The sequence below is a fragment of the Mustela nivalis genome (assembly GCF_964662115.1).
Source record: "Mustela nivalis genome assembly, chromosome: 6".
Taxonomy (NCBI): domain Eukaryota; kingdom Metazoa; phylum Chordata; class Mammalia; order Carnivora; family Mustelidae; genus Mustela; species Mustela nivalis.
Genome location: NC_139025.1, coordinates 81,598,174 through 81,885,636, shown reverse-complemented (window position 1 = coordinate 81,885,636; position 287,463 = coordinate 81,598,174). Strand labels below are relative to the sequence as shown.

At 42.3% G+C, this 287,463-nt stretch overlaps 7 protein-coding genes, 1 long non-coding RNA gene and 1 pseudogene across 19 annotated transcripts; 5 read left to right on the top strand and 4 right to left on the bottom strand.

Annotated features, from left to right (window-relative positions):
• Window positions 1-5,185: 5,185 nt before the first annotated feature.
• On the bottom strand, window positions 5,186-22,230 carry GATM (glycine amidinotransferase). The gene is made up of 9 exons (XM_082735285.1): window positions 22,020-22,230; window positions 20,304-20,522; window positions 12,576-12,771; window positions 11,517-11,707; window positions 10,350-10,487; window positions 10,011-10,175; window positions 8,294-8,357; window positions 7,694-7,810; window positions 5,186-6,221 (listed from the first exon to the last, which is right to left on the bottom strand). The coding sequence occupies exons 1-9, from the start codon at window positions 22,086-22,088 to the stop codon at window positions 6,109-6,111; spliced, it is 1,272 nt and encodes a 423-aa protein (XP_082591411.1). The 5' UTR covers window positions 22,089-22,230; the 3' UTR covers window positions 5,186-6,108.
• A 25,540-nt stretch (window positions 22,231-47,770) lies between these two features.
• AFG2B (AFG2 AAA ATPase homolog B) lies at window positions 47,771-73,820 on the top strand. 6 transcript variants are annotated; one of them, XR_014312939.1, is made up of 8 exons: window positions 47,771-49,948; window positions 51,677-51,862; window positions 60,138-60,296; window positions 63,285-63,494; window positions 64,377-64,769; window positions 69,638-69,768; window positions 70,821-70,946; window positions 73,512-73,820. XR_014312939.1 is itself a non-coding variant. In XM_082735270.1 (8 exons), the coding sequence occupies exons 1-8, from the start codon at window positions 48,812-48,814 to the stop codon at window positions 73,677-73,679; spliced, it is 2,310 nt and encodes a 769-aa protein (XP_082591396.1). In that variant the 5' UTR covers window positions 47,774-48,811; the 3' UTR covers window positions 73,680-73,820. The 6 variants fall into 6 exon arrangements, 2 of the variants coding, with proteins under 2 accessions (XP_082591396.1, XP_082591397.1); XR_014312940.1 differs by having other exon boundaries at window positions 47,773-49,948; window positions 64,377-64,601; XR_014312941.1 differs by lacking the exon at window positions 73,512-73,820 and adding an exon at window positions 71,765-73,164 and having other exon boundaries at window positions 47,773-49,948; window positions 64,377-64,569; window positions 70,821-71,549.
• A 2,163-nt stretch (window positions 73,821-75,983) lies between these two features.
• LOC309867044 (normal mucosa of esophagus-specific gene 1 protein) lies at window positions 75,984-79,975 on the top strand. Its single transcript, XM_082735289.1, has 5 exons — window positions 75,984-76,208; window positions 76,342-76,403; window positions 76,567-76,652; window positions 77,834-77,894; window positions 79,586-79,975. Exons 2-5 carry the CDS (start codon window positions 76,368-76,370, stop codon window positions 79,652-79,654), a joined length of 252 nt encoding a protein of 83 aa, XP_082591415.1. The 5' UTR covers window positions 75,984-76,208; window positions 76,342-76,367; the 3' UTR covers window positions 79,655-79,975.
• Window positions 79,976-86,869: 6,894 nt separating this feature from the next.
• On the bottom strand, window positions 86,870-87,504 carry LOC309866600 (SAP domain-containing ribonucleoprotein pseudogene; annotated as a pseudogene). The gene has a single exon. The product of its transcript is annotated as an SAP domain-containing ribonucleoprotein pseudogene (transcript).
• A 27,564-nt stretch (window positions 87,505-115,068) lies between these two features.
• SLC30A4 (solute carrier family 30 member 4) lies at window positions 115,069-145,831 on the bottom strand. Of its 4 annotated transcripts, XM_082735274.1 has the most exons (8): window positions 145,468-145,831; window positions 144,825-145,338; window positions 137,485-137,631; window positions 124,834-124,987; window positions 122,538-122,736; window positions 121,506-121,611; window positions 120,602-120,736; window positions 115,069-119,647 (listed from the first exon to the last, which is right to left on the bottom strand). In XM_082735274.1, exons 2-8 carry the CDS (start codon window positions 145,213-145,215, stop codon window positions 119,493-119,495), a joined length of 1,287 nt encoding a protein of 428 aa, XP_082591400.1. In that variant the 5' UTR covers window positions 145,216-145,338; window positions 145,468-145,831; the 3' UTR covers window positions 115,069-119,492. The 4 variants fall into 4 exon arrangements, with proteins under 4 accessions (XP_082591400.1, XP_082591401.1, XP_082591402.1 ...); XM_082735275.1 differs by lacking the exon at window positions 145,468-145,831 and having other exon boundaries at window positions 144,825-145,459; XM_082735276.1 differs by lacking the exons at window positions 115,069-119,647; window positions 120,602-120,736; window positions 121,506-121,611; window positions 122,538-122,736; window positions 124,834-124,987 and adding an exon at window positions 129,273-129,415.
• BLOC1S6 (biogenesis of lysosomal organelles complex 1 subunit 6) lies at window positions 144,851-218,485 on the top strand. Of its 2 annotated transcripts, XM_082735286.1 has the most exons (9): window positions 145,833-146,881; window positions 147,101-148,034; window positions 190,743-190,875; window positions 191,167-191,372; window positions 199,848-200,359; window positions 205,005-205,146; window positions 213,120-213,207; window positions 215,226-215,312; window positions 215,758-218,485. In XM_082735286.1, the coding sequence occupies exons 5-9, from the start codon at window positions 200,278-200,280 to the stop codon at window positions 215,875-215,877; spliced, it is 519 nt and encodes a 172-aa protein (XP_082591412.1). In that variant the 5' UTR covers window positions 145,833-146,881; window positions 147,101-148,034; window positions 190,743-190,875; window positions 191,167-191,372; window positions 199,848-200,277; the 3' UTR covers window positions 215,878-218,485. The 2 variants fall into 2 exon arrangements, with proteins under 2 accessions (XP_082591413.1, XP_082591412.1); XM_082735287.1 differs by lacking the exons at window positions 145,833-146,881; window positions 147,101-148,034 and adding an exon at window positions 144,851-144,971.
• On the top strand, window positions 196,939-197,374 carry LOC309867043 (large ribosomal subunit protein eL22-like; the record flags this gene model as incomplete). Its single annotated transcript, XM_082735288.1, has 2 exons — window positions 196,939-197,094; window positions 197,135-197,374. 2 exons carry the CDS (start codon window positions 196,939-196,941, stop codon window positions 197,372-197,374), a joined length of 396 nt encoding a protein of 131 aa, XP_082591414.1.
• A 13,594-nt stretch (window positions 218,486-232,079) lies between the features above and the next one.
• Window positions 232,080-283,869, top strand: SQOR (sulfide quinone oxidoreductase). 2 transcript variants are annotated; one of them, XM_082735273.1, is made up of 10 exons: window positions 232,080-232,748; window positions 253,664-253,914; window positions 257,310-257,480; window positions 264,233-264,286; window positions 266,347-266,541; window positions 269,096-269,305; window positions 274,965-275,148; window positions 281,691-281,758; window positions 282,050-282,228; window positions 283,551-283,869. In XM_082735273.1, the coding sequence occupies exons 2-10, from the start codon at window positions 253,681-253,683 to the stop codon at window positions 283,606-283,608; spliced, it is 1,353 nt and encodes a 450-aa protein (XP_082591399.1). In that variant the 5' UTR covers window positions 232,080-232,748; window positions 253,664-253,680; the 3' UTR covers window positions 283,609-283,869. The 2 variants fall into 2 exon arrangements, with proteins under 2 accessions (XP_082591399.1, XP_082591398.1); XM_082735272.1 differs by having other exon boundaries at window positions 232,081-232,469.
• Window positions 234,138-242,153, bottom strand: LOC309867047. The gene is made up of 3 exons (XR_014312957.1): window positions 236,942-242,153; window positions 235,373-236,728; window positions 234,138-234,931 (listed from the first exon to the last, which is right to left on the bottom strand). It is a non-coding gene; the product is annotated as an uncharacterized lncRNA (long non-coding RNA).
• Window positions 283,870-287,463: the final 3,594 nt, after the last annotated feature.

Genomic DNA, 287,463 nt, shown 5'->3' with positions numbered 1-287,463 from the left:
TTCTAGGATCCAGTCCTGCATGGGGCTCCCTGCTTAGCAGGGAGTCTGCTTACCCTCCCCCTTCTCATGCTCTCTCGTTCTCTCTCTCTCAAATAAATAAATTAAATTAAATAAAAAAGAATTGATCCCTTCCTAAGCTTTCCTTAAAAAGAGAAAACCAGTTCAATCAGAACTTTTCAGTATTTCCCACCAATTCCCCTTATTGGCAGAAGACAGCAGTGCATACCTGGAGAGTATGGGAGTGTGGCCAAAGTGGCCAACAAAATCCTAACATTCTTTTGGAGTCTCCCTTTCAAATATTAAAAAATCATAGGAATTTTTCATTTCGTAGTATAGTAATACTATATTTTAGAATATATTTTAAACATTTTAAGTTATCATTATGGGGAAAAAGCATTCTACTTGTCTCATTGGCTCAATGAGGAAGCTGCTTGTCATGGTTTCTGTCCATGTCAGAACACTGGAATGAGCTGAGGGACAGCCTGCACTAATACTGGTTTATCATCTAGCTAATAGCTCTTCTCAAGAGTTCTTTCATAAAAGAGGGGAAAGAAATGAGAGATGGCTGGGGAATGATATGATTTAAGAGAGTTTTTTTGTTAAAATAGAGATTTGAGTGTGAGCACTTAACTTTATTTTCTTTTTTAATAAGGAAAATAATACCTATCTGAAGTTTGTTGGAAGGCTCCAATGAGGTGAAGCATGTTTTGTACACAGGATAATGCCTAGCATACTGTAGAACCTTAATAACAGGCATTAATATTCATGTATGATCATCACTCTTTTGGTAAAAAACAACAAAGTTTGTGATTCACATGTTACCTTGTTACTAGGTTCTTTTTTTTTTTTTTTTTAAGATTTATTTATTTATTTATTTTTAATTTGACAGACAGGGATCAAAAGCAGGCAGAGAGGCAGGCAGAGAGAGAGAGGAGGAAGCAGGCTCCCTGCCAAGCAGAGAGCCCAATGAGGGGCTCAATCCCAGGACTCAGATCGTGACCTGAGCCGAAGGCAGAGCCTTAACCCACTGAGCCATCCAGGCGCTCCTATTATTAGGTTCTTAAACTAACTTATTTAAAATCAAGATTGTACCCCTATTGAGTGTTTTGAAAATTGTTAAGTAAATCAGAAGTTAACTAATTTGTCAAGGTTTTAGAACTTGAATAATTTTGATTTTGTAACTTCCTCAGCTTTTCTCCTTCTCAACTGGGTTCTAAGCTACTAAATCTGCCTTCACATGGAAGCCACTTTTCCCCTTAGATGATTTTCATTGCCTTTTTAAAAAAGACTTTATTTATTTATTTGGCACAGAGAGAGAGCACAAGCAGGGGGAGCAGTAGAGGGGAAGGGAGAAGCAGGCTCCCTGTTGAGCAGTGAGCCCCACGCAGGACTGGATCCCAGAACCCTAGGATCATGAAGGCAGATGCTTAACTGACTGAGCCACCTGGGCACACCTTCGTTGTTTTTTTAAAACCATAATGCAGTCCTATAAATGGTTGTACAAATGAATTACACAAATCATACACTTATTTTTATTCTTATTAGTTTTTTAATGTGTTCTTTTTTTTCCTGTAAGTCATACTTGAAATTACCACATGACCTGGCAATTCCAACCCTATTCCCAAGGGAAAGGAATATATCCACACAAAAACTTGTACACAGATATTCATAGCAGCATTATTCATAATTGCCAAAAAGTAGAAATGGACAAATAAAATGTGGAATATCCATACAGTGGTTTTGCTTAGCCATAAAAAGGAATGAAGTATTGATATGTGCTACCAAATGCATGATCTTGAAAACATTTTGCTAAGTGAAAGAAGCCCATTACGAAGATCACATTGTGTATGCTTCCAATTATGTGAAATACCCAGAGTAGACAAATCTTTAGAGACAGAAAGTGGATTAGTAATGGGTTGGGGCTTGGAAGGGAAATAGGAAATGACTGCTAATGGCTATGGGCTTTCTGTGTGGGATGATACTTTCTAGAGTCTACATCTGATATCAGGAGTCCCTGTGGATATGTTTCTATTGAGTGTTATTTGCTGAAGGGGTCTTTTTTCCTTCTGCATCTATTTTCAGGTGGGACTTTGTGAAATTTTATTTTTTGAAATAATTGGATGGATGGATGGATATTTCTTCAAAAAAGAATTTTCATTGCTTTTTTCCAATGCATCTCAGAGTACCAGCAATTAAGTACCATCTTAATCCATTAGGAGGCTCGAGATTTTCTGAGCTACAGAAATTTGAAGGGCTTTCTGGGCTGCAGATGATCAGAAGATTTCCTGGGCCACAGACGATTTGAAGCTGGGCTGAAGATAGTGCAAGGGCTGGTTTACTTCCACTTCCCCTTAATTCCGAGTGTGTGCCCAGTGTCATGCTGAGTCACATGGGAGGTGAGGCAAAAGAAACATCAGTAATACCAATCCTATCTGTATTTAAAATTTTGATGTTTTGTTCATCATAAATTTTTCATTATTTTATTAATTAATTTTAATAATACTGCATTGAAGTATTATTTATGTAGATTAGTAAGTTCTGGGGCTGCCCAAATTTAGTGCCCAAGGTGAGTACTTCACTTAACTCACTGTACTCCCAGACTTGGGATTTTTACATCCTAGGAGTCAGAAGAGACAAAGCTGTGGATTCCCTCACCCCAGCCACCCAGCTTCGTATAAAATCTCATAAAGATTTTGGGGGGTACTCCCTTAATTTCCTCATTTATTATGCAATTTAGGATTAAGGGTCTAAAGACTTCTACAAATTCAGGACTAGAGTGGATTAAACACAAACATTTATCTTCATTTTCTCTCTGAAACTGCCCTAAAATGATAGTTGCAGAATAACAAGATAAAAACCCACCAGGATGAAGAGAAGGGGAAAGAGAGAATAGTAAATGAGAGCTGTCCACACATTTCCGGAGAGAAGACAGCTGATGGAGGAATGATATCTGATCCGATAGCAGGGTGCAGGAAGCAGAGCCCGAGTGTCTGCAGAGATAGTGAGAAGCCAGCCAATTCACCCCACAGAACCCCACAGAAAATATATTATTCTTTTTTTTTTTAAAGTTTATTTATTTATTTATTTATTTGTTTGTCAGAGAGAGAGAGAGAGCAAGCACATGAGCACAAGCAGACGGAGAAGCAGGCTCCTGGCTGAGCAAGGAGCCCGATGCGGGACTTGATTCCAAGACCCTTGGATCATGGCCTAAGCCGAAGGCAGATGCCTAACTGATTGAGCCACCCGGGCACACCAGAAAATATGTTGTTCTTACTATCTCAAAGGAGAGGAAACAACAATCTGCGTTCCAGTCTCCAAGGAGAGGCAACGACAATCTGCATTCATATGTTATGATCTGTAACACACATGTACAGGATCCCCTCAAGGAGAGTGAACTCCCCCACACACGGTCAGTCTGGTCAGGTGGGACTGAGATCTAATACAACTGGACAATATTTCAGTACACTATTTTGGGGATATTATGATTAGCTTAGAAACCGAGGATTAAGCTAAAAGAGACTTATTAAAATAAACTTAACTAAGGTCATAAAGTCATATGAGGATTGGGGATGATTAATTTAACTCTAATAAAATTCAGGATCCTACGCAGACTGTAAAATCTGGGGGTATTGCACGGGTTGGAGCAACCTGTGGTCTACCACAGACAACTAGGAATGCGTTGCTATTGCTCCCCACCTCCCGGACTAAACTAGAAGCTCAACACCCGGTGGACCTATTTGGCTTTTGGAAAAATCATATCCTTCACTTAGGGATAGATACTATAACTTAAATCTAAAATTACCTGGGAGGGGCACCTGGGTGGCTCAGTGGGTTAAAGCCTCTGCCTTTGGCTCAGGTCATTATCCCAGGGCTTTTGAACTAGAAAACCACCAATTGCTATTCTCCGGTATACTCCTTCTAGAAAACAGCTATAGGCTTGTTACTGACTGTATATGAAACAGCTCTAAGAACTGAAGGATGTAAGATTATGCTAAGACCTGAAATGCCCAGCATGTCATGCATGACGTCAGAAAAGCTCTCCCAATGTGGAGGACAATGCCCATCCTAATATGGAAATAAGCAGAAAAGCTGAGGAGAAAACCTGAGGGAGTGGACACTTGACTGCCTTTACTTGCTCTGTGAAAAATGAAACAGTAAGATCAGATAAGAGAACATAGTGAAGGTTTGGAATAGGCACTGGGGATAATGGGGGGGGGTGTATGTAGTAAAACTGCTGAGCAGTATTTAGACCTGGGAATATATATATGTATACCCTAAGTATGCCCTAGTCCACATGACTCTCTCCACTTCTTGAACAGGATTTGGCCCAGTGTAGAACTGATAGGTGTTCCTGTGAGGGGAGGGTGAGAAAGGACACCAGAATACAATGGAGCTAAAGGTGTTGGCAGGGGCACAGGGATAGGGTAAACCTATGGCTCATTTCAGAGCTCGTCTTCCCTACTCTCCGGCCCCCCCCCCCCATTTCTCATGAGTCAAAACATTTAGCGTCTTGAGAACAGATACTCTCTTCTCTGGGGCCTAGGATTAGTCCCATGTATTCAGAAAACATTTAGATATTTTTGAATGAATTAATTAATAAAATTTGGGGGCACCTGGGTGGCTCAGTCGATTAGGTGTCAGAGTCTTGGTTTCAGCTCAACTCATGATCTCAGGGTCGTGGGATTGAGTCCTGAGTCTGGCTCTGTGCTCAGTGTGGTCTGCTTGAGGATTCTTGCTGTCCCTCTCCCTCTGCCCCTCTCCCATGTGTGTGTGCGTACCCACTCTTTCTCTAAAATAAATAAATCTTTTAAAAAACTAATAAAATCTGACTCTGCTAAGCATTTGTGAATACACATATTAGGTTATTTACTAGGGATGAATGTATTATTTCAGAGCATTAAATTTTTGTCCCTAGAGCTACATTCTTATAATTTACCTATGCTTAAAATAATTGGGCTGAGGGGTGCCTGGGTGGCTCAGAGGGCTAAGCCTCTGCCTTTGGCTCAGGTCATGATCCCAGGGTGCTGGGATCGAGCCCTGCATAGGGCTCTCTGCTCAGCAGGGAGCCTGCTTCCTCCTTTTTCTCTGCCTGCCTCTCTGCCTACTTGTGATCTCTGTCTGTCAAATAAATAAATAAAACCTTTAAAAAAAATAATAATTGGGCTGATGCCAAACTCTAATGAAATCCATTCTGTAACATAAAAGTTTATTAGAATAAAAATACATGTACAATCCAACATTAAAATTATTTCACATTGCATATAGGTTTTACCTCCATTAGTTTTTTAATGCTTTTAAGTCTGTGCTTGAAATAATTTGCATATCTGTAAACCAAGCTTAGATTATAAAAAATGCAATATATCCATTAGACACTAGAGATCAAAATTTAGGATCAGAACTTATTGTTAACTAACAACCTATTGCACTAAATATTCTTTAAAATTTGGACAGAGAAGAAAGATTAAATCACTTGAAATGAGGTAAGTTGTATGAAAAGGTTTTTAGTAGCAAATAGCAATGTTGAAATAAGAATATTAAAAACATTCATGGAAAATACACTTAATATGTTTGCATAGTCTAGGTTATTTTTTAAAGACAAAAAATTAAAAATTACCAAAACTCCTCATTAGAAAAAGAGACAATTACCTGGTTCTGCTTAAGATCTTTGTATATTTTAAGTCTTTCTCTCATTTAGAAAAAAGAAATGATACAAACATTCACAAGTCTTAGAAAAAAGGAAAAAAATAATGAAAATTAGGACCAACATTTCAAGCTGCCTTTTGGAAAGAAAATTAGAAACAGAGGTAGATGGTTAAATATTAGTGGCCAAGTTACTCGAACAACTAATTTTTGTTGGTATACATTCACCAAATGTTTACACTTAAAGCCAAATAGTAAATGAATTTAGGAGGAGAAAGTAAGACCTAGCACAAGTTATTACCTTACATCAAAGAAAAGTAATAAAAATAAACCAGGCTTAAGACCCCTGTTAAGGATACGATTGTTTAAAGCACTACAGTTCATGCACTTTTTCAAGTGGGAGAATGAACCTTATCCCTAAGCTTCCTAGATTTCTTGGAGGCCAAGCCACCAGCACCGTCAGGCCCGTCAGTCAAAGTAGGACTGCAGGGTGCCTCGGCGCCGGACATCGCAGGTCCAGCAGTGGAAGCCTCCTCCCAGGGAATTGGCATTACGGATGCTAACCTTGATGGTACTGATACCTGCATCAAAAGAGAGACAGGTGGTCAGTTAGATGGATGCCCAAGAAGATTCTCCTGTAGAAAGTAAGCCCAAAGATAGATAGGAACCCTGTGTCTCTAATCCTCAAGTCTACCTGAACCCCAAACAGTCTTTCAACTGTTTTGTCACTAATTATATTTCATCTAACCTATTCCACTGCTAATATAAAGTCTTCACCAGACAGCAGACACGGTGAAGTCTATTTTGTTCTGCTGACAATTCTCAGGTCAGTGTCCTCAGTGGATTGGATGAGTGGGACAGGATCAACTTCACCACCTTAAGAAAACAATGGAACTGAGCTTGTATTTTTAGTATGCTGGGTTGGATGCTCATTCAGGTACCAAATCTATTCAGGCAAGTAGTTTAATCTGGCATCATTTGCACTGATGTGCTTGTGATGATGTGTATGGCCCAGTTAACCAACTGTATTTAGAAAGAAATCTATTGTGTTCAGCACAATGGGATTTTATTTTTTTATTTGTTTTCATTTTTGGGGGGTGCAGTTAACCAGCATATAGTACATCATAAGTTTTTTGTTGTAGTGTTCAACGCAGCATAACAGTATTTTAAAAAGAAAATCTATCCTCTTCCCTCAAAGAACACATTATTTTGAGAGGAAAGATAGCTCTAGAGTCACTAAAAGTTCCACTGGGGTAGTCAGGAAGGGAAGGCAGCAAGAGCCATTGGAAAAGACTTTCCCAAGAAAGTGAGACTGGGCAGGGCTTTGGGAAGTAAGAACAGAGTTTGCAAGGGGTAAGGAGTGGGCTTGGGATAAAGAGTGGACTTCTAAACACAAGTGTGTTTCCTGGTAGACAGATGTATTTCTCTTATTCAGATGGTCAGAGCTATTTTAATCCTGAATTGGAAAGGTTCCAGTTGTTGGATAAAGTTTGCTTTAACAAGTTCCTTGTGTGTAAATCATAAAATATGATGAATCATATATCTGGTTATTAATAATATTTAAAGTTGAGAAATAATAAAATCTTAATGGACAAAGAAACTGTTTCATGAAAATTAGGAAAAAAGTGGCATAGCATTAGAGATCATATCATTAGATTGGGCTCAATCTAAAATGGACAGGCCAGTCTTTTTCAACTGATAACACATTAAAGAGGGATGTGTCAAGGGGGAAAATCATTTCTTCTGGGTAATACACCTGAAATATGAGACATGAATCTTCATACATGGGCACCAAGAGGTTAGGTAAGTCACAGAAGATTGATATACTTATTGCTAAGGGATGTTTGAGGAGCCTGAAATGCATCTCCAACCCTTTGGGATTATGATTGTTAGAAATAAAAATATTGTGTATCTATGAAATAATAACATGGTACCTCTAAAAGGAATAGCAATTGAATTACGTAAATCATACATCAGACCTAGCGGTAATTTCTTTAGTTATTCTGATTTAATACTTTCATGCATGACGCCATGTCTTGTTTATTGTACATACCCAGTTTTTCAAACATCTTTTGAATTGGAACTTCATTGGCATCCACCATGACACGCTTCTCATCTAGCATTAAGACATTCATGGAAAGCCATTTGGATGACATCCAGAGTGGGTGATCTAAAAATTGTAACAACTGTTAAATCATGTCCACTATCATCTTTGGTTAAAGCAAGGCTTCCAAAATGAAGAATATTAAAGTGTCACTTCCATTCTTTCAGTAGTTCACGTTCCCTATGGAATTTTATTTTAATCTTAAGACAGTTTATCTATGAATGTTAGGATCCAATCTAGACTCAATCGATTCCTATTACACATTTGGATTTCACCTTGTTTTCTTTAAAAACTCATTTCTTGCTTTGTGATGTTGCTTTATGCTGATTTTTCCCATCTTCTCACTTGCATTGTGTATGGAAGGAGAGATTACAAACATAAGTCCCAGTCTTTTCTTGTACCTATAGGCCCAGGTGCAACCTTACTCCTTCCTGGGGAAACATTTTCTTTATTAAAGTACTAAAATTTGGGCTGCTGTCTATAGATGAAAGCTCTTCTTCAGTCACTGAAATACTCATTTTAGCCTGGAGTATGTAACAGTAAACATACCATCTGGGATGACTGGTATTGGAGGAGTAACTATGGTCCATCCTGCTTTCTTAAAAAGATCAATCTGCAAGACAGAAACAAACAAACAAACAAACAAACAAACAAAAACCCCAAGGAGGTTTAAATCTATATATGCTATTATTATCATTTGTAGTCTCTGATAGCTCCTATGATTAATAATTCTTTTTGAGACACTGACTTCTCAGCTGCCAAAATATAATTATATTTCCAAATATTTGGAGTGATTTTATCTGAATCCTAATTAGAAATGTAAAATAAAATGACCATATCACCAGGTTAAAGTTAAAAAAAAAAAGGTAACAGAAATGTTAAAGCTTTTAAAAATATTCTCATGCTTGGGACGCCTGGGTGGCTCAGTTGGTTGAGCAGCTGCCTTCGGCTCAGGTCATGATCCCAGCGTCCTGGGATGGAGTCCTACATCGGGCTCCTTGCTCGGCTGGGAGCCTGCTTCTCCCTCTGCCTGCCATTCTGTCTGCCTGTGCTTGCTCTCCCCCCCCCCCCCGATAAATAAATAAAATCTTTAAGAAAAAAATAAATAAATAAATAAATAAAAATATTCTCATGCTTTCCATCTTAAAACATGGAAGATACTTTCCTTGACAAATTCACATTAAAGAAAATGAAAATATCTCCTATCTATTTAGCTATAAGGAAACAAAAATGTAATGACTGTGTTAAACCCATAGTCCATCCACTTCATAGTCCATCAGTTTGCATCTCTACCATAGCATAAAGACAGGTATTAAGGATGTACTCCCAAAGAACCATAAATGTCCTTACTGACCATTATAACCCAGCCATTCTTATGTTCACATACTCACTTAGTATATCAATAAATTATACTAAAGTGAAAATGAATAAGTAATCTGGTCATTGGGTATAAATATATGGGATGGAAATAAACAGTGACATGGTAAAGTAGTCATTTTTTTAAAGATTTTATTTATTTATTTGACAGAGAGAGATCACAAGTAGGCAGAGAGGCAGGCAGAGAGAGAGGGGGAAACAGGCTCCCCACTGAGCAGAGAGCCCGATGCGGGGCTCGATCCCAGCACCCTGAGATCATGACCTGAGCCACAAGGCGCCCCTAAAGTAGTCATTTTTAAGAGGTATATTGCAGCCTAACAAATAACACAGAGTCACTCACCACCCAACTGGAAGTAGGAGGGAGGCAGCAGAGGCAGGAGGCTGCAGATGGTAGCAGACCAGCTGCTCTCAGAGACCAGTAGCTCTGCTCCTTCCTGTGGGTTGGGGCTGGGCAAAGGGGAACTGACCCACTGGAGAGGGAGAAAGACACCCACTACCCAGGGTCACTGTCCCACCATGCAGGGATCATTCTGTTTGCAGTTCAGCTGCTATGGGATCTTGGCTGCAAGCTGTAGGATAATAAACTCTCTTCGATAAAAACACACAGAGACACACAAACTGGAGGCTTTGCCTTAAGGCAAGCCTTAAGGAAAGTCAAAGTCTGATGACACTACACTAATTATCATGGCTACAACATACATCTGGGAGTTCTGGTCACCTTACAGTAAATCCACCACAAGCAATCCAATGTTTGATTCTCATAATGTTGAGCACCGCTGAATCCATCATTTACGACCATTAGGAACCATGGAAGTGCTTAAAATAAAAATGGTAGTTACTTCAGTTGGTAGACTCTAATGCTTCTCCAGAGTCTTAATGGCTCCCTTACCTGATCACACGGTCGGTCAGGGTTGGACAGCACAAGACCAGGTCCAATGATATTGAAGGTGGCATCAATATGCATTGGATTGGGGTCTTTAAAGGAGAGGATATGCACTCTGTAGTCTGGAGCAAGATGCCTACGCATCCATTCAATGCCCAGATAGTTTGTAACCTGAAAATGAAAGGAGGACATAATTCTATAAAGATTTGGTTCTACGTTTAGATAACTAAAAATAGGATGAAAATATTTTCATCAAAAAATACAATAATGTATAAGTAAATAATACAATAATGAATTAAAAATGTAATAATAAAGTGTGGAATTTAAGAGGCAGCTTTTATTAACCTGGCTTCTCTGTGCAAAAATATCTCTTCCAGCTCTAATGAAGTCAGCAGCATCAAAGCATGGCTCGAACTCAGTTGTCACAAATTTTCCCTGAGCAGCCAATTTGTGTCTGTCTTCTACTGAATGGATAGGGTAATTCTATTTGGAATGAGAATGAATACATACAAAGGAAATTACTTATGGGACATCCATTACTAAGAAAATTAATTCAACATCATCATTTCCCAAAATAGTACTACTGTTTTAGACTAAAACATGCACGGGGAAGAGGTAGGCCCATGCTAACTGAATCAAAATAAACTGACAACAAAAAACAAAAGCCCAAAACTAGGCATGACAGCAATTTCTTGATACTTACAAGAAAACGGTACAGCAATGGTAATGATTTTGAAAATATTCATGACTCATATTGATTTATGTAGCTATCTACAATAGTGACAGTCAACAGGATGAAGTCATTCTGTTATTTTAGAAAAGGAATTTGGTCCTGAGCCTAACTCATACCATCAAACAAGATGCCGTGCATCCCCTGCCAAAGTGGATTTGGTGTGTTGGAATGAATTCATTACTCATTTCTGTCTTTAAACACCTAGAAGTAATTTTGATCTTTTGATTCTTTCTATACAGCTTTGCTCAGTGGCAGTATCGTAGCCAATGAGGTTTATCCGAGGCACGATTATTGCTAATTGATTCTTTCTATAAATGATCAAGTAATAAGTGACCTAACAAGGGATATATACTTCCTTTTACTGTGAATATGGCCTGTAGACCCCCGCTGTTTTTTCAGAAGAAAAAGTTACTTTTCTGTTTCTACCAATGAATAGCTATGTCCCTTTAGGCAAGCTTTCCTCCCAGTAAGGGGAGGATTGATGCTCCTTCCTCCAGAGGGTTTTGTGAAGAATAAACAGGACTGACAATGTATAAAAGCATTTAGTTCAAGACCTAGCACATAATATGCACCAGATAAGTGTTAGCTATTACTATTACTGTTATTATCACAATATCATTTACCTTATTTTTATCATAAAACATTTTTTTTTTTAAATGCAGTTGATGTTCTCAGTTTCTCAAACACATACCAAATACAAGGTTTCAGAGAATCTCTATCTCATTCTCTGGATTATTGAGAGAAGTTACTAATAAGCTCACCTATAATTAGGGTTTTACCTGGTCATAAAGCTTATCACCCATTGTTGGCTTGGGAGCAGTTGTCCACTTGGCGCCACGGTGGAAGTAGTCTTTAATAATTGACCGATATGCACGGTACTCAAAGAAGCGGGCACGCCACGCCATGGGAGCCTCGATAATCTCATTGCCCACAACTATCAGGATGTCACGAGGCATCGCACCATATAAACCTATCAAACAAAAAAATTCCAGAACAACCTCAGTAATGCTCATTTCCAAGACAGAAGAATCTATATAATAGGATCCCATGTCTTGGTAAAAAAAAAAAAAATTACAGAAAATCTATAGGAATGTGAATTGATTTATATGCAAATGGAAAAAGATGGAGTGATATATACTAGATGATATAGACTAAGCTGTGATATATACTAGTGATATATACTAGATTGTTAGCATGTGTGGTGATGGCAAAGCTAGGAAAGGAAGGTAGGAAGGAATGAAGGGAGGAAGGAAGGAAGGGAGGGAAATGAAAGGAAAGGGAGTGAGGAAGGAAAGGAAAGGGAAGAGAAGAAGGAACAAAGGAAGGAACAAAGAAGAAATGAATAAGGTCCTTGTTCAAAGATATCTAGAACGACCAAGTTTTCACGTTTTGTAAGCTCCTTTCTTGCTACATAGAAACAGAGTTCTTCAGGGAGTATCAGTACCACAAGATAAAAATTGGGCCAAGGATCGTTTCTAGAACTGTGAATTAGAACACTGAACTCAGGCACAGAAATGATCTTGTAGCAATGTCAGTTAAAACTAAAACGGGAATGTTTCTGTTCCCCTCGTAACTTCTGTAAATGACATGGAATCCACTGTTCTGTGAAAGGAAATGATCATAAGGTTTAGAAAAACTGCTTCTTTCAAGAAGATTTTGATTTACAATGGAGTTGAGAATATGGACATCTTAATCATATTGAAAAGAACCAATCTGTTCCTAAGTAATCTTTAAAGTTTCAAAGGATTATTAAAAGAATCTCTGAGAGATTATCTGAGCTTTTAAGAAAGAAATTAAAAATTAAGACACTAGCAGTTGAGGTATCCAATATCACTTACCCGTAGACTCAAAATCAGGAGTTTTATACTTCAGTGACCAGTCAATGGGGTCAGGTCTCCTCACTGTCACTCCTTCCATTTTTAAAATATTGCACATCTCTTCAATTTCAGCAACAGCCTTTTTCAAATGATCTTTGGGAAAATGATGGCCTCCATGCTTCTGGTAAAATGGCCAGTACTTTTCATATGTGTTGGCCTACAAACAGGAGAAAGTAAGTGAAATACTTAATCAGGGAAAAATACAACTCATGATAAAGTCCTAGGCAGTGAACAAGGATTTCTATAACCTATTTTTTTTCTTTAAAAAAAAAATTGTATTTATTTGAGACAGAGAAAGAGAGACCATGAGCGAGGAGGAGAGGGAGAAGCAACCTCCGGCGGAGCTAGGAGCCAACTTGGGGCTTGATCCCGGGACCCTGAGATCATGACCTGAGCCAAAGGCAGACACTTAACTGATGGAGCTATCCAGGTGCCCCTGGTTTGTATAATTTAATGGAAATGAGATTAAGACTATGTCTTGTCTAGTGTTGATCCCCAGCACTGAGCACACTGCCTCTCTGAGAAGACACTCAATATTTGCTGAATGAAGAATTCTAAATTTTCTTGATGTTTTGAGACCTTTTGCACTGTTTGCCCACGATCTTCTGCCCTGCCATTCACAGCATGTCTGCCCTCAGGTGGGCTTGGAGTCTTCTCCAGTTTTTATTGGTCCTTCATAGTAAAAGCTTCATAGACAAAACAGGACATAGGGACTCCGTTAGTCTTAATTTCCGCTTTCCTAATGGCGCATGGAAGAGGAATGAGGCACAAACAAGTCAGCTGTAAGACAAGGAGCAGGGGACAACAGTTGGAAGGACTGTCACCCAAACAACTCCTCAGTCTCATATTTATTAGATACAAGGTAGCAACAAAGGAGAAGAAAGAAGGTTGTACAATAACCATAGGTCTAGTAGGTAAACAAGAAGGAATGTGAGTCAGATGTTGGTCACAAGTTTTAGAGGACTGGGTAAATAAGAAGAAGAGTAAGGTGTGTCTGGTCCACAGCTGGGATTTGTAGTTGTGCTAGCACACTTAAAGGGATTACCTTAACCGCAGGCTTTCTCTGAGGTACAGGAGACAGGGAAAAAGGGAAGCAGATGGTGTCCTGCCCTGAGCTGGCGGGTATCCCCAGCTGCTTGGCTTCAGGGCGTGTATCATCCCCTCCACCAGAGGCCTGCTGCTAGTACGTGTTTTCTCAAGGTCATCCTTAAGCAAGCTTATGTGACCAGTACAACTCCTCACTAAAGTTATATTTTGAGCAACATATTATTCTGAGGATGGTTACACTAAACGAAATCAAATAAGAAAACAAACAAAAGAGCCTAAGATAAGAGCACATCCGTACTTAGATAAAACCATGTGCTACCCATGCATCCCAGAATTCTATCTAGAAAACAGCACTGCAAGATACTCTGTAGGAAAATAGTACACTGCCCCCTTAAAATTAGGGACATATTGTCAAACAAACAAACATCGTCTTTGCTGCTCTTAAAAACCCATTACTGATTTTCTCATTCAACAGAATTAGCACTTTGCAAAATTGTGCAGTAGCCCAAATCTGCCTTTGCTACTTCCTAGCCTTCCCTGTAGACATGCCTCCCCTCCCCAGTCTTTCCAAGTTCTCCTACCACTTCAAGTCCTTTTGTCACAGAAGGAAGTGATCCCATAAATGAATTCACACACTTGGCAGCTGAAAAAAAGCGTAACATTTAGAAAGTGTCCAAGGGTGATGCGCATTTTAAAAAGACAACTGAATGAAAACCAGTTAAATGCTTTTAAAAAGGCTCGATTTGCTAAAAATGACTATTGAAATAGGGCAAGCCTAACAACTGTAAAATAATGGTTTTCAAAAATATAAAAATGTAGAAGGATTCTTCATTCAGATTGTTTAGCATGTTCCTAAGTTCTCAATTTAAAGAAATACACTGGGAAATGTAGACGATGTTTATGGATGTAATTTATCAAGGTAGATGAGGCAGAATTCCAATCAGAAGATCCGAACACTAGGAGAAAACTTGGGACTTTCATTAGAAGACTGGCAAAGTGATATGCATCCATATACTTTAAGTTTAAAATAATATTTAAAGGAGGTATTTAAGAAAAATATTCTTTATATCATCGATTAACTGACTACCTACCAGTCCTGATCATGTCAGGTAAGGTTTCCACACAAATCAGACAATTTCAGATAGTGGTTAAGGGAACTGGGTGATGAGATACAGTGTCTAGATGTCCAGCCCCGTAATGTCAAAGATGATGTCTTTTCCAGATTTTCTGTCTCTACTTCCGTTTCCACCTCAGTCTGATAAATATCAAACATACAAAGGCAGATCTGCCTCTTGTTAGTTCATTACCTAGGTTCACACCAGTAAGGCTGGAGCTGAGCCTGCTGGAGAAAGAATAAGAATCTGAAAAACATGTCTTTAACAAAAATGGAGGATGCCGGTGAGGCTCTAAAAATGGGCTGGCAAACTAAAAGTCCATGGCCATTTTTTTTTTTTCAAGTAAATACAAGTTTTATGGGAACACAGACACACTCATTCATTTACATATCGTCTGTAGCAGTTTTGTTTTGTTTGCACTATAGTGGCAGAGTTGAGAGGTGAGTGGTCATGACAGAAACGTGTGGTCTGCAAAGCCTGAAATGTTTATTATCTGGCAGAAAAAAGTTTGCTGATTCCTGTCCACATTATTGGCTAGTTGCTTTTCTTTTGAAGATCTATAGGAAAACAACAGGCTCAGTTTCTGGCCTGTGACAAATACCATCAGTATCAAACGATCGGTATTAATTCACGTAGTTTTTAAGATCAATCTACTCTTTTTAAAAACAAAAGCTTTCCACTGTTTCTCACTCCTAGGAAGTCCGGCAGCAGCCCCCAGAAGGAGAGGATAACAATGAGTCTTTATAGTCCTCTCAGACACATGGCGGTACTACTCCTCCATTCATCACTTTGCCCTTCTCATGCCAGGCACATCGCTTACAGTCCGCTAAAGGACAAGAAGCCTTTGAAACTTTAAAACTGGTTCCAGCAGATGCACAGCCATGCTGTCTTGCCGGACACAGTCCAAAGTATTCTGTGTAACTATGCAGAATGAAGCTGGCCTTGGTAAATAGGAACTAAGCTTTCCTGGGGGGGAGAAAATCTACTTGAACAGTGTGAGTTTCCTTGTGTAACTCATACTCTGTCTGGCTAAGGTTGAACAATGTCCAAATGATCAAGGCACATTATATTTTCTAAGACATAGTTGGAAATTATTTACACTTCCTTTGTAACCCTGCTAAATGAGTAAGCAATCATTTACAAAGTGTCTGCAAGATAAAAAACACTACGGTAAATTCTTAGCATATGATTTTAATAACCTGTTGCAGAGATATGGCTGCACTCCTGGAAACTTTATAGTCTTTAAGAGCTTAAAACCCTTTGGGTTCGTGTGAGGGCCGGGGGGTGAGGGGGTCAGTTGCCAAACGAATTTTAAATAGTCTTTGGAAGCTATGAAATATCAAGAGATATTTCATAGATAGATAGATAGATCCAGCCTCAAGCTTATAGTACATTAACCTTGACTGACTTTGTATCTTATAAAAGGTCCTTTCTTACTTATAAAAGATCCTTTCTTACAAGCTTTGTTTTAAACACAAAAGCAAAACAAAAAGCACATATTTGGTAGAAAGTATTCATTATGTTTTACAGAATAAAAAGCTACATAGCCTTTAAAAACTGTGCTTCCTGAAAACTATCGTCCTTACTCCCATAAAATTTCTGTAGCCTTTATATCTTCCAACCAATCTTATGCCTAATTGCTCAAAGCAGTTTAATACATTATTTTATCTTTCATTGTTCCCAAGATGATTGATACATCTGTATCATTTTTCATTAGTAAGGCCTTGCCTTCTGGGGGGTATGCATGTCTTTAATTTTCTCTAGTTACCTAGTTAAGCATGTGGCATAAAGCAGAAATAACCAGACAAATGAACGAAATCAATACTGCTAATACTAGCAATATCTACAATCATTGCACTTAACAGTGTACTTCTGTAATGTAAACCTAGATCCACACAACAGTAATGAAGTATGGTTTTGTCCCTTGAAGCACTTAGCATGCAACCTTTTACCTTCATATTTAATCTTGTTAGGTAGATAGCAAACCTCTTAACATCTTCACTTTATTGAGGCCCAGAAATCTGTGGAATCTTGCACAAGGTCAAAGAGCTGATTAGCCAAGACTAGTATCAAGCTTCTTGATCAAATACGTAATTCAGTCCTGGTCTCCTGACTTCAGCCCCATATACTTTCCAAAAATGACAGAGAACTCAAAATCATGTGTGAGAATCATGTCTGTTTCTATAAGATTACATAGCACCAAAGTCAACAGTTTTACAGACAAGTAAAATTTAAGCTATTGCTTGAATCTGAAATTTAACTTCACCCAATTAAAATGGTTAAGGGATGGGACTTCTTTTTAAGACAAGACTTAAAAAAGGATGCCTAGGTGACTCAGTTGGTTAAGCAGCTGCCTTCTACTCAGGTCATGATCCCGGTGTCCTGGGATCGAGTCCCACACCTTGCTGGGTGGGGAGCCTGCTTCTCCCTCTGCCTCTGCCTGCCTCTCTTTAATTTTCTGCCTGTGCTGGCTCTCTCTCCCTCTTTCTCCCTGACAAATAAATAAATAAAATCTTTTTTTTTTTTAAAGATTTTATTTATTTATTTGGCAGAGAGAGATCACAAGTAGGCAGAGAGGCAGGCAGAGAGAGAGAGGGAGAAGCAGGCTCCCTGCTGAGCAGAGAGCCGGATGTGGGGCTCAATCCCAGGACCCCGGGATCATGACCCGAGCCGAAGGCAAAGGCTTAACCCGCTGAGCCACCCAGGTGCCCCAATAAATAAAATCTTAAAAAAAAAAAAAAGACTTAAAAAAGAAAATGCCTTTTTAAAACACATGGATGATACATAAATTAATCTGTTCAGCAAACATCACATAACAGAACCAGAGGTAGTTTCAGAACAATTAGAACTTACGACTTTTTCTATTACACTCTCTTCGAGGTCTAATTAAAAGTCATTTTCTTCAAGAAGACTTCCTAACTCTCCAGCATTTGGTCATTGCTTTTTCCTTTACTTTTCTGGCATTCAATTCAACTGCCAGTTGGCTGGCATAAGATACTTAGCTTTAGTCTTTGTTTCTAGACAAAGATATCTCTCTGAACAGAAAGCAAGGTCTTTTGTGCTGATACCTCTGGAGCCCCAGTACAAGGTAGGCAGCATTTCTGCTCATGAGGGCAATGATGTAATGGAACTTATTTCCTTAATCCATGTTATAAATAATATTGTAAATAATCAGGAGGAATTTAAGTACATTGAAGATATATTTCGAACCCATGATTAATGGAAGCTCAGGCTGTGTCGCAATGTGGATGGCACTCCCTTATCTAAGATGAAACCTGAAAACCAAACCACAAAAGCCCAGCTTTAGGAATATTACACATAAAGAACACTAGGAGTTTTTAGGAGATATTACTTGTTGCCAGCGAAACCCTGGAAGGCTCTGGGGAAGGGACCATCAGATCTCTGTGGTAGCAAGAGGGGTAGGTTTAAACTACAGACAGGAGCAGTACAGGAACAGAGATGGAAGAGTCCTCAGTGGGAGCACAGTCATGATGGTTGTTTGGGGAACAGTGAGAAGTCGAGTTTGGCTGCTTATAGGGTTATCATATAAAGTCTGCTGAAAACCAAGGTGAAATTTTATTTGAGAGGGACCCAAACAAGAATAGACATCTGCTAACCTGCCATATTAACACACCTCTATGATGAGCCAATGATTGAAATGGGGAGTCCTGGAAAGGCAGATTAGAGCCAGATTGTGAATGATCTTGAATACCATGAGAACTTTATCAGAGGTAATGGTAGGGGACGATGGGGAAGGGGCGCCTGGGTGGCTCAGTGTGTTAAGGCTCTGCCTTTGGCTCCAGCCCTGATCCCAGGGTCCTGGGATCGAACCCTGCATCGGGCTCTCTGCTTGGCAGGGAGCCTGCTTACCCCTCTCTCTCTGCCTGCCTCTCTGTCTACTTGTGATCTCTCTCTCTGTCAAATGAATAAATCAAATCTTTAAAAAAAAAAAAGAAAAGAAAAGATTGGGAAATAGAGGAGTGATAGGATCAGGATGAGCAACGTGATCCAATTTTGGTTTAAAAATGCACTCTCAGGGGACGCCTGGGTGGCTCAGTTGGTTGGACAACTGCCTTCAGCTCAGGTCATGATCCCAGAATCCCGGGATCGAGTCCCGCATCAGGCTCCCAGCTCCATGGGGAGTCTGCTTCGCTCTCTGACCTTCTCCTCGCTCATGCTCTGTCTCTCTCAAATAAATAAATAAAATATTAAAAAATAATGCACTCTCGGGGCGCCTGGGTAGCTCAGTGGGTTAAAGCCTCTGCCTTCGGCTCAGGTCATGATCCCAGGGTCCTGGGATCGAGCCCCCCACACCAGGCTCTCTGCTCAGCAGGGAGCCTGCTTCCTCCTCTCTCTCTACCTGCCTCTCTGCCTACTTGTGATCTCTGTCAAATAAATAAATAAAATATTAAATAAAAAAGAACATCTACTTTAAGAAAACCTCTCTTATAAAAATAAAAATAAAAAGGCACTCTCAGGGTGCTTGGGTGGCTCAGTCCTTAAGTATTCACCTTTGGCTCAGGTCATGATCCCAGGGTCCCGTTCTGCAGGAAGCCTGTGTCTCCCTCTCCCTCTGCTGCTCCCCCTTCTTATGTTCCCTCTCTGTCTCTCTGTCAAATAAATAAAATCTTTAAAATAAAATTTAAAAAGCACTCTCACAGAAGCTGGAAGGTGGTTTGGAGAAAAGAACAAATGAGGGAGACCAGTGAGGGATTAGCTGCAATGGTCCAGGCAGTATATGTGATCCTGATCTAAGGCAGCAGCAGAGGGATGGAGGTAAGGACTTGTTGAATCTTGGACAATGGATGTAGAGGATGTGACTGAGGGAGAAGTCAAAGATGGCTCCTTGTTGTTTCAGTTCTAGTAAATAGAAATGCCAAAACTGGAAAGGAAGAAATGAAGAAGGGTCCAGTATAGCAGTGAGGCTGGCAGCTGATGTGCCAAGGAGTTTTAACACGTTGATCTGGAGAAAGATCTGGACCAGACTGGAAGTGGGAGGCGAAGCTGTGAGAAGAGGGCCAAAGTGAAATTCTGCTCAACAGTAACCTTACAGACAGTGAAGGAAGATGTGAGGTATAGGGAAAGAACTACATTTCCAGATGAGATCTGTCAGAATCTGAAGGAAGGAGTTATTTGTGTAAATAGTATAAAACACCAGGGTTGCCTGGATGGCTCAGTTGGTTAAGCATCTATCTTCGGCTCAGGTCATGATCCCAGGGTCCTGGGATGGATCCCCACCTTGGGCTCCCTGCTCAGTGGGGAGCCTGCTTCTCTCTCTCTCTCTCTCTCTCTCTGCAGCTTCCCCTGCTTGTGCACATGCTCTCTGTGTCAAATAAATAAATAAAATCTTTAAGAAAAATCAAACACCACAGGTATTTCATGTAAGATAATTAAAATCACCATTGGGGTTCAGAGGTCTGGAGTAAGCTACAGTGAAAGCAGCTATAGAGGAGAATGGGGGCAGAGGCCAGCCTGCAGAAGGTTAAGGAATGAACCACCTTCAGACATGTGAATACCCTTGCTTTACCTTCACCTCCACAGTGAATGGTGGAACACAGGCATTTTCTGCTCTGCCCACTATCACTTCTTCTAATGGGTCCCATTCGTTGTAAGAAGAGACGGGGCAGTCCTTGGGTAGAGGATCAGTGGCCTTATCATCAGCTGCACAGGAATTCCGGGAGGAAGCAGTAGCTGCCTGGGTGCTCTGGAAAGTTCTCTGCACCCACCGTGTTAAGGTTCTTCCAAGCTTCCAAGAACAAAGAAGAGATTATTGCATATTCCTATACAGTACTTGCAGGCAGGAGGAGATAGAATGAAACCCAGTATAATACAGACATTTAAAATCCTTTAGGAAAATGTAAATCAAGATGTTAGTTACTATATAGGTGGGTAGTGGGGCTATAGTTTTCCCTTCTTGTTTTTTTATAAATTATCTTTTCTCTATATGTGAATTGACATAACTCTTTAAAGCCCCTCATTAGATTCTGTCCTAATATCTCAGAATGGTTTTCTGCATTCAAGTTTTAATCAAGCTTTAAGCAACCCTTCCATAGATGATGGATCACCCCGTTCCTAGAAAACCACAGAAAGCTGCTCCATATCTCCCTGCCAAGTCCAGCTGGAGGAAGAAGCCTCCTTCCCCCTTCAGTGTTAAAAGTCACCAGTACTTTAATACTTTTTTTTTCCAAATGAAAATGTAGAAGCATATGTAAAGAGCCTTATCTTTCAGAATAATCAGCTTCAAACTAAAAATTCTGCATTGCTAACACACACTTCCCACTCTTTGGCACTTCAATTCTGAGAGTAACCAAGTGCCATCTGCTCCATTTCACAGATGGTCCATAGTATCCCAGCCATGATAGAATTAACCCAAGCACAAATTTATAAACCAGAAAAGAGAACTAAGAACTTACAAAAAGCCTTTTGAAAATCTAGGGCCTATAAAATCTACAATAGGGAGAGTCCCTCACCCCCCGCGCAAATCTCAACCACCACCCACACCCCACACCGCTCCCCTGAGCCCAATGTCGCTCCTACTCTGTTAAATGCCTTAGGAAGGAGGCAGGAAGGGAGCCAGGGTGGGGACCAAAGGAGGAAGGAGAGTGACAGCTGTTCTAGAAGCAGCTGCCAGGAGAGAGCCTAACTGCCCGGCTATTCCTGTCCCAGGAGCTAGGAGGTCTGCAGACGCACGCTTAGGAACCGGCAAGCGGAGGGCGGGGACCCGGCAGAAAGTCTAGGTACAGCCTGAACTAGCTCCAACTCCTCTCTGGTTTCGGGACTGCATGTTATTCTTGGAGTGGGCCTGCTTGCTCCCTCTCCATCCCAGATTCCCAGTTTGCCTCCTCTCCCGTCCATCCACGCCACACGAATTTGCCCGCAGGCTCCCCAACTCTATGCCCCATCCCCTGCACTGAAGCCCTATAATTCCATTCTTGTATTAAGAAGTGTCACTCGTCGGTCCCACACCCTCACCCCGGGCCGGAAGCCTCTCCGAGCAATCAGCGTCGGGCGGGGAGGGCGGCGCGCCCTGCAGTGACGGCCGGTGCGGCCCACGGGGTGTGACCCCAATGCCTGTCCCGCTTTCCCCGGAACCCGCCGAGCTCCCAGCAGCCAGCAAAGACTGTTGAAGCTGAGCTTCCAAGGGGGGCCCGAGGGACACTGTCATGCAAAGCTGTCTGGGGAAAGCGAGGGAAGGCGAGGGGGAGCGCGCGCGGCCGCCAGCCGAGGCGGGAGGCGCACGCACCCGAGAGCCGATGTAGTGCACCGCCTCGGCGCCGCGGCTCCCGCCGCGCAGACACCGCACCCGCAGCATCGCCCCGCGCCCGGCTTGTCCGCGAGCGGAATGTTCCAGGTGCTCGGCCGCGTCCGTCCGAGCCTCCCGAGGGCGCGCCAGCAGGCGAAGTCACGGCGCGCGGCCCCCGACTTTTGTAGGCTCGCCCCGCCCCGCCGCCCTCCGTGCGCGCCCCATTGGCTGCTGGGAACAGGTGGCTGGGCCCGGGGAGCGCAGGCCAGCGCGCCCCGCCGCCCGGAATTTAGGAACCCTTAGGGCACAGCGAGTGGCGCGGGGTCCAGCGCCGGTGTTTGCCTTTTTTTTTTTTTTTTTTTTTTAGTTTGTCAGTCGGCCGACTGGCTTCGGCTACCAAGCCCAGCCTCCGTCCGCCGCGGGAGGCCCACCCGTGCTTCGGGGAGGGGAGGAGCACGCGACTTCTGACGAAGGAAACTCAGTAGTACGTTAAATGTACATTGTTGGATGACGTGGGTAAAGCGTTAAGTACAGTTACACGGTTACGTTTGTCGGTATGCATTGACTCAGTCCCCTCATTTTGCAGTGAACCGAACCACCTAAAGTTTAGGTAGCTTCTTAAGGCAACACCGGGTTTGAGACTGGAGAAGCCTAAGTCTGGAATTCAGGTCATCTCTCCCCCAGGGTCCTGCACTTTCCACCTACTACTGGCCTCTTAGGTGTTTGGGGGAATACCAGACGTTTCAAATAGTCGCTGGCCATGTGCCCTGGCTTGAGAAACAACCATGGCAATGGAGACTGATGTGGGCCAGAAATACGGGAGGACTGCAGACGCATCTTCCCTTCTATTTCATGTATTTAAATTTTTGTTTCAACTTAATTAGGGTAGTTCCTTAGAAAAGTCGTTCCCGAACAGTGCAAAACTAGAGAACTCAGTCTAACATTTAAGTACCTCGGAGGAAAGGGGGCAGAGAGATTTAAATATTTCATTTTGTACCTACAAAAGAGGTAATTTTTAAAAATGAGCTGTCGTTTTAATTCTGGTGTCTCAAACCAAAGTTCACTGATAGAAGGGACCAGACAAGCAGGATGGCATGGTAGAAAGAGCCCCGGAGAGGGAACTGGGAGAACTGGGTGCTAGTTTTGACTCTATTATAGACTACTATGTGTCTTCTTGAGTTGCAACCTTATCCTCAAAGAGAGAACGCATGCATTTATTGTCTCTAGCACACAGGGTCGTTGAGGGGCCAAAAGGAGAGATTGTACATGCTGAATGTGGTGTGGCACTAAGAGCTATATGAATATGAGATAATATTTTACCAGGCCTTATAGTAAGGCCTCCAAATGTGATAATAGGGTGAAAGGAGTCAGAAAGTCTAGGTCCATGTCTTAGCTCTGCTACTAACTTGCTTTGTGACCTGGAATCAAATTCCTCCTCCTTTCTAATGAAGGCATCACCTTAATTAATCACACTATTAATTAAGGTTTTGGCTAATCTTTCTCAAAATTTATAAAGTACCTCTCCCAAGAATTAAATGCAACCACCTTGAGGGTATAATTTTCTAATGTACTTGGGGTGGCCAAAGCTATACTCCTCCTCAATAAAGGAATTTAAGAATACAGTAAGTACACCTAACAAATGGTATTGACATTACTTTGTACCATTTCTGTCTGAGATCTGAGGACACCCTCATATCATTCATTAAAGACATTTTTAATTTTAATTTTCCAGATGTAAGAATTGGAAGTGCCTAGAAATAATGAGGCCAGGGTGTCATTAAATTTTCATAAAGAAAGGCTCATGTTATAGCCATAGAACATACCCTTATCTTCTGGAACCCAGGGGAAAGTGTGTGGATAGAGCCACCCAAAACAGTCCTATTGCTATAAAAGCAAATCAAAGCTCTTTCCTCACTCCTTTTTTCTTTCTTGTGTATGGATATATGTATTGTTCTTGAAAAAAATCTGTAACACTTTTTAGATTGACTTCATCAATTCAAAGCACAAGCCTTCCCTACTGGTTTGTCTTATACTGTCTGTCTGACTCTGCAAAGTATCTACGGTGATACCTGGAAACTCCTTGGTGTTTATGCTGCCTTTTTTTTTTTTTTTTTTTTTCCCCAGAAGAAGTGGAATAGACTGTGACTCTTGCCTTGTTCTCCCTCATTGGCAATAGGTTAATGTAACACCAATAACTTTATCAAACCAATGATTTTAGGATCTTGATGGTCCCATAATTAATGATTATACATATTCATGTCTAATTGTAGTATACTCTTATGGGTTAATCTAGGAGCATAATTTAGGGTCATGTGGGGGTAAAAGCACAAGGAATAGAAAACTCATCAGAAGCATGGCAAATTATTCCACTTTCCGATTTCTCCTTCATCACTGTTGCTTTGGGGACATGTTCAACTTTGCCTGGTTCCCCCCAACAAAGTACAGAGTTTGTGAAATGTGTTCTGAGACTAAAGAAACCCCAAAAGCTAGTAAAGTCTTTGGGTCAACACAATGAACAACAAAAGAGCCTATTGTAAGAATTCATTTATTTGACTATCATGATTGACGTCAGAATCTGTGCATAGGAAGCAAGAGTAATGTGTTCCTAGAACTTAAGAGATACAGAAACTCTGTGTCTGTACAGATACAGATACAGATACACAGTGGGTGGAGTTAGCTATCTTGTCTAAGAGACATTTGTACTTATACTTAAGGGGCAGGATAGCTCTCAAATCAGAAAAAGATGGTATTTCTCAAGTTCAAACAGAATGACTACAGTATATTTTCATGACTAGAATGTAACTAAAGAAAGATGCAATTTTGGGGGTGGGGTTGTCTGGGTGGCTCAGTGAGTTAAGCCTCTGCCTTTGGCTCAGGTCATGATCTCAGGGTCCTAGGATCAAGCCCCACATTGGGCTCTCTGCTCAGCGGGGAGCCTGCTTCCCTCCCTACCTCTCTCTGCCTCTCTGCCTCTCTGCCTACTTGTGAACTCTCTCTGTCAAATGAATAAGTAAAATCTTAAAAGAAAATAAAGAAAGATGCATTTTTTTAAAAAAGATTTTATTTATTTATTTGTTAGACAGAGATCACAAGTGGGCAAAGAGGCAGGCAGAGAGAGAGGGGAAGCAAGCTCCTTGCTGAGCAGAGAGCCCGATGCGGGGTTCCATCCCAGAACCCTGAGATCATGATCTGAGCTGAAGGCAAAGGCTTAATCCACTGAGCCACCCAGGTGCCCCAGAAAGACGCAATTTTTAAAAAGTATTATTTGGGGTCACCTGTCTGGCTCAGTCAGTAGAGTATGTAACTCTTGATCTTGGGGTTGTGAGTTTGAGCCCCACATGAGGTATAGAGATTATTTTTTTTTTAAGGAGGAGGGAGGAAGGAGAGAGAGAATCTTAAGCAGGCTCCATGTCTAGCGTGGTACCTGACAGCTGGTCTTCACCTCATGACCTGAGCCGAAATCAAGAGCCAGATACTCAACCAACTGAACCATCTAGGCACTCCCGCCCACTGGAAAAAAAAAATTAAAAAACAAACAAACAAACAAATAAAAACTACTTTTGATTTAAGTTTTTTTTAAAAAAAGTATGATTTGTATTGCATTAATAAAATGTCTCTGGAAGGATACACAAGACAGTTATAACAGAGGTTGTGCCTGGGGCAAGGACCTGGGTGACTGTAGGACAGGGGCCAGAGGGAGATTTTTCACTGCATACCCTCTTGTACTTTTAAATTTTGGACATTTGAATGAGTTGCCTATTAAGCAAATAGTTAAAAGACTGCATTTACAGAGGTATGATTGTCAAAATGGAGTTTTTAAAAAGGAAGCCAGTGTGCAGTTTGTCAGACTCTATTCATCCTGCTCTATGTAAGGATGGAATCAGAATATTCTGGTCCCTGAAAAGTTTATATCTATTGAGGACAAGAATAATTTCATGGGTTTTGATGGAATGTCCTTCTAGAATATTCACCTCCCCCAGCTTCTGAGTTAACTAAGCAACCTGATCATTTCTGGAAACCTTGACACGGGGAAGGGTTCACACTTCAGGCCAAGCACAAGTGAAAAATAGAGCTGAAAACGTGGAGCCCCCATTGTAGACTTCTACATCAGTATTCTAGCTTATCCTTCAGAGTCTGGTGAGTTTGGTAGGTAGAGCTCAGTCCTTGCTCTCAAAGTATATTTCCCTTCTTAATGTTCCCCCTTTCCTGTCTTTCTAGTAAATTGTAGGTTTACTGATGAAATCCGGTTTCTGGGCCTGAAAATATGTGAGACTGGCTCACACTCCCACAATACCATGTTCTCCTAACACTCAGCACCTGTCACACTGCTGTGGAACTGCCTGCTTCTCTGTTGGTCTCTTGCTGGGCTGTTGGCTCCCAAAAGGCAGAGAAAGCGGGTTTCATCTGCCGCTGCATCCTGAGGGGCCTGTCACTACACAGGTCCTCTATCAATCTCAGTGAAGAGGTACTGCCCTGGAAGCCTAGAGTTGAATAACTGAACCTTTGTCTTTGCTGTCTATCTTTCAGTCTTCGATTGCAACATCCTTTATGTCTCTGGAACTCCTCTCACAGAACTTTAACTCTTCCCATGATTCAGATGATTTCCAGTAGTTCTAGTACCACTTTTTGTCCTGGGTGCCTGACCTACGTTGTCCAGTACCCTCAGGTCGGAATGTTGGCCCAGGAGCTCTGATAACCAATTTTCTGCTATAGATGGGCAAGTCACTCCTCTTTGCTTAGCCTGGGATTTCTCCTCTGAAATTAAAGGCCCTGGTTACTAGATAATCTCTGTGGTCCCGTCCAGCTCTAAAAATGCTGTGTTTCTACCCTGGGATTTTATCAGCACCTCAACCTCCGTCTACTCACAGTGGAACTCACACCAGCCCTTCCTCCTTGAAAGAATTCTATCCTCTTCCAGTCAGTTAGGCTTGAAACTCTCTAGACATCTTTGCCTCCTCCCCTTACTCTAGTCCTCCATATCCACTGAGCTGCAAAATCTTATGAAGGCCTCTTCTGCACCGTCTTCTTACAGAGCCTTTTAGGATTTTTATTGTCAACATCTGGGTCGTTACTGGCCCGCATGTCTCAGAGATGGATTCTTTAATTAGACAACAGTTGCAAAACAATAGCACATGCTAAGTTGAATCCAGCGCCCCCTCCCCCCGCCAAGTATTTAAAATAATCCCAGTTTTGGGGTGCCTGGGTGGCTCAGTGGGTTAAGCCTCTACCTTCGGCTCGGGTCATGATCCCAGGGTCCTGGGATCGAGCCCCGCGTCGGGCTCTCTGCTCAGCGGGGAGCCTGCTTCTTCCTCTCTCTCTGCCTGCCTCTCTGCCTACTTGTGATCTCTCTCTGTCAGATGGATAAATAAATCTTTAAAAAATAATAATAATAATAATCCCAGTTTAAGTCAGCACTCAAACCCATCTGGCTTTAAGAATATTAAAGAAGAACATCCAGAGTCTGCTCCAGAGAATCTTCTTTTTTCTTTCACTTCAGTCTTCTGATAGCTTTCTGAAACTTAAAAGAAGTAAACATTATTTGCTTTTAGGTCCTAACTAAACTTAAACTAAAATGCAAAGGTCATCACCATCTGGTCATGTCTTGATACCATAAGTATATGGCAGGCAACTTTTATTAATGGGAAAACAACTGCATCTGTTCCATTCTCATCCTAGTCTTTTATTTATGTATTTGAGAGAGAGAGAGAGAGAGAGAGAACGAATGAACACGAGCAGAAGGGAGGGGGAGGGAAACTGGAAGAAGCAGACTCCCCACCAAGCAGGGAACCCAGTTCTGGGGCTTTATCCCAGGACCCCAGGATCATGACCCAAGCCGAATGTAGATGCCTAGCCGATGGAGCCACTCAAGTGCCCCTCATCCCAGTCTTTAAAAAAAAATGAAATAATAGTTCTGTTGAGATATAATTCATAGAGCATAAAGTTCACTCTTTCAAAGAATACAAGGTCACGGACGCCTGGGTGGCTCCGTGGGTTAAGCCTCTGCCTTGGGCTCAGGTCATGATCTCAGGGTCCTGGGATCCAGTCCCACATTGGGCTCTCTGCTCAGTTGGGGAGCCTGCTTCTCCTCTGCCTGCCATTCCCCCTGCTTGTGCTTGCTCTCTGTCTCTCTCTTGCTTGCTGTCTCTGTCAAATAAATAAAATATATTTTTAAAGAGAAGAGTACAAGGTCAGTGGTTTTGCATATATTCCCAAAGCTGTGCACCTATCACTGCTAAGTCCAGTATACTTCAGTTGTTCGAACGCAAAGTCCTGTCGACATTAGCAGACACTTCTCCTTCTTACCCCTCCCAACTCCTGGCAAACACAAATCTACTTTTTAATATGTTGATGGGCCTATTCTGAGCATTTGATATATGTGGAGCCAAACAATATGTGGTCTTTTGTGTCTGGCGTCTTTCACTTAGAATAATATTTTGAAGTTTCATTTGTTGTAGCATGTATCAGTGCTTCATTCTTTTTTAAGGCCAAGTAATATTCCATTATATGGCTATACCACATTTTATCTGTTCATCAGTTGACAGACATTTGTATTGTTTTTGGCTATTATGAATAATGCTGTTATTCATGTACACATTTTCATATGGATATAGGTTTTTGTGTCTTGTGGGTATTACTTCATCATATGGTACCTCTGTGTTTAACATTCTGAGGAACGGGCAAACTGTTTTATGAAGTAGCTGTGTTGGTTTTGCATTCCTAGCAGCAGTATGGGGAGGGTTCCAATTTCTCTTCACCAACACTTAAATTGGTCCAGCTTTTGGCTTATGTCCATCCTAGTGGGTATGATGGAGTATCTCATTGTGGGCTTAATTTGTATTTCCCTAATGACTAATGATGTTGATAATCTTTTTATGTCCTTATTGGCCATCTGTATGTCTTGGAAACACCTGTCTTAGAACAGGTAAAAACTGAAATACCTTTTTTTTTTTAAAAGAGTTTATTTATTTATTTGACAGAGAGAGAGAGATCACAAGTAGGCAGAGAGGCAGGCAGAGAGAGGTGGGGCAAACAGGCTCCCCGCTGAGCAGAGAGCCTGATGCGGGGCTCGATCCCAGGACCCTGGGATCACGACCCGAGCCAAAGGCAGAGGCCTTAACCCACTGAGCCACCCAGGCGCCCCAAAACTGAAATACCTTTATTTAGGGTGGAACTGATGCCCATTTACAGGAACTAACATCCTTCCATCAAATGAGGCAAAATTAATAGTTGCTTACAAATACAAAGAAAAAAATACTTCTTTAAATACATTCTATGGGGGCGCCTGGGTGGCTCAGTAGGTTAAGCCTCTGCCTTTGGCTCAGGTCATGATCTCAGAGTCCTGGGATCGAGTCCCACATCGGGCTCTCTGCTCAGCAGGGAGCCTGCTTCCCTCTCTCTCTCTCTCTCTCTGCGAGCCTCTCTACCTACCTGTGATCTCTCTCTGTCAAATAAATAAATAAATAAAATCTTAAAAAAAAAATAAATTCTATGAAGGATGCCTGGGTGGCTCAGTTGGTTAAGCATCTGCATTCAGCTCAGGTCTGGATCCCAGGGTCCTAGGCACTAGTCCCACATTGGGCTCCTTGCTTAGCAGGGATCTTGCTTCTCCCTCTGTCTGCTGCTCCCACTTTGTGTGCTCTCTCTCTCTGACAAATAAAGAAAGTCTTAAGAATACATAAATAAATACATTGTATAAGACTGGGGTTAAAAACACCCCTTATCTTTAAAAAAATTGTGAAAGATAACCTTAGAGCTAAATGACTAAGAGGAAATTTCATTTTTAGAGTAGATAAATAAGCACTAAATACAGTTTCCTCCTAAAAAATTAATTGGCTTGAAAGAGACATTATCACCAATATGACTATCTTTTGGAGGAGCATTTGAGACTTTCTTAGAAGTTAGTAGATAATGCAACAGATCTACTGTTTTGAAAAAGGTAAAGCTATTTTAATATAAATGAACCCATATAGAGAAACTCAGTCTACATAAAAGATAAAGTATATGTGCGTGGGAGGGGTCTCTCATACTGCCGTGCCCCTAATTGTGCTCAATTTATTAATTTTTTAAAAATATTTTATTTATTTATTTGACAGAGAGAGATCACAAGTAGGCAGAGAAGCAGGCAGAGAGAGAGGAGGAAGCAGGCTTCCCACTGAGCAGAGAGCCCGATGTAGGACTCAATCCTAGGATCCTGAGATCATGACCTGAGCCGAAGGCAGCGGCTTAACCCACTGAGCCACCCAGGCACCCTCAATTAATTAATTTTACGGTGACTCTCACTCTACTTAATCATCATAGCTACTAATTACTGAGTGCTTACCATGTGCCGGAAAAGAGCTTCATCTGTGTTATCTCTTTGACTCATCTACGAGGAGGTATTCTTATAATAATCTCATGTAGAGGAAGAAACTGAGCCCAAGTCAGTGAAACAGCTGCTCAGTTTCTGACAGAGCCAAACTCAAGCCCAGGCCTCTCAGACTTAGAAGCCTGTGCCCTTAACTTTTATACCTTTTGGCTTCCTCACAACCCGCAGGGAGTATCTGTTCCATAACGCAAGTTACATATGTAGTCCACCTACTTCCAGTATTAGATACTGTCCTGTGAGCGTCAGGTATCACATGCTCCCATTTATGCTTCAAGATGTCTCTGAGTATTTTGTCTGGGAGCTATTTACCAGGTAATTGCTCTTCTTAGGATAATGCTGTACCTACAAAGATTGTTTGGTGACGAATCTTAGACAAATTGAACATGGGTGGAGCCTTTTAAAGAAGTGCAGAAATGGCCCTGAGGCCTCCTCCAGAGCTCCATAGAGGCCAGGGAGGGTGTGTGAGCATGGGTATAGCTGTCGCTTCCTACTCTGCAGCCAAGGAAGGGGAAGACACTCCAGAAGGCTCTATCCTATTGGGATGGTTCTGGAAATAGGCTACTTATTCATCCTTACTTGAGTCCAACCTTAAGACTTTTAGCAGGGGTTGGGGCACCTGAGTGGCTCAGTCAGTTAAGTGTCTGCCTTCAGCTCAGGTCATGATCCTGGGGTCCTAGGATAGAGCCCCTCATCCAGGTCCCTGCTCAGCAGGGGTCTGCTTCTTCCTCCCTCTCTGTGTGCTCTCTCTTAAGTAAATAAATAAAATCTTAAAAGGGAGGAAAAAAAAAACTTTTAGCAGGGGTTAAAATAGCTCCACTCACCCTGCTGAGAAAAACTGTGCCTTACCTTTCCCCCTAAGCTGGCATTTCTCTTTCCAAACCCAACAGCCAGTAACACTGGCAGCACTGGCCAGGAGTGGCCACAGCCTATCAGGACCTAACAGGGAGGAATGCATAATGGCCAATTCCAGATGATGCAGAAGTTAATGAATCTGACACTATGTTACATAGTATCAGAGCCACAAAGATTCCTTTGCCCACGGACAATTACTGGTTTTGCAGAAAGTATGCTTTGCATGCACGCAGTTGTCACTGGACCCTCCCCCTTATCTCATTCTTCCAGCCCAGATTCCTCTCCCAGTATTTTTTCAACCCTCTTCTTCAATCTGACTCCCTATTGTCATTTCTGGTCTATATCCTCAAAACAAAACAAAATCCAAAACAAAACACTATGAAATAAGAAACAGATTGAATGAAAAAAACTAGAGAATGATTAAAGAAATTGCAACACATTCAGCATTTGGTTCTTAAATGATTAAGTACATTTTTCTTAATGAATATTCTTAAATGATAAATACATTTAGGACTTAGAATATATAAGTTTTATCATAGGATGGTGATGGATGTAGCCACAAAGAAGAATGTTTACAAAGAGTTTTTTTTTTTTTAAACATTTTATGTATTTATTTGAGACCGAGAGTGCATGCAAGTGGGGAAGAAGGTAGAGGGAGAAGGAGACTCCTTACTGAGCAAGAAGCCTGATTCAGGACTCAAATCTCAGGACCCTGAGATCATGACCCAAGCTGAAGGCAGATGTTTAACCGACTGAGCCACCCAGGTGCCCCTACAAAGGGTTGTAATAACCTGGAACAATTCTTACATCATAACATTAAGAGAAAAAGAATAGAATATGAGATTGTCTGTTCAGGATTCTCTTAACCATGTTGAATATCTATGCACATGAAATCCTGGAAAGAAACTCACTAAATGGTGACCATCTTTGGACAGAGCGATAGTGGGTGTTCTTTATATTCTTCTTTCTACTTTTCTGCAACTTGTGCAGTTTTCTCTATAAGCCATTATTACTTTGTAATCAGAAAAAAAGCATAAATGCCAATTTTTTTTTTTTTTAAAGAAGCAAAGGGTTCTGTGTATACCCAGAAAGAACTGTCTTATTGTCACAGATGTTTTCCCTTGAGGCTCTGCCCTAAGGAAACTGTAGACACTGTTCTGGGAGAAAACCTCCCACAGCCACCTGGCTCCTCTCATGTGTAACCAGCAGGATCTGGCAGGACGGGGAGATTAGCGTGGGAAGGCACTTCTGTCTGTCGTGCACTTTGCCCGTCTCTCTCAGGCCTGTACTTGTTTTTTCACTCCTATCTGTCTCACTTGTTGCTGATAAAGAGTTTTCCGGAATTATGGCTCCCAGATAAATGCACTTGTCCATTTGTGCCCTGGGGAAAAGAACTCAAGTTCGCTGGTTTTCTGACTGGGCTGCAGTAATCCCACTTAGCTTGGGCAACATCTTAGCAGAAAGCACCCACTGCCTCCCCTCCAGACCATTTAAGTGACAAAATGTGCCCCACAGACATGTTATCCTCACTAAAGAAATATCCACCGAGGTAGAAAATTCAGAATTTGCAAGCTTAGGGTCAGAGTGGGAGCCAGTTTTGAACTTTTGCTTTGGAACCCTAAATTTCTGTTTCCACCATGCTGCTCAGAATTTTTTTTTTTAAAGATTTTATTTATTTATTTACTTGACATCACAAGTAGGCAGAGAGGCAGGCAGAGAGAGAGAGAGAGAGAGAGAGAGAGGAGGAAGCAGGCTCCCTGCTGAGCAGAGAGCTGGACTGGGGTGGGGGTGGGGGCTCCATCCCAGGATACTGGGATCATGACCTGAGTTGAAGGCAGAGGCTTTAACCCACTGAGCCACCCAGGCTCCCCAATGTGCTGTTCAGAATTTAAAAGGCCAAGTATATACAGGCTTCCCCCGCTGTCCCAAGGTTCACATGATACCACTTTGCTTTCACAAAAGAGCTGCTACATTAGTACCCATTTGCATTAACAGAAAGAAATCCAAAAAGGATTTTCCCTTTTTAGGAAAAGGTAATCACTTCTTTGTTTTACACCCTTTGCCTTATGAAAATGTCTCATGGGGCCCGCTGTGCTTTCAGATGATGGGGGAACCCTGTGCTTGGATAGGCTTGCAAGGCCGGATCCACAAGTATGCAGTGGTAAGATAGAAGTGGAATGCTCTCAGAGGCATGAACTTTTTATGAAGGCCTGATTTAGAAATGACAGAATATGACAGCCAACATATGGTATTTTCTAGAAAGTTATGTTCATGTGACAGCAGTTAAGGCACCTCAGGGGGCAGATTTCATGCATATCAAACTGCATTCCCAAGAGAGTGGATACTTGTGCGTTTCTGGCCCAGCTCTTCGGCAACCAGATTACTCATGCGGCAGCTAATTTATGGCTGGGAAAATCCAATAGTCCCAAATGTTCATGCACAGCCAGTTAACATCAAGGTTTAGTATAGGACTGATTCCTCACTGGCTCTCGTTAGATCATGTAATGATTCACGGTCTTCCGGTCTTCCTTGTTCCTAGGTCCCATGGCTTCTCTGGCCTGCAGAGGCAGAGAGAAGTGTTTCCTCCCTGCGCATGAGGCTGTTAACAGCTTGTATGCAGGGATGCCTGGGTGGCTCAGTCAGTTGAGTTGCTGCCTTCGGCTCTGAGTCCTGGGATCAAGTCCCACACTGGGCTCCTCGCTGGGAGGGAGCCTGCTTCTCTCTCGCCTCTGCCTGCTTGTTGTGCGCATGCTCTCTCTCTCTCTCTCTTGCTCGCTCTCTCTCCCTGACAAATAAATAAATAAGTAAAATCTTAAACACACACACACACACACACACACACAGCTTGCATGCAGATCTGTCTCCTTCACCAGACTCGAACCTCTGGAGGGCAGCCCTTACACCTGGCACAGTGCTTAACACTTAATAGATGTTTGTGGAATTAATTGCCTAATAAAAATGTTCATTTTAGCTCCTCCTCTACTGTAAAGGTTTGACGGTACTTTGTGAATAATCCGTATCTAGTCAATGCTTGAAAGCTCTGCCCTGTCCCAGGAACTTCCTGATCTCAGAAAGCCCTGTCAACAGCCAGACTACAAAGTTTGCTCTGTGGGGTTCCCTGGGTCCTTGCTTCTCCAAGAGTGATCTATGGACTAGCAGCATTGGCATCACATGAGAAGTTGTTAGAAATGTAGAATGTCAGTGGCCCCTAGATGGCTCAGGTGGTTAAGTGTCCGGCTCTTCTTTTTCTTTTAAAGATTTTATTTATTTGACACAGAAAGCAAGCACAAGCAGGGGGAGCGGCAGAGGAAGAGGGAGAAGCCTTCCTGCTGAGCAGGGATCCCCATGGGGTCTTGATCACAGGATTCTGGGATCGTGACCTGAGCAGAAGGCAAACACTTAAGCGCCTGAGCCACCCAGGTGCCCCTGCCGGACTCCTGATTTCAGTTCAGGTCATGATCTCAGGATGGTGAGATGGATGGCCCTGCGCTCAGTGGATTCTCTTCCCCTCTCCCTCTCACCTCATGCCCCCCCCCTCTCTCTCAAATAAATTTTGAAAAGAAAAGAAATGTAGAATCTCGGGTCTGAATCAATCATCCTTCTAACAACCTCCCTGCGTGATTTGTATGCGCAATCCTGAATGTTATTGTGTGAACACCTATTGCTTATCTCTGATCTAGGAAGTAAGGCTGCAGCTATTATACCCCCACCCTGACGTAAAAACCTTAGGTTGAAAACAAGTCTTTGGTTATTTGGGAACATAGCTTCATTAATATTGTCTTATACTTACTAACTTAAGTTGGAACAAACTGTAAAGGTCATCAAGTTCAACCATCACTCTTCTTGTAAATTTCAGTATAATGATCAACTTCTGTAAAAAAGGTTAAATTGTGTTTCAGCATATTCTGTTCAAGAAGGTGAAGAAAGCGTATATGTCTTAGGACGGCAGCCATAAGAATGGGACAAATTCATATATTAAAAAAATTTTGTGGCTTCTGGGTAGCTCAGTCAGTTAAGTGTCTGCCTTTGGCTCAGGTCATGATCCTGGGGTCCTGGGATAGAGCCCCACATCGGGCTCCCTGCTTAGTGGGAAGTCTGCTTCTCCCTCTCTGGAGCTCTGTGATCTCTCTTGCTTTCACACTCTCTCAAATAAATAAATAGAATCTTTAAAAAAATAAAATAAAATGAAAACTTTGGGTGATTAAAGGAATAAAACTTAGTTATCTGGGTATCTTCTAATATAAGCCAAAGGAAGGAAAGAATTGTCTTTCTTAAGAAAAGTGCTTTCGAAGTAAACATTTCCTCAACTCTGTGGTTCCTTTGATATTGAAAAGTACCCAGACTACATAAAAAAAATAATAAGTTAGTTTTATGTGGAGATCAGCTTTGTGGAAAGAAGTTCCAGTTCTAGAACTTGAGGCTTCCTACCCTAAAGTCACTCTTGAGGGTTTTAGTAAAACACTCACGTACATTTTATATGTTTGCTTCCATTGTTTTCTCACAAACAGGAAGTAGGTTTGTCTGTCCTCCAAGTTCTAAGCCACAGCAGCCAACCTTCAGCTGCTTTCAAATTAAGTTGATGGAACAAACAAAATCTACTTATTTAAGTATACAATGAATGTGTGATTCTTTTTTTTTAAAAGATTTTATTTATTTATTTGATAGAGAGATCACAAGTAGGCAGAGAGGCAGGCAGAGAGAGAGAGGAGGAAGCAGGATCCCCGCTGAGCAGAGAGCCCGATGCGGGACTCAATCCCAGGACCCTGAGATCATGACCCGAGCCGAAGGCAGTGGCTTAACCCACTGAGCCACCCAGGCGCCCCTGAATGTGTGATTCTTGAGTGTAGTGTCCTCATTAGGGCAACTGATAAAGGGTTTCTTGACTCTGAGAAATCTTTCATGTTGTTGTGCTTGTGACAGCAGCCTGTCTGAGGTAGTTCTAGCTGGAAGTACAGTGCTGAGGAAATTCAGGCTGACCTGGAGACCTGACTTCTAGCCCCTGCTCAACCATTAACCACTTGGATAACTGACTACTTGAACAAGTCCCTTAACCTCTCCAGACCTCACTAGTTAATCTCAAATTTTCTTTCAAGTCCTGGTTTTTTACCACTTGATTCTGCTATCTCAAAAAGATACTTTGCATGCATTTCAAAACAATGCTTATCCCTGTTTAATCCCAATGCCATTATTAAAGCTGATTCTGCCAACTTTGTGTCTAACCTTTGAGCAAGTAGCAGCCTGAATGTTATCATATATCACATAAACATCAGAGGAAAAATAGCTGAGATTTTGACCTCATTTCTTGAATAGATGTACTTGTGGTTGTGAGCTAGCCAGTGTTTAGTTAATATTATAGAGTTATTGCTAAATTCTCCTTTTCCCCAGATAATGAGTAAAAATAAAAGTTTATAGTGTGAATTATTACCAGTTAATACGATTCTGAATTTATCATAACAAATGTTATATTAGAGTTGATTTTAGAAAAAAAAAAAAGGACTCGGTTTCACGGACCTGATTATAAAAGGTAAAGAGGAAAACTGCTGACTGCTGCCTGAAGAAGTTTGTCTTGGTAAACATGTGACCAAGACAGTGGCAGGCACTGCCACAGAGTGGGAGAAAATTTATGGTAGCATTTAGGAGCATGTGCTCTGAGCTACTCTTCCGGGTCTGAAGCCCAACTCTACTACTTACCAGCTGCGTGAATTTGTGAAGTTACTGAAGCCCTCCATAGCTCAACTTTCCTGAATGTAACAGGCCTAATACAAATATGTAACTCACAGAGTCCTTAATGATTAAATGAATACAGGTGGTCCCCAGCTTAGGATGTTTAGACTTAAAATTTTTCAACATTATGATGGTGGCTGATGTGAAAGCACTATGCTTTCTGTAGACACCACATTTCAAATTTTCAATTTCGATCTTTTTTCAGGATAGTAATATGTGGTATGATACTCCCCCGTGATTCTGGGCATGGCAGGGAGCTGCAGCTCCATGAACCACATAATCACAAGGGTAGACAACCCACACACTCACAACCATTCTGTGTGTAACTTTCAGTATGGTATTTAGTAAATTACATGAGATACTCAGCACTTTATTTTAAAGATTTTATTTATTTATTTATTTATTTATTTGTCAGAGAGAGAGTGGGGGGAGAACACAAGCAGGCAGAGCTGCAGAGAGAAGCAGGCTCCCCGCCAAGCAAAGAGCCCGATGCAGGGCTTGATCCTAGGACCCCAGGATCATGACCTGACCCAAAGGCAGGGCTTAACCAAGTGAGCCACCCAGGTGTCCCATCAGCACTTTATTTTAAAATAGGCTTCATATTAGATGATTTTGTCCAAATGTAGGCTGATGTAAGTGTTCTCACGTTGAAGTCTAAACGATGATGTCCATTAGGTTAGGTCTCTAAAATTCCCTATTCTACTTAGGATATTTTTAACTTACAGTGGGTATATCAGAATGTGACTCCACCATAAGTTGAAGAAGATCTTACATGTAAAGCACTTACGATACCACCTTCTACAAAATTAGCTGTCATGCTCATCATCATCAGGAAGTGAAATTGGGACAGGAAGGCGAACTTGGTCACATTAGGAAAGAAAAATGTGTTAAAAGAAAAGATGTTGAGAGCAATTTCATAAGTGGGGAAGATAGTACTTTCCCCCTCTGCTTCCTACATTAAGTGTTCTCTGTACATAACTGTAACACTCTTGTATAAAGTGTTTCACTATTTGCACACGTGTGTGTATAGTACTTCAGAGTGACTTTATATGTATCATCTGATTATCAGCAGTCTAGGGAGGTGGAGTACCTTACACAACTTGGCAAATACTGCTGAGTCTCACGGATTGTGGTGAAGGCAGGCACAGGACGGACTCTGTAGCGCCAAAGCTCTGCGCCGGAGAACCCAGCAGGCCATCCACTTTGGTCTAGAGTCCAAAAAGAGTGTTGCTGGGCTCTTTATATATCCCCAGAGATGCAATGTGGGGCTATTTCATTTCCTAAGATGACCTCATCCTACATTTCCTGAAAGCCTTGTATGTGATCATCTTCGCAGTTTCACATTTGCCAACTGCACTTCAGATTCCTTCGGAGTAAGCCCAGTTTGCCTGCATTGCCTGGCCTGAGCTACATATCAGAAGGTAGCCATTTAAAGCACTTCCTCAATTTAGCCCTGAGAGATAGTTGTATCGTGTTTTGTTTTGCTATGATACCAAGGCAATATCCTATATAACAGTGCCACAAAAAATGTTTCAAATAGAATGAGGGGACATTCTAGAGAATAGCTATATGGTGAGAAAAACATAATCTCTAGCCAAGTAATGGGAAATAGGTATCTGAGAAGTTATTGGCTTATTATAATTAATTGAAATAATAATTGACATTGACCACTTAATATGACCCTGGCAATATGGTAGATGTCTGGATCATCATGATCCTGCAGTATGCCCAGCACATAGCATACAGTAGGAGCTCACTAAGTATCGTTGAGTTAATGAATCTGAAGTAGGAATTGAATTTCTTTTATCTATTTTACAAATGATGAAAAGTAGGTTTCGAATTTTAAGCTTTGCTTAAGGTCATATAATTCTTAAATAACTAGTGAACCTAGTTTGCAAACCCAAATGTGGTTATAGCATAGTGTAGTGCAGTAATTCGGAGTGAGGATTTTGGAGCCAGCCAGATGACCTAGTTTTGAATCCTAGCTCAGCCGTACACTAGCTCTGTGACCTTGGAGAAGTTACTTAACCTTTATGTGCCTCAGTTCCTTCATCTGTAAATTAAAATAAAAATTCTAACCTGACAATGTTAGTGGGAGGATTAAATGAGCACTCAGAACTATGCCTGGTACTCTGTAAGTATAGCTATTACTGTTCAGTAGAGCCTTATATTATACAGCAATAGAGCTACACTTAAAAAGAAATTTCCAGGGGCGCCTGGGTGGCTCGGTGGGTTGAGGCCTCTGCCTTCGGCTGGGGTCATGATCCTATGGTCCCTGGATCAAGCCCAGCATCCAGCCCCACATAGGGCTCTCTTCTCAGCAGGGAGCCTGCTTCCTCCTCTCTCTCTCTGCCTGCCTCTCTGCCTACTTGTGATCTCCGTCTGTCAAATAAGTAAATAAAATAAAAAAAAAAGAAATTTCCACAAATTGTCTCATGATAACTTGAAAAGATAGGCAATAATAATTACAGTTAATTGTAATTGCATATCACTTGATCTTCACATTAATCCATTTTATAGATTAATTTATGATTCAGGCTCAGGCTCAATGGATTGCTCAAGATCATACAGCAGCAAGCCAATAGCCCCTGTTGGGGAAGGTACAATGAAAGATTAAGAATGACTAACACACAATGTTAACTCTCAAATTCAGAAGGAAATAGAGGGAAGATAGCTAAGGAAATAACTAGTTCATTCAGGATAGAATGAAGCCATGTGCTAAAAAGGGTACAAGATACATGCTGAAGAAAACCAGAGGAAGACTGGTAGTATGGAGGTAGTATGTTTGCCTAGACGTCAGCCCAGTGGCAGCAAGGCAGGTCAGACACTATTTCATGGTAGAGAAGCATATTGTTTACTTGAAGTCAGAAAGCTTGAAGGTCTGGGAGTAGCAGAACAACAGGGAAAGAAATTGCCCAAAGAAAACTTTGAAAAATGCCGAGGCATTCATGACCACTCCTACGTGTTTTTGGACGTAGGAGGGAAACAGTGACCTTGATTTTAAGGACAAATGAAGTATTCAGTACCAAGGATAATGTGAACAATGTGATTATTCTAAAGAAATTTCCCTATCTGCTTGAGAGGATTGAGACTGTGTATCTTCTTCCTTTTATCTGTAGTTTTGCTACTTTGGAACCCAGTGGATCAATTTCTTCTGGAGTCAGTCCTCCCATTTTGAGGCCCAGGGGTTATGAGCTATTCTCTGTGTGTGTCTCTCTCTCCTCTCTCAGGGCTTATACTCTTCCAGCAAGGTCTTGCCAATCAAGAAGATATCGTGGTGCAGCAAGGATGATTCCTTCTCCTCTGCCAGATCTTGGTGGCTTGGAAAATAGAAATGAAATATCTTATTCTATTTTTGGATAGGGTATAGCAAAGCACTGGAGGAAACTTAAATGACATATGTATCTGTGAATCACTATGAATAAACCATTTTCAGATAGGGTCTTCCCTCTTTCTGTAGCTTGGCCTTGTTCATGGCTCAGTCCCCAAGACCAGATCCTAGATCAATTCCTAGACAAGTCTGAGAGTGTGAAAGCTCTAGGATTCACTATGATAGACTAGAGTTCTCCAATCTAATAGATCTCAAGTGTAATACTCAAACCAGATTTTCTGAGATTCTTCAAGCTCATTCTGCTAAATTCAAACCAAATCTCTAGTGATTAAAAGAACAGACATATTTAATTATTAAGCAACTAACACTTCGCTCAGTGTTGGGGGTGGGGAGCAAAAAACTATAAAATATTATTAAAGAGTGGGACAAATCTCAAATCACCTGAAGATCTCAATGAGGAGAGAATACAAAGTTGCATAAACAATTGCCTAAAGACACACAGAATGCAGCTAGATCCATGAATGTATGGGTCATGCTCTTGAATCTCAGACTAAGGCAAGAAGAGTTTGAACCACAGTATGGAGGAAGAAGTTAGATTTGTATTGAGGATTTATAGATTAATGGACTGGAGTAAAGAATTTATTTGCAGAAGGGCATACCATTAGCTCTGTCCTCTCCTCCCTTGCAGTGCTTTGGGTATTATTGCTTCCCGTTTCTTAGGACATTTCCTGGCACACAAAATGAAGTAATGAAATAGTATTCCAAGCTTTCCCCAACTGAGTCCTATATTACCAATCTAGCCTTGCTACTAATTCATTCATTCATTCATTCAGCAGGTCTTTATTTTACAGGTGAATGCTTCAAGCTCAGTGGTAGGCACAGAGCATCCAGAGAAGAACAAGACCCATTGTAGAAGCTTAGACAGTAGAGTTTAGACAGACAAGGAGACCAGAGCTATGATACCGTATGATGACTACTCTAAGAGACATGCACAGGCTATTGAGGAAACCCACAGCAGAAACACTTATCTTGGAGAAGGGAATGGATCAAAGAAAGACATCAACTTTATTATTTTTGTATTTTTATTAATTTTTTTAATTAAGATTTTATTTATTTATTTGACAGCGATCACAAGTAGGCAGAGAGGCAGGCAGAGAGAGAGGGGGAAGTAGGCTCCCTGGTGAGCAGAGAGCCTGATGTGGGGCTCGATCCCAGGGTCCTGGGATCATGACCCGAGCCAAAGGCAGAGGCTTAACCCACTGAGCCACCCAGTCGCCCCTTATTGTTTTTTTTTTTTTTAATTTTTAAAAATATTTTATTATTTGACAGAAAGAGAGTGAGAGAGCACAAGCAGGAGGAGGAGCAGAGGGAAGAGAGGGAGAAGCTGGCTCCCTGGGAGCTGGGAGTGAGGCTGGATCCCAGGACCCTGAGACCATGACCTGAACTGAAGGCAAATGCCCAACTGACTGAGCCCAGGCACCCCAAGTTATCAACTTTAAAGGTTTTCAAAATAGATTTTTCTTTAAAAAAAAAAAAGATTTATTTATTTCTCAGAGAGAGAGAGAGAGAGAGAGAGAGAGAGAGAAAGAGCAAGAGAGCACAAGCAGGGGGAACAGCAGGCAGAGGAAGAAGCAGGCTCCCCACTGAGCAGAGAGTTTGACATGGGACTTGACCCCAGGACCCTGGGATCATGACCCAAGCCAAAGGCCGATGCTTAACTGACTGAGCCACCTAGGCATCCCTCTGTTTTTTTTTTTTTTTAATAGCAGTTTTCATCACTCGTTACTTATCTGATTTATTCAGTTACTGATTTCTTTCATGTCTGACTTCCCTGCTAAACTATACATTTCATGAAGGCAAGAATTACCTTTTTTTTTTTTTAACCACCATATACTAAGCCTCTGGGACAGTATGTAGCATGAAGTAGATGTTCAATAAATATTTGTCTAATAAATGCATGAATAGCATTACTTTGACTGGATGAACAGTTTCAACCAATATCATAGAGGATAATTATTTTAAAGACTTCTCAAAAATGATGAAACAAGTAGCTTCTGGAAAATTTGCAAGAGCCAACTTTACGAATGGTGTTCTGTGAACCACTGTCTGCAGGTCATTTGTAGTCCAGCCAAGATGTCTGACGGCTCTGATCATCTTGTGACTCTGTATCTTGCAAAGAATAATTCTAGCCTTGATCTATGAGAAAAACTAAAGACATCTAGTTTTAAAGAACAATTTTAACGATATCCCATTTTAAAGGATTTTTATTTTCATTTGCTTTAAATTGTTTGGCATGTTAAGTATCTGTGGAAATAAGTCACTTGATGAGTGTGTTGAGATGAAAGCATTTGTAAATCATGCCTTTTAAGTGTGGTTAAATGGTTGTCTACACTTACCTATTAGAACTCATAATCATTACTACTGTTCAAATATATTAGGGTTGAACATAACATATTCATAACATGAAAACAGAAACAAAAGAAAGATTAGGGGTGCCTGGGTGGCTCAGTGGGTTAAACCTTTGCCTTTGGCTCAGGTCATGATCTCTGGGTCCTGGGATTGAGCCCCGCATTGGGTTCTCTGCTCAGCAGAGAGCTTGCTTTTCCCTTTCTCTCTGCCTGCCTCTCTGCTTACTTGTGATCTTTCTGTCAAATAAATAAATAAAATCCTTAAAAAAAAAAAGAAAAATTAGCATTCATGACTTACTACTAACTTAACCATTTTCTTTAAATTTTTTACAATTACAGTATGTTTCACATACTGAAATATTATTTAATATGTAATATTATTGATGCTGAAGGCACAAAAATAATGTGCAAACCTTATTCTAAAAATAAACAGGTTACAACTGTTTCTTTTTAATTTTAGAAGAATGCTTATAACTAATTTAATATTAGAGTGATTGTAACCTTGAATGTAGTAACTAAAATAAAGAGGAACAATTTGTTAAATGCGTTTCTTCAGGAAAATCTCACAAAAGATTTTGCTTAGCAAGCCTATTTGAAACAACCCAGAGCTAGAATTATTTCTAGGCTCTTGCAAGATAAATTCATTTTGTTTGGATTTTGATCCACTGGTAAATTTGAACTGGGGAGAGTATCATTTTGATATTTAATACGGCAATTGAGTTATAACTCAGAAATGAATTCTCCATAGCTTGAGTCATGTAGAAATTATGTTAAATTATGTTACAATAGACCGTTTCACACACCTGGGTGTTACTCTTAGGAAATCTAACAGAAGCCACAGGTTAGAATACTTCAGTATCAACAATCCTGTAGCCTTTGGCTTATTTGGTTTTGGACTCCCTCTAGTGGTCCAACCTTTTGGCACTTTAATTGGTACTCTGGTTCATAGAATCACATTTGGGGACATATTAAAAACAAATAAGCAGGGGACCTGGGTGGGTCAGTCGGTTGAGCAGCTGACTCTTGGTTTCAACTCAGGTCATGATCTTGGGGTCGTGGGATCAAGCCCTGTGTCAGATTTCATGCTCAATATGGAGTCTGCTTGAGATCCTCTCCCTTTGCCTTTATCCCCTCTGCCCCAATAAATAAGTAAAATAAATCCTTAAAAACAAATATGCAAAAGAACCACACAACTATTAGAATGGTTTTCCACAAAGAGAAGACTATGTCACTAGTCTTTAAAAGACTATTGTCATTTATCAATGGTAGAATAAATGTAGGCATTAAAATAGTTGAGATAATAGTGTTGCAAATGGTTTGACCTAAAGGGACTCTGTGGATTTCATGCGCTGACTGGAAAAGCTAGTTATAGTTCTGCTAAGAGTGTGTGGATAAGGGCCAAAGGCCCGTAAACAGGATTCCTGGTTGCTTTTGTTTGCAAGCTAAAGTGAGAACCAGACTTTTAAAAAGAGGGTGAAGTAAATATTTCTGGGTCTATGGGTCCTACAAGGTTAGGGAGCCCAAAGCAACCTGAGTTTCTTTCACATTAAATGTAGAAAATTCAGATTGATTTAATTTGATTTATGTTTGCTTTGGTTGTGCCCCTCAGCTATACCTTATAAAAAGTCTCCTACCTCTTCCATATAACAACAGTCAGAATATGAGAGACTCTTAGGTTTATTCCATTAACCTTTCACTTCCTGGCTAGTTCTGCACTGTTATAATATATATATATATATATATATATATACACATACATACACACACACATATATACACATACACATATGCATGTATATATGTTTATATATGTATACATATGTATACATATGTATACATATATAAACATGTACGTATATATACATATATACGTATATATACACATACGTATACATATGTAATTGTGCTCAACAAAAAGAGTTCCAGATCTTCAAAGTCAAGAAAATATGCTTTATATATACATACGTATACGAGGGGCACATATACGTATATATGTATACGTATGTATATATACGTATATATACATATACATATATATGTGTATATATATACATATATATATATTTCCATATTCTACCAACTCTTTTATATGACAACCCGTCACATATTTAAGACCGTTATCATGTCCTCATTAAGTTGTCTTTCTGCCACCCAACCCCAATTTTTTTTTTGATCCTTAAATCTTCTTTGGACCAGAATAAAAGAACATCTATGAGGTATAGGCAGTATGATAGAATAACTTGATGGGCATTTTCTTCACATCTACAGGGGTTAGTAAAAATAGTGACTCTTTATTTCAGAAAATACAAAACTTTTCTTGGAAAATCTGAATTTGGGGTCTTTGTTCTCCAAAGAGATCAGAAGGCAATGAGATTAGGAGAAAGAAGAAAATGGTATGTAATGGGTGACTTAGGCAGGTCAGAACCTCCCCTTACTATGCTATTTCCTAATTCCTTTTAAGATTTTCCAGCTCCAGTGCTGGATTAAGTGAATGTGGAATCCAGAGGTCAGGCATAGTCTCTACTCTGAGGTTTGAGTACAGTAAGAGGAACTAGCACTGGTTTTAAGGTCCCAATAGAGTCCACAACACATTTTTTGCATAAGCAGAAGGAAATCCACCAGCCCCCAGTGACTTAAGCACACTGTCTGCAATCATAACTTTGTAATAACACAAATTTAGGTTGCAGTGAAGTGGGGAAAATAGAGGTAGAGAGATGTGAGTAAGATAAAAACAAAGCATATTTTCTTGACTTTGAAGATCTGGAACTCTTTTTGTTGAGCACAATTAAAAAGGGTAGGAAATGTATTCCAGCTGATAAGAGAGGAAGAGTAATCCTCTAGCACAAATATTGTTAAAATGTCTATACTATTCAAAAGCAATCTAGAGATTTAATGCAATTTCTATCAAAATATCAACAGCAATTTTTTCACAGAACTAGAAAAAGCAATCCTAAAATTTGCATGGAACCATGAAAGACCCTGAGTAGCCAGAAAAAGCTGGAGGTATCACAATTCCAGATTTCAAGTTATATTACAAAGCTCTCCGCATCAAAATAGTGTAGTACTGGCACAAAAATAGACACATAGATCAACAGAATAGAAAGCCCAGAAACAAATTCACAATTATTTGGTCAATTAATCTTCAACAAAGGAGGCAAGAATATGTAATGGGAAGAAGTCTCTTCAACAAATAGTGTAGGGAAAACTGGACCACTTTCTTAAACCATACACACAAAAAAAAATTCAAAATGGATTAGGGACCTAAATGTGAGACCCAAAACCATAAGAATCCTTGAAGAGAGCACAGGTAGTAATTTCTCTGACATCCACCATAACAACATCTTTCTAAATATGTCTCCTGAGGCACAGGAAATAAAAATGAAAACTACTGGAACTACATAAAATAAAAAGCTTCTGCACATGGGGTGCCTGGGTGGCCCAGTTGTGAAGTGTCCACCTTGGGCTCAGGTCATGATCCCAGGGTCCTGGGTTGGAGCCTGAGCCCTGCATCGGGCTCCCTGCTCAGCAGGAAGTCTGCTTCTCCCTCTCCCACCCCCCTGTTTGTGTTCCCTCTCTCAATGTGTCTCTCTCTGTCAAATAAATAAAATCTTAAAAAAAAAAAAAAAAGGCTTCTGCACAGCAAAGGAAACAGTTAACAAAACTAAAAGGGGCACCTGGGTGGCTCAGTGGGTTAAAGTCTCTGCCTTCGGCTCAGGTCATGATCTCAGGCTCCTAAAAAAAAAAATTAAAAAACCAGAACAACAACAACAAAAAAACAAACAAAAACCTAAAAGATAGCCTGCTGAATGGGAGAAAATATTTGCAAGTAACATATCCATGAAAAGGTTCGTATTGAAAATATATAAAGAACTTACACAACTGAACAGCAGAAAAACCAAATAATCCAATTTAAAAATGGGCAGAAGACATGAACAGACATTTCTCCAAAGAAGACATACAGATAGACACATGAAGAGATGTTCAATATCACTCATCATCAGGAAAATGCAAATCAAAACCACAGTGGGATATCACCTCATACCTGTCAGAATGGCTAAAATAAAAAACACAGGAAACAACAAGTGTTAGCAAGGATGTGAAGAAAAAGAAACCCTCATGCTCTCCTGGTGGGAATGCAAACTGGTGCAGCAACTATGGGAAGCAGCATGGAGGTTCCTCAAAAAATTAAAATAAAACTACCCTATGATCCAGTAATCACACTACTGGGTATTTACCCAAAGAGTATGAAAACACTAATTTGAAAGGATATATGCATTATTATAAATCATGCAGCATTATTTTCAATAGTCAAATTATAGAACCAACCCAAGTGTCCAAGTGTTTATCGATAGATGGATAAAGAAGATATGGTGTATATACAATGGAATATTATTCAGCCATAAAAGAGAATAAAATCCTGCCATTTGCAACAACATGAATGGAGCTAGAGAGTATAATGCTAACCAACATAAGCCAGTCAGAGAAAGAAAGATACCATATGGTTTCATTCATATGTGGGATTTAAGAAACAAATGAAGAAAGGAGGAAAAAAGAGGCAAGCCTAAAATATAAACTCTTAACCTAGAGAATAGATGGTTACCAGAGCGGGATGTGGGGGGGATGGGTGAAATAGGTGAGGGGGGATTAAGAGTACATTTATGTTGATGAGCACTGAGTAATATACAGAATTGTTGAATCACTGTATTGTACACCTGAAACTAATATAACACTGTATGTTAACTATATTGGAATTAAAATTAATTTACAAAAAAAAATCAAGTCAAAAAGAGTAATCCCCTGTGGGGAAGGGAGAAGAAAGGAGGAAAGAGAATAGCAGGCAATAGTCTTAATAATGTAGACAGGCATCACCTCTAATACAGGTCTTAGCACTGCTGTGCACCAAATAGGCAATAGGCACTTATCAAATGACTAGAAGAGATTATGATTAAGTTTTGTCATAGAACATTCAGAAAAATGTAGGGAAGGAAAAAGTCCATATCTGTCAACTGGAGTAGAATTAAATTTACCCAAGACAGATTAATAGGGGGAAAACCCCAGAATTTTATTATTATGCGCTCAGAGGCCCGATAATGAAATGGAGACTAAAGAAATGACCAAGGCAGGCAGTTCTTATGCTTTTTAGACAAAAAGACAATAAATTTGTGAGGAACTGACTGGATAAAATAAACGTTTGGGAGGTTTAATTAGAAATTCAAAGTGGAATCTGGGCTGAGGTGGTAGATTAGTAAAGTTACAAGGTTGGTTTCTACAACTCTCAGCTCTAACGTTCCTATCTCTGGTGAGAAGGATGTCTTCTTACTTCTTAGTACAGAGAGGGTACCTTTCACACGGGAGGTTTCTTGCATGCTTTTGGGGGACAGCGTAGAGCCCGAGTGCCCTTGAACTAGCTGTTCTCCAGGTAGCTTCAATTCAAAATCATCAGTATGCCATTCTGGTACAGTTTGGCCCACCTGCCCTTGGCCCCTGCAGGAGTAAAGACTCTGAACAGAATATATTGGCGTGCCACCAAATTTCAGACGGCCTGGTTTTCCTTCTCTCTCTCCCAGGGACTGGAAATGCTACCCTGTGCTTTTCTCTTGGCGATGGCGCTTTGCTATAGGAAAGGCGTGCCTGGACCTTCTGAAGACGTTAGAACCCAGATCCATCGAGGGCGCTAATGCTGTATTTTGTCAGCTACTCCAGGTCACCTTAGGTATTAGCACCACAGCACTCCAAAAAAGTGTGCCCACAGACAGCTGAGGTTCGTTCACAAAGCGCTGGTGGTGATGCTCGAGTTTGACAGCCCGGGAGAGTATGCTATGCGGGCACTCTCTAAGTCACCTACGTGTATGCTTAATGACCTCCTGAAGCTAGTTCATGAGGCCTCCCAGACATCTGTACCTAAGGCCTTTACCATACAGCCCTGGAATGGGCCGCTAGCTGTCCTCAAATCCGACACCACAACACCCGCTGCCAGAACATCATCTAACTTTCCGATTGGCCCTTTCAGCCTCCACTTCTGGGCTAACGACTGAGAGTCATTCCTGGCGCATGCGCGTCACCAGCTTCCGGCCGCGGAGAGCGGTGTACCCGCCTTTCCCGACCGGATGGAATGCTTGCCTCACTTTCCTCGGCCTGGCTTTTCGTGTGCGCGATGGCTCCGGACTCAGGTTCCTTTCCCGAAGAGCCGCTCTTAAAGGTGCTACCCTTAGACGCTAGGGACCGGGGCACCCAGCGCTGTCGTCTGGGCCCGGCCGCCTTCCGCGCCTTGGGCGCACACTTGGGCTCGGCGGTGAACATCTCTCTGCCTGACGGCGGCTCCTGTCTCTGTACCGCCTGGCTGCGGCGGGACGGAGCAGACGGCTTTGTGCAACTGGATCCGCAGTGTGCGAACCCCGGGACGGCTGTGGGGGCTTCGAGGTTCAGGGGGAGTCTCCGCTTAAGCAGCCTCCGCCTAGTGACCTGCCCATCCCTGCGGCTTCTCACTGTGTGGCCGGTGTTGCGGGAGCGGGCGGGCGCACCCGGTGCCTTGAACCCAGCCGCGGTGCTGGAGGCGGCGCACGAGCTTCTGAGGAACCGACCGGTCTCCCGGGGCCACGTGGTGGCCGCTCCACCGGGGGCCCCCGGCCCCGTGGCTGCGCTTCACATCGTCGGGGGGACGCCCAGCCCGGATCCGGCCGGGCGAGTCACCCCTCGCACCCGTATCAGTCTCAGCTCGGTGCCTCCGTCGGAAGCGGAACGGCAGCCCGAGGTGCCCCTCGGGGGTCTTTCGGAGGCTGCCGACTCGCTGCGGGAGCTCCTCCTCCTCCCGCTCCGCTACCCCCGCACCTTGGCGGCCTTAGGGCTAGCAGTGCCTCGCGGGGTGCTCCTGGCGGGTCCCCCCGGAGTGGGCAAGACTCAGCTAGTGCGGGCCGTGGTCCGGGAAGCGGGCGCGGAGCTGCTGGCAGTGAGCGCCCCCGCGCTCCAGGGCGCGCGGCCGGGGGAGACCGAGGAGAACGTGAGGCAGGTCTTCCAGCGCGCGCGGGAGCTGGCCAGCCGCAGACCCACCCTCCTCTTCCTGGACGAGGTGGACGCCCTGTGTCCCCGGCGGGGCGGCCCACACCGAGCGCCCGAGAGCCGCGTGGTGGCCCAGGTGTTGACGCTGCTGGACGGCATCAGTGGGGACCGCGAGGTGGTGGTGGTGGCGTCCACCAACCGGCCGGACGCTCTAGACCCAGCGCTGCGCCGACCGGGGAGGTTTGACCGAGAGGTAAATAGGCCCGGGCTGTCAGCCCCTTGTCCCTGCAACCAAGGCCTCTTCTGGCTCGGGTTGCCTGCCCCGAGGGCCACGTAGGTTTGGCGGTCAGACTGGAGTGGGGGTTTTTTGTAATGCAGAGAACACGTTCTCTGTCCTTGTGCGATCTGTGAGCCAGCACCTGTTTTACCCCAGAGTCAGATTGTTGGGAGAAGCAAGGTAGCCTTTAGAGATTAATTTTGTGCAGGACCCGAAGTTGAGTATAATCAGTAATGTTAGTTTTTAAGGCAACTAGGTCAGCTGTAAGCATACTGAACTCCTGTGGATTTGGAGTAAGAATTTATTTAAAGTAGGAGAGCCTCAAGAAATAAGTTTTAGAAATAAAAAGGGAGAAGGCACGAAAGAACTAAAACAAAGCAGGCAGTAACTCTTCCGGATTTATTCATTCCTTGTCAGGACGCTAGCATCCTGTCCCACAGGTGAGAAGTACCCATAAGTGCTCCCTGAGTTGCCAGGAGGATTGAGTATTCAAAGGTGTCCTTTATTTTATAAGCTTTAGTCCCAAAATGATCCTTTATTAAATAGGTTGAATAGTGATTAAGTGATGTTTAAACTTTGTGTTAAGATTCTGAGGAGATGAGAATTGCACACTTTTAGCTTAATCTGTGCAGAACTTGATCACATTTCTTTTTTGTACTATCTAGTACTTGTCTCCTGAATAAAATCCTTAAGGGCAGGGACCTAGACTATCTGCTATACCATTGCATCCCTGGCTCACAGAACTTGGCAAGTTTTTATAAAAATAACAAAATGTTGTTAAATGAATTACAGAGGGCCCCCAATTTACAGTGGTTCAGCTTGGTGGTTTTTCAGCTTTACGATGGTCTGAAAGTCATATGCGTTCAGTGGAAAACATATTTTGAATTTTGAATTTGATCTTTTGCCAGGCTAGCGATATGCAGTAAATGCTCTCATGGTGCTGGATAGCCACGAGGTCATGAGGGTAAACATTGAACATATTGACCACCATTTTATACCCATGCAAACATTCTGTTTTTCACTTTCAGTACAGTATTCAATAAATTCTATGAATAGTCAAAACTTTTTTTATGAAATGGACCTTGTGTTAGATGGTTTTGCCAAACCATATGCTAATGTAAATGCTCTGAGCACATTTAAGATGCCTAGGCTCAGTTGTGATATTTAGTAGGGTAGGTATATTAAATGCATTATCCACTTACTGTAATTCCAACTTACAATGGATTTATTGGGGGGCGCCTGGGTGGCTCAGTGGGTTAAAGCCTCTGCCTTTGGCTCAGGTCATGATCTCAGGGTCCGGGGATTGAGCCCCGCATCGGGCTCTCTGCTCAATGGGGAGCCTGCTTCCTCCTTTCTCTCTGCCTGCCTCTCTGCCTGCTTGTGGTCTCTGTCAAATTAAAAAAAAAAAAAAAAAAAAATCTTAAAACAACAACCAAACAAACAAACAATGGATTTATTGGGATGCAACCCCATCTTAAACTCAGGAAGATCTGTATGTAGTTTTCATTATGCAACTACCTAGCCATGCTTACTACTCTGGAAAATTAGGATTTTAATATATTGAGAGTCTGTGGTATTCTTAAGAGTACATAGTTATGCTTCCAAATTTGTTTACCCAGTTAAACACATTTGAGGGGATAAAAATACTACATAATATTCTAAACTGTGGAAACTTTAATTTTTCTTTTTTTCCTTTGCATACAGGTTGTCATTGGGACTCCCACACTTAAACAAAGAAAGGCAATACTCCAAGTGATTACCTCAAAGATGCCCATCTCCAGTCATGTCGATTTGAGCCTCCTTGCGGAAATGACAGTTGGCTATGTTGGTGCAGACCTGACTGCACTCTGTAGGGAGGCTGCCCTGCATGCTCTCCTTCATGGTGAGAAGGTAGGAAGAAATGATGTATGAGCCTGTATGTTGATCTTTTCATTACTATAACGAATTTGGGGATTAAAACAAGTAGTAAGTACATTTTCTTGCAACTTGTGATAACTTCCACAGCTGTTTTTTCCTTTTTTTTTTTTTTCTTACATATATTTTTATATCTCACCTTCCTGGGACTAACATTTGACTGAAGGTGGGGATAGATGACTGAGTCTCCCAGGTCTGTCAGGGCATGCTCCCTCATTTCCACAGTAACTCCCTAGTGCCAAAGCCCAGAGCAGCCAGGAAAAAGACAGTGTGGCCCAAGAACAGTCAAACATTTTTCTTTTTAATTTTTCTTTATTTTGAAGCAATTTCAGACCAAGAGAAAGTTGCAAAAATAGTACAAAGAATTTCTGTATATACTTTACCCAGATTCCACAAATGTAGCACTTGACCAGTTTTACTTTATCTTTTTCTCTTTATCTGTGTTTTTATATAACTTTACATATAGATAAATCTCTTTTATGTATGTATATTTTTTTTGTGTGAAACATTTCAGAATACACTGCGACCATGATGGCCCTTTAGCCTTAAAATCTTAATGTGTATATCTTCTAAAAACAAAGACTTTACCCGCAGTACAATTATCAAGATGAGGAAATTAACACTAACACAGTACTTTTACCTAATATCTATAGACCTTATCCAAGTTTCACTGTGTCCCATTAATTTCTTTATAGCAGAAATTTTAAAAGGAAAAAAGAAAATAGTAACCCAAGATTACACATTGCCTTTAATTACCATGATTTCTTATTGTTCTTTTTAAGATTTTATTTATTTTAGAGAGAGAGACAGCATGAGCAGGAGGGGCAGAGAGAGAAGGAGGAGAGAGAATCTCAAGCAGATCCCTGAGTCCGACATGGAGCTCAACTCCAGGACTCTAAAATCATGACTCGAGCTGAAACAAAGAGTCCGATGCTTAGCCAACTGCACCACCCAGTCTGCCCCGTATTCTTTAATCTAGAACCATTCTTTAATCTTTCTTTTATCGCTACATTTTAATTGTAATTTTTAATTTTTTTAAGGATTTTATGTATTATTATTTATTTGAGAGAGAGAGAGAGCACGTGGGAGCTGGGAGAAGAACAGAAGGAGAGGGATGAGCACAGAACAGACTCTGTGCTAAGTGCAGAGCCCTATGTGGGGCTGGATCCCACAGCCCTGAGCTCATGACCGGAGCTGAAACCAAGAGTTGGTTGCTTAACTGTCTGAGCCACCCAGGTGTATGGCTAACTTAAAGACTACAGGTCATTTATTCTGTAGATTCCTCCTTAGTGTGGGTTTGACTGTTACTTCCTCATAGTTTGATTAGGCTTTTGCATTTTGGGCGAGAGGATCACAGAAATACTGTGTTCTAATTGCATCTGTTTTTCCTTTCTTGTTAAAAACTAAATATTTTGTGGGGAAGATAACCTTTTCTAACCCAGAAGAAGATTGGGCACCTGGAATTTTTATTTAAATTTGTCTTTAAGAGGCACCTGGTTGGCTCAGTCAGTTAAGTGTCAGCCTTCAGCTCAAGTCATGATTTCCGGGTCCTGGAATCTAGACCCGTGTCGGGCTCCCCATGCTTCTCCCTTTCCTCCTTGCTCGTGCTCTTGCTATCTCTGTTGCTATCTCTCTCACAAATAAATAAATGGAATCTTTAAATTTGTCTTTGATACTGAAATCTTTAATTCATGACTACCTCTTTAAAAAAATATTTATAATATTAGCTTAAATATAATAATTTTCAACACTCTGCATTGGAAAATCTCTTCACCTTATATGTAATGAGTAATCCTTAATCCCTAAACCCCTTTAGAAAAAAATAATTTTAGGGGCGCCTGGGTGGCTCAGTGGGTTAAGCCGCTGTCTTTGGCTCAGGTCATGATCTCAGGGTCCTGGAATCGAGTCCCGCATCGGGCTCTCTGCTCAAGGGGAGCCTGCTTCCTCCTCTCTCTCTGCCTGCCTCTCTGCCTACTTGTGATCTCTCTCTCTCTCTCTCTCTCTCTCTCTCTGTCAAATAAATAAATAAATAAATCTTTTAAAAAAAAATAATTTTAGTACCTTGAGGATTTTGAGATGAAGTTTTCAATCTCTTTTGTAACTATTATAACATTAAATTTGTCCTTTGATCTTAGAATTTTTAAAAACCAATTTGAGTTTATTTAAATTATAAAAGGATGATTTATCATCCAAAGTTTTGAAACTTTTTTACCTACATAATTGACATCCTTTCTCACTTCCACTTATTTTTACACCTATATAGAAGGTGGAGAAGGAGTTATATGAACTTGTAGGTTCTCTTGTAGGTGTAGAACCTAAGCTGCTTGAACACTGAATGATACTTCTCATGTGTAGAGGTGTGAGACTCTGTGCTTTATGGAGGGAGGAGGAGAATACCAGGGGCTCGGAAGGAAGATTACATTTAGGATTCCCTGTGCTTTGAGGTTCCAGGGTTAACCTTAAGCACTCTGGCTTAGGTGGACCAGCCAGCTGCTACTTCAGGAGGGGCCTGCCCAGGCATAGTTACCACAAGTGATGACTGAGTTCATAAACAACCAAGGGAAGTAGAAGGAATAAAGGCCAAAAGGAAGAAGGGACAGGCACCTGGGAAGGTACTGGCTTCCATCTTTTTCTTCTTTTTCCCTCAGATACCTGAGGGGCTGTTGCTGCTACCAGGGCAGACAAGGGGTATGTTAAAGTTTGTTCAGCTTTTTGTGAATTCCCATTAAAGGATTAGAATTATTGTTTAGTATATGTACATATACACACAGAGGGGAAGGAATTTTATCTGCCTGGAAGGGTTATGACAGTCAAGTGAATTAATGTACATGTAAGTGATCTTAGTGTTACTTAGTGTCTAGGTACCTGACATCTAATACTGCTAGTAGTTGGGGGGGGGGGGGAAGCACTATTTTAAAAAATTATTTAATAGTGCTCTTTATGAGAAGTTAAACTAGATAAAAACATAAAATAAAAATTGCCTGAAATGTACCTCTCAGAGATTACAGTTTTTAGGAACGTTGTTCACAATAGCTCTATACGTATATATGCACTTACATAATCTTAGGTAAATGGGATAATATAGTTTGTTGTTGAAAATGGGAATTTTGGAGGGCGTCTGGGTGGCTCATTCAGTTAAGTGTCTACTTTCAGCTCACGTCATGGGATTGAGTCCCACACTGGGCTCCCTGCTCGGTGGGGAGTCTGCTCCTCAGCCTTTCTCCATGTTCTCTCTTGCTCTCTCTCAAATAAATAAGAGAAATCTTTAAAAAAAGGGGGGGGGGAATTTTTTGACAATTAAATGGTTAGAATTTGATATGAGGGTAAATCTTAAATATAATACAAATATTTTAAATATAAGCAGTTTTTAACAAAAAATCTGTTTCACTAGAATGATCAAAGAAATTACAAGAAAGATCCTCCAAAATATAATCTTAAAGTGAAGATGACTTTTTAAACATTTATTTTAGAGAGAGAGAGAATGTGCGAGGTGCGGGGTTCAGAGGGAAGGAGTCTTAAGCAGATTCCATGCTGATCTTGAAGCTCAAGGCAGGGCTGAATCTTACAAACCTGATTTCAATACCTGAGCCAAAACCAGGAGCCCTATGCTTAACCAGCTGCAACATCCGGGCACCCTAAACATGGCCTTTCTGTTTTGTTTTGTTTTGTTTTTAAGATTATTTATTGTCAGAGAGCAGCACAAGCATGGGGAGAGGCAGGCTCTCCAGTGAGCAAGGAGCCCAATGTGGGACTCAGTCCCAGGACTCTGGGATCATGACCTGAGCTGAAGGCAGCCACTTAAACACCTGAGCCACCCAGGTGTCCCTGGCCTCTCTAAACATAACATAAAACCTAATGGTCAAAAAGGAAATGATTTAATTTGGTTATTTGGGGATGGCCAAATAATAAAGACAGGATAAAAGAGAGACTGGAAAAAATACGTTTGGCCCATGACAAAAGGACCAGTAACCTTGATGATTAAAGAATTCTCACAAATCAGTATGAAAAGACCAACAATCCAAGAGAAAATGGGTAATAAAATAAGAATAGGTAGTAGACAGTAGAAGGATTACAAATAGCTAGTAAACATGAAAAATTCTCAACTTTACTTTCTTTAAAAGTTGGTCTTGGGGTGCCTGGGTGGCTCAGTCGGTTAAGCAGCTGCCTTTCAGCTCAGGTCATGATCCTGGGGTCCTGGGATCAAGTCCTGCATGGGGCTCCCTGCTCGGTAGGGAACCTGCATCTCCTCCTTTCTCTGCCCCTCCCCCTGCTTGTGCTCTTTCTCTCAAATAAATAAATAAAATCTTTAAAAAAAAAAAATTAGTCTCTTTCAGGGGCTACCCTGACTGTCCGACTCTTGGTATTGGCTCAGGTTCTAATCTCGGGATATAAGATCGAGCCCCTCCTCGCGTGTGCTCAGTGCAGAGTCTGCCGGAGATTCTCTCTCCTTCCCTCTCCCACATGCTCGCTCGCTCTCTCTAAAATAAATAAATAAATCAGTCTTAGAAATATGTGCTGCAAAAGTGAACAATAAATGAATAAATCTTAAAAAAATTAATCTCTTTCAGTTTTAACTCTTTATTTTGAAATAATTAAAAAGTTTAGGGAAAGTTGCAAAATAGAGAAATCCTGCTAAATACTCCATTCAAATTCCTCAGTTTTTAACGTTTTGCCAAATCAGTTTTATCACTCACTCTTTCTCTCTCTCTTCTCTAAATGTATGTGTATACATACATTACTTACTTTTTCTGAATCAGTTGAGGATGGGTTGCATACATCATAACCCATTATCCATTTCCTAAGAAAAAGTATGTCCCCATACGAGACCACAGTATGGCTATGTATCATCATTATATTCAGGAAATTTAGCACAGATAGAAAACATCAGCTCTACTGCCCATACTCTGATTTTGGTAGTTGTCTCTATCTTTTGGGGTTTATTTTTTCCCTCTAGTAGAAGATCTAGTTCAGGATAACATCATGTCTAGTTTTTAGTTTCTTTTAATCTATAGTTCTCCCTTAGCTTTTTTTTTTTTTTTTTTTTAAAGAAGGAGAGCAAGTATGTGGGGCCAGGTGCAGAGCAGGAGAGAGATCATCTTTTTTTTTTTAAAGATTTTATTTATTTATTTGACAGAGAGAGATCACAAGTAGGCAGAGAGGCAGACAGGGAGAGAGGAGGAAGCAGGCTCCCTGCTGAGCAGAGAGCCTGATGTGGGACTCGATCCCAGGACCCTGAGATCATGACCTGAGCCGAAGGCAGCGGCTTAACCCACTGAGCCACTCAGGCGCCCGAGAGAGATCATCTTAAGCAAGCTCCATGCCCAGAACCCGACACAGGGCTTGATCTCACAGTGGAGATCATGACCTGAGCCGAAACCAAGAGTTGGAAGCTTAACTGACTATGCCACCCAGTTGCCCCAGTTTTTCTTTTTCTTTTTTTTTTTTTTAAGATTTTATTTATTCATCAGAGAGGGAGAGAGAGACAGAGGCAGAGGGATGAACAGGCTCCTGATGCGGGGCTTGATCCCAGGACCCTGGGATCATGACCTGAGCCAAAGGCAGGTGCTTAACCAACTGAGCCACCCAGGTGTCCCCATTTTTTTTTTTTTTTTAAGATTTTATTTATTTGACAGAGATCATAAGTAGGCAGAGCAGCAGGCAGAGAGAGAGGAGGAAGCAGGCTCTCCGCGAGAAGAGAGCCTTATAATGGGGCTCAATCCCAGGACCCCGAGACCATGACCTAAGCCGAAGGCAGATGCCTAATGACTGAGCAACCCAGGCAACCCCCACCCCTTTTTTTTTTAAAAAGGGTGCCTGGGTGGCTCAGTGGGTTAAGCCGCTGCCTTCGGCTCAGGTCATGATCTCAGGGTCCTGGGATCGAGTCCCGCATCGGGCTCTCTGCTCAGCAGGGAGACTGCTTCCTTCTATCTCCCTCCCTGTCTGCTTGTGATCTCTCTCTGTCAAATGGATAAATAAAATCTTAAAAAAAAAAAAAAATATTTATTTAACAGACAGAGATCACAAGTAGGCAGAGAGGCAGAGAGAAAGAGGGAAGCAGGCTGAGAAAGAGGGAAGCAGGCTCCCTGCCGAGCAAAGAGCCTGACATGGGGCTCAGTCCCAGAACTCTGACCTGAGCCAAAGGCAGAGGCTTTAATCCACTGAGCCACCCAGGTGCCCCTCCCCCCACCCCAATTTTTTTTTTTTAAGAGATATTTTACATTGACAGTTTTTAAGGATGTAGGTCCATGATTTTATAAAATGTCTCTAAATATGGGTTTGTCTAATATTTTTTCATAGGATTATTTAGGTTTTTTTTTTTTTTTTAGATTACACATTCTGGTTTGGGATACTCCATAAATGTTGGGATCCTTCTTAAGGTATCACATGTGAAGGCCCAAGCTGTCTGTCTACCCCTCCTTGGTGCTGTCCATAATTGGTGATTGATACGATCAACCAGTCAGGGTTTTGTCCCATTTTTCCACTGTATAGCTGCTATTTTTCCCTTTGCAACTAAAAGAAATATTATGAGGAGGCTCTTTGAGATCATGGTTCTTGTAAAACTTCCCCTACCCTTGTCTTACATCTGTGGATGATTCTTGCCCTGAGCAGCTTTTACTATATGTGATTGTAAAAATGATTTTCTGATTCCATATTCCCTCTACCTCACTCTTCTTTTTTTTTTTTTTTATTAAGGATTTTATTTATTTATTTGACAGAGACACAGTGAGAGAGGGAACACAAGCAGAGGGAGAGGGAGAAGCAGGCCTCCTGCAGAGCAGGGAGCCTGACATGGGGCTCGATTTCAGAACCCTGGGGTCATGACCTGAGCCAAAAGCAGACACTTAACCGATTGAGACACCCGGTGCCACTACCTCACTCTTGATTAAAGAAATTAGTATAATAGTACCATTTCCTCTGTCACACTGGCAAACATTTAAAAGTTTGGTAATGCCCCGTGCTGGAGAGGTATGGGAAGAAGCTTTACATTAGCGGTGCAGCTTTCAAGGCAGTGTGATAATACCTGTCACAATCGTCAATGTGCATTCTACTTGGAGGAAATATAAAAATACTTGAATATGTGCACAAACATTTTCAGCTGTATCTTTTTTTTTAATAACAAAAGACTGGAAGCAATTCAGTGTTCAACAGAAGGATGCAGTTAAATTACGGTACATTCATACACCAGTGTCTTTTGCAGTTGTCAAAAAAAGTTAGGTTGAACTAAATTGATAGGAGAAGATTTCTAATATAAGTGAAAAAGAGTGCAGGTTAATTTGTATAGTAGAGTCCTGCTTATGTATCTGTTTGAAAGGATGTCCTATGTACTGCTGGAGTACATAGGAAACGGTTGACATCCTCTAGAGATGAATAGTGGGGAGAGCTGGGGGAAGAGACATTTAATTTTTTTGTCTTCTATATGTAAAATTTTTTTATAATGATAAAAGATTTATCTTTTAAAAAAAAATTTTTTTTAAGATTTTATTTATTTAGTTGACAGAGATCACAAGTAGGCAGAGAAGCAGGCAGAGAGAGGGGAGGAAGCAGGCTCCCCACTGAGCAGAGAGCCTGACGAGGGGCTCCATCCCAGGACCCTGAGATCATGACCTGAGCCGAAGGCAGAGACTTAACCCACTGAGCCACCCAGGCGCCCCAAGATTTATTTTTTTTAAGATAATCTTTTATAAGATCATTTATATATTTATATATATCATTTATATTTATAAAGATTTATCTTTATAGATTTATAAATTCAAAAGAAGGGGTGTTTTTTTGTTTGTTTGTTTTTTAAGAAATAAGTGGGGGCACCTTGGTGGCTCAGTCATTGAGCATCTACCTTCAGCTCGGGTTATGATCCCAGAGTCCTGGGATCAAGCCCCACATCAGGCTCCCTGCTTAGCGGGAAGCCTGCTTTTTCTCCTACTACCCCTGCTTGTGTTACCCTGTCACTGTGTCTGTTTTTAAGATTTGATTTATGTGAGAGAGAGAATGAGAAAGAGAACATGAGAGGGGAGGTCAGAGGGAGAGCACACTCCCTGCTGAACAGGATGCTTGACGTGGGACTTGATCCTGGAATTCCAGGATCATGACCTGACCTGAAGGCAGTTGCTTAACCAACTGAGCCACCCAGGCGCCCAATAAATAAAATCTTTAAACAATAATAATAATAAAAATAAATAATTTTGCTCCTGTAGCACAAAAAAGGCCCAAGTAATTTTTGGTCTAATTTTGCTTTTGGGGCATATTTCTTCAGAACAAGGACAGCCCAGTTGTTGATGAAGCAGACTTCCTTGAAGCTTTTAAAAAGATTCAACCTTCATCATTTCGAAATATCATTGGACTGATGGACATCAAGCCTGTTGGCTGGGAGCAGATTGGTGGCCTTGAAGATGTCAAACTGAAGTTAAAACAGGTGGTCTAGAGAGTTCCCTTATGCCAGTAGAATGGTTGGGTTTAATGTATCACTTTTATGATGAAGACAAATGATACTTTCTGAGACTATCTTGCTGCCATCGGTCATACATCCTATCACAATCCAAGGAACCCTTTTCAGTAGGCATCAAATACCATTTTGCATACTTTCCTACCTCACACTTGTTTTGCTTGTTTTTGCTTTAAAGGCTTTATCATGTAGAAAGGGGTCAGCAGACTTCTCTGTAGAGGGCTAGAGAGGAAATATTTTAGGCTTTGTGGGCCATCCAGTGTCGATTGCAACCACCAGCTCTGTCTTAAGGCCACAGCACCAGTGATAGATAATGCAAAATCAGTATTTGTGTTCTGGTAGAACTTTATTTATGAACACTGAAATCACATTATTTTCACATGTCACAAAGTATTTTTTTTGAGCATTTAAAAATGTAAAAATAGTTCTTAGTTTGTGTGTAGTAAAATACAGAATTTTAGTTTGTAGGCCTGAGTTTGCCCTGGGACTGGTAAAAGCACAAAATTACAATACACAGTATGACCTGGGTGGCTACTGTTCTCACTGTGGATGCTTAAGGACACAACTCTCCAGATGCTGTCACTTGGCATTTCAGTTTCAGAAGTTAATCTTGTTAATTTACCTTCAAGTAATCCTGCCGTAAGGAATTAGGTTTCTCTGACTGTATGTATAAAAGACTGATTTATAAGTATCATTATAATTTATTCATCTTAACTAGAAGCTGTTTCTACACTGAATCATAGAATCCTTGTGTCCATGGATCAGTGCATTTGTGATATTCCCTAATTTTTTACATACATTGTCTCACTTAATCTTCAGGAAGTACAGGAGAGATTAGCCACACCTTTCTGTTGTAAACGCTCTTTCTTCAGCTTTAAGATGTTAAGCATTTCTGCCTTTCTGAACTTTCTTTTCCATACCTTAAATGTTAGTGCTCCAAGTTCCCAGGAGGCCTCTTGTTGTGTTCTGTGAGCCCATGATCTTAATATCCAGGGCTTTGACTGCCCCCTGAAAATTGTTAACTCAAAAATCTTCATATCCAGTGCAGATAGTTCTTTTGATCATCAGAATTGCTTAGCTGCTTGCCTACCAGGTAACTTACAGGGTTCTCAAACTCAGCATGTCCAAAACTCACCTAATGAGTCCCACCCACCTCCATATCTGGATTCCCTACCTCTGAATACAGACAGCCACCTGTGACCTAAGTCAGAAACCTGTCTTCTAGAAGCAATTGGGTGGCTCAGCTGGTTGAGTGTCTGACTTATTTTCAGCACATTCCTGGGATCAAGCCCCATATTGGGCTCTGTGCTCAGTGCAGAGTCTGCTTAAGATTTTTTTCCTCCTTTCCCTCTTTCTCTGATCCTTCTTCTCCCCATGCATGCTCTCTTTCTCAAATAAATAAATAAATAAAATCTTAAAAAAAAAAAGAAAAAGAAACCTATCTTCTAAATTCATGGGTCATGTCTTATGTATGTGTAACTTCCCCTCTGGATTTAGAGCATAGTCCCTACATAAAAGAGTTACATTTTATGTTTCAAGTCCATCCCTTTGACACCATTGCCACTGCCTGTGACACATCTGGCTTTATTATTTTTGTAATCTGAGTCATTGCAAGAAACCTAACTGGTCTTTCTCCTCTGGTTTTCTTTCTTTCCAGTCCATTTTCCATACTGCTTCCTCAATGTTAACTAAAATTTTCAAGGTGCAACACAGTCTGACTCCTTCTACTTCAACTCTCTTGTTCCTTGCTTCCCTTATTCTCCCCTCTGTTCCTGCTTACTGATGATTTGAATTAGAGTTTCATGTGTCTCTGCATACTGTTCCTTCTCTGTGGAATGCCCTTTGCTGGTCTCATTGTGAGTTTACAATTCTGTCTCTCCAACTAAAATCTGGATTCCCATGGTCCAGGGATGTTAGCCTTTTTTGTAGATAGGCAGTAGTTAAGAGTTTGTACTTCTTGATCTATACTGTCTGGGGTTCTCAGTTCTGCCTCACTAGAAATAAGACTTGGGCAAGTTCCTTAACTTTTGTAAGTCTGAGCATCTGCATCTGTAAAATTATGATGATAATAAAATCACCTACCTCAGAGACCTGTTTACTATTCAGTTAAAATTTGTGGAGCGCCAGCTTGGTGAAGGTGACATTCTGTATGTGGCTTTTTTTTTTTTTTAAATATTATATTTATTTATTTGACAGACAGAGATCACAAGCAGGCAGAGAGGCAGGCAGAGAGAGGAGGAAGCAGGCTCGCCGTTGAGCAGAGAGCCCGATGTGGGGCTCGATCCCAGGACCCTGGGATCATGACCTGAGCCAAAGGCAGAGGCTTTAACCCACTGAGCCACCCAGGCACCCCTGTATGTGGCTATTTAGAGTGAACTTTATTTATGTTCTACCAGAAGCAGAATGACAAACTCAGCATGGAAAAATAAATACAGTTAGTGAATGATTAAGGGCTCCCAAAGTAAAAGATGGGCAGTAGTGTAGAGTGGCTGGGAGAATGTGGGGTGGGGGGCAGGAAGAGTGTGTTCTGCTTTAGAGTGGTTAGTGAAGACCTCTCCGAGGAAATGACATTTGAGCTGAGACTGAATGATGAGGGGTGGCCATACAGAACTTGAAGGAGTGTTCAGACAGAATAGCAGAGGTGCTGAGATAGGAACAGACTGAGGTGTTTGGGAAATAGGCTATGTAAGGCCTTGTAATCACTGTAGGAAGGATTTGGATTTTGTTCTAATTCTGATGGGAAGTCATTGAAGGATTTTAAGTAGGATATGATATGACCTGACTTAGGTTATAAGAGCATTGGTACTACAAGAAGAATGGACTGTATTTCCAGCTCAAAGCAGATACCTAAGAATTGTTGAGTAAACAAATGAATTGACTGAATTATTTGTGATGCTTAATCTTTATTCTAAAATAACTGTCTCTTTTTGTATACCACCTCTTTTTGTGTACCTGCAGAGTATTGAGTGGCCTCTAAAATTCCCTCGGGAATTTATCCGGATGGGCCTGACACAACCAAAGGGAGTTCTCCTGTACGGTCCCCCTGGATGTGCTAAAACCACCCTGGTCAGGGCGCTGGCCACAAGTTGTCATTGCTCTTTTGTTTCCGTGAGCGGTGCTGATCTCTTTTCTCCTTTCGTTGGAGACTCAGAAAAAGTCTTGTCTCAGGTTTGTTTATTTTCCTCCATGTAAATAAGTGTCCTTTTGAATTTTCTTGGCATGCCTTAAGGATAAACCTTAGTTATTAAAAATATTACTGGCCTTTTTATTAATTAGAAAAGTTACATACATTTTTATAGAAAATATAGGAAAGTGTTAGATAAGAAATCCTTTTTAATCTCTCTACTTACTGTTAACATTTTGGTGAGTTTGCTTCATTTTTTTGTTTTTCTTTTAAAATTGAGGGTAGATTATGGAGTGCCTGGGTGGCTCAGTCAGTTAAGCGTCTGCCTTCAGCTCAGGTCATGATCCCAGGGTCCTGGGATTGAGTCCCACATCCGGCTCTCTGCTCATCGAGAAGCCTGCTTCTCTCTCCCACTCCCCCTGCTTGTATTTCCCCTTGCTATGTCTGTCTCTGTCAAATAAGTAAATAAAATCTTTATTAAAAAATAAAATAAAAATTGAGTGTAGATTATATCTTTATCATGGTTTTTTAATCATCACTTTCATTTTTTTTTTTTTAAGATTTTATTTATTTATTTATTTGACAGAGATCACAGCAGGCAGAGAGAGAGGAGGAAGCAGGCTCTTCGCTGAGCAGAGAGCCCGATGTGGGGCTCCATCCCAGGATCCCACTGAGCCACCCAGGCGCCCCAGTCATTATCACTATTAAAACCCCATAGTATTAAATATTTTTTGAAAAGACGATTTTTAACCTGTATGTAATACTGCATTGTTTCTTGTTCTATTTATTCATTCCCTAGTTCTTGGACATTTAGCACTTTCTCTCTTTATATTTTAAAAATTATAAGTAGTAATGCAGAAAGCATATATTCACTGGAATATTAAATAATGTGTGGCTTTTCAATAATTTTATTTTCCTAACCAAAGGTATTCCGACAAGCAAGAGCAAATACTCCAGCAGTTGTGTTTTTGGATGAGATTGATTCAATCTTGGGCTCTCGATCCATCAGCAAAACAGAATGTAATGTTCAAGAACGTGTTCTTTCTGTTCTTCTAAATGAATTAGATGGTGTGGGACTAAAGACTACAGAGAGAAGAGGAAGTAAATCAGATCAACAGGGTAAATACAAGGAGCTGAAAAAAAAAGAAGAGGTATTTATTAGCCAGAAAATGCCCAAAACCCAGGCCAGCATTAAGTACAGTGCATATACCCTAGCTTTTCCTATGCTGGATTCATCTCATAGAAGAAGTTACATAATTTCAGCTTGACTGTATTTGGATATCTATAGACCTAAAAACTGTGATTTGGCTAGGAAGGAGGTAAATTTTATAGTAAGTTATCTTAAATATATATGAATAAATTTCATTTTTTCTAAGATTTAGAAAAATAATTTTATACATACTGCTAATAGAAAAGGGAGTTCTTTTTTTTTTTTTTTTAAGATTTTTTATTTATTTATTTGACAGACAGATCACATGTAGGCAGAGAGGCAGGCAGAGAGAGAGAGAGGAGGAAGCAGGCTCCCTGCTGAACAGAGAGCCCCATGCGGGGCTTGATCCCAGGACCCTGGGATCATGGCCTGAGCTGAAGGCAGAGGCTTTAACCCACTGAGCCACCCAGGTGCCCCGGGAGTTGATTCTTAATTTTATTTCCTGTAGAACCAGTGTTCATCCCTTTCTAAAAATTTTTATATGAAACAAAACAAAACATTGTTATTACCAATGATCTTAGTAATTTTTTTATTTTTTTATTTGACAGACAGAGATTACAAGTAGGCAGAGAGGCAGTCAGAGAGAGGAGGAAGCAGGCTCCCTGCCAAGCAGAGAGCCCGATGCGGGGCTCGATCCCAGGACCCTGAGATCATGACCTAAGCCAAAGGCAGAGGCTTTAACCCACTGAGCCACCCAGGCGCCCCTGATCTTAGTAATTTAAAACTTCTAATTTTCTTGAGGAATGGGTTTCCTTAGTTACAATAAAATTAAAATGACCTTTGGAAGTCCCTTCCTCCCTTCTGAGTCTCTTTCTAGGTAGAATTTGATATCCTTAAGTTTTCCAGTGGTTAATTTTTCTTTTATTCTTTGCTTGTTTTTTTAATCTTGTTTGCCATTTGAAAAATCATTCCGTGGAAGGAGAATCTTACAGCTTCTTAAGAATCTAGAACACTAGAATTTGAAGAGTCCCTAAGGTTTTCTAATCAAATTTTGTCATAATGCAGGAATTCCTTCTACAGTATCTGAACTGTGATTAGTCAACCTCTGCTAAAATACTTGCAGATACAGGGAATTCACTACTTTGAGAGATCACATTACTGGAGAACCACTCTGATTATTCAGTTCAGTTTAAAAGAATTTTTTTTTTAAAATTCCAGTGTAGTTAACATACAGTATTATATTAGTTTCAGGTGTATGGTATAGTGATTCCACAATTCATATATTATTGAGTGCTCATCAAGATCAGGGTACTCTTTAATCCCCATCACCTACTTCTTCCCCCACCCTACCACCTCCCCTCCTCTCTGTCCTCTATAGTTAAGAGTGTGTTTTTTGGTTTGTCTCTCACTCTCTTTTTTTCCCTTTGTCTGTTTTGTTTCTTAAATTCCACATATGAGTGAGATCATACAGTATTTGCCTTTCTCTGAATGGCTTATTTCACTTAGCATTATACTATACTCTAGAGCCATCCATGATGCAAATGGCAGGAGTTCATTCTTTTTTATGGCTGAGTAATATCAGAGTGTGTGTGTGTGTGTGTGTGTGTGCGCGCGCGCGCGTGCACGAACCACATTTTCTTTATCTATTCATCTATTGATGGACACTTGGGCTGCATCCATAATTTGACTCTTGTGAATAATGCTGCAGTAAACATTGGGGTGCATATATCCCTTCGAATTAGTGTTTTCATAGTCTTTGGGTAAATACCCAGTAGTGCAATTACTGGATCATAGGTTACTTCTGTTTTTAATTTTTTTAGGAGCTTCCATACTGTTACCAAAGTGACTGTACCAGTTTGCATTTCCACTAGCAGTGCAAAAGGGTTCCTTTTTCTCTACAACCTCACCAAGACCTGTTGTTCCTTGTGTTTTTTATTTTAGGTATTCTGATAGGTGTGAGGTGATACGTCCTTGCGGTTTTGATTGCAGTTCCCTGATGATGAGTGATACTGAGCTTCTTTTCATGTATCTGTTAGCCATCTGTATGTCTTTGGAGAGATGTTCATATCTTTTGCCCATACTTAAATTGGATTATTGTGTATGGAGTTATATAAGTTATTTATATATTTTGGGTATTAATCGTTTATTGGATATGTCATTTGTAAATATCTTTGCCTATTCAGTAGGTTGTCTTTTAGTTTTGTTGATTATTTTCTTTGCTGTGTAGAAGGTTTTTATTTTAATGTAGTCTCCCAGTAGTTTATTTTTGCTTTTGTTTCCCTTGCATCAGGAGACAAGAAAGATGCTGCTATGGCTCATGTCAGAGAAATTACTACCTGTGCTCTCTTAAGGGATTTTTATGGTTTCAGGTCTCACATTTAGATCCTTAATCCATTTTGGGTTTTTCTGTGTGTGGTTTAGGAAAGTGATCCAGGGGATGCGTGGGTGGCTCAGTGGGTTAAGCCACTGCCTTCGGCTCAGGTCATGCTCCCAGAGTCCTGGGATCAAGTTCCACATCAGGCTCCTTGCTCAACAGGAGCCTGCTTCTCTCTCTCTCTCTCTGCCTCTGCCTGCTTGTGCGTGCTCGCTCGCTCGCTCTCTGGCAAATAAATAAACAAAAAAATTTTAAAAAAGAAAGAAGGTGGTCCAGTTCAGGGTTCCTGGGTGGCTCAGTCAGTTAGGCATCCAGCTCTTGATTTTAGCTGAGGTTATGATGTTCAGGTCATGAGATTGAGCCCTGTGTGGGGGTCTGAGCTCTGTGGGGAATCTGAAAAGATTCTTTCCTTCTTCCCTCAAATAAATACATTAATCTTTTTTTTTTTTTTTTAAGGCAAGAAAGTTTCATTCTTTTGTGTTTTTGTTGTCTAGTTTACCCAACACCATTTGTTGAAAGTGCCTGTCTTTTTCTCATTGCATATTCCTAACTCCTTTGTCAAAGATCTGTTGGCGGTATAATTGTGGGCTCATTTCTGAGTGGTCTTTCTGTTCTGTTCTGTTCTATAGATCTGTGTGTCTATTTTTGTACTAGTACCACACTGTTTTGATGACGACAGCTTTGTAATACAATTTGAAATCTGGAATTGTAATGCCTCCAACTTTTTTTTTCTTTTTCAAGATGCTTTGGCTATTCAGGGTCTTTTATGGTTCCATATAAATTTTAGGATTGTTTTTTCTAGTTCTGTGAAAAAGGCTGTTTGGTATTTTTATATGGATTGCGTTAAATCTGTAGATTGCTTTGGGTAGTTCTTCAAATCCATGAGCATGGACGGTCTTTCCATTTGTTTATGTCATCTTTGATTTCTCTCATTGCTGTTTTATACTTTTCACAATACAGATCTTTCACCTCTTTGGTTGAGTTTAGTCCTAGGTATTTTATTATTTTTGATATAATTGTAAATGGGATTCTTTCCTTAATTTCTCTTTCTGCTGCCTCATTACTAATGTGTAGAAATGCAACAGATTTCTGTACCTTGATTTTGTATCCTGTGACCTTACAGAATTCATTTGTTAGTTCTGGTGGTTTTTTGGTGGAGTCTTTAGGGTTTTCTGTATATAGTATCATCTCATCTGCAAATAGTGGAAGTTTGATTTCTTCTTGCCATTCTGGATGTCTTAATTTCTTTTTTTTTTTTTTTTAAGATTTTAGTTATTTATTTGACAGAGAGATCACAAGCAGGCAGAGAGGCAGGCAGAGAGAGGGGGGAAAGCAGGCTCCCTGCTGAGCAGAGAGGCCAATGCGGGGCTCGATCCCAGGACCCTGGGATCATGACCTGAGCTGAAGGCAGAGGCTTTAACCAACTGAGCCACCCAGGCACCCCTCTTTTTGTTGTCTGAGTGCTGTGGCTAGGACTTCCAGCACTGTTGAATTCAAGTGGTGGAGTGGACATCCTTGTCTTACTCTTGACCTTAGGGAAAAAGCTCTCAGTCTTTTAACTATTGACTATGATGTTAGCTGTGGGGTTTTTTTATATGGCCTCTATTATGTTGAGGTCTGTTCCCTCTAAACCTACCCTTTGTAACCTACACGTTGTTAAGGGTTTTTATCATGAATGGATGTTGTGCTTTGTCAAGTGCTTTTCCTGCATCTTTTGAAGTGATCATATGGTTATCAAACTTTTTCTTATTGATGTATCATGTTGATTGATCTGTAAATATTGAACCACCCTTTTATTCTGGGAATAAATCCATTTGATGATGATGAGTCATTTTTTTTAATGTATTGTTGAATTTGGTTTGCTAGTATTTTGTTGAGGATATTTGCATCTAATGTTCATTAGAGATACTGGCCTTTAATTTTCTTTTCTTGTGCTATCTTTATCTGTTTTTGGTATCAGGGTAATGCTGGCCTCGTAGAATGATTTTGGAAGTTTTCCATCCTCTTCTGTTTTTTGGAATAGTTTGAGAATAGGTTTTAACTCTTCTCTAAATGTTTGATAGAATTCACCTAGAAGCCATCTGGTTCTGAACTTTTTTATTTGCTGGGAGTTCAATAATTTTGAATGCTCAATGTGTGTATGGCTTTGCTCTGGCTGCTTTTCTATATTTCTTACCTTTATCTAGGATTTATACATCTGCAGCTTATTTTGTCATATATCTGCCTTTCAAGAGAAAAATAAATAAAAAGCAAAGTAATTTTCTCTCTCGCAGGACATGAGAGCCAGAGTGATTCATAACCATACATCTCCACCTGTTAGTCATATGCTTTGTCTTTTCAAATCATCCACTTAGGTTATAATCATTCTTTGGGGCTCAGGTGCATTCAGTAGGTGTTCTCTGCTGTGGTGGTATAAGATTTTCCATTGGTTCTCATGTGGACAGATGTCCCTAAAGGATGGCCACTCCCTTCACCACACACAATGTAGTTCTTTGATTAATAATTTGTTTTAGCATATATTGATATCAAGAAGGTGGTCTGGATAGGAGGTATAAGCACTTCAGTCCCAAGAAAAGAATATGCTTATTTAAAAATAAATGGACCATTTGATTTATAATTTGGCCAGCTTACTGACATTACTTTGGGTTGGTGTTTTTCCTCAGAGTTTCAAGAAGTTTTTAACAGAAGTGTCATGATTGTTGCTGCAACAAATAGACCTGATATGTTAGATGATGCCTTGTTAAGACCTGGAAGATTAGATAAGATTATTTATATTCCACCTCCAGATGAAAAGGTAATCACTGTATATGTTTAATCTTTGTGGATTCTGAACAGATCAATATCTGAGCTTTAAGGAGCCTAACAGAATTGAATTCCAAGATAAATATATATGTATGTGTCTTAAACTGGATTCTGCAGTCTTCCCTTGCTTGATGTCCTTCATAAAATCATAATTTTGATCTGCTTTTGCCAGATCCTCGAGGCGTATCTTCAGAGAAACATATGCCTATAAGTAAAATACGAGACTCAAAATACCAAGCTTGTTACAACTAGAATGGAGGAATCCTAAAGTGTTAAAAGCATTTTGGAGATGATTTGCATCAGTATCCTTATTTTACAGTGGGAAGGTCTGAGATTAGAGAGATTACACAATGTATCCATAGTCTAAGAATCAGTAAATCTTTGCTCTTAACATCCACAGCCACTGGCAGGGAATGGTTAAAAACAAAGATGAACTTTTTCCTTCCTTCCTAAAATAAATAAATAAATAAATAAAATTTAAAAATTAAATACTATTTATTTTTAAATCGTGTCTAGATAATTCATGTTTTTGCTTATTAAGCCATGTCTGATAACACTATTTGTACCCAAAATAGGGACTCCTGTTTCTAAAAGAAATTTATCTACAATTGTCTATTTAAAAGAAAAAATTTTTTAAAGATTTTATTTATTTATTTGACAGAGATCACAAGTAGCAGAGGGGCAGGCAGAGAGAGAGAGAGGAGGAAGCAGGATTCCTGCTGAGCAGAGAGCCCAACAGGGGCTTGATCCCAAGACCCTGGGATCATGACCTGAGCCGAAGGCAGAAGCTTTAACCCACTGAGCCACCAAGGCACCGCTAAAAATTTTAAAAATATTAAAATTAATCACATAATTTTTGCCATTAGCTTATGAGCCATTGAGTTCCTCTTTCTTACCTCTTCAGAAATGATTCTGTTTATTAAATATATACACTTCCGGTGCAGTATGACAGGAAACACTAACTTAAAATGTTTTAGTATAGATTTGTGTCTAACATAAATGTTGTAAGATTATAAACATATTGTTCTTAATTTTTTTTTCCAGGGTAGGCTTTCTATTTTGAAAGTCTATACAAAAAACATGCCAGTGGGGCCTGATGTTTCCTTAGAAAACCTAGCAGCAGAAACCTGTTTTTTCTCTGGTGCTGATCTTGGAAATCTTTGCAAAGAAGTAAGTTAATTAGTGAGGGAATGTATGGTTGACAGTATTTCTTCAATTATTCAGTTCTTCATTTGCCACTTTCCTAATGGCACACGGGAGAATGAGGCACAAACTAGTCAGCTGTAAGAGAGAGGGAGCAGGGGACAACAGCTGGAAGGACTGTCACCCAAACACCTCCTCAGTCCAGTATTTATTAGATACAAGGTAGCAACAAAGGAGAAGAAAGAAGGTTGTACAATAGCCATAGGTCTAGTACGTAAACAAGAAGCAACGTGAGTCAGATGTTGGTCACAAGTTTTAGAGGTAAACTAGGTAAATAAGAAGAGAAAGGTGTGTCTGGTCCACAGCTGGGATTTGTAGTTGTGCTAGCACACTTAAAGGGATTACCTTAACCGCAGGCTTTCTCTGAGGTACAGGAGACAGGGAAAAAGGGAAGCAGATGGTGTCCTGGCCTGAGCTGGTGGGCATCCCCAGCTGCTTGGCTTCAAGGGCGTGTATCATCCCCTCCACCAGAGGCCTGCTGCTAGTACATGTTTTTCTCAAGGTCATCCTTAAGCATGCTTGCATGACCAGTACGATTCATCATTAGTTATTAAAGTTATATTTTGAGCAGTATATTATTCTTTTTTTTTTTTTAAAGATTTTATTTATTTATTTGACAGAGAGAAATCACAAGTAGATGGAGAGGCAGGCAGAGAGAGAGAGAGGGAAGCAGGCTCCCTGGTGAGCAGAGAGCCCGATGCGGGACTCAATCCCAAGACCCTGAGATCATGACCTGAGCCGAAGGCAGCGGCTTAACCCACTGAGCCACCCAGGCGCCCGAGCAGTATATTATTCTGAGGGACGATTGCATTCATTCACTTGGCAATATTTACTGAAAGACATCCTGTGTGGCAAACACTGTATAAGGTGAAACAGATAGGGACCTTTTCTTTCCCTTCCCAAGCTTACAGGTTTATGGCAGGTTGCAGAGAGGCAAATTGTCATACTGCATTGGCAGTTGAAAATATGTAGTGAATCAGGAAGTTTAGGGTGTTGTGGGAGCACCTGGGAAGGACATGGACCCAGCTTGGGGGCATCAGAGAAAGCTTTCTGAGAGAAGGCATGTGTAAGGGGAAATTGGAAGGATGATGAGAGAGGTAGGCTAAGGGAGGGAACTGGGGGTGGCATTGAGGCAGAGGGAACAAAATGTGCAGGTGACTCAAGTGAGAGATAACATGACACTACGGAGCTGGACAGTGGCCAGATCACACAGGTCCTTGTAAGCCATTTTAAGAGATTTAGACTTTGTTTTGAAACCAAAAGAAGCCATCATAGGTGTTTCCCTTTCCATAAACTTTTATTAAATGTGCTGTTCAGAAAAATGCACGGATCATCAGGACATAGTTAATTAACATAAAATGAACACACTTGTTTAATTAGATAGAGAACGTAATCAGTGCCCTGGAGGCTCCTCTTGGGGCTTTCCCAATCTTCCTTCCAAAGGGGAACCACACTCCTGACTTAGAGCACTGGAGATTAGTTTTGTCTGCTTTTGAACTTTATATAAATAGGACTATATATACTTCTGTATTTGCTTTTTTAACTCAAGATTATGTTTGTGAAGGGGCGCCTAGGTAACTCAGTTAAGTGTCTGCCTTCCGCTTTAGGACATGATCCTGGGATCCTGGGATGGAGCCTCCCATCCTGATGAGCCTTCCTAATCAGCAGGAAGCCTGATTCTTCCTCTCCCACTCCCCCTGCTTGTATTCCTTCGCTGTCTATCTCTGTGTGTCAAATACATATAATCTTTAAAAAAAAAAAAAAAAAGCATGTTTGTGAAATTCATCTGTGGTTTTGCATATAGGGGTAGTTCGCGCATTTCCATCACTTTGTAATATTCTAGTTTAGGAATATACTGCAGCATTCATCCATCTTTTTTGAACATTATTCATAACAGAATTTATAGCAAAAAAGTAACCCAAACTACTTTTTTTGTTACAAATTCAGCTATGAATAGTCTTGTACATGTCTGTTAGTACATATGTGTACTTACCTCTGCAAACACACCTACTGTAAGGCCAGGAGAATAGTCTCTCATCCTTAAATATATAAATGGGCTCATACTGTGTATATTTTGCTGCAACTTGCTATTTCTTTTTTCCCATTTAAGGGTAGAATTTAATGTAGAAGAAGTGGTTTGTTAAGACAACTTTTCATTTTTTTAATAAAACTTAATTTTATTAAAATTACCTTACTTAACTTTTTAATTTTATAGTGTCATGAATATGGGAATTCTAAGAAGTGGGATTGAAGTTTTTACCCTCAGATTTTGAAGTATTACCATAAATTGTGGGGCACCTGGGTGGCTCCATCAGTTAAGCAGCTGCCTTTGCTTCAGATCATGATCCCAGGGTCCTGGATCGAGCCCCACATCGGGCTCCCTGCTCAGCAGGTTGTGGGGGGTGGTCTGCTTTTCCCTCTCCCTCTGCCCGTCCTTTGTGTTCTCTCTCTAAAATAAATTTTTAAAAATCTTTTAAAAAAATTTTTTTTAAAGAAGCACATTAATTATTTCCTGTTGTTTGTCTCTTATAGGCTGCCTTGCTGGCTCTGCAAGAAAATGGATTAGAAGCAACCACAGTGAAGCAAGAGCACTTTATAAAATCACTGAGGACTATAAAGCCATCCTTAAGTCATGAGGATTTGACTTTATATGAAAACTTATTTCAGAAACCAGGATTTTCTAACTTAGAGGGTGTATAACCATTATATCCCTGACCAAGGATTAACTGCCCTGTAGTTTGCAACTTCGCACTTTTAGAGTTTGTGTAGTTTCCTGTAAATAAGAGACTTTATACCTAATAAGCTAAAAAGCATATTAAAATATCATAACTTGGGAAGAAAGTATATGTATGTTGACTTTTTTTAGAAAAGATTTTACTTGTCAGAGAGAGCACAACCATGGGGAGTGGCAGGCAGAGAGAGAAGTAGGCTCTCTCCACTGAGCAGGGAGCCCCATGTGGGGCTCGATCCCGGGACACTGGGATCACAACCTGAGCCAAAGACAGACATAAGGACTGAGTCACCCAGGCACCCCTCATATCTTATTAATCTTCTAAGTTTACTGTTCCCTTGTCTCCAGGTTAATGCCTAGACTGCCACAAAACTATACTGCATTTTTAAAAGAAAGGACATTGGCAAAACAGGGCTCTGAGTTTAAAGTCATCAGTGGTCAAGGGCTACACACTGTAATATTAATTTGGGGACATGATAGATTTCCTGTAAAATTTCTTTCTCCCTTCCTCCTTCCCTGTCTCTCCCCCTTTTTTCTTCCTTTCCTTCCTGCAAGCAGTTATCTTTACTTGTTAAAAAAAAAATGGGGCTTTTTAAGAAACTTCTGACAAAAGTAATTTTAGAAATCCTGCAGGAGTATTAAAAGGCTCCTTTGATTATATATAATACAAACCACAGAGAATCAGTGTTGAGTGTTCTTTGAACTGAATAATGAACCTAACCGACCAGAAAATGTCTCCAGTTACAGTGCTGAGGTCACACAGTAAAAACCCTTATCAGAGTAAGTGGGTGTGAAGCTATGTTTATCACCTGCCCTGTATAATCCTTGCAAATAATACTTTCTAGTTATTAAATGCCTACTACAAGCAAGGCAGAATGCCATGCACTTAACATACATTCTAACATTTTTTCCAACCTTTTCTTACGCTAGGTTTGTCCCCATTTTACACATTTATAAATCGAGACTCATAAGGTTAAGTAGTTTATTGAAGTCGTTCAGCTGATAAAGTGTGGCAGGGTGGGTTCCAAGCTCATGTCTATTTCACTGCAAAGCCCATGCCTAGAACTAAAATGGACTGAAACAGATCTGGCTCTGGCCCTTTCCAGAGGACATAGAGAGGTTTGTTCTTTATTAAGATTTTTTAATCTATGTATTTGTCAGAGAAACAGCACAAGGCAGGGGAAGCTGCAGGCAGAGAAGCAGCCTCCCCACTGAGCAAGGGGCTGATGGAGGACTTGATCACAACCTGAGCCACATTAACCCATAGCTTGAACCTGAAAGAGCTTCAAAATAATTGTTTTAAAATAACCGAGCTAGTGCTTTTGGCTTAATTGCAGGAGCTAAGAGCGTGGTGCCGAAAGAACAGCTGGTGTTGGGTGCCAGACTCACCTGGGTTCTGATTACATGCCCGCCACTAACTGGCTACGTGACTCGAGCCTCTCTGAGTCTAAATAACATAATTGCCTTGCAAAAACGCCAGAAAGATTCAGACTCAGAATCTGGCACCAGGCCTTGGTTTAACGGAAGGGTTAGCATTTCCATGCTTTTGCAACCTCCTGCATGCTCTGTGCAAGGCAAGGCTGGTAATTTAGGGGCGAGTTAAAAGGAGACCTCAAGACGAAAGCAAAGACTGTCGTTTCCGAGACGGAAATGTTTCCAAAGCTGGTTCTGTTTCTTCTCCCTTACCTCCTGATTTTCTCCATTTAAAGAAACGGGGAAGGAGGGGAGTGGAAATTTAAAAATTGTAATGGAACAAATCAACACCATGGGAGTTCTTCTGAAATGGATATTACAATTTAATTATCTCCATATGTGTGCTGCATCACACGCTGGAGCTTTTGATGTGATTGGATTGATTTTAATTTACCTGCCTGCACCTGGGAGCCCCACCGTACCCCCTGCCCCCCGCTCCGCGGCTCCTTGCAATTATGCCAAGAGCACTAGCTCGGTTATTTTAAAATAGTTAATTTTAAAACAATTATTTTAAAGCTCTTTGAGGTTCAAGCTATGGGTTAATGTGGCTCAGGTTGTGGATCAAGTCCTCCATCAGCCCCTTGCTCAGTGGGGAGGCTGCTTCTCTGCCTGCAGCTTCCGGGTTGCCTTTTAGAGGTCTCGGTTTTCACCCTGGCCAAAACCCTGGCCTTGGCCATCGGAGCTCCGCTTGTTCTCAGGCGCTCGGCCGGATCCCAAGCGCCGAAAACGCGGAGCCTCTGCGCTCGCGGGGCGACGGGGAAGGACCACGCCTGGCAGTAGAGGGCGCCAGTGCCCGCTTTCGGCTGCGTCGCGTCCGCGGGGAGGATGTCCTACAGGGGGCGCCCGACAGTCGGACGCACAGCGGGGAAAGAATCAGCCCCGCACACCCCCAGCTCGGTCCGCGTGATTAGAGTGCCTTGGCCCGGCCCATCCTTTGTGATCAGTATATAAGTGCGGACGCTGGAACCCAATTCTGTTTGGGGCGGTTGCATCGTCCGCGCGAGTGTAGTGGCCCCGCCTCCCAGGTGAGCCGCGGGAGGCTGACTGCTGGAGGACATTGTGGGGAGGACGTTGGCCAGTCGGCTTTCCCCAGGTTGAGTCGGAGTGGCTGAAGTTTGGATCAGTATCTTGAATTGTTTCTTCTTTTTTAAATTCTAGATTTGGCGTTGTACACTGAAGTCATCATGAACTTTTTCCAAATCCTGAGGAAAAAGAAGGAAGTAAGTTTTTAAGACCATTGAAAATTCTTGACTTAAATACTTTTTAAAGATAAGGTGCAGATTTTGAAGAAAAGTATTAAATGATATTTAGCTATTTGTGTTAAATTTCACGTGTTTCACACTGAAACATCGGAATATTTATCCTCCACCTGTTCTCTGTTAGCTTATTCCTTTGATGCTGATCATGACCACAGCAGCGGGTGGAGCTTCGTCTTTTGCTGTATATTCCCTTCTAAAACCTGATGTGATGTAAGTAGGCATTTATAAAAAACCTTTGTAGCACTGTTAGGTTGACCTTAGTAATGCATGGTTTCAGTTTCCTAGCTTTACCTCTAGGATAAGAATGTCAAACTTGGGACTAGAAAGCTTTCTGATAACCAGGAGACTGTTAAATTACGATGCGGATAAAATTAGTTTGTTCCTTTCATCCATTGGCCCTCTTCCGCTTGTGCAGTGAAGTAAAGTTGGATTTTTTTAAGTTTCGAAATTTAAAGTTACTAAATGGTCTTTTGGGTTATTTATCATCAAACTTAAATCATTATTTTAATGAAATTTTAAAATCACAGTTTATTAGATCTTTCCTAATGTGGTAGAGTATCCTAATGTGGTAGAGCATATAGATTGAGTTGTCTACAGTGAACCCAATCTCAGCTCTGTGTAAGAAGATCAGATAGCAGGGGACCTGGAATACGAGGAAGAGAAAAATTTGAAACTGATCTTGACCCAGAGCAGGACTGAAAAGGGGATAAATAAAGCCAGGTCCTGGCAGAGGGGACTTGGACGGTGCAGTTAGTTCACCACTTAGAGTTCAACCCCAGCCCTTCTGCCTGTCTCAGAAACCAGAGCAAGAATACTGTGGGGTTTTTTTTGTTTGTTTGTTTTTAATTGCTCTTAGCCTGACATTTCAAACCCTGACTGCTGCTCTTCAGCTTATGGGAAGGAACATCCTCCCATCCCGCCCAACAAAGGGAACACAGAGTTTCAACCCTCAGAGGAACTAGTCCTCAACATTTGAGCCAAATCCTGAGGCTCCCTTACTCAACCTTCCATCAGTTTAAGCGAACTAACTGATTAATGCCTGTTTATCAGTCTGGATCTGTTCTATGATGTCCCAGCATGTTTACAGACCCAGTGTCAGAGTTGGTTTAAATTCACTTAAATTTAGGGATGCCTGGGTGGCTCAGCTGGTTAAGGGCCTTCCTTCAGCTTAGGTCATGGGATTGAGTAGGGCGTCTGGCTCCTTGCTCAGCAGGAAGCCTGCTTCTCGCTCTGCCTGCTCAGCCTCCTGCTGCCCCTGCTTGTGTGCTCGCTCGCTCTCCCTCTCCTCTCTTCTTCTCTCTGCCAAATAAAATCTTTTAAAAAACAAAAAATAAATAAAAATGTATAAATTCACTTACTTTAGTATTTAATCAGCTTCCTTTTATTTTTAGCATTGATCGGAAAAGAAATCCAGAACCTTGGCAAACTGTGGACCCTACTGTACCTAGAAAGGTATTGCTGTATTATAAAGTGGTTTACGGGATGCCTGGGTGGCTCAGTTGGTTAACTGTCTGACTTTTGATTTCACTCAGGTCATGATCTCAGGGTCATGGGATCAAGCCCCCATGTTGGGCTCTGCACTCAAAACGAAGTCCGCTTTAGGTTCTTCTGCCCCTTGCCTCTCCTCTAGCTTGTGCTGTGAGATAAATTTTTTTTAAGGTGATTTATATTTAGCCTGAGCTTTAACACCCTTGTCAAAATGGATTTAATACCTTTTCACATTTATAGTGCCGTTTAGTGTAGTAGTAAGGGGAGTGCTGTTCAAGCTCTTGTTCCATTATTCACAGGTGATTTTGGACAACCTGGCCTTTCTGAGGCTCTCAGAATCTCTAAAGTGGGCTCAATAATAGAGTTGTACCTCAGAGTTAAGAGGATTAAAGAATGTAAAATACATAAAAACCTTTAGCATAGTGGCTGGCCCATTTGAGAGTACCTACTCAAATGTTAACTTTAATCATCATTGTAGTATTTTTATCTCATGGTATCATTTACCTAAAGTTAGTGTAAGGTCTGTTGGGAAAAATAACAGGAGCTCTGGGAAACAAGAGTGGCCTTTTCTTCAAGCAAAATCAACTAATAGGCACTGATTCTTTGAAGACTAGCAAAAATTTTGTAACATTTTAAATATTTTGGAAGTAAAGACTGAGTCTGTTGGAACTAACACTACTTAATGTCAGTCAGGAAATTTTTTTTTTTTTTTTAAACAGAACTCTGAAATAGCAGAGTTTGACCTAATGAAAGACATTTAGAATCTTCAAAACTACCTGCATCTCTAAGCAAAATAAGTCAGAGCAAGACAACTACCGTATGATTTCACTCATATGGAATTTAAGAAACAAATGAGCAAAGGGGGAAAAAAAGAGGCAAACCAAGAAACGAACTCTTAACTGTAGAGAACAAACTAGGGGTTACCAGAGGGAGCTGGGGGAAGTAGGTGATGGGGATTAAGGAGTGAACTTGCCATGAGTGCTGAGTAATGCATAGAGTTGTTGAATCATGAGCTTCTAGTAATGTAGAGAATTGTTGTATGCCTGAAACTAAGATAACATTGTATGTTAATGATACTGGAATTCAATTTAAAATTAAAAAAAAAACCAGCAAAACAAAAAAACCTGGATCCTGCAGCATTAGAAAACATGTAAAGGTAAATGAGAACCACTGAATTCGAGCTTTTTGGAAGTCAAGGACTGTCCACAGCTCTGCCCCTTTTCCCTTATTGCTTAAATCATTTGTACCTCTGTTGCGTATAGTGAGGAAGTTTGGTTAAGAGCCTGCTATGTGCCACGCCCCTGTGCTGGAGCATTCTGCGGCCGCTCACCAGGGGTAGACAAACTTTTTGAACTTAAAAGAGTTCACATAAAGCCATGGGGAACTTAAAAACCTAGAACCTGTTACATGAAAGTGGGAAAATATATACAACGTTTCTTTCTGATCCATGATACTTGGGAACCCACAAGTTCTTTAGGGCCCACATTACTGTTTTGTGCATGTCTTTAGAGATGGTTCTTTTTTATACCTATTATGGTGATGATTTTTCCAAAGGGAGTGTGGAGAACCCCAAAAAAGGGACATGAGGATGAAGGACAGATCCTAAAAAAAAAAAAAAAAAAAAATTTGCCTTTTTTTTTTTTTTTTCCTTCAAGCTTCTAACCATCAACCAGGAGTGGAAACCCATTGAAGAACTGCAGAAAGTCAGAAAAGCCACCAAATGACCAGCTTTTGCTTCTTTCTTCCAAAAAATACTCTATGAATCTAGTGGAAACATTGCTGCACAAACTAGATTATGGATACCAGTGTGCGGAAATGCTTCTGCTACATTTTTAGGGCTTGACTACATTTTTGGACTCTGGATGGGATTTATAAAAGTAGTGTAGCAATAGCCACATAGTTCAAAAATAAGTTTGTGTTTATTTTCTCGTTGTAAATTTAATTTGCATATTGGGAATTTTGTTTATGATGCCTGAATGTTATCTTAAAAGTGTGTAAAGATTTATAGCCTAAATTGTCTATAATAAAATACTACTTGTGTGATATTTTTTAAAGATACATATTTAAATGAAGGAGAAAGTCCTTTTATGGGAGAAAAACACATTTAGCAGCATAGAGCTTCATTTTTAAATTAATACATAGTGTAGGGCACCTGGGTAGCTTAGTGGGTTAAACCTCTGCCTTGGCTCTGCCATGCTCAGGTCATGATCGCAAGATCTTGGGATCAAGGCCCATATTGGGCGCTCTGCTCAGCAGGGAGCCTGCTTCCCCCTCTCTCTCTGCCTGCCTCTCTGCTTACTTGTGATTTCTCTCTCTGTCAAATAAAATCTTTTAAAAAAAAAATACACAGTGCAAATTTTGTGTAAATGGTTTTGACAAGTGTACTCATTCACCAGAAATTACATTATTGAGCCACTGCTGTTAGCTGTACACCATTCTTGTGCAGGTGAGATAAAGCAATGAACAAAACCAAATTTAGGAAGAAGATGAATAAAAAATGGTGAGCACAATGAGGAAAATGAAGATACGGGAATGAGGCCGCCATGACAATTGGTCTTGGAAGGAAGCGCTGGGATTACAATGGTGAGTAGGAATGTGGGGCATGCCCAGATGGGCCCTGCAGGTACCAAAGCTAACACAGGTACCCTGCAAGGGTTGGAAGGGTGCGTAATGGGGAGCTTTGGCCATACTTTGCAGGATGGGGACACTTCACTCTGGCCAATGGTGACCTGAAGACTGAAAGGGCAACCAAACCCAGCATGCCCTTGGGCTCCCCCCTTGACTGTTCTTAAAAATGGGACTGAGTAGGTATTACTTTCCATTACAGTTTTTTTTTTTTAAGATTTTTTTTATTTGACGAAGATCACAAGTAGGCAGAGAGGCAGGCAGAGAGCCCGATGTGGGACTCGATCCCACGACCCTGAGATCATGACCTGAGCCAAAAGCAACGGCTCAACCCACTGAGCCACCCAAGGTGTCCCTCCATTACCTTTTAAAAAAAATCGAAATATAACTTACATACTAGAGTATTCATTGATGTACAGTGCACATTTCATTGGTTTTTAATATATTCACACAACAGTTTTATAACCATCTCCATCTGACTCCAGAATATTTCCATCCCCCCGTGTACCCATTGGCAGTCATTCTCCCATCCTGACCCCTGGGGTCAGGCTCTCAGCCCCAGTCAGTCACTAATAAACTTAGTCTTAATGAATTTTCCATTCTGGACATTCCATATAAATATGTTATATAACCTTTGTGTGAGCTCCTTTGATGCTTTCGAGATTCATCCATGTGCCACATAAGCATATTTTATATAGTTTTCCACTGTATGGATACACCAAATTTTGCTTACCCATCATTTGATGGACATTTGGACTGTTTACACTTCGGCTGTTACATGAATAATAGCACTGTGACCGCCATGTCCCAAGTTTTTGTGGAACCACACATTTTCATTTCTTTGGGGCATATATCTAAATTCAACTCTTAGAGAAAGGTGTTAAATGCCAAATGCCTTTTAAAAACTGGTCTGAATGTAGCAGAAATTTAAGAGAAGGGCTATCCTCTTCCCTCCTGGAAATAACTAGCTCTTGCCAGACTTGAATCCCTCAGACTATTCCAACCTTAGTGATTCCTCAATCACCTCAAGTCTTCCCATATGAAAAGCTCCAGTAGTTGATGTCAAGATAGTACATGGACCAGTGAGAAAGCACAGTTTTCATTTGCTTAGGTTTATAAAGTGCAGAATGCTGCCATTTAGGGAAATAAACAGTCTTGTGAAGTTTGGCGAACTAGGAGAGTGAACTTGAGTGTTTTGTGAGGGGTAGCTGTACCTTGCAACCTTAAAAACACAAAACTTAATTATGGAAATGCAGTGGTTTTAAGGGGTGAACATGACAATGGAAGGTACCAGGCAGTGGGTTTGGGCCGGAGAAAACCCAAGAGCAGTATTAATACTTAAATTTCAAAAGACTTACAGATTTTATTTTTGGTTGTGTTCTTAGCATTTGCCCCAAATGTGTTTTGAGAACTTGCAGATATGCAGAGAAGTTGGCAAATTAATACAAAGAATACTCCTACTTTTTATTGAAAATTTTACTGCATTTGCTCTATCTCTATATTATTTTGCTCCTTTTAAAATGAACTCTTTGAGGGGCACCTGGGTGACTCAAGTTGGTTCAAGTGTCCCACTCTGGCTCGGATCATGAGATCGAGCCCTGTGTCAGTCTCCATGCTGGGCATGGAGCTTGCTTGAGATTCTCTTGCTCCCTCTCCTTCTCTGCCCCCTATATCAGCCCTCATGTGCACATGCTCGCTTGCTTGCTTGTTCTCGCTCAAAAATAAATACAAATAAATGAGCTCCTTAAAAATACATATAGACCTCATAAAGATTTTTATGCCTAGGGAAAGGACATGGTAGCCAATTGTAATATCATTCCTAAAAAGATTAACATTAATTCAATAATATCACCTGCCATACAACCCATTTCCATTCTCTCTAATATTAATGTCCTTTATAGCTGTAGTTCTATGTCCAGAATCCAATCCAAGATTCCCTTGTATTTGGTTGTTAGGTTGCTGTACTGAATACTTGACAAATAAGTGGTCATCAACATGACTCGGAAGGAGCTTGTGTAGAACTGCTATCCCAATGGAGTTCGAGCTGGAAAAGAGTATCTTGGGTGTGGCCTTTGAATTTTTAAAATCTGAGATCTCATAAATTAATATTTAAGAAATTTGTGCCATTACAGAGCACTTACCGTGTGGTAGGCATTGTGCTGGGTTCAAGAATCTGACGTAGGAAAGGCAGAATGCACAGATGAACATCTCAGAGCAATACAGGGATGATAAAGCTAGAAGAGAGATAAGCACAAGGTATAAAAACAAAGAAGGTGGATTCTTGAAAAACCAATAATTGGAAATCAGTTCAAATGAGGTAGAAGTACATACTTGCCAGGGCATAGAGGGCTAAAATAGCATATCTTCTGGAAACTTTTTGTTTAATACATGGAATTTAGGGGAACCTGGGTGGCTCAGTTGGGCGCCTGCCTTTGACTCAGGTCATGATCCCGGCATCCTGGGATGGAGTCTGCATCAGTCTCCCTGCTCAACGGGGAGCCTACTACTCCCTCTCCCCCTGTGTGTGCTCCCTCCCTCCCTCTCTCAAAATCTTTAAAAAAAAAAAAAAAACCATGGGGGCGCCTGGGTGGCTCAGTGGGTTAAAGTCTCTGCCTTCAGCTCTATCCCAGGGTCCTGGGATAGAGTCCCGCATCGGGCTCCCTGCTCAGCAGGGAGCCTGCTTCCTCATCTCTCTCTGCCTGCCTCTTTGCCTATTTGTGATCTCCATCTTTCAAATAAAATTTTTTAAAAAAATGAAATTTAATGTTGGAGTGTAGATTGGAATATTGAAATGTAGATCTGACCACGTATTTGTCAAGTACTCAGTAGGGCCTCTTACGCTGTTAGCTTGCAGGTACAAAGGAAGCAGAAAAGGGTTTAAGTTATGGCAGAAGGGAATCTGGTTTCCTGTTGGCTACAGCAAATAGGGTAGGACATGGACACTGGCAGGGACTTTTTGTTTGGAGGCCAGAGCCCAGCTGCTGTGGGGGTGGTCCAGGGAACAGGTAGTGAGGGTCATAACTTACCAAAGCAACGGCAGAGGGAATAGAGAAAAGGAGGATGTGTTTGAGAGCCATCGATGGGAAGACCTCAAGGATTATTGAATGTATAGATGGAGGATGTCCAAAATGACTCTCCAGTTTCTCACCTGGGTAGGTGGGTGGGTGGTGGTGCCACGGTGAATATAGGAGAAAAAAGTGGAATGTTCCAGGGAGGGGTAGATAAGGAAGAAAATGAGATAGACTTTGGAACTGTTGGGTTTGAAAGTCCTGTGAGCTATCTAGGTAGATTACTTCTGCAGAACTGCAAGGGGGTGTGAGCTGGAGTGAGCCCAGGGGCGGGTGAGACCAAGGGCGTGAATGAGGCAGCCTACAGAGGGCAGAGGGCATTGAGGTGAGATGAAGACGGTGCAGAAAGGAACATCCTCAGGAAGCGGGGACGGGGGGGGGGGGGTGCAGAAGGGGAGGATCTGGTCCCTGATGGGGACCGAGAGAAACGGTTAGGGGAGGAGACCCGGGAGATGCATCCTGGAGTCCAGAGGGGTAGGAGTGCTCTTCTGGGTCAGATCTTTATAGTTTGCAATTAAACTAAGGCCCAGAGTCCTTTTAGCTTTATGACCTTCAGACTTAAGCAAACATCTGTAATTCTCTCTCATGTGAAAAGAAGAAGTGAAGAAATTTTTCTGAATAAAGTTGAAATCATATTCCATACACTAAAAACCGGTGCGAGGTCTAATGAAATACTCATTCATCATTTTCTCCTCCTTGAGAAGATTGTCTCGTAGTTTAGCTGAGACTTTCTGGCAGAAAGAGAAATTACAGGCTCTGAGATGAGACTGCTTGGCCACTTATTGTTGCTTTGGACAAGCCTCAGATTCCTCAACTATAAAGCTGGGTTAATTTGTACCTGCTTAGGTTGATTGTGAAAATCACAAGAAACAGTAAGGTACCCAGCTGGGTGTGGACAGCACTAAGTGTCCCCCCCCCCCCTTTTTTTAATTATTTTCTCTGTAAAGTAGAAGGGTCTTAATGTATTTAAAATTATATCCTTGGGGCACCTGGGTGGCTCAGTTGGTTAAGCGTCTGCCTTTAGCTCAGGTCATGATCCCAGGGTCCTAGGGTGGAGCCCCACATTGAGTCCCTGCTGAGCAGGGAGCCTGCTTTTCCCTCTGTCACTGCCCCTGCTTGTGCGCTCTCTCTGTCAGATAAATAAAAATCTTTTAAAAAAATAAGTAATAAAATTATACTCTTCCATTAGTGGGAACGTTGCCTGTTTGAAATTCACACATCCCTACCTCTAGTTACTGGTCCACTTTGAGTGTACAACGCCCCAATTCTAAACCTTTGTGAGAGCACAAACACACCCATAGATAAATACATCTCACCCCAGCTCTCTCCTACACAAATACCTAGCTAGAGATAAAAACCCCTACATATATGCCCACATAGATGACCTCACATCCAGAAAACACATAAGAGCAAAAATATTTATATAAAGACACATCCTTAGAGACAAATGTGTGTATTTTAGTAATCACTATATTCACACAAGTACATTACATATATTTTCCCACTCAGAAGTGACGATATGTGGTTTGAATAACAAGGCAGGTGAAGCTGAGTGCATGTACCCAGGAGAGCTATGAAAATCAAATTCGATTTTCTGGTCATTGGCCCTTGTATTGTCTTTTCCCCATGCTTAGAAAGTTGCCTCAGGTGATTATGCCATTTTTCTCTAGAAACTAAAGCTTTTGTGTTTCGTTTTGTGGATGTTTTATTCCATCATTTGCCCATGTGCATACTACTACACTTTAAAGTAAAAATTAGAATAAAATTAAGGAAAACTCTGAATTTTAAAACTCTTGCAGACATGCTAAAACCTACTTTCTCATTCCCTTGGCATGACTTATAATACATATATAATGAAGTGCTGCTTATTTGGGGAGTGGGCATGCTGTTTAAAAAATTAAACTTGGGGGCACCTGGGTGGCTTAGTGGGTTAAGCTGCTGCCTTCGGCTCAGGTCATGATCTCAGGGTCCTGGAATCAAGTCCCGTATTGGGCTCTGCTCAGCGGGGAGCCTGCTTCCCTCTCTCTCTCTCTGCCTGCCTCTCTGTCTACTTGTGATTTCTCTCTGTCAAATAAATAAATAAAATCTTTTTAAAAAAATTAAACTTTGATTTTTTTGTATTTACATTAAGTAAATGTATGTGATTTTTTCCTTTACATAGTTGCTTGTAATTGTGAGGTTGATACTAGTCCTTGGTGTCTGTTAAGGCTATATTGCCTCTGGCAAGTTAGCCTTATTTTATAATACCTTAGCTTATCTGAATTTTCCTTACAAACAAATGAGAAATGGATCTGTACCACAAGGCAAATGTGACCTGTTGTTTGCCTCTTGTTTGGAGACAAGTTCATTGAGTCAACCACTGAACATTTCTCAGATTTTAAGTGTTTCAGATTTTTTTGGAAGAGGCACCATTTACTTTTTTTTTTTTTTTTTTTAAGATTTTATTTGTCAGAAAGAGAGCACCAGCCAGAGGGGAGCAGCAGGCAGAGGGAGAAGCAGGCTCCCCGCTGAGCAGGGAACCCGATGCAGGGCTGGATCCTAGGACTCCGGGATCAGGACCTGAGCTAATGGCAGAGGCTTAACCACTGAGCCACCTAGGTGTGCTGGCGCCATATGCTTTTAGAATTATTTTTTAAACTAAGGTATAGTTTAGATATAATAAAATGAATAGGTCTTAATGGTTCGGTTAGAAGAGTTTTGTTAAGTATATATATATCCATGAAGTCATCATGCAAAACAAGCTATTGAACATTTCTATCACCCCAGAAAGTTCTCTTGTGGCACTTTTGTATTTGTTTATTTGTGTGTATATATACATGTATGTATTATTTATTATTTTCTTTTCTATTTGTTTTTTATTAACAAGCAAAATAATAATCAAAAAACAACGCAAGGGGTGCCTGCGTGGCTCAGTGGGTTAAGCTGCTGCCTTCGGCTCAGGTCATGATCTCAGGATCCTGGGATCGAGTCCCGCATCGGGCTCTCTGCTCGGCGGGGAGCCTGCTTCCTCCTCTCTCTCTCTCTCTCTCTGCCTGCCTCTCTGCCTACTTGTGATCTCTCTCTGTCAAATAAATAAATAAAATCTTTAAAAAAACAAAAAACAAAAAACAACGCAAGAACCACCTTAAAGTTGTTGGAACAGCAATGAGTCAAATTGATGCTGAAGTTTCTGGATGTACCAGGGTCCATGCTCTCTCATTGCAAGGTAAGGACCCAGGCATGTGACTGTACATTTAGGTGTATGTATCACCAAGACAAGTCTGAGAGATGGAAACCACTGGAGATCAGAAAGCAGGAAGAGTTTTTTCTCATCAGGAAATCGCAAAGCGCTCTGCCCTTGGCCCTTGTATCCTCTGTGGCTCCCGTTGCAGCTGAGCTTGTGACAATCCCAAATCACTCCTTCCTCTCTATCAGCTTCTCACCATCTTCAAGACTTTCTGGAGATTATTCAAACGAAATCTTTGAGCTCTTTTCTTTAGTTTATCCAGGTTAACCATAGTCTTGGCGTCAGATGACAGGCCTTTGGATAGAACTGAAGAAACACCAAATCTCACTGCCTGAGCAACTTTCTTACTCTCCAAACTCATGGATACATGGACTCATTCAGCTCTCTTCTACCTTCTCTCTGCCTGTGGTATCTCAGAAGTAATTTTTACCACTTTCCTCTCTGCTGCCTCATCCGCAGTTCCTCGGAGGGGTTCTCCCTCCTTGATAGGTTCTTCTTCCTCTGTTTTCCTCTCCAGTACATCTTCATTTGCCTCCTCTTCAAGATATGCCTGGAGCCTGTTGATGAGATCTTGTTCTATCTCCTTGGTCTCCAAACCATGAGCACGACATACCTGCTTTAGTTCAACAAGCTTCAGCTGACAGAGCTCCACCATCTCCACACCATCTTCTTACCCTTCCAGTCGTTTTGTATGATGAATATTATAATAATATTATAATATTATAATAATTATATAATTATATAATTTTGATATAATTATATAATAATTATAATAATATAATTATTATAATTCTCTTGTGGCACTTCTATTATTTTTTTTTATTTTGATTTTTTTGTGGCACTTTTTTTATTTTTTTATTTTTATTTTTAAAAAGATTTTATTTATTTATTTGACAGAGAGTGATACACTGAGAGAAGGAACACAAGCTGGGGGAAAGGGAGAAGCAAGCACTCCGCCGAGCAGAGAGCCCAATGTGGAGCTCGGTCCCGGGACCCTGGGATCATGACCTGAGACGAAGGCAGATGCTTAACAACTGAGCCACCCAGGAGCCCTTGTGGCACTTTTTAAATTAAAAACCACCTAACTGAGGCATCTGGGTGGCTCAGTTGGTAAGGTATCTGACTCTTGATTTTGGCTTAGGTCATGATCTCAAGGTTATGGGATCAGACTCCATGTTCAGCAGGGAGTTCGCTTGAGATTCTCTCTCTCCCTCTCCCTCTGCCCCTCCACTCCTTGCGTGCGTGCTCTCTCTCTCTCTCTCTCTCTAAATATATATATATATATAATATAAATATTTTAAAACCCTCCACCAAACTGTATACTTAAAAGGGGTGAATTTGACATGTGAATTATTGCCCCCTTCAAAAAAAAAAAATCTGCTCCACATTTACCTGTGATCTTTCCTCAAGAAATAAGGTTGACTTTTTTTTTTTTTAACTACCCTATGAAGTAATCCCCTACTTTATATATTACATTTGATCTGCTTTTTTTCTGGAAACGGGAAATTGGAAGTTGCTGAAGATTGTAAGAAACCCGCTAACGAGATCCCTTGGACCAGGGCTTCTAGTTCAGTCTGTCGCTGCAGGGACAACAAAGAGGCTTCCCTGTGTGCAGAGACCTGGGAGCAGAGTCTGGATACTGGGTTTACCTAGTGTCTAATCGACACAAATATTACCCCCCACAGAGGAAGGGCTCAGGCCGGGTTCAAGAGTTACCATAGCAATGGGGCTCTGCCAGCAGTAAATCCTCTCCAGGGCAAGGCTGTCACCAAGTGAAACAGGAGAAGTTACAGTTGACTTCACAGCTGGGTTAACATATGCTTTACCAGCTGCTCTGCCACTGGTGTATGCGAGAACTCACCCAGGGAGCCCAGAACCCGCCATATCACCAGGTCAAGTCCTCCACTAGCAGTCTGCTTAATTCAGTAGAACAGTAGTTCTCAGCTATACCTCAGAACCTTCTGGAAAGCATGTTAAAATGTGGGTTCCCGGGCCCCAAACCCAACATTTCTGCTTTGGTATATCTGGGGTGGGGCCCAAGTATCTGGGCGTCTAACCTGTTCCCAGGCAAGGCTGATGATGCTGGTCTGGGCGCCACACTCTGAGCCTAGTGTTGAAGCTCTTTGCTCCTTGTGACATTCAGTAACTATAGGGGAATTCCACCCAGTGCTAAGCCATCCGTGGAACGCTTGCTCTCAGGAGAGCAGGTAGGGCGAGGCCTTGAGGACCTGGGTAGGAACGCCTCTCCCAGTCGGGCCACCTACCTGCTCGGTCACCCTGGTAGGGCCCCTTAACCTGGAAGCAGTTAATTATCAGGCATGTGAGCAGATGCTCGTGCGCTTGAGAACATCTTCCTCTCTCTGCAGAGGTGACACAACTGACCACCCTTATCAGGACAGATGATAGCGGTTCTGTGAGGGACCATCGGGCCACACATTAACGCAGCTTCCCAGCGGACACAGTGGGCCAGGAGCAAGAAGACTGGTCAGCACCTGATTCCGGGCTCTGCCAGCCAAGAGCTGCGTGACTGGGGCAAGTTTCCTAACTTCTCAGAACCTTGTCTTGCAAAGGGGGGGTCATCTCAGGAGGCAGCCTGTGGGGTGGGTTAATATTTAGAAATGTATTTGCTTTGATATTACATGCCTGCATTATTTTCTCAATTGCCCTACTTTCCTCCAGTAGTAAGTAGGGAGCATTCCTCACCTGGGGGTGGGGGCTGCAGGTGCGAACCCCCCTTCCACTGCCCAGGCAGTTGGTTCCACTGGTAAGAACGGCATCATCTGGGACCATGCCCCAAGCCTAGTCATTCTGAATCTCTGGGGTCAGGGAGGCCCATGATTCTGTGTTTTAACACATAACCTCTTCAGGTTAGTATACATGGCTAAAGCTAGAGAAGTTCTGGTCTAGAAGAAGGAAGTTTCAAGGAAGAGGCTTTGAAATCCATAACTGAGGGGTGCATGGATGGTGAGGCTGACTAAGCCTCCATCTCTTGGTTTTGGTTCAGGTCGTGATCTCTGTGGCCCTGTGTTGGGATCTGTGCTCAGTGAGGAGTCTGCTTGAGATTCTCTCTTCTTCTCTCTCTGCCCCTTCTCCCTTCATAAATAAACGAATGAATGGATGAAATTTTTTTTTAAAAATCCATAGCTCAGATGGCAGCCTGAAAGCCAGGGTGCGAATGTACGCAGCATGCTGGGAGACAAAAGGGCGTTTCTATGGAGGGACAAAGCTTGAGAAACAGCCTGGAGCTTGTGCTCTAAGCCATGGAGTCAGGAAGAATTTGTGAAGATGTAATAGCTATCTATACATCCAAAAGGAAAACCAATTCAGTCAGTGGAAAGGAGAGAGCATGAGAAGGGGTGAGATTAGATCTTCGAGGGCCCAGTTCTCAAAGTATTCCCAGCCCCCTTCTCAAAGACCCCAGGGGGCCTGAATTGCAAAGGCTTTCGAGGTCAGTCAGACCCTCTCCAGAGGTTAAAAGGAAGAGACAGACAGGAGGCATACATCTGAGGAGAAAAGTCAAGACTGAGAAGCCATCGTAGGGTCACTGGCACCCCACATTACTGAGGGAGTAGACATGGAGAGAAGCCAGTCAGAAGAGAGAAAGCGAGCTGAGCAAAAAGCCAGAAAGAAGCTCTGCTGATGGGACAGCACCTTCAGGGCCAGTAGCATCAGAAGCATGAGCTAAGTAAGAGCCCTGAATAGGCATGAGAGTACCCCAGAGGCAAAGCATTGGAGGGAATAGAGTTATCAGTCATCTCCTGATCATTGACAGTCTGGCCTCTGAGCTTCCGCTAGCTGGTCCGAGAGGGTCACTTCTCCAGACCTGCCCTTGCCCTCACCCTCCGCTGCCCCTGGGGAAGTTTTGGCTCTAGAGGAGCTGGCACTGAGGCAGGGGTCCCCTTAGGGCCCTGTGGCTGGAGAAGAGGCCTGGGAGGTGTCTGGGCTGCACAGCTCTGCACTATTGGGCAATCGGGGTGTGCCCTGAGGTTCCTGGAAAGTTGGCTCATTTCCTCATCGGTCACCGAAAACTACCTCAGACGCCTGTGGTGAGGTCAGTTTCAGTTTAAGCTGCTTTGCATAAAAAAAAAAAAAAAAATCCTCTTTCCTCTTGAACGGAAAACGGCAAACCTTGAGGTCGCGTTGAGTAAGGACAAGGTGGTCAGAAGACTCAGGTTCTCCTCTTGTTCTTCAAGACCATGGCTGGGAAATCACTCAAGCAGCCACCAGATGCCTGGCATCTCGCTAAGCAAACTCAGGAACGTGGTCCATCATGGTTGGTGGATCATTGTGCAGACCTCTTCCTCAGACCTTCTGAGTCCTCTGCAGGCTCTTCTTCCCCGTACTTCCACAGTCCTGTGACCCTTTCCTTTAAATAGTGTCATTTAAAATGACACTATCACAGTGTCATTTTATGTGGATTTGGGAAACGAATTTCCTCCCCCACAAACACAAAGCTTCATGAGGAGCTTGCTAGCAGCTGGTGTGTGCCTGGTTCACAGCAGGCAACTCAATGAATACATTTGTTGAATAAATGAATACTTTAAAATGCCTGATGTTAAGTATGCCAGAGGTCAACTGTGGCATGAGTCTTTGCAAAAAGATTCATCACTGGGTTTCGTCATTCAGAAAACCTTTGAGGAGTACCTGCCACGTGCCGTGTCCTGTGCTAGGTAATAGGAGGAGGGCGCTTACACAGGGTGAAGAAAACAGGATCTCTATCCTTAAGAATAATTGCAGCCTGGGTGGGGAGACCTTCCTAATCCTGTGGCGGCTCTGGGCCTTCCCTCTGTTGTTCTCCTGTCCAGAAAGCCATTTCCCATGTGATCACAGTGGGGTGAAGCCACGAGGCGCATTCCAGCCCCCAAGATTGGAAGAACAGACACTAAGAGATGGCTTTTCATGGTCAGGCCGTCGTGAATCATGACTTAGAACCAGAGAGGCCGAAAGTTCGGCATCAGGGAGAGATGGTCTAAGTCCATTCTCCCAGGACCCTCCAGGTAGGAGCCCAGCACTGAAGCCCAAGGCACTGTGTGGTTCCAGGAAGCCCCAAGCTCACTGCATTGAAAGCCGCACCCCAATTGCTATGGGGCAGATTGATGAAATTGTGCTCCCAGCACCTGTATGATGAACAAGGGACTCAGGACACCCCAAAAATGTGGACAGTGTCCTGTGGACTCCATACGCCTACACCATGCTGCCAATTTCCATCCCACTGGGCCCTGGGATCCTAAGAGGGTTCTGGGGCAAGGTCACGCTCCCATTGGGCAAGGATGCCGAGGTCATTGTCTGCTTTTTGTATTTATTCCCTGAGTCACTGCCTGCGCTTGAGAAGGGAAAACCCAGGCTTGCTGCTTGCAGCCACATGGCCTGGCAACACTGGCCCTGGGATCCTCACAGCCCCTCAGATCCTACTCATGCAGGGCATCCAGCGGCTGCTGAGTCTGACAGTCCTTAGACAGTGGGCCCAGGAGCCCTCTCTCCACTCTCCCGGGACATGCCGGGGTGTGTTTCCATCCCTCTGGCCTGCAGCCCACACACCATTCATCCAGCGTGCTTCCATCAGCTGTCTTCGCTGGCTTTGAGCCAGATCTTGGCTCCTCCATACTGAAAGCCAGGTGACCGGTGGCCTGGAGAACCCACACGCCGCCCCCCCCACCCCTGCCTTTGCATGGAATTTCCCCAGTAAATTGTCTTTGGCAACTCCGATGCTACAGGAAGGTCAGAGAATGCCAGGGAGGAAGTGCTAGCTCTGCCTGCACCGTCTGGGGCCCCTCCCAAGGGGACAAGAAAGCTCCTTGTCTGGACGCACGGGACCCTGACCCTGACCGGGAGCATCTCTGCTGCAGGTGGGTCTCCCTTACCCATTGGACACTGCACTCCCTCATCTCAGCAGGGATTCCCAGCCCTGGCTGCATACCAGAACCCCCGGTGCCCAGGTTGCACCCCACAGCAATTACATTGAAATCTCTGGGTGGAGCCAGGGTGGGCACCTGTGCTCTTTAAAGCTCTCCAGGCGCTTGTGGGATGCAGACGGTGTTGAGGGTCATGAATTAAGGAAATAAAACACTTCTACCAGAGCTTTCTGCTTGGGCATGTGGTGTTTGGGTTCAGATCCTTCCCTCATGGCTTATCAGTTATGCCGTTGCAAGTCTCCCTGCTCATGAAAGCCTCAATCTCCTCATCTGTAAAGTGGGCATAATAATAAAAGTGCCTACGTCGTTGGCTGGCATAGGAATAAATGCACGCACCAGCTTACACCAGCAGGTCAGTCATTTCCTTCCAACTAGTCCTCTGCTCTGCCTTTCTATAGCCCCAAACTGTAAATTCCTGAGTCTACTCCAGCTTTTGAGTTTCTAGTACTTTGTTCAGTGCTTTGCACATAACGGTCCTCAAGAAATATGAATCAGTGAGCTGGAAGGGGATTCTTGTTTTGCATTGAGACTTGCTTCCTCATAGAGCTCTGGAATAAATCCAGGGTCCATACACAGATTTTGTTTAGCCACTTATTCCACCTTTTTTTTTTTTGCATGTGTACCATGTTCCAGCCTCTAAGAATTTGAAGATAAAGACACAAGTGCTGTCACTGAGCAATTGAAAGTCTAGTGAGGACACAGATTCATGACCTTGTATTTTCTTTATTATGCTATGAAGGTGACACAGAAGCACTTCCAGCACACAGAGGAGAGGAAGGGGACCTTTGAGCTGGGTCTAAGGAGGAGCTTGCTCCATGGAGATGCAGGGAAGGCCATTACAGACAGAGGGAACAGCATCAACAAAGCCAGAGGCCCAGAGGTGTAGTGCAGTCTGAGGATGGTTTGCTATGAGAGGAGAGAGCTTGGGGTTGGGAGTGGTGGGAGATGAGGCTGAACAAGCAGGTTGTGGCCCGAAGGGCAAGGGCTTGAGGGCAGGGCTCAGAGGACACAGAGCTTTACCCCATCATGAAGAGAGGACCCAGTCATGTTTGTGAGCCAGGGAGGTAAACAGAGCACACCTGTGCTTGTTTCCTTCCATAAACCCGTTCAGCAGCCACTCCTTCCTCCGGTGAGTCCCGAGGCTGGGTGTCTCTGCTACCCCTCCTCCTGGTCCCAGCCTGGGAGAGGCCTGCCAGGTGGAGGCAAGCTTTCCCCCACTTCTGGGTCGGAAGGTCAGATGAAGGAGAGTGGGTGTGAAAGACAGTTTAGGGTGGGGGCAGCAATGATTCCTGAGAGTTTCTATTTGGGGGAGGCAAACTTTTGAGTTCAGACCTGCTGAAAAAGCTGGGGCGGCCCTGTGGAAGGGGCTCTGGGGTGGCTGGGGAGTCAGGACGCTGCCCTTACCGTTTGTTTTAAAGCATGACTCTGCCCTTGCTGGCTGTGGGACCTTGAACCCTCGATGCCCTTCAGTTTCATCAGCTGTCAAACACAGGCCATGGACCAATTGACCTTCCAACTCTGATTCCAGGGAAAGAGGAAGCACAGGAGAGCTGCTTGGGATTGGAAGGATAAGCAGCTGCAGGTGGGGGCTTTCAGACAGAACGAGGCCTCCTGGAGGGGCGGGAGGCTTTTGAGAGTGGCTGGGAGATCTGGGCTCAACCCCAAGGCCTGGACTGGACGTGAGGGAGTGGAATTCACGGCCAGGCCCAGCAAACAGAAGTCCAGACGCCTTGGTGAGACTGCCCAGGGTAAACTGCAAAAATGCAGCTGGGGTCCAGCCCTCATGGAGGGGTTCCCCTCCTTTTCCAGCTGCCCCTTGGTCCCCCAGCAAAGTGTAGCTCAGGGGGTTAAGCCCAGGGGCAGATACCAGGCTCCAAGGGGGCAAAGAGGTGGAATGTCAGCCGGGGCCAGTGGGCCAGAGAGCCTGAGGAAAGCAAGGCTGGGCTGCAGGACACCTCACTGGGCCTCTCCGGGACCAGCTCTTGCCTCCTGCTTAGTCATAGTCATTGTGGAGTCCTCGGGTTCTCACCTATCCTTGTTTTGAGAAGTATTTCCTTATATCTTTATTGGCACAAAATGCTACCATTTTTCTGAATATATGATAGATACTAAGATAAATTTTATAATTACTTTTTAAAAATGCAAACACCTTTTTAGATGTGAGTGGATGAAAAGACCTGGCAGGCGTTCACACAGCAAACACTGCCTGAGAGTTGACAGGGCTGGGTCCTGTGCTCACTCTGGGCTCTGCCTTCTCACAGGAGTGAGAGCGGGATTCCATGGAACCACCTGGAAGGTTCAGGAAAGACTCACGAGGGGAGGACCCTGAGCTGAGACCTGGACAGCTAGAGATTTGGCCAACGGAGGGAGAGCAGCAGTTCAGGAAAAGGAACAGCCTAGGCAGAAGGCAGGCACCAGAGACGCTGATTGTGGTGGGAGCAGACAGCTGACCCAGAGATGTTCTTTTTCCTGCCCTCACAACTCCTGCATTCAATTATCCATATTTGCCTCTGTTTACCATCTCTCCCCCACCCCCACCCCTCTAGACTACAAGCTCCAGGAGAGGGGATGGTGTACGTTATATTCTCTGCAGAATTTCTGTGCCCCGCACAATGCCTAGCATATAGAACAAGTGTTCACCGAAGCTGGTATTGAGTGAACAAGTAAATGGGAAATAACTCTCGTGTTAATGTGAGATCAAGTCAGAAAGGGCTTTGAAGCAGTGCCAATGAGTTGGGATGTTATCTTAGAGGCAATAGGGAGCCACTGAAGGTTTTAAATAGGGAACAACTCCGTCAGCTTTGTGTTCTAGGAATCCCATTCTGGCTTTGCCTGGAGAAGGGCTGGAGATAGAGCCCAAACGGCAGAGGCTGGTGACCTAAATCCAGCCATGGCTGTGGAGGTAGGGGACTGTACAGACTTGAGAGTTCAGGGAGATGTGCTCTGGGGGCCAGGAGCACCTGGACATCGGAGGGGGGGGTGGCCAGCAGGGGTTGCCCAGGTTGCCAGTTTAGACAGGTTTACCACTAACATCCCATAGGACTGTGAGCGCATACCATCACTGTCCTTACCTTGAGGCATTGCTATGATTTATGATCTCTTTACGTGACCCTCCCCTAAGTAGGCCATGAATCCTGGGGGGCCAGGCTGTCTTCACCGTCACATCCCACATGCTTGGCATGGTGCCCCCAGCATGTGGTCCTCCTCAGTGGGCATTTAATGGATGAAATTCTGATTGAAAATTGTATGTACAACTTTAAGGGTGGGTGGTATTACTATTTAACAAATACGTGATAGGCATCTTTTAAAACATGGGGCACATGCAAGAAAAAGACATTTAAGTTTGGGGAGCAGTGGTCAGAGGCCTGGGAGCCACGCTGGGGAAGGAAGAGAGACTTGGGGGAGCAGAATGGAGTGAGGCTTCCCTGGTCAGTGAGAAGTGCTGAGCAAAGGAGGCCTTTTAGGTTTGGCAGCTGGCACTCAGTTTGGTTTGAAAGACTAGAGCAGGTTTGGAAGACTAGATGATGAGTTTGGTATCTGTGGGACTTCTGTTTGTGACAAACTGGTGCAGGCTGGCAGGGGGGTGGGGTAGGGTGCCTAGGTGGCTCAGTCAGTTAAGCATCCACCTCTTGATCTCAGCTCAGGTCTTGATCTCAGGGTCCTCAAAGCCCACATTGAGCTCCAAGCTGGGTGTGGAGCCTACTTTAAAAAAAAAAAAAAAAAAAAGGATAGAAATTAGGGTGTCTCCAACAACTGCAGGTTCTGGAAAGAAAAAGTGTGACAAGATGTAGAGAGGAGGGCTGAGATACCCCAGAGAAAAGGACTTTTAAAGAAGAGGCTGGGAGCACCTGGGTGGCTCAGTGGGTTGAGCATTTGCCTTCAGCTCAGGTCATGATCCCAGGGTCCTGGGACTGAGCCCCGCACCTGGCTCTCTGCTCAGCGAGGAGCTTGCTTCTCTCTCTCCCTCTGCCTCCTGCTCCCCCTGCTTGTGCTTTCTTCCTCTCTCTCTCTCTCTGTCAAATTAAAACAAACAACTCCAGAGGAGGGTGCTGAGGGATGAGTGGGAGCTGGAAAGGCACCAGCAGCTCCTACCTCTGCACTGGGGTTGGGGGGGGGGTTGTCTTGTGACTTCTTCCCCCACCCTCCTCATTATTATCACCCCATCATTACTGGAGGAGAGCCACCAGCTCTGTAGAGCCTTCGCTGAAACCCCAGCTCCCCAGGATTCACCCTGGCATGCCCGACTCTTGCTCCTCAGCTCAGTCAGTATCATTTCTGCTGCACACCCTCCCGACGGTCTTCACACTCCTGAGTTCCTGAGGTAGTCCCGGCCGTCCCCCAGGGCGCGGTGCCCTGGGGAGAGTCAAGGATGTTTGCGGGGGTCCCTTCCACTTCTGCCCCTTTCCTCTGCCTGTTCTGGTCCGGCTGGGAGGACATCCGGGTCCCAGGCTGGCAGCAGGGGGGCCGTGCCCCGGCCCGGCTGCCCGCCATGACACACCGGGCTGCCACAAGCTGCAGGTGGGGAGCGGCAGGGCGCCAGCAAGTGTCTAACGGGCACTGGGGGCAAAAAGCCCCGGTGGATGCCATTTATCGATTTCTGTGGGTAACTTCCTGCCGTGACCAATTGCGGCTACCAGCGTGATGCCGCTGAACGCGGAACCGGGAGGAGGCGGGCAGCGTACAGTCTGAGGTAGTAGGCTTTCCTGTCATAGCCCCGCCGTGCAGACCCGAGAGGTGGAGACGGCCTCGAGAACGTGTGTAATTATGACCTGTAATTAAGCAGGAAATGAGTTTTGAGTATTTATTGCTTTTATTATTTTTATTTTTTAAAAAGATTTTATTTATTTATTTGACAGAGATCACAGTAGGCTGAGAGGCAGGCAGAGAGAGAGAGAGGAGGAAGCAGGCTCCCTGCTGAGCAGAGAGCCCGAGGCGGGGCTCAGTCCCAGGACCCTGGGATCACGACCTGAGCCAAAGGTAGAGGCTTTAACCCACTGAGCCACCCAGGCACCCCTATTTATTGCTTTTTAAAAGCATAACTTATTTTCTCAGAAGTTTTTATAATCTAATTTTTTTTTAAATAATGGCTGTTTAACAACTGGTTTACCAAATTCCTGTAAATTTAACAGGTCTTACAAGCAGCACAGAATGGCCCCCAAGAAACCAGTGAGTGGTCCTTGGGCCAGGAGAAAACGGGGACTCTCCAAACCCCAAATTTTAAGGGGTAACATTTCCACCGGTGTGGACCTCTGCTGGCATCCTCTCCCTATCTGTCTGTGGGACCTGTCAGTCTGGGCGGCAGGTGATGGGCAGCAGGTCTCAGCATCCCTGTTTATAGTTAGACCCAGGGAGAGCAGAGCCTGGGCACCCCTCCCTCCTGCAGACGTGGGCTTTCCTGATACTGGACCCCTGAGCCCTGTGCTTACCCAGACCCCAGTCTCTGGACCCCTACCCTGGCAGCCCAGAGCCAGGAAGCTTGAGAGACGCAGTGCCCTTTGTCTTTGAAGGTGAGGGTTGGAACTTCCACATTGGAGATGATGGTGCAAGCCTGCTTTCTGGGCAATGAAGAAAACAAAAGAGAATAGAGCTTCCTTTTGTTTGTTTATTAAGAGCTGCAGGGTGAGGCACTGTCCTTGCTAGGTCTGACTGGATGTGGGACCCAAGAGAACTTCAGGGCTGCTAACTCAACCTAGGCTCACTTTGCAACAGGGAGAATGGAAAGCACCGAGGAATTCAGTGGACACATTCTAAATGTGTCACTCTTTGTACTAGGTCTTTGGTGATGTCAGAGGTGATGACACACAGCAATGAAAACTTTGTCTTGGCTACCCCAGGAAATGAGTTGGATCTCTGGTTTGATGCTCCTTGTTCCTGTCCCTGTCTATTGTGGAAACTGAAAGAAAGAGGTCACCTTCTACCACATCCCAAATATGTCTCAGTCCCTGGTTGATGTCTTTCACTCAGCTAAATGTGCCTTCCCCTTGTCCCTAATCACAGCCCATCACAAGGCAAACTATCACACCAGGTTCCCTCCTAGCTCCTTCTCAGAGGAGCTGCCTTTCTTACTTATAGGCCTTCTGCATTGTCCCTGGGGTCTTCCTTTGACTGTGGGGTTTATATGCTCTGCTTTCTGAGCTCTGGAAGACTAGGACCTTGTCATTCACTCATTCATTCATTCATTTCCTTATTCAGTGGGGAGGGGGTTGGAGGAGAAGGAAGATGGAAGTTTTCTTGAAGACCGAGCATGAGGCAGCTAGAGGGAAGCATCCACTCTGAGTGGAGGCAGAGCGGGCAGACCACCCATCACTTTGAAGGCCTCACAGTTCAAACATGTTCACTCTACAAACGCCATTACCATCACAGTGAGTGGGCTGGTTTCCCACTAAATTTCTGAGACACACCACAGCAGTTTTCTGCAGCATTAAGATATATCTAATGAAAAAAGTAATAAGGGAGAGGAGGTGGGAAAATCTCTCTACTTTTTCAACAATTCTAGTTCTGCTGTCCTCTCAGACCCTGCACTAGTAGGGTACCTGACTTCTGTAAAGAGTGAAACAGTATCCCAATGCCATGCATGGTACTTATTCTCTTTTTTTTCAATCTGCCTACAGGTTACTCTCAGAGGGTATTTCCATGGATTCTGCTCGGTGTAGCCCTGCCTGAGGACAGCCTCAGCCCTGCTTTTCTGCCTTCTGATAAAGAACGATTTATTCCTTTATTCTGAGCAAAAAAGATTAATGTGTTGTTCCCTTTAAGAAATCCAGTCCTGTCTATATTCTGTGCGGCTGCATAATGGTTTAAAGTTTAATTTCTCACCCTTTAATGCTACTTACTTATAAAATATCTTGGGAGATTTAGGCGAAGTTCAGGCACAGCCATCAGAAGGCTCAGATGTGGGACTATGTTGCCATCTACTGGTCACTTCTGAGTATGACAAATTGAGCTTGCATTGTTGATATATTTGAAAATTTTGAGTAGATGTGAAAGTTAAAAGGTGGAAAAGCTGTGTGCGACAACAGGTGTAACTAACAAAGGGTTTGTGTCAGATTCCATGAAGAACTCTTAGAAATTAATATAAAGAATACAGTAGAGGGACGCCTGGGTGGCTCAGTTGGTTGGACAACTGCCTTCGGCTCAGGTCATGATCCCGGAGTCTTGGGATCCAGTCCCGCATCGGGCTCCGAGCTCCACGGGGAGTCTGCTTCTCCCTCTGACCTTCTCCTCGCTCATGCTCTCTCTCACTGTCTCTCTCTCAAATAAATAAATAAAATCTTAAAAAAAAAAACAAAAAAAGAATACAGTAGAAAAATTAACAAGAGGGGCGCCTGGGTGGCTCAGTTGTTTAAGCAACTCTTGGTTTGTCTTGGATAGTGATCTCGGGGTCCAGGGATCAGTGTCATCGGGCTCTGTGTTCAGCGCGGAGTCCGCTTGTTCCTCTCCCTCTGCTCCTCCCCCACCATCTCACTCTGTCTCTCAAGTAAATAAATAGATTTTAAAAAGAAAATTGAGCTAGAGACTCTTAAGGGGACGTTTCATGAAAGAAGATATGCAATGGACAATGAATTTATGAAGGATGGTCAGCTTCTTATTCTTAGACTCTTGTGGGAAGAAGAAAGGTACAGTGAAAGACCGAATACCAAAAAAAACCAAAACAAAACAAAACAAAAAAACCCAACAACAACAACAAAACCCTCCAAAGTAATTCAGATTTTACCCACTAGAGGGGGGGAATTTTTACCTCACTTTGCGTCAGGGAGCTGCAAATTAAAACCACAATGAACTATCACCGTATACCCTTCAGAATGGTTAAAATTGAAAGGCTATCAATGCCAAATTGGCAAAAAATGTGGGGCAACAGGTACTCTTACTGCTGGAGGAAATGCAAATTGACACAATTTTGAAAAATTGTTCCACATTATCTAAAAAAAAAAAAATTAACAGCAAAACAACAAAAACAAGCAAAAAACTGGGCTTCAAAGGAATTGAGGCATAAAATAATGCTTACTATATGATAGTAAGTGTATAAAGGCACAAAACAGCATATACTGTAGATGTCAGGATAATGGTGACCTCTGGCGTGGAGGTTGGAACCTAGCTTGAGAAGGCCTTCTGGGGTTGGTAATGTTAGGTTTCTTTACCTGCATGCTTATAGGAGTGTATTGACTTTATGATAATGTATCTTTGATTTGAGCACTTAAAAATATATTTAACACTTCAGTCGCAAAGTTAGAAAGTAAAAATTTTAAAATGGAAGTGTAGGGGGTTTGCTTAACCAGTAGTTGTCGGTGGTGGCAAGAGTGTAGAAAGGAGACACCAGAAAAAACTCAGCACAGGGGAAATGTAGCTGTTGGCCATAAAACAATCCCCAGGTAATTCGGGTTCTACCCTCTGTGGGGGGAAGTCTGCTCCCTCTTCCAGTCCTTTCTCCCTGAGAATTCTGGCTGTAGGCAAAGATTCGGTTTTGACCTTTTTTTTTCTTTTGAATTCTTTCTGTAGGAAGAATGTCCACAAGTGGAATTATTTGGTCAAAGGGGTACATTTTTATTTTATTTTAATGTCTTGTTTCATGAACTTTGCCAGACTGTCCTCCAAAACAACTTAGAGCAACTCAGCATGACCCCAAAAGACATATTTCCTCAGGCCTTCCAACAGTAGATTTTTAAAACAGGGTCCTTCAGTAGGTGAATGGATAAAGAACCAATGGTACCACAAGGCAATGGAAAGTCTTTGGTGCCCAAAAGAAATGAGGTCCTAAGCCATGAAAAGACATCGAGGAGGAACCTTAAGTACATGCTACTCAATGAAAGATGCTGGTCTGAAAAGTAAACATACTATATGACTCCAATTGTGTGACATTCTGGAAAAGGCTAAACTAGGGGGACAGTAAAAGGATCCGTGTTGGAGGAGGGTGAGGGAGGAGGGCTGGAAGAAGAGGTGGAGCACCGAGGATTTTTGTGGGGATGACACCTCTCTCTATGATACATGTCAGTATTAATTAGTCCAAATGCACAGAAGATACAACACCAAGAGTGAAGCCCCATGTAAACTGTGGACTTTGGATGATGATGGTCTGTCCATGTGGGCTCATCAGTTGCAACAAATTATAACCACTGTGACTAGAGATGTTAATACTGGTTGTGTGTGTTGGGGGGGCGGTGTCCATGGGAAATCTGTACCTTCCACTAAGTTTTGCTGTGAACCTAAAACTGCTGGGGGGTGTGGAATAAAGCCTTGAGAAAAATAGTTGCAGATCCAGGGATAAGTCACCTAAACAAAAGCCTGAGGAAGCACTCTCCTGGGTGGGAAAACTCAAGAGAGAGCAGTTCCTGGTTGAACAGAGCACTGAGTGTGGAGGGATGGGGAGAGGAGGGATGATGGGGCGTTTGTGGAGGTAGGTGGGGGGTAAGTTCTGGAAGAAGACACCTAAGCAGCTAAGATAGGTGGTTACTTTGTGGAGGGTGGACAGTGAGAACAGTGAGAGCCAGAAGAGTGAGAAGTTTGCCATGTCGCTTCTGTATGGCTTTAATTTTGGAACCTTACGATGGTTTATGTATTGAAATCAGAGAAAGTTTGAAACCTAGTAACTTCAAAGGCTGAAATACCTCCGATGGTGTCACTTGAAAGAGCACTGGTGACCTCGGGGGAGATATTTGGTCAAGAGGAGGCGGTGAAACCCAGTCCAATAAAGTCGGGTGAGAAGGAGGAGAAGCAGAGACAGACTGCAGGCTTGTTGGTCTGACTTTGCTTGTGATGGAGGGAGGGAAATAGGCAGTAGCTAGAGGGCCAGGATCCCGGGAGGTTTACTCTGGTGAGAGATTTGAGAGATCTACTGAGGGTGAAGAGGTGAAAGGGAAGGAATTGCAGGGGAGGGAGGGTGAAAGGCCAGGAGGCTGGGAACCCAGAGCTGGAGAGCTCTGCCCAGGGGCTAAATCTCGCTGGGGTGTGGTGAGCCCTGGGGACCGGGGAGGCCACAGGGGCTGCCCAGGAATTTTACAGCAGATTTATGCTCTGGTAACGGGTTGTGCTGATGGCTTCCGAGGCCATTGTGAATCTGCTACTTTATGCAATGATGGAAATGTTCTATATCTTTGTTGTTTGGTGTGGTAGGCGCAAGCCACATAAAGCTAGTGAGTGCTCGAAATGTGACTAAAGGGACTTAGGACATGAATTTTTAGTTTCATTGAATTTTTTTTAAAGATTTTATTTATTTATTTGTCAGAGAGAGAGCGAGCGAGAGCGAGCACAGGCAGACAGAGTGGCAGGCAGAGTCAGAGGGAGAAGCAGGCTCCCTGCAGAGCAAGGAGCCCGATGTGGGACTCGATTCCAGGACACTGGGATCATGACCTGAGCTGAAGGCAGCTGCTTAACCAACTGAGCCACCCAGGCATCCCTCATTGAATTTTTTTAACATCCAATTTTAATTGAGCTATAGTTGACAATATCCTGCACATATTTAAAAAGTACAGTTTAATAATATTTGGTATGTGTATGACACCCATATCTGTGAGTCAGTCACCACAGTTGGGATAGTGAACATCTCTCTCAGCTCAGGGTCTCCTTATGTGCCTTTGTAATCTTCTCCTCTCGCCCTTTGCAGTTCTTTTTTAAGAAAAGATTTCATTTATTTATTTGCCAGAGAGAGAGAGAGAGAGTATAAGGAGGTGGAGTGGCAGAGGGAGAGGGAGAAGCAGGCTCCTCACTGAGCAGGGAACCCAATGTGGGATTTGACCCCAGGACCCTGGGATCATGACCTGGGCAGAAGGCAGACACTTAACCCACTGAGCCACCCAGACATGCCAGCCCCCTCAACCACCCCCTGCCCCCCCCACCCCACCCACGTGCTGTTCTATCCATCCCCAGGCAACTGCTGACTTACTTTCAGTCAGTATAGATTATAGATTAGTTTGAACTTTATATAAGTGGAATTATACAATATTTATTTTTTGTCTACTTGCTCAGCATAATTATTCAGCAATTCATCCGTGTTATATCAATAGTTCATTCCTTTTTGTCACTCAGTAGTATTCTGTTGTATGGATACACTACAATTTTTTTCATCCATTCATCTGTAGATGAATATCGCCCTCGCCCCGCAAGGACGACAAGAACCCTGGTTCGGATACATCTTCTCTCTCTGCAAGTCTACACACTTATATACGCTTACATGACCAATCAGCGAGCAGGGTACAGGAGGTAGCAAATCAGGCTGTGCACCTAAACGAACAACTTCGCTAGCAACCAATGCTGTTTACTTCCTCTTTGGGCATTCCGCTTAGTCTCACGAGGCAATCCTAACCTGGCAACTAGCCAGGCGCCATCTTTTAATGGCGGAGGCCGCCCTGGCCAGGGGCCTGCCTCCGACAGATGAACATTTGCTTCTTTTCTCCAGTTTTGAGGCAATGCAAATCAATTTACTATGTACATCATTATACAAGTCTGTGTGTGGACTTATGCTCTCATTTTTCTTACATCCATATCTAGGAGTGGAATGGCTAGAGCGTATGGTAGGTATAACTTAACTATGTTATTTAATTAAGAATAATTAAAATTTATTTATTTATTTTTTTTAAAGATTTATTTATTTATTTATTTGACAGAGAGAAATCACAAGTAGGTAGAGAGGCAGGCAGAGAGAGAGAGGAGGAAGCAGGCTCCCTGCTGAGCAGAGAGCCCGATGCGGGACTCGATCCCAGGACCCTGAGATCATGACCTGAGCCGAAGGCAGCGGCTTAACCACTGAGCCACCCAGGCGCCCCGAGAATAATTAAAATTTAAATGACCAAAGGTAGCTAGTAGCTCCCACATTCGGCAGCACAGTTCTAGAAAGTATTTATTACTCTGGTGTTTACCAGGGAGAGACTTTCACTCTTTCTCTAGTATCAGAATTTATTCATTCACCTTTCACTCAGTGAAGATCTACTGAGACCCACTTTGTGCCTCTCATTGTGCTAGACACTAAGGATGCGCTGTGGCAAGGTGGATGTGGACCCTGTCATTGAGGTGCTTACAGTCTAGTGGATTCTGTTTCGTTGGGTTCTGGGTGTGTGAAGTCCACTGAGGAGGAAGAGGAAGAATCCAGTGTGATTGTAAAGTAGAGCTGTTCAAGTCTGTTTAGGCTGTTGGGATGATCCCAGGAGGGGTGTGGGATTAAGGTGAAGGCTGAAGCCTCTCCTCTCCTATAGATGGAGCCTGTGAAAATCAGAAGCAAGTACGGGGATCATCATGTTTTTGGATAATACGGAGGTAGTTGGTGAATTTGGTGTTTTGGGTAGTGGGGGGCATTCGCTGCTTGGGGGGGGGGAGAGGGAGACACACGCTGTGCTAGGACTAATTGTGCCTGTCCTAGGGAGAGGGTGGGGGCCCTACAGGGAGTGATCAGCTCATGGGAACTCCCTAGAATCTGAGCCTTCACTGTCACTTTGACGTGATATAGACACATCTCTACTGATGTTTCCCTCTAGAGGAAAACTATTTTTAGGTCCTGAGTTAGTGGGTGTGGGTGTATTGCACCAAGAATCTTCCTAAGAATTTTTAGGTCATTCTGCTCATGACTCACAGTTTCTGCCTGTGGAGGCTTTGCCCAGAAGCAGCCATGAGCCCAGGATTTCGGTGGAAGGCAGGGGGGCGCAGTAAGATGTCCTCCTTGAACTGACAGCATGATCTGTGCTGGGGTGGTTGTGACTGACTCACTTGGGGAGCAGATCCTGCATCTCCATTGTGTGATGAAGTTATGACTTTGGAGTTGTTTTTAGGATGACAGGAAAGCTTCTAGCGAGGCCAGAGAAGCTCAGGACACCAATGTAGGAATAACGGCAGCTGCAGCCACCATTCAGTGCGCACCCAGCATGTGCCTGAGACCAGCTAGCATTAAGACCTCCCTTTAATTAAAAACAAAAACAAAAACAAAAAACAGATCCCAAAGAGGTCAAGTAATCAACCTCAGTTCATACTGATGGAACCTGAATATAAACTTGGGGTCACTTCTGCCCCATTGAGAAAAGGCTGATGGGTATGAAATGACCTGACATAAAATCTCAGATAACATTTAGTTGCTTTCCATCCTTCAGTGAATTCCTGGTGTGAGAGTCTACCTGAGTTATACTAAGTAGATATGTCCAGTAGGAACATTTGTGATTTCTCCCGGAGCAGGGAGTCAAGGAAGGAGATGACAATTTATTGACCAGCAAGCACAGTGCTAGACAATTTATGGACAGCATAACCGTTCACAGTGATTAAGTTCACAGGGCTGAATTTGAATCCCCACAGGCTGGATCCAAACCTTCTCCTTGCCATCACGCTATGCCACCTCTCAACTTCTCACCAACAAAGCACAGCAGAGAAGAGGCAAGCATAGCCCCCTTGGGGTCTCTATTTGTCAAAAATGTTAGTAAGCTTTAGGCAGTTCCGGAAGAGATGGGGTCAGAGTTAAGGTAACCTGTCCATCCAGTTGCACAATTCTTTTTTTTTTTTTTAAAGATTTTATTTATTTGTTAGAGAGAGAGAGAGAGCAAGAGTGAGCACAGGCAGAGTGGCAGGCAGAGTCAGAGGGAGAAGCAGGCTCCCTGCAGAGCAAGGAGCCCGATGTGAGATTCGATCCCAGGACGCTGGGATCATGACCTGAGCCGAAGGCAGCTGCTTAACCAACTGAGCCACCCAGGCGTCCCTCTTTTTCTTTTCTTTTCTTTTTTTTTTTTTTTTAAGATTTTATTTGTCAGAGAGAGAGCACACAAGCAGGCTGTGTGGCAGGCAGAGGCAGAGAGAGAAGCAGGCTCCTGCTGAGCAAGGAGCCCAATGCAGAACTCGATCCCAGGATCCAGGGATCATGACCCATGCCAAAGGCAGAGGCTTAACTGACTGAGCCACCCAGGCGTCCCCAGTTGCCCAATTCTTGATGAAGCAGGCACATTCCCGCTGTGGTCCTCCTCACGTTCATCCCATCCACACAGCTGTGCATGCAGGCAGCCCCCGTGGGTGCTCCGAGAGCATCATGAAATTCTGCATGAGCTCATTCAGGAGGTCCGTCCAAGCTCCCGTCTCACAGGAAAGTCTAAGAGTGTGGAGGCTGGACCAGCCTGCCTGGATTTGAATCCTAGCTCTGCCACTTCTTGGCTGACCTGGGGCAAGTTTCTTCAATTCTCCTTGTCTCAGTTTCCTCATCTGTAAAACCAGGGCAATAAAATAGGGTTGTTTGGTAAGGTTCCCGAATACCCGAAAATCTCTTAGAGCAGTGCCTGGCGTATACAGTGCTAACATTCAGTCAGTGTTTTATTATTATTATTATTAGTAGTAGTAGTAGTAGTAGTATTCAGACGGCCAGACTGAGGTTCAACAAATGTCCAATGAGACACGCCTACCAGAGCTGAGACCAGAATTTTTTTCTTCTGCCTCTTGCTCCAGTGTGCTCCTATATGCTCGGTGATAACGTTGTAAAGTGAGAATAGATTGATTTAAACTCCATCAAGACTTTCAAAGGAGTGTGAGCTGTTCCCCAATTTCAAGATGAAAATAGCTGCTGTTCATCTTCTAAAAATAAGGCGTCTTTGTTAAAGGAACAAGCCGTCACCAGCAAGACGGGAACTGACAGGAACTGCTACTACCTCTGGGCTCCTGGAGATGAGCAGGTTCTGGGAGTGATGATAACTGCTAGCTGTTAACAGCAATTTAGTTGCAGTTAATTGTGCAATTGTCTGTGGGTGTTTCAGGAGAGGGTCTAATTTCTCTTGTAATCTTAAAACGATACGGAAAATAATCAGAAGTTCTTGAATAGCTGTGCTGTAATTGTACATACTCTAAGTATAAAGAAACTAAGTCTTTGTTGTTGGAAGATGGCCAGTCTGGAACATTTTTTTTCAGAGGAGCCATTTTATGCTAAGGTTTCAGTTACGTTATGGGAAAGAGATTACAGCATTGATGATAGGGGTTCTTAGGGCTACTTAAGAAATTTCATACAAAAATAGATATTTAGTGGATGTATACTTTCCAACATCCACACAGGCCTCTTGCGTCTCCAACACTGGAGATTCGAACAGAAGACCTAGGTCCCTCCCCTAAGAGGCCTGTGGGTTGATCAGACAGTGGTGGCTCCCACAGTGACCAAATGGGGGAGGAGGACACAGAAGAGGGGCTCCTAATTCACATAGGGAGGGCAAGGAAGGCTTTCTGGAGGAGATGATGCCCAAGGAGATCCCTTAAGGATGAGATGAGTTTTGTGAGGTAAAGAAGTTGGGGAAATGATCTTTCAGATAAAGAAGGGGCAAAGGAGTGAGGCTAACAAATTTGCCTTGTTCTCGGAGCTGCAAGACCAGCACTGCTCAGTTAGTCAAGTAAAAAAAAAAAAAAAAAAAAAAAAAGGCAGTGTTTTTTTGTTTGTTTTGTTTCGTTTTGTTTTAGATTTTATTTATTCATGAGAGACAGAGAGAGGCAGATGCAGGGAGCCCGATGTGGGACTCAATCCCAGGACCCTGGGATCATGATGCCCGCCCACTGAGCCACCCCAGCTGCCCTAGGCAGTGTATTTGTGAAGAGATTAACTTTTTTTTTTAAATAATTTTTTTAAAAGATTTTATTTATTTATTTGACAGAGAGAGATCACAAGTAGGCAGAGAGGCAGGCAGAGAGAGAGGAAGGGAAGCAGGCTCCCTGCTGAGCAGAGAGCCCGATGCGGGACTCGATCCCAGGACCCTGAGATCATGACCTGAGCCGAAGGCAGCGGCTTAACCCACTGAGCCACCCAGGCACCCCTGAAGAGATTGACTTTTGATGATAATGATGTATTCTCAGCACTTCCACGAGGTAGCTCACTTAATCCTCATAAAAGTCACATGAGGTAGGGACAATTGATACTACTGTTTTGCAGACAGAAACACTGAGGCACAGAAAAGTTCAATAAGTTTTCCCAAAATCTCACTGTTAGGAAGGGAGGGTCAGGATAGAAATCTAAACAGCCTGCTCTGAGTCCATACCTCTGTGTGAGCTCAGAGGGAAAGCATCTCTTTGGTTTGGAGCTTCCTAGTTACTAACCCAGATATCTACTAGATCTTACCCACTCACAACCCAGATGAGATCAGCTTTAACCCATAATTCCATGGCTTGTGGGAAGTTCACTGACTTCCTGGAAATTTCTGTGAATTACTGGAGGCTTGTGTTTTTGTTGTTTCCCAACATAGAATCTCTTCAGCTGTTTCTTGGTCATTTCAATCCTGTCTTGGTGATGGTCCATTGTTGGGCACAACCCCTTTTCCTTGATTTATCTACTTTTCCCTCTCCCCAAGCAATGTAAGCACTGACTTAAGTTTTGGTGGATGGGGGCGCCTGGGTGGCTCAGTTGGTTGGGTGTCTGCCTTCTGCTCAGGTCATAATTGTGGGGTCCTGGGATCAAATCCTGTGTTTGACTCCCTGCTTGGTGGGACATCTGCTTCTCCCTCTCCTTCTGCATTTCCTCCTGCTGTGTGCGCACCTGAGCTCTCTCTTCTTCAAATAAATAAATAAAATCTAAAAAAAAAAAAAAGATTTTGGGATGGCTGTGACCTGTGGATCCCCATGTATGTTGACTATAATGTGAAACAGCTCCTCGTCCTCACAAACAAGACCAGGTGTGGACACGGAAGTGCACTGTCCTGGGAGCAGGAAGTGCTTCCCCCCTATTGAGGGAAGGCCAGAAGGAGCCCAGCCCCTGTGGCTTGGGTCCCAACACTTACCCATCATGGCTGTGAGGGTTGAGGAGTGAAGAGAGGAAATGCTAGTGAGAACAATATGCTGAGACCTGGTTTAGTACCATTCTAGTGCTTTAAAAATCAAGAACTCAGCTAAGAAACAGAGTAAAATTCTGGCTACTTTTTGGCCAAGCATGCATATAAATTGTAAAAAGTTGAGTGCGCCTGAACTATTATACTTACATTATTTTTATACATCTATTATCTAAAACTTGGTTGTGATTTTGACTACAGTAGTCTACACTGGATCCCTTGTGTATCACTTGTTTACTAATTATAACTAATTTTTTTTTAAGATTTTATTTATTTTATTTGACAGAGAGAGAGATCACAAGTAGGCAGAGAGGCAGGCAGAGACAGAGGAGGAAGCAGGCTCCCTGCTGAGCAGAGGGCCCGATGCGGGGCTCGATCCCAGGACACCGAGATCATGACCTGAGCCGAAGGCATCGGCTTAATCCACTGAGCCACCCAGGCGCCCCTAATTATAACTAATTTTAAGAGTTGTCTGTGACCTTCTATTTCTGCATTATGACTCTACCTACGCGACTTTTGTCAAGGTACTTAACTTCTCCTGGTCTCAGTTTCTTCATTTGTAAGATGATTATAATATTCCTCAAAATACCATCACGAGAATTACCTAATGAAATGCACAGTACAGTGTCTGAAATCTCAAAAAAAAAAATGTTAACACATATTTCCCCCATTAACCAAAAGTTGACTGTGGTTTGTTATGGCTGACATATGGCGGGGTAGGGTAATAGTTGTGGAAAGGATGGAACTGTCAGGAGAGAAGTGAGCAGTCACCAAATCAGAAAGATTTTGTATATCATTACCAAGAGGGTGGATTTTATCCTACCAGCCACAGTTTCTCAAGCTATCCCTAATGGGAGTTTGATCTTATATTTGTAGGAGTGAGGGTATGACCTAAGATGCTCTCCAAAAACATAATATTGTTTCCTTTCCTGTTTAATTTGAAAAATCCTTAGGAATTTTTTATTCTAACATGTTTCTATAACATGTTCAGTAGGGAGGAGAAGGTCTTCAAAGATCAATTCCAAAAATATATATATCTTATAAAAAATTCCAACCAACTGAACCAACTTTTTGAGACGTCCCAATTTCAATATCATGGTATCTTAAAGATGAGAATGCTTCTCAAACCAGATCGATCTATCTATCTATCTGGATGTATATATAACCAGATATCTATCTATCTATCTATCTATCTATAAAATATATAATACTTTGTCTTGGCACTTGAAAAAATATGCTGCAGGGATGCCTGGGTGGCTCAGTTGGTTGGGCAGCTGCCTTCGGCTCAGGTCATGATCCCAGCGTCCTGGGATCGAGTCCCGCATCGGGCTCCTTGCTCGGCAGGGAGTCTGCTTCTCCCTCTGCCTGCCAATCTGTCTGCCTGTGTTCACGCTCTCTCTCTCTCTGACAAAAAAAAAAAAAAAAAAATCTTTAAAAAATATGCTGCACTTTGGAAATTTTTCTTTTTTTTCTTAAAGATTTTTTATTTCTTCATGTAACAGAGAGAGAGAGAGCACAAGCAGGCAGAGAGGCAGGCGGCAGGCGGGGGGCAGGGGGAAGCAGACTCCCTGCTTGTGCAGAGAGCCCAATGTAGGGCTCTATCCCAGGACCCTGAGATCATGACCTGAGCTGAAGGCAGAGGATTAACCCACTGAGCCACCCAGGCGCCCCTGGAAAATATTCTTACACAAGAAAGCAAAGAGAAGATGAAATGGGCTTCTGTTAAGATAATGCTGAAACTCCAGGCAAACTGTAAAGTGATTAAGAGCCTATTGAAACTAGGATTTGGGGCACCTGGGTGGCTCAGTGGTTAAGCTGCTGCCTTCAGCTCAGGTCATGATCTCAGGGTCCTGGGATAGAGTCCCGCATCGGGCTCGCTACTCAGCAGGGAGCCTGTTTCCCTCTCTCTCTCTCTGCCTGCCTCTCTACTTGTGATCTCTCTCTGTCAAATAAATAAATAAAATCTTTTAAAACAAAACAAAAAAAAAAAAAAGAAAGAAACTAGGATTTGCTCATAGCCTTCCCAGGTAACTGTGATTTAATGCATGGAACTCCAGGAAACTCTCATCTTCACCCCACTTCTTCATGCCCCGACTAGCATCATTGTCTAGAGGCAAATATCCCTGTAATAATTCACACTATCAGCCAGATTTCTCTGGGAAGGAAGTAGAGGAAAGGTAAGAGAGGAAGGTGGGGTCAGATCTGCAATCCTAGGGAAGTCAAGGGAACAGAGGTCTCACTTGCCCTGGGGTAGTCCTTGCAGTCATGTGGTCTCTGAAAATTTCCAGTAAAGAAAATATCTGGGGAACCAGGGTGCTCAGTTGGTTAAGCATCTGCCTTTGGCTCAGGTCATGACTCCAGGGTCTTTTGGGATTGAGTTCCTCATAGGGCTCCCTGCTCACCAAGGAGCCTACTTTTCCCTCTGCTTCTGTTTGCTGCTCCCCCTGCTTGTGCGTTCTTCCTCTTTCTCTCTCTGCCAAATAAATAAATAAAATATTTTTTAAAAAATTCTACTTTCTTACCAAGAAATAGCTCGATATAGTTTGTAAAAAAAAACCAACCCCCACACACTTTTTCCATGACATTTTGTTACAGTGAAGAGAAGTGTGAAAGCAACAACAACAAAACCCACACAACAAAACCCCATAAACCAACATGCAGAAACTGGCAAGTAAAACAGACAATAGGAATCTGAAAGTCAAACCAGAATGAATTTTTGAGAAGTTCAGGAAAGGAGACATGGAAGCTATTTGGTAACTTACGAAGTATCATCTCCAGATTTACTGGGTAATACCCATTAGGCCAAACTTTATAGTTCATGTTCTATAAAAGTCACATGAGAGCCTTAAACCAGAATGCTGCTTAAAAAAGCTATTTCAGGGGCGCCTGGGTGGCTCAGTGGGTTAAGCTGCTGCCTTCAGCTCAGGCCATGACCTTGGGGTCCTGGGATCGAGTCCTGCATCAGGCTCTCTGCTCAGCAGGGAGCCTGCTTCCCTTCCTCTCTCTCTGCCTGCCTCTCTGCCTATTTGTGATCTCTCTCTGTCAAATAAATTAATTAATTAATTAAGAAAAGAGGCTATTTCATAGCCTCCAGCAATAATAACAGGTCATAGTTGGAATGAGTTATAAATGAACATTATTCTGATATAGTAAATAAAACTGAAAGTTTGGCATAAATAAAAAATTTATAAAGCTGTTACCCCAGCTTAGAATTTATTTTAGCATCTGATGTGGACCAAAAAAATTGACACATTTTAGATAGCTCTAGCTAGATAAGCAATCAAATAATATCTAACATCTCCCTAGTACAACTTATCTAAACTATATTTCATTACTATTTCCAAAATAGATGTATCTTTCATCTATTTCATATTTCATAAATATTTCATAAATAGATATATCTTTCCCTGACTGGAAAATTGAGAGGACATATTTTAAAAGCCCAATAACCAATTTTCATCTTTTCTTTTTCTAAATATTTTATTTGAGAAAGAGCGACAGAGACAGCAACACTGAGCACAAATGGGGAGAAGAGGAAGAAACAGTCTCCCCACTGAGCAGGGACCCCAATGTGGGGCTCAATCCCAGGACCCCGGGATCATAACCTGTGCCAAAGGCAGACACTTAACCAACTGAGCCAGCCAGAACTCCCCAATTTTCATCTTATATAGCAGATAAAATATATTTTTCACTTGTGAGCTCCCAGTTGGCACAAACTACATAAGGTACTCGACATAAATACATTTTAAATTCCTTTTTTTGTCCTAACTTAAGTGAAAAAATAAAATCAAGTAAATAAAACTTTATATTGGGAAGTATTTTTTTAAATATTGACTCATTTTTGAAAGAGCATGCAGGCATGCAGGATGAGGGCAGGGAAAGGGGCCAGAGAGAAAGGGAGAGAATCCCAAGCTGACTCCCCACAGAGCATGGGGCCAAATGCGGGGCTCGGTCTCACCACCTTGAACTCACAACCTGAGCTGATATCAAGAGTTGGATGCTTGGGCACCTGGGTGTCTCAGTGGGTTAAGCTGCTGCCTTTGGCTCAGGTCATGATCTCAGGGTCCTGGGATCGAGTCCCGCATTGGGCTCTCTGCTCAGCAGGGAGCCTGTTCCTCCCCTCTCTCTCTCTCTCTCTGCCTACTTGTGATCTCCCTCTGTCAAATAAATAAATAAAATCTTTTTTTTTTAATATTTATTTATTTATTTGACAGAGAGATGACAAGCAGGCAGAGAGGCAGGCAGAGAAGGAGAGGAGAAAGCAGGCTCCCTGCTGAGCAGAGAGCCTAATGCGGGACTCGATCCCAGGACCGTGGGATCATGACCTGAGCTGAAGGCAGCGGCCCAACCCACTGGGCCACCCAGGCGCCCCAATAAATAAAATCTTTAAAAAAAAAAAAAAAAGAGTTGGATGCTTAACCAACTGAGGCACCCAGGAGCCCCTTGAAAAGTATTATTTTTTTTTTAAAGATTTTATTTATTTATTTGACAGAGAGAGATCACAAGTAGGCAGAGAGATAGAGAGAGGAGGAAGCAGGCTCCCCGCTGAGCAGAGAGCCCGATACGGGACTCCATCCCAGGACCCTGAGATCATGACCTGAGCCGAAGGCAGCGGCTTAACCCACTGAGCCACCCAGGCACCCCCTTGAAAAGTATTCTTAAACGATCCTGGTGTTTGGGGTAGAAAACTGCTTTGCTAGTAAACATTTAGGGCATATGGCATAAAATGTTTGAAATCTTGCTACTCTTTTCCTCTTTTTGCCCCAAACTTCAAGGAGGATATAGAAAAGAAAAAAGGGGAGGGAAAGAACCTTTAGTGGCTCAGGTGACCTTCATATTAGCCAGTCTCAGAAATATCCATGCCAGATTGGAAGTTTGCTACACCAAGTGATAGCCTTCAAAGAGAACAACAGCATGTACACCAGGGGCGGACAGACTTCCTATAAATGGTCAGATAGCAAATATGTTATACGTGTCCCAACTCCTCAACTCTGCCATTGAAGAATGAAAGCAGCCACAGACGACACTTGATCAAAGGAGCAGAGCTGTGTTTGAACCCCCTACACTGAAATATAAAGTTCAACTTAATTTTCACATCATATTCTTCTTCTGACTTTTTTTTAGCCATTAAAAACTATAAACACCATTTTGAGCTCCTTGGGCTGCACAAATCAGGCTGCAGGCCAGACTTGGCCCATGAGGCACAGTGCTCAGACCGAGCCCTTGTCTACACTCCCAGAGGGTCAGCAGGTAGCGCGCCCAGACTTCACAAAGGCCCCCACCAACCTTACTGGAGCAGGAGCCTTGCTCTTCCCTTTCTGCCACTGTTGCTGGGGCTGCAGGGATATCATAAATGACAGACAGAAAAAGTTACAGATTCTTTTAATATCTTTTTCAACTTATCGGGAAGGTTTTTTCAGGTTTATTTCTTAAACGTCTAAGAGGGCATTACCATTGGAGTTGGTAAGACTAGTTAGGTTATAATCCACTGTCTAATGCTTTTAAAGATTATTATTGTTTTAAGGCCTACTACTATTTAATCAATGAAAAAAAACCCAGAGATTTAAGGGGGATTGTATATTTTCATTTTTTAATAAACCACACGGCAAAACAATAATAAATGTATAGGAAATTACAATTTGAAAATTGCAAATACATATACATATACTATACTTTGATCTTAAATTACGTGGGCAAACCCCAGCTTCAAAATCTTCCCAAAATCAATCATATGCAAAATACCTGGTTTCTGAAAGGGCAAATGGAAAAGTATATACAATATCTTAAACTGTGATATGGCTTACTTAATAACATATATATTTTTTTAGAGAAGCAAAAGCTTTCCAAATATACAGTATCTTCCAGGTGCAAAGCTGACATACTACTGGCCATTTCAATTTTGTGTTGCAGTTACATCAGAATATACTTAATTACATTATTATAAATTGACACTGTCATAGATTTAATTGGGAAAGTCTCCATAAATGCTTTCCAGTCTTACAAAAATCAGAAAATGTTTGTTGGTCCTTACAATATGATTAGAAGAACAGCATAAACCCTTTGTAAGCGAGAAATCAATTACAGGATGGCCTGAATGTGCATATACAATTCAATACTGAGGGATTCCTCCACGACAATTTCTTCTAATTTGCACGTTCCTGCCAACATTGCAAAAATACCCCGATTGGTGAGCTGTAAAATAAATATCATGCCCTGTCTGGCAAGATTCACAGGACAGATCTGTAGTTAGAAATAAAACTTAAATCATTTGGAATTGAGACTCACCTCCCCTCAACACAGCACACAGCAAGATGTCACTATTCATTTGTGACTAATACCCAACTGGCTCATGAACTGAGCTTGATTCAAAGACAAACTGAGCCAAATGAACTAGTCTTGTATCAATTAACATATTCTATAACTTTAAATTTATTGCAGGTAGACTCAACAGCAGAATTGCCTACAACCTTATGCCAAAGGGGCTCAAATTCTGTAGGAACACACTATTCATTATGGTGAGCCAATTTATATAAATTCATAAAAAGAAAATTAATTTAGGGCACCCAGGGGCTCAGTCAGTTGAGCAACTGATTCTTGATCTCAAGGTCATGAGTTAAGCCCTACACTGGGCTATTAAAAATAAAAAAAAGAAAAAAGAAAATAAATTTAGCTAATTGTGCTTGTTTTAGAAGCAAATGACTACATCTTCAAAAGTAATGAGAATGGTTGTTTGAGAAACAAGACCCAGAGTCTTCTTACTAGAAATGATCTTCACTCATGGTTATAGTATAGCCTATTTCTATCATACTTATTCTTTAAAGTTCAGTGTGCAGAGAAATCTGGATCAGGACAAGCAGCTGTTAAAAAAAAAGCATTCTTCCTCACCTAGAAATACATTTATAAGTGATACTTTGTTTCTGAAAGATGGTTTTCCTCACATTAAAATGAAAGGGAAGCTCGTGTGTCTAATCCTGTGTGTCTAGTCTGGGAAAATTCTACTGAAAAGACAAACACTGTCAGTGAGGACCTGGGTTCAAGAGACAGAGCCAGAATACTGAGACCTTTAAGAGCAGGAAAATTCATTTTAGAAAATGGAAATAAAGTACCAAAATTTGTAAGGAAAACAGTAAAACAGGAGCTCCTATGATTTGGCAAACAATACTGATGGGAGCTGAGAGCTGCGAAAATCTGGGCTCACATTACACGAGGCACAGCTAATGGAAAGTGTATGTGCGAATTCCATTTGCTTGTGATTCGGCATTTCAAAGCCCTCTGAAAGATACTTTATTCAACCCTCTTCCTCACATGAGATTTCTAAGGCAGCATGGTCGTTAATGAAAAATAGGTCTTTCCCTAAAATCAAAATGCTACCTCTGGCCAGAGTTGTGAAACACAGGTTTTAAGTACACAAGTTAACTCTGATTATTTGGAAATGTTAATTAAAATAGATCATACTGAAGAACTGCCCAGTGCAAAATCAACCACACTAGGTGTTTATCCACAAATCCCCACTGCTTGTCACAGGACGGTGGAGAACTCTTCCTGTGAGGGCTTGCTGGGGGTGTAACTCAGGGTTGCAGCTCAACAGGTGAGGGACAGACACAAGGCTCCTTATCAGAGGTAGACCATGGTCCCCTGGTCGTACCTGCTAAATTCACATCCTCCTTTGTGGGTTTTGTCAAGTAATAAAAAGTGAAATCTATCAATTCTCAGTCCCACAGACCCAGTAAAGTACAAAATCTGTAATCCTTGCTACAAAAGACAAAGACAGGAAACTTCATGTGTACCTCACTTTAAATAGAACACAGTCATTAAGATTTACGTAAGTTTTCCGTGTTTCTTGCCTTTTACACAAAGCTCCTTTTCAGTCCTCAAGTGGATTTCAGACTTTATCAAGTAAATTTTCAAGGACAGGTCGATATAAAAAGATATACCTACTCAAGACAAAGGGAAGTTTACAAGAAATAAGCTCAGTAGACATAAGAAACAACTACAAATATATGAAAATCCATTAGTATATAATGATTATTCTTTTCCCTTCTTGTGCTAGGTACCCTAAAGTCCATAAATGCCCAGACGTCCACTGAAGTGCTTCTCATTTATTCTTATTTGCCTTCCCTATTATGAGAATTTGTATTAACAGTTTATATACCACCCAAATTCTGATAAATTCAAATCATTATTTTTAAATGGATTCACAGTAAGAATCCCCTAAAGTTGATTTTAAATTCAATTCCATAAACACTTACTGGGTTTTATTAGATACAATTATCCCTCCTCAACCCTTTTTGGGGGGATACCAACTCATAATCCTCTCTTAGGTAAATTCAGGTTTTATCTTCGGTTTACTTATAGTGAGGTACTTGGTAGAAAGATGAAATCTGTTTCCTATCCTTCTTTGATATTGTAAGTCATCGGCATGTTTACGTCGGCTTTCAATTCACAACCTGTCTGTTCTACACTGTACGCTACTCTTGGGTCTCTGAGAACTCCAAGAGCCACAGCCATTCTTGGTTAAGAAACTGTCCCTGTGAAAATGGACTCTTAAAGTGCATAAAGATAATTTCAAAACCAACAGTTGCAAGATGGAACGAATATTCACAGCTGCCTCTTTAACACAACTGTTACCAATTAGGTTGCATTCCTTTGGACAGTTTCATGTTTAACCTCCCCATACCACAGACTGAACGTCCACCCCTATTCCTGTGCTTTAAGAAAACACAAACACTAGGTCAAAAACCCTTGACTTTTTTCTTCTTTCTTCTTCTTCTTCTTTTTTTTTTTTTTTCCTCAGAATAATGTCTTCTCCCTATCTCTTTGGGCATTTCTGCTATGGTATTATTGGAAAACCTCAAAATTATATCTTAGGGTTTCTGGAGTCCCTGGAGAATCCCTAACTCATATAATCAAACAAAAATCTCTCTGAAGGAATGTGCTTAATACACATGTGAAAGATGGGCATTACAAACTGACCCTTAGTCCTCCAGAGTTTTACCCTGAAAGGGCACAAACTGACTAACTGATAAGGAGGCCAGAAGCAAGGTACCAAGCAAACTTTCAGTTCTTGAAAGGACAGAGGATCACTGTTCACATTTTGCAGTCTCCTCCTAGTCTTAAGTAAAGATAATTCCATGAACAATAAAAGTGATTTCAGGAAGACTTAAATCTGACATTCCACACTCCATCCTTACTCCTGTATTTTGTTTTACATGATCATATCATAACTGGAGTTTAAGATGAACTTCTGCCATTCAGAATAGTACTGAAAATATTTCCTAAATAATCGTCATGACAGTGATCACAATATGTAAAGATTTAGTTCTGATCAACATTGCAAATAACCCAAAATGTTAACTTTGAGATGCAAAACCCCATAACATCTGGCAAAAACTGTTTATAAAGTATAACTATAATAATAACATTAAGTTATTTGTGAAGTAAAACATTTCTGAAACATGGGAATACATGCTTATTCCACTCTCTGGATAACGTCTAGTACTTTCTGAAATCTGCTGAGAAATAATTTCTGTAAAAAGAGAGCTAGGTGTCAAATTCCAGAAGCTGGATGTCAAGATTACATAATAAAAAAAAAATTCAGTTTTCCAGCACTGGCTTGATAAAAAATGGTCTTTAAAAAGGATTTTTAAATGTAAATACTGAATTCTTGATGCTTCCTTTAAGACATGTACTCTGTCATAATTAATGAAGTGTGGTCTTGGATTGTCTTCTTTGAGGTATCTGTAGAGTCACATCTTATTCTGTAAATAGTGTTGGAAACATCTTCCTCTGAAAGTCAGGGTGAAGTCTCATTTTACCATTAAACAGAAACTAGCACTGTCCGGCTGGAGTGATTGTTCTGAGAGACCTGTGCTTGATATGGACACAGCTGGCAGGGATTCCATTGTCTCATTCAGGCGTGTGCATTTATTGCTCTCAGGTCTGTGACTGCAGGATAAATAAGGCAGTAGTCCCAAAAATGTATAAAGTTAAGGACTGGAACTCTGACAATGGGCACAAGTTCTGTCCACTTCTTGCCTGTAACTCTGAAGCTGAATAGTACATTTATACATGCCAAATGTGTTCAATAATACATGCTTTGCTTTGGACTGTACTTCCTCCCATTTAGATGAACTTCCAGGAACTGCAATGTCAAGAAAATATCATTACTACTCAGTGTACAAAGCTACAATGACATTGGGGAATAACAAACTCAGCATACAGTGCACCTATCTTTATTAGTTTGATTTCTCCCCTCTTGAAGCTACTCTGTTAGAGAAGTACACCAGTCTCCAAAGCCAGGATGCCTTCTCATATTTCAATCCCTCCAGTCCACTCACAGGTAGAGAAAGAATACTAGACATCAATTAAGTCTTTTGCCTAAAAAAAAAAAAACCCATATGTACATTACTTTATCTTTTTTTTTTTTAAGTTTTTTTTTATTTATTTACTTGACAGACAGAGATCACAAGTAGGCAGAGAGGCAGGCAGAGAGAGAGGAGGAAGCAGGCTCCCTGCTGAGCAGAGAGCCCATGCGGGGCTCAATCCCAGGACCCTGGGATCATGACCTGAGCCGAAGGCAGAGGCTTTAACCCACTGAGCCACCCAGGCGCCCCTGCCTATTACTTTAATAAATAAAAAGCATCAATCTGCAAAGTGACTTTAAGAAATAAGAACAGGTTTTCTTATTGTAGAAAAAGGATGGTAAATATTCTTCATGCCTTAATCTGAAGGCAAAAATCAATTTGTAATGTCTCATTTTAGGGGTGACTGGGTGACTCAGTTGGTTAAGTGTCTGCCTTTGGCTCAGGTCATGTTCCCAGGCTCCCTGCTCAGCAGTCTCCCTCTTCCTCTGGCCCTCTGTGCATTCTCTCTCTCTCTCTCTCAAATAAATAAAATCTTAAAAAAAAAAGTCTCATCTTAGAGATCAAAAATTATTGCTCTGCTGTTGTTACTGATCTGTCACTCACCTTTTGAAAAGCCTGGTCCCTCCCCTTAAAGCAAATATTTACAGCAGAAAAGTCCCCCTACTTAATTATAAGCACAGATGTTTAATACTAAAGTCCATCAACCCCAGCATTTACTGTCAGCAACATACTTAGCTGTATGTGTACTATGGCAGTCGGTTTTCCTGAAGTGAGAGACCAGATATTTAAATCTTCCACGGAATATACATCTTCTATTTTCATCAAGGCTTCTTTGATATAGTCTATATTCAAATGGCTTGGTACACCTGTTAGTTTAGAATATATCATTTAAAAGTAAAGTTTATTTTGGGGAAGAAAGTTATACATTACTGACAGAACTTTTTGTTTTCCCCCAAAGAAACCAAATGGCTTTATCAAATTCACTTTAAATGGACACTTTAAAATATCTTAATACCTTAAGACAAACCATGCACACATAAAGCAAGATATGTATAAGAGGTTAATAACTTTTAGAATGTTCATTCTCTCTAAAAAGAAATATCAAATCTGAATACTTCCTTTAACAAATAAGCTAGGATACACAAAAAAAGGGAAAAAAGAGAATATCCAATGATGATGAACCTGGTGTTGAGAACTTACACACTCAGTCATAGGATTAGTAAGGAGGGAGGTTGAAAATATAACAAAGTAGCAAGTTAAATGGGAATTAAAGAATGAATAAATCACTAAACATAATTATACCAAGAATCAAGAGTTGTATTTCTGTCCTCACTCCACAGTTTATTAGCAGCATTACCTTAAGTAAGCAAGTTATATAACCCCTCTGAAGCTCAATTTCCTCGTCGGTAAGTGGGGATAATGTCCTTAGCTATTGTAAGGATCAAATGGGTAACAGAGGGAAGAGTACATCAATTCTTATATGTTATATACACATGAAGTGGTTTAACCGTAGCCCAATAAGCATCAGTAAAGAGAAAAGAAAAGACATGACTCTTACTCTAGAGTGCCCCCCACCCCCAATTTGATTAAGGGCGGTAAGAAACCCACACTGGGGATATGAAAGTGAGATCTTACCTTCTAGTATTATAACTATTGTGTCCCATATGATACGAAATGTTGTAAAAGCCACAAGTAATGAAAACACATATGTACAGATGGGATCAGCAATCTTGTATTCTGGCTGAAAGATAACAGACCAAAATTGTGTGATTAAATATAGACCAATGTAAAATAGACTGTAAAGCAGAAACAAGCAATACTCTGTTCCCTGTTCTTTAGTCTTCTGTACCAGGACTAAAGAATACCTTTATTTATTTTTTTTTAAGATTTTATTTATTTATTTGACAGAGAGAGATCACAAGTAGATGGAGAGGCAGGCAGAAAGAGAGAGAGGGAAGCAGGCTCCCTGCTGAGCAGAGAGCCCGATGCGGGACTCGATCCCAGGACCCTGAGATCAGGACCCGAGCCGAAGGCAGCGGCTTAACCCACTGAGCCACCCAGGCGCCCAAGAATACCTTTATTTTTGAATACTGCAAATTGAGAAACATCTTCACTCTTTCCTAGACTGTTTAAAAAAGAAATTTTTTTTTTTTTGCCTTTCCTTCTAAGACATATTTCCAGAAGTTTAATCATTTGTTCTATTGTTTTCTTCTGTGCCTTCTCTAAATCTTCCACCCAGAACCATAGAATATCAGAGCTGGAAGGACTTTTAGCAGCCACATATCTGGTCTAAGCTTCTCCTACAAAGGAGGAGGGACTAGCTCAGGTCAAAGCATTAACAGCAGAGCCAAGACTAGAACCCCAGTCTCTGGATTTCTAGTCCAGTGTACATTCCAGTACCTAGCAGTTCAGTGACATGGCTTAAAACTGAGTTATCCAGTGAAGGCAGTCCGGAAGCCAGCTACAGACAAGCTACTCTGTGAAATGATACTATTGTGTTTAGTGCTAGCACAAGAGCTATACTGATGGCTCAATTAAGCCTACCCAAATGCAAAATGAGTAAGACTGGCTTTGGTATCCAGTATATTGATAAAAGACAATTATTTTAATATTCTTAATATTGAAATTAAATATAATTTAAAATAGAAAAAGTAGCAATCATATTACCTTGAATCTTATGATGTATGCAGCTATTAGTACACCAACACTCTGTACCAAATCCCCCAAGGCATGTACAAACGCAGCTCTCACTGCCAGGCTGTCCTGCCCATGGTTGTGTCTACACACAGAACCTGTGGTAGGAGAATTTGAAGGCAGGGAGTGGGAATGGGAGTGGTGACCAGACTGGTTCAACAGAAAACCCATTCTGTCAAAAATAAAAGAAAACATTATTATTCTTCCTAGTATTGTTGATAAAAGGATTTGTTACAAATCAGACACTAATGAGGCAACATGGAACTCATTCATTTAATATATATATGAGCACCTATTATGTATTAGGTATTGTTTTAGGTATTGGCATCAAAACAGTGAATAAGGGGCGCCTGGGTGGCTTGGTGGGTTAAGTCTCAGCCTTCGACTCAGGTCATGATCTCAGGGTCCTGGGATTAAGCCCAACACTCTGCTCAGCAGGGAGCCTGCTTCCTCCGCCCCTGCCCCGCCTCTGCCTGCCTCTCTGCCTACTTGTCTCTGTCAAATAAATAATCAAAATCTTAAAAAAACAAAAAACCAGTGAATAAGACAGACATATTCCTATCCCCATGGAGCTTATGTTCCAGCAGAGAAGGCAGAGAAGTAAACAGATAAATACATAATAGACTGCCAGGCAATGCAAATGTTTTGAAGGGAAGTAAAGCACTGCGAGGGGATGGAGTGCTGGGGGAGTGTAGTCTGTCAGAAGCCTGAGATTCCTTCTGAGAGGAGACTTGGATCAAGTCAGGAAGCAGCATGTGGTGGTGCTCTAGGCAGAAGGAATACGGGGGCAAAGGCTCTTAGATGAAAATGTGCTCTATGTGTTTCAAAAAAGCAGGACAGCCATTGTGGTTACACTAAAGTGATTAAGAAGGGACGCCTGGGTGGCTCAGTCTGTTAAGCATATGCCTTTGGCTCAGGTCATGATCCCAGGATCCTGGGACTGAGTCCCACATGGGGCTCCTTGCTCAGCAGGGAGCCTGCTCTCACCTCTACCTGCTGTTCTCCCTGCTTGTGTGCACTCTCTTGCTCTCTCACAAATAAATAAATAAATTTTAAAAATAAATAAACTGAGCAAGAATGCTAAGGTATGAGAAAGGTACACAGGATTTTGTTTAAAAGGCTGTGGTAAGGACTGATTCATTTTATTTTATTATTATTATTTTTTTAAAGATTTATTTATTTGTCAGAGAGAGAGAGAGTGAGCACAGGAGACAGAATGGCAGGCAGAGGCAGAGGGAGAAGCAGGCTCCCTGCTGAGCAAGGAGCCCGATGTGGTACTCGATCCCAGGACGTTGGGATCATGACCTGAACCGAAGGCAGCTGCTTAACCAACTGAGCCACCCAGGCGTCCCAGGACTGATTTATTTTAATAGGAATGGAAGCCAGTAGGGCAGGGATTAGCAAACCACAGTCTGTAAACCCTATGTGGCCCGCTGCCTGTTTTTGTAAATAAAGTTTTATTGGGACACAGCAGTGCTCATTTGTTTACGTATTAAATGTGCCTACTTTTGTTCTCTAACAGCAGAGCTGAGCAGTTGTGACAGAAACTACATGGCTCTCAAAGCCTAAAATAGTTATTATCCGGCCTTTTACAGAAAAGTTTTCTGACTACTGGTCCAAATAAGTATATAACCTAAAAATTTCATAGCTTTTAGGGAAAAAGTTTGTAGTTTAAAAAAGTCTTGTTAATTATAATAAAAAAAAAAACTTCGTCCCACTTAAATTCCAAATTATTTGTCAAACTTCAGTATAACTGAGCAAACTAATGAGGAATTTAGAATTCCATCAATGTTTTACTAATATTTATAAGAAAAATTAACATAACATATAATTTTAAGATACATAAAGATACCACTGCACATTAGTGAATGCATGTACAATAGTCTCTAAGTTCACAGAACTTTAAAATATTAATTTATTAAAAATTAATAAAATATTAATTGAAAACAATATACAGTATACAATACCAGAATGGTATATACATATCATCATAAAATTGTCCAAACCCACAGAATATACAACATCAAGAGAATGGACCCGAATGTAAACTAGGGATATTGTGGGGTAATGTGTTAATGCTGGTTTGCTGGTTCATCCACTGTAACAAACGTACCACTCTGAGGGAGGACATTCATAAAGGTGAAGGCTATGCGTGTGTGAAGGCAGCAGGTATACAGGAAATCTCTGCACCTTCTGCTCAGTTTTGTTGTGAACCTAAAACTATTCTAAAAAATAAAGCTTTTATACTTCTTTTTAAAATAAAGCTTACATTACATTAACAGCAACTCCAACCGCTGCAGTGATGAGCATTATATCTCCATTTATTTCATATTTCATATGGATAGTTCTTTGGACAGCTTCATATAGGAGGAATCCCATAAGTACATACACCAACAGCACACTAATCATAGCTGATAAAACCTCTGGAGGGAAAAATATAAACAACAAATATATCTGTAGCACGGTTATTACACTTCATACAAACTAAATATTTATTTATATCCTTCCTCCAAAGAGATTACAAACACTGTATTTAATTTCTTTCATGTTATTTTTTTAATTTAAAAAGTGTTGAGTAGTTTGCTCTGGATTCTCCACTAATTCATTCTCCCCACTCCACACCTTCCTCCTCATCTCTTTAGGGTCAAACTGTGTGTATTTAACAGACCATATACATGGTAAAAAAATGAAAAACTGAAAAAAAATTATTGGTAACATGCATGCTCACAGACTAATTTCCCAGTAAAAGAGTACATTTACAAATTAATAATAAAGTGAAGAACCCATAACAAAAATGGATAAAGGACATAAATACTAATATACAGAAAATTAACAGAAAAACCAATTTATCAAAATCAATCACACTACAAGAAATTCAGATAAGAATATGATTATTCTTTGTCCCTTACTAAATTGGTAAATATTAAAAAGTTTGTTAACAGCTATAGTTAGCAAGGATATAATGGTGGAAATGTCACATGGAACTATCTTTTTGGAGAGCAGTTAGTAAAATGAATCAAAAATTTAAATGCATGTGTTCCTTGATTCTAGGAATCTATTCAATAGAACTCATGATATATATGCAAAGATATACCTATAAAGTTTTTCACTATTAATTCACTATTATCAAAAAATATCTAGAGACATCTTAAATGTCCACCAACGAGGAACTTAATGGATAAAATATGATATATCCATATAGTGAAATATCATAAAGCCATTTATGTTGAAAAAAAATCATGCAAATTGATAATCACAAGACAAGAGAGTGTTACATCTAGGAAGTGGGACTAGAGCTTTGGAAACTTAGTTTTCATTTTATTCTTTTCAGTAATGTTTGAAATGTTTTAAGTTTTACCGCAAACACATATTACCTTTAGACTAAAGAAAAACAAGGCATACAAGTATTCATGAATGCACTTTGACCTAGCAATGCTTCTTCTTGGAATGATACACACATTCATGCTAACTGAGCTGCATATGTACAAAATGAGGTATATTATGAAGCTATTCATGAAGCACTGTATAAAATAGCAAACAATAAGAAAGTGAAAGGGCCCTATAACACGCAATACTATGCAGCTGTTAAAAAGGGGATATATAGCTTTTTATGTTCTGATAAGGGGTACTGTCCAAGATACAGTGTTATGTGAAAAAAGCAAAGTGTGTATGGCATGTTACTATATGTGAAAAGAAAAAGGAGTATGTATATATATATATATATAGAGAGAGAGAGCTATATCTTATATATACATGATATCTGTACATGCAATCTCTGAAAGGATATACAAAATGCTGATAAAAAACTGGTTATGAAGAAAATGGCTGACTGGGAGACAGGGATGACTGCACTATATATGCTTTTATGTCATATAAACTTTTACCACGTAAGTATATAGTAGAGATAATCTTATATCTTTTCAAGATACACAATAGGACAATGGAAAATATTTACATTTTAAAATAATTAACATTATAATATAAAAAATATATTATATATAAAAAGTATATTATATATATATAAAATATAAAACAACTATTGACACTCAAAATAATAAAAGCAAGAAAATACTTTTAAAGAAAATTTTTCCTTTAGAGAAACCAGAGAGTAATCTCGTTAAAGGTAAAACAATCTGGGAAACTGTTATCTGAGTCAAGTCATTGCTCAAAGGTTCCAGGCAGTTCAAATATATTGAGCTTTGATACATTTTCATTTTGATGCATAAATTACAGCACAGAAAAATTATGTAGCAGTTATTAGCTGTTTCCTGAACACATCTCACTAATGTAGCTAAAACTCCAATAAAATCCTGTGCATTAGCAGAACAAACACTGGCATAATACAACATAAAAATAAAGCTCCTATTCAAAACCATGGTACACTTATTTCTGACATACTAATTGTCCCACTTCAAAAGACGCATACGGCTAAAACCCAGGAAGGACACTCTGAAATACACAAAGCTGTGGAGAAACTACCACATCAAGTGCAGACTCTCAGCAGCTTGAGGACAGGACCAGTTCCATTCCACATTACACTTACTGTGACACTCAACAGAGTGGTTGTCATGTAGCAAATACTGATGGATGGATTTGCTGAATGAGGTTAGGTAGGTTGAACAAGGGGAGATGATAAAGGCTATACAATTAAGAAAGGTAGGCTAAATGTAAGTAATAGGTTATTTACTAAATCCCAAAAAATAGTAAGTAAATTGGTTAGAAGAGAAGAATTAAGCCAAATACAAGACAGAAAATGCATGGAATTTCTCCTCTTAAGTTATAACAGCTGATGGTAAAGAACACATATATTAAAAAAAATAAAATATTTTTAAACTGTGAAGTTCATGTACTAGTGGTAGCTTCATTTTACTCACAAGGTAAGAGAAATTTCCTTTAAAATTGGTATTTAATAAATACCATTCTGGGGCACCTGGCTGGCTAGCATGCAACCCTTGATCTGGGGGTTGTTAGTTGAAGCCTTAAGTTGGGAGTAGAAAAGAATTTACTTAAAAACAACAACAACAACAACAACAACAACAACAAAACCAATTCTTCTTCTCAAACTCTTCCCCTCTACCCTCCCAGAAAAGAGAACTTTAATCATGTGTCAAGGTTGAAGCTACCAATGAGGTCAGATAGTTTTTAAGATGACTTAATCAGGGCGCCTGGGTGGCTCATGGGTTAAGCCTCTGCCTTCAGCTCAGGTCATAATCTCAGGGTCCTGGGATAGAGTCCCGCATCAGGTTCTCTGCTCAGCAAGGAGCCTGCTTCCCTCGCTCGCTCTCTCTCTGCCTTCCTCTCCGCCTATTTGTGATCTCTCTCTGTCAAAGAAATAAATAAAATCTTGAAAAAAAAAAGATGACTTAATCAAATTATTAATATAAAATTATAAAGCAATACGCTTTACTTATAAAAATTCATGGCTATGTAAGTTTATGCCATTAACTTTGTCTTTAAGTTGTGATTATTTATGAAAATCTAAAACCAATAATTAAAAATTCTTTCAAAACTCCTTATAATTAAGTTAATAATACTTTATAGTTTTCCTGGAATAGTCCCAATTTATTAATTATACCATTGTCCTGTCATAATTATTTAAAAAGCCCTACTTCACTCTCAAAAGTGTACTGGTTTGGATGATAAATGATAACTTACACTAGTAGGTATGCCAGATAAAATACTGGATATCTAGTTGAATTTGCATTTCAGATGAATAATTTTTTAGTATAAGTATGTCCCATGCAATATCTCAGACATATTGGGAGTCCTGCAAGAATGTGTATGTGCCCTCCCAGGCCACACACCCAAATCTGGCAACTCCATATCCTAGTGATAATTTTCCTAAACACTTAAAATCACCTTTTAGTGAACTTTCATATAAAGCAAAACCAATGAAATAAAACTATCTTATTTCAAAATAAAGTAAAATGAAAGTCAGACTAAAGCATGAACAGAGATCCTCAGCAGGGAGGACCCCCACACTTAGAAGGCCCACTAGACACCTGCAGCCTGGAGTTTTCCACACCAGTTTTTAGCCATGTGAGTAGCATAAACGGGATCCCAATGTCTACCCACAGTTAATAGTAATGGAATTCAGCTGATTCCTAGAAACTGCCAAAGTGACATATTAGGATGCTGATATCAATGATATCCCTTTTCCAGCAATTAATAAGAAATGTGACTCGTGTCTCAACCCCTTGGTGAAAAGCAAAGACATTCGGCTATTACTTTTTATTCTAATCACCTGTCAAAATGTCTTAGACAGAATACTGATAAATGCAAAAACAGAAAAAATTTATGTATATTTTTAGGCCTGAGATTTATAACTGAGAAGTAAAAGGCACAGATAATACTACATAGCTAAAAATCCTAGTAGTAGTAATATGATCATTTATTTTGATAAGAGCTCTTTCACTGTGAATAAATTAAACTGGTAAAATATCATGAATAGGACAAATTAGCATTTATAATTCTTTTCATAGGTTTTGTTTTAAGAGAAGAAGGAAGGGGGTGTGGTGTGGGGAGGGACAGAGCAAGAGAATTTTTTTTTTAAGATTTTATTTATTTATTTGACAAACAGAGATCACAAATAGGCAGAGAGGCAGGCAGAGAGAGACGAGGAAGCAGGCACTCTGCTGGGATCATGACCCAAGCCAAAGGCAGAGGCTTTAACCCACTGAGCCACCCAGGTGCCCCACAGAACAAGAGAATCTTAAGAAGAATCTTCAGCTCAGGTCATGATCTCAGGGTCCTGGGATAGAGTCCCGCATCAGGTTCTCTGCTCAGCGGGGAGCCTGCTTCCCTTGCTCTCTCTCTCTCTGCCTTCCTCTCCGCCTATTTGTGATCTCTCTCTGTCAAAGAAATAAATAAAATCTTGAAAAAAAAAAAGATGACTTAATCAAATTATTAATATAAAATTATAAAGCAATACGCTTTACTTATAAAAATTCAGTGCAGAGCTTGATAAGGGGCTTAATCTCACAACCCTGAGATCATGACCTGAGCTGAAGATCAAGAGTTGCATGCTTAACCAACTGAGCACCCAAGCACCCCTTTCAAAGTATTTTTTAACATGACAGAATGTAGATAAACACAAGCAAGGTTTTTGCCTCCCAACATTTAAAAGAAAGGGAAACTTTCCATCAACAACCAAATTCTGACTTGCTCCAGTCTTCTCATTCTTGCTCTGGCTTAGTCTCTGGGCACATAACATACAAAAAAGTTTTTCAACACAAAGGAGAACACAACAGCATGGATTTTTCATCTTTGAAAGAAGACCCAGAATTTTCACAACTGAAACCCTAGATTTCCATGAAAGTTAGGACCCCAGTAACTTTAGATAAACTTGCCTAAATGGAAATTTATCATAAATGAAAAACTCTTGAAAGAGATTTTTATGGAAATTCTAGAAAATCTATTATTATAGTAGTTCCAACATATTTTGCTACATTACACACAAATAATTAAATCACTCCATCTGACTGAACTGGAGCACTGGAGGAGGGAGTAAGATGAGTGAATATGTGTTTTTTATTATAACATCACTTAGGTCTTTTAATTCAGCTGAAATATAAACACATGTTTATGGTCAATGATCTATTAAGACCAAAATATACCCTGAATTTCACATCCAGAGAATAGGCAGTTTTGGTTTAAATGACTCATAAATGGTAAGAAAAAAATCAAATGGGAGAAAACAGAGATGAATGTCAAGTTTTGATAGTACTAGAAAATATGAAAAATGTTTATTGCATATTTTAACACATCTATAAATTTCCAAAACTAGAGGTTTTCAAGGTTCATATAATAAACACTGAGTCCTTCTCTGTCCTCCTGTTACTCTCCATTATAGTACCTTATTCTTTGCTTCCTAGAATTTACTCTAATTTATAACTGTACTGCATTTGTGTACATATTTACTGCCTATCTCCCCAACCTACAGTATTACTCCTTTAATCAACAGGTAACTATTGAGCACCTATTCAGTGAATGAGTATCCCTTTGCTTCAATTACATAAACCACACTCAGCCCAAACATACTGTTTTTCAGGAGTGCTGCCTAAATGTACTGGCCTATCATAAGTGTTAACTTCGCTAATGCTAGGATGCCAATAATGAGTATATTTCCTTTAAATTCCATAATGCTTGTCTTTCTGCTGTCTCAAAAACTAGAGCAAACATCTAAAAACAGGTTTCAGAGGTTTAAAAAAATGAATAGGGAAGGAGAGCGGAGACACAGTCTCTCCTGTACTTTTTTTCACAACTGAAACCCTTCCAGTAAAAGATAGGAAGGAAAAGATAGGAAGGAAAAAGAAGGAAAATCAGTGGGCTGTGCTAGATTTGCCTAGGATTTCTGAATTCATATTTGTACTTCAACTCAGCCACAGACAATCCTACTGCATGCACTTAGGCTAAAGACATCACTTTTTAGTGGCCTACTGTTGCCACCGGAATACCAGGTGGCAGACTGCAAAGCAGACTTTGCAGTTTAGCCTGGTATTCCGGTGGCAAGAGTAGGTTGCCATGTTTGGAGCCTTTCAGTTCCTATTCTAAATAATCTTTTCAATTTTTTTTTTTAAAGGTTCTATTTATTTGACAGAGAGAGACTTAGCAAGAAAGGGAATACAAGCAGGGGGAGTGGGAGAGGGAAAGCAGATTCCCCACTGAGCAGGAAGCCTGATGCAGGGCTTGGTCCCAGGACCCTGGGATCATGAACCTGAGCCAAAGGCAGATGCCTAATGCCTGAGCCACCCAGGCGCCCCTCTAATGCCTTCTCACCACTCCCTCTATCCCATACCCAAGATGGCCAGCACTCTCAAATGGACTCTTGACTATCCAACATGGACCACCTCACTCATGTCTTCCTTCTGTCTCAGCAAAAACTCCAGTTTCTAGGAGGTATCTATTCTTTTCCAGATGTTTAGGTGATATGAATTCTCACTAAGATGTGAATCATTAACTGGCATAACCCTTGTCAGGAGTGGGAGGACGTTATTAAAATGAATGACTAACCATGGCTGCATGTATGGGGAAGAGAAATTTTTTAGCTGAATACTTTCTGCTCCTTTAGCAACAGGGAATGAAATAGCAAATGACACAGAATTAGCTTTATAACTGTATACCTACAGGAGAAGAACCATCATCTAGCCATGTCTGCCAAGGTCTTTGCCGAGTGGAATTACACTCTGCTTATTACACTCTGCACTGTTACTTCGCTAACCTAGGCTGATGATTTGCATTACCAAAATGTAAATCCTGCTTTTTTATTTCAAATACAAACAACTCTTACTAAGTCCTTTTACATGATCTCTATCTTTATCTAATCCTTGAAGCTTCTTCAGCCCAAGAAATGGAAGAAAAGCCTTATAAATAAAGTCAATTAAGCTCATAATCTACAGAGAATAAAAGTAGAAAGCAAGGGGATTGTACTGTTTTCTTTCGAATAGCAATTCCCCTTTGTCTGGGAAATAGTCTGTTCCTCCTAAGGATCTGTAGGATTTCTGCTACAGTGTGTTTCATTAAGTTCTAGGTTTTATTAACTTCCAGGGTAAGAGGACATACCCACAGTCAAATAAATCAAGGCACTTAAAAATAGCTCATATATGGTTTCTAGCCTGCTCTCTCTTTTCCCACAAAAGAGCTGCCACTTGATAAAGAAAAGGAAAACCTGAATGACTTTACACAATCTGTGAGTTCACGTGAAGGAAAGGAATGTACTACCGGAATGGAACAGACTCCTGAGGCAGCTATTTGGTACTCCCTTCAAATCTAAAACCACCTTTCTCACCTTCACTAAATGATTTGTGTGAAAATAAATTTAGTCACATTTCCAAAAAAGTTACCAAAAGGGGCACCTGGGTGGCTCAGTAGCTTAAGCGTCTAGCTCTGGATTTTGGCTCGGGTGGAGATTGAGCCCCATGTGGAGCTCCACATGCAGTGGGGAGTCTGCTTGAGATTCCCTCTCCTTCTGTACCTCCCCCCTTTATCTCTCTGGAATAAATAAATAAATCTTAAAAACATATTACCAAAGACCTGAGTTTAAAAGCACAGCTCTAAAACTGCTGCTTAATCATCAGGGTGAATCACCTTACTTTTCTCCCACTACCTAGCTGAGACAGTTATGCTCAGAGAAGAATTCTGATTAGCGGGGAGGGAAGACATATAATTTTGGGTTGTGTAGCATCTGAGAGATGCAAAAAGTGTGGGCAGAGTGATATACTGGCAGGCAAAAGAGGGAGGAAACAAGATTGGAACTTTTATTGGGAATTCATTCTGGGCCAGGTCTACCACCTCAGGTACTTAGACCTTACCACATTACATATTCAAGTATTATCATTCATATTTTACAAAAAAAAACCCAAAACCTTGTACTTAGATTAAGTCATCTCTAAAAGGTCATATAGCTAGTAAAACTGCAGATCTCAGATCTGAACCAAAGACAACTTGTTCCCAAAACTTTAAAAGTGGAAAGTACCAAAACAAATAGGACTGTTCCTGACTGACATCTGGGGGAAACACTACCAACTAATTTCTTACTTAGTCGAAGGGACCGAGAAGACTGGCTGTTCCACCCCATTATGTTATGAATCAAATAACTTTTTATAGTGTAGTTTGTGAATATGACCACAGTTTCAGAACTACAGATAAATGTTCTCAAGTCCCAGATATTTTAGTCCTCAAATTTCAAAAATATCCCTACTCCTAGTTTGGAAACTGGTTTAATTTACCCTAAACACAAGTGATTGGACGTTCCTGAGCTATATTAAATGATCTGCCTCATAGTTTTCATGTCCTTATTTACTCAGAATAATATTATTTATTTACTTAGCCTGCATAAGCAATAATTCAGCTAATAATCTCATATTGCACACTTAATACTGCCAGACATAAAAAGTTTATTTAATATTATCCGTTTCCATCCCTACTTCATTCATGGTCTAGAACAAGATACGGTTTCATGAAAATAGCTATAAAATGTGATAAATCCTATTAGGCATGTATAAACTGTTAGAAGCAAACAGAAAGGAAATAAATTTAAGGATTGGTACAACTAGTATCTATCATCCACAGACACACACTTCCAGGTCAAGAACTGGGTACACAGTATGCTGCCTTTTGCATAAGATAGGGTGGCAGGGGATGGGATAAGGTAGGCAGTATGGTATATATGTATGTATTCACTTATACTTTCAAGAGGAAATGCTGGAAGGGTAGGCCAGAAACAAGTTAAAAATCATTACTAATAAGGAATGGGGTTAGAGGATGGGTTGGAGGAGACAGAATGAAAATAAAGCTTCTTGAGTAAATCCTTTCTTTTAATAACTCATTTTTGATTCTTGCAACATAAGTTTTACATATTTACAAAACAGATCAACAAAGAAAAAAATTAACTCCTGTCCTAACCTCCCCCCCATAATCCACAATGTCAAAACAAAATTCGACAACAGTAACACCAGAAGTTTCTTAGGGGGACTTTTTTTGCAGCGTTTTTTAGGACCTGAATCCCCAAGTCTTGGTATTAGAGGTTCACAGAGCTTGAAAAGAATACTCATGGAGCAGTATATTCTGTGGAACACAAGACAGCCCCTGCTGTGGTTTACAGCTTTATTCAATTCTACATATCCTTGCTGTCTCTCTAATCCTCCCCAAAGAGCAGAATAAGTGAAATAAGTTCTGTATCTGCAAAATCCTCATAAAATTTTGCAATACAAAGAAAATGAAGATCCCATAAGGCCCTTCTAGTGTAAAGGTTTGAGTCCCTCCCTAGCTTTGGGATATACTCACCCACCTGTAGCTCAGTAACTCTCTTCCTTTTTAAGATAATTTTTAAAAATTTAGATAAAATTCACCCACATAAAATTCTCCAGTTTAATAATTTTAAAGTGCACCAGCGATGAGTGGGTTTCAGTGCACAAGGTTACGACACAATCACCTCTAATTCCAGAACATGCTGATCACACCAAAGGGAAGCCTATATGAAGTCACTCCCTTTTATTTTTTTTTTAACATTTTCCTGAGGTTCTTAATAAGCACAATCTTTGGACCTCCTAAATTGTTCTTTTATAAAAGCTTTAACCTTTCCCCCTGTTTTTATCTTTTTGTTCTATATATCCTAAGACTTCGATTATATTTTCTAGTCTGTGTACTGAATTTTTAGAAAAAATTTAGCAGTAACATTTCAAAGACCTTTTTCTTATATGCTTCTTTTTCAAAATATTTTACTGTCTTATTATTCTGAGTATATTAATAAGGTGATTTAAAACATTTGCTTCTGCTTCTAAAGTCACCTTTCTTTCCTCTAGGACTAATTTTTCTGTTTTTCTTATTGCTAAAAGGTCGTTGGTTGTCCATTTACATTTAGGGCAGAAGGACAGGGAAACGGTTCTTTGCAAAAAGAAAATGAGGAAGGATAAGCCATAAACTAATTAAAATGGTTACTAATAAGGGGTGCAAGGCAGGGCAGACTAAAACAAATGTATTACTTTGGAGGAGGGGAACCACACATTACATGTGCAAAACCCTGAATTCTAATATGAAAAAGACTTATTTTGGAACATCAACTTCCACACTACAAGCCTCAGCTCTCCCCAGACATTTTGTTCAAGATCTTTCAAGAACTATATGGTATTTTGCATGGGGAGAAAATGCAGGCTACCTGAGTGGGGATAGGAAGGTAGGAACAGAACGGACAAGTGTGAGCAGTTTCCCACTTAGAGTCATTCAGTTAACTGTTCTTGTTTTCAGCCCCAGTCCTCACTATTGCTCAGCTCTATCCCTGAATCTTCTATGGAGAAGTGTGGGGCTGCCAGCTCCTGGCTCAGTGTGCACTGGGCTGCAACTTCCTGGCTTGTTTCTTCCTTTGGCCCCCTCCCATCTATCTTCTAACTTCAAAAGGTGTTTATTGGTGACTTGCTTCTCTCTGCTGTTTTTATTTGAATGAACTCTCAGAAGAGATGAGTCAAATGCTGGTATCTAATCCATAATTGTAAACTTTGTACTTCTAAGGAAAAAGGTATATTTGACTTTCTACAGAAACTTGCAGAGATAAACAGGAACAGTCAGTCCTATTTTCTCTCTTTTCACAGTGCTTGTTGTGTATGAAGAAATGAAGTGACTAGATAAAGTATTTCTTTGATATTTAATAGGATTTTCATGATTATGTGTTCTTATTATATGTAGGACTTTCTATGTTCTGTTATTGAATGTTTCTTTGTGGGGGGGGAGAATTCTACTACTTTCATTAATGGTCCAAGGGGTCTATAACCTAAAAGGTTAAGAGCTGCAGGACAAAATGAAACACTCTTTCAAAACAGTGGTGGAAGGTAAAACCCCCATTCCTTGATGCTATGTTTGAATGTTAGATCTTAAATTGAAGGTATTTAAATCACAAGAAATTAAAGTTTGAAAGTAATCTTGAATTTACTCAAAAAGCCCAATGCAATCAGGTAAGAAATGACTGTACAGTACGTTGGTAAGCAGTGGGTGCACTGTGAAGTGGGGAAAAAATCACAGACACACGTCAGGGCATTAACTCTCTGGTACAGCAAGCAGCTCAGAGTGCTGAAGGTGGGGTGCCAGAGAATGTCCCAATCTGATGATCTGGATAGCTAGTTGAGATAAAGCCTTTCAGGCACAATGGAGTTTTACATAGAAGGCCCAGTGACTAAATTTTAGAAGACCTAGATGCTGAGTTATGATGAGCCTAAAAAGTAACCAAGAAGGGGAGGAACTTACTCATGTATTAGCCAAGAAGGTCAGTGTCTCTACAAAATTAAACTGCACGTTGTTAATTCTGGATCTTTAAGACAGGTTTTATTAAAGCTACCTAAATGTCAACTTCTGGATTCTAATCAAATGACATCCGAACATATGGCATTTCACATACTAGTTCAAGTAAATTGTTTCATACATATTTTTAAAATAAGTAAAAAAAAAAATCTAAAAACACAGTAACAGAGAAAGAGTTGTATGGATAACAATGTATGATTTTAACCTCTCAAATATTAATATTTATTCAAAATAGGAAAATAAAAACGTGTACATTGTTAAAGAAAAAAAAAATTAATGACACTTGTCAACACATGGTAAAGAAGACTTTATTCAAGAGGGGAAGCTATGAAAAAAGGTATAGGACCAGTGCAATAGAACTCTGCAGTGGGTGGGGAGAGATTGGGTTCAGCTCTGAATACTCTATTGGCAAGTCAGTGGATGGAAAATTACTAAGAGGAAACGTAAGGGTTGAGGGGGATTCTGGCTAAACTGACCTAAGAGAATTTTCACTAGAGACAGGCCAGTGCAATGAGATATCACCTCTGAGATGACCTACCAGATACTGAGTGTGTGGGTTCTGTTCAACTGACTTAGCAGGGTTCTTGCTAAAACAGGATTATTTAAAGAAGTGCACAGATGGGCTCGGGAGGTTTAGTTTCCTGACTACACTTTGGTCAAGCAAAGAATCCTTATCAGCATTTACAGAATTATGATGATAAAATGGCAGCAATGAAGCTTAGCCACACAGTATATGTGAAACATATAGTACTGCTTAAGATCTGGGCTACGTAGCTTTGGTTGAAATACCCAAAGTATAGCGAAAGAAGCTAATACACATTAGCATAAACCCATGTGGTTTTGCCTAGTTGAATAAACTATAAGGTAAACTTTTTTCTGTTAACATCTTCAGGAAATAGGGAACAACAGTTAGTGATTACTGTATTATTGGGTATGTGTAAACTGTTTAGCTGACTAGACTGAATGTACCCTGGAGTACATGTATCTGAATAAATCATGTTTATCTATTTTCATCTGCTTTATTCAAATAGGTTATCACCAGAAAGACTTCAGTTACTCAGAGGGCTAGTTATAGTTCATTGTGGTTTTACTATGAAATCTTATAAACCGAAAGAAACTCCCAATTACCTACCTAAGCGGTGGAATCCAAAAGTGAATCTTTTGGTTGGTGATTTTGAAGAGAGCCACAAAGCAAGCAAGGTCAGTATGATAGCACTTAGGTCAGTTAACATATGAAGCGCATCTGTCATGATTGCTAGGCTGTTTGCAATGTATCCACCTTGGGGTAAAGGTGAGAGGGAAGAAGGAATAAGTTAAAATAATGAATAATTAGAATAATGTTTAAAATAATAAATATAAGCAAACCAAAAATATGTAACATCCTACAAAACATCAGCTTTTAACCAAATCTTTATCCTATTACAATTAAATCAAGATATCCTGAAATTTTATACTGAACATTAAATATATGTGTATTTTTGTGGTGAAGATGTCCATTTCTATAAACAGATTCTCTGAAGAGTCGATGACCTTAAAAAAATTAAGAACCAGGGCACCTGGGTGGCTCAGCTGATTAACTGTCTGCCTTCAGCTCAGGACATGATCTCAGGGTCCTGGGATCGAGCCCCATGTCGGGTTCCCTGCTCAGCGAGTAATCTGCTTCTCCCTCTCCCTCTGCTGCCTCCCCTCCTTGAGCTCATGGTCTCTCTCTCTCTCAAATAAATAAATAAAATCTTGAAAAAAAATTAAGAACCATTAAACTGGGCTCTAACACATAGAAATTTTGTTTTAGCACTGCAGCTTTTACTCAACCTACTAATCCTACTATTAGTGAAATTAATGACCATAATATCTAAATATTACAAGAAGGCTGAAGGTAGATACTTGTTTGTGAAGGTTTGACCACAAAATTAAACTTAAGAAATTTTTTAAATGTACATGATGGGGTGGTTGGGTTATGGACATTGGGGAGGGTATGTACTGTGGTGAGTGCCTGTACCCCTGGGGCTAATACATTATATGTTAATAAAAAATTTAAAAATTATTTTTAAAAAGTACATGAGTTCAAAATGAAGGATAAAGATTAACGGATTCCCTTGGATACAGACAGCAGTGTCTCAGAGAGATTAAAGGTGGTATTTAGAATAAAATTTTTAATGTTGATTTTCCAGGCATTATATGTATATATAATATATAAAATTCTTTTTGTGTGTGTGTGTGTGTGTGTATATATATATATATATATATATATATATATGTCATTTTACTATTGGTTAACCAACTGTCCTAACACCATTCACTGAATAAGCTTTTTATAACAAAACTTTATGTGTATCAGAATCGCCTGGTTAAACACACCAAATTGCTTGCCCCACTCCCAGAATTTTTTTTTTTAAGATTTTATTTATTTGACAGAGAGAGCGATCACAAATAGGCAGAGAGGCAGGCAGAGAGAAGGGGGAAGCAGGCTCCCTGCTATGCAGAGAGCTTGATGCGGCGCTTGATCCGAGGACCCTGAGATTGAAAGACCCCATGACCTGAACTGAAGGCAGAGGCTTAACCCACTGAGCCACCCTAGGTCCCCCACTCCCAGAATTTCTAATTCCAGAGGGCTGGATGAGGCCTGAGAATTTCCTTTTTTTTTTTTTTTTTTTTAAGGAGAATTTCCATTTTTAACATGTTCCCAAGGTGATGTGGATGCTTCTGGTCTTGGTAATTTTGAGCATCACTGTTACAATTAACTTCCTGACTAGGGTATTATGACACATAACTGTGCTGAGTTGTTGTTCCCCTCTTTAATGGCATGATATGCAGAGGCAAGAGCAGCAGGAGACCGAGTTAGTGATCTTATAATCACATCCATTTACTCCAGTGTGCTCTATACAAATACCACTTTTTTTTTTTTAATGTATTCCCTTGACATTAAAGAGCTGGAAATCACTGAGAAAAATGTAAGTTGGTGACTAATAACATGGGGTTTTGGACTCTCTGAGACTCTCTTAGAAAGTTACTTAATACTTTTGTGCCTCAGTTTCCTTATCTATAAAATAAAGATAACACCTTATAGCTGTACTGTCCAGTAAGTTTCTGAGATGATGGAAATATTTTATCTGTGCTGTCCAGAAGAACCACTAGCCACAGTAGCTTTTCAGCATTTGAAATATGGGTAAGGCAACTGAGGGATTTATTCAATTTTAGTTAACCTAAATTTAAAGAGCCATGTGTTGATAATCATCAGCAAAAAATAGCAGAGTAAGGACCTCTGAAAATCATCTCCTCTATGGAAGTAATGAGAACCTAGGGAAAATGGTCCATTATCAACTTTTTTAGAACTCTGGAAATTAACCAGAGGCTGTTATAGGTAGTATTCACTCAAGGAAAACAACTGAATCTTCATCAGAACAGTGAACATTCTGTAGCCTTGGACCCATCTCCCTCTCTCCTGCTCTGTGGTTGACCTGAAAACCAACAAGCAGCAACCATAGTGAAAACTAGCCTGGCAGGTTAAAATGTGGTTAGAGCTCCTTACAAGCCCCATTCCCAAAGAACTATCATTATTTGATCTGCCTGGTACTTCCCTGGAAAATCATACAAGTAAGGCTGTTTTGACTTGACTTGGGGATCTGCCTTAGGCAAACCCTAAGAAATGTTTGTCAAAAAACAATCAAAGGGAATTGTTTAACACTGCAGCTGCCTGAAGCAATAGATAACAATGTGCTCCCTGTATTCTGAAATTTCACAAGGATGTACCTCAGTATGGCTTTATTTTCCCCCAATTTTCCGGGGTTTTGTTTACTCTTCTTACCTGGAAAGGTAAACCCTTCAGTTCTGGGGAAATTTCTTAAACTATATTTTTGACAATTTCTTTTCTTCTGTTTTCTCTATTTCCCAAATTCCTATTACCTGGAGTTTAGATTGATATGCTAATTTTCTTGTGTTTTTTCTCCTATTATCCATTTCTATTGTTTTGCTCTACTCGGAGAGATTACCTTAGTTCATCTTATAACTTTTTTATGGAGTTCAAATTGTTTTTTGTTTTTATTGTTCAAAAGCTCTTTATTTTGAATTTTTTTAAAAACAGCCTATTCTTGTAGATACATATCTCTTATTTCTGTGGATACTAACTATATAATTATTGTATCTGTTTAACTTGTTTCCTTATTTTAGTTTTCATCTTCACCCACGTTTCTAGGGGTACCAGGTGCAAACAAGCCTACTTAGGATTCTGAAGTGCAGCAGTTCTCAGTATGGTCCCTGGTATCAGCATCCCTTGTGAACTTAGAAATCCAAATCCTTGGGCCCTATCCCAGACTTAATTTGAAGCTCTCACCCAACAATGTGTGTTTTAATAAATTCTCAGGTGTTTCTGATGAATTAGTGTAAACTGGGTTGATTCTTGGCATTCCCCAACTACTTGCTTGCCAGGGGGCTTTCTTGGGTCTATTAAGTCAGTTATTTCTTTTATCTATCTCCTTTCTAGTTTGCTAAATTTATGTTATTATTTCCTCTCCAGTTTTCCCCATCTATGCAGACATACATACACATACACAGACACAGATGTGGATGGATATATGGCTATAAAAATATATACCTTTAGAAATCCCTTTATTGTAGTTTGAGAGGCTTCAGGAAAAAGTACATTTAGATATAGGAGTTCATTTGCCATCTTTATCAGGAAGTCTGTTTGCATTCATTCTTCAAGCTTTTTCACTCCCAATAAAAATGCAATTGTTAATCAATAACTATTACTAAATCCAAAGGATAGTCTAGTTCTCATCTCATTAGACCTCTCAGCAGCTTTACCTTATTTATTTTCACTTGGAAATACTTTAATTTCTTAGATTCTGGAATACCTGTTTGTTTTTTGCCTGACTTCTAAAGTTGGAGTTCCTCAAAAAAGACTCGTTAGATGTTTTTTTCCATTCCGATAGCACTACACACTGTATCTCTTAACTTGACCTTTCTTTTGAACTATAAACTCATATCTAAAGCTCACGAGACATGTTTACTGGCTATTTTATGTACATGCGATAATGAACATGTCGAAAACAACCCTTGAGCCCGTGCCTAAATCCTGCTTTGTATTTTCTCCCTGCCTAACAGATGATATGCATTTCCATACACTCAGTTTCTTAGGTGAGAAACTTCAGAATCAACCCCCACATCTAAGCCAATAGTCAATTTTGTTAATGTTACCTCTAGAATATTTCTCAGTCAGTACATTTTTCTCCATCCACATCAGTCCAAGCCATGATTTCTTGTCTAGACCTCTGCAATAGTTTACTTGCTTCCATTCTTGCACCCTCCAACCCATTTCCACAAAAGGCCCAGAATAATCTTTTAAAAAGGTAAATCCCATCATATCGCTCTCCACTTAAAAGCCTTCATTGGCTATTCATTGTACTTAGACCTAAAAACTATACTCATAATATGGTCTATCAGAACTGGCTGATCTGGTGGTCTGGGCTCTTTCCCTCTTACTTATTATTATATTCCGGTGAAACCTGCCTTCTTTTTAGGTCCTTTTAAAGAACTGAAGGTTTTTAGGACCTTTGCACATGCTGTTCTCTTCACTTGGAAAACTCCTCCACTCCTCTACTTGAGTAACTCTTACCTTTTGGTTTAATTGCACCTGGCTCACACATAAACTATGTGCCACTAGTTACTCTATCTTATAGTACCTTGTTCTTCTGTTTCATAACACTTAAGGCCATATGGATTTTAAATTTATTTGTCTATATGTTTAACATCTGTGCCCTCCATTAAACTAAGTGCTTCAGACAGTAGATTTCATAATAGTTTTGTCTGCAATTATATAGCCCAAATACTTAATATAGTGCCTGGCATAGAGCAAGTACACAAAAAATACTTGCTGAATGAAAGGAAGAAAAGAATGGACCTATCTCAAGTCTCACAAAGCCAAGATTCAAAATCAAGTCTTCCCTTTCAGATCTTTAAATTATTTCCTCTTAAAAATTACTCCATACTTTCTACGTAAGATGCCTTTTTTCTAAGTGCTTTTGATACACTTTAATATATGCTCTACTATATACAATTTAATTCTATGTAACATCCTGAATATTTGTTAATGCTTATCCTATTAGCATTTTGTTTAAAAGATTTTATTTATTTATTTGACAGAGAGAGAGAGAGACAGGGAAGACAGGAACACAAGCAGGGGGAGCAGGAGAGGGAGAAGCAGGCCTTCCGCTGAGCAGGGAGCCCAATGGGATGTGTGATATGGGGGCTGGATCCCAGGACTCTGGAATCATGACCTGAGCTGAAAGGAGAGGCTTAAAGACTGAGCCACCCAGGTGCCCCCATTAGCTTTTCTGTATTATTTAACGAAAGATTCTTATTTTTGAAAATAAAATCAATATTTTAAATAAAATACTTAGTTTGGCTTTCACAAAACAACATTTACCAAATAAGAGATTTCAAAAATGGTATGTCGGGACAATTTTATCTTAATAATTTTTTCTTAGGTAAAATAAAGTAAATTAATTTTAAGGGGGACAATTGTGATTAATTTGATTTTTAACTTCAAATACAAAATATTAACTTCAAGAATTACCAAGTCTGGGGCACCTGGGTGAGTCAGCCAGCCACTGTGGGATGGAGATGCCAAGGGTAGGGCTTCTGCTCACCAGGGAGTCTGCTTCTCTTCCTCTCCCTCTGCTCCCTCCTACTTCATGTGTGTGCACGTGCTCTCTTTCTCTCAAATAAATAAATCTTAAAAAAAAAAAAATCACTAAGTCTGACTGACTCAATATTCTAGCTATGTGAATTTGAGCAAGTCATTGAATCTTAGTCTCTTATAGAGGCTATGTCTTACCTGGCCACAATTTCACACCTGCCTTTTACTTTCTTTATAGCTTAAGCATTTATAATTCTCTATCACAATAAAAATTAATTCAACAAAAGCTTACTGGAGGTCTATTCTGTTCCTGGGAATGTAGCTTTTATTTTAGTGGAAGAAGACAGATATCAAACAAGTGAATATACAAGATGATTTCAAGATGCTGAGGGATTTTAAAGTTGGGGAGAGAATAGGGGAAATGAGATACTTACTTCAGTCCGTCAGAAAAGGTCTCTCAGAGGTATCTTTTGGGGTAAGATATGAATGTCAAGAAACCAGCCAAGAGAATATTTGGGAAAAGGCACTCCAGGTTAAGCAGTGTTTTTCAAACTGCAGGCCCTGATCTACTTGTGGAACACAAAATCAATTAAGTGGGCTGGGGCCGTACCGAAAAAATACTAGAATGCAACACAAGAAATCGGACTTTTGTTTTAGTTATACATATATTTACACATATATGTATGTGTGTGTACATCCATCCACACATATGTATGTATGCATGCCTACCCGGGTCACAACGTTAAGCGTAGTTTTTACTATAATTAGGTCAAGAAAATTTAAAAGCCACTGAGGTGGAGGAACCAGCCAGTTTGAAGGCCTCATGGACTGGAGAGAGCTTTGTGAGTCATAGGGAGAAAGGCGGCCAGCATGGCGGAAGTGCGCACTGGGGAGATGTATAAAATGAGGTAGGAAATGTATATAATTTTCCTACATATAACCTCTGGCCAGTATCTTATTCTGGACTGCCACCTCTGTTTCTAATGGTTCATCATTAAGAAACAACAAGGCAGAATTATCTCCCTGCTTTATTGTCACTTTTGTAAACTGTTATTAAGAGAAGTTAGCAGTTACACTAATGTGACTGTGAAATTAACCTCTAAGAATGTATTTAGAGTGACAATGTATTACTTGAATAATTAAAAAGTGAAAACAAGTTCATGAACCCTGGGGGAGCCCTCTGGTTCCTTTCAGATCCTTACTATAATGAAAAACTTTAAAAGTCAGTTAGTAGTATTTAATTTTGCAAATCTCTTGGATGTAAATGCAAAAAGAAATAGTATGAAGAGACCACTTAAGTCAAATGCAGAGAAAAAAGCAAGCAGCTGGAGACTGTGGATGTGGCTCTTCCACTAACCAGCTAAGTGTCCTCCCAACTTATTTAACTTTCTGGGCCCTCAGATTCCTTCTGTGTGAAAAAGAAGGAAGAGCAGGTGTTCAGTAAGGTCACTTCACACTGTAAAATTTTATGATTCTACGCTTAGATCATTTACTATTTTAAACGATGCAAAAACTAACCTGGTTGTTTTATCAGAACTTTTTAAAGAGGAAGTTACGTGATAAACAGTGAAGCTAACGTCCTTAACTTTACTGTAGGTGTCACAGTGTTTGGAGAACCAGATGAAAAAGTCCAAGTTATCTCTGAAAGTTTCTGTCTTACTTATGTTGACCTGCACTTTGGAACTGTGTGGATTCCTCCTATCACGGGATCAATATCTCGATAAACAACAAACTTCCCGAAAAGAAAGTTTCAACCTCAAATCATGTGTAAACTAAAGCTGGACAACAACCCTCGGGACAAGGTAAATGGAAAGTGAGTTGGCAACACAACTCACCTACAAGTTCTCCAATCATGAAAAGCAAGTAAAGAACGGCAGCAATGGTCAATCTGGTTTTCACCTTTCTCTGCTTCAGTAACTCTCGCCGTCTGCTGCAGTTGTCACAGGGGTCCACCTTCAGACTCAGCTGACTGTTGGTCAAAGGTAAGTCCTGGTCCAGTAAGGAATCGTCGTCGGCCTGCAGGGCCGGGTGCGCCCCGTTAACAGGCCTTTCTGGGATTTCAGAACCATCGTCGGCCACCACAACTCGAAGTTTGTTAAACCGAGGAAGCCCCTCGTCCCCCACCTCGTCCGAGAAGTCGAAGGCGCTGGTGTCATTTAGAAACAGCGGCGCGTCGTCCTTCCGTAGCAGAGATTTGAGGCGCTTCCACGCGCTGGATCCGGCCATGGCAGAGGCTGAGCGGCCGCCGCACGGAACGGCTCGGTGCAGGCGGCCGGCCGGCGGCTCCCGCGGCCCCTACTTCACCGGAGCGCCAGTTCCCGATGGCACAGCCGCGCGTCCCTCCCCATGCTGCGGAAAACGAAACACGTTATAAATTAAAGGCGCCCCAACACTGCCCCCAAGTTCCGAAGCCCCGGGCGGCGGGGGCACAGGCTGGTCCGGAGGCTCCGGGGCTCCGCGAGGGGGCGGCGCGTCTACCTGGGGCGCTGCCGCGGGGCCGCCGCTCATCTCCCCGCCCCTGGCCGGCTCGGCGGGGCCGACTCGCGCAGCTCGGGTCGGGGCCGCGCGGGGAGCGACGCCGTCCTCGCGCCGGCCACGCCCGCAGCTCCAGGCCGGCTACCCGGGTCTGACAGGTTTGGGGCCGGGCGCCGGGGGCCACCGCCTCTCCCCGCCCTGCGCGGGGCCGCGCGCGTGCGCCGGAGCGGCCGCAGGCGAGGAGCGCGAAGGAGGGGTCGACAGGAGCACACGCAGGCCCGCTGCGCAGGGCTGCGGCGCCCGCGAGGGGAGGGGCAGGGGCGCGCACGCCGCAGCCCCCACCCGTGCTTCCCCAGTCCCGGCGGCGGAGCCCTCACAGGGATACACCCCTGTCTCCCGCGCAGCCTTGCCACCCCAGGCCGAGAAGCAGGAGCGGATGAAGCCGGGCCTGCGGACAAAGTGGGTAGATTCGAACGGTCCCGCCCGCCCGGGGCTGGGCGTTGCTGCCGGAGCTCGCTCGCTCCACCCGAGGAGGGCCTCTGGAATCTTGGGTCAGGACCTCGGTTGCGGGTCCGCAGCAGAAAACTATTTTAGCTTTCTTGCCAAGTGAGAAACCAACCGGATTTCTCTCCTCGAGTTGCTGCTTCTCTGGCAAGTTGGCAAAATTTGCTGCACCGTCAGGTCAACTTCGAGAGGGCAAGGCCCTCTCAAGGTCGTCAGCAATTCTAACTCCTTTGTATTTACGATTGCTTTTCATCAGATAATGTCTTGTCCTGTGTGGTGTTCGCTGCCATGTTCCTTTTCCCTCCATTTATAACATGGACTAAACCCAAGCACAAAATCTAAAAGGGGTTTCCGTTTTGGCCTTTGGTCCTATTAACAACTACAAATTTAGAACTGAGTTCTGAGTAGTAGTTGCTGATTTAGATCTAAGCTGTAATGGAATGACAATAAGCCTCCCCACTCCTCTTCTCCCTTGACGTCTTAAGAGATTCTTAATCCAGATTCCTTGGATAGGTTTTAGGGGCTTCTGGAGGCCTTAAACTCATGTGCAAAATATCGTAGCTTATATGTATTTTCTTGAATTAAGTCCCTTAGCTTTTATCATATTCTCAAAAGGGTTTAAGACTCAAATTTTAAGATTTAAAACCGCAACATTGTCAGGGGAACTCATAGAGCAAGTCCCTAGCTAACACTTGGAGTTGAATTGTAGTGAAACTCCTAGTTACCCTGTGTTAATGGATGTTGTATTTTGACAGTAGTCTACATGGATTACCAAGTTTCAGGTTACAAAATACACAATAAAAAGTCACATGGAGCATCCTTTTCCTCTGAAGATTCAGACGGTACTGTCGAGTCTTGCATCCCACGGGTGCCAGAGCATCAAATGTTTTTGGACTCCCCAAGTAATCCATCAGTCTTTTTTTTTTTTTTTTTTTTAAAGATTTTATTTATTTATTTGACATAGAGAAATCACAAGTGGATGGAGAGGCAGGCAGAGAGAGAGAGAGAGGGAAGCAGGCTCCCTGCTGAGCAGAGAGCCCGATGTGGGACTCGATCCAGGACCCCGAGATCATGACCTGAGCTGAAGGCAGCGGCTTAACCCACTGAGCCACCCAGGCGCCCAATCCATCAGTCTTGAATTCAACCCATACTCCTACAGAGCTGCACCCATGGGAGTCAGATCAGGAAACCTGGATCAGAGATGCCATGGTTCCCATGACCAAGGAGGGCAGCCTTACCTAGGATATTCAATAACCAGAGAGCTCAGGTCATTATCAGCTGAAGGGACAGTGCTTACTAAGCCTTGCTTTCCTAACCCCAACTATCTTAATCCATCCAACTCAGGAGTAAATTATTTTTATTTTTCATTTCAGTTTGTTTCATTGGCTGAAATTCTGCTAATGAGAAAGACACTTAAATAAAGCAAATATGTCAGGAATGTGATTGCTCTTTCTTTGGTGTAAATTGGGATAGACGTTTTCAAGAAAAGTTGAGGCAGAACATGGTTTGTTTTGGATACTTACGGCAAGCCTTGTTGGGAAGGGCTGCAGTTCTGCCTCCCAATTTATTTTTACTATTTTATATCACTGGATATCTAAACAGAGTGATAGGAGATAAAAAACTGGATAGTGATTTTAATGTATGTCCACAAATTCTGATACTCATCTGATCCAGAAATAAAGCTTAATCTCCCTCCCACTGAATGTGAGCTTCTCTTAATGAATACCATGTGGCCTAGAATGAATAGAATATGACAATAGTGACAATGTGTGACTTAAAAGACTAGGTCATAAAAGGCACTGCAGCTACCTGCTTGTTCTCCCTCGGATCAGCTGTGCTGAGGAAGTCAGGGTTACCATGTCACAGGGAACTCAGCAGCCCCAAAGTAAAGCCCAGGTGATGAGAAATGGAGAGCTCCTGCCAAGAGCCATGTGAATGAGCCACATTGGAAGTAGATCCTCCAGTTAAACCTTCAGATTGTAGCCCAGGAGATGTTGACTGAAACCCCAGAGAGATCCTGAACAGAAGCAGCCAACTAAGCTGCTCCCAGATGACCCACAGAGACTGTGAGATATTGTTTATTGTTTTAATGCAGTAAGTTTAGGGATAATTTGTTACAGAGCAATAGATAACTAATACACTCAATCTCAACTTGCCTCTGTACCAGGAAATAGACTTTTTATTTTATCACATGGGCCCTTGTTCCTAGGTTTGGCCTTGAGCTAGTGGCATGATTTCTAGCATTGAACTTTAAAATGGGCTGAATAGACTTCTGTGAATAGTCTTGGCATGTAACCACCATTTGCAACCTTATTTCTATGTATTCAGAATTTATGACAATAGACAAATGAACTTTTGAAATATAATCATTTATAATCTGGTCCTGCCTACAATTCAGCTATTGCTCAACATGCCATTCTTTTATGAGACTTCATAGTTCTTTCCAGTACGGAGAACTTTTCTGCCTGAGCAAATAGATAAAGTTGCTAACCATTTGTCCCGTCTCTTAACCAGGCAACTCATAATACACAAATTGTTTAGGTAATAGTAGATGTCTGACGTTTAAAAGACACTTACCTCTGGCAGTCAAACTAGAGTAGCCCCAATATCCCATGTCAAAACCTGTTTTCTGGCCCAGACCTTTTTCAGAACAAATGACAATGCTGAAAATAATACCATATCTAACATTTACTTGAGGCTTTTTTATGTGCCAAGCACCTCTGCAAGAAACGTGATTTATATCGGCTCATTTAATCCTTAGACCATCACTATGAGGAAGTTAATGATTCAAAGCATGGGTCTTGAAGTCTGACTGCATGTGTGTGTGTGCTGGTTTCACCATTTAGTCCTATAATCTCTGGCAAACCATTTAAGCAATTTGTGCTTCAATTTTCTTACCTATAAAAGGAGCTTGATGAGAGTACCCACTTCCCAGGGCTATCGGAAGGATTCAGTGAGATCATGCACATAAAGTATGTAAAACAGCATATACAGAAATGCCTGGGTGGCTCAGTCAGTTAAGCGTTTGCTTTCAGCTCAGGTCATGATCCCAGGGCCCTGGGATGGAGTCCTACATCAGGCTCCCTGCTCAGCAGGGAACCTGCTTCTCCCTTTCCCTCTGCCTGCTGCTCTCCCTGCTTGTGCTCCCTCTCTCTCTCTCTCTCTCTGACAAATAAATAAATAAATAAAATATTTTTTTAAAAAACAACATAGCATATATGGTTCCTGGCACATAGTAAGTGATCCATCAATGCCAACTATTAATATTTTTAAAGTAGAGGGACACCTGGGTGGCTCAGTTGTGTAAGTATCTGCCTTTGGCTCAAGTCACGATCCCAGAGAACCTGCTTCTCCCCCTCCTCCCCACTCATGCTGGCAACCATTAGCCTACATTATCCTCTCAGTCTGTTTCCACACACAAATGGAATGATCAACAGAAATGTACTTGGACTCCTTGAAGTACACTAGAAGAAATTCCCATTCCATACACCAAAGATTTGCCATCACCTCCAGACTTCAGCATCACCCTGTGAAATCCTTGGAAAGGAAGGGGTGGGAGTGGAAAAGTTTTCAAAAATGGAAATATGAGGGACGCCTGGATGGCTCAGTGGGTTAAGCCACTGCCTTCGGCTCAGGTCATGATCCCAGGGTCATGGGATCGAGTCCCGCATCAGGCTCCTTGCTCGGCAGGGAACCTGCTTCTCTCTCTGCCTCTGCCTGCCTCTCTGCCTGCTTGTGTGTACTCGCTTGCGCTCGCTCTCTCTGTGGCAAATAAATAAAAATCTTTAAAAAAAAAAATGGAAATATGAGAGGGTGGTGCCTGGGTGGCTCAGTCAGTTAAGGATCTGCCTTCTGCTCAGGTCATGATCCCAGAGTTCCAGGATCAAGCTCTGTTTTGGGTGTGGGGGGGTGGTCTCTGCTCAGCGGGGAGTCTGCCCCTCTCTGCCCCTCCTTCCTACTCTGCTCTCGCTCTCTCTCCTTCTCAAATTAAATCTTAAAAAAAAATTTTTTAATGAAAATATGGGAAAAGTTGCCACTTAACTGACAGGCTCAAATGTTGCATATTCTTCTTCCTGAGAACTCCTTTCGCCATTGGAATAGGTGATTGTAGGAGATTATCAAAGGATGTTTTTGGAATGTGACCCCTCATCTTTTTCAGGAGGGGATGAAAGCTGTCAGCTTCATATGGACAAGGGTTGGTGATGTGACACACAACTACAGGGAGTCTAATAATCTCTTCTTTTTGTGGATTGCTCTGGTAACAGAGAAGCTGGAGATTCTGTCTAACCCCTCTTCCAAGGGGAGGGGAAGAACACAGAGTAGTAAGAGAATTGCCCAAGGAGAGGGACGTTTCCTTCTTGGACAAAGAGGACATAAAGGAGAGAGGCACGTCAATATATCCCGCCAGGCAAAGCAACATGTGAGCCAAAACCTACACTAAACAAGTTCATTGTTTTCACACCTTTGTTTTTATCTTCCCTTAGTTTTGGAAGTAAATGCACCTGTGAATTTCTCTGACCATGTCTGGCTAAAACTAAAGGTAATAGATGCTGGAACAGGTTAAAGACATAAGCACACCAGCCCTGGAGCCTGGAGGTGGCAGCGAAGCTCCAGGAGCTGATGGTGTGAGCGTGGAAGGCTGACTTTGGATGTGCTTCAGGAATCCTTCCTCAGACAAGAGAAGCTTGTTCGGCATCTCTAATTTTGCCATCCTTTCACTATGATCCCTCGCAGCATACTGTTTCAAGACTCACTTTCTGTCTGCAAAGTGGAAAATAGTACTTGTCCTACCTATTTCCTAGAACACTGTAAGAATCCAGTGAGATTTCGCATGTGAAAACATTCCCTTACCTTACCTACTTTACAGCTCTTAAAGGCCATGCCATCTGAACCAAAATGCAAAACATGGGTACAGACAAATGCTGATTGTTCAGAAGCCTCCACTGGTATCTGTCGCTTCCTAGGAGAGTGAAACTCCAGAAACTCCTTGGTTTGTGAAAGGCATATTATGACTTTGTTAGATCTCTGGATCACAACCACACACATTACTGTTACTATTACTTCATTTGTATCCTAGGTTGTTTTTGTGTCCAGGGCACCTAACATTGTGCTCAGAGCAGAAGCCTTGTAAATTCATGTGGATTGATATGCAAAAATGCCTTAATCATAGAGAGTTCATTCATAACTTTAAATTCCACTCTAACATTCTTATTTCTTGAAGCTGGTTTATAGTTTCTAAGAAATTCTTAGTGGTGAGCTTAGTCTGTCTCATACTGATCGGGAGATGATTAATACACTAATACTCAGTTTATATTTATACAAGACTTATTTCAAAGAACACTATAACGTTTATGAATTAAAACTAAGAGAAGCAACTGCAGACAAGTGACTCTTCTGTGGTTTCTAACAACTGGTGGCTTTAAACAATGAAGGCCATTGTGTAAAAGCTCCCTCCTAGGGTTATTGTGAGGATTAATTAGATTAAAATCTGCAAAGTGTTTTGAGTTTTTTCCCAGAACTCCTTTATAAATAAAGATGTTATTAATTTTTTTTAAAGTATCCTTATATGGGTCCTCCCAGAATCAAATGTAGCAAATTCACCTGCTATTTAACTCCCTGTATTCCCTGAAGCAAAAAAAAAAACCATGACTAAGCCAACCTAGATGATCCTCTAATGGTTTTAAACTGACCGTGGGAGCACACATGGATGAGCAGATTTTAGTACCCTAATCACAAAGATCTTGGTGTATGATTTACATGACACAATAATGCCTCCTAATCACGATGCCCCATGGTAATTAGATATAAATTACTATAATTATTACAGCTATTTAATACTGACCCACAAAGTTTTACCCTCCTTTTTGTTATTTATATTTTACTAACTCACATTCTGCTCACTTACAGATGGGGTTTAAGGCAGCCTTCCCTTTAGTAAGTCTTCCTCATCTCCAAACTCTGGAAATGATGAGGGATTTTCCTACTAGGTACATTCTAATCTTCCTTGTATGTACGGAAACACACAGACACCGATGAAAGACAGGAGTCTTGACGACCAACTCTCCAGCAGCTGATGATGTCGTATTGGAATGTAGGTAGTAAGGTCCAGAGCCAGTCGACTGCCAAGAAGGAATTTTTTTTTCCAAGAAATTATTCTTGAGACATCTTTGGTGCAAAAGAAGTGATTTTATTGGGGTGCCTGGTGCCTCAGTTGGTTAAGCGTCAGCCTTTGGCTGGGGTCATGATCTCAGGGTCCGGGGATCAACCACCCCCCCAATCTGGCCGCCTGCTCAGATTTTGTAGGCTTAGAGCCTATTTCTCCCTCTCCCTCTGCAGGGGGTCCCTCTCCCTCTGCAGCTCTCCTGCTTGTGCTCTCTCTCACATACAGTCTTTCTCTCAAATAAATAAAATAAAATAAAATAATTTTAAAGTGATTTTTAAAAAAAATTTTATCGGAGAGACAGATCCAGAGAGCATGCGCGGGAGGGGATGAGGGGCAGAGGGAGAAGCTGACTCCCCACTGAGCAGGGAGCCGGATGCAGAACTCAATCCTCTGGGATCATTACCTGAGCCAAAGGCCATCCCTTAGCCAACCAAGCCATCCACGGACCCTAGAAGTGATTTTATTAAAGCACGGGGACAGAAACCTTGGCAGAAAGAGGGAAGGGCTGCTACCGCTGCTGCCTAGTACCCTGGGATTGTGATTATATACTTTGGGATTGGGAGAGGTAAAAGTGAGGAGGCATCCCAAAGGACTTTCATATGCTAAATAAGACTGAAGGGATACCTTGCTATTGTCACATTAAGGTTGTTTTCCCAACTAAAGAGGCCTTAACAGTTGGGAGGCTCCTGGAGGAACCGTGTACTCTCCATCAAGTATTTGTTCTGAGGTTCTGAGGACATTTAATTGTACCTACATTTCCTTCTGCCTTTGTTTCCCCCATCTCCGAGGTTCCCTGGGAACCCCTTCTGCTGTGTCTCCAGATCTATGATCTTAATCCTGTTCCCACTGACCCACCCAGCCCCTACTCTTCCCTTCCCTGACCCAGAAGGAGCTCTCTGAATATTGATTGGTGGGTGTGGGGCCACCTAATTGGGTGGAAGCTGGAGGTGGGGGCTGTGAAAGAATTCACCCATGGCAGAACAGAGGAGATAGAAGTTCATTGAATACAAATGGGCAGGACAGCAAAGGAAAGACTGTCTGCCCAGGGGGCTGTGGTATGGGGCTGTAGTTAAGGGGGGAAGGTGAGGAGGTGTGGGAACAGATAGAATTCTCTTTAAGTCACCTAGGGTTTATGGCAGTTTGGAGGTGGGTCCCCTGATGGGCCTATTTGCATTCAGCTTGGTGGTCCCTGTGGGTCCTTTTACCTGACCTAGGTTTCCATTGCTCAAGCCTGTTGCCTAAAAGTGGACTTCACAGAGGGCTTATGGTAGCAGAAACAGTGGAGCCAGCCCAGGTGGAGTCTGGGGAAGAGCAGGACAAGAAGCCCATTGTAAATGAGAAACCCAGCTGGCAGGTGACCAACTGACCCAGTTTACTTGGGATGGAAGGGATTCCCAAGACCTAGAACTTTTGGTGTACTGGGATGAGTTTACCTTGTGGCAAGAATAGATTCTGTAACCGTGATATTGCTGGGCAGGGAGAGTATCTTCCCTGGGAAGGATACCTTGTTCCTTTTGGGCTCAGTGGCACACTGGGCTGGTTGTTCTCCAGAATTCTCTGGGTGTGATTCCTGTCACAGTGAAATGGAAGAGGTCAGAGGTGTCCAAGAGAGAGACCAGCCACAGCCAGGCAGAGGCCCCAAGACACCAGAACCTGTTAGAGCCCCGGAGGCCCCAAATCAGTTCGTAGCTTCGCAGGTATGGAAATGATGCCTGAGGATGAGGCTGGGGAAATCAGTGCAGACCCAACTGCCCGGGGAGACTGACAAAATTACTGTGAGGTTGATTACTTAAATCTCCTGGGGCTGCAACTCTCTTATTGCCCTGGATGTCCTCTTCACAAAACCAATGAATATGAGAAACCAAGTTACCTTACAGCTAGAACAAAGGTGACTGCGGATCTTAATGACATTATTTATAGGCCTCAGGACCTCTCCTGGCCTTTTGTACTCCTGGTTCCCTGCCGGGATGTTCTTCTTCCTTCTTGGTATCTGGCTACATGCTATCTAGCTTTCAAACCCCATAGATTCTGCCCAGTTTCCCTCTTCCTTTCTCTCCTCCCCCTTCCCTTCTTTCTTTGTTTCCTATCTGCCTTCCACAAATATTGTTTATCATATGCTAGTCACTAAAGTAGCACCGGAACTATAGAATTAAATAGACAAAGTCTAGTTGATAACCCATCCTAGATTAGTCCTGTATACACAGCACAAATTCTAATTCTTTATTATTAATTTTCCCCAGATTACATATAGACTGTTGATATCTGGTGTGGTTTGGGGATAGAGGTAAGATTTGGTGGGGTGGGGTCCGAAGCCAATGGCGGAGAAAGAACTCTTGAGATGTCTTTGGTGCAAAAGGTGGTTTTATTAAAGCACGGGGACAGGACCCAGGGGCAGAAAAAGCTGCTGCTTGGGGTTGTGAAGGGTGGCTGATTATGTACTTGGGAGTTGGAGGAGGTAAGGAAAAAGCAAATGTCCAACAGGACTTTCAAATGCTAAAGACGACCCACAGGCTACTGGAGGCCTTGTCCTTGTCAAGTTAAGGTGGTTTTCTCTCTAGCAAGGCATTAACATGAAGATAGCTGGGAGCTTTCTTGGAGGAACACTGCACGGCCTGCTCCTAGGATCTGTCAGGGCCACAGTTCATAAGGACATTTAATTGTGTCTACATTTCCTTCTGACGCCTCAGTTATTCATAGAGATGCTTTGTTCTTGTAAATTGCTAAGACTTTTTTGTAAGCAGAGGAAGACTCAACTCTTGTAGGATTGTGATCTCTATAAATTAACTATTTGTTTTTCCTTTCCTTAGCTTTAGGGAAGCCAGGTGTATCTGAGGAATGTCACATCTATGGGGGTGGGAACAGAGTTGTGGGGTGTCAGCTTCTGCTTTGTCCTTGGCTTGCCTGTATTCCCTCATCAATATCTATATGTAATTTCTAAGTGAAAGTGAAAAATAAAAAGCTTTCTTCTTAGTTGAATTTCAGTTTAGTCTTTCTGAAATCATTCCCCAGGCCCCCATCTGGTGAAGTCTTCAGATAACCAACTCTAGCCATTGTGTTTGATTTTTATCATCTAGGGCAGGAAGTTCACTTAATATTACTGTTGCTGCCTTTAGTTCTTCCAGTTGTGCTGACTTCTGAGTTGTGACCTCATAGCTCAGAGCCTTGTCTTCATTTTATAAATAGTTAGGATATTTTTATCCCAAAGTGCATTACTTTGCACTCGTTCCCACTAAAGCTCATTTGTCAGTTGTCTGACTACATGGTCAGATTTATAGGCTCTTCTGACTAGCCCAGGGATTGGCAAACTTCTTCTATAAAGGACCAGATAATAAATAATTTCAGCTTTGCAGCATACCTTGGTGCTGGTCGCATTTGTTCAACTCTGCTCTTGTGAAAGCAGCACAAATGATAACAAATGAATGAGTATGACTTTAATTATGGGCGCTGAAATGTGAATTTCATATGCTTTTCACATGTCACAAAATATTGGTTGTCTTTTCCTTTAAAAAATAAAATCATTTAAAAATATAGAAACCATTCTTAGCTCTAGGTCTGCCCAGAAATAGGCACAGGCTGGATTTGGCTTGTGGGCTGTAGTTTGCTGACCCTGATCTAACCCATCACTAGATAGAAGTGTTGTTAGAGATTTTACTGCTCGCTGCCTCCTCCTGATCACATATACATATCTTAGAGAGCCCCTTGCTAGCAAAGATGCTTGAGGAGTCAGTCTCTTTACTTGGGTCCATCAATCTCTGCTTCCCAATGTACTATTAAGGCAGCAACGTTTGGACATTCCAACTGTCTTCATACAGGTGGAATGTAGCTGGGGTCCCAGAACCCATTAGAGAGGTCTGTTTGGGGCTGCCCAAGCGTGCCAGTGGCTTTTGTTTAAATACCTTGGACTTTACAGAATGGAAATCGGATCGCATGCCCACACTTCCCCACACCCTCAGTTCAGCCCCTCTGAGCTGTAGCCACACTGAAGTTGCATTGTTTGGGGGCTCAGACCATAGTTATGATAGGCAATAGTCTTAAATGGAATGCTTTTCTTCACCACTCGTTTACCTCTAGATGAAGTCTAGAACCACTTTTCCCCATGGCACCCCTCCCATCCCAAGTCTAGACACATCTATGATGTGTCTTCATGTCTCACTTTGTAATTTTATCTTCATTAGTGGCACTATTTGACTAATGGCTGCTTCCAACTCTCTTATTAGACTCTGCTCCGTGAGACTTGGGTGGGGTGGGGGGGTCTTATCTCCTGCACCTGACTCTGTGCCTGGCACATAGTAGGTGCTTAGTAAGCATCTGTTAAACAGAGGAACCAGAGCCACAGCAGACCTTAGCTTATTAGGCAGGCACTGTTCTTGATAACAGGCCCCTTCCCTTACTAGCAGAGAGAACTTGAATTATAAGATCTCCTTGAGCTTCAATTTCCTTCTCTGTAAAATGGAGACAACAGTTACCATCAGTGGGTTGTGGTGATATAAATGAGATAATGTGACTGGCACCTGGCTTGCTTTGGTTACTATTAAATTAATGGGCCCCTGCCCCACTTCCTCTCATGGATGTCAACCCCACAGTTGTCTGATGCCTCTACGTCAGATCCCCTCAGTGCACAGGACTCTGCCTTCCTGAGGAAGACTGCACTGTTTCCTTTGAGAAAGCCAGAATTAGAAATGTAACTACTATGCCCGCCATACATCAGAGGCCTTTCCAGCATCTGTCACTTGGGCCCTGTAGTTCCCTCCCCTGGCTGGAATCAGGAGGTACCACCCATTGTTTTTGTTTCTGAGCTTAGTTCCTCATTGCCTCATGAAACATTCCAGTTTTCCGGGACTTTTATCTCAGGCTTTCCTTTGGAAATCTGTCCAAGGTTTTCTTTTCTCTCTTTTTTTTTAAAAGATTTTATTTATTTGACAGAGATCACAAGCAGGCAGAGAGAGGAGAAAGCAGGCTCCCTGCTAAGCAGAGAACCCCATGCGAGGCTCGATTCCAGGACCCTGGGATCATGACCTGAGCCAAAGGCAGAGGCTTTAACCCACTGAGCTACCCAGGTGCCCCTGTCCAAGGTTTTCTTAAGGTGTTCAGGTAGATAATATCAAGCAGTTCTCTTTTACCTATAGGTGATTTACTTCCTCAAAAATTAAGTAAATTAATTTAGGAAGTTTTCCCTTTAAAGATACTGAAAGGGTCCGTAGACAAAAGGATGAGACTGATACAAAGTGAAGGTCAAGCAAAGCTTTATTTTGCACCAAGCATCGAGAATCAAGCTGACCGGCCAGGGCCGTCTCTTGTGAGACCCTCCCAGTCTCACAGACTAACTTTTATAGAGTAAAGGCCATGTGGTTGAGCCTGGCCACACAGAGGTGGCCAAATGAATTATATTCTACTCCATGATAGTCATCTAATTCAGCCTATGACCTTGGCTAGAATTGGCGCCTTTGTCTGGTGCCTAAAAGGTGGGGCTCACACTCCTTGGTGGGTAATACGTGCGCTTTCCCTTGATTGGACGTTTCCACCTGGCCTGGTTCATCCTTGGCGGGTAGGAAGGTAATACATGCACTTTTACTGATTGGACGTTTCCACCTGACCAGACTCGTCCTTGTATGTGGGCTCCGTTATCAGGTGCTGGTCAGTCCTATTTCACCAGTTCTGTTTCTAAGCGCTTTTCTCTTGGGGGGAAGGGGCAGGTCCAATCTAAGTTTACTGCATAAACGACAAAATGGCTCGCTCTGGCTAAGTAGGCCCTTACAGATACCATTTTGTCTGGTGCGCCTGGGTGGCTCAGTCGGTTGTCTGCCTTCTGCTCAGGTCATGATCCCAGGGTCTTGGGATGGAGCCCTGTGTTGTGCTCACTGTTCAGCAGGGAGTCTGCTTCTCCCTCTGCTCCTCCTCCCACTCATTCTCTCTCTCAAATTAAAAAAAAAAGAGAGAGATACCATTTTGTCATCCTTCTCTTAAGTTAATTTTAAGTATTTAGCTTGCCTATTTCACAAGTAAACCATAACTTCCTGGGTTCTCTCCAGAAATTTCTTAATGATAATACATATTTTCATATAATAAAAATTATAATATTTTGAGCCCAGTATGTGTCAAGCACTGTGCTAAGACCCTTAGTTAAATATGTTCTTTAATTTAACCTTATAACAACCTTGTATAGTAGATATGAGTATCCCATTTTATACATGGGATAGATGAAATTTTTTAAATACTTTGTTCAAAGTCACACAACTAGAAGATGGTGGAGTCAAGACTTGCATTCAGGTTTGTCACAGCCCAGTGCCCATCATCTTTCCATTCTGACATTTTCTTCCCTTCTTATGCTTAGTGGTTGTTGGTGGTACTGGGGGCGGGGGGGGGGGCATGTGTATCACATTCCCACTTTTCTAACCTCCTGGGGAGCAGCCGGCTATCATGACTGGTACCATTTTGGCAAATGATCCCTCAATGTCATAGTAAAGTTCTATCAGAACTCATGTAGGTTTTAAAGTTGTACCCTTTCACTTAAAACCATCTGTCTGTCCGTCCATCCATCCATCCATCCAACCATCCATCCATCTATCCAACCAATTTTTCTTAACAGACTATCTTAGTCTGTTTGGGCTGCTATACCAAAATACCACAGGCTGGGTGGCATATCAACAGCAGAAATCTGCTTCTCACAGTTCCAGAGGCTTGGATGTCCAAGATCAAGGCATTAGCAGGGTTATGTTCTGGTGAGGACCCTCTTTCTGGGTCATAGCCAGTACCTTTTCACTGTGTCCTCACAGAGTGGGAAAGGAGAGGGAGCTCTGTGGGATGTCCTTTGTAAGAACAAGAATCCCATTCATGAGGGCCCCACCCTCATGACCTAATCTCCTCCCAAAGGCTCCATCTTCTACCACCATCACACTGGGCATTAGGATTCCAACACGTGAATTTTGAGAGGACACAAACATTCAGATCATGGCAGAGGCTGTATACCAGACTCAGTGCTATGTGCTGAACATGCCGCAGGCTGAAGAAATGGGTCCCTCGTGTTTAAAATGTGTCCCTAGTGTTTTAAAGTGTATTTTTTTAAAATTTTTATTTATTTATTTGACAGAGAGAGATTACAAGTAGGCAGAGAGGCAGGCAGAGAGAGAGAGAGGAGGAAGCAGGCTCCCTGCTGAGCAGAGAGCCCGATGCGGGACTCGATCCCAGGACCCTGAGATCATGACCTGAGCCGAAGGCAGTGGCTTAACCCACTGAGCCACCCAGGTGCCCCCTAGTGTTTTAAATTAAGACATGGGGGAGTTAATGGAAGAGGCACTTGGGGAGGAGGGTGTGGAGATAGGAAAGATGGAGAGAAAGGATAAGAAAGAGAAGTCACTGCCTTGGGGGCCCACAGATCAGGAGGAGGCCATTGGATATAATGAGGAAGGCAAGAGAAGATGAACGAGAGAGATTCTTATACACTAGAAGTGGTGAGGCGGAACCAGCAGAATTTTGCCCTGACATGACATACTGTCTCTGTTGGTGTGCCTTATGGTTTTCAGTTCCCTTTCCAACAGCCAGTACTTTCCTAGCTTTCTGATGTTCCTGTTTTTTTTTTTTTTTTCCTGAGCCAGCAGAGAGGACACCTTTGCAATTGTGTTCTCTGTAGCATCTCCATTTATCTTGAAAGCCTACCAGAATTGCTGCAGTGACTGGCTGTTCTACTGTATGGAAGTTCTACTTCATTTGTATGAATGTATGTATGTGTGTATGTACATTCTATGTGCATACTATGTATGATCTACTTCCTTTTCCCCTTATGTGTGTGTGTGTGTGTGTGTATGCATAATGGGTGCATGTGTACACAAAAGAGAAGTAAGGGGACCTGGACTGTTGTAGTTCAGTCCTTACAATCCATTTCAAACAGAAGGATCCTGGTGACCTGGATCACAGTGGCATTCACCCCTGTGCATCAGAGTCAGAAGCTTGATTTTGTTGGCACCCTAAGAAAATAGTCATTTCCCATTAACTTGGCTCACAGAAACTAATAAATACAAAACAGACTATTGAGGGTATGTGGGAAAATGTACATATGTTCTAGAGAGCCATACTGAAGTGAGTGGGGATGCAATGACCTGGGTCTATTATTTGCTTTAAACTATTTTAGTTTTTCAAAATGCAAGAAAGTGAAGCAAGTGTGGGAAAATCTTGATAATGATTGAATCTGGGTAATGGGTATTTTATACTATCTGTATGTTTTGTATGTTATAATCTCATTATTACTATATCTGTACTTCTGTGTGTTTGGAATTTTTCTTAAAATAAAAATTAAACATATAGGGGCACTTGGGTGGCTCAGTGGGTTAGAGCCTCTGCCTTCAGCTCAGGTCATGATCCCGGAGTCCTGGGATCAAGCCCCGCACTGGGCTCTCTGCTCAGCAGAGAGCCTGCTTCCCTCACTCTCTCTGCCTGCCTCTCTGCCTACTTATGGTCTCTGTCTGTCAAATAAAAAAAAATAAATAAATCTTTAAAAAATTAAACATGTAAAGAAAATGACGGTAATTTCCAGAAAAATTAAAAATCAGGTTACCTTGGTGTTCAAGTTACCTTAACCAGGAATACAATGTAGAAAGCTAATTCAACGTAAGACTACTGGGTCACCCAAGATGGTGACGTATTCTTGTCTGCAGCTAGGAGCTCATTCTCCCCTTCTGCTCTTCTACCTCAGGATCTAATTCTGGGTTCTGTCTCAGAGACTAAGGCATCTGATTTTGACATCCACGGGCTTCTCCAGTTTTACGCCCTGTCCTGGGTCAGACACTTAAATCCTGCTCCAGACTGAGTGGGTTGGTGCGTCTATTGTGACCTCCACTGGCAACAGGCATCTGGTTCTCCTACTTCCAGCTTCTCATTTTGCTTTAGGACTTCTCATTCCTGGGATACATGAGAGACCCTGCTGACTCAAGTGCTAGTTCAGCTTCCACTCCTGCTGAACCACCATTCTATCAGATCTTGTAGGGGCTTGAAACCTGCAAAGCAGCGAGGCATGGTGCAGAGAGGATTCCTGACCTTGCTGCCTGATCTGTCGGCCCACTTTCTGCCTTGTTTGCCTGGCACCCACCCCAGGAAGGACACAGATGGCTAAAGGGAAAGGTGCTGAGGATACCTCTGTGTTTTACAAATCGTGTTCAAGGGCATGATTTATTAATTCAATCCTCATTCAGATCTGTGAGAAAGTTATCATTCCTATTTGAAGAGATAGGAAACTAGGACGCTGCAAGGTGAGGTCATGTGTTTATAGTCACAGAGTTAACTAGCAGCAGGACCCTGATAGGAACTTAGGTATTCCTGGAGGAGTTTATCTGTATCTAAATCCAAGTTATTACTAAGCTAGTATAATTCCCTAATTAAACTATTATTTGTAGTAACCAAGCTGAATTACCACAAATGATGAGTCATTATTAGAGCAGGCTAAAGTTGTTCAATAGCGAAATGCCTTACTTCCTTTTCATCTGTGTGTTACGAATTTATTAATTTTTTTCTAAGATTTTGTTTATTTATTTGACAGAGAGAGAGACAGACAAATGGACAGCACAAGCAGGCAGAGCAGCAGGCAGAGGGAGAAGCAGGCACCCCACTGAGAGGGGAGCCCAATGCAGGACTTGATCCTAGGACCTGAGCCAAAGGCAGATGTTTAACAGACTGAGCCACCCAGGCACCCCTGTATTTACTAATTTAAACAAGACATTCCTAATGTTTCATTATGAGGAGTTGATAAAGAATATCTATAGTTGATAAGTCAAGCAAAAGGGGTATAAATGTATCACATACAGTTTCAGTGGTAATTGAGAGAACTTAAAACAGAAACTTGTTAGAACCTGAGTAATGGGTGTGGCAGAGATGTGGTTGATGGGGATGGGAGGAAGGACACTTTTTCTTTCTCATTTTAGACATGTCTATACCATGTGAATTTTTTTGGGTGGGGAGGGTGTGAGTGGATTTGGGGCGGGGAGGGCAGAGGGAGAGGGAGAGAATCTTAAGCAGATTCTGTGCTGAGTGTGGAGCCCAATGTGGGGTTCAGTGTCACAACCCTGAGATCATGACCTGAGCCAAAATTAGGAGTTGGATGATTAACCAACAGCCACCCAGGTGCCCCAATACAGTCTGATTTTTAAAAATATGGGTAAGTTTTACTTCAATAAATTAAAAAAGTCATTTAAAAGTAGAAAAAAAAATGAAATAGAATGAAAAGTGTCCCCTCAATGAGTGATTTTTAAGTAGTTATATGTAATACTTGGCAGCCAATAGGGAAAAACAAAAAACAAAAAACAAACCACGAGGTTCACCTATACAGATCTTAAGTAGAAAAGGCAGATGGCGGCATGTTATGGTTAAGGAAATACCTAAGCATAAATATATTGTGTGCAGGTGTATGTGCACACCAAACTAGGAGGACACATATCAAAGTGACGCAAAAGTGTAAGGATGAGGGGTGGGGAAGAGAGAAAGATTGTGATAGGATTACCTCTCTTCACTTCTGGTTACGGTTTGGTTTTTTTCAAGGGGCAAGTATTGAACATGAACATGAATGGACTGTTTTGCACCTTCAAAGCTACAGTGGTTCTGACTACTCTCCCTTTTCCTTTTGTCAAAGGAGAGCTGAGTGTGATTGCACTGTGTTATGTATGAGGGTCAGGATCTTACACTGACTTGTGGTGAACAAATTCACTGTTCCTTAATATCGTTAGAAAAGGGGAAGTCTGTGGATGGGATCATTCCACTCTCATGTGTTAACGTCACAACAGAGCTGACCAAGTCTGATTCATGTTTCTTTTTGTGTTAGATTTCCTTCCTTTGCTTTTTTTTGACCAAGGTTGTGTGGGGTTTAAATCTCCAAATTCAGTATCTTGTGATTGTAACAAGGTATCCACCCCACACTTTGGAGTTCTGGATTTGGGGTTCTTGACTAAGCCTGATACTTGATTGAATCCTTTTGGCAAGGAGAAGCCAGGTTGAGACTTGAGCAGTATGTCTGTGCATCCCAGAGGCAGCCTCCACAGAAGAGCAGAAGGAAATAGAAGATACAGTAATTAGTGTAGAGAAAGCTGAAGAAGCAACATTAAAAACAAGGTGCCCTCATCTGGGACAAAAGCATCGAGGTTCAGATTTCTTTCTTTTTTTTTTTTTTTTAGAGAGGAAGGGAAGAGATCACAGAGAGAGGAAGGGAAGCAGGCCCCCTGCTGAGCAGAGAGCCCGATGTGGGACTCGATCCCAGGACCCTGAGATCATGACCTGAGCCGAAGGCAGCGGCTTAACCCACTGAGCCACCCAGGCGCCCCGAGGTTCAGATTTCTTAAGGAAACAATTGCAGAAAGGGAAAAAATATCTTGATTCTGGGGATTATAATATGGTTAAAGCAAAAATGAATCAAGGTTTTGAGTTCAAGTCCCACACTGAGCATGGAGCCTACCTAAACACACACGCACACAACAACAACAACAAAAATGAAGAACAAGTAACTTCCTACTGTAGTTCTAGATAAGACAGAAGTCACTGGTGACCACATTCCCACTCCATAGGACCTTCCTCAACAGAAACCATCCCTTGTGGCTAGCAAGTGGCTGGCTGATCAAAAGAGCTGAACTGCATGAATCTTCTAATTCCCATTATTTCTCCTTAATATGTTACTTCTCTGCTTTTTATTTCCTTTCACTCACTAAGTCATTTGAGAATGACAGCTTTGCAGGTAGCGGTAGTGTGTGCTGCTATTTTAAGGGAATATACGTGTGCAGAGTTTTGATTAGTTTTAACAGTGCACTGATAAAGAGAACATGTTAGAGCAACATAAAGTAATCTACTTGAACATGATTGTATATATTACCTAACTCCTAGTGTAGGACTGATTGGACAAGTTAAAAGCAAGTTTTAAAATTGTAATCTTTTGGCTTTCTTTAATTCATCTTAATTATAGCTTCGTATGTTACTCTTACTTAATATAACCTCTATTGTATTGATTTCTTCTGTATTTTCTTTTTGGATTTCATAAAACAGAAATTTAAGACAACCAGATGGAAGGAAGGTCACATTCTTCCAACAAAAATAGATGAGGCTCTGATAGATTTGTTTCTTTGTGCTTGAACTTGAATGGCTCTAAATGTCTTTCAACTTTAACATTAGAATTTTACTTGGGCAACATATGCCCATTCTGCTATAACTTACATGACTCTCGTGCTTAACAGCTGCCTTTGAGGCCAGTATTCTTATTCCATTCCATAGTGTCAGAATATCTTTTGTTGAAGATGTGAAGGAAGTACGCATGTGCATTGACTGTTGAATTCAGTTTTGTACCATTTTTGTAAATACAGTAGTTTTGCACAAAAATAATCCTTTTGACGATTCATTTTCTTGTATTTTATTTTACTGTGGAAAGAATAGTTAACATAAGATTTACCCTCCTACCAAAACATTTTTAAGTGTTGATATATTATTGTTGACTGCAGGTACAATGTTGTAGAGTCGGTCTCTAGAACTTACTAAGATTTTTTAAAATTAATTAATTACTGAAAGATTGTTTTTATTTATTTGACAGAGACAAGGCAAGAAATGGAACACAAGCAAGGGGGAATGGGAGAGGGAGAATCAGGCTTCCCACTAAGCAGGGAGCTTGATGTGGGGCTCGATCCCAGGACCCTGGGATCATGACCTGAACCAAAGGCAGACGCTTAACAACTTAGCCACCCAGGTGCCCCCATTTTGTTTATTTTCAGTAACTTAACTTAAAGGGTCTTGCTAACATTTAGAATTTTGAAAGATAAAGTTCACTGGTTTGTCAACGCTAGAGCTCTCTAGTATCTATGTGTAAAACACAAGAAAACCTTGAATTATACATTTGGGTCTTAAAAAGAGGGCTGTTAGAGTTAGCATAGAGCCACTGGTATGTATTCTCTGAGATCAGTCAAGTGCTTCTACCATTCATTAGATGATTCATTCAGTCATTTATGTAATCAATTTGTGCTAGATATTGGTAACCCAAAGATAAATGAGACAGATTCACTTCTTTAAGCCATGATATGTATAATTATGAATTTACCTGGGTGACCATGGGCACACTCTCTTTGGATACTCCATTTGTAAAATGAAGGCAACATCACTGTAATATTCACTACTAGGATTCCAGTGGAAACTAAATGAGATTAACCATACCATGTAACACAGTGTCCATCGTATACTAAGTGCTCAATAAATATCAGTTTGCCCCCCCTTTTCTTTTAAAGCTTACTCACCTATCTTGGTAGTTAAGTTGTTAAAGACAAAGATTTCCAAGGAGGGATCCTTAGTTTAACTCTTCCCCCATATAGCACGAGAACTTTCCTTGCTGTCATCTTCCTGAGGGCTTTCCATGCATTGGGGCTACTGATTGACAACGTTCTCCACAAAAAGAATTTTGTTAACATTCATAGATAATCCATCATTTCTTTTTTTAAAGATTTTATTTATTTATTTGACAGAGAGAGATCACAAGTAGGCATAGAAGCAGGCAGAGAGAGAGGAGGAAGCAGGCTCCCTGCTGAGCAGAGTGCCTGATGCGGGACTCGATCTCAGCACCCTGAGATCATGACCTGAGCCGAAGGCAGCGGCTCAACCCACTGAGCCACCCAGGTGTCCTAATCCATCATTTCTTTTAGGTAAATACCTAACAGTAGAATTTCTGGGTTATGGGATAGGTATATGTATAACTTGATAAGAAACTGCCGGTTTTCCAAAGAGCTTATACCATTTTATACCTCCATTAGGAGAGTATGAGAAGTTACTGCTAATCCTCACCAACATGTGGTATTGTCAGTTTTTTTCATTTAATTTTGATGAATTCTAACTTATGTATTTTTCTTTTTCTTTCTTTCTTTCTTTTTTTTTCCTTTGGTGTGACAGCTAAGAAATTATTGCCTGGGATGCCTGGGTGGCTTTGTCGGTTAAGCATCTGCCTTTGGCTCAGGTCATGATCCAGAGTCTTGGGATCCAGTCCCATACAAGGCTCCTTGCTCAGCGGGGAGACTGCTTCTCCCTCTGCCTGCCTCTCCCCTTGCTTGTGCTCACTCACTCTCTCTATCTGATTAAAAAAAAAAAATTAAAAGAAACTATTGCTTAATCCAAAGTTACAAATATTTAGACTTCTTTTTCCTCCTAGGAGTTTTATAGCTTTAGCTTTTACATATAAATCTATAATCCACTGAGTTAATTTTTGTGTATTGTGTGAAGGAAGGGTTCAAACTGATTCTTTTCCATATGGATATCCAGATGTCCCAGCATCATTTGTTGAAAAGGCTTATTCTCGGGCGCCTGGGTGGCTCAGTGGGTTGAGCCGCTGCCTTCGGCTCAGGTCATGATCTCAGGGTCCTGGGATCGAGTCCCGTGTCGGGCTCTCTGCTCAGCAGGGAGCCTGCTTCCCTCTCTCTCTCTCTCTGGCTGCCTCTCTGTCTACTTGTGATTTCTATCTGTCAAATTAATAAATAAATAAAAAAATCTTTAAAAAAAAAGAAAAGGCTTATTCTCTTTTCATTGAATTGTCTTGGTCATTTTGTAGAAAAACAATTGACCACAAATGTATGGGTTTATTTCTGGACTCTCAGTTCTATCCCATTGATTTATATGCCTACCCTTGTGCATCATTTCATTGGAATAATTCATTGTAGTTCTAACTTGCATTTAATATGTATTTTCCTGATGGCAAATAATTGCCCTGAAAAGTTTCTGCTTGCTCATTCCAGTTGAACCCTTTCCTTATCTCCTAGAATTAACCATTGCTTTGATAAGTTTATATCATAGATCCATACTTCCTATTCTAGAACTTTATATAAAAGGAATCACATAATATACGTTGTTTAGTGTAGGCTTCTTTCATTAAACATTGTGTTTTTGATGTGCACCTGGGTGGCTCAGTCAGTTAAACAGCTGCCTCAGTCTCGTCATGATCTCAGGGTCCTGGGATGGCGCCCCATATGATCGAGTTCCATATCTGGCTCCCTGCTCAGTGGGGAGTCCCTCCCCCTCTGCTGCTCCCCCTGTTTGTGCTCTCTTGCTCGTATGCTCTCTCTCTCTCAAATGAATACAAGTTACATTTCTTATCCAACTGCGAATTCCTTTAATATCTGGTACAATTTTAAGTCGGTCCAGTTTGGGATATCTGACTTTTTGTTTATTCCTCTTTTTTTTGGTCATGCCTATGTAGTTGCCTCTTTAAAGTCCCTTGACGATTGTACTATAGTCAAAGGTGATTTTCTTTCTTTCAAAGCTTATATACATTGCTATCTTTTTACTAACTTGCTTATTTAAGTTTATTTACCCAAATAACCTACTTGAGGTTATATTCTTGCTATTAAGTTATTCAAATATGTACCTAGTTTCTGGAAACTTGGCAAACTTCTGGAAACTTGGAATTATTCATGGTGTTTAGGGAAACACTCTAGATATAGAAGGAACTCAATTCCCTCTCTCCTCTCTTTTCTTCCTCCCTTCCTTCCTTCCTTTTTTTCTTTCCTTCTTTTTCTTTTTCAGGAGCATTTGACTTTGCAGATGAGCCTGGAAGCATTAGCTGTAAAGGTATGCACGAACCTCTCTTGTTACACGAAAGATTAGAAATGCACAAAGTAGCAAAAGTGAGGAATAAGTGAGGAATAACTTATGCAATCTGCAGAGACTGGGTTCCATTAGAAGGTCAGTGCTCCCTCTCCACCCCTATTGCTGCCAATAATTAAAGCTGCCACGGAAGAGTGAGTTCGTGGCGTAGTGTCCCTACCCTTCTTATCTTTCTTCACTTTGAACTCACAGTGTCCTCTGGCTCCTGTCTTTTTTGACCCTTTATTTTCCCTGAATATACCCTGCCTTGGGTAGAATTATCAGCTACTATGTCAGCCCTCCCTTTGCTGTTCCTCCTCTTCCTTCCTTGCCTCTCCTAGCCCCCAGACCCCAGTCAGAAAACCAACCAATAGGTGATAGCTATTAAGACCTTTATTGCACAGAACTAGCTTCTAGGACTGTGATAGCTGGCAAGGAACACTGGTAGGGCAAGACTGAGACTCCTGCCAGCAGCTAAAATGTACAGAGAAATTTCCTCTTCAGAGAAACTTCAGTTCTTCTCTTAAAACCCTTTAACTGATTGAATCAAGCCCACTCAGATCATCTAGAATAGTCTCTCTTACTTACCTGAAATCTACTGATTATGGATTTAATTCATATCTATAAAATGCCTTCACTGTAAAGCCTAAATTAGTGTTTGATTGTGTAACTGGCGAAACCATTGTCTAACCAAGTCAACGTATAAAACTGACCACCAAGGGGGTGGGATTATGGACATTGGGGAGGGTATGTGCTTTAGTGAGTGCTGTGAAGTGTGTAAACCTGGTGATTCACAGACCTGTACACCTGGGGATAAAAATATATGTTTATAAAAAATAAAAAAATTAAAAAAAAAAACTGACCACCGCACCCTATTGCTTTTAAATACTGGTTTAATTAGTAACTAAAATGTTAACTGATGGAGCTTCTCAGGGCTATTTTCATTTTACGAAGAAATCTTCAAGAACCATAGGAGTAAAACAATAATAAAATAAAAATAGCTAAGTATCTGTGAGGTGAAGTTGGGCAGTCAAAAGGCTAGGACTGCCCACAGGTACACTCACTGCTTCTCAATGTCCCACACCTGCCCTTCCATTTCCTGGTATATCAACTATTTCAGATCTTTTATCTCCACATTTTTCTCCACCTCCTCACCCACATATCTACCCCAAGCTTCCCTCGCAGCACCTCGGAGTTTCCTTCCATGAACATATCTTGATATCTACACCTCACATACTTACATTTGGGCTTCCCCTATACCCACAGCTCTGTGCACATATTTATAGACCATACTTTTCTCTCATGTTTAATCTGTCTCCTATACAGTTATAGGAGCTTTATAAAGGTATAAGAGTCCTATAAATTATAGGAGTCTTTGTAATTTGAAGACCCAATTATTCATTCATTCATCCATCGTATTTATCTGGGGCATTGGCAAGTAACACATCTAAAATAAACAGACTCAATCCCTAGGCCAAAGGACCTTGGCCTCTAGGGCAGAGGACAGAATGAAACAATCCCAGAACAGAGGAAAGAGCAGTTATTCTGACTGAGAGATTCTGGGAAAAGCTCATGGTGCCTTTCAGCTGGGATTTGAAGATTTTTGATGGATGGAGGAAGTATATTTCAGGTTGAGTGAGCTATATGAGAAAAGGCAAGGAGGCCTGAAGGTGCAGGAATAATTCAGAGCTCGCTTGTGGGTTGGAGAGTCACATTGGGGGCACAAGGTTATTACTTTTAGCTAAGTGAGACTGAAGCCTACTGATAATTAGGAGAAGATAATAAGGCTTAGGACAGACTTAGAAGAGGTAATTGAAAAAGTAGAAGGTCAGAGAATATAATATCCCCAAAAAAATCAAAGATAAAAGATATAGATTATGTTGTTTCTCTAAGGAGAGACTTAATGACTTACAACCCAGGGTCCAGGCTTCTGTTAGTCTACTCCTTTCCAGATCCTTTGGCTAGAGAGAGAATAGGCTTTTCTTGGGGGCGCTCCTTTTTTTCTTTTCTATGCCCATTGGCACAGGTTTCTCCAGCACTCAGTTTATGGTATTTTTTAAAAGATTTTAATCAACTTATCAAGACATAATTTTAAGATTTTAATTAATTTATTTAATTTTTAAAGATTTTTAAAATTTATTTATTTGAGAGAAAGAGAGACGCAGACTCCCCACTGAGCAGGGAACCCAATGTGGGGCTTGATCTCATAACCTTGAGCTCGTAACCTGAGCAGAAATCAAGAGTTGTGTGCTTAATCAGCTGAGCCACCAGGTGCCCCTATTGAGGTATAATTGACATGCAATATAATATACTCATTTTCATACAGTTCTATGAATTTTGGAAAATGATACACTGATGTATCATCACAAGATACAGAATTTTTCATCATCAAATTTTTTTGTTTAATGTTAATATGACCCAAATAATGTATAGATTCAATGTGACCTCTATCAAAATTTCAACATTCTTTAAAAAGAGTTACTTATTTGAGAGAGAGAGAGAGTGTGTGTACATGCATGCCAGAAGGGGGAGGAGCAGAGGGTGAGGGAGAATCTCCAGCAAACTTCCCACCAAGCAGACTGACTTGAGGGCTCGATCTCACAACTCTGAGATCATGATCTCAGCCAAAAAATCAAGAGTCAGATGCTCAATTCACTGAGCCACCCAGGTGGCCCAACATTTCAACATTTTTTGCAGATACAGAAAAATCTATCCCAAAATTCATACAGAACCCCAAAGACATTGATTAGGCAAAACAATCCTGAAGAAAAACAAAATTGGAGGTCCCACAATTCCCAATTTCAAAATTTACTACAAAGCTATAGTAATCGAAACTAGATTCTGGCATAAAGACAGACATATGTAATAATGGAATAGGATAGAATAGGGAGCCCATAAATAAGCCCTTGTATATATGGCCAAATAACTTTCAAGGACATCAAGATCATACAACGGAGAATAGGAGGTCTTTTTAACAAGCAGTACTGGGAAAACTGGATATCCAAATGCAAAAAAATAAAAATTTGACCTTTATTTTATACCATATACAGAAATCAAGTCAATATGGATCAAAGATCTAAATGTAGGGGTGCCTGGGTGACTCAGTTGGTTAAGTGTCTGCCTTTATTTCAGGTCATGATCCTGGAGTCCTAGGAAAGAGTCTGCTTCTCCCTCTCCCTCTGCCCCTCCCTGCTTATACTCTCTCTCTCTCTTTCTCACTCATTCTCTCTCTCATATGAATAAATAATATATTTTTAAAAAGATTTAACTGTAAGAGCTAAAACTATAAAACTCGTAAATAAAAACATAGGGGGAAAACTTCATGATATTGGATTTATCAGTGATTTCTTGAATATGACACCAACAGCACAGGCAACAAAAGAAAATACATAAGTTCTACTTTCTCAAAATTTAAAACTTTTGTGCATCAGAGCACACTATCAACAGAGTGAAAAAGCAACCCATGGTGCAAAAACAATGAATTCTGGAACACTGAAAAGAAATAAAAAAGAAATAAAATTTTTTTTAAAAAGAAAAGAAAAAAGCAATGGAATGGGAGAAAATATTTACAAATTATATCTGATAAGGGTTTGATATCCAGAATATATAAAGAACTCTTATGGCTCAAGAACAACAAGGAAAAAAAAACTGATTAAAAATTGGACAAAGGACTTGGATAAACATTTCTCTGGAGATCTACAAGTAGCTTATAAGCAAATGAAAAGATGCTCAACATAATTAATAATTAGGTAAATTCAAATAAAAAACACAATGAAATACCACCTCACATACATTAGGAAGGCTTATTATCAAACATCCAGGAAACAGGGGCACCTGGGTGGCTCAGTGGGTTAAGCCTCCACCTTCAGCTCAGGTCATGATCTCAGGGTCCTGGGATTGAGCCCTCATAGGGCTCTCTGCTCAGCAGGGAGCCTGCTTCCCCCTCTCTCTCTGCCTGCCTTTCTGCCTACTTCTGATCTCTCTCTCTGTGTCAAATAAATAAATAAAATATTTAAAAACAACAACAACAAAAACAGAAAGCAAGTGTTGGCAAGGATGTGGAGAAATTGGAACCCTTGTACATTAGTGGTGAGAATGTAAAATGGAGCAGCTCTTGTGGAAAATGTTATGGCAATTCCTCAAAATGTTAAACTTAAAATTACGATATGCTCCAGCTATTCTGAGTATATACCCAAAAGAAGTGAAAGCAGGAACTTCAACAAATATTTGTACACTCATGTTCATAGAGGCATTATTCATGTAGAAAAAGGTGGAAGCAACCTGAGTGCCCATCATCAGATGAGTAGATTTAAAAAAAATGTGGAATACACATGCAATGCGGTATTATTTAGCCTTAAAAGTGAAGGCAATTCTGATATGTGCTACAACAATGACAGACTTTAAAGACATTATGCTAAGTGAAATAGGCCAATCACAAGTGGACAAATATTGTATGATTATACTTGTATGAGGTACATGGGGTAGTCAAATTCATAGAGACAGAAAGTAGAATGGTAGTTATCAGGGGCTGAGAGGGGGAGCTAGTTGCTTTTTTCTTTTTCTTTTTCTTTTTTTTTTTTAGGTTTTATTTGTTTATTTGACAGAGAGAGAGTACAAACAGGGGAACAGCAGGGAGAGGGAGAAGCAAGCTTCCCACCGAGCAGAGAACCCGACGTGGGGCTCCATCCCAGGACTCTGGGCTCATGACCGCAGCCAAAGGCAGACGCTTAACCTACTGAGCCACCCAGGTGCCCTGAGAGTTAGTATTTAATGGGTATGGAATTTCAGTTGGGGAAGATGAAGATGGTGATGGTTGTAAAACCATGTGAATGTACTTAATGCACACTCACAAATGGCACCTGGGTGTCTCAGTTGGTTAAGTGTCTGGCTCTTTATCTCGGCTCCTGTGGTGATCTCAAGGCTGTGTGATCAGGCTCCGCATCGGATTCCATGTTCAACATGGAGTCTGCTTGAACCTGATGAACCCTCTGCCCCTTCTCCCAGCTGTTTCTCTCAAATAAATAAATAAATAAATAAATAAATAAATAAATAAAACCTTTAAAATAAAAAAGAAAATAGTTCAAAGGGTAAATTTTATGTTATATGTATTTTGCTGTAATTAAAAAAGAAAAATAGAGGCACCTGGGTGGCTCAGTGGGTTAAGCCTCTGTCCTCAGCTCAGGTCATGATCTCAGGGTCCTGGGATTGAGCCCTGTATCGGGCTCTCTCCTCGGCGGGGAGCCTGCTTCTCCCTCTCTCTCTGCCTGCTGCTCTACCTACTTGTGATCTCTCTCTGTCAAATAAATAAATAAAATCTTAAAAAAAAAAAAAAAGAAAAAAGAAAAAGAAAAGCCAGAAGTTTCCTCATACCTCTGATTAGCCAGCCCCCTTCCCCTCAGGGCCATGCAATCACTTTTCTGCTTTCTATCACTATGGGTTAGTTCTGCCAGTTCTACAGCTTATTGTAAATGGGATCATAGAAAATGAACTCTTCTGTGTCCATATGCTTTTGTTCAGCATAATGAATTTAAGATTTTTTCTTGTGTGTACCAGTAATTTTATCCTTTCTCTGTTGCTAGGATTCCACTGTGTGAATAGACAAGTTTGTTTATTTGTTCTTTTCTGGTGGATATTTGGGTTAGTTCCAGCTTTGGGGTATGCCTCATTATAAGAAATATGCATAACTTTTATAACAATTAGGGCCTCCAGGTTTTTTTTTAATTAATTAGCACAAGAGTAGGGGAGGAAGAAGAGAGATGGGGAAAGGGAAATGAATGAATTATGGAGGGGACATTTGACATCCTCTAGTCCCATTAATAAATCTAGCCGTTAAATCTGGTTAATACAGAGAATATAGTATAAGCAGGAGGGACAACAGTTTCCCCTAAGTCTTTTCTGTGAGTCTGTCTTCCCATTCTCTGTCGTCTTTTCTCCTTAAATAGAAGGGGAAACACAGCTTCTCTAGAAGTTTTGGACAAATAATAATTTGAAAGAGAGAAAAGCCTTAAGAGATGAGGTGTCGGGACGCCTGGGTGGCTCAGTTGGTTAAGCAGCTGCCTTCGGCTCAGGTCATGATCCCAGCGTCGTGGGATCGAGTCCCACATCGGGCTCCTTGCTCCGCAGGAAGCCTGCTTCTCCCTCTGCCTCTGCCTTCCACTCTGTCTGCCTGTGCTCGCTCTCTCTCTCTCTCTCTCTCTCTGACAAATAAATAAATAAAATCTTAAAAAAAAAAAAGAGAGATGAGGTGTCTAGTTACTTGGAATTATTATTGGCTGTGTCAGTCCTGAGTTGTTTCTTATTTCTGCCACAAATCAGACATGTGAATCTCACTGTATGGCCAAAGTGACTTTGAAGAAGTTCTTACCGAGGGAGGAGAGGCCATCATATTGAGAGAGAACTGGACCTCAGTTAGCGGACAGCATCTAGTGATAATGCCAACTGAAAAGGAGTCTCTGGTTCTCTATCTTCCTTCTCAATCTCTTCCTTTTCTTTCCCATTCAGCAGCTATCTTGTGGGGCTCTCTAGGACATAGAAATGAGGCTAACACTCAGGCGGTGACAGAGTTATAAGCTACAAGGAACCCTATGTCCCTGTGTGAGAAAGATGAAAATAGACTTTTTTTCTATCTTGCCTGAGCCAATATTACCTTGGTCTTTGTTACAGCAATTGACTATGTACCCTAGCTAATATAAATCCTACCACAGGCAAGAGACGGAGCTAGGCAATGAATGTCTAAAGATGAGTGAAACTACTTGATCGGACAAATCCTGAGACAGTTCACAACTTAGGGGGAAAGAAAGATACAAATTCACGAATCATAATACAGGGCAGACTATGGTAATTGCTTCATTGGAGGTATAAACAAAGCCCGGTGGAAGAGATTAATTCTGATAGTAGCATTAAGAAAGATTTATTTATTTATTTTTAAAAGATTTTATTTATTTATTGATAGAGAGAGATCACAATCAGGCAGAAAGGCAGGCAGAGAGAGAGGAGGAAGCAGGCTCCCTGTTGAGCAGAGAGCCTGATGCGGGGCTTGATCCCAGGATCCTGAGATCATGACATGAGCCGAAGGCAGCGGCTTAACCCACTGAGCCACCCAGGCACCCCAAGAAAGATTTAAATGGAGAGACACGCAATATGCAATTTGGACGATGAATTCTGGTAAACAGAGAAAGCTAAACAGAGCATCCCAGCCAGAAAGAAGAGTATGTGTATCTAGAAAATAACCAGTGGAAAAGGCAGGATATCAGTGAGTGCAGAAGGGCAAGAACCCAATTAGGTAGGGACCAGATTGTGATGGCGCTTGAATGTTAAAGAATTTTGTTATGGGTTGCCTGGCTGGCTTCTGATGGAGCATGTGATGCTTGATCTTGGGCTTGTGCGTTCAAGCCCCCATGATGGGTGTAAAGATTACTTAAATAAGTGAACAAGTAAAAACTTTTAAAAAAGGAATTTTGTGTTGGATGTGTTGAGTTTGAGGTGAGATGGAAGAATGGCCCGCAGTGGATTCTTTCACTTCCTGACAGGTATTGTTTCTGAAAGTGTGCTCCAATAAGCCTCCTGCATACAAATTTGTGCCTCAGAATCTATTTCCTAGACAGTCCCATCCACAGCAGTGCCCAAGCTGTCCTAGCAACGAGGCCCACTGGCTGGCCAGCAAGGAGGATCACATCAGTGGAGGTAGGTGGAGTTTGGATAGTGCCTGGCATGCCACAGCTGTGCAGTTATTAGACAAAAAATTTCACTGATAACCCAGATTCACTGACAACTGGGATAGGGCTCCAGTGGAAGGGACATGAGGCATAATAACTCAGTTCTTTGAGATGTTTGGGAAAAGTAGTACTTACAAGGACTATGGAATTAAATGATGTTTGCTGTCTGCTATTAAAGCATTGGAGGAAAAGAACAAACAAACAATGAAATACGGAGGGCAATTAACCTCCAATTCAAGATGAAATGCGAAAGCCAGAGGACCTTCTGGGCAGCATATAAGCAGACTCTCAAATCCTGCAGCCAGATAGAAGCAAAAGTTGAAGATTGAGCCCAGGACTTTATAAATAGGAGCAAAACTCCATAGAAGAGTGAATTCCCAGCCATGCCAAGTCTGTTACCCCAAGGTTAGGGTCATGAATGGGAAGGAGTGGGACCGTGAAACTGGAGATGGGGTATCTCATCTGGATTGATGCACTTAAAAATCTGGAATGCTTGGATTCCCCTGGACCCTTTGGGCCTGAGGAAGGGACCCTTTCCTTCCTATGAAAGGCCACTTACCATCCTCTACTTGAAGATGATGTATAGGCCTTTACCTTATTAGACAACATGAACATCAACCCCCAGCCTGCCTTCTAGCCATCAGCTCAGGGAGGAAATGGACCACACGCCAAGCAGCTGCAGCGTCTAGCCAGCATGTATTGGCGGGAGCTGGGAGAGTATACCTGGGGCTGGATTCGAAGGACATTTAGTTAATGGGGGTGAGATAAAAAGTTGGATAAATAAGAATTTATGGTTGCGAGAGCATTCTCTCTAACAGGATTTAACACTCTGGGCAACGGTGTTAATTTGCTGCAGGAATGGTTTTTGAGGAAGCTTTGGAAAAGTGAAATAAAAAGTGAAATTCAGACTGCTTTGGGAGATAGTAAAGGATTAAAAGTCTCAGAGATATGTGTATTCTAGAGTGGATGTATTGGATAAGTCTGAAAAAGTCATTTGCTGACTATGTTCTGCAGAAGAATCCATTTTCTAAAATGATAAAGAATGTGCTGGTAAAAATGGCACCAGAATCATTGAGAATCTCCGTGGTGACTGTCTTCTGCAGGCTGGGCTTCAGCAGTAAGCTCTGGCATCATAAGACTTTGCTATCTGATATCCATGGGGATGATGGGATCTGAACGTAACAGAGGCCAAGTGGTAGGACTAAAATTATCAGAAGCAAAGTGTACAGTTATCATAAAGGAAAGGGCAGAGTGGTCCTCAGAGGAGTCTAACACATAGTGAGTTATGAAGATGGTGAAGAGATGTGTGTCTAGGGACACCTCGGTGGCTCGGTGGGTTAAAGTCTCTGTCTTCACCTCAGGTTGTGGTCCCAGGGTCCTGGGACCAAGCCCTGCATCGGGCTGTCTGCTCGGCCGGGAGCCTGCCTCTCTCCCACCCCACCCCCCTTCTCTGCCTGCCTCTCTGCCTACTTGTGATTGCTTTTTTTTTTTTTTTTAAGATTTTATTTATTGGACAGAGAGAGATCACAAGTAGGCAGAGAGGCAGGCAGAGAGAGAGAGAGGAGGAAGCAGGCTCCCTGCTGAGCAGAGAGACCGATGTGGGACTCCATCCCAGGACTGATATCATGACCTGAGCTGAAGGGAGAGGCTCAACCCACTGAGCCACCCGGGCGCCCCGTAGGTAAAGTTTTTAGAGATTGGGTGGTGTAGGCACGTTGGGACATTCCCTTCTAAAGCAAAGGACAAATTACCATGATTACATTAGGTAGAAGCTAGACATGAGTAGTGAAAAGAAAGCTCCGAGGGAGAGCCCCAAGTCCTTGAAGGGGAATGGTTGAGATGGGAACTGGAGGCAAGGATGGTGATTTAAAAACAAAAAACAGCAGCAACAACAACAAAACCAAAACTACACATGGGGCACCTGGATGACTGTCAGTTGAGCCCAGAGTCTCGGTTTCCGCTGGGGTCATGATCTCATGGGTCCTCGGATCAAGCCCCATCTGCCCTGACTCTGCACTCTGTGGGGAGTCAGCTTGAGATTCTCTCCCTCTGCCTCTTCCCTAGCACCCTCTGCTTCCACATGCACTCTCTCCCTCTCTCAAATCAATAAATAAGTCTTTAAAAAAAAAAACAGCCCTCAAAACTACACATTATAAGCCCAGGAGCTCAACATCCTGACCTGCGGCTTTCAAGATGTTAGGCCTCACAGATCAAGAGCCACAGGTGCAGAACAGTCCCTTTCCTCTTCTACTTTGCCCCAGGGTAACCCCTAGACTCATTTGCATTGTGGGCCCAGCCTGCCCTCCCCCATTCCTTTGAGAAAAGCTGCCTTGACAGATCTGGTACAAATCTTAAAGGATCAAAAACTCCTCCCTCCCAACCTGTGGGAGAAGTTTCCCAGATGATTGGAAACAGCCTCTATTAGAGACTACCCCACTGTGAGTCACAGCTCTTCCCTGCCCAGAGAGACCCAAATTTATTCAATTCCAAAACAACCTAGGGGCTGGTTCTACTGCAAGGAACTTGCTAGCTCTCCCACCTAGAGCGTTTACTTGAGCTTTAATAAATTGCCTTGTGCTTGCTACTTTCCTTCTGACTGTATTTATTATGAGAGTGGATGATCCCCAGTAAATCATCTCATGGGGAATCTGGTGACTGAGAGCCCCGCTTATATAATGCAGACACTCACCACTGACAGTTGTACCTCCCACCACTAAGAAGGAAGTACAACCCCTCATAGATTTCTTTGTGTTCCAGAAACAGCATATTCCACCTTCCAACCCATTTACTCAGTAGCATGAAAGGCTTCCTGGAGCCAATGGAATAAGCAGCACTGTTGCTTGGAACTTAAGATCTAGAAGACCCTTTGATGTTGGAAATATTAATGGTGGGAAAACATGCCTTGTGTGGTTTATGACAAACTCCCATAGAAGAATCATCCGTGGCAGATTCTAGGTTCTGGAACAAGGTCTATGATCTGTGCAAGACCTAAAACCCTTTTGAAAATCAGCTTCTATTGTGCTATTGGGCCTTGATAGCAATGGAGCATCTGATTATGCAACAGCAAGTATCCATGTGGCCAGAGCTGTTGCGAGCTGGGTTCTGTATGACCCACCACGTCATAAAGCCACATGGGTCTACCAGCAAGCCATTGTAATTGGGAAGTGGTCCATCTGAATTAGGTACAAGCAGGGTCAGAGGGCACGAGGGCACAAGCAAACTGCAGAAGCACATAATCCAGACCCCAGTTCCATTTGTCTTAACTTTGCCACTTTTATGGTTTTACCCAGTGTTGCCTGAGTGAAAAGACACAGGCAGCAAAACTTTGTCTTAATAAGGGTCTATCTAGAGAAAAAGAACTATTCTGAGTGTTTGATACAAAGACTTTTGCACAGGAAGTCATAATGTATAAGTGATGGAACAACCAAAAAATCAGGAGGACATGGGAGGCAACTCAGAGATTAGCAATGGTGGACAGTGGCTTTGTTCTTGGCTGGAGAGGAGGTAATCTTTCTGGAACCCAGGAGTCAGGGTTATCCCACCCCAAATCTACACTTCATCATCATAATTCTAAGATGGCCCCCCAAATCCCTACCTCTCTGGTATACATGCTGTGTAATCCCTTCCTCTTAAATGTGGTGAGAATGTGATCGTGATGGGTTTTCACATGCATGATTGGGTTACATCAGATGGCAAAGATGAAGGACTTTTGCAAATATAGTTTATGTCTTAAATCAGGTGACTGAGTTAATAAAAAAGGTGATTTTCCTGAGTGGGCATTGGCACTCAGGTGATCCCTAAAAAGAGACTATACTCTTCCTAAAGTAAGAGATTCAAAGTTTAAGAGGGCCTCTAGAGGGGACCACATGGCGAGAGAGGCCTCCACTTGTTGAGTGGTTCTGAGGCAACAGCCAACAAGGAAACAGAGGCTTTAGCCCTACCTCCCTGTCAGGAACTGGATTCTCCTAGTGACCTGAATGAATGTGGAAGGGGATCCTTTCCTCACTGAGCCTCTAGATGAGGTTGCAGCAGCTGACGCCTTGATTTCAGGTATGTGAGATCCTAAGCAGAGGACCCAGACAAAATGAGCCAGACTCCTAAACCACAGAAAGAGGGAGGTGATGAATCTGTCCTTTGTAAGTTACTGAGTTTATGATGCAGCAATAGTAAACTAAGACAGGTCCTGTAAACACTACTCCGAGGACTTCTCCTTTGTCAGTTGGCATAATAGGCCAGTAGGAGGCGCCGGAGAAACATTTCAGGAGGAGTTTTGGGGTTTATTTTCTCCCTCCTTCTTCCTCATGACCTGTGCTTGTCTTACCAGTGCTCCCATAGTCTGTTTTGCTTCCCAATGCCCAGCTTCTGCAGGATCGCCTCGCCAGTGGCACATGGCACCTCCCTGCAGGCAGCTTCTCCCAGCATTCCCTGGGGTGGCTCTGCAAGTGAGTAGCAAGGGAAAGCACCAGCCTGGGGCTGGGTGTCCTCAGTATTTCAGTGAGTTCTGCTGGCATGGCCCCTTAGCAATCTTCACCACCATCCAGTGAGCCGTGGCAATTCCATCTCCAGTAAGATCTAAATCTTAGTTTGGTGAGGTTGGGAAGGATGTACTTGGATTCATTCTCTTTGTGCCAGGTTGTAACTGTTCTTTGCATCTGCTGTTTTAAAATTGTTTAGAGTTCTCTTTATTTCTTACTGGCCCCTCCTGCAGTACTCCAGTGTCTGCTAGAGTGAATACTTCTTCATACTAGACTTTCCCTATTCACACTACTGGATGGGTTCTCTCTCCTGTGATTGGACTCTGACTGACATACCTAACAAAGTTGGAATCCATGGTAGAACTCTCCGGTTGGAAACCATGGGCCGCCAAGGGAACTGAACACTGCACCAGCTGAGCTGCTTCCTGAGGCAGTGAGGAAAGAGGGGCAAAGACCCTGATTTCTTTTTTACTCTCCCCTTCTAATCTCCCAGCCTCCAATCCCTCCCAGTGTCCCTCACTAGCCAAACTGAGCTGGAAACCACATGACACAGGGACTAGGGAACACAGCTTACTGTGACACAGAGCAGAGAAGGGAAAGGTAAGGAATGGGTCTTCTAAAAAAATAAAAGAAAGAAAATTGCAGACCCCAAATGGTGTTACTTAGATTTCCCAAGCCAAAGCTTAATACCCAATCTAATGGTAGTTTCAACCTCCTAAAGAAATGTGGCCTTCACTGGTCAGTCAGGAAATGTTTCTTTCCATCAGTGCCAAGGAATCTGTCACCTGGGTCCCATCCAGGATGAGGTAATGTGCATGAGAAGACCCCTGGCTTTTCCCCTAGCAAACAGCTTCTTCTAGAACAATCCTTTGTTTTGCTAGTAACTTTCTTGTCCCCACCCTCTGTAAAAAACCCTCCATTTTGGACACCTCCTCAGAACACCTCTCTGCTGGCTAGATGGGGTGCTGTCTGACCCATGAATTGTTGACCAAAACCAATTAGGTCTTCAAATTCACTTGGTTGAATTTTGTTATTTGACAAGATTTGGTGGCAGTGGAGGAGGGATCCACAGCACAGTATCTAGCAAGCATTTGGAGACAGAATCACAGGTGTGGTATCTACAAATCCCTTTGAGATCACTGCCTTTCTTGAGGCTTCCAAGGGTAAGCTCTTCTTGGTCTCAGGTCTGCTCTGTTTTGTGTTTGAGCTCTTCGTCTAATTGGCTCTTCTTTCCAGGGTGGGTGGGCATGAGCTGACAGACAGTTATTCCCAGAGCCAGCTGAGCTGACATGTTTGCTGGAGTCCTACTGAACTGGCAAAGCCAAGCCTCCAAACCTTTAGACCACAATTCCCCAGGGGGAAAACCCAGCAAGATTCCATGGAAACTGGTAGTGGTATGCACAGGGCCTTCTTTTGGCCAGGACACAGTACTACTACTATATTAAGGAGGAGGTGTGTCTGTCTTATTCTGTGTAAACAAAGGCTATTGCTAGCAGAATCTTAGAGGTTTTAAAGCTGCAAAAATTGGTGGGCTCAAGTTGCATATCTAAAGGCTGTTAGAGAGTGAGCCACCTGAAAAAGATTCCTGTGGTAGGATAAGTTGGTCACGGAATAGGTTAGATTGACACTAGGTCACCCGCCAACCTCAAGAAAACTTCAGAGCCACGAGGTATACTGTAAAACACACACAATCCACAACCCTTCCGCACAACCCTTTTAGGTACTAGTTTGGCTCCAAGAAACACAAAGGGTTCGTTAATGAAGTCCTTAAATTCTGAAAAGTCAAGCACGCTACCTTCTGGTGTGCTTGCTTGTTTTGTGTCTAAGAACCATAGTCCTGGAAGTTGTAGATATCTAGCAAGATAAAACAGTTTTATTAAAAATAACCTAGAATAGGGGTACCTGGGTGGCTCAGTCAGTTAACTGTCTCCCTGCGACTGGGGTCATGATCCCAGGTCCTGGGATTGAGCCCCTCATTGGGCTCCCTGCTCAGCAGAAAACCTGCTTCTCCTTCTCCCACTCCCCCTGCTTGTGTTCCCTCTCTCTGTGTGTCTCTCTCTGTCAAATAAGTAAGTAAAATCTTAAAAAAAAACAAACAAACAAACAAAAAAACCCCAACAAAACAAGAATTACAGAGGCCACTATGGGAAATGTTCAATTAGACAAACTTGTTCATTTAAGAAGTGCGCTTGAAAGCAAAGTTTCCCAAATTAAACAGAATGGGATGCCTATTTTATTTTTATTTTAAAAATTTTTTGTTTTACTTGAGACAGAGAGCACAAGGGAGGAGGAGGGTCATAAAGAGAGGGAGAAGTAGGCTCCCCATCGTGCAAGGAGCAGGGTTTGATCCCAGGATCCTGAGACCATGACCTGAGCCAAAAGTAGACACTTAACTGACTGAGCCACGAATTGTGCCTATTTTTTTTTTTAAGATTTTATTTATTCATTTGAGAAAAAGAGCACGAGCCAGGGAGGGAGAAGCTAGAAGGAGAGGGAGAAGCAGGCTCCCTGCTGAGCAGGTAGCTCAAACTGGGGCTCGATCCTAAGATCCCTGCGTTCATGACCTGGGCCAAAGACACACACTTAGTGGACTGAGCCACCCGGGTGCCCACTGATTAAAAAGAAAAAATTTTTAAGACCTTCTCCCCTAAGCTAAATGTACCCAGAGGAAAAGAAGAAAAACGAAAAACGTTCCTTTCGTTGAGAAACGAAAATGACTCTCTGTGTTTTACAAATCTAGTTGGTACAGGACCAGAATTGTGGTTCTGAAAACAATTTGAAGACCAATCCTTTTACCAATCCCAAGACCTCCCTTATTCATCTCAAAAGGCTTTGTAAGTATTGAAAAATTCTGGCCTGAAGAGAAGGAAAGTCCTTCTAGAAAGTGTTTGCATTTCCCCCACCACCCCATACCTTCATACTAAATACAGTGTCCTGCCTCGTCTTTTCTAGGAATTCTTAATCTAGTCCATCTCCGTAAAATGCAAATTCCAGGGAAGTAATACTAAGTAAAAACAAGAGGGAAAGTCTACTTAAAACTTGACTTGCCAAGGACAAATACAAATCTTAATGGTCTTCTTCACAAATCTAGCTAGCTATTGGTCTGTCTATCCATCTATCTATCTATCCATTATTATTTTTTTGGTTTTTCAAGGAGTTGATTTGGGCAGACCTGGGGACAGGGAGTTCTGCCTCTAAATGAAGGTTTTAGGTCTCTTGGTGGTAAAGCATGGCTTGTGCTAGATATAGGTTTATCTACTTTAGGCTTTCTATTAAAGAGAAATTAAAATTATTTGAGTATGTTACTTTTAGATAAATTAAAGGCATATGCTTATAAAAATTTTAAATACTCATTAATTTGCAAATGTAAAAAATTATATGACAGACTGAGAGCAATCCCTTACTTAGTTTTCAGTGTGTCAAGGAGGAAGAATTTTCTTTACCCTCTGAGGTCCTTTTAGCTGGACTAAGAACCAAATTGACATGTGACACGTGAACAGGAGAAAATCTAGTTTAATGCTATATGTACAGGCATTTCCATACAGACATGGAAATTCCAAAGACAGTGAGGCAGCATGCTGTTTGTATAAGCTGAGGAGAAGGGTAGAGTCTAGGATACAAAAGCGAGAAAGACCCCATTAGCAGGAAGGTGAGAGGAGATGCTGGAAAACAAAAGCTCCCCTGTGATGGAGCTAGGTTACTTAGGTAAAGAGACTTTGTTAAAAGCTCTCTTCCTAGTACAAGCAGGCAGTCAAGGGAGACCTAAAGTTTCCCCGAGTCTTCTGGGTTTTAATTGCTTTTAACTCAAAATAATGTTCATGCCAAAGTGGCCTGTCTTAGGGGGACCTGCCCACAATTAGAAACCAAGGTTTCAAAGGGTTAAAAATTCTAATTAATATGTAATTAAAACTACTAAAAATAGTAAGAGAAACATCTCCCTATACCAGGAAAATGAGAGATATTTTCAGTAGTAATAATGATGATGATAATTTAGAGGCCCCTTTTAGGCAACAAGTTGGAACAATGCGAACAGGTTCGTTACATGACCCTCCTCGAAGTTGCCGTTGGCCCTAACTGTTCAGTGACCAGACACAGTTCTTAAGATTACCAAAAAAGGGAAAATTCCGTATGTTCTCATACCTACTCACTCTACCCTGTAACTGTGGTCCTTCACCACTGCCCTGTCACAGTTTCCCCTTTACTGTCCTGCCCACCACTGCCTTGAGGCCATGTATTCAATAAACTTCCCTCTCTTTTGTTCTGCCTTGGGTGAATCCTTTCACCACATGCACCACTAGCCCCGACCTAATTGGGATGTCCCACAAATAATGGTAATAGTAGTCATAACAATAACAACAACAACAACAACAACAATTTTCTCCTAAAATGAGGTTGGTTTGAAATGAAAGCACAGTGTAACTGTGCTCCCAGCCCTTTAAAAAGGCCACATACTTTTAATCCACTGACCTGGGTCCTCTAGCGTATTGCCTGACTAATCATAGCTTCTTTGAGATTGCAACACAATACTGACCTTGTTTCCCCAGGGAAACAAGGCATTCCTAGAAGATCAAGGTGGACCACATTAGTAAACAGCCTTTCCTAATGCTGGCAAGTCCACTTGGGCTCACACTAAGAATGCTTCCCCAGCACATCAATCCTACCACTTCTCAGTGCCTTCCCCTTAAAAACCCCATGCTTTGTTGGAGACTTGGAGACCATCTTTGGACATTAGTCCACCATCTTCCCAGGTTGCCTGGCCTCATGAGTAAAACAACCTTTCCTTCTTTTTTTTCTTTTAAGATTTATCTATTTATTTATTTTTTTTTCTTTTAAAGATTTTATTTATTTATTTGACAGACAGAGATTACAAGGAGGCAGAGAGGCAGGCAGAGAGAGAGTGGAGGAAGCAGGCTCCCTGCTGAGTAGAGAGCCTGACATGGGGCCCCATCCCAGAACCCCAGGACCGCCACCGGAGTCAAAGGCAGAGGCTTCAATCCACTGAGCCACCCAGGAGCCCCTTATTTATTTTTTTAGAGAGCAAGTGACCACATGAGCAGGGGAAGGGGCGGGAGAGAGAGAATCCCAGGCAGACTCTGCACTCAGTGTGGAGCCCCTCAAAGGGCTCCATTTTAGGGCCCTGAGATCATGACCTGAGCCAGAACTGAGTCAGTTGCTTAACCGACTGAGCCTCCCAGGTGCCCCTAGCAACCTCTCCTTTCTGACCAACACTTGTCTCTCAACTACTGGCTTTCAAGGTTGAGCAGCTGAACTTGGGTTTTAGTAACAATGGGACAAGATCAGAATATAGAAAACAAAAATCAGTGGCTTATTAAAAAAAAAAGAAATCTAAAAAAATTTTAATGTGTGGTCAAGCTGGCTAAGATTAAAATAAATTTAATAAAAATAATGTTTTTATATCAAAATTAAACCGGTACAAAGTTAAAATTTGGTCTTATCTCTGTTAAAAGAATGAAGTTTTCTTGGACTTTTAGTCTGCTTTTGATGAGGTTTTGTAAGTTTCTTTACCCTCTAAGTATCATTTCATAATGATCCATGATCCTATTTAGATAAGTGCTTGCAAACCTTTTTTTTTTTTTTACATTTTTAGCAAACTTCCCCAAGTCAAATTCTTTTTTTTTTTTAAATGATTTTATTTATTTATTTGGAAGAGGGAGAGAGTGCACAAGAGGAGGGGAAGGTCAGAGGGAGAAGCACTATGCGATAGGGGACTTGATCCAGGGACACTTCATGACCTGAGCTAAAGGCAGTCCTTAACCAACTGAGCCACTCAGACCACCCCTCCAATCAAATTCTTTAAAAAATATATATATATTTTTGACCTGAAATATTCCAAAAGAGTTGTAAAACTAATTAGGCTTATTTACTATGTAAATTTGCATAGAAAATATTGTCAAATAAATAGTACTATGCCTTCTTTATATTTTTAAGATTGTGGCACATGTACACAAAGTCCATTCTGCCGTACACACGGCCCCTTATTGCCACACTTTTGCCATCATAATGTCCTTTTGTTATGGCAGCAGTCTGCAACTGAAAAAAATTAGTATTAAAATAGACACAGAGTGGTTATAAATTCAATAAACAGTCAGGGCTATGAGAAGCCCAAGACAGCTGCTTGCTTCTTTCTGGCTCCTTGACAAACCCCATTTTTCGGTTTTTGCATTCCTTCCTCATCCATAGTATATTTAAGATGACTCAGATTATGAATAGACAAAAGTATAGAGACTTCTGTAGAATTTTAACATCTACAATTGGACTTTATTAAGCTGCCACTTAGTAGGAGTTATCAATGTGTACTTGTTACTGTATTTGTGTTCTTTCTGAATGGGCTAAAACCTTTCCTTGCTACCAGGCTGATGCCCTCACAGTAAACCAAAACAAAACAACTGTTAAAAGCAATGTTTCCTATTTGGGTTATACTTTCCATCATCTCTAGGGATCAAGGCACCCATTCACTGGACAAATCATAGGAACCTTAACAAAACCTTACAAAACTCTAGAAATTCTATCAGTATACAACCTTCTTTGGATCCTTGCTGTTTTGGGTCAATATGACCGGTTGCTATAAATCTCTACAGTTTTATGCTCAAGCCTGTTATCAACAGGTTAAGAAGCCTTCTTGGATCCTAATGAAAGGAAACCTGCCTGTTATAGTCTAGAGCCTAATAATTTGGTATTGTAAAACATCATCAGAGGTAAACAGCCCTCAGGCCATTAAAGGGATTCTCCCAAGTGCTCCTGACCACCGACCGCTGCTCCAAAATGAAAAGATGTGGGAGAGCTCTAAATCAATTTAGAAGAGTAGCTGACATCCACGTGTAGACTACTTCCCAAGATGTCAGATCAAGACATCACACTTTAAGCATAAAACCCTTTCTCTTTCTTCTCCCGTCCTTTTCTGGTACTGGCCCAAAAGGATGGCATCCTCAGCTGTATCTCTCAAGTCATTGCTAAGGAGAGACGGTAACCTCTTTTATTTCAGGGTAGGAAAAGAATCTAACTGCGCCTCTAATTTTCACAAGCAAAATAAGACCTCTTGTAACTGAACAAACATTAGTTTGCTCCTTTGGTGAGTCACAGAGAGAAACTATACCAGATGGAGATGTCACATATAATAAACTTTATTTGCAGCAAATACAGAGATCATGAGGATCCTTGTACATAGAGGTGGACATAAAATTGTGTGTGTGTCTGAAGGAAACACACCTATCTGTACATTGTATGTTAGGTCATTGAGGCTTATGCGCTCCTTGTGCAGAGATTTTGGCATTATAATGAGGTAAAGGTAAGAGTCATTACTCTGTGTGTCATTCCATGGTCCATTTGCACAGGTGTGAGTTGAGGGTTGAGCTTGAACTGTTCTGGGTGGTCTGGGCCAGCTGGAGGTCTTGTCAAGGCAGCCATTATGGCTTAAAGGTCAGTTTCAGTTTCCAGCATGGGATGCCATACCTCCTAAGGTCTCTTGCCCAAGTTAAGAGATAAGCTGGAAAGAAGAGCGTAAGGAAAAATGTGGGACAAAAGTTGGTGGCTATAAGCAGGTGGGCAGTATAAGTCAGGTCTTGGGGTCTAGCTGGTGACAGTCTTGTTGGTTGCTCTTCTAAACTGACATTGTTAATTTAAAAAAGACACTTCTTTTGACAGGTTCCTATTTCCCTGGTTAGGCATAAACGCAAATTGAAGCATTGATCAAAAACTTCTTCTTAAGGTGCCTGGATGGCTCAGTCATTAAGCATCTGCCTTTGGCTCAGGTCATGATCCCAGGGTCCTGGGATTGAGCCCTGCATTGGGCTCCCTGCTCCACGGGAAGCCTACTTCTTCTCCCACTCCCTCTGGTGTGTTCCCTCTCTCACTGTGACTCTCTCTGTCAAGTAAATAAATAAAATCCTTAAATAAAAAAAAAAAAACCAAAATAAAACAACAACAACAACAAAAAAAAACCACACACACACACACACACACACACACAAACTTCTCCTTAATCCTTAAAATTATTACAAAATCTGCTGCTAAAGCAATAGCTGCCCCACACAAATCTTTAGACTCTGGTTAAATTGTCCTGAATAATAGAAGAGCCCTTAAAAAAGAATAACAGAAGAGCCCTTGATTATCATTTAGCTCATCAAGGAGGTCTCTGTGCAGGGTCCAACACCACGTGCTAGGCCTGCATTTACCCTCCTGGGGAAGTTAAAACTGTTTGGCTTAAAAAAGGGAACTCTTCCCAAGGGGTCTTTCTCTGGCTTATCTGATTTTGATCGCATAGGTCCTTGGGACTTTGGCTCTAAAGCATATTCCAAGTATTGGGAATTCCCCTGCTTATAGTAATCCTAATAATCTCAAAAGCTTCAAATAGTTTACAGTTCTCTCAAAAAGCCTTAAATAGTTTACAGTTGCTAACCACTAAACAAATGCTCTCTCTCGGGGTGGAACATGTAAGGAATGAGGAAAATACCCAATTTAAAGACTGAACCAGAAATCATGACCTATATCACAAAGGCTAAATTTTAAAAAGTTAGGAGTTATGGATACCACACAAAGGGGCAACAGAACCTGGGAACTGCAGAGCAGTAGCTGAGAGTGCTGCTAAGGCCATCATGTTTGGCTTAAAAAAGGGAACTCTTCCCAAGGGGTCTTTCTCTGGGTAATCTGATTTTGATTGCATAGGTCCTTGGGACTTTGGCTCTAAAGCATATTCCAAGTATTGGGAATTCCACAAACTTCCACAAATTCCACAAAGTGGGATGTGATTGAGAAGGAAAAATTGTTAAAAAAAAAAAAAAAGGAAAATTGAAGGCCCCAAATGGTGTCACTTAGAATTCCCAAACCAGGGCGCCTGGGTGGCTCAGTGGGTTAAGCCGCTGCCTTCGGCTCAGGTCATGATCTCAGGGTCCTGGGATCGAGTCCCACATCGAGCTCTCTGCTCAGCAGGGAGCCCGCTTCCCTCTCTCTCTCTCTCTGCCTGCCTCTCCATCTACTTGTGATTTCTCTCTGTCAAATAAATAAATAAAATCTTTAAAAAAAAAAAAAAAAAAAGAATTCCCAAACCAGAGCTTAAAACCCAATCTAATGGCAGTTTCAACCTCCTAAAGAAATGTGGCCTTCACTACTCAGTCAGGAAGTGTTTCCTTCCATCAGTGCCCAGGAGTCTGTCTCTTGGGTCCTCTCCATCTTCCCAAAGAAAGATGAGGTAACGTAAATGAGAAGACCCCTGGTTTTCCCCTAGCAAACAGCTTCCTCTGGAACAGTCCTTTTGTTTTGCTAGTAACCTCCTTGTCCTCACCCTCTGCCTGTAAAAATCTTTTCAGTTTGGACACCTCTTCGGAGCACCTCTCTGCTGGCTACATGGGGTGCTGTCTGACCCATGAATTGTTGAACAAAGCCAATTAGGTCTTCAAATTCACTTGGTTGAATTTTGTTACTTAACAGGCCTGAGGGCAACCAGAACTGGCAAAATCCTGCAATAGTTACTGACATTAAGGAATTAGTTCTGCCAGGTTTATGATGAAATACAGACAGATTATATTTATCCCTTTATGTAAATTAAATTAGAGTTCATTGTTCCCCATGAGAACACATAACAGAGACTTTTCCAAAACCTTAAAAAGGAAAATGACTCTTTAGCTGTGTTAAAAGTTAAACTGAGGCATATGAAATATTTTCAGAGCTTATTTGAGCAGAAATCAATTTGAATCGGGCAGCATCCAGTCTAGCAGACAGAGAGGAGCATCAAGGAGCTGTACAAAATGAAAGACTTTCACAGGCAGAAAGGAGCAGGAACTGGGAATTTAGTGGTGAGAAAGCAGATTGCTTACTGTTTATTGCTTATTGCAAAGTTCCTTTCCTTTAGGAGATGGTGGAGGTCTCCTAGGCACATGCCCTAACTAGTGCTCACCAGGTGGTTTCTGATTGTACTGGTTTAAACTTCCATTTCTGGGAGAGCCAAAAATGTATTTACATCTGGTTTGGTGACCTGGGGCTTCAGGGCCTTTGTTTGGTGACTGTTGTCTTGTTTTTAACAGTTGTTAATAAAAATTAATGCTTTTAAACATGCTTTTTCATCTAGTACATTGAATGAGCAGTTTAGAAAAACAACTTAAAAGATGAAGGTAAGTGAATAAATTTAAAGATGTCACTTTCATAAGATAATTTAAAACATGTTGATAGGAAATTTATAGGAAGGCCAAAGACTAGGACAATAATTTTAAAATAACTTGATTTATTGGATTTTAAAAAAAAGATTTTATTTATTTATTTATTTATTTGAGAAAGAGAGAGAGCGAGCGAGCATGCAAAGGCAGGGAGGGGCAGAGGGAGAGGGACAAGCAAACTCTGTGTTAAGCATGTCTTGACATGGGGCTCAATCCCACCATCCTAAGATGATGACCTGAGCCAAAACCAAGAGTCAGATACGCTTAATTGACTGAGCCACCCAGGTGCCATGATTCACTGGAATTTTTTTCTTTTTTTAAGATATTATTTATTTGTCTGAGAGAGAGAGAGAGTGCTCACACAAGCACGGGGAGGGAGAAGCAGGCTCCCTGCTGAGCAGGGAACCTGGTGCAGGACTCCATCCCAGGACCTTGGGATCATGACCAGAGCCCAAGGCAGAGGCTTAACCAGCTAAGCCACCCAGGAGCCCCTCTTCTTTTCCTGATGAAAAAACAAAAACAAACAAACAAACAAACAAACAAAAAAAAACCAAACCAAACCAGAGGCACTGAGAGGTTAAGTGCCTTAATTCAAATCTCATAACTGATATAGTTGACATCTGTTGCTTTGGTTGGGCCAATTTCCTTCCTCCTTTTGGTAATAGAACTGTAATTTTCCTTTAAGGAACTACTCCTGTGCCTTTCTGGAACTCCTAACAGGACTGTCACCAAGGGGCTCCTCCTCTCTCCACTACACGTGACCCACACTGGCACATCAGGATCTTCTACAGCCTCTGGAAGCAGATACTGATATACAGGTAGGTATTGTGATCCAAGTAATGCAAGGTGTTTTTGTTTTTGTTTTCAACAGAGTGAAATAAGTGAATTCTAGGAGTGAGTTGGCTTCACTTGAGAACTGTAAGAATTATGAAAACCTGGAGCTGTTTTCCAGAGAGAACTGCTGGAGTGAAGCCAGTATGGAGGAAAGTCCAGTGTAGAATGAAAGAGAGAAGGAGAAAGATCTTCTTGATTTCATTGGGGAAATGAATACAGCTATCCCTGAAGCCAGATCAATTCCTGGATTTTTTCTTTCTTTCTTTATTTGACAGAGACACAGCGAGAGAGGGAACACAAGCAAGGGGAGTGGGAGAGGGAGAGGCAGGCTTCCAGAGCAGGGAGCATTATGTGGAGCTTGATCCCAGGATCCTGGAATCATAACTTGAGCCAAAGGCAGATGCTTAATGATTGAACCACCCAGACGCCCCTAACCTGGATTTTCAAGTTCAGTGAGTTCATAAATTCCTTGTTTGGCTTGGTAAGTTTGGACTAATTCACTTGCAATTAAAAAAATCCTAATACAGCTAAAAAGTCTTAATTATGATTGAAACACATCTTTTGACATCACATCCTTTGCTATTTCCACTGCTGCATATTTCAGAAAGGTAGCCCACGCATAAATGTCAAAATGGATCAGGTGCTGTTGTGAGAGACTTGAGAAACTGCCCTCTTTTCGAGGAGACAACCTGCCCTCTGTTCTAGGTTCTGTTCAAGTTTTCATTTTTTTTTTAAACAGATTTTACTTATTTAGTCATGAGAGATGGGGGGAGGGGCAGCGGGAAAGAGACAGTGAGAGAGAGAGAGAGAGAGCAGCAGGCAGAGGGAAAAGCAGGCTCCTCTTGGAGCAGGGAACCTGATGCAGGACTTGATCCCAGGGCACTGGGACCAGGACCAGAGCCAAAGGCAGAAGCTTAACCACACCTAGGTGCCCAAGTTTTCATTACTTAAATTAATTAATTAATTAAATTAATTTTACTGAGAGAGAGGGAGAGAGAAAATGCATGGAAGAGGCAGAAGGAGAAGGGCAAGCAGACTCCCTGCTGACACAATTCGGGATTGGCCAGGACCCAGAGATGATGACCAGACCCGAAGTCAGACACTTAACAGACTAAGCCACCTAGGTGCCCCTGAAGTTTTCATTTTTAAAATAATATCAAAAGGGTGAAAATACAAGCCACAGACTGAAGGGGAGAAGATATTTGCACAAGACATATCTGATAAAGGACTGTTACTCAAAATATACAGAGAACTCTTAAAATTCAACAAGAAAACAAACAACCTGATTTAAAAATGGGCAAATGGGGCACCTAGGGGGCTCAGTGGGTTAAGCCTCTACCTTCAGAACAGGTCGTGATCTCAGGGTTCTGGGATCGAGTCCTGCGTCGGGCTCTCTGCTCAGCAGGGAGCTTGCTTCCCTGCCTCTCTCCTTGCCTCTCTGCCTACTTGTGATCTCTGTCTGTCAAATAAATAAAATCTTTAAAATAAATAAATAAATAAATGGCAAAAGATCTAAATAGAACTTTCACCAAACAAGGTAAAGAGAAGCAAATGAGCATATGAAAATATCCACATCATATGTTATTAGGAAATACAATTTAAAACAACTATGAGATACCTCTATACACCTATTAGAAGGCCAAAATCCAGAACACAAACATTGTCAAATGCTTGTGACGGTGTGCAGAATAAAAACTCTCATTCATTGCCAGTGGGAATACAAAATGGAACAGCCCCTTTGGAAGACAAGTTGGCAGTTTCTTAGAAAACGAAACACACTCTTACCCTACAGTCCAATAATCTTGCTCCTTGGTATTTACCCAAAGGAGTTTAATGACTTAGGTCTACACAAAAATCTGTCCACGGATACCAGCTTTATGCATAATTGCCAAAACTTGGAGGTAACCAACATGTTTTTCCATAAGTGAATGGATAAACTGTGATACATCTGAAACGGGTTAAAGTTGAACAAAAATCACAGTGGCCGCACTAAGGCTTCAGCAAAGCTCAATAATAAAGTAGTCTTTTTCCTCCCTTCTGCAAACCTCCCCTCTTCCCTTCTTAGCCTTTCGTTTCAAGAAGGTGCCAACCCTCAAGACAAGCGGAAGGCCAGTAGCATGTAAGCACTTCCTGTCACAACCAGCTAGACCCTGTATTTCCTTGCAGGTTTTGAAGGCCATGGCTTGCTGCAGCCTTCTTAGCCAGTCAGAGCAATAAAGCTATTGTGCCTCTTTATCCCAAACTTTGTCTTCGCCTTTTATTTTGGCTCTGAAGCATGGAGGTTGGTTTTTACAACAGATCTAGACCATGGAATAGTATTCTCTGCCAAAAAGAAATGAGTCACTGAGCCACAAAAAGACATGGAGGAAACTTAAATGCATATGACGGCATGAAAGAAGACAATCTGAAAATGCTACATACCGTATGATTCCAAATATATGAAGACAAACAGTAGAGTAACAAGATCAGTGATTGCCAGGGTTTGGGGGAGGGATGGATGACTGCGCAGTGCACAGAGAGTTTTTAGGGCAGTTCAACTCCCCTCTATGATACTAATAGTAGTGAATACATGTTATTATATATTTGTGCAGTCCTACAGAATATACAACACAAACAGTAAATTTTAATGAAAACTACTGTATGGGGAGTGGGTTTTTAAAAAATTTACTCTCAATTTTGCTGCGAACCTAAAATCTCTCTCAAAATAGTTTAGGGGTACCTGGCTGGCTTAGTTAGTGGAGTGTGTGACTCCTGATCTTAGGGTTGTGGGTTCAAGCCCCACGTTGGGTATGGAGATGACTTAAAAACAAAATCTTTAAAAAATAAATAAATAAAAATAAAATACAGTTTATTTAAAACATTTCAAAATCCATTGCTTTTGACCTCTGCATATATCTTAGAAACATCTGGTGGCAAGGTTAAGAGAATGTGTTGGTGAAATAATCCATACCTACTGCAAGGAAGGAACTGTTAACCTTAAAAAGAAAACTTGTCAGTTATTTTACCAGCAAAAAATGAGTTTATGCAGGAATAACAAAGACTTGCAATGGGAGGCATACACACTACATCAAAAACCAAAGGCAAATCCAACAAAGAAGAATGTTATTTTATGGAGAAGGAGGAGGAAATTGGATCATTTTGAGTACAAGTCCCTTGGAGGAAAGCAAAAGTTCAGTGTGAGGAGTTTCTCATTGGCTGAATTGTAGCAGTAGTTGATTTCTTAGAGGAGAGGCAGTGTACATTTTTCTCTGTTGGGGCATGTAATTGATGATTCTTCCTGTTGAAGATTCTTCTGTTGGGACCTATAATTGATCATTCTTCCTGTAACTGAGTAGTAATGTTCTCCCCTTCTAGTCTCCTGACTCGACTTTAGTGAAGTTTTCCTTTATTAATTTTCATAGAATGATGGAAAGTGCAGCAGACTTGCACTGCGTGGAAATATTTTAGCACTTTGTGACTATAAAAGAATATTTTTCATGTAAATATATGAGAAAAGTGGTTAAAATTGCTTGAGCAACCTTTTAGATTGGTTAGCCATAGGTAAGCTGGTGAACTAGTTTTCCTTAGTACCCCAACTTCTCTGATTTCCTATCTTCAGTTCCTTCCTTCCTTCCTATTTTTAAAAAGATTTTATTTACTTCAAAGTAATCTCTATGCCCACTGTGGGGCTCAAACTCACTACCCTGAGATCAAGAATAGCATACTCTACCAAATGAACCAGCCAGGCACCCCTCCTTCTTTCCTTTTTCATTATTTTGTGAGCATATACCTTGTGTGAGTGTGTTCCAATTTGCTATGCTTTAATCCACCAGAACCAAAAGGTCATGGGCTGTCATGTCTTCTCCCGTTTATCTTTCTCTTTATCATCCCTTTTCTCTGTAGGCCCTGGTTCCTACATCTTTTTCACTCAAATCTTTTTCTTTTCTTTTTTTTTTTTTCAAGATTTTATCGATTTATTTGAAAGAGAGAGAGATGGAGAGAGCATGGTGGGTGGTGCAGAGCAGAGGGAGCAGCAGACTCCCCACTGAACAGGAAGCCCATTAAGGGGCTCAATCCCAGGACCAAGAGATCAATGACCTGAGTCAAAGGCAGACAAGGCAAGACAGCTGAGCCACTCAAACACCTCCTCACTCAAATCTTTTTGTCCCCTCTCCTCCATTTTTCTTTTGTTTTTGGAAAAGGATGGAGAAAAAATAAAGGGGAAGATGAAGCAAAACCTGTGAGAGAAGTAGGTCAAATTGGGAGTAGATTTATCAATCTTAGAACATTCTAAATATAGAACATTGTTGATCAATAAAAGGAATAGAAGGTCTTAATGATGAACATTTTTTTCTTTACCTGAATCCCCCACATCCTTATTCCTTTTCAGTTAGCAAAAATAAAGGATGTAAGAAAATTTAAGGAAAACCACAAAATTGAGATGAATAAATGGTTTTTTTTTTTAAAGATTTTATTTATTTATTTGACAGACAGAGATCACAAGTAGGCAGAGAGGCAGGCAAAGAGAGAAAGGAAGGGAAACAGGCTCCCTGCTGAGCAGAGAGCCCAACGCGGGGGCTCGATCCCAGGACCCTGAGATCATGACCTGAGCTGAAGGCAGAGACCTAACCCACTGAGCCACCCAGGTGCCCCGAATAAATGGTTTTGATGGATTACATTATATTTGCTCCTTCTCTTTTGGATTTCAGGGACCAATGGGCATGTTTTCCTTTTGCTATGAATACATACAGTATTTAACTCTTTCTGGACATCATTTCTTTGGACCAACTTCTTCAGAGCTATATGACTACACTTCATGTTATCTTTTGTCTTAAGTTATTTTGTTCTAAAAGACTATACAATACCTTTTTCCTGTTAGGTTCTTTAGGTTCTTCTATTAACTGTTGGATCTGTGTAAGTTTTGTTTTCCCCAAAGCCAGGGTATTGAGGTCCTTGAGTCTGAAGTATTGTTTCATCACTTGTGGTGTTTTCTTCCTGTTGGGAGGATTTACTGTTTTTTCTCTGCATATTACATTTTATCTGACCTTCAAGGTTTGGCTTAAGCTCATTTCCTCTTTTCAGTTTTAAAGATTTCTCTAGTGGGCGCCTGGGTGGCTCAGTGGGTTAAGCCGCTGCCTTCGGCTCAGGTCATGATCTCAGGGTCCCTGGACTGAGTCCCGCATCGGGCTCTCTGCTCAGCAGGGAGCCTGCTTCCTTCTCTCTCTCTCAGCCTGCCTCTCAGTGTACTTGTAATTTCTCTCTGTCAAATAAATAAATAAAATCTTAAAAAAAAAAAAAGATTTCTCTAGTTACTTCCCAATTGTGTCCTATATAACTGTGCATTTGTGGTTGGCTGAATAATGGCCCCTGCCCCCAAAGGTGTCCACTTTCAATTCTCTAGAATCTGTGATACGATTTACATGGCAAAAAGTACCCTGCAAATGTGGTTAAATTAAGGACATTGAGATTGAAGAAGTTATGCAGGGGGGCTTAATGTCATCATAAGGGTCCTTCTGAGAGGGAAGCCAGAGGATCAGAGGGAGAAGAGGTTGATTCTACAATGGTAGTAGAGGGAGAAAAGGCAATGAGACGTGGGGCCAGGAGTCAAGTAATGAAGGCAGTCTCTAAAGCTGGAAAGGATAAGGAAGCAGATTCTTCTTCAGACCCTCCAGAGTAACCAGCCCTACCAACAGCTTGATTTTAGCCCACTGAGGCTGATTGTGAACTTTTGACCTCCAGAACTGTCAGATAATAAATCTGTATTGTTTTAAGTTACTGAGTTTGTGGTAATTTGTTATAGCAACAGTAGGAAACTAACATGACATCATTATACCCTTGACAATCCTCTAGGTCTGCTCCACATAATTTAGCACTTTACTGTCATGTTCTCCAAGCCTACTACATTAAATGGTAGAATATAAATTATTGGTGGACAGGAACCAGAATGTCTACCTCTTTTTTTTTTTTTTAAAACAACATACAATGTCTAGTCCAATCTTAGGAACAAAGGTATTTGGAATGGATTGAAGCATAAAGGAGAATGGCCCCTTTCTGTCTCCACTGCTGCCATGGTGCCCAAGAAAAAGCTTTTAGTGAAAGGGAGCCAAAAAAAAAAAAAAAAAAAGCAGCAAGTTCTGAAGCTTACCCTTGACTGCACTCACCCTCTAGAAGATGGAATCATGGATGGTGCCAATTTTGAGCAGTTTCTGGAAGAGAGAATCAAGGTGACCAAATAAACAGGCTTAGACTTAGAAAAGAAAATAAGTGAATGGAAGAGCTGGGAATCTCGGTGGAGAGGTTGTAACCATTAAAAGGAGAAAGAGCAAGATTTCTGTAACTTCTGAGGTGTCTTTTTCTAAAAGGCATTTGAAATATCTCACCAAAAAATATTTGAAGAATAATCAAGGTGATTGGTTATGTGTAGTTGCTAACAGCAAAGAGAGTTATGAATCGCGTTACTTCCAGTTGAACCAGGAGAGAAAAGAGGAGGAAGACGAGGATTAAAACTCATTTGGAATATTTTGCATGAGTTCTCGAATAAAGAGAGAGGGAGAGAGAGAGAGAGAGGACAGCCCCTACCAATGGGGAGATGAAAGATATTTTGAAAGACATATATGACTCAATGAACTTATGTCTTCAGCATCAAATTTTTTGTTTTTTAAAGATTTTATTTGAGAGAGAGACAGTGAGAGAGAGCATGAGTGAGGAGAAGGTCAGAGAGCGAAGCAGACTCCCCATGGAGCTGGGAGCCTGATGCGGGACTCGATCCCAGGACTCCGGGATCATGACCTGAGCCAAAGGCAGTCGTCCAACCAACTGAGCCACCCAGGCGTCCCTTCAGCATCAAATTTTAATCTTGTGCTTTGAGCTCTCTCTCAAATGTAGTGTCAAACGCACAGTACCTGCATAATGGAGGGTGGAACACAGTGGATCTTCAACAAACACTTGATGTATTGAGCTGAAATCTGCAGGGAAAAGATGGAAAAGGAGAAGGAGGAAAGAAAGATGGGTCCGGCAGAAAATCCTCCTTGTCTCTTTAGCTGATGCCTTTTTTATTTAAGTAAAATGTTGAAAAAGAAACTTCATCAAAATCTCTAACATGAATCTTACCCGAAAGCAAAAGAGAAGAGAGGACAAGATAATAAAAATAGCAGGGTGTGACAGTTTAATTTCATTCTATTAAATTCAAACAACCAGTCTTTTAAAATCCAAGTAATATGGCTTAACACTGTTCTAGGAGATAAAGAGGTAATAGACAACCCGTAGGACACAGGTCTCTTCCAAAGGACCTTAATAGATAGTTGGGATAATACTAATAATCAACTAGGGTGACCAGGCAGTTTATTGCCATCTTGTGTGATTCAGACTTTGGAGATGATAGGTATTTGGAATTTGGCTCTGGACAATCAATACTTCATTCATTCAGTACACATTTATTGAAAATTCATTATGGTTTTCTCTGAGTAAGACTTTCTGCTTAGGGTTTAAAATCTAATAAAAGGGGGCGCCTGGGTGGCTCAGTGGGTTAAAGCCTCTGCTTTCGGCTCAGGTCATGATCCCAGGGTCCTGGGATCAAGCCCCACATCGGGCTCTCTGCTCAGCAGGGAGCCTGCTTCCTCCTCTCTCTCTGTCTGCCTCTCTGCCTACTTGTGATCTCTGTCTGTCAAATAAATAAATAAATCTTTAAAAAAATAATAAAATCTAATGAAAGGAAGTCAAAGGAAATAACTCATATAAGAATGGATTAAAAGCTAAATAGCAAGATGCTTTGTAGTTGAGAAAAGATTATTACTATAATTTCTGGAAGTTGAGAGGGGAGGGGAATTGTGAATTATTTTAAAGGTATTATTTAGATCAAGCCTTGAAAGATGAGTAGGACTTTGAAAAGAATACAATATTCCAGACTGAAACATGACCAAGAACACTGAAGACATCAAAGGGCATAGTTTTAGTCGTATGTTGGGAAGGAACAAAGGATGTTTGAAGAGTAGTGCTTTATTTTATTGCCATGGTAACAAATTACCACAAACTTAAAACAACAAATTTATTTTCTTATAGTTCTGTGGTCAGAAGTCTAATACAGGTCTCACTGGGGTAAAATTAAGGTGTAAGCAGGACTGAGTTCCATTCTAGAGGCTCTAGGGATGAATTTCACTTCCTTGCCTTTCTAGCTTCTAGAGGTTACCACAGAACTGGTGGGCAAAGCCTTTCCCATCATTCTTCATAGTCCCATCTCTCTCTGCCTCCCTCTTCATTTCAAAGGCCTTTGTGATTGATTTGGCCATTTTAATAATCCAAAATAATCTGTTTGGGAGCCAAATGGTTAGCAACCTTAACTATTCTTTGTGGGTGAAATTTAACATATTTACAGGTTCTGGGGATTAAGACTGTACATTTTGCGGTGTGTGTGTGTGTGTGCGCGCGCGCGCATTATTCTGCTTACCACAGGTAGTAAGGAGCTGATCTTGAGAGGAAAGGAGACCAAAAGGGTGTGAATGCACTGGTAAGAACAACGGGGAGCAGGTGCATGTTTCTGAGGCTTGACATAAATTCACATTTAAAAAAAATTTTTTTTGGCTGCCCCATAAAACACTGACACGGCAATTTGGGGGTGCAACATCAGAAAGCCATTATTACACTCAAGGTGAGATGGTCTAAGGTAGGGAGGGACTATATTTGCATTTGGCCTGAGGCTGCCTCTACCCATTTCTAAGTTTTTTTGATAAAATCATGACATCATCCTGCAGGATCTCTATATGGGCAGTTTCCGGTAATTTGGATCAATTTGTCCAGTAGATACTGCAACCCAGGCCTTAAAATCATTCATCTACAATCAACAAGGGGAGACGGGAATCCTGGCAAATCTCCAGTTAGCAAGTACGAAGCTCAAAGAGCTAAACACTCTTTTACTTTTTTTTTTTTTTTTCTTTCTTTCTTTCTCTCTCTCTCTCTTTTTTTTTAATGTTCTGAACCGCAGGAAAGCCATGCAGTCCTTGTTCTTAAAGCGTTTCCTTAACACAGACAAGCTGAAAAGCTGTGCCTGCTTCGGTGAACAACGCCTGACTGCGCGATCACGTTCAACACGAAGTTCTTCCCTTACGCGCGACCCACCCGCTCCGCGACCACCGGTCGCAGGATCACGACCCCGGCTGCGCAGAGTCTAATGATAGCGCGCCCTCTACCCGACTACGATGTCAGCGCGGAGGCCCAGGAGCACGGCGGGTAGTGGTCGGGCAGGTGGAGGCTAGAAAAGGGGGGCGGACCCGCGGTCACACCATCTTCCGCTTTCGTCATTTCCGGGTGCGACCGCCGCTTCTGTCCGGCTGAGCGCTGGACGCCTTGGGTCTTCTCTTATTGCATCTGGCCGTCTGGGCAACTGCCCCTTCCCTGTTCCCAGCGGGAAGGACATGAGTGTTCCTGGGCCGACGTCCCCGGACGGGGTCCTGGCAGGGCCACCCCACGGCCTCGGGGCCGGGAAGCTGACGCCAGGTACGTGCAATGGGGCGGGGCGGGCGGCGGGGACCTGAGGGGCTGGGTCTCCCCGGCTCCTTCGCGCGGCCGGGGTGCTGGTGTCGGAGGCTCTGGCCCCAGCGAGGAAGTGGGGCATCGCGTCAGCCCCGGTGCGGAGCTGAATGAGTGGGAAACGAAGACTGGGGGGGAAGGCGGTGTTTGGGGGGCGGGTGATGGTGAGGTCATTGTGCGTTCGTGTGTCGTTGGCTGTTGGTTATGTTAGCAGTTGAGGAGTCGTCTGTCAGAAAGATCGGTTCTGTCGTTCAGAGAATTGAGGTATCCACGTTTTACTGACCGCACACCCATGAGTTGCTTGTTGACATTCCTCCAGCAGCTTTCTCAGCCTGAGTTCCTGGAGAGATTTAAGCCCGAATACCCAAAGGCATTCATTGACTGTAATAAATTGTCTTGCCAGGCATCCTGAGTGGTACTATTTATGTACCATCCTTAGGAGAATTGAGAAAATCGTCAAAACAGTTTCTGTTCAGATGAGGAACCCCAAATGAGGAAGGCTGCAGGGCTTTATGCATTTCTTTTACCTCCAGTTCTAGGAATAGAGGGGCTGCTTAAAAATAGTGCTTTCAGGGGCGCCTGGGTGGCTCAGTGTTATCTGCCTTCAGCTCAGGTCATGATCTCAGGGTCCTGGGATCGAGCCCCGCATCGGGCTCTCTGCTGAGTGGGGAGTCCGCTTCCTCCTCTCTCTCTCTCTCTGCCTGCCTCCCTGCCTACTTGTGATCTCTCTCTCTCTCTCTGTTAGATAAATAAATAAAATCTTTTTAAAAAATAGTGCTTTCAGCCTTTTCTTGGTCATGCTCTTCCTCAGTGATCGCCCCCTCTTTACTCTTTCATAAGCTGCTTCTATTAATATAACTTCCTTTGAAAATAACCTATATGTGCAGCTTTGGTTCACTTGCCTCTCTGCTTTCTGGATATTTTGACATCTAACCTCACATATAGGGTGTGCATAAGTAAAAGTCGATGTCTGATTCTATTAATGGTGCCAAGTCACTCTCAGTTCAGACTTTGACATTACTCTTGACTTTCCTCTCACTTGCCTCCTACCTCCATTTAGGGGATTCTGCTATGCAATTTCCATTTCCTCTCTCTAGTTTCACTCTCAAGGACAGTTCTAAGGCTATCCACTTACAGTCTTACTCTTCCACTGCACTTGTCCCACTGTTGTCATATCACTTCCCAAACATACAGCTCCAGTCATGTAATTTTCTTGCTTGGAAACCTTAAAATGGCTCCTTATTACTTACCAAAGAGCCAAATCCCTTGACACTCAGGGTTCCTCATGGGCTGGCCACATGGTCTTATAAGGTCACTATTGCATATGTCCTATGTTCTAGACACTCCAAACTACATCCTCTTTCTAAAGCAAGCCCATATTTCCACCTTTCCTTTTAATGCCTTTTTTTTTTTTTTTAAACTATATGGTATTCCTTCCTCTCCTTTAGAACTCTTACCCATTTGGAAATAGTGACCTTCAAAGATTGTTAGTAGGAGTATGAACTGGTGTCCTATCTTAGGAAGGCAGTTTTGCAATGTCTGTTTAAGAAATGCATAAACCGTTTATCCCATCATTCTATTTCTAAGAATTTATCCTACAGAAACATTGACATGGATATGCAAAGACAAGCAAGGAAACTAATGGTAACATTGTTTGAAATAGCAAAAAGTTAAAATAACCTAAATACCAATTCTTAGGTATCTTAGTCTACATGGGCTGCCACAACAAAATACCGTAGGCTGGGTGGCTTAAACAACAGACACTTATTCTTTGAAGTTATGGAGTTCTACAAAGTCCAGGATCTATGTGCTGGCCAGTCAGGTCCTGGTGAGATCCCTCTTCTGATGTTGCAGACAACTGCCTTCTCACTGTTTCCTCACACAGTGGAGGGAGAGACTTTTGGATTCGTTTTATCTTTTAAGAATAATAATCCCAGCATGGGGCCCCACCTTCATGTCCTCATCTAAACCTCATTATTTTCCAAAGGCTCTACCTCCAGATACTTTTATGTTGGAGGTTGGGACTTAAACAAAAGGATTTTTGAGTGGGGGAGGGATACAAACGTAACAGAGAATAGTCCATAATAGAGAACTAGTAAACAAAATATGGTAGAATTCTATTATGTTAGAAATAATGTAGTGGATGCATATATATGTATATTGAAGGTCATCTAAAATGTATATTTAAGAGAAGAACAATATGTGTTGTATTTCATTTATGATTAAAAAAGGGTTTTGTTTTTTTTTTAAGATTTTATTTATTGGGGCGCATGGGTGGCTCAGTGGGTTGAAACCTCTGCCTTCGGCTCAGGTCATAATCTCAGGGTCCTGGGATTGAGCCCTGCATCGGGCTTCTTGCTCGGCGGGGAGCCTGCTTCTCCCTCTCCCTCTGCCTGCCTCTCTGCATGCTTGTGATCTCTCTCTCTCTGTCAAATAAAAAAATTTTTTTAAAAGATTTATTTATTTATTTGACAGAGAGAGAGCAGGAGAGCATAGGCAGGGGAAATGGCAGAGGGAGAGGGAGAAGCAGGCTCCCTGACATGGGGCTTGATCCTAAGACCCTGGGATCATGAGTAGAGCTGAAGGCAGTTGCCCAACCAACTGAACCACTAGGTGCCCCTAAAAACAGGGTTTATGCATAGATATGCAGAGATAATTTTTTTGAAGCCTGTGTATGAAACTACAGTGTGATTAGTGTAAGGGAGTGAGAGTTTTTTTTTTTTAAAGATTTTATTTATTTGCTTAAATATATTATTTATTTGACAGAGAGAGAGAAAAAGCACACATGAGCACACAAGCAGTGGGAGTGGCAGGCAGAGGAAGGAGGACAGAGGCAAGCTTCCCTCTGAGCAGAGAGCCTGATGTGGGGCTCAATCCCAGAGTGGGATCGTGACTTGAGCCTAAGGCGGATGCCCAACTTACTGAGCCACCCAGACACCCTTAAGATTTTATTTTTAAAGAAATCTCTACACCCAGCGTGGGGCTTGAACTCATAACCCCAAGACCAAGAGTCACATACTTTACCAACTGAGCCAGCCAGGTGCCGCAAGAAATAGTATTTTTACTTTTCAGTTTATATTTCTCTCTTTTGTATTTCAAGTTCTTACAATGAGTGATACTTAAAAAGAAAATTCTATCCATTCTGCAAGCTTAAGCTCCAGTTCCCACACTTTCTTTTAGAAGTTGTTCCCAGACTTCCCAGATGAACGTGATCTTTCTGTCCTCTGAATTCCCATAACAGTTTCTTTTTCTCTAATGGCACTTCTTATATATTATGATTCCCTGCCCTTTCAGAGAAGGGGAATTGCTTAGTTTATTCTTAAAACTTTGGAAATTGGTACACTAGTACCTAGTATTAATACTAGTGTGTATCTATTGTTTCTTGTATGAGTAGGGTAAGGTCCCCTTTCTTTTTCCTTAATCTCTCCCTTTACCTCTTACTTTACCTCTCAAGATAAAGTACCTTGAATTTAGTGACTTGATGTACTTAGAAATGTAAGTTAGATTCTTCCATAATAAACCAGAAGATTGGGGTAGAGTAGGGGGAGGTCTGTGAGTTAAAATGTTTATATAATATAAGGGAAGTGTATTAGTTGTTATTCCTTAAGGTTGACGTTTCTGTTGTTTGTCTGTAATACTTGTTTTCTATATTTCCTTAAAGAAAGTTGCTGTTGTTTGCCATATTACTGTTACTTGGTAGGAGTAGTAAATGATGGCTCTTGATTTTAGATGTTTTTGAATGGCTGATACAAGTGCTTACACTGTTATTCAGAGGAGAAGTATGAAGCATAGTTCCTGGCATTACGTTGAAATTTGCATGCAATTATTATACACTATTTTCTATGGTAAATTAAGGTGCTAAGTCTCAAGAGAAATCCTTTGAAAGTCTTCTAACAAATGATAAGCAACCTTCCTTTCACATGTAAATAATATATCAAGCTATAATGCAAAGTAAATGTTGACTCACATTTTTACTTATATTCAGTTGAAGAAAAAATTATTTTAGGCATTGCGTTTCTGCATGCTTTTGAAAAGAATGTATTGTTTTCTTTTTTTTTTTTTTAAAGATATTATTTATTTATTTGACCGACAGAGATCACAAGTAGGCAGAGAGGCAGGCAGAGAGAGAGGGGAGGAAGCAGGCTCCCCGCCTAGCAGAGAGCCACATTCAGGGCTTGATCCCAGGACCCTGGGATCATGACCTGAGCCGAAGGCAGAGGCTTTACCCACTGAGCAACCCAGGCGCCCCAAATGTATTGTTTTCATTCAGTGACTGTTTCCCACTTTTAGGCAGACTCTTAATAATCCATTGAAAACTGTAAATCCTCTGCCCTTGAAAATACGTAAACACACAGAATATGTTTTGCAGGTGTTAATGTTCTTTTAATCCAGATTTTTCTTTATACTAGTAGTTTAAAAACATTTTTTGAGTGCTCATATCCTGTTTTTTAGAGGACTCTCAGAAGGTAAAACTAAAAAAAAACAAAGGAAGGATGCCTATAGTATCCTGTGTGTGCTTTGAACCCCACTGCCAACCCCCTCCCTCCCCTCTCCTCTCTTACCCCCATGTCCATTTACACAACTCCTACATCTAATTTTTTTCTGGGGACAGGTTTAAGTGACACTTCGCCAGATGAAGGGTTACTAGAGGACTTGACTGTAGAGGACAAAGCTGTGGAGCAGCTGGCAGAAGGATTGCTTTCTCACTACCTGCCAGATTTGCAGAGATCAAAACAAGCTCTTCAGGAACTCACGTGAGCTAACAGAAACCTTAGATGCACTCATTTCCCCTTTGGCATAGTTATAACTTATTGTATATGTGTATATAAACTGTATTAAGGTATAACATTTTGTAACATTGAGTAGTTCTGTCTTTAGTGGTGGCAGTTGGGAGTGAAGGAGTAATTAGTAATCTAAATGTTAAAAAGTGAGATGTGCCCGGCTGGCTCAGTCCCAGAAGCAGGAGCATGTGACTCTGCATCTTGGGGTCCAGAGTTCAAACTCCACATTGGGCATAGAGATTACTTAAATGAATAAAACTTTAAAATGTAAAAAGTGATATGAATATTACTTTTAGAGTGTTTGGTCTTTTATAAGAGGTACCCCTAAATCTGATCTGGACTGTTTGATTAGTTTTGGTGTTTTACCATTATTTTATGAAAACATTGCCTACTGGGAGTGTTGTGGGATGGGCAGACGCCAGTTTTTGAGTAGTGTTGCAAAATTGCCTCCGTCAGAGCCACATTTGTTTTCAGTCACTGGTTTGCGTGAGTTGCTAAAAGTTTGTAAGTGTCTTTTTTTGAGAGGACCCATTTAATTCTAGCAGATAAGTCTACTTAACTAAAGGATTGGAGGATGTACCAAGAGAAAAAAGGGATTTCATGAAGTAGGATCAATATGCAAAATAAATACTAACTTTATCAGCTCCCAGAAGAGCAGACTGAACTTGTACTTCCTCTTGGGTAGGACCTTGCTTGGTTGCCCAAACTGGCCTATCATTTCTTTTCGTGGTCATTAGCTATGAACCAGCTATGAGCTGCTGCTGCTCTAAGACCTACGCTTTGAAAACTTACCTTAAAAGCCTGTAGTAGGGCAAAAGGAGAGGATCAATCAACCACTGTCCATTTTCTACATATTAGTAAGGAATGTTACAGTCCTTGGATTTGAAGGTGATAAATGAGTGTGAAAGTGGTGCTGTGTTCTCCTCTATGTGGGATCCTCCTGGAGTTAGGGAGTTGGCAGCACTTCTGGTTTTCTACTAGTTCCAGTGGCATTTTTTTTTAATCCCTAGTGTGTGGTAGTCCTTGTATTTCTTTTTTTGTTAAGTAGATTGAAGCAGTGATTTTTAAAACAAAGAAAGCAGAACTAGAACATCTTAAATTTTTAATCTTTCCTTTACAGGCTCCCTAGACCACTTTTGATTAAGAAAACTGTAGAAAGTGAGTAACTGCCACAAGCATATGCCAGGTGGCGGCACGTGTCAGTTTTCCACAGAGTCCTGCTTTGCAGGGGTGTCTGAATGCGCTGCTTGGGGTCTCCGGTCACACTTACTGGAATCAGTCCTGGCAGAGTTTGGTCCACAGGTCAATTCTCCCTGTATTTCTTTGAAAACTCTTCAGCATTCTGACAGAATTTTTTATGGCCCTTAGAGTATTGTTCAGCTAGATCAGCTCTAAGTGGGTGCTCCAGCTGGTGGTCATTCACCAGTGCTATGAGGGACAGGATTACTTGGTCGGTTTTGGTTTCTTGCTTCCAGTTTTCAGCACTAATTACTGGCAGACAGACCTGCCCCTTTTCATCGATGTTCCAGTGATCAGTCTTTGTTTTAAATGTGATCTTTTGGTGGTTTGAGTAGTATCTGCTGGAAAATTGATTTCGATTCTCAAGGCCCCGTATTCCTTATATTTGAAAGCCAGTCCATTTTTGTGGCAAAAAATCATAAAAATTTTGTAGGGGAGTTTGGATGAAGTATGTCAGACTGAAGAAAGATAAACTCTGCAAGCAAAACATGTCTGAATAGCAGTTTGCATACAGGGAGCTGGGAAGCACAGTTTAATTGTAGAGTTTAATTGATGACATTGGCTACAATTCAGTGTTTTAAGTAATCTCACCTTCCAAGGCCCCTAAATGATGATGGTGACGACGATGATGATGATGGTAAACTCAGCTGCTGTTACTATAGAGACTACTTGCCCAGGACATTGTATACTATATCTCAATACCAACACCTTATGTAGTATTAATATTATTGCTGTTTATAGTTGAGGAAACCGAGGTCCAGAAAGGTCAGTAAATTGAAAAAGATTGCACAGGCAGTGGTTAGTGGTAGAATTAATAACTAAATATGATGAGTAAGCAGTTACACCTCTGTAGCATTAAGGAAAGATATGCAAACTTCAGAGCTGTTTTCTAGTAGTTGCCTCTTCCATCGTTCTCTCCACAAATCCCACTGCTGATAAAGTTTTAGGGGGAGGAGTACTGAACTGAGAGGCAGCTGGGATCCTGTACTGGCTGTGTTATCAAACAGTTTAATTTTCATTAAGCCATTTACATGTGGTTTACATGTAGGCTTATAGGCCTACAGAGGTGAAGGAGAAGGTTGTAGTAGACACAAATCAAATTCACTTTGTAGCCAACAGTGGGTAAGGAAGACCAAGAACAAAACATGACTTTATATATAAGAAAGGTTATGAATATTCTTATACATGTGTTCATTTTAAGAACATTGGAAAGAAAGAAAAAAGAGGTTCTGGGACCTAGGTCCTAAAAGTCTTTAGCAAAGTACTTGTAAGTATCCTTAGCGGGATTCACTTTGAGATAATTCATGCTTCGACCTTCCAAGGAAATAGTGTTTTTCTTGCAGGATCATTCCCCAGATACTGCATCAAGGCCTCCCAGTCACTCCCAGCATATGTGCCATAGATTATACAAAACTTTAAGGGAAAGGAAACTTTAAAGGAAAGCCAGTTATTTCTGCCTGATAAGGTAGCTAGATATTCTGTGGAATCTTCTTCTAGAGTGTCTAGACTTAAGGATCATGAAAACACTACTTAGAATTACTATTTTATTATAAAGGATACACATCAGGACCAGCCGCATGAAGGGACACATAGGGGTGGGGTTTGGGAGTTATCTTCACCACAGAGCTTCAGTGTTTTCTCCTATTGAAATTATTATTTTTTTTTTTTGAAGATTTTATTTATTTGACAGAGAGATATAGAGTGAGAGAGAGAACACAAGCATGGGGAGCAGCAGGCAGAGGGAGAGGGAGAAGCAGAACTCCCTGCTGAGCAGAAAGCCCCATTCGGGGCTGGATTCCAGGACCCTGGGATCATGACCTGAGCTGACGCCCAAACAACTGAGCCACCCAGGCGCCCTTCTCCTAGTGAAATTAGGGCACGTGATCTTCCTGGCACAAAAATGTGTTTACCAACCAGAAAGTGCTACTGAGCTTCAGTGTTTTTTTTGGTGTGTGTTTTTTTTTTTTTTTTTAAGAGCCTGTTTATTTATTTGACAGAGCGAGAGATCACAAGTAGGCAGAGAGGCAGGCAGAGAGAAAAGGGGGAAGCAGGCTCCCTGCTGAGCAGAGAGCCTGACATGGGGCTCTATCCCAGGACCGTGAGACCATGACCAGAGCGGAATGCAGAGGCTTAACCCACTGAGCCGTCCAGGTTCCCCATGAGCTTCAGTGTTTTAAGTTTTTATTGGGGCTTCGCTCTGTAAGCATAATTGATTGGATCATTGGCCATGTAATTGAACTCACTCTCCAGCACTCTCCCCTCACCTCCCTTCTGTGGAGAGAAGACTACTTACTAACAGTCATGGTATCATGAGGACTGATATTACAAGGTTCAAAGCCCCAACTCTTTTTAACCACATGATTGATCTTTCCTGCATGACCAGCCCTTATCACCTCATTAGTATAAACTCTGGGATGCTCCAAGAGGGATTTGTGAATAATGAAGATACTCCTATCATTTGGGGACTTACAAGTGTCTTAAAATAGGCATGTCAGGAACCTGGGACAAAGGTCAAACAAATCCATGATTATACGCTAAGTGTCTATTCAGATCTTTGGCCTATTTTTAAATTGGTTTTGTTATTTTCTTATTGTTGAGTTTTAAGTGTTCCTTGTATACTTTTGATACAAATCCTTTATGTGTCTTGCAAATATTTTCTCCAAGCGCTTGGTTTGCCTTTTTGTTCTCTTAATAGTGTCTTTTACAGGGGCGCCTGGGTGGCTCAGAGGGTTAAGCCTCTGCCTTCAGCTCATGTCATGATCTCAGGGTCTTGGGATCGAGTCCCACATCGGGCTCTCTGCTCAGCAGGGTGCCTGCTTCCTCTTCTCTCTCTGCCTGCTTCTCTGCCTACTTGTGATCTCTGTCTATCAAATAAATAAATGAAATCTTTAAAAAAAAATAGTGTCTTTTACAGGGCAGAAGTTTTTTTTGTTTTTGTTTTGTTTCATTTTGTTTTGTCTTTGTTTTTTGTTTTTTTTATTTTTTTGTTTTTTAGCAGAAGTTATTTATTTTTTAAAAAGATTTTATTTATTGATTTCCAGCAGAGAATGAGCGCGCATATGAATGAGTGGGGAAGAGCCCAGTGTGGGGCTTGACCCCAGGACCCTGAAATCACGACCTGGGCCGAAAGGCAGACGCTTAACCAGCTATGCCATCCACGCTCCCGAGCAGAAGTTTTTAATTTAATCAATCAGTTAATTAATTTTATAAGTTTTTTATTTTAAAAGTCTGACTTATACCAACATTTTTTTTTATGGATCATACTTTTGATATTTTGTGTAAAGGTTCATCTCCAAACCAGGGTCCCCTAGATTTTCTCTTGTGTTTCCTTCTAGATTTTTTAGAGTTTTACATTTTTAGATCTGTTGTCCATTTTGAGTTAATTCTTATGAAATTAGAAGGTCTGTGTTTAGGTTAATTTCTTTGCACATCACTGTCCAATTGTTCCCTCACCTTCGTTGAAGACTATCCTTGCTCCACTGCATTGCCTTTGTTCTTTAGTCAGAAAACCATTGACTCAATTTTTGTGGGTCTATTTAAGAGCTTTCTATATTCTATACTGTTTCATTGATCAATGTGTTCTTTCACCATTATCATGCTGTTTTGATTTGTGTAATTTTACAGTAAATCTTGAAATTGGGTAGTTTAATTCTTCCAATTTTGTTCTCCATTGTATGTTGGCTATTCTAAGTTTTTGCCTTTCTGTATGAATTTTAGAGTCAGTTTGTTGATACCTATGAAATAACTTCGTGTGTTTTTTAAATTGAGATTGCATAGAATCCTTAGATCAACTTGGGAAGCACTGGTTTCTTAACAATATTGAGTTTTTTATTCTATGTATTTGGAATATCCATTACTTAGATCTTTTTAAATTTCTTTCATTAGAGTTTTATAGTTTTTGCATATAATTCCTGTGTATATTTTGTTGGATTTATATCAAAGTATTTATGTGAAGGGGGTTATTATAAATAACATTGATTTTTCTAATTATCACTCCTGACTTTTATACATTAACCTGGTGTGCTGAAAAGTTGCTATACTCATATACTTTGTTGATTTTTTGGGATTTTCCACATAGGCAGTCATATCATCTGAACAAAGAGTTTTATGTCTCCCTTTCCAATCTGTATACCTTTTATTTCTTTTTCTTCTCATTACATTAGCTGGAATTTCCAGTATGATGTTGAATAGGAAGTGAAAGCAGGCAATCCTCCTTACTCCTTATAAGGGGAAAGCATCTAGTTTCTCACAAGTGTGGTGTTAGCTATAGGCTTTAAAAAAATATTTTTTTTTTTATCAAGTTGATCAGATTCCTCTCTCTTTCTATTTTGTTGAGAGTTTTTAATCACAAATGGATGTTGGATTTTATCAAATAACCTTTCTGCATCTTGTAATAGGACCAAATGATTTTTCTTCTTTGCTCAATTGATATCCTGGATTTCACAGATTGATTTTCAAATGTGGAACCAGCTTTGCATACTTTCAATAAATCTCACTTGTTGTGGTATGTAATTCTTTTTATATGTTGTTGGATTCATTTCGTTAATATTTTGTGGAGAATTTTTTGTATTTCTGTTCATGATAGATACTGGTCTATAGTTTTCCTTTCTTGTAATATCTTTATCTGGTTTGGGTTTTAGTGTAATGTTAGCCTCATAGAATGAATTAGGAGGTGCTGCTTCTGCTTCTGTTTTTTGGATGCTGTTGTGGAGAAGTGGTATAATTCCTTCCTTAAATGTTTGGTAGCAATTACATGTAAAGCCTTCTGGTTCTGGTATTTTCACTTATTGATTGAATTCCTTTAACAACTAGAGGCCTATGTAGATTATGTGTCTCCTTGTATGAGTTTTGGAAGTTTGTGTTTTTCAAGGAATTAGTCATTTCCATCTAAGTAATCAATTTTGTGGACAGAATTGTTGAAAATATTCTCTTCTGATCCTTTTAATATGCATGGAATTGATGATATCTCCTATAATGTGTCTTAAGCCCTTGTGTCTGGCCAGAGGTTTATTAATTTTATTGATCTTTTGAAGAACAACTTTTGGCTTCATTGATTTCTCTTTACTGTTTTCTAGTTGTAACAGTCTGTCATTGCTGTCCTGCTTATGTCAGGCCATTGACTTGCTGGGTTCTCTTATTTGTTGTGTTTTTCACTTTCTGTGGTCTCCACTCAGAGCTGAACAGACAAACTTGTTACTTGAGGGGAATGCCAAGCTCCTTGCTGGATGGTGAAGGTGTAACTGCTTTTCATTCTCCTCATTGCTATTTCTTTTTTTCTTCATTCTCTGTTTAGCATAGTTTTGCAAGGAAATCATGTCCTATTTTGCTTTGCCCTCTTTAAAATGTTTAATTCAGGGGCGCCTGGGTGGCTCGGTGGGTTAAAGCCTCGGCCTTGGCTCAGATCATGATCCCGGGGTCCTGGGATCGAGCCCCACGTGGGGCTCTCTGCTCCACGGGGAGCCTGCTTCCTCCTCTCTCTCTGCCTGCCTCTCTGCCTACTTGTGATCTCTGTCTGTCAAATAAATACAATCTTTAAAAAAATGTTTAATTTATTAAACATTTTAATGTTTACTTAAACAGTAAGTGTTTAACTATATACAGTGTTACTTATTCCTGTGCTACTAGCACTGGTTGATCTGGAGTGGAGTATCAGGGAAGTTGGCTTCTGTTCTTCAATGGAAGGTTTTGAATCAGAATTTTAATGAGGACCCTTAGAAGTTACCTGGTTGGACCTTCTCACTTTATAAATAAAGAAATTTAGGACCAAAGAAATAAACTAAATATCCAAGGTCTCACAACTGGTTCTTTTTTTTTTTTTTTTTTTTAAGATTTTATTTATTTATTTGTCAGAGAGAGCGAGAGCAGAGGCAGAGGGAGAAGCAGGCTCCCTGCTGAACAAGGAGCCCAGTGTGGGACTGGATCCCAGGCCGCTGGGATCATGACCTGAGCCGAAGGCAGCCGCTTAAACCACTGAGCCACCCAGGCGTCCCCACACAACTGGTTCTTGATGGGGAACCTTGTGTTTCCTAGTCCTTTTTTTTTTTTCATCTTACTTACCTCTTTTAATTTAGTATTCACTAAATGCATTGATAACTAACTGCATTTTACCCAACTCTAACCTAAAAAGTCATTGCTCCTCATTTCCTTTATGGTAATTTTGCAGTTTTAAAATACATAAAATCAAGTTTTGGGGGCAAGATAGTATAAAAAACTTTTTTGGATTCTATATCATTTTGGATAATAGAGTTGCTAGAAATAGCAAATAATAAAATGATTTTAAATGATTTGGTGATTTGAGTTATCCACAGTTAGATTCAGTTAATAGAAGTATTATTTATTTGGGCAAGAATAAAAGATTTACAGTTACCAGAATGAGGCTTTGAAGTAATAATAACAACATTATTACTGATATTTTATCTTTTTTTTTTTCAAGTGGGCTCCATGCCCAATGTAGAGCCCAGTGTGGGGTTTGATTTCAGGACCGTGAGATCAAGACCAGAGTTGAGATCAAGAATCAGACACTTAACCAACTGAGCCACCTAGTCCTCTGGAATATTATTTTGGAAAATATTTTGTTAAGCCAAATAAGTCTCAGAAAGGCAATACATATTCAACTTAATTTTTACTTTTGACATTAACCAAGATGAAATGTGATTCCAGCACTTACAGTATGTACAATTTATTTTGGCTATGTGCTTTTGTTTCAGACAGAACCAAGTTGTATTACTAGACACACTGGAACAAGAGATTTCGAAATTTAAAGAATGTCATTCTATGTTGGATATTAATGCTTTGGTAAGTATGATTTAGTTGACACAGCGTAATGAGAACTGGCTTAGAAAAAGCTGGGTTTATCCTGTGCAACTTTGTACTTAGGTATATTTAGGATCTTTTCCTCTGATTTTTAATGGTTAGAATTTGTCTTTTAACAGGAAACCTTGATTTACTTTACTAGAACTTCCATTGTCTTGAATTGTTATCTTTCAAATGTTGAATTTATAGTAGAAAATGGAAATTATTTGTGAATGTCTGGAATAGATTTGCTCATAATAATGAAAGACTTCTGAAAGAGAACTAAAAGAACCGAAAGTAAGGAACTCTAATGGTACTGTTTTCCCTTAAGGAAAGTGCATCTCTCTTCCTAATCAGTTACATGACTTTTTAAAAATCAGTACTTTAGGGACGCTTGGGTGGCTCAGTGGGTTAAGCGGCCGCCTTCTGCTCAGGTCATGATCTTGGGGTCATGGGATCGAGTCCTACATTGGGCCCCTTGCTCGGCAGGGAACCTGCTTCTCTCCCTGCCTCTGCCTGCCTCTCTTCCTACTTGTGTGTACTCGCTTACTCTCTCTCTCTCTCTCTCTGGCAAATAAATAAAATCTTTTAAAAAAAAAAATCAGTACTTTATTTAATTGTATGGTCCATTCATAATACCATAACCTAATAATACTGAAATGGACCCTTCGGGGGTCCTCTTATAGATCCTTTTATCTTTCAGTATATGTGATAGTAGTGAATTTCATCAGAAGCTCTATAGCTTTTAATGAGAGGAACTGATACTCTATTTTAAGAAACAGGGAGCTAACAAAAATTAGGAATTTGTGGCTAGCTTTCTGTTCACCTTAAGCAATAGCTTGGTTTGCGTGATTTTATGGACTTTCATATGTATGTCAAAAAAATGGACTTTTTGTTGAACAAATGTGGGTCATTAATGTTTTCCCTTTGTAATGATCAAAAACAAGAGTTCATCTTCTCTAGCATTAGGCAGAGGCCTTTGTAAATACAAAGTCTTCCACTTAATGGTTTTCTAACTTGTAAAGGACGTGGACAAGGCTATGCTGACCTACTTTTGTCTTCCCCACTGAATTCATATTGCAGCAGAAGAAACATTTGCTGAGTGAATGAATGCTAAATGAATGAACCAAAAAGGTGTAATAGTATTGCTTCAGTCTGCAGGGGTCTTCCTGTTTTTAACTCTCTCAGCCCAAGAGTGGTTCGGTTATCATTCAGAATCTGAAAACTGTAAGGCCCAGAGAAAGAGAGAAGGAAGAGAGTCTGTGAGTTCTAGAGCTCATCAGACTTAAGACTTTACTTGTGGATATATGTAGGTTGCTAATTTCTTTACTGGTGCTTCTCTCGTTATTGTTACTTGGTCTTCTCTTTCTGTTAACCTTGGCTCCTGAGAATGAGGTGCTTTTTTCCTTTGCTCCCATCTCTGGTTGAGATGGAATGTCTACATATAGCAGGACTTGGGAAGAAAAGTGTCCTTACAGAAGTGGTTCTGCTTGGTCTGACTTTAGAAGCCCAAGGAACATGACCAGGTTTGTCCACAGCCCTCTCAGGATTCTCTGGCCATAGCTTGGTTTTTTCTGATGGATGGACACTTCACTGAAATTGTTCCGTGTACCCTGGCTCAGGCTCTCCATTGTCAAGACAGTAGAATGTTCTACTTTTTCTTACATGAAACCGATAGCATTACTGGATAGTTTTAATAAAATTTTGGGATTCTGATGTGTGTTTTTAAAGCAAAACATTACCTGTACACAATATAAATGTCTATTTTATGTTTAGTAACTGTTTTCAATTTGAACTAAATCCAGTGTTTTCAAATACCTATTAATGGTTTAAATGGAAATTTGAATTTTGGCATTAAAATGTGGGGATAATTAAGGCTTTAAAAGATGTGACCAGTTGAGGTGGAATGAAATGTAATTGATAACTCATCCATTTTACTATTTCAATCTGTTCCCCCCGCCCCCTTTTTTAAAATTTCAGCCTATTTTAACTTGACTTTTCATTTCCTTTTCCATGGTTAGTTCACTGAAGCTAAACACTATCATGCTAAGTTGGTGAATATAAGAAAAGAGATGCTGATGCTTCATGAAAAGACGTCCAAGTTAAAAGTGAGTCGAAAATTCTTTCACATTCTTTATAGAAGTAGAGGTTTAATTGTCTGTTTTTTTCAGTATTCATTTTCTGATTTCTTAGATACCCATATTCAATAACATACTTAATTCATGGTTCACTGTTTAAAACACATTCTACTCTGGGCTTTTCTACTAATAGCTGGACTAAGATACTTGTGTTTTCATTTTCCCTGCTGTTCTCATTCAGTAAGTTTGGAGTAAGAAATTAATTTTTTATATTAATTAAAGTATATTTTATATTAAAGTATTTAATATTTTTATATTAAATTTTTATGTTAAATTACCCAGAGCAATTTTAAAAGTTAAACATGAAATTTATTAACACATGTGGATTACCTCAAGTCAGAGCGCTGCTACTTTGAAATGAGGCCACAGCTGATAAGCCTTGATTGTTCTCTCGGTTTTAAATTTTTTGACACAGAAAAGAGCCCTTAAACTGCAGCAGAAGAGGCAGAAAGAAGAGTTGGAAAGGGAGCAGCAACGTGAGAAGGAGTTTGAAAGAGAAAAGCAGTTAACTGCCAAACCAGCTAAGAGGACATGAGAAGCTGAGAGAATGTGTGTGTGTCCCCGCTTCCCTGCCCGTGTGGCTGGCATCCAGGGTGGCCTCAGTGTAGACTGGAGTGAAGGTAGTGCCTTACACCACCGTCTCAAGTCTTGCAGTTCTTTCCCCAGGACTGCTATCTCTGTATCTTCATTTCCACACTCAAGAAGCTTCCCCCCTGAGAAGCTTCGGTTTGAGTATTTATGTGTAATTTTCCAACTTCTGTTGTGCATAATTTTCCAATTTATTATTTTGGCCTTGAATGATATATAAACTGGGACATGGTATAGACTCTAAGTGGTTAAAAACTAGGATGAGTCTTGTAGCATCTTGGTAAGTGTGGATTTAAAAGATTCAGTTTCTTATTTATGGAATAACTTGCCTTTCTGGCAACCCAGTGCTAGTTTTTGGTAATTGCCTTTTCGTTGTTTGGTTAAGAAGAAATGCTAACTGTTTAATCACATATGCCATTGGAAAAGAGTTGGTATAAGCCTTTGTGAAGAAGATGATGGAGACATGTGTACACAGGAAATAGCATCTTAGACGTGGGACAGGTGGGCAAGATTCCAGACAGATCCTGCTAACCATCTCCTCTGCTTCCTAATGTTGCTCTTTTGTTCGTATGTTCTCCATGCTGAAAGTAGATGATCCCTACTTCTAATGTCTGACAAGGGTGATAGAGCTGTCACGTGCTCAAGTAGGCTACAATATTTATAATACTTAGAGTTGTCACACACTGAGATCCAGTTGTCTAATTGATAAGATACGAGTCCAACTTTCCATTGGAAGGTCTGTCGCTAGGTCTGTCTGTCCTCTGATTTGCTCTGTGGCCTTACATGTGGTTATTTTTTCTTGTGCTTTTAAAAAAAATTCATAAAGTAGAATGATACCTATAGCAACTACTGTTTTATAAATAATAAGAAGAATGGTGGAAAATTAGCAAATAGCTTCTTCACACAGAGGCAGCATGAATGATACCTTTAGTATTTTCTAGATTGTTCCCCTCCATATTTTCAGTAGAACCTATGTGAGGAAAATATCACATGAAGTTTCATTTAAGATTGAGAGTATATTATTCATTGTTTTAGAGTTATTTAATATGCAACTGGTCTTCAATCTCTATTACATAGAGACTGTACAGAACCTATAAAGGTGTATGCTTAGAACTGTGTATCTTTTGTAGTCTACATTACATTTTGGTAAGCTGGAATCACTACCTCTGATCTCATATCAGGCCAATTAATCAGGGAGAGGGCTTTAGATTTAAGCTGACTGCTCAAAACTGGTCTGTTTACAGGTTTTAAACAGTTTATTGGAAAGCCAGTCCCTTTAATGAATGAATTATGATCTCTCAATTTACTTGACTTTACTGGATATTTAAAAATACAAATAGATCTTATCTTAAAAGGCCGCATTTGCCCTCAGGCACTAGCTAAAACTTGCCCAGGGCAGGAGTCATTAACACCTGAATTGCTGAATGTCCTCATTTAGAAAGGTGGTGCATTGTTTTTCAGAGTGGTTTATGGGCCAGCTGCAGTGATTATTTAAAATGCTGGTTCCTGGACACCAAGCTCTGAATCTAACGGAAGCAGATCTGTTTGTTTGTTTTGTCTTTTTTTTTAAACCCCGCTGGTGATTCCTGATGTACCTTAAAAGTTGAGACCCACTGGTCTAGTGGTCTAGGTCAGAGGTTCACTCTAGGCTGCATGCCATTATCACCTGGGAACTTAAAAATAAAACAAAACAAAACAGACATTCTGGAAGATTCTTACTCATTAGTTCTGAGGTGGGCCCGTGCAGATTTTAAGAGCTCCCCACACAAGTCCAATACAGGGAACTACCCATCTGGACTGTCTAGTGATTTATATTTATAAGGAATGAAATAGTTTAAAAAGCTACCCGGTAACTCTTGGGATTAATCTTATGAAGTGAATTCTGAACTGCTGCTTCTGATACAAAATCAGATTTAAGACTGAAGTAGATAGCAGGCAGGAAATAGATACAGAATTTTAGTTAATTAGTTGAATTTCTGTGACCTGTATTAAAGTAAATCATGTTTATTGTGTGAGTGGCAAGGCACATACACTTTTTGAATTGCATTTAAGGTTTGAAGATTTTTTAAAATGTCAAGAATAATATATTAGCAGTCACTGTTTTTAGGTCAGTTGTAAATCAGAAGTACTGTTATATTGGTAATTACAATCTAAAACTTTAGCTGTATTTCAGTAGCATAGAAACATACTTTACTGACTAAACCTAAATGGAACCCTTATATTAGTCTTGAAATATTTTTGCATAATATAATGAATTGGTATTTGGTTTGAAAATAATTACTACTTTTAGTTTTTTGATAGAAGAAATTGCCTTTGTTTTGAAGTATATCACATACATACTGAACTGAAATGATGACAATTAATTTTGTATTTACTTTGTGGTATTATGTAAATATGCAGACATTGAATGTAATATGGATTGTGTCTGCAGTGAGTGTTTGGGTGGATATAGTTCATAAATATGCCAGTTATACACCCTTGTACATTTGTCTGATTTTGAGCTTGTACAATGTGGACTACTTTTTACACATTTAATAAAAAAAGGTCTTGAATTATCCCAGGTCATTTATGAAGCTCTGTTTTGTACATAGCAATGTGTATTTCCCTTTATGCATATTATTTCAAACATTTCATTCCTTTGCTTTCCTCTCCTATTATCTACCTCTTAATGTTCTCTGTAGATTGTTTTACAAAATGACTGGTCTACTTATGAAATCCTTTTCGGAAAGATAATAGAGGAGTGCCTGGATGGCTCAGCTAATAACCATCTGCCTTCAGCTTGGGTCATGATCCCAGGGTTCTGCGTTTGAGCCCCACATCAGGTTCCATGCTCAGTGGGAAACCTACTTCTCCTTCTACCCCTTCCCCTGCTTATTCCTTCTCTCTCAAACAAATTTTAAAAAAGAAAAGAAAAAAAAGAGAGTTGCATTCTCTACCCACTTAGCCAGTCAGGCACCCAGATAGTTCCTGTGTTGCGTATTTGTTCAAAGACTATGTTTATACAGATTAATCAGGTATTTAAGATTTGTTCTCTTGCATTTTCATACTCTTTTAGTTCTGTTTGAATGTATGAGGCCAGAGGCCATCCAATCTTCGGGTTTGCATTTGGGTGAGACTAGGTTTATTTCAAAACCATTAAGAGAGCGAAGAGAGTAGTCAAGGGAGACATTCTAATAACTAGTTTGAAAAGCACTTAGAGCAAAAATTCTGAAGAAACACAGTGTGATCAAAGAGAAGTAAAAGAGAAGGTCAAAGAGAAGTAAAATTTGGGGCAGTGTGGAAATGGTAATCAAGAAAGAGACAAGGGAAGGCCAAGACTGAAGTAGAAGGAAAGGTAATGATGTTTTGCAGACCTGTGTAGCCTGAAAAGAAGGGAAGCTGATAGGCATATACAGAATAATAAATTAGTAAAATCCACCTATTTAGCACAAGGTTGCCCTCCTACTGTCATCACTACATCCGAAATTGGAAAGAAAGTTGTAGCTGGCTGTTCATTCTCGTTTAGATCATAAATATATTTTTAATATGCTTCAGGAGGCCTGCAATGCTTCAGACTGGAAAAGGATGGGGCTGAAAATCTCTGAGCATGTGTGGGTGCTGCTTACTCCTATTCTAGGCTTGACTTTTATTAGAACTTTGGAAAAGGTAGTCAAGGGGGCGCCTGGGTGGCTCAGTTGGTTGGAAAGGTAGTCAAAAAGTGTATTGAACATTGTGCAAGGGAATGTGGGAATCCTAAGCAACAAAAATGCGTATACAGACCAGAACGTTCTGGCCTCTGCTTTGGCCATAAAACTACAGTGTGTGGGGTTTTCGGAGTATAGTGGTTGGGACTGCAGCCTCTGAAGTCAGGCTCGTGTGATTTATACTCCTGATTATCTTCGGGCCTTGGACTTGTTTGATCCTCCTGTACCTCAGTTTTCTTTCTTTTTTTTTTTAATATTTTATTTATTTGTCAGAGAGAGAGAGGGAGAAAGAGTGAACACAGGCAGACGCAGAGGGAGAAGCAGACTCCCTGCCGAGCAAGGAGCCCAATGTGGGACTCGATCCCAGGACGTTGGGATCATGACCTGAGCCCAAGGCAGCTGCTCAACCAACTGAGCCACCCAGGCGTCCCTGTACCTCAGTTTTCTAAACTGTAAGGTGGGATGAGTGTTTCTGGCTTTCTAATTTATAAGGTTTTATGATATCCACATAAAAACAAAGTAGAGCTCGGGAAATGGTGGATGTTAGAGTAGCTCGAGGTCACACATAGCCACAGGGCAGTGGTGTTTCTTTTGCCCCTTTATACATGTTGATTTTGGCTCCCTGGGTTTCCACTGGCTGGGATCCTTCATCCTGTAATGTCTGCCCATTGAGACACCTATTTGTTCTTTGCAGTCTTTTCCAAACCACTTCCTAAAGAATTTTTTTCTTGTGTTCTGTAGTACTTAATAATGCACATGCCTTCACATTTGCAGTATTAATTCTATGCTCACATGTATCTCAGGATCAAAGATAATTTGTAGTCTTTTTTTTTTTATTATTCCATAGTGCTGTTAGTGCTTGGTCTGTAGTTGGTGTTCTAGTCAAGGTTCTCCAGAGAAACAGAAGCAATAGGGTGTGTGTGTGTGTGTGTGTGTGTGTGTGTGTTTAGAGAGAGAGGAGAAAGATTTATTTTCAGGAGTTGGCTCCCATGATTCTGGGGCTTGGTAATTCCAAAATCTGCAGGGCAGGCCTGCAGGCCAGAGACCCAGGGAAGAGCTGATGTTGCAGCTTGAGTTCAAAGGCATTCTGGAGGGAATTCTCTCTTGCTTAGGGGACCTAATAAGTCCTTTTGTATAGAGGCTTTCACCTGATTAAGGTACACCCGCATTAGGGAGAGTACTCTTTAAGTCAAAGAAAAACCTTCACAGCAACATCCTGACTGACATTTGACCAAATACCTAAATATTATGGTCCAGCCAAGCTGCCATAGGAAATTAACCTTGGTTAAGAGCCTGAAATGAATCTGGTAGGAGAGAGAGATACAGATATTAAAAATAGCTATAATTAAAAAACTGGATTCTGTGTCAAATAAGGAATATTACAATAAAAAGATTAAATTCTACAATGTAGACTAGCCTCAGGAGCCTGTAATCCTTGGGTAATCCAAGTTACTGCTTCCATTAATTCAGTTAGACTAAAAACGTGATAGCCAGATCTGGGGAATCAAATGAGCACAGAGATAATGAATGTGCTTTTTAGATTTATACATTCTCTGTCAACTACGGGCTGTTCCAGTCTCTTAAAAACAGCTTCAAGGAAGAAGGTGGGCTGGTCTAGAGCAGGTTCAACAGCCAAACAGTCTTAGATTTAGAACCCGATAGAGCATGGATGGGATAATGCTGCCATCTTGTGGTTCTCTTTCCTCCCCTCGTTCTACAGGTTCTAGTGTTGTCTCTGATGAAATTTGGCTGAGGGTTTTCTTTCTTTCTTTCTTTCTTTAAAAGATTTTATTTATCTGACAGACGGAGATCACAAGTAGGCAGTGAGGCAGGCAGAGAAGGGGCGGGGAGCAGGCATCCTGAGCAGAGAGCCCGATGTGACGGTTGATCCCAGGATGGAGAACTGAGCCGAAGGCAGAGGCTTTAACCCTCTGAGCCACCCAGGCGCCCCTGGCTTAGGGTTTTCAACTATAGTTTTAGGTAAGTCATGCTTTTCTGTATGGTCTGAACTTTTGCTTAAACAGTGAGGTGTTTGAAAGTAATCTGTGTGAAATGTCTGATAAAGTTTACAAGTACACTTTTCTAACTTTTTGAGTCTTTGAGGGTTTTTTTTTTTAGAGATTTAAAAAAATATTATTTTAATATTTAGTCAGTCTACCTCCTGACATGGGGCTCAAACTCACTACCTTAAGATCAAGAGTCATATGTTCTACCAACTGAGCCAGCAAGGGACCCTGAGTCTTAGTCTGATGGTGGGCTTGAGGGCTTTTATTTTTTTTTCCTCTCTCTTTCTTTACCTGTTGTGTAATTTATCATCAGCCACACTCAGTGTCCTGTTCTGAGAAAAACATTACAGGCCAGAGATCTCACTGTGGGCAAGTCCTGTGTTTTTATTCCCCCCGAACTTACACATTGGGCCTCAACTGATAGGATCTGGGATGGGCACCTAACCCAATGGCAGCAAATGCAGAGGCCAGTTGGTGAAAAGTTAGCCTCGCAGTAAAAACTGCCTAAATGGGAACTACAGAGAATCTCACTGGCTTTGTTGATTACTATCTTGGCAATATGTATTAGAATACTCACTCAGAATCAGTCCTTTAGTCATTGAAGGAGAAATAAGACATAGAAAGCAGATAGAGAATAGCTAAGTGAGGAGTAATGAACCATGAGCTTCCACTTCTAAAAAAGGCGACAAGGTGACCAGATCCCTCAAAATGCCATGGATCCTGAGCCATTTTCCTGTAGAAGGCTCTTTTCTTAGGTTCCTATGGGATTTGAGTGCAGAGCTAAGTTGACAATTTTCCACAAGTATTTTATAATGCCTCCCTCCCATCTCCTTCCTCCCTTTCCCATTTCTGAAGTCACCTGAACAAACTAAAATCACCTAACATTGTCATTGTCTTTCAGGTGACTCTAGAATGTTATAATTTTCAAAGTGTTTTAATATACATGAACTAATTTAATAATGAAGATGCTACTTAGGAGCATAGGTATGTCCATGCCTGCTCACCCGGGAATTCAAGGAAGAAGAGGACAATGACCAGCGCCCAGGTGCAGTCCTGCTGTCAGCCACTCATCTGTTCTCATTGCTTTTTGGGTTTTTTCTCTTGTTCAGTTTCTTAGAGTATTTTCATCTTTCCGATCCCACTATACTTGCAACTTATTCTCAAGCCCAGCACTCAGAGCCCCAGCTCTGTGTAGCATCTGTCACATCCCAGGTGCCGCTTTACACATGTGTTACCTTGTACCAGCGGTAGTAGGAGGTCATCCCCATAACACTGCTCTTGTCACCATTTTCCAGATGAGGACAAGGGGGTGGAGCTGGGATTTGGTTTAGGGAAAAACCCAAAGCTATTGCATTGCAGGGGAATTTCCCTGGGCTGGAGACCCTAGACACAGAGATTGTAACAATAGAATGTAAGAGTTTTACCTTAACTCTTGCGGTAAAACTGTACCAAGGATAGGGAGTTACATGGCTACACCATTTCATCTGCTAATCCTCTTAATGCATTCTGATAATATCGCAAGAACGGAAGTGGAGGAGGCCTGAGCATCTCTGTTAGTAGAGAGGTGAGTGGGAAGACAGCACAGAACTCTTTGATTTTCCTGCAAGGCTGACCGCAAAGCCCCACACCTCTCTGATAGAAACAAGCGATGGAGAGACTGGAACTAGGTGAGACGTAGTGCAGGAGCCTTGCCTTGAAATGGTAATGATGCTGGAGTTGACAGAAGCCAAGCCAAGCCTCTAGGAGGAATAAGGACAAGGACAGTCCCATTACAGCTGCTCTGAGTCGTTTCTCCACCACCACCACGTCAAGAAAGCTACCTTTGATGTTGCCTCGCTGAGCCTGCATTTCTGGATCTTTGGCCTGTACCACTCAGCTCCAGCTCTTCTGTACCTTATTAACTCTGGGGGAAGAGGACAGGTAAGGTTGGAAGCCAGCTTTTCTCACTGGAGGACCTGGCGTCATTCAGTTTCCCGTGGGGGTAAGTGCGCACACCTGAGGTGAGCCCTAACACTTTCCCAGTGCTACTTAACACAAGACAGCTTGGATTCCTTGGCTATCGAGCCTTGGCTTCTGGTCTGCTGTTTTCACTTAATGATGCACCAGTCTCTTTGTTCATTGCGGTGGCCACATCCAGGCAATGACTTCATCTTGAATGAGATGTTCCTGGCTGTTGACTGCCTCACAGTCTGGGCCTCGGACAAACCTTGAGGTCCACAAATGGACCCTCTCAGAAGAGGGGAGTAGAGAAGAGATTGCTTCTAAATGAGGGCAGAGGCCCCTTTCCCTTCTGGGTTGAAAGCATAATGGTAAGGAGAGGAGGTAAAGCACACGTGAGTCACCCTCTATCTCTGCAGCCTCTCTGGGGGACCCACCCTCTGCTCCCCAAGAGAGGGGACAAACTTGTAAGGTGACAAGCTGCTGCTTGTGCCACCTTATGAGTCCCACCTAACGTGAAGGATGCAGACTGGCACTTAAGCAGGCTGTGTCACCTCCACCCTAATCTTTCTGTTCCCATTGTGGCCAGGAGACTATGTCTCGCACACCTCTACCTGTGGGAACCATATCTGACCTGGGGCCCCAGCTGCAGTGCTCTGAGGCCTCTCTGCATTAGCACAGCCTGCTCCTAGGAGAGATGGGCCTTCCTCTGATGCTCAGCTTTGGCTAAGGTCTCCCCCTTGGCATTACCAAAGCTCTGTTCAGCAGTGTAGGACGCTTCCCCCACCCCACCCCCAAACTTCCTTCCTTTTCTTCTTCATCCCGGCAGGCAGCATAAGAAGGAGAAAAGAGGTGGATGGAAGTGGGCATGTGGGAAGGGTGTGTTACTTAAGACCAGAAGACCCACAAGGAATATGTCCTATGAAAGAGCACAGAGCACACCACCAGGAGGGGCACCAACATCCCTAGGAAGTTCTTCAGGCCAGGGATGGTGGAAGTTCTGAGAAGTGATTATAAACTGAGCATGTTAACATATGTTAAGACTGGTGGAGGTCAGGAGTGGCATTCAACTGTCAAAAGTCCCAAGGCCAGAATTACCTTCCTCACCAGAAGGCAAGGTTGGAGGGCAGTTAGTGGGCTTTGCCAGCAGGGTGTCATGGTGATAGGTAACAGGGCATGGTGTTGGTTTTGCATCTGGGGGCCAAATTGGGAGATAGAAAAGGTGCAGCTTAGTATCTGTAACAGGAGTCAGCAAACGTTTTTGGTAAAGGACTAGATAGTAAATATTTTAGGTTTTATAGGTCCCATCAGCTGTTCTAGTACAAAAGCAGCCATAGACACTATGTCAGCAAATGAGTGTAGCTGTGTTTCAGTTTACAAAAAGTGGTGGTTGTTTGATTTGGTCCATGGACCATTTTTTACTGATCCCTTATCTATTTTTTTTTTTAAGCAGAATTGGAAGAGCAAGAAACTAAGGGCAGTCATTTCAATACAAGTCATGATCTTGGGGCGCCTGGGTGGCTCAGTGGGTTAAACCTCTGCGTTCAGCTTGGGTCATGATCTCAGGGTCCTGGGATCGAGCCCCGCATCCGGCTCTCTGCTCAGCGGGGAGCCTGCTTCCTCCTCTCTCTGCCTGCCTCTCTGCCTCATTGTGGTCTCTCTGTCTCTGTTAAATAAATAAAAAATATTAAAAAAAAAATAAAGTCATGTTCTCTTGCTCAGTTCCCAAACTTGAGTCAGTTTTGAGGTCTGGAACCCACTGACTAAAGAGGTGGTTGGAGGAAGGACCCTGCAACACTAACATGTACAGACTGTGACAGTCCCTCCAGTTCTTCCTTTTAGGAACCCATGGCCATTGATTGGGGTGACTGTGTACTAGGACTGTTGGACAAAAGGTTCTGAGTTGACCCTGATTCATAGAGACACAAAGGAGCGGCATGGTCCTTCTGTTCGAATGGGGGCCTGTGAGGACCAGGTGAAAAATGAGGTCAAGCATCAAGTCCACTTTATGATGGCCCTGCGGGAGCCACAGCTCCACCCAATGGCCATACTGCATCTTTTCCCACAACTGACCTGTCTAACCCCCTCCCCTGACCCCCTCCTCTCCCGGCCTGTGGTGGCAGGGAGGCAGGGCTAAAGGCACTGAGTGGAACCTTCGGGAACACCCTTTCGCGCTTCAGCTCTGCTTGACGCTGGCAGCCTTCTGTGTCACCCAGTATACGGGCCAGCAACCCCCCCCCCCCCCGCGGAGTGGGATGTGTTGTCTCGAGAACACAAAGATGTTTGCAAGGCGCTGTGCTTCCTTTATGTGACGAGATGGCACAATGCAGCAGCCTGCCTGTTATTTGGGGAGGGGATATCCCAGAATACCCCCTGATGACTAGAATTCTAAAAATGTCACGGAAATGGCCTATTCCTGACTCCCCGTAGAGTTTTCTCCCATTGTCGAGTGCATGCATCTGATCGCGGCCTGCTAGCATTCTAGCCCCTCTGGCTGGTCCTGTCCAGTCACTGGATGTCATCAGTGAAATGGATCAGTGTGATACTCTCTTGGATATCAGGCCCAGATCTGTCAGACCGTATTACGACAGGACGTGGGGACGGGAACATAACCTGAAGCAAACTGTCAACTGAATGTTGTCTGTTTTCCCTGCCCACAATCTCTGCCAAAGCTTCTCGCTGGAGGCTTAAGTGTCGCATCCACAGGTGTGAAATTCCATTTAGCAAAGTGTCCAACCACGGGATCTACTTCAAGTGGAGACTTAACTAGTCTGAGACTTAGACTGCTGAAACGGCCTTCTAAAGTCACACTGAAATGGTGGAGTGTGGTCCTTTAGGACATGGTGCATTTCTTAAATCAGAGCCCTCTGTGTGGTGCTGTGTTCTCAGTAGGAAGGACACAAGGCTCTGAAAACCAAGGGGTGGGAGCAGAAGTGGCCTAATTTACCATCATTCTTGATGATCCCCAGGGAACCTGTGCTTTCTTTCTTTGCAACCCTGGGCTCTGCATGGTTGAGGGGCCTGGTCCCCAAAGGGAACGCCCTCACCAGAGGCACAATGGAGGCTCCATTGAATGAGAAGTTATGGCTGCTGACAGGGCACTTTGAAGTTTCCTGTCTGGGGCGAGAGGGGAGTTGTCACCCTAGCAGGAGTAACTGAACCTGATTGTACACCGCGCGGGGGGGCCAGGAGGAATGCGGGTGGGACTCCGGTGAGTCATGCAGGCACCTTCTCTACTCCCTTGTCTCACTGTAACTGTGACTAGGACACATGCAGCCACCCAGCCTGAGAAGAGAGGCTATGACTATCAAGTGTTCAAACCCTTCAGGAATCAAGGTTTGTCTCAAGACCTACCAAAGTGAGAGCAGAGGCTGAAAGGGGTTTAGAATAGATGTTGGAGAAGGGAGAAAGTGAGTATTCATTGTGGCTTTGGGATCAGCTGCGATGATCTTGGGGGTTCATCCAGTAAATTTCCTCTTCTCAGTGGCTCCTCAAGAGGGAGGCCAGGAGGCCCTTGGAGAGCTGCTTTCTGCACCTTTGTGGAGAAGGAGATCTATGTGGCACAGGAGGGGGACTTTGGAGGCCAAGAGACTATGGCTCACAGCTCTCCCAACTACAGGAAGATAACTGAACAAAGGCCTCAGCTACTTCACTCTGGATTCCACTGCCACATTTTTGCTAACCTATGCTTCCAGCGGGCTGCTCCAAGCCAATGACTGAGCTCAGCGGGGATATTAAGGCAAGCCCAGGTCCCCTTGTTCAATTCTATTGAATTTCAAGATGGCAGCCACAGAACATTGAACCAGGTGTGGGCCCTGTGAGACTACAGGTGGCTCTGCCTGGGAGAGTACTGGTCTCTAATAGCTGACTTCCCCCTGAGAGCTATGCTGAACCTACGCAGCTGTCTAGAAAGCTTCCATTCAGCCTTTCTTCCTTCTCCTCTTCTTTTAGGGTCAGACTTGGATCCTGCTCTGATGGTTATCCCAGCCTTCTCCATCTCCCTCACTTTCTCTCCCAAGAGCTTCCTAATAAAATCCTTGCATGTTGAATCCTGTATTGGTATCTGCTTCTCACAATGCCTAGACTATCACAGCCCATTAATCCTGCTGCCGTTATCACATATGTATGTTACAAATCCTTCCACATGACTTCCAGGGCTTTCTTCCCAACAATAAAAACAATTTAGCCCCCTGTCTCCTGGGTCCAAGCTGGATCATACTGCTTACTCACAAAATGACCTGATTTCAAGTGGGTGGCCCAGGTTATATAAAGGCTAAGCCTTTTTATTCCATTTTCATCATGACTTCTCTCCTCTTTGGCAAGGCTGTATTTTGGGCATGCGGTGGTAGTAGAGGTTAAAACTCCTGGGTCGGGGGAAAGAGACACCAGATAAAAAAGTGAGAAATCAGTAACAGGAGAGACAATGTACTTAAGAAAGGACAAAAGTAGAGCATAGCTGAGAGAGAAAACAAGGAAGACTTAAAGTGGCATTTTCTGGAGAAAGACCCTGGGTAGGGCTCCCTTTGGATCTTGGATGTTGGTGGCCCCAGGGCCAATGCTTTCGGCTGTTGGAAAAAAGGCTGCTCTCACTGCTGTGTTCAGGCACCCAGTAACTTTGTCAGAGTTGTGTCAACTGCCCAACTAAACTGAATAGAGTTACCACAAACCAGGCCCGAATTTCCTCCATTCTTCATGCTGCATCTGGAACCATGGGAGTCTCTAGGCCCCCAGAGCAATGCTTGTTGCAACTTTATAGCCCCCTAGAGCTCCCTTCTAGGTGGGCTTTTCCTGTGTTGTTCAAACATGTAGAACAGTGGTAAATGGCCAAGTTCGAGAATTGCTACCTGCTCTGGGGGTCCCAAAGGCCTTAGATCACCATACTTGCCCCCAATTCTGAGTTTTTCCTTGAATTACTAGCCCTCATGGTGCCTATCACATGTGAATTAGAAGTTAACTGGATTTTTAACATTCCTTTGAGGCAGCCTGTTTTTGAATCCCCTTTTGATGCTTATACTCTTACCTAGAAACCATTGTTGAACCCAACACACTTTTATTGGATAAAAGACATAGTGCTAAGCCCTGGGGACAAGAAGATGAAGACAGTTCCTGTCTTCAGTGGGTTTATATTTTTCTGGGAGAGATACAGTTTGTCACCTTGTACATAACTTTATTAGAGGGAGTGGTAAGTAACTGTGACATAAAGTATCACAAGAACAGAGACCGTGAATGATGGGACTCACTGTGGCCACTAGGGCAGGTTTGGGAAGAAATGTATCTTTGGCAAAGAGCCAATGCTGATGAGGAGCCAAGCATCAACTCCAAAGAAACCCCTCCTACTCCCCAGCTCTTGCCCTTGGGGTAGAAGGAACACACACATCAGGTATCTGCCCCGGAGGATGGACTGGGGCCCTCCCCTCCCATTTTGCTTCATCTCTTGGGATTATCACTCCCACTCTCAAGTTCAATTTTGTGACTAAAGGTCATTTGGGTGCCCCATATGGCCCCAATCACTTTAATATGATTTTTTTTATTTTAAAGATTTTTACTTATTTGAGAGAATGAGAGAGGGAGAGACAGATCATTGGGGGGGGGGCGGTCAGAGGGAGAAGCAGACTCCCTGCTGATGGGCAAGCCCAAAGTGGGACTCGATCCCGAGACTCCAGGATCATGACCTGAGCTGAAAGCAGTTGCTTAACCAACTGAGCCGCCCAAGTGCCCTCCCTTTAATATGTATTAACTCATTTAAATTTTCATAGGCATAACTATGAGGTAGGCACTTTAAAAAAATACCCATTTTACTGATATAGATAACAGTCTTTGAGACTGGTGGTGCATAAACCCAAAGTATATGGGTCTTCCTAGTTCCATACACTCTGAAGTATCCATGGCCCAAGAGACACAATGTTTATTCTTCTAGTATATCCTTGAGATCAGAGGAGAGAGTTTATAGACCAGGAAATCTGGGCAAAAAAAAAAAAAAAAAAAAATTACCTCAAATCGAGTTTGGAACTATGTTTCTGAGAAACACTTGATTGCAGACCCAGTATTTTTCTTAAATTCCAGGAGATTGCTGTGGATGGAGAGTCTGAGCCACCCTGAGCCACACCCCCACTCTACAGCATTCTAACAGTGAAAGGTTTGGCGGAACCCCCAGTTGCTTTAGGACTGAGAGTTTTCACTTTCATACCACCTTGCTTATGTGTGTAGAAAACGATCTATACTAATAAGATCTTATATTTGTGGAGTGTATGGTAGACAGCGTCTTTCTTTCTTTTTTTTTTTTTTTTCCCCTGTTTTCCTGCCCAGTATCCCACCCCTTTCCCCACTTGGGGCCACACCCGTCATAAGAACACTGGTGGAAGAGGGACGGAACGTGCTCTCACTCTGCTTCAATAGCAATGGGCTGGTTTTTGACATAGAGTTGGCCAGTGGACACTCCCACAGAGGACTTGAATTCTCATTTCCTTTATATCTGGGTCATTTGAGAGTGCAGTGGAACATTCTTGGTGCCGCCAGATGGTATTGTGCTTTGTGGGTTTTGATTCTGCAGAGCTGTCTTGATTCCTGTCTGAAAGGGTCCGTGGACAAAAGGACGAGACTGATACAAAGCGAAGGTCAAGCAACTTTTATAGAGCAAAGGCCATGTGGTTGAGCCTGGCCACACACAGGTGGCCAACTGAATTACAATTCACCCTATAGTAGTTATTTGAACTAGCCTATCACTCTGGTCAGAATTGGCACCCAAAAGGCAGGGCCCACATTCTTGGGTGGTTAGGGAGGTGCTTTCCTGATTGGATGTCTCCACCTGGCTTGGCTCATCCTTGGCGGGAGGGAGGTAATACGTGCGCTTTTACTGATTGGACGTTTCCACCTGGTCCCATATGTCCTTGTATCTGGGCTCCATTATCTCTGCCCAGCCTGACATGTCCTGGTATCTGTGCTCCATTATTGGGGGCTATTTGGCCGTATTTCACCAGTTCTGTTTCTAAGCACTTTCCTCTTTGGGGGAAGGGGCAGGTTCAATCCAAGTTTACTGCATAAACAACAAAATGGCTCGTTCTGGCTAAGTAGGCCCTTACACTGTCCACTTCTGCCACCATTACCGCATCATTTTGGTGGTTCCGTGAACCCCTGCGAGTCTTTAATAACTGTTTTCTACATATGGTATCCAGAGCTTGTTTCCCACTCACAACCAAGAATGCTGATTGAGATAGAGCCCTCTGTGTAGTTGGTGAAGTCCCTCCATTTACATTAGTTCTTCTGCTCTAAAAAACAGCTTCATCTTCCCACCCTTCAGTGATGTTTGTGCTAGACCCCCATCAGGGCAAGCACACTTTACTACTTTGCAAGCCCCACATGGGTAGGAACCAAGTCTGCTTTGTTCACTGTACAACCAGGGAGCAGGCACAGCACTTACTGGACACGTAGCAGGCAGGGGGACTAGGGAGTATATACATCATATGAAAGAATGATTGCAGGAGCGAGTGCACAAACTCTTAGCCCCCTTCCTGGCTGTGTGATGTTACAGACACTGGTCTTGGAAGAAGGAGGAGGGGTCTTAGGTGAGGCATGACGCCTCCAGCTTTGTTCTTTTTGCTCAAGATTGCTTTAGATATTCTGGGTCTTGTAGTTCCATACACATTTTAGGAGGGTTTGTTTTAGTTCTGTGGGGAAAAATGTCACTGAAATGTTTGGAAAGATTTACATTGAACCTACACATCGCTTCGGGTAGTGTGGACATTTTAATATTAATTCTTTCAATCCACAAGCACGAACTGTCTTTCCGTTTGTGTGTTCTTCTATTTCTTTCATCAGTTTCTTAACAGTTTTCAAGGTCTCAGGCAGTTTAAATTGTAGTAAGACTTTTGGGACACCCTTTATTTATTTATTTTTAAAATATTTTATTTACTTATTTGACAGATAGAGACCAGAAGTGGGCAGAGAGGCAGGAGAGACGGGCAGGGGGGTGGAGCAGGCTCCTGTGAGCAGAGAGCCTGATGCGGGGCTTGATCCCAGGACCCTGAGATCATGACCTGAGCCGAAGGCAGAGGCTTTAACCCACTGAGCCACCCAGGTGCCCCTGGGACACCCTCTATTTATTATAAAGAGGTGCTGCTTGATCTGTTTTGGTGGAGACCCGCTTATCCACACTTTGCAGCCCCTCCTTGAAAAAAGCAGCCAATTGAAAATGTCCAGTCATGAAAGGATGGAAGATGGTGTGAAGGCCAGTGCTGAAGCCAGCTGGCCCCAGCCTGCTCCCCGAGCTAAGAGAGAGGAGGCTCCAGTCTTTACCAAAGCGAGTCGTTGGGCTGCTCTGGGCCAAGGTGGCCTTCTCTCTTAAGTGTGCGCAGGGGTCGCTGTTTTCCTGGGACGCGCTGGGAATCAGGCAGAAGCACGCCCAGGAGGACCTAACCCAAACTGCTGGACCTTTATCCAGAGCCCGGCCTCCCCTTCGCCCCTCCCAGTTACGCGGCGCCGGCCGGGAGAGGGGGTGGGGCAGGAGGGCGCGGGGGGAAGGGGAGGCGGGAGTAACAGGTGGCCTCCGTGCCCTTCGCTGACTCGCGTGGGGACGCCGGCTGCCCTCCGGAGTGCGCGAGGGCTAGGGGGCAGCGTGCCCGCAGCGTCCCGGGCCGGCTGGACCCGCGTCCCTGGCTCTGTCCTCCGGGCGCACTCAAAGCCTCGGTACCGTTTGCACTTGGCCTTGGTCTCGGGCTGGGGCGCCAGGCGGGGCAGCGGCAGGACCTTTCCGGACCTTTCCTGGGGGAAACCCCGCTCTCCCCGCCCCTAGCATCCGCCCGGGGGCCGGGCAGGCAGGCGGGCGGGCGGAGCCCCAGCGGCGGCGGTGAGCCCGGGCAGGGAGCAGCCCCTCTTGCTGCGCCAACACTGTGGCCGGAAGCTCCGCTCGCCCCTGGGTAAGAGGCCATCTCGGGCCGTGGGCCAGGGGAGGGGGCCAGGCGGGGACAGATCACCCCGGAGGCTGGTTGGTGGCCCCGCTCTGCCCACGCAGCCGGGACTGTGCGCGGACCGTCGCTTCACGCTCCTTCCCCACCCGCAACGCCCGCAGCTCTAGCTGCCCTTGTCTGGAACTTGGCAGTGGGGACTCGTGCTTCCTTCGCGGAGTGTCGGGTTCCGGGGGCGCGGAGACGCCAACCTGCGAGCGGCGGTTGGAAACCCAAGGATCCGTGGTCTTGGTGCGTGGGAATTTCTTGGCGGCTTGGTATGCGGGAATTGGTGACGCCCTCCACTTGTTGAAATGTCCCTTAGCGCCGTCGCGGCACACAGTGCCCAGTCTCAGGGATCCGAGGTTGACCCCAGCCCGCCCCGGAGGCACATTTATCCACCGACGCCGAGCGTCGGACTGAGGCGGACACTCAAGGAATCAGCTTCGGCTGGAACAAAATAGCATTTAGGTCACGTGCTGAACGGGAATTGGTGGAAAGGAGAGAATCCTCTGGCGGAATTGGGGCTCTTACCGTTTGCTCTTCATCTCTCTGTTAAATATGAAAATCCCAGCCTCGCTTCTTGCTCAAAGACGCAGTGAGGAGAGCCTCTGCACCTGCCTGGGCTTCTTTGCTGTAATGCGGGGTTCTGATCCGTTTCTGTACGGTGTAGCCCCTCTGGCAGGCCCTTCTGGGGAGAGTAAGGATGCCTTCTCGGAACAATACTTTTAAAGCTATAAAATAAAAGTAAAGGGAACTATTTCCAAAGCACTTATCAAAATATTAAAAGAATTTATAATGTCGTAATATATGTGCTTTAAAGAAAACCTAATGCGTTAAAGATCTAGCAGCAGATCTAGCTACCATAATTTTGGAATAGTAATGAGCATAAACAATATTTCAAGATATAGACAACACCTGTGATATAAGAAAACACCTGTGTGTTTTTTTTTTTTTTTTAGATTTTATTTATTTATTTGACAGAGATCACAAGTAGGCAGAGAGGCAGGTGGGGAGAGAGGAGGAAGCAGGCTCCCTGCTGAGCAGAGAGGTGGATGCGGGGCTTGATTCCAGCACCCTAGGGTCATGACCTGAGCTGAAGGCAGAGGCTTTAACCCATTGAGCCACCCAGGTGCCCCGGTTTTGTTTTTTTTGTTTTTTTTTTTTTTTTTAAGATTTTATTTATTTATTTTTGAGAGAGAGAGAGGGAGAGAACACAAGAGAGAAAGAGAGCGCACAAGCCAGGTGGAGGGCTAGAGGGAGAAGCAGACTTCCCACTGAGCATGGAGCCAGAGGCAGGGATCCATCTGGGGATCATGACCTGAGCCAGAGGCTGATGCTTACCTGCGGGCACTAGGTGCCCTACCACCTGTGATTTCTGTTGGCAATCATAGGTACTGCTGATATTGCTGTGGTTTTTTGCCTACATGTATAACTGAAGAAAATGTTAAATTTTAGCTAGAGATTAGTGAAATTAAAGATATGATTTTTTTTTTTCCCCCACTCAAGTTCACAGGCCTCCCGTTAAGATCCCTGCAGAGTGCAAAGAGCAGTCCTGGAGGTCAGGTGACATGGCTGTGTCTTGACACTTGCTTTGACTGGCAGCTTGACCTTGGCTTTTGAACTTCTTTCCGCCCTAGCTTTTTTTTTTTTTTTTAAGATTTTTTTATTATTTATTTGCCAGAGAGAGAGAGTACACACAAGCAGGCAGAGAGGCAGGGAGCCCGATGTGGGACTTGATCCCAGGACCCCGGGATCATGACCTGAGCTGAAGGCAGCAGCTTAACCAACTGAGCCACCCTGGCATCCTTCCGCCTTAGCTTTTTCATTGCATGGTGGAGATACAATTGTGTCTTCCCATCTGTTTAAGTACTTAGCACCGCACCTGGCACAGAGATGTGAAATAAATACCATTTATTAGAACCTGTCTCCCTCACGCTTATGGCCATCATGGTTGGTATGCCCAGCCCTGGTATATGGAAGGTACTCAGTAAACATTTATTGAATGAATAAGCAGGTTGGAGAGGGTTGCTTATGATTACATCTAAAAAACTGAAAATTCATTGAGGAGACAGCTGGTGGTTTGAGATATGACTATTTAAATTTTGGGCGGCTTTTTTTTTTTTTTTTTTACAGGCTAAACAAATATATAAACACATCTGGAGCTGAGTGCTCGGGATGTCAGTCAGGGGTGATGGATCGTGTGAGTGGGTCTGTGCAGCTGGTGTTCTGCCTGAGAAAATGATTTTGAATGTTGTTGGGAAACCCGCATTCCTCTGCAGAACAGTTCTTTTGCGTCTTTACTGTGTCTAAGCTTGTTAATCCCGTATGTTGTAACACAGGAAATGTCTAATAGGGAATGGAGACAGACCCATGATGAGGCACTTCTGGGCATAGATGCACATTTCTTGTTCATCTTTTCTTCTTACCTTTCCCTGCCCTACCACCCACTACATAAGTCTGACCCTGAAGACTTGGTAAATAACAGTAGTGGTGGGAAGAATTTGCTAGAAGCTGCCCAGACTAGGTCTGAAGCCAACTAATTGCTTCTTTTTCTTTTTTCTTTTTTTAAAAAGATCTTATTTATTTACTTAGAGAGAGAGCCCACAAGCAGGGCAAGGGTAGAGGGAGAAAGATAAGCAGATTTCTAATGCAGTGGGGAGCCCGAGGTGGGGGGGGCTCCATCCCAGGACCCCAAGATCATGACCTGAGCCAAAGTGTCAGAGCTTAATCGACTGAGCCACCCCGCTGCTTCCTAACTAGTTGCTTCTTAATTCCCAGCCTTTAAAGTCTGTAATCCAGCAAATGTGAATGGTAACAGGAGAAAGAAAAGTCAGTCTAGCTAGCCAGCCTTGAGGTTTACTTTGTAAAAGTGCTAAATTGGGGGCTGGAAGATGGGGAGAGAACTTTGAAAGGAATAGGAAATTTAGAACACACCGGGGCTAACTCTGGTGTGTTATGGACTGAATTGTGTCTGCTCAAAATTCCTATGTTGAAGCCCTAACCCCCAAGGCCTTGGCATATGACTGTATTTGGAGATAGAGCCCTTAAAAAAGAAATTAAGATTAAATGAGATCATAGGATGGGACCTAATCCAATATGACTGATGTTTTTATAAAAGGAAGAGATACCAGGGGCTAGCCTGGTTATGCCTGTGGGATTCTGTGCTGCAATACACAGCTGGGATCAATCTCAGGAGTTAGGAGAACAAGTATTCCCATTTGAGTCCTGCTTGTGAGCCTCCCTTTCCCCCCTTCATTTGGAAGATCACAGTGTTTTGAAAAGGAAGGGACTTTGGGAGACTCCCAGTTCAATCCTATATCCATTGCTGAAGAAAGCATGGCCCAGAATGGTTCAGGACGAGCCCTGCCTGGCACTGCCTGGAATATGGACCCAGTCTTCTGACTCCCTGACTCCTGACACACCCTCAAACAGAGCTTTGCCAGGATGGGGAACTGCGTCATTGGGTTAGACATAGGACAGACATCAGCTTAGGCGACTTGGCACACCTGTTACCTAGCCTACCCCTCGTTCTGTCCTAACCATTAAAGGATTGAGTTTGGCGTCTCTTCAGTCATGTTCAAACAGCAGATATATAACTTGTAATTAAAGAGTCTTTTCTCATTGTATTAAGACCTCACACACTGGATTCCAGGGACTAATACGCCTGATTAATTGGCCAGTCCTTGTTTATAATGAAATTCTACCCTTCAGAGCCTTCTTGTATGGGAGACTGAGCAGGAGGCCCAGCACTCTCAAGCCTGATGAGTAATTTTATTGTGACCATTTATCAGATTCAGCCTAAGCTGACCCTGCTGTGTAACTGGGAGCAAATTAATCCCACATCAGGCCTCCTCCTCCAGTGTGTCCTGTTCTGCAGTCTGGGGATGGGCCCACCACATAGGCATATGCAGACGTTGAAAGGAACCCTGCAGTATACTTGACTAGAGGCCAACTGTGAATGATGGACTTGAAGGAGAGCTAAAGGGTGATTATTCATATACCGGAACACATGCGGCCACACTCCCATTGGCTAACTCAAGCAGGGAAGCAAGGCATTCCCCCACCTGCCAACAGCTCAATCAAACCCTCTAACTTTCCATTGAAATAATCCAGCTGACTTATTTCTTCCTTGTCTGAAGTCAGAGTGCAAGCATTTTCCTTGTGTAAGTGTAATTGTTATTTTCTGCAAATACATGGCTTGGTGAAATTGTCAATCCCACATTATAAGACTTTCTTTCTTTTTTTTTTTTTTTAAAGATTTTATTTATTTATTTGACAGACAGAGATTACAAGTAGGCAGAGAGGCAGGCAGAGAGAGGAGGAAGCAGGCTCCCTGCTGAGGAGAGAGCCTGATGTGAGGCTCGATCCCAGGACCCCTGGGATCATGACCTGAGCCGAAGGCAGAGGCTTTAACCCACTGAGCCACCCAGGCGCCCCAAGACTTTCTTGATTATAAAATGGGTACAGGCAAGGGAAACTGGTAGGAAACTCCTTAGCAACCAAGGGGACTGCTGTTTCTTGGCCAGCTCCTCACTGATAACTGTGTCAGTCACTCTTCAAAGACATTTTTTTATGGTTTGTTCTTAAAGAATTAGGGAACTAATGAGCCCCAGTGTGGCTCTGACCCCTGAGTCATGAGGGAGCAGTACATGATATTTGTTTCCTGGATGATTTTCTCTTGGTCCACAACCAGAGCATTTGCTGCACGGCTTAATACTTAATGTTAAGATAATAAAATATTTGATTTTTATAGCAACTCTGGAGAATTCCATTGTGGCCCTGCAGGTCTAAACGAAGATTGCTCCATTTTGTTTATTTGCTAGCAATATAGTAATCCAGTTCCCCAACACACAGGTGGTGACAGCGCTGCCATTACTCAAGGGGACGTGTGCCAAGAGGAAGGGCGCGGCTGACATTGGTCTTCACAGAGCACTGCTCCCTGCCCTTTTCGAGGTGTGGTTTCCTTCTCTTCCACCCTACTTTGGACCTTGACTCTGCTCTGAGTAACCCAGCACTGTTACTTACAGCCTCTCTTCATTAGAGCCAGTGGAGCAAGGTCATTGCTCACATTCTTCCTCCTCGGTCCCCTATAGTCCCTGTGTCACACAAAGCCCGCTCAGCCTGTGTTTTCACATCTGCCGCCTTCAGCTCTGTTCACATTGTCTGTTTTGGGCCTTCGCTGGTGCCTGAGTTTCTGAAGCAGCCACTTAGTGAAGGCTTGTATTCCCAGTCTCTTCTAGTAAGACAGATCGTACTATCTCGTGGCGGTCCCCATAGCATCTAGCGTGACGCTCGGCACAGAGCAGACACTCGGAAATGCTGAACTCAACTGAATTGCTCCGGTTCATCCTCTGTGCTTCCCGCAGGGGATCTCCAGTGTTGAGAACTTCCAAGGGCTCTCACTGCCGTTTGTGGGGGGCCATGAGTTCAAATGCTGGCCAGGGCGGGGCAGGTGACGCAGAGGAGCAACCAAGACTGGGGGGAAGCTGGGGTGAACTGGAACCTGGGACTGCTCAGCTCCAGGTGAGGGTCGGCACATGAGAATGTGGGCCTGGTGCTATCAGGCCAAGACTCTGGAGTTTTGGGGGGGGGTTAGCTCCGGTCTGGTCTGCGTTTGGCCTGCAGACTGCTGCTCTGTGACCTGTGACCCCTAGATGGGATTGCAGTCATCTGGGGTTAAGCTCCCAGCCTGAGCTTCAGTGCCATATGCTTCTCCAATCTTATTTCTTCCCAGGGGACACCTATCAGCCGCAGGCTGGCCTCCTCCTGTCCACAGTTATATAATGCTCTTCTAGGTGGTTTTCCCTCGCCTGCTCGATTGCCCTGTTTCCTGTTTCATATACTTCCTCTCTCTTCCGCTTCTTGGGTGTCAACTTTGACTTTTCCCCCCAGGGTGCCCTCCCCACCTCTCACGCAATTCATTCCCTTTCCTCCGCCTCATTCTTATCTGAATCTTTATTTGCATTTCTAATGCGAGTACCTGATCAAGCCCTTATCACTCACGCCTACACCACTGCACTCCTCTCTAAATCCGATTTCCGGGACTGGTTTGATTCTCCCCCTATTTAAATTGCTCCCTGAGGGGCACCTGGGTGGTTTGTCAGTTGGGCATCCAACTCTTGATTTCGGCTCAGGTCGTGATCCCAGGGTTGTGGGACTGAGCCCTGCGGCAGATTCTGCGCTGAGCAGAGTCTGCTTGTCCCTCCCTCCCTCTGCTCCTCCCCCTGCTTGCACTCTCTCAAATAAATAAATAAATAAATAAAATCTTAAAAAAAAAAATTGTCCCCTGATACCAGGTTCATTTTCTCAAAACTATTCCCTTGATTCTGTTACTTCTCAAAGGTGATTTTTTGGTGGAAAGTCTCAGTTCCCTAGTGTGACCCTTCAGAATCGGGCTATAATATTTCTTTCTTGTCTACTCTTCTACTCCTCTGAACAGCAGCCAAAGCTGGTTGGTCTTCCATTGCCCAGACAGGTTCTGGGCCTTTCCGCCTTATCAGCCAGAGTCTCTGGGAAACAGCACATTCAAACATGTTATTAAGAAGGGTTTAATACAATAACTGTTTACAAAGGTATGGGCAAGGTTAAGAAAAACCAGTGGGAGTGGTGAAGTGATTGTATTGATTCAAGGTCTGAAAAAGCAGAGAGTGTGATTACCAGAACCCTGAGAGGGGCACCTGGGTGGCTCAGTTGGTTCTCAGGCCATGATCTTAGGGTCCAGGGATTGAGTCCCGCGTAGGGGGGGTTCCTGCTCAGTGGGGCATCTGCTTCTCCCTCTCCCCCTGCTCATGCTCCCTCTCTCCCTGTCTCTTTCTCAAATACATAAAATCTTTTTTTTAAGTTAATTTCTTTTCAGCATAACAGAATTCATTGTTTATGCACCACACCCAGTGCTCCATGCAATCTGTGCCCTCCATAATACCCACCACCTGGCTCCCCCAACTTCCCAATCCCCGCCCCTTCAAAACACTCAGGTTGTTTTTCAGGGTCCATAGTCTCTCATGGCTCACCTCCCCTTCCAATTTCCCTCAACTCCTTTCTCCTCTCCATCTCCCCATGTCCTCCATGCTATTTGTTATGCTCCACAAATAAGTGAAACCATATGATAATTGACTCTTTCTGCTTGACTTACTTCACTCAGCATAATCTCTTCCAGTCCCGTCCATGTCGATACAAAAGTTGGGTATTCGTCCTTTCTGATGGAGGCCTAATACTCTATAGTGTATATGGACCACATCTTCCTTATTCATTCGTCTGTTGAAGGGCATCTTGGTTCTTTCCACAGTTTGGCGACCGTGGCCATTGCTGCTATAAACATTGGGGTACACATGGTCCTTCTTTTCACTACATCTGTATCTTTGGGATAAATACCCAGTAGTGCAATTGTAGGGTCATAGGATCTTAAAAAAAAAAAAAAAAAAAAAGCAACAAAAAACCCTGAGGAAAGAGCTGAGCTGTAGCTGAGGGCCTCCCCATAAGAATTAAGGCTTTTGGTGGAGCAGGCTGGTTGATACCAACCTCCCAGGTCAGCTCTCAGGGCTCAGCGCAGGGCAGAGAAGGCTGGAGTGAGATGCGCTCTTTGATTCATTGATTTGTGCTCTTCCCTTCCCTAGCATGTCCACTTGTCAACTCCTGCCTGCTCCTGCTCAGATTCTGTCTGTTTCACCATGTTTTCATAGATTACTTTTTCATCAAAACTCCTAAGGTGTTCAGCCCCTTTTGACTACACTGCACTTTGTTCTGTCCCTAAAGGGCGAGGTGGGAATTGTGCACAGCATTCTCTTACTAGCTCAAGAAGGGACACATCCTAGAACGTGTTTTCCTCCATACTCGGTAGATTTTTTTGGTATGAATTAACTCCCATAAATCTGTTCATCTTTTTAATTCATGTTTCAAAGCAAATATGACTGCTGTGGTCTGAGTGTTTGTGCTCCCTCCAAAATTCATCTTTGAACTCCTATGCCCCAAAGGTGATGGTATTAGTTGGTGGGACCTTTGGGTGGTGATGAAGTCACCAGCCTTCATGAATGGGATTATTGCCTATCCGAAAGAGGGTCCAGGGAGATCCAGAGCCAATTCCAGCAGGTGAGGACACAGGGAAAAAAGGCCCTCACATTGATGAGGGAGCAGAAGGCTGGCTGAGGACAAAGCAAAAGGCTGACACCTCGCAATCTCCCTCTCGTCCCCACCACTCCTAGATGGGACACATGTTACATTCTTTAGGAATCCCCCAACTATCTTGATGTTAATGGCTTGCTTAAAAGAGAAAGACAACCTTGATCAACGCTGCAAGATCTCTGGTATCCAGTACCTTGTAGTACTGGTATCCCTTACCTTCTCCCAAGGCATGGTACAGAACGGCATGGTACAGAACCTGCCATCCTTCACAACCCAGGGCAGCAGCAATTCCTGCCCACGGGTCCTGTCCCCGTGCTTTAATAAGCCACCATATTGGACCAAAGATGTCTCAAGAATTCTCGCTTGGTCATTGGCTCTGGATCTCATCCCACCGAACCTCACCTATGTTCTAGAACTTCATCAACATGACTATGCTGGTGCCTTGATCCTGGACTTCCCAGCCTCCAAGACTGTGAGGAATAAATTCCTGTTTATAGGCTACCGTGTCTATGGTATTTTCTAGGAGGCTAGATGGGCTTCAACGATTACCGAGATCCCTCATTGTGGCAGGCACTGTGCTAGCTGCTGAGACTAACACAGTGAGCATGCGCATGGGGTCCTTGCACACACAGAACTTACTTTCCAGGGGGAATGGAGGACATGGTGCTCCCTTGTCCCCCTCCCATGATTATACCTCCCCTGAAATACCCTGATCTCAGCCATGGCCCAACATCCAGTCCGGCTTACACTGCTCTAGTCCTGCCAGTTCAAGCCAACTCGATACATTGTGTTTACCTTCCTTGCCTTTCTTGGAACTTTCTTGTGGCCACTCAGTTATTTGCTGGCATTTTGATGCATCTCTTTTCCCAGAGAGATTGAAACCTCTTGGTGCTTTTGGACTCTGGTTCTAGACTCTGGTCATGTTTATCCCCACTGGACTGTTCTGGTCATCCCCTAGGATGGTCAGGATAGCGAGTAGTAGCAGGCAGAAAACCTTTGTAGTCTGCCAAGAGCATAGCACCAAACTCTCTGGCTGTCTCTGTAGGAACAGCTGCCAAAAAATGGGCTACCTTTATTTTCTACACCTCTACCGTCTCTGGGTTAGTGGAAGGAGTGTTAGGGTTGACTTTAAAAAAATCTGGGTTTAGGGGTGGCTGGGTGGCTCAGTGGGTTAAGCCACTGCCTTCTGCTCAGGTCATGATCTCAAGGTCCTGGGATGGAGCTCTCTGCTCAGCAGAGAGCCTGCTTCACCACCTCCCCCTCTGCCTGCTCTTCTGCCTGCTTGTGATCTTTGTCTCTATGTCAAGTAAATAAATAAAATCTTTAAAAAAAAAAATTGGGGTTTATATACAAGCTATTAGATTTAACTAGAATGTACTTAATATCCTAAACCTCAGTTTCAGCAACAGTAGATTGGAATAACAATACCTAACCAATGGGATTGTTGTGAAGCTTGAGTAAGGTGGTGCATCAGTTTCCGACTGCTGCTCTAACAGATTACCATGGACTTAGTGACTTAAGGGATACAGATTTCCGTTCCTACAGTACAGTAGTTCAGAAGTCCAGCATGCGTCTCACTAGAAAATCAAAGCACCAGCAGAGCCACGTTCTTTTCAGAACCTCCAAGGGAAAATCTAGTTTTGTTTTTGTTTTTCCCTTTTTCTTTTCCAGCTTCTAGATGCTGCCCACATCTTTGGCTCATGGACCCCTTCCTCCATCTTCACAGCCAGCAGCTTGGTATCTCTCTCACTTTTCTTCCAGAGTCACGCCTGCCCTCTGGCCACAGCTGGGAAAGGTTCTTCACTTTCGAGGATCCATCCCATTCATACGTGGGCCCACCTGAATCATGCAGGCTACTTTCCCCATCTCAAGGTCCCTAACTTAATCACGCCAGTAAAGTCCCCTTAGCTTGCAATGTAACAGACTCATAGGTTCCTGGGAGGAGGACGTCTTCGGGCAGAGGCATTATTCTGCCCACCACACCGTTCATACTCTGGCTCCCCAAGATTCCTTCTTATCCCATATACAAAAGATCTTCACTCCAAGGTCCCTGAAGAGGTCTCCTATCAGAGTATTGACTAAGGCACAAAATCAAATCTGAGTCTCATCAGCTCCCAAGTCTCTGTTTCATCTTCTGGATAACCTAAATCATGTATAAGCGAGGCCGCAGCTGCTGCTGTTCCCTCCTCTCCCCTCCCTCTCTCCCCTTTACCCCTCCCCTTCCCTTTCCCCTACTTCCCTCTTCCCCTCTCCTGGCCTGCTCTCTCTTTCAAATAAATAAAAAATCTTTAAAAAGGAAGTTTTGAAAAATGTTTAAATATTCAAACCATTGACCTGATTTTTGTTATGCTAAGGTGTTGTGCTAAGAACTTTTTTTTTTTTAAATCTTACTCACCGATGATGTAAATGTCCATTTAAATTTTCTCCTAGCTTTTTTATGGCTTATTTTAAACATTCTAATATTCAAACTGGACCTTATAATATTTAAAAAAGAATTTCCCCTGAAATTTGCCTCACCTTATTCTTGGCCTACATTAGCATTTGTTGGCAAATCTGCTCTTCTTCCCTTAGCACCTAAAGCTAATAGAGAATGGGAGCAGGAATGGGTTGGGGAAATTTCTGTCCATCCACACAGTTCCTTGTGTGTAGCAGAGACTCAGTGAATACTGGTAGAAATAGGCTTAGCACCATGTGGACTTAACATAACTCTGTTCTTTCCATAAAGATACACTTACATATTTAGCACAGCTAAATATAATTTAATTTGCAGATCTTTTGTGCAGATTTTAGGTTGTGCACATTAGGCACAGTATGATTGCGACACGTTTAGCATAGGTATAAATATGCACATGTATTTATATCCTGCAGGGAACTCGTTCCTGAAACGCCTTTCTGAGTACCTCTGACTGATGACACTTCCCATTTACCAAGGTTAAGTGGATAAAAAGGAGGTGAAAACACTTTCCTTGGTGGAGAAGATAGCTCATTTAGGTAGAGCAGGTAATAAGAGTATGACAAAGGAAAGGAAGGTCCAGCACTCTAGTCTATCAGAGTAATTATTAGATTAGGAAAATCACATTGTATCTGTTATTTGTAAAACTTTGGTCCAGTCACCCACATAATTCTAGCGTTCCACAGTCTTATATAATTAGATTACTTTAAAAAATATTTTTTTAAAGATTTTATTTATTTATTTGACAGACAGAGATCCCAGGTAGGCAGAGAGGCAGGCAGAGAGAGAGGAGGAAGCAGGCTCCCCAGTGAGCAGAGAGCCGGATGCGGGACTCGATCCCAGGACCCTGAGATCATGACCCGAGCCGAAGGCAGAGGCTTTAACCCACTGAGCCACCCAGGTACCCCTAGATTACTTTTTAAATGCCTGCCTCCATTGAGTGGAGATGTAAGGAGAAGAAGCAGAGGAAAAAATTGGCTAAACATACAGAATCTTCCATCATGTCCCAAGAGGACTATGAGGCAGCTTTTCTTCAGGGACGGGGGCATGTTTTACACATCTGGCCACATGGGGAAGCACCTGGGGGAAAACGGAGGGGAAGACATGGGCAAAGCCTATACTGGAGTTACTGTGAGGCAAGGGGAAGGGGCTGACCAGGTTTGGGGTTGACTAATTTGAATAATTTTAGTGGGCTTTGGAGTATAGGGCCTACCCCATTTGTCTGATGTCTGGCCCGGGGATAATTAGGTCATTGGAATATTGCCTCTTGGAATGTGAAAGCCAGATAGAGGAAGTGGTTGGAAGTATGGTGGACGGTTTGGTTTACATAACAGAAGTGTGCTCCCAGACAAGTTATTTACTCTCTCTAGGGGTTAGCTAGCCCTGGAGGGACAGTCTCACTAGGATTAGCAAGGCTCCCATATGTCAAACAATCATAAAATACAATTAAAAACATTATGAATATAGTAGGACTCAGAACATCTCCAGGAAGGCTTCATGAAGTGTCTGTCTAGTCCAGTGCCATTGATAAATCCCACAGAAATGACTGCATCCTTCATTTGCATGTAGATTAAGATGAGATCATATTAAGGGGCCATAGGATTTATGAGACAATGTTTAGCATTTTCTTGAGATCCCCAAATGATACTAATCCAGTCATAGTAATGATTTCCACTTCCTGAGGTTTTTCTGGAGTTGGACTTGCCATTTTATAGGTTATGTCAGACAGTCGACAGTTAATTCATGCCCAGACATTTGGTCAGACAGTATCCTGGGGCAGTCTATGAAGATGTCTCTGGAGGAATCTGTAAGGCAGATGGCCCTTCCAGTGTGGGTGGCCTCATCCAATCAGTTGAGGGTCTGAAGAGAACAACAACAAAAAATCCTGCCAAGAGAGAATCCTTCCTGCCTGACTGCCTTGATCTGGGACAGTAGTTTTCTCCTGCCTACACACTCAAACTGCAACATGAGCTCTTCCTGGGTCCCGAGCCTGCTGACTTTTGGACGAAAACAGCACCATTGGCTCTCCTAAGTCTCCCTCTTGCTGACTGCTGCTCTCCGGACGTGTCAGCCTCTAGCTGTGCGAGCAAATTCCCAGGAGTATTCTCCGTGCGCCAGGGAAAGTGACGATGTTTGCTTTCCTTCTCTACCTCCCTCTTTACCGTCTCTTCTGGTTGAACCCTGTTTCTGTTTTTATTTTTATTTATTTATTTTTTTAAAGATTTTATTTATTTATTTGACAGATAGAGATCACAAGTAGGCAGAGAGGCAGGCAGAGAGAGGAGGAAGCAGGTTCCCTGCTGAACAGAGAGCCCGATGCGGGGCTCGATCCCAGGATGCTGGGATCATGACCTTAGCCGAAGGCAGAGGCTAAACCACTGAGCCACCCAGGCGCCCCTGTTTTTATTTTTTAAATTATTATTTATTTTATTATTTGTTTAATTTCTTCTTTCTTTCTCTCTTTCTATTGTCTTTGTGTCCCTTGAGAATATAGCCAGTCTTTCTGTAGCCTTACTTTTTTTGGTTGTAAAGTGAAGATAATGTGTCTCCCTCCAGTGCCCAGCACAGTGCCCAGCACATAAAAATCTGCCGTAGGACAGTGAGGAACCAGTTTCAGAGGATCTAGGTTCCGATTGTCCAAACAAGCCATGTTATGTTGGGAGGGGGTGGGGGGGATTGACAAAACTCAGGACTGGTAGAAGGAGAGAGACGTGGGTGGGTGGGCAGAATGCTTTAAAGGCGTGCTGTGGGCACTAGAGGTGAATTTCTCCAGAAGCACGTGAAGTTGAAGCTTCAGGCCTGGTCTCTTGTCCAGGTCCTTGTAGGGGCAGGGAGTTCTAGCAGGGGTACGTGGCTGTGGGGGTGAGGGGATGGGGTGGGGCAGCCAAGTTGCAACCAGGAAATATTTCTGTGCTTGTATTTCCGATAAATTGCCTGAGGGAGCTATCAGAAGAGTCATGAATCACCAAGAATCCAGACAGTTATTGTGATTTCTTTTCTCATTCAAAGTTAATAATAACTATGATATTTAATTTTGTGTTTGTAATTTCAGTCCCTACATGTATAGGCTTTGATGACCGTTAAACCTGGATCTATCCTTGCCTAGAGTCCCGCCTCTCTGGGAGACGGTGTGTGGGGCCTCTAGGGGTTGTAGGACTCTTCTGCCCTTCCAGGTCCAGCCCAGCCCAGAAGAGATCTCGAGCTGGGTAATGGTTCTCTGACTTACTAGCTCCTGTGAATGTCTGCATTGGTGCTCCAGGGGCCATTCAGTAAAAGTTGCTGTTCACATAAAGGACTCACTGTGGCTCTAGTCTTGCTGCTGACACATTGTGTGACCTTTGGAAGATCACCTTCCTCTCTGAGCCTTGGTTTGCCCATCTGTAAAGTGGTATCAGTACCTCCAGGGGGGCTCAGGTATGGGCCGGGTGAGTTGCACAGCTCTGTGCACACAGGAGGGAAGTCACACAGGAGGGAAGTATGATTGTAATTGTGTTGCTATTCCTTGCATGTCTGTTATCTTGCTATTACTTGAAATATGCCCACAACTGATCATTTCAGTAACTAAAGAGCTGCCCATTCTAACACATTGTTTTTTGTTATTTCATTTTTTTTTTTTTTTTAAATTCTGGACACTTTCCTACCATGGAGAATGCCCTTATATATCCATAGTTGGCTTCAAATTATTATCAACTCATGGTCAGTCTTGTGTTTTCTAAGCTTCTACCTACTCCACTTGTAGTATTTTCAAGCAAGTTCTAAATCATTTCATTTTTAAGAATCTCAGTATGTATTTCTAAAAGATAAGGGCTCTTCAAAAATTATATTAGTGCTGTTATTGTATCTCAGCCCTCCCCAAGAAATGTAATTTTTTTTTCAATTTGTAGATTCCCTCCCACCCCTCTGGGGGGTGGGCCCAGAAGTTACTTTAAATTTGAGTATCAATACAATTTAGCCAATAGTCATTTTCCTCCAATTATCTCTTAGACCCAACACTGTGAGAACTCAGTTGAGGAGTCAGTTTGAATTAAACTCTCCTGCTTAAATTAGTGATGTAACCTCAGGAAAGTCCTCCAACCTTACACTAAACGTCATTTTTTTTTCTGTAAAATGGGGATGTCACCATCCCTTATACAATGCTATTTTAAGGAGTCCCTGAGAGAAAGTAAAGTAGAACTAGTAAATGCTCAGTAAATGTAGCTATTATCATTGTGACAGTTTCTCCCTACTTTTTCCTATCAAATACTATCTTCTGGAAGTAATTTGGTTGAGCTGTAACTAATGACAGCCACAGGGCCGATTTAAGTAAATAATCCTAGAAAGCCCAAAGGGGAGGGGCTAGTGGAGGAGGAGGAGCCTTTTTGGAGTCTCATCACAGGGGCTGAGCGGACAAGGCTCACTGGTGCCGGACCCGCAGGGATTCAGACTTTCAGGATAGAGCAGCTCAGAGAAAGCCTGGCCCAGGGAAGCCGGGGGCAGAGAGGCAGGATGGGAGGAGCAGAGGGGATGGCCAGAGCTGGAGGCTATTCCTTATCTCTTTTCCACTTTGATTTTGGAGGTGTTCTACAAGGAGGGCTCTGCCGGGTGTAGTGAGGGCTTGAGGTAAAACAGCTGTGAACCGTACAGAGACCCATTGTTTCTGCAAGAGCAGAAGTCGCTGAAAGGTTAACTGCAAGTCTGACTGGCCTGGTGGAGCTTTCAGTAAGAGGGCCCTGAGTAGGAGCGCCTGGGTGGCTCAGACGTTAAGCGTCGGCCTTCAGCTCAGGTCATGATCCCATGGTCCTGGAGTCGAGCCCCGCATCCGGGCTGTGGGGCTCCCTGATCATGGGGATGTTTCTACAGAGGTGCTGGGTTTTGCCTTTGCAGGAAGGGCCAGCAGTGGAAAGGTGAGGGGTCCCAAAGACTTGTCTGGCCCCAGGCGGGAGCCAGCTGCCAGTGATGTAAGTAGGAGATGCCTAGGTTACGGTCTTATTTTCAGTCAGCAGGGATTTCATTTGTCAGTTAGACTACAGACAGAGCAAAGCATTTATTTATTTATTTACTTGCTTACTTACTTATTAAGATTTTATTTATTTGACAGAGATCACAAGTAGGCAGAGAGAGAGAGGAGGAAGCAGGCTCCCTGCAGAGCAGAGAGCTGGATGCGGGCTCAGTCCCAGGACCCTGAGATTATGACCTAGACCAAAGGCAGAGAGGCTTTAACCCACTGAGCCACCCAGGTGCCCCTTTTAAAAAAAATTTTTTTTTTTTTTTGAGCAAAGCATTTATTTTGATACCTTGCAGGAGGCTCTCAATGGATATAGGATTCACTGAAGAATTTTTATTTAACTTAGAGTCATGAAATCATTTAATTATAAAATGTATTACATGCACTTGTTAAATGCAAGTTAAATTTGCCTTATTTATTTTTAAAAAATGTGTGTTTCACCTTGTAAGAAAGTAGACATAAAGTGGCTGCATTCTTCTGTATCATTGGTAGTTAATTCTTTTTTCCCCCCTAGGTGTGGGAGGGGCAGAGAAAGAAGGAGAGGGGGAGGGGAGAGAGAGTGAGAGATGGAGAGAATCCTAAGCAGTTTCCACACCTAAGCACCGAGATCACAGGGCTCCATCTCACAACCGGGAGGTCATGACCCGAGCCTGAAATCAAGAGTCCTTGCTTAACTGACTGAGCCACCCAGGTATCCCTCGTTGGTAGTTCTTATTTCTTTTTTTTTTTTTAATCTTTTAAAAAATTTATTTATTTTTTTCAGTCTAACAGTATTCATTGTTTTTGCACCACACCCAGTGCTCCATGTCATACGTGCCCTCTCTAATACCCACCATCTGGTTCCCCTAACCTCCCACCACCTCCTTCAAAACCCTTAGATTGTTTTTCAGACTCCATAGTCTCTCATGGTTCATCTCCCCTTCCAATTTCCCTCAACTCCCGTCTCCTCTCCATCTCCCCTTGTCCTCCATGCTATTTGTTATGCTCCACAAATAAGTGAAACCATATGATAATTGACTCTCTCTGCTTATTTCACTCAGCATAATCTCTTCCAGTCCTGTCCATGTTGCTACAAAAGTTGGGTATTCATCCTTTCTGTTGGAGGTGTAATACTCCATAGTGTATATGGACCACATCTTCCTTACCCATTCGTCCGTTGAAGGGCATCTTGGTTCTTTCCACAGTTTGGCGACCGTGGCCATTGCTGCTATAAACATTGGGGTACAGATGGCTTTTCTTTTCACTACATCTGTATCTTTGAAGTAAATACCCAGTAGTGCAATTGCAGGGTCATAGGGAAGCTCTATTTTTAATTTCTTGTGGAATCTCCACACTGTTCTCCAAAATGGCTGCACCAACTTATATTCCCACCAACAGTGTAGGAGGGTTCTCATTTCTCTACATCCTCTCCAGCACATGTTGTTTCCTGTCTTGTTAATTTTGGCCATTCTAACTGGTATAAGGTGGTATCTCAATGTGGTTTTAATTTGAATCTCTCTGATGGCTAGTGATGATGAACATTTTTTCATGTGTCTGATAGCCATTTGTATGTCTTCATTGGAGAAGTGTCTGTTCATATCTTCTGCCCATTTTTTTATATGATTGTCTGTTTTGTGTGGGTAGTTCTTATTTCTTAACTGAATAAGTAAATATGTTTTAGATAATCTTGAGAGACTAAGAAGTCATATTAGATTTATGCTTCCTTGTTATTTGGTTGGCAGAAATATTCTGTTTCTTTTCTGCTGGCTTCAGGGTCAAGTTTGGTCTTTCTTTTCTGTTTGCCTTCTGGTTAAGGTTGTGTGACTGCTGCTTCCTTTCATTGTTGTGTGTGTGTGTGTGTGTTTTTTTTTTTCTTTTTTTGGTTGTTGCTATAGACTTGGTTTAGATAATGTCAGAACTTCTTATTGGTTCCTGCATGATATTTTCTGACACCACTTCTAATATTCTAACACCAAATGTATGGTTTTTCCAACATTAGCCAGTTCTCTGACACCAAGTGGGTGTCCAACAATTAAATTCTGGTGGTAACTCTTGGAATTACATCAGGTTAAGGGATCAGCCCCACAAGGCTGCCCCCACTTCAGATGTCATCTGTAAATGTGGTCCCAGGTTACCCACACTTTTACCTAGCTGACTACATATTTGGGGGTTCCCATGATCCCCCTTTTGGTTTGGCAATTCACTAGAATGACACACAGAAAACACTACTCATGCTTACCAGTATTACAACTTAAATTTTGCCAGTTATAAACTTACCATTTTATTACAACACACTTAAAGTTTATTACAACTCGGAAATAGCCACATTGACGAGAGCATATGTATGGGGGTCGGGGAGCGCTTCCCCCTCCTAGCATGTGTCATGAACTCAGAAGCTCTCAGCATCTTCTTCAGGAGTTTTTATTGTAGTCAATCCTCAGGACATTCTGTTTGATGACTGTTGCTATTGGAGTTGAGAGGACTTTGTGTTTAAAAATACTGAATCCAGAAACAGGCTATGGGTAGCTGCTGAAATAGAACAGAACTAGCTATCTTGGCCGAATGAAGGAAATATTTGTGTAAACTCTTCCTCTTCCAAGAGAAAAACTTGGTGTGTTAGGCTGGAAGGGGGACTAGGAGGTTAAATAACCATAGATGGAGCAGCTAGAAACCAGAAACTTAGCCAGGCCTCCTCCTCCTCCTCCTGTTTAACCCTCTCCAGTGGGGTTTAAGATGTAGCCTCAAGATCGTGAAAAAATGGTTTCCCTTTTCTGGGAAGTGAAGAGTTTTGTGGTGATTCTGTCATTTGGTGAAAAATAGGAAAAAAGCAGGAAGTGATAGGTATCTGTTCACCATAAAATAACTTCTTTCCCAGGGCACCTGGGTAGTTCAGTTGGTTAAGCTTTCAAATCTATTTTTTTCTTTAATGATTTTGTTTATTTAATAGAGAGAGAGAGTGTACACGAGTCAGGGGAGGAGCAGAGGGAGGAGAAGTGGACTCCCCAGGGAGCAGGAGCCAGATGTGGGGCTCTCTCCCAGGACCCCGGGATTGTGACCTGAGCTGGAGGCAGACGCCTAACCAGCTGAGCCACGAAGGCGCCCAAAGCTTCCGACTCTTGATTTCAGCTCAGGTCATGATCTCATGGTCTTGGGATCAAGCCCCACATCAGTCTCCATGCTCAGTGGGGAGTCTGCTTGAGATTCTCCCTCTCCCTCTCACCACTGGTATGCTCGCGCACTCTCTTTCTCTCTCTCTCTCAAATAAATAAATAAATAAATCTTAAAAAAAAAATTCTCTCCCCATGAGACAGCAACATCCTACATGGCGATTTTCCTCAAATCATTTAAAAAAATTGATTTTCAAAATGTAAAATCTAGAGTTCATTAACAAAAACTCTAGAAAAGCATGTACAAAGAGGAAGAAAAATGAATTATAGTTATACCCCAACATTAATAGTTAGGTGTCAGTACCATAAAAAGGAATGGTGAAGGGTGGAAAATATATCTGGATTTTTTTTTCATTTAACATTATCACATAGGCAGCGTTTTGCTGTTGTTGATAAAGATCACACAGATAGTAGAGGACAGTGGTTTAGAGTAGAGGCTCTGGCACCAAAGTGCCTGGATTCAGTTCACAGCCCACCACTGATGGGCTGTATGACCTTGAAGTCACTGAACTGCTCCCTGGCTCAAGTTTATCATCTGTAAAATGGGGATGATAATGGCATCTAACTCAGAGATTGAAGGCTTATGTAAAAGACTTCATACATGTTTCTTGTCAAAATAAAGATTTTATTGTAACATTAATTTATGTATATAGGTGAGATTTTATAAAACAGAAAAGCAGAAGAACTCAAAATCACCCATTATCATGTATCACGGTACTTAACCTTTCCCCCAATGTTCTGACATTCAGACCGCTATTCCTGCCCCTTCATACCATGTTAAATTGAATCAGTCATGAATTAGTGGTGGTTAAAACAGTCTGGGACCTGAGCTTTCCCCAGCCAGAGTGGAGCCTGTGGGTTTTCTGTAACCAGGATGAAATCAGAGCCAGTCCACAACCAGTTAACTGAAGGTTCACCATATTAGGAATGAGTAGGTGAGAAGTATCTTTGTAAAGGATTTTTTCCTTCAGCGTTAGAGGTTATTTCCTTAGCTTGGAATCCCAGAAATGGAAACACAGCGTCACCAGATGAGAAATGTTGTTTTCTAGAAGGGTTGCACTGATTTTAAACTTAGAGCGACAATGTACGAGCTTGCCCCACTTACTGTAGGCTCCCAAATCCTCCACGCCCCCTTCCCCACCTTCACTTTGGACCTCAGAGCAGAGACACTGAGGAAGTTGTTGGGTTTGCCAAAACTCTGCAATACTTAATTCTAATCAAAATCAGCACTCACCTCCTGGTCCTTCCCACTAGTTCATTCCTCCCTCCTTCAGGGCCTTTCTTAATTCCTTTCCCATCCTTTTCCCATCCTGGCTTTGTGTAATCCCCTCGTGTAGCCTTCCTCTTCTTTAGTTGGAGGGAAAAAAATCATGGAATTCAAGTGTTCCCATGATGACGTTCATGACCTTAGCAACTAGAAGTGTTATCCCCCAGCTGGGTACCCTCATTTTAGTAAAGGGTTCCTGGAGCATTGTTGAATCTGAAGGACGGAACTTGATGGTAAAATCTGGGGCAGTGGAATACACAAAGAGGGTGATATTTTGAGTCTGGGCCCTTCAAGTTACACAAATAGAGGGTGTTCAAAGTGTGAGACCCGTTGCCTGGATGGGGTGAAGCCAGGCCCAGGTCCCGAGAGGCCCTTACTTCCTCTCTGGCAAAGCACTAACTGCTCAGCACAGAAACAGGTGAAGTGGGTCTCTGGGAGGAACTGTGAAGGGAAGATTGTTTATTGAATTGGACATAATAAAAGACTGGTCAGCAGCACGTGCAGATTCTGTATATAAAACATAACTTTATGATACCAGGCAGGGCTCCTTTTATGGCTTTCTTATCTTCTGGTTGAAGTTACCAAGGGTGTGGAGGGCTTTTGCTGACGTGTGGTCAGTGATGTGATTACATTGCATATCTGCTGGGAAGCAGAGCCAGGAGGCCTCTGAGGGCGGCCAGTGCCCCAGTTACCTTGGTCTGAACTCTGAGTTGCAGAAGGTGGGTGTCTTAGGAATTCCCCAAGGTCTTAGGTGTGCTTTATGGTAAGGAATTGTACAGGTATCTCTCTGTGGACTCCCACATCTTTGAGGGACTAAAAAGTCAAAGAAATAGAGTATGTCTGAGGAAAAATGGGGGGGCAGGCAGGTAAACCACAGGACGCCCTAGGGTTATGGATGGATAAGGATAAGTATAGGCAAATTATTAGAACTTAAAAGGTGAGGCCTACCTAGTTCAGACAGAGTCCGAGGTGTCCTGAAAGGAGGATGAGAGAAATGGAAAGCTTAGCCCAACGTTAGCCTCAGTGATGTTCCCAGGAGACTTTTGACTACAGCCAGATGGGAAAATGGTCTTGAGAGCAGATGGTGGGAACCAACTAGAGCTGGTCAGTTCCTAGCTTCCCCTTCCTCCCTGAAAGAAAATGCTTTGGTCCCATAGTGGTCCCTCCTTACTCCTAGCCTTATCTGTTCCTTTCTAGCCTGATCCAGCCTGAAGATGACCCCACTGGCCGCGGTGGCGTCTGGCCCTCGAGCCCAGCTCTTTGCCTGCTCCCTCAGGCTGGACACTCAGCAGATTAGCCTCCTTCAGCTGCACACAAGGTCCAGCCTTGCCGCCAAGAACCACTATGAAGTGCTGGTGCTGGGTGGGGGCAGCGGTGGGATCAGTATGGCCGCCCGCATGAAGAGGAGAGTGGGTGCGGAGAACGTCGCCATTGTTGAGCCCAGTGAGGTAAGTCTCCCCTTTTTGAATCCCCGTGCCTGTGTGTAGGTGTGCGTGTGTGTTAGAGGCTAGGGTGTGGATGGCTGTCAGGCCCTGTTGCTGTCCTGTTCCCATGTTAGTGCTTCTCCTTCTGCGTACAAAGGATTGGGAGAAGGTGGGGAGAGGGAGAATGGGAGAGGACAGATCTCTAGGCTTTCGTGTTCTCTGTATTAGTTTCTTAGGGCTGCCATAACAAATGATCACAAACTGTGTGGCTTAAAACAGTAGGTTTATTCTTTTTTTTTTTAAAGATTTTATTTATTTATTTGAGAGAGACACAGCGAGAGAGGGAACACAAGCAGGGGAAGTGGGAGAGGGAGAAGCAGGCCTCCCGCCAACCAGGGAGCCCGATGTGGGACTCGATCCCAGGACCCTGGGATCATGGCCTGAGCTGAAGGCAGATGCCTAACGACCTAGGTGCCCCAGTAGATTTATTCTTTCACAGTTCTGGAGGCTAGAAGTCCAATGCGAAGGTATTAGCAAGGTCATGCTTCCTCTGAAGGCTGTGGAGAGAAGAGGGAATCTGCCCCATACTTTTCTCCTAGCTTTGGTGGTTGTGGACAGTCTTTGGTGTTCCTTGGCTTATAGCTGGCATCACTCCAATCTCTGCCTCTCTCTTCACATGGCCTTCTTTTTGTGTGTCTCTAATGTCTTCAGTGACCTTCTTATAAGGACACCAGTCCTTGGATTTAGGGCCAACTGTAATGCAGCATGACCTCATCTTAACTTGATTGCATTGGTGAAAACCCTATTTCCAAATAAGATCATATTCACAGGTACTGGTATCTTTTGGGGAGAGACAGTTCAACCCCAAAAGGTCTCCCAGTTCCAAGCTAGTATCCAGAGGGAGATCAGTGGCCATTACACTTTCCTTTCTCTGTTCTAGTATGGAGAACAGGTGATGAGTTGAGAGTCAGGGAGGCCTCTGGGAAAGATGTTCGTGGGATTGAGAAATTGAAGAACCAGGGATTATAAACAGATTATAAAGCAGAAAAGGGTAGAGGTGCCAGGAAGCTGGGAAGTGTGCGTAAGGCTCTATTTCATGCAAAACATTTTAAGATGATCCAGTAGCTTCATAAAAAATATTCCAGATTTTTGGTGGTTTGACTAATGTTTTGTGAGGAGCTGGGTGTACACGAGTTGGGAGCAGTGTCCTTGGGAGGAAAGCAAAATGGATCCAGTGCCTGTTTGATGGGGAAGGCAGGTCAAGAAAAGCTCATTCCTTTTCAAGAAGTCTGCAGAGCCTCTGTGAGGTGTCCCGGGGCGTGCCTGTAGTCTCAGATGGATAGGCTGTGATCTGAGAGGGTGTGTTCTCAACCATTTCCTGTTTAAAGTGACTTATTCAGGGTCGGCATTTTATTTTTTTAATTTTAATTTTATTTTATTTTAAATTGTTTTTTTTTTTAATTTGACAGAAGTCACAAGTAGGCTGAGAGGCAGGCAGAGAGAGAAGAGGGAGCAGACTCCCCGCTGAGTAGAGAACCAGATGCAGGGCTCGATCCTAGGACCCTGCGATCATGACCTGAGCCGAAGGCAGAGGCTTAACTCACTGATCCACCCAGGCACCCCTATATTTTTAATTTTTAATTTTTTTAAATTAAAATTTTAACCAACTGAGCCACTCAGGTGCCCAAAATTAAATTTTTAAAAAGATTTTATTTATTTGTCAGAGAGAGGGAAATAGAGAGCATGAGCAGCAGGGAAGGATAGAGGGAGAGAGAGAAGCAGGCTCCCCGCTGAGCAAGGAGCCAGACATGGGGCTCGATCCCAGGACTCTGGGATTATGACCTGAGCGAAAGGCAGCTGCTTAACCCACTGAGCCACCAAGGTGCCCCAGTGTTTTAAATTACTCTGGACTGAGAGCTCCATCGGGCCTGTGGTGTTGTAGCTCACCCATGGGCACGTGTCGCACTGGGGCTAGTCTTGGTAACAACGGCTCTCTGAGGCACTGGGCACAATTCAGGAGGCCGGAGTCATGGCTGTCCTCCCCCGTGAGGAGGTGCAGGATAGAAGTCATTCAGGGGTGCTATGAGGGGTTCGGGTCTTTGATACTTTCTCTCCTGTGTCTGGTTTAGCGATTGGTGGAGCCAGTGCTTGTTTGTAGTCTAAAACAGAATCTGAGGTTGTGTTTTTATTCCTTTTCCTGTTCAAGATGGATTCGAAATTAGTGAGTTCTCACTACTGGAGACCTCTGCCTTCCTCTCTTTGAGCACCTCTATTACTGGCTCTATGGAGATTGCAAAGGCATTTTTCGTATCCTCTTTAGCATCTCTGTGGCTGGCAATTCTGTCCAGCCAGTTTGAGGCATTTTGCCGTGTTGAGAGTTCCTGATCCCCCCGGCCACTGCATGAGTACACCAGGATTCTCAGAAACGGTTAGATCAATCTGCTCTTGGCCCATGAGCCTAGAACTTTCAAAACTAGCTTAGTTCAAGTGAGGACCATCTAGAAAAACAGTGGATAACTCTAGATAACTCTTGAAAAACAGTGGAAATTTGGCATCGGGGGTAGGATCTGGTGCCTACTATCTTCGGGCATAAAACTCCTGAGATGGTGCCCATCTCAGATGGCTCAGTGGGTTAAACGTCTGCCTTTGGCTCAGGTCATGATCTCAGGGTCCTGGGATTGAGCCCTGCATCGGACTCTCTGCTTGAGCAGAGAGCCTGCTTCCCCCTCTATCTCTGCCTGTTGCTCTGCCTACCTGTGATCTCTCTCTCTGTGTCAAATAAATAAATAAAATCTTTTTTTTTTTAATAAATAAAATCTTAAAAAAAAAAAAAAAAAAAACCCTGAGAAAGGAGAGGACATCCTAGGGCCAGTAGTGTCTACAATCCTCCATGGGCTTGGGAAGCGCCGTTGGAAGTTCAGGAAGTTTTGAGACTTTTCAAAAGTGGTTGTAAACTTCCCAGACTTCCCAATGTCTCCAGATGGTTCTAAGGAACCACATTTAGGCTGCCATGCTTAATTTTTCTTTATGTCTGTGCACATAAATGTATCCATAATGTGTGTGTGTGTGTGTATGTGTATAATATAACATGTATATGTGTGTGTGTGTATGTGTATAATATAACATGTATATGTTAAGCATCAAATCAGCTTTGAGCAACAAATAATAAAATGGTCACAAAAGATAGCTGATGGCTTTTTTGGGATGATCTTGGCAGAATTCTTGTGTTAGGTTAAACTCCCTTCAGAGTTTAACATAATGGGAGACGCCAGTAGGTGGCTCGGGAGAGACTAACCTTCTAAGGCTTTTTTATGGGATGCTGCAAGGGGTAGGAGGGATAATTGAGAGTCTAGCTTATGTACCTTTCACTATGACCCTTTTCGTCTCAAATCAAAACTGATCTTCAAATACTTTCTCAGAGGCATTTCTACCAGCCAATCTGGACACTGGTGGGCGCTGGAGCCAAGCAGCTATCCGCATCGGGCCGTCCCACTGCAAGTGTGATACCCTCTGGCGTAGAATGGATCAAAGCTCGAGTGGTTGAGCTGAACCCCGACAAGAACTGTGTCCACACAGACAGTGGCAAGGAGGTAAGCATTGGGGTCCTTTGGCTTTTGTTAGTCAGGGCTTGTGTTCATGGACAGCCATTAGCAAACAGGACTGCCACATGGAGGGCAACGTATATGCATGTGTGTGCATGGGTGTGTGTGTGTTGATAGTACACGAGGTGGGAAGGGGTGTGGTGGGTGAAGGGTGGGCTAGATGGAAGGAGCAAGTGACGAATAAATGAACAGCTAAGACACGGATTTGTGGAACTGTTGCTCGGTTGCTTGGTACAGTATCTTGCATCTGAGTGTTTATTCAACAGATACTATCACCATATGTTCAAATAGCAGCACCTCCTTCCTTTTACTTTTGAAACAGTCACTTCTCACTGTCAGTTGACCTCAGGAGGAAGACATTTGGAAAATAACCTTTCCTGTTATGCCAGGGGTGCTATGCTGGAGTCGTAAGGGACCATGGCAGTCCCCACTGTGTGGGGCTAAGGAAGGGCTAAGGAAGATTTCTGCTCCTGGAGTTTGAGACTCTGAAGTGTCAGTACCACTTAGAAGTCTGCTCCTAAAACCCAGAGATCAAAGCCGCTGTAGGGACGAGAGCAGGATGGTGAGGTGACAGACTCGGAAGTCTTCTGCAGGGTTCTGTCCTCTGGTCTGCCCCTGAGCCAAGCACCCTGGTAGGCATTGTCACAGAACTGTAGAATCTGAGAGTTGTTGGGGATCTGAAAGGTTTCCAAGTCCAATCCCTTTCTCTAAACAGGGACTCATTGGCTGCAGGGAGTTGTAACCCTTCCTGGGGTCATGGATCTTTCTGAGCACCTGATAAAAAGCCTTATCTAGAAAATGCATATACATACCAGTTTAAAAAAAAAAATTGCGAGAGAGAGAAAGAATGTGTGCATGTGTGTACACACACTGGAGGAGCAGCAAAGGAAGAGGGACAGAGTTCTGAGCAGACTCCCTACTGAGTGTGGAGTCCACTTGGGACTCCATCTCAGGGTCCTGAGATGATTAAATTTTGCATTAAATTTCATTGAGTTTAGAGAGTCTTTTTTAAAAATATATTTTATTTATTTGAGAGAGAGAGAGAGTGCGCAGAGTTGGGGTTTCCTTATCCCCTCCAGCCCATCTGTCTGTGTGTCTTTCTCTCTCTCTCTCTCTGTCTTTTTCTAGATTTTATGTATTGGGACACCTGGGTGGCTCAGTCAGTTAAGCCTCTGCCTTTGGCTCAGGTCATGATCTCGGGGTCCTGGGATTGAGCCCCGCATCAGGCTCCCTGCTCAGCTGGAACCTACCTCTCCTTCATCTCCCTGCTTGTGCTCTCTTCTCACTGTCTCTCTCTTAAATAAAATAAAATCTTAAAAGAAAGATTTTATTTATTTATTTGAAACAGAAAGAGAGAGCACACAACAAACAGGGGAACATTGCAGAGAGAAAGAAGCTCCTAGCTGAGTAGGGAACCTGATACAGGGCTCTATCCCAGGACCCTGAGACCATGACCTGAGCCAAAGGCAGAGGCTTAACCAATTGAGCCACCCAGGTGTCCCTCCTTCTTTCTTTTCTAAAGTAAGCTCTAGGGGTGCCTGGATGCTTCCTAGTCTTGATCTCAGCTCAGGTCATGATCTTAGGGTTGTGAGATCAAGCCCCAGGTTGGGCTCTGAGCTGAGTGTGGAGCCTGCTTGAGATTCTCTCTCCCTCTGCTGGCCCCCCCAACAATGCATGCTCCCTCTCTCTCAAAAAAAAAAAAAAAAATTTTTTTTTTTAAGTAAGCTCTATGCCCAGTGTGGGTCAAACTCATGACTCAGAAATCAAGAGTTGCATGCTCTGGTCTGACAGAGCCGGCCCAGTGCCCTATTAAGTGTCTTCCATCAACAATACAGTTTTAGACATACATGAGTGAACAAGAACAAACATCCTTACTTTCCTGGTTTTATTTATTTATTTTTTAAAAGATTTATTTATTTATTTGACAGACAGAGATCACAAGTAGGCAGAGAAGCAGGCAGAGAGAGAGGAGGAAACAGGCTCCCCACTGAGCAGAGAGCCCGATGCGGGGCTCGATCCCAGGACCCTGGGATCAGGACCCGAGCCCAAGGCAGAGGCTTTAACCCCCTGAGCCACCTAGGCACCCCACTTTCCTGGTTTTAATTTTAAGCAGGTGAGGGCATACAATAACCAGTAGACATAATAAGTAAATGATACAGTGTGTTAGAAGGTAATGAGTATTAATGAAAAGAAGTAGAGCACAGTATTTGGAAGTGGGGCATTTGTGGGGAGGGATTGGATTTAAAATGGGTTGGTATTGACACATCCAGGAGTTCTCTGACAACAAGCGATCAGTCTCCATTTTTTAACAGACGGGTCACATGAAAGTTCTGCCTCAGCAGAGCCAGAACCCACCCTTTCTGTAGCCTCTTTCATATTCTCTTGGGCCCCCAGGGCGTTTTGGGGCTTAATGCCTTTCTTGTTCCTTGCTTTGTCCTGTATGTAGGGTGGCCAAGAGTATCATTCAGTTTCTGTGGAGGAATTCTTCAACTGTTTGAGGGTGGCTCTTCTTGTCTGGGTACATCTAGTCTTCGGGTAGATTTGTGCCCTGACCCCACTTTGCTCAGCACTTTCTCCTGTCCTGCAGCAGCGTCTCCACGGCCCTCGCCATTGTCTCTGCCCTGCTGTGGACATCATCTGTGGATATCAGTGCCCCATGAAAGAGGTCGCCCAGAAGAGGAGGCAGGTTTACAGAACAGCCCAGAACAGAGTGACACTCTTCTTTCTCACAACTGGATATAGCCTAAATTAGCATTTGCCTTTTTACCAACCATTAGCACAGTGCTGATTCATGCTTGGCTGAAGGTCACTTCAGACTTCTGGTTTTTTTTTTTCCACATGACCCAGTGTCAGGTCACGCTTTCTCCATCTGTATCTAATATATGGATATATGTAATGGATTAGAATCTATATAATAGATGAGGATATATATAATAGATTGATATATATATATCTTACAAATGATGTCTCCCTGTTGATGGACTTATTTTCTCCAGAATCTCCAGGAGATCAGACAGTATTAAACAGAAGGCTGAGGTTCAGGGCTCCTTTCCTTTGGGTCCAGGATACCTGTCTCTGACCACGTACATCACCTGGTATAGCAGTGCTTGCCTCCTTGATTAGACCCCTTCAATTCCACATAGAGCTTAGAGCCCTCTGTGGTTGGGTTCATGCGCATCTCAAGAATCATAAAATTTTATCATCTCTTGAGAAAGAGAGGCACTGGTAGGTATTCTCACTTCTGACCTTACTTAGACTTTACTTATGCTCAGACTGTTAGGAAAGTTGCAATGTCTTGTTTTAGGGTTAGAGAAGAAGTTGGTGTAAACTGGCAGGACTTTCTTCCAAGGTTTTATTAAGCAAAAGTCTCCTATTGCCAGATCTCAGAAATCTGCATATAACAACTCATGGGGGATGTCATCTTGTTGGTTTTATTGATCTTCCCAACTTGCCTGGATCTTGTGGATTTACAATTCTGTCATCCAGTTAGTATTTTTTTTTTCCTAGTCATTATCCATGATGGCTTCATTTAAGTTCAAGGTTTTAATTTGATAACATGTCCCTAGAGAGCTTTTTCTAGCTTGCAAAAATTAATCAGCATTGTTTAATAAATATGTTTTGCTAACATTTTACCAAAATTATTCCATTATTAGTTTATACATTAGTATTTCTTCAAGACTGAGTTGAAGTCTTTGCTGACATTCAGACGCAGTATGTCTCTGACTCTTCCCTGATGCAGGGGTCTGCTTGTCCAGAATGTGTCCTGTAGGCTGTGTGGACTGGCCCTTGTCCTTCTCCAGACCTAACCTGGTTCTGGTTCCTTTCTCTCTCTCATAGTTTCTGCTCCAGCACATTTCCCTCTCATTTCCTCAGAAGCCTCGGGTTCCTTCTTCCCCAGGTCATTTGCACATGCTGAGTTTAATCTCTTTTCCTAGCTAACTCCTACTCATCTCTACCTTAGATATACCCCTTCAGGAAAGCTTTTCCTGACCTACTTGACTAGGTCAGATTCCCCTTTGACCTGCTATCACAGCATTCTGTGATGTAGTAGTTATTTCTATGATTATCTGATAATCCCTATCTCACCCACTAGACTGAGTTCTTGGAGGGGTGGGAACAGTATCTTTCTGATTCAATGTTGTATGTCCAGGACCTAGCACAGTATGTCACATAGGAGATGCTCAGTAAATATATGTGAGCAAATTGTGTCTCAGTTTCTTTACCTGTATAAAATGGGACTAATAAGGAGTGTCTGGGTGGCTCAGTTGCTTAAGCATCTGACTCTTGATTTCGACTCAGATCATGATCTCAGGGTCGTGAGATCGAGCCCTGCACTGGGCTCTGCGCTAAGTACAGAGCCTGCTTGTCCCTCTTCTTCTGCTCCTCCTCGCTCTCTCTCTCTAAAATGAATAAATAAAATCTAAAAAAAAAATGGTTATAATACCACCTACCTCATTGAGTTGTTTTGAAGACTAAACAAATTAAAACATGCGAAAGACTCAGAACAGTCTCCTGCAGAGTGAATGCTCAAGAGATGTTACTCTTACTATTTTTTAAAGAACACAGGAGAAAAAAAAGAAAAAGGAAATACTTATTAGGTATCGGCTGTGTGCTGACCTAGTTCTTAACCCCTGACTGACTGAAAGCAGTTTGCAGTCTGTGAACCTATTTGGTGCTCTTTTTCCAAATCACCAGGAGACATTTATTTGGTAGATGAGTCTGGAATTTCACCATGGAGAAAATCCTGTTTATGAGATTGTTAGTATCAGAGTTTACCGCCCCCACTTCCTGTAGAAGATGAGAATAGGTGCCCGTATTGAGCCTTCTGGCAATGTCTGCACTGTTGTCTATAATTGTTCAAAAGTCTTGTCTACAAGTTTTTGCAGTTCCTTAGAATTTAAATCATCTGGCCTGGAAACTTGAATTTACTCAGAAGGCTTAAGGCTTTCTTTTTGTTCTTTGTTCTCTTAGGGTTTATTCTCCCTTAATGATTTTCTTTCCATAATATTAAGCTTGTCTGTTACCAGTTCTTAAAAATAATCAATATTATATTGTAATTAAACAATCAGGGCGCATACAAACCAAAGGTTTTTCTTGTTGACTGTGTTCATGTTTTGCCTATAGATCATCACCCCCTAGATCCCATGTCCCATCTGACCTCACTGACCTTGAAAACTCAGCATAGCTCAGTCAGGTAGTTAATGGGCCTGGTACACTGCTTGGAACAAGGAATTTTCAGGGTACAGCGCTCTATGGATAGGCACATCATACAGAGGAAGATGTGTATGTTATTGTGTGCTTTGATAAATTACATATTTCACAAATAACTGAAATCATCCGTCCATCCAAGAAACATGACTGAGTTCCTCACTTTAATTTCAGGAATATTGAATAAGACATAACCTTTATTGTCTGGGGTACTCAGTCTAGTGAGGGAAGATATTATTCCTATATAATGCAACCAGTTCTATAAAGCATCATATACACTAAGGAAGCTCCCAGAAGGGGCCAGCGGGGAGGGGAATTGAGTCGTTGGGAGGCCTCACTATGGAGGTGACCTTGGAGCTGAGCCTCCTGGATCCCAGGGCAGGACCTCTGCAGAAACTTGCTGCCCTTGGTTTCTCAGCCTTAGCTGAGCACTCTCAGGTCTTAGAGTCCTCTCTCTTCAACTGTGACCTACCCATCTTGCTGCTCTGCTTTTCCTTTGAGTACAGGAATTCATTACAACCCATTTCGTTACCAATTCATTACCAACCCAATTCATTACAACAGCTTTGCTGGGCTCCTGACTTGCATCACGATCCTTCTCCACCTCCAGTTTTCTAGGCAAGTCCTGTTTCTTTACATCTCTCTTGCTTATACTTTCTGGCCTCAACTTTCTTCCTTTTGATCTTAAACCCACATCTCCCGTCATGATACTTATGGAAACTTTTGCCTTTGGCATGGGTGATCACAATATATTAATTAATTAATTAATTAATTAAATGTTTTATTTATTTATTTAAAGGATTTTATTTATTTATCTGACAGGGAGAGAGCTTGTGCACAAGCATGGTGGGGGGTGGCAGGAAGTGGGAGAGGAAGAAGGAGACTCTCCGCTGAGCAGGGAGCTCAATGTGGGACTCGATCCTAGGACCCCAGGATCATGACCTGAGCTGAAGGCAGGTGCTTAACCGACTGAGCCACCCAGATGCCCCACAATACCCATATTTAAAGAGGGGATTTTAAATCACATCCTTTTCCATGACCCTCAAAATAGCAGTTTCTCACTTACAAAATCGATCGATCCATTTGGCAGGTCAGATTTGCCGGGGATTCACAGTTGACTCCACACATTTTAAAACTGATTGTCTTTTAAGATTAGGAAGTGCTTCTCTCACTCCTCAGCGCCTCAGCCTCAGCGTGAGGAGGTGTTAACAGAAGCACCACACAAACAGTCTGCTTCTTTGTATCCCTCTTCACTGTGTAAAAACACAGGAGTCTCAAGCCCTCTGGGGGCCAGGCAGGCTATTCAATGCTTGTGAAGCACTGAGGTGTGAGAAAGAAGCACTGAGGTGTGAGAAACAGACTGGCAGACATGATGGCAGATAGGAGCGTGACTCCCTGCCTGTGCCTTGCCCATCACCCACAGCCCCAAGGCGTCCTCAGTAGAAAATGGAGGCATGGGGCTGGGGCTGAGTTACCCCTCGGGCTGCCACTTCTGGGATCCTGGTCTAAAATGCCATTGTTTTGTGTTGCAGATTTCCTACAAATACCTTATTATTGCTCTTGGGATTCAGCTGGACTATGAGAAGGTACGATTTTAAACTACTTCTAATGTCGCACTGGCCTCCTTATGCCAAGTTCAAATGCTGCATTTAGTTGCTTTGTATTCATTTTGGCAGGAAAGGGTGCTAAGGGATCCTCTTTTAGCTTTTCTTTTTTGCAGCGGTTTTTTTATGGTTTTTAAAAAAAATCTTTAAGATTTTGTCAACAATGTCAACCATGATGATATGTTTTAGCTTTAAGCTTTAATCCAAGTTTTGCATGTCCATACCCTAATGGCAATTCTTGTAAAACAGCAGGCTTTTCCAGACTCACAAGAAAACCCCCTTGCTGTGTAGAACTGAGTTGCCTCTTTCTCCCTTCAGTTCCACGGGGTGTCTGCACCATGATGTCCTGCTCCCTGGCCTGGTCAGCCAAAGGGGGGATCAGATTGCCTCTCTTTCTCTGACTGTCCCTGTCTCCTCTGCTCCAGAGTTCCTGGGGAAGCAACTTGACTTGGATGAGGGGTCATAAAGTGCCCTTTGTGACCAGTCTTCTAAAACGAACTTGGTTACCGCTTTCTGGCACCTTTTTCCTTAACAACAACCTCTTCAAACTAGAGACAAGTAATGAAGGAGATATGAGATCAGCTGTTTGTTTATCCCTTGGATAGTGCATTTTGCTTTAGGAACCGGGAGGTATGGAGGGCACAAGAGGGGACCCTGAGGCAGTGGTCCAGAGTCTCGGCGTCTGGTTCTGTGTGGGTCTCTCAACCTCGCTCTTCTTCCTGTGTCTAGGATCCAGGATGATTTCCCCATCTGCCCCAGAGGCCTGCAGCGAACAACTATCCACTGTTAGCATGGGCTGAGACTTCAGAAGCATTAAAATATGAGGAGATTCTATAAAAATAATAATAGTGAGAATTATTGCTATTGAAACTGCTGCTATTACAACTACTTAAACTGTAGCAGGAGATAATGGTCAATATTAATCGGAGGAATAGCCGCTTTTCACACTGAGCCTCGTGGAGGAGATCCTAGCACTGTTTCCTTGACTGCTGAGGGGTGCGTGTCGCGTGGTTGCCCTACAGTCTGGAGAACAGCCTGGGAGGTTCTGAAGGACCGGCCCACCCTCATCACTGATTTTTGATGGTTCTCTGTGCTCTTGCTGGAAGTACTGGTGCTCGATACTCAGCCATCTTCACAGCACTCTATGAACCTTCTAGCAGCCAAGTCAAGTGTCCAGTTAATCTCACTGGCAGGAACACAGACACTTTGTGGGGCACTTACCACGTGGGTGCCATTTTTCTAAGCACTTTCTGTGTGTGGTCTCATATCCTTCTGCCAACAGCCCTCTGGAGCAGTTACTTTTACACCCATTTTACAGATGATGAACATAAACTCAGTGTACATTAGAACCAACCAGAGAGCCAGACAGAGTTCTGGGCTTGCCCCTGAGTTTCTGAATTAGTAGGTCTGGGTGGGGACTGATCATTTGCATTCCTAGCAAGTTCCCAGGAACTGCCCTTGAGACCCACTGGCTTAGGGATATTTGGTATTTACCCAGGGTCACAACACTTGTAAGTGGAAAAGCTGGGACTCAAGCCAGATCGGTGTGGTTCCCAAGTCCATGTTTTTAATGGCCAGTCTTTACTGCCTTTACCAAGAGTTGGTACAACTGATAAAGGGTAGTTTAGGTTTGTGATTATTGACAATATGGCCCTTGATTCTGCCTGTCCTTCTTCCCAGTAAGGCAACTGATTCTCCAAAAAGGAAGCGTGGCTGGCTTCTTGTCCTCACCTTGATGGTGGGAAGAGATACATTCAAACCACACTCCCAAGGCCAGCAAGGCAAAGGCCTTTCCGTGGGCCGAGTCCATTCTGTGGTTTGGCTCCTGACTCCAGGCACCACAGTCCTGATCTTAGCAGGTCCCTTGCCCTCTTGCCTACTCCAGTGTATGTGAATCCTGGGGCCTCACGATTGCACTGAGATATTGGTTATTGAAATAGCAGAGAATGAAGGCGCTAAAAAAGAGTTTTGCACTTACAAAATTTATACCTGTGAATTTGCAGTTTTGTTAAGAAATAATTGTTTTGTGTGCTTTCTTGCAGATCAAAGGCTTACCTGAAGGTTTTGACCATCCCAAAATAGGGTCCAATTATTCAGTGAAGACCGTGGAGAAGACGTGGAAAGCTCTGCAGGACTTCAAGGAAGGCAATGCCATCTTTACCTTCCCAAATACCCCTGTAAAATGTGCTGGAGCGCCCCAGAAGATCATGTATTTGTCAGAAGCCTATTTCCAGAAGGTACGCTTCCTCCCCAGGGATAGAGACAGGAAGGGCAGGCGGTGCTGATCCAGTAATGCCAGAATTCCATTTTATCCATGTCAAAATATCTTTTTTATTTATAAATTTTTATTATGTATCCACCAAATTATATAATTGGGAGTTTATAAAATAGAAAAAAGGGAGCCACTATAATCCAATTACTTTAATATAGCTGCTGTTATCAATTTGACATGTCCTTCTATTTTTTCCCTATACATTCCTTTTTTAAGAGAGAGAGAGAAAGAGAGAGCATGCACACAAGCATGGGGGGTGCAGATGGAGAGGGAAAGAGAGAGAATCTTAAGCAGGATACATGCCCAGAGTTGACCCCAATGAAGGGCTTGATCTCAGGACTCTGAGATCAAGAGTTGGAGCCTTAAGTGACTGAGCTACCCAGGTGCCCCAATTTTTTTTTTTTTAACATGCTTTTAATCATGCCATACAAATTTTGATGTGCTACTTGTTATTAAATAATCTTTGTAACATAATTTTAATGTCTATATAGACATCTACTGGGGAGATACATTAGAGATTGTTTAAATTTTTCCATGTAGCTGAATAATTGGTTGTTCACATAACAATATCCTCAGGGTGCCTGGGTAGCTCAGTTGGTTAAGTGGCTGCCTTTTGGCTCAGGTCATGATCCCAGGACCCTGGGATCGAGCCCTGCATTGGGCTCCCTGCTTAGTGGAGAGCCTGCCTCTCCTTCTCCCTCTGCCTGCTGCTCTGTCAAATAAATAAATAAATAAATCTTAAAAAAAAAAAGTATCCTCCATTGCTCTCACTCAAGTTCAAGGTTATGAATATTTTTTGGCTCTTGATAAACATCTTAGGCAAAATGCCAATTCTAAAGGCAAAAAAAAAAAAAAAATGTTGACCTAGAACTTCAGACTTGGGTGGAAAGAGTTCTTTGGGTGGGGACACTCTACATGCCTCCAGCATGTCGGCAGCTTGAGTCCATCTGGCCCGAAGCAGCAGGAAGCTGCTCTCGGGCCTCCTACCCAGGTGTGGGTTGTCACATTTGGTTTATTGCAGTGTAGTTTGACCTGAGGCAATGGCAGGATTCAGAGCAGCCTGTGGTTCCGTAAAGGGGCAGGTGAGAGAAGGGGAGGGGTAGCTGGGGCAGAAGAGCCCTCTGAATGCAATGCTTGGAACCCACCCTGGGAAGCCTTCACCTGAGTTATGTAAACCCTGCCAGCCACCCCGGGGAATTAAGGAACAGTTCGAGTCATTGTTTCTGTTTCTAAGAAATGTCATTCTGGGTCATGAGAATTACTGGATGGCACAGGCTTTTGAGGTTTCTACCCACCTTACTTCTTTCCAATAGTGTGATCCAGGGGCACCTGGGTGGCTTAGTCCGTTAGGCATCTGACTTTTTTTTTTTTTTTTTTTAAGATTTTATTTATTTGTCAGAGAGAGGGAGAGAGAGTGAGCACAGGCAGACAGAATGGCAGGCAGAGGCAGAGGGAGAAGCAGGCTCCCCGCCGAGCAAGGAGCCCGATGTGGGACTCGATCCCAGGACGCTGGGGTCATGACCTGAGCCGAAGGCAGCTGCTTAACCAACTGAGCCACCCAGGTGTCCCAAGGCATCTGACTCTTGATTTTTGGCTCAGGTCATGATTTCAGGGTCATAATCTCAGGGTCATGAGATCAAGCCCAGTGTTGAGCTTCACATCGGACTCCGTGTTTGGCGTGGAGTCTGGTTGAGATTCTCTTTCTCCCTCTCCCCTGCGCCTCCCCAACCTCTTTCTTTCTCTCAAGATGAATAGACAAGCAAATAGTGTGCTCCAGATGAACAAATCCCAAAAGGAGCTGAACAAAGAGAAAGCGAGACTTGCTGCTTCTTCCCACCTGGACTTCTCTTTGCAAACTCTTTTCTATTGAGGCTTAGATGGCCAAGAGGAAGTTTCTCTTTCAGGCCCTGTGAGATCTTAGGCATTTGGGAAAATACCAGCCTCTGAAACATATGAACAATACAAGCATGCATGAGCCAATGGGATGGGAACTTTGGTCACTGCTGTTCCCGTAGCACCTAGAACAGTACCAGCCACCTCTAGGACCTCATTAAATACTGACTGAGTGGATGAACAAATGAGTATATCAATAAACAATTCAGCTTGTCTTTCCCTGGACTTGACTTCATCTCTGGCCTTCACATGGATGGCACCCTTGACTCAAATATGCACTTAGTTCCTATGTCACTGACAGAAAATAAGGAGATAGTGAATTGGTTCACACCTTGCCCCACCAGTGTATAGTGATAGAGCAAGCTGGTGAGCTCTCTTCTGAGGGTTTTAATTCTTTTAATTCTTGTCTAGGTGTTTTTTTGTTTGTTTTGTTTTTTAAGATTTTTTACTTATTTATTTGACAGATCACAAGTAGGCAGAGAGGGAAGGGGAAGCAGGCTCCCCGCTGAGCAGAGAACCCATTGCGGGGCTCAATCCCAGGACCCTGGGATCATGACCTGAGCTGAAACCAGAGGCTGGAGTAATGCTTTGATGTTGGTTGTTTCTGTTCTTTCCATTTTTTCTAGACAGGGAAGCGATCCAAGGCCAATATCATTTTCAACACTTCTCTTGGAACCATTTTTGGGGTTAAGAAGTATGCAGCTGCCCTGCAGGAGATCATCCAGGAGAGGAACCTCACCGTTAACTATAAGCAAAACCTCATCGAAGTCCGAGCTGATAGACAGGAGGCTGTTTTTGAGAATCTGGACAAACCTGGAGAGACCCAAGTGATCTCAGTGAGTGGGGGAGTGAAGCTTGTCAGCCCCACGCACCTCTGGATGCTGGCGACATTGTGCCTCCCACCTCCCAGTTGCCATCCTTGTGCTGGGGGAGGCTGGTTATAATGAGCGCACCAGGGCAGCGGGAGGGGAGGAGGTGGATCAGAATAGACCGGAAGGAGAAAGGGGCAAGAGGTGGTGTCCCTGGGAGCTGAGGAACATTTACCTACTGGTATCAGGTGCCTTTTGATCCTGTTTTGTATCTCCATTCTTCTTCCCCTGAGTCACTTGAAGTAGCCAAAAATATTTGATGACTTCAGGTCTTGCCTAGAGTTCAGGAAGGGCTTCCTTCAATGGAGGATTTGGTGATTGTCTTGTTTTACGGAGAAACAGCCCTGCCTGTGGGTTGTTCACGACGGATGGGGGTGTCTTTAAACATCTTTCACCTGTGCACAAGAAGAGGCACTTCAGAATCCTTGCAGGATCTTGCAGAGCCATGCCCTGATGTGGAAAGATGGAGCCTCTGTGTATGGGCTTGGATTCCGTGTGCGTGTTCCTTCTTCTGTGTCGCGGGAATGGTCCTTCTGCAGACGTGTATGAGGCTGAAGAGCAGGATGTAAAGGCATCTGGAGAAGCGTCCGTGGGAGAATCACTTGTTTACAGCACGCTGGCAAGAGCCATTAGCAATGAGAAAACGGCTCACAGTGACATTTTATTCATTCTGCAGCTTTAGAGGAATGAAGGGTTCCATTAAAAAAAGGAATTTTGAAGTGAGCCAACGACAAATCTTCTAAACATCAAAACTTCACATTTTAAGCTTTTTAGTGCAGGCTTGTTCTAAAATGTATTGCATATATCTTTCCTTTCTTAAGTGGTGTGTATTGACTCTCATTTAAAATGTTACTGATGACTCAAGGTCATAATTTTAAACTTTTATTTGCAAATAATCTTAAACTTAGAGAAGCTGCAAACATAAAACCAGGACAAAGAAAACTGTGTGCTGCATAGCCTTTACCTAGATTCATTTATTATTGGGTTTTGCCCTATTGGCTTTATCATTTGACCTCTCTCTCTCTCCTAATATAATATATAATATAATATAATATAATATAATATAATATAATATATTTTCAAAGCCTCTAAAGGTGAGTTATATACTTCATATAGCATGGTCCTTTACCTAAATACTTTACTGTAAATCTTTTAAGAGAGCCCTATTCTTTTACATAACCACAGTACAGTTACCAATTCAGGTAACTTAGCATGGGCACAATATTTTAGTCTGTTGTTTATATTCGGTTTTGTTGATTGGCCTAGTAGCATTTATAGTGTTTTTCTCCCTCCAGGGCAGAACCCAGTCCACAGGCAGGTATTGTCTATAATTGGGATGTCTCTTGAGCATCCTTTGATCTGGAACATTTCCATGGCCTTCCTTGGTTGATATTTTGGAATAATACAGACCACCTCACACTGCTTCATTTTTTAATAGAGTGCTCCTCATTTTGGGTTTGCTTATGTTTTCTTGTGATCAGTTTCTGGCTGTGCATTTTAGATTGAAGTGTACTGTATAAGTGATGTCCTGTCTTTTTAGGGTATCACGTTTGAGAGCACACAGTGGTCAACTGCCCCTCATTGATGATATTCATTTGGATCAACAGTCAAGAGATGGCCCAATTTCTCTACTGTTTAACTATTATTCATTTTCCCCTCTTGCTACTAATAAGAAGTTTGTGGGGAGGGTGGCTCAGTGGGTTAATAAGCCTCTGCCTTCAGCTCAGGTCATGGTCTTGGGGTCCTGGGATCGAGCCCTGCATCGGGCTCCCTGCTCAGCGGGGAGCCTGCTTCCTCCTCTCTCTCTGCCTGCCTCTCTGCCTGCTTTTGATCTCTGTAAAAAAAAAAAAATAAAATCTTAAAGAAAAAAAAGGTTGTGGGGAAACACCTTAAGGTCAAGCAAACATTGTACTCCCTCCTCATTAAGTTTCCCACTGGATTTACCATCCACTGATCATTTTTGCCTAATCCAGTCTTTACTATGGCAGTTGGAAAATGGTGTTTTTTTCCAATTAAGCATTTTCTCTACCTTTAACAGTAGGCTGTTAGCATTCTGTCTGCAAAAGCCCTCCCTTCTCTCTTAATTCATTAGTTATTGGTATGAACTCGTGAATTTTGTTTTAACCCCCAATGGTTTTTAATTCCTTACTGTCCATAATTATTTTGGTGCTCACATTGTCCAGATTTGGTCAGTAGGAGCCCTTTCAAGATGGCGATGGCCTTGTGACTTGTTGCTGCCATATTTTTGAGCATTTTCTTGCTTTCTGGTGTCACAGGATGTCCCAGGCTCATCTGATACCTGCTTGCTACAGCTCAGGGTCCTAATTTTGAGTAGCTTTTTTTTTTTTTTTAAAGATTTTATTTATTTATTTGAGAGGAAGAGAGAGAGAATGAGAGAGACAGAGCATGAGAAGAGAGAGGTCAGCAGGAGAAGCAGACTCCTTGCTGAGCAGGGAGCCCGATGTGGGACTGATCCTGGGACTCCAGGATCATGAGTTGAGCCAAAGGCAGTCGCTTAACCAACTTGGCCACCCAGGCGCCCCTTTGAATAGCTTTTTATATAGTTATGCTCCTAGGGCCTACTGGGGCTAGTTATCACCTCCAAAAGGGTCTCAGACAACTCTGTTATTTGATTTTGTATGTGTCCTTTTTTTAGCTTTTCAGTTTTCTTTTTTCCTGGCTGTCAGGCAGTTTTAAGTGACTTCAGAAGGTCCCTCCAGCTTCCGCTCATCTAAGCTGCTGCTGCTTATTCTTTATTGACTGGCAAATGAGATAGCCAAACTTGTTCAATTCTTTGTAAAGTAAAGTGAATGGGCTACAAGTCAGGGCCCCCAGCATAGTTATATGAGCAAAGTGTATGCCTTTGAGTGCATGAACTTAATTTTGTTATTCGGTGGTTTTTACTCCAGTTCTCAGCTGTGCTCTTGATAGTTGAAGTTGTGGATGGGGACTTGGATAAATAAATGGTTCTTCTTCTTCTTCTTTTTTTTTTTTTTCTTTTTAAGATTTTATTTACTTATTTGACAGACGGAGATCACAAGTAGGCAGAGCAGCAGGAAGAGAGAGGCTCTGCTGGCTCCGTGCTGAGCAGAGAGCCCGATGCTGGGCTTAGTCCCAGGACCCTGGGATCATAACCTGAGCCGAAGGCAGAGGCTTTAGCCCACTGAGCCACCCAGGCACCCCTAAATGGTTATTCTTCTAAAGGGTTTATAAAGAAGAAGGATATTTGGTCCCCTTTGAGTGATAGGATTTCAGGTCAGATTTTCTTTCCAAACCCAAGGGATTTCAAAAAATTTGCTAAAAGGTGTTGAAGTAGTGCTCCCAGCCCTGACTGCACATGGAAATTACTTGGGGAGCTTTTAAATGTTCTGATGGCTAAGTCTAATCCCCACAGATTTTAATTAATTAGTTTGGGGGGTGTGAAATGATGATTGGGAGTTTCAAAATTTCCTCTGATAATTCTCGTGTACAGGCAGGATTGAGAATCACCACTGTAAAGAATTAAAAAAAAAAAGAAAAGAAAAGAAAAAGAAAGCCTATACCCTAAATTGTTCAATGGTCAGTGATAATGTATTTCTTTATAGATAAGCAAATGGAAGGTGAAATGGCTTGTCCATATAATGACATTCTGTTTTTCATTTTTTTTTTTTAAAGATTTTATTATTTGTCAGAGAGAGAGAGTGAGCACAAGCAGGCAAAAGGAGAAGCAGGCTTCCTGCTGAGCAGGGAGTCCAGTGCAGGGCTCCACGTGGGGCTCTGTGGAGTGAAGGCAGACGTTTAAGGACTGAGCCACCCAGGCGCCCCCTGTTTTTCATTGTAAACAAACCTGTTCCTTCAGGCCAGAGCTTCTAAGACCTACAGGTTTTGTGTGTCAGAATCTCTATTTTTGTTTGAGATTTTGTTAGAGTGTGGAGTCTTGGGCCTCACCCAGACCCGCTGCACTGGGCTCTGGGAGTGGTGGGCCCCAGGAACCTGCATTTCCCACAAGCCTCCCAAATGCTGCTTCTCAACATGAAAGTTTCAAAACCGCTATTTGGAATAGATTATTTTCTGGTGATGAAGGAGAATCAAGTTCTTCATTATACACGGTTTGTGGAAATAACGTATGAAGGACAAGCTACGGCTAAATGCCCATGTTAATTTTCAATACATCTGTAAAGCAGACCTTAGTATATCTTTTGTAGGATTTTAGTTCAATTAAAACTTCATGCCTTTATGATGATTATATGGAAACATTTAACTTTCCTTCTAGCAAAGATGTATGGAATTCATGTGTACTTGTGAAATTTAAGCACATTGATGCCAGTGGATTGAGATGACTCTGGTAAGATTTCTCCCTCAGCTAAAAAAAAAAAAAAAGAAGAAAGAAAGAAAAAGTAGTTCTGGTTAACTATAGAAAAACAGACCCAGCCTTAGTAATTTGGTGGATGATGGCTGTGGCCCATTTCATACATTATCCTGCAGTCATGTGCTCGGTTTCCATGGTCATTAGGAGACGCAGGCTCAGGGGCCTGTGCCAATAAAGAACTACCCAAGATCCCCTTGGAAAGGAGTACTGGCCATTTACAGCACTGTTCTGCCTTAGGGCTAATTACACTTCTAACCGGCTGAGAGTGGGAATAAAGACAAGCCACCTCCTTAACTCCTTCTGCTGTCCGTGATTGCTGTCCATGATTGCCATGATTGTCCCACCAACGAGGGCATGGACCTCCTTACGGAAGCCAGGACCTATGGACTGTCACAAAGCTGGGATTGTCTTAAGAGGCTAAAGTTTGCACCTTAATGAAATGTTTTGGGACTCTTAAATCAGGTTGAAATCGCTAGAGTTTATAAATAATAATAATACAAAGACTGAAAAGGATAAACTACAGACATGTTATATAAACAAACAAAAAGGTATTACATAAATTAAAAAAATTAAATGAGCCATTCAAATTGATCATGGTGGGTTAGAGCAGTGCTGCCAAGGGTGTGGTTGACATAGGATTTTTTTTAGGGGGGGGGAAATCCACCCTTTCCCCTACACTGTTCAGTAAACCCTTCACTGAATCAGATTCCTTCCTCTCTCCTCCAAAATGCTAGTGAATATTCTCACCACCCTTTATTTCACCTTAAATTGGCATTCTGTTGGTTTCCTTCATGGATTTTGGAAGTCCACCGGTATTTGGGAAGGGTGTTCCCTTACCAGCTCTGCACACAGTTTTTACAGGTTTTGGGGACTCTGAGCACCTTTTTTGCAAAATAAAACCAAAGTACCAGACTTTGCAAGTAGACAGCCAAGGATCAGGGAGAGCAGCTGAGAACCACCACGTCCTTTTTTTTAGGAGTAACAGACACATCGGGGTTAGTGAGGTTCATTCCAGTGTTTCTGATTCCCAATCCCTTCTGCCCAGAAGGATCACGTCAGCTGTCTACGGGGAGACCACATCAGGCAAGAGAATGGTTAGTTATTTTATCAGGATGCTGCCTGGGAGCATTTAAGACCTTGGAGAAGGTGTGGATTAGTGCAAACGTGAAGTAGGTAGTGCACGGTTCAGTGTCTGGATAAGGGAGGTTGGGGGACAACTTTTGAGGCTGGACAAATAACTGGAAAAAACACCCATGTGGATGTTTTCCTTCTTTGTAGTATGAAATGCTTCATGTAACACCACCCATGAGTTCGCCAGATGTCCTCAAGACGAGTCCTGTGGCTGATGCTGCTGGCTGGGTGGACGTTGATAAAGAAACTCTTCAACACAAGAAATACCCCAATGTCTTCGGCATCGGGGACTGCACCAACCTTCCCACGTCAAAGACCGCAGCCGCAGTGGGTAAGAGAATGAGCTAGGTTTCTTACTCTTTCAGAATGATGTCACCCTGAAGTCACTGTCATCACAAAAACCAAAGCTTGGCACAAATGGCATTTCATTAATAATAAACCTTCCGTGGCCTAGAAATGACTTCAGCCACCCTAACACAGCTACCCCAACACCCTGACAAAGAAGCAGGTTGTCTGTGAACTAAGTTTTAGCATCCTATGAGGAAAAAAGAGCCTCCTGACCTCATCTGCCTTTGTTTGGGTCTGAGAAGTGGTTTGCCAGGCAGGGGGCATTTGGGAGAGGGTACCATTTTTCCAGATCTCTGGAATTCCATTACTTCTCATCCTGCCACATTCCTCCGCTCGGCCTCTTTTTTGCCTGTGACACAAGGCAGGTTGGCTATTTTTCTTTAGCTTGAAACACTGTAAAGCTGGGGAAGTGTTTGTTTCCACAGAAAACACATGCAAGTCAATGAAAGCTTGCAGACCAGAAAATTGTTCTCGTAGGACAAATACAGTGGAGCGTGCCATCATTGGTGCACTATTAAGGCCTCAGCCTGGAAAACTAAATTCTTTCCCTCCATGTTCTGCACTAGCAGTGATGAGGAGAATTGGCTTTTAGATGCTGTCCTCTCTAGACAAGAACTGTCTTCTCTGGGTGCTATAAAATACAGACATTCCCGCAGCTGGGATGAGAGTATTTTGTGTGAATTGCACACCCATAGAACAGGTTGGCTGTTACTTTCACTACTGCAACCCACGAAGGGCTTTCTGGGAAACCCGCTCAATGTCTTTATCATTATTAATAATCATTGCCCCCCCCAACTCTTGATTTCAAAAATCTCAAACCGTGAAAAATTGGGAAGTACAATGAATATTCTGATAGCCTTTAAATATTAACCAACAGTCATCTTTTGTAACATTGGCTTGATTACTCTCTCTCTATATTTTTTTTGGCGAGTCATCTGAAAGTGGGTTTTGACGTAGTAATATCTCACCCTCAAGTACATCAACCTATATCTCTTTAAGAACAAGGTCTTTCTCTTCTATATTCATAAGACCATCTGCTGCCAATGGACCCCACCGATCGTGGACTAAAACTAAGACTCAAAAAACAATGATTTCATTAAATTCATTGTTGCCCCTGTTGTTAAGATACAGTGGGAGGTATAAGCAATTGCAAAATAAAAAGGGGGGTACTTAACTTACTACTTCTAATAAAAGGAAGGGGGGGCTCTGCATAACCTTAGGAGAGAAATACTGTTTCTGGGTAAATCATACTGGAGTCATTAAAACAGTCTATCAGCCGTTAAAAGGGGGTGGGGTATAGAACTGGCTAAAAAGTCAAAGATTTGACTAGTCTCCAAAGAAAAGGGGGGAATGTAAGGACCTACTTAGCAAGAGGCTTTCATTAAAGTTCAACTGTCCCTGCTCCCGTTCCCCCAGGGGATTCACTTAAAAACAAGTCCGGATAACCAGCTCCAGGTAATAAAGCCCAGATATAAGGGTGGGTCAGGCCAGGTGGAGACATCTGATCAGTGGGGGGATGCATACTGTCTCCCTGGTTACCAAGGAGAATGGGCCCTGCCCTTTGGGAGCCTTTTGGGCGCCAATCCCAACCAAGGTGATAGGCTGGGTCAAATGTCTACTAGGGTAAATTATAACTCAGTTGGCCACCTGTGCGTGGCCAGGCCCGACCGCATGGCCTTTGCCTTTAAAAGCTAGTCTGTGAAACAGAGAAGGGTCGCCCTCTCTTATAAGAGGTGCATCCCTGAACGTTCGGTTAGATTCTTGATGCTTGGTGCGAAATAAAGCTTTGCTTGACCTTCGCTTTAAAAACAAAACAAAACAAGGACTTTCTCTTCTATATCCATAAGACCATGATCATGTCGAAGGAATCGAGCACTGTATTGTCTCATATATAATCATCTCATATCCAGTTCAGATTTCTCCAGTTTTCATAAAAATGGCCTTTATGACCCCCACGTCACACCCCTTAAATCCATAAGCCAGTTAAGGGCTGTCTTTTTGGTTTCCTTTAATCTAGAATAGACCTTCTGACCTTTTTTTTTTTTTCCACTTTTATGACACTGGCTTTTTGAAGAGTTGAGATTGGTTGTCTTGTAGAATATCCCATAATTTAGAATTGTTTGGTGGTGGTCTTAAAATTAGATTCAGGTGATTCATTTTGGCAAGACCCTCCACACATGAGACTGTGTTCCTCCCACTGCCTCCCCTTAGGGGCCCACCATGTTAGCTTGTCTTATCCTTGGTGAAGCTAGATTTTATCAGTGGGTAAAGGGGTGCCTGTCAGTTCTCTCTACTATAAAGATATCTTTTCTCTTTGTGATTTACAGGCAGACTGTGTGACGATACTCTCAATTTACATTTCTCTTAATGTTATCTGCTGAATTTATGTGTGGAGAATGCCTATGGGTACACGTGGGGCACAGATTACCCAGAGTGTGGCCTACTTCAGACACATTACATTCACTGTTCCGAAGAGATAATATTAAGTACGATTACACAAAAAGTTGTCTTTTTTTTTTTTTTTAAGATTTTATTTATTTATTTGACAGACAGAGGTTACAAGTAGGCAGAGAGGCAGGCAGAGAGAGAGGAGAGAGGAGGAAGCAGTCTCACTGCTGAGCAGAGAGACACAGGGCTCGATCCTAGGACCCTGGGATCATGACCTGAGCCAAAAGCAGAGGCTTCAACTCACTGAGCCACCCAGGCGCCCCTACAAAAAAAGTTTTAAGTGGAAAATTTGCTGCTTCTGTGTTCCCCCTAACCACTTAGAGAGTGTCCCCATTGTTTTTACATCTGTTTTTTTTTTTTTTTTTAAGATTTTATTTATTTGACAGAGAGAGATCACAAGTAGGCAGAGAGGCAGGCAGAGAGAGAGGAAGGGAAGCAGGCTCCCCGCTGAGCAAAGAGCCCGATGCGGGACTCGATCCCAGGACCCTGAGATCATGACCTGAGCCGAAGGCAGCAGCTTAACCCACTGAGCCATCCAGGCACCCTACATCTGTTTTTTTTTTTTCCAGTCTGTATGCTTTTGTATGGTTGCTCCTGAATTCATTTAATGAGTCTACTCTTTAATTTATATTTATCTTGTTTCCAGTCCATTTGCATTTCAAACAGCGTGAATGTTTTCATTCATTCATGTTAAATGCATATATATATATATGTCACTTCACATTTTAGCGACGAAATGACTGTAGTCCCAGTGTTTCCTAAGTGGATCCACATTGCTCAGTAGATTCCCTTTCCTGGGTGTCCTGAGTAGCCCTAGCAAGGCTTTCACTTGTTCCATAACCCATCCTTGGCTTACTTGCCACCCAGCCAGGTGTGGAACCTCATTCCAGACCACTGTGCTACTCTGAGTGAGACCCCATGTTGCCACATTGAATCTAGCTTCCCCGTCGCTCAGGCCTCTTTCTCTGCAGATTGTCCCTTCATTACCCACACCACATTCAAGACCGGGATGTGATATTTAATAAAAGTTAAGAGAAGGTTTGGGAATAACAGAAAGGGATTATAATACAGGGAAAGCCTACAACTCCCATACATTTTCATGCACACACACCTTAAACCTGGATACCCGACACTTCACAGTGTGACTGCTTCCTGGGTCCCGGCCTCTCTGCAGGTGGTACTGGGCCCTGTTTCTCCTCATCTGGTGGCCTGGATGTCCTGGTGCAGAGGCCTCCTTGGGTCTTTCAGTAAAGATTCCAAACTCTTTGTGGCCTTCAAAAGGGAACAAAGTTTTCCAAAATGGAAATAGGATCTTTAGATATGTTAAAACAATGAGGACAGCCAGTTTATATATTAGAGAGAGAGAGCGAGTACAAGCAGGCGGAGGGACAGAGGGAGAGAGAGAACGTCAAGCAAACTCCTCACTGAGCACAGAGCGTGACACGGGGCTACATCTCACGACCTTGAGATCATCACCTGAGCTGAAATCAAGAGTCAGATGCTTGGGGCACATGGGTGGCTCAGTTGCTAAGCATCTGCCTTTGGCTTAGGTCATGATCGCAGGGTCCTGGGATCAAACCCCACATTGGGCTCCCTGCTCCGTGGAGAGCCTGTTTATCCCTCTTCCTCTGCCTGCCCACCCCCCACCATGCTCGCTATCTCTCTCAAATAAATAAATAAAATCTTAAAAAAAAAAAAAGATTCAGATGCTTAACCGATTGATCCACCCAGACACCCCAGCCAGTTTATATATATATATATATATTTTTTTTTTAAAGATTTTATTTATTTATTTGTCAGAGAGAGAGCGAGCACAGGCAGACAGAGTGGAAGGCAGAGTCAGAGGGAGAAGCAGGCTCCCCGCGGAGCAAGGAGCCCGATGTGGGACTCGATCCCAGGACGCTGGGATCATGACCTGAGCCGAAGGCAGCTGCTTAACCAACTGAACCACCCAGGCGTCCCGCCAGTTTATATTTTTAAGCAGAATTATTTACTCCTCATTTTTTTGAACTTCCACATTTTGGAAAAACATTTATTTCTCTTTTGATTTGGGCATCAGGAAATTATACTCTGCTGGACAGGTGTAATGTTCTGCCTGTTTTTGTAGGAATGATTTCTTTCGTTTAACATTTATAATCAGTTTGATGATAGGGAGCACTGAGGGTCAGAAAAAGAATTCCATTCTTCTAGTAGACCTGTATTACAAAAAATTATTTTTATATTTTGGATTTTTTAAATAATTTTTTGTCTTGTTTTCTCTCTTGTTATATAATATCTTTGATATTTGCCTCTTGTCCTCTGGGCCCACAAGGTATAAAGTTTTTCTTTATTGTATTTTTTTAGAGAAGGAGTTGGGGGCGAGAAAATCCTTAGCAGGCTCCATGCCCAGCATGGAGCCCGATGAGGGGGCTCCATCTCACACCCTGAGATCATGAGCTGAGCCAAAATCAAGAGTTGGACACTAACTGACTGAGCCACACAGGCACCCCTATATAATTCTCCTTTACAGAAAAAGTTTCTTGACTCCTGACTTTGGGGATTGCAAAAAAACTGCTTTAATGAACATTTTACAGCATAAACATAACCTATCTTTCCTCAAAAGTAAATCTAGTTTTCTACCTCTAGAGACACAAACTGCCTTATATTTTTAAAAGGGAAGTTTGATTATTCAACATTGAACACAGACTGGGATTAGAAGATATTAAGGAATTATTGCTAGTGTTTCAGGTGTAAAAATGCTATTGTGTTCATACTTTAAAAGTTCCTCATTTTGGGGTGCCTGGGTGGCTCAGTTGGTTAAGCCACTGCCTTTAGCTTGGGTCATGATCCCAGAGTCCTGGGATTGAGTTCCATATCCGGCTTCCCCACTTGGCAGGGAGCCTGCTTCTTTCTCCCTCTCCCTCTCCCTGCCGCTCCCCCCGCTTGTGCTCTCTCACTCTCACTGTCAAATAAATAAAATTTTTATTTTTTATTTTTTTAGATTTTATTTATTTATTTATTTGACAGGTAGAGATCACAAGTAGGCAGAGAGGCAGGCAGAGAGGGGAGGGGGGAAGCAGGCTCCCTGCTGAGCAGAGAGCCCGATGCGGGGCTCCATCCCAGGACTCTGAGATCATGACCTGAGCTGAAGGCAGAGGCTTAACCCACTGAGCCACCCAGGTGCCCCAATAAATAAAATCTTTTTAAAAAAATAATAAAATTTCCTCATTTTTCAGAGATATACACAGAAATATTTATGGGTGAATTGATGTGATTGTTTGCTCTGAAAATACTCCAGAAAAAAAAACAGTAGCATCTGATAGGATAGAAGGAGCAAGAATGGTAGAGTTTGAATATTTTCATAATAGAAAAGGCAGCCTTCCACTCTTGCTGTCAAAAACCAAGAACATCCGTCTACCTGTCTGACTGTCTACATCTGGTCCAGCCTCTGCCAGGGCATTCTAGGACAAAGAAAAACTCACTGTTTGGCCCAATTGAATATATCTGAGGCCGTCTGAACAAGGACAGAGGGACATCTGAATAGGCTAGGGGATTCTGGACACAGAGGCCAAGTTGACAACCATTGACCCCTAGGAGAAGGGGAACTGGGTTTGGGGTAGGGCCACTGTTACAGTTCTCTTGTTCAGATAGGACTGGCTCTTGAGTTTCAAACGTACAGAGGCATCTGTGTGGGCCTTTGGTGAATTAAAGAACCCCTTCTGGTAGCCAGAGTGGTAAGGTGAGCCATGTTCCAGGTAAAAATCTGGAGGGATAGGGAATAAAGTCTTCTTAACTTGTTGGTATTTATCTACAACTTAGTTTTCTTTCTTCTTTTTTTTTTTTTTTAAGATTTTTATATATTTATTTGACAGACAGAGATCACAAGTAGGCAGAGAGGCAGGCAGAGAGAGAGGAAGGGAAGCAGGCTCCCTGCTGAGCAGAGAGCCTGATGTGGGGCTCGATCCTAGGACCCTGGGATCATGTCCTGAGCTGAAGGCAGAGGCCTTAACCCACTGAGCCACCCAGGCACCCTACAACTTAGTTTTCTTAGAAAACCTAGATGCGTATATTTTTCTGACTTTTCCATTTCTCTCATAGCTGCCCAGTCAGGAATACTTGACAGAACAATTTCTCTGATTATGAAGAATCAAAAACCAATGAAAAAGGTTTGTATGCCTTATAAGAAGCCCTAGCTCAATTAACATCTCTTCTGTGTGAAAGCAGTGTTTTCCCACAATCTGCCACTTTGTTAATTGGTTTCTTTCATACGGGCACTTTAATTTTTGCCTCTTTAGTATGTATTTTTGTTAGATAATTTACATTTTTTACTGTATAAAAAATGAAAATATACAAAGGAAGAAAATTGCCACTCTCTAGAGTAAATCATAAATTCTCAAGTATTTCTGTCATACCATGAAAAAAGTCACTTTCCCACTTGGTCTCACATGCAAATTTAGTACGATGGCTACACCTCGTGTCCACTGGTGACTGGCTACAACCGTGTGATTCTTGCGGAGTTCGACTACAATGCTCAGCCGCTGGAAACTTTCCCCTTTGACCAGAGCAGAGAGCGACTTACCATGTACCTCATGAAGGCCGACCTGATGCCTTTCCTGTATTGGAATATGATGCTGAGGTAAGGTCATCGTCTAGGGTAGAGACACACCTCACCGACTTGTGCAGGATGGTTGTTTCAAGGAGGACTTCAAGCTGTAGGAGCCATCAGGACCCAGAGCAGAACTGGAAGATGGCATCTGCTTTGTTGTGTTTTCTCCTGGATGAGTGATGGTGGCCTAGGGTCTTCTCTCCTCAGACATACTTGGTGGGAAAGAGGCCGCTCTGGGTGAAAGAAAGGAATCATTTCACATCTGTCAGCCACAGGGGGAGGCAGCCTCTTCCCTTCTTCATTAGTGGCAGTGACCAAATCTTCTGTTTTCCATGCCCTTTCTCTCTCTTGGTGCTAGATTAATAGTAATAGTAATAATAGTAGTAGTAGAGGAGGAGTAGTAGTAGTAGTAGTAGTAGTAGTAATAAATCACTTCCATGTGTCAAATACTTTTTCATCTGCCACTTTTGGTTTTTATTGTATACCAGGAAAAAGAAAACCTAGTGATTAAGAGCATAGCTTTGGAGTCAGACTTGTGTCTGAGTCCTGCTTCTTCCATTCACTAACTGAGTGTCCTAGGGCAAGTTGCTTAAACACTCTGTTTAAGTTTCTTTATGTTTTCTTTTTTATGTTTAAGTTTCTTATCTACAAAATGAAAGGAACATTGCCTCCCTCACAGGATGAGGATTAATGAGATGACGCAGAGATAGCTACATAGTAGGCATTCAGTAAATAGAATAAAAATTAATAGTTCTTCTTTGTCCCAAAAGTGACAATCTCATTTCACTTGTCCAAACCCTTAAGAGATGGTTAAATCAGGATATGTATACCTGTAGTTTCCAACCAGGGGTGATTTTGCCCCTGAGGGGGCATTTGGCAATATTGGGAGACATATTTGATTGTCACAATGGAGGGGATGCTTAGGAGCATCTAGTGAGCAGAGGCCAGAGATGTTGCTAAACATCCTAAAATGCACAAGACAGACCCCTAGCATAGAAATATCTGGTCCAAAATGTCAGCAGGGCCAAGGTTGAGAAACCCTGACCTATACTTAATTTACGAGCAAACGAACGTAGAGAGGATTGCAGTTCGCCTGCAGCCAAGACTTCATACCAGTTTGTTGAACTGAGTCTGCGTGTCCAGGCTCACACAGCAAGTCTGTGTTAAAGCCAGGATCCAAAGTAGGTTGTCCCCTTCTGGTCATGGGATCTTTCTACTTCACTAGACAGACATTGCTTTCCTGTGCTGAGAAGCGTGCTTCCAGAGCAACCTCGCCTCCCTTTCAACTTCCTGCTGCTGAAGTCTCCCTCATCTTTTCTGATGCAAATAATCTTCTCTGTCATTTCTTCCAGGGGTTACTGGGGAGGACCAGCTTTTCTGAGGAAGGTGTTCCATCTGGGTATGAGTTAAGGAGGGCTCAACCCTCGCTCTCCTTGGATGGCTTCTGAACCCAAATCACAGTCGCTGATTGACCAAGAGCAGCAAGAAGAACTTAAAACCTAACCCTGTGCAAAGACTTAATTGCTGGATCATGGTGACCAAATGCCTCCCTTTTCAGTGCCTCTGGATAGCCACCATGTGGTCTGCTCCAGATGAGTTTGATTCTTTGGAAATATTCAAATGAGAGGATAGATTTCTATTTTTTAAATAAAAGCTTGCCATTGATTGAGATTCCATGAGACAGTTTTATCTTGACTGGTGGGATGAAAAGTTATAGCTGTTGGGAGCCAGAGTTGGTGGTGGAAGCTTACCTGTTGCCTACTTATAAGTGTCCTACGGACAGCTGGCGCCATTTCCCCAGAGCCTGTTTGGATTCACGGAAAAGTCACTCCAGGGAAAATACTATTTCAAACGGTGTGTGTGAGATAGCCCTGAGCACATGATGCATAGACCTCCTCTTCAGGGGCCTGGTGGCCGCTGCCTGTTACAACCATTCAGAGTTCAAACCTGAACGGCTACCTAGTTTAGGTAACAATGTTACTTACCCAGGACTGCTAAGTCTTTCTGATTTCCTGGAGTTCTGCCGATGACTGGAGAAACTGCTCAGGCACTCAGTCATTCATTCAACAAATATTTACAAAGCAAGCTCTACCTGCCACGCATGATGTTGGCCTGGGAGATGCAGCAGTGAACAGAGGGTGCTCTGCCCAGACTTCTGAGGTTTATGGGATAGTTTCCTCCTCTTTTCCTGGGATGTGGGAGGGTTTGCAGGATGAGACCTTGGTTGGTTCGGAAAGCAGACTTTCTTCAGTGGCTCCCGTTCCAGGAGGGTACAGGGCACCACTCCAGCAGAGGACCCCCGGTTATAGGCGTGGAAGGAAGATGTTTTCCATGGTAGCCACATCTCTGGCTTGTCTGCAGTATTCCTCTCTAACATCTGCTATCCTAGCAGAGCTATTAACAGTGCCCCCTTTTATTCAAAAATGTCCTGTTTGGACAATATATTGATCATTCTCACAGGTGCGCTCACTGCCTCCCACCCCACCTCAGGCCTGGAAAGGGAGAGCAAAGGAGCTCATCACCTCCTGCACATTCACCCAGTGCTTGTGAAGGAGGCGGGGGCAGGATTATTCTGCCCTTTACTCTGACTCCCTCCTGAGGTGGCTGCAGGCTGGCTCCTGGTGGGCTGCTCATTCCCTCAGGCATGTGAAATCAGGGAGAGCTGGATGCTGTTCACCTCCCATGACCTTCCTCTGCAAGATCCAAGAGGGCCTGGAAAGAGCCAGCCGTTACTTTCTCCCTGGATGTGGACAAAAGTGCTGGTGAAGACGGTTTCTGCATTGTTAGGGATGGGCTGGGATTCTTGGAATGGCTGAGGACGCCATTGGCTTGAGGTCAAGTCAATTTGAAACCCTTTGCAGGGTGAACCAGAGAGCCTCCTGGGTCCACTTACGATCATGTATTCTGAATAAAGCTCCAAGCATCAGGGAATTGCTTCTGGATTCGCATCATGCTGGGCAGAATTTATTGCCAACGCTGGAGGGGGCGGTAACCACTATTGGCCAGAATTCCAGAAAAGCTTGGTCTTTGAAACCTTATTTCCTTAACCACAAATGTAGGGTTGGCCAAGGGAGAGACCTTCCCTTGGGACTGCCTCCAGTTACTGGATCAGGTAGTGGAAGAGGACATAAGACCACGATCGAGGTGAGGGTGGGTTGTTTCTCTAGTGGTGGGGTCCCTGTCAGAGTGAGGTTACAGGTCCTGCCCTGTGCGGAGATCTGTCTCACTCAGAGGCTGATACCCTCAGAATACCGAAGGGACACCAGGCTGGAACTATTGATTTGAACAATCTCTCCTTGGTCCCCACACCTTGTCCCAGGAGCTTCTTCCCGGGAGTTGAAATCCTGCCTTGGCATTAGCCCTGGGCAAGCTATGGGTGTAATAACAGAGCTGGGATGGCAGCTAAGGGATCACTGGGGTCCAGGGAGGGAAGTAGCACTTGTCATCAAGGGGGACATGGTTTCAGATTTAGTAGATTTTTTTGCTGTTAAAAACACTTTTAGTGTTTTTTTCTTATGTCAAACTTTTTAAAAAAAGGGGTTAATTTATTTATTTGAGAGAGAGTAAGAGCAAGCTTGAGGGAGAGAACACAAAGGGAGAGGGAGAAGCAGATTCTCCACTGAGCAGGGAGCCCGACGATGTGGGGCTCGATCCCAGGACCCTGAGATCATGACCTGAGTTGAAGGCAGAGGCTTAACTGACTGAGCCACTCAGGCACCCTCTATGTCTGACTCTTGTAGAAAATGTAGAGAACAGAGATAAACAAAAAATAAAAATGACTCCAAATCCATCCCCCAGTTATAGCAACTAATAAGTCTTGGTGTCTTTTTCTCTGTTGACCTATCACATGTCAACTTTCTGAAAACAAACAAACAAACAAACAAATCACACTGCAAGTACTATTTGTATTTTATACTTCCTATGTGTTGAAGACCCAGAGGTTGGTTGTAGAGAGTAGACTGGCGAGTAATTAGTTATATGAGGAGCACAGATCCTTTGTGTTGGCTAAGAGAATTACTAATTAATTAATGTAACACATGTATGTCTCATACCTAGTAGAGAATTGGGGTATAGTCAGTACTAGATACTTTCCTCACATAATCCTGCAACAATCCTACAAACAAAATTATCAAAGACGTGGAATTTTTTCTTTTTGAGGAAGGTAGCTTTTGTAATCCAACATTTAAGAGTAGCTTCTCTGATTGTTTTAATGCACTGGATAACTCCAGTCTGATTTTGAAGCAAAGTTCCCTGTTCATGCCCTAAGATACCACTTGGAGCTTTCAGTCAGGATGAACTCATTGTGATCATCTCAGGCAAGGAAGGAACAAGAGGAATGCTTTGGATAACCTGAAGTTTTTGTTATTTATTTATTTAAAGATTTTATTTATTTGAGAGAGAAAGACAGACAGGGAGAGAGAGTGAGCAGTGGGGGTATGGAGGGGCAGAGGGAGCAGCAGATGATGTAGGACTCCATCTGAGGACCCTGAGATCATGACAGAAGCTGAAGGCAGATGCTAAATGGACTGAGCTATCAGGTACCCCAAGAAGCTTTTTTTTTTTAAATTAAAGATTTTATTTATCTGGGGCGCCTGGGTGGCTCAGTGGGTTAAAGCCTCTGCCTTCGGCCCAGGTCATGATCCCAGGACCCTGGGATCGAGCCTCGCATCGGGCTCTCTGCTCAGTGCAGGGCCTGCTTCTCTCTCTCTGCCTGCCTCTCTGCCTACTTGTGTTCTCTGTCAAATAAATAAATAAAATCTTAAAAAAAAAAAAAAAAACAAAAGATTTTACTTATCTGAGAGAGAGCAAGAGCAGGAGGTGAAGGAGCAGACGAGGAAGCAGGCTCCCCACTGAGCAGAGAGCCCGATGTGGGACTTGATCCCAGGACCCTGGGATCATGACCTGAGCTGAAGGCAGAGGCTTAACCGACTGAGTCACCCAGGTGTCCCCCAAGCTGAAGCTCTTTGAGTGGATTAATGAAAACCAGATCTCTCTAGTTAGGTTAACTGCCGAGTAGCTAAGGAGAATGCTTGTCAGTAATAAGCAGGAGAAAGTCAAGGTTAATACTTTGCAACAGAAAGGTAGAAGAGACAGTTGAGAAAGATGGATGGTGAAATACTGGATAGTTTTCTCCCTCAATATTGATTTTTAAATTAACTTCCTTGGAGTAGAGCACATGTCAAAAACCCTAAATTAAGTGATAGCTTCCCATATTTGCCCGTAGTAGAACAGTGACTGCATCCCTCAGTACAATTTGGGGCCCTG

Bases quoted from the DNA above. Each gene is read 5' to 3' on its own strand.
- GATM (XM_082735285.1), bottom strand. From the start codon at position 22,088: ATGCTGCGGGTGCGGTGTCTGCGCGGCGGGAGCCGCGGCGCCGAGGCG. The intron at 11,708-12,575 runs GTAAGTGATATT...TTTGTTTGATAG, and splicing joins TCCTGATTTTGAGTCTACGG to GTTTATATGGTGCGATGCCT. The intron at 10,176-10,349 runs GTTAATAAAAGC...TTTCATTTTCAG, and splicing joins TTTTTGCACAGAGAAGCCAG to GTTACAAACTATCTGGGCAT.
- AFG2B (XM_082735270.1), top strand. From the start codon at position 48,812: ATGCTTGCCTCACTTTCCTCGGCCTGGCTTTTCGTGTGCGCGATGGCT. The intron at 60,297-63,284 runs GTGGTCTAGAGA...GTGTACCTGCAG, and splicing joins TCAAACTGAAGTTAAAACAG to AGTATTGAGTGGCCTCTAAA. The intron at 70,947-73,511 runs GTAAGTTAATTA...TGTCTCTTATAG, and splicing joins TTGGAAATCTTTGCAAAGAA to GCTGCCTTGCTGGCTCTGCA.
- LOC309867044 (XM_082735289.1), top strand. From the start codon at position 76,368: ATGAACTTTTTCCAAATCCTGAGGAAAAAGAAGGAA. The intron at 76,653-77,833 runs GTAAGTAGGCAT...TTTTATTTTTAG, and splicing joins CTTCTAAAACCTGATGTGAT to CATTGATCGGAAAAGAAATC. The intron at 77,895-79,585 runs GTATTGCTGTAT...TTTTCCTTCAAG, and splicing joins ACCCTACTGTACCTAGAAAG to CTTCTAACCATCAACCAGGA.
- SLC30A4 (XM_082735274.1), bottom strand. From the start codon at position 145,215: ATGGCCGGATCCAGCGCGTGGAAGCGCCTCAAATCTCTGCTACGGAAG. The intron at 124,988-137,484 runs GTAGGTAATTGG...TTTTCCCTCCAG, and splicing joins TTTTGGATTCCACCGCTTAG to AGGTTTTATCAGCTATGATT. The intron at 122,737-124,833 runs GTAAGCTTTATT...TATTTTTGACAG, and splicing joins GGAGTTGCTGTTAATGTAAT to AATGGGTTTTCTGTTGAACC.
- BLOC1S6 (XM_082735287.1), top strand. From the start codon at position 200,278: ATGAGTGTTCCTGGGCCGACGTCCCCGGACGGGGTCCTGGCAGGGCCA. The intron at 205,147-213,119 runs GTGAGCTAACAG...CTTTTGTTTCAG, and splicing joins CAAGCTCTTCAGGAACTCAC to ACAGAACCAAGTTGTATTAC. The intron at 213,208-215,225 runs GTAAGTATGATT...TTCCATGGTTAG, and splicing joins TGTTGGATATTAATGCTTTG to TTCACTGAAGCTAAACACTA.
- SQOR (XM_082735273.1), top strand. From the start codon at position 253,681: ATGACCCCACTGGCCGCGGTGGCGTCTGGCCCTCGAGCCCAGCTCTTT. The intron at 269,306-274,964 runs GTGAGTGGGGGA...CCTTCTTTGTAG, and splicing joins GAGAGACCCAAGTGATCTCA to TATGAAATGCTTCATGTAAC. The intron at 281,759-282,049 runs GTTTGTATGCCT...ATGCAAATTTAG, and splicing joins ATCAAAAACCAATGAAAAAG to TACGATGGCTACACCTCGTG.